The sequence below is a fragment of the Anas platyrhynchos genome, chromosome 2 (genome assembly GCF_047663525.1).
Source record: "Anas platyrhynchos isolate ZD024472 breed Pekin duck chromosome 2, IASCAAS_PekinDuck_T2T, whole genome shotgun sequence".
Taxonomy (NCBI): domain Eukaryota; kingdom Metazoa; phylum Chordata; class Aves; order Anseriformes; family Anatidae; genus Anas; species Anas platyrhynchos.
Genome location: NC_092588.1, coordinates 140,633,131 through 140,884,435, shown reverse-complemented (window position 1 = coordinate 140,884,435; position 251,305 = coordinate 140,633,131). Strand labels below are relative to the sequence as shown.

The 251,305-nt window shown below is 42.5% G+C and overlaps 3 protein-coding genes and 4 long non-coding RNA genes across 16 annotated transcripts; 4 read left to right on the top strand and 3 right to left on the bottom strand.

Annotated features, from left to right (window-relative positions):
- Positions 1-22,214: 22,214 nt before the first annotated feature.
- LOC110354600 (uncharacterized) lies at positions 22,215-24,376 on the top strand. Its single transcript, XR_002406745.4, has 2 exons — positions 22,215-23,727; positions 24,077-24,376. It is a non-coding gene; the product is annotated as an uncharacterized lncRNA (long non-coding RNA).
- Positions 24,377-30,323: 5,947 nt separating this feature from the next.
- On the top strand, positions 30,324-138,075 carry PIP4K2A (phosphatidylinositol-5-phosphate 4-kinase type 2 alpha). 2 transcript variants are annotated; one of them, XM_027450633.3, is made up of 10 exons: positions 30,325-30,714; positions 87,736-87,833; positions 88,858-88,954; positions 105,821-105,973; positions 117,198-117,344; positions 119,822-119,860; positions 129,326-129,439; positions 132,769-133,012; positions 133,781-133,884; positions 135,721-138,075. In XM_027450633.3, exons 1-10 carry the CDS (start codon positions 30,574-30,576, stop codon positions 135,799-135,801), a joined length of 1,218 nt encoding a protein of 405 aa, XP_027306434.1. In that variant the 5' UTR covers positions 30,325-30,573; the 3' UTR covers positions 135,802-138,075. The 2 variants fall into 2 exon arrangements, with proteins under 2 accessions (XP_027306435.1, XP_027306434.1); XM_027450634.3 differs by lacking the exon at positions 119,822-119,860 and having other exon boundaries at positions 30,324-30,714.
- LOC110354598 (uncharacterized) lies at positions 39,222-56,521 on the top strand. Its single transcript, XR_011807028.1, has 2 exons — positions 39,222-41,414; positions 56,134-56,521. It is a non-coding gene; the product is annotated as an uncharacterized lncRNA (long non-coding RNA).
- A 33,607-nt stretch (positions 138,076-171,682) lies between the features above and the next one.
- On the bottom strand, positions 171,683-173,865 carry LOC140001758 (uncharacterized). Its single transcript, XR_011807285.1, has 2 exons — positions 172,890-173,865; positions 171,683-172,373 (listed from the first exon to the last, which is right to left on the bottom strand). It is a non-coding gene; the product is annotated as an uncharacterized lncRNA (long non-coding RNA).
- Positions 173,866-188,116: 14,251 nt separating this feature from the next.
- SPAG6 (sperm associated antigen 6) lies at positions 188,117-225,771 on the bottom strand. 6 transcript variants are annotated; one of them, XM_027450638.3, is made up of 12 exons: positions 225,645-225,663; positions 225,463-225,558; positions 215,498-215,619; positions 215,223-215,389; positions 210,768-210,951; positions 203,787-203,992; positions 202,722-202,895; positions 200,176-200,328; positions 197,190-197,381; positions 196,056-196,172; positions 193,196-193,341; positions 188,117-191,018 (listed from the first exon to the last, which is right to left on the bottom strand). In XM_027450638.3, the coding sequence occupies exons 3-12, from the start codon at positions 215,577-215,579 to the stop codon at positions 190,952-190,954; spliced, it is 1,488 nt and encodes a 495-aa protein (XP_027306439.3). In that variant the 5' UTR covers positions 215,580-215,619; positions 225,463-225,558; positions 225,645-225,663; the 3' UTR covers positions 188,117-190,951. The 6 variants fall into 6 exon arrangements, with proteins under 6 accessions (XP_027306439.3, XP_027306438.1, XP_071889796.1 ...); XM_027450637.3 differs by lacking the exon at positions 215,498-215,619 and having other exon boundaries at positions 225,645-225,771; XM_072033695.1 differs by lacking the exon at positions 225,645-225,663 and having other exon boundaries at positions 215,521-215,619; positions 225,463-225,514.
- A 5,344-nt stretch (positions 225,772-231,115) lies between these two features.
- Positions 231,116-235,025, top strand: LOC119715916 (uncharacterized). Its single transcript, XR_005263422.2, has 2 exons — positions 231,116-232,634; positions 233,181-235,025. It is a non-coding gene; the product is annotated as an uncharacterized lncRNA (long non-coding RNA).
- Positions 234,728-250,954, bottom strand: BMI1 (BMI1 proto-oncogene, polycomb ring finger). Of its 4 annotated transcripts, XM_038174833.2 has the most exons (14): positions 250,725-250,954; positions 249,177-249,288; positions 249,017-249,080; positions 248,869-248,903; positions 248,157-248,234; positions 239,845-239,978; positions 239,387-239,483; positions 238,558-238,613; positions 238,375-238,425; positions 238,001-238,109; positions 237,865-237,910; positions 237,216-237,314; positions 236,762-236,842; positions 234,728-236,673 (listed from the first exon to the last, which is right to left on the bottom strand). In XM_038174833.2, exons 1-14 carry the CDS (start codon positions 250,852-250,854, stop codon positions 236,344-236,346), a joined length of 1,422 nt encoding a protein of 473 aa, XP_038030761.1. In that variant the 5' UTR covers positions 250,855-250,954; the 3' UTR covers positions 234,728-236,343. The 4 variants fall into 4 exon arrangements, with proteins under 4 accessions (XP_038030761.1, XP_027306441.1, XP_027306442.1 ...); XM_027450640.3 differs by lacking the exons at positions 248,157-248,234; positions 248,869-248,903; positions 249,017-249,080; positions 249,177-249,288; positions 250,725-250,954 and adding an exon at positions 245,012-245,464; XM_027450641.3 differs by lacking the exons at positions 248,157-248,234; positions 248,869-248,903; positions 249,017-249,080; positions 249,177-249,288; positions 250,725-250,954 and adding an exon at positions 240,442-240,584.
- Between the last annotated feature and the right edge of the window lie 351 nt (positions 250,955-251,305).

The window sequence follows — 251,305 nt, the reverse complement described above, 5'->3', positions numbered from 1 at the left end:
TTCATCCACAGCTGGCAGATCTGAAGCCAGATTTGTGGGAGACCAGTGTTTTTCTGGAACAGCAGCAGGAGGCCAGAACAGCACCCTGTGTCATCCATCATGCTGCCAGGTGAATCTGTCCAGCAGCACGATGCAGGTATAAGCAATCGTACATGCCTGTTCACTCAGTTGCACAGTTTTACAGACTCCATGGCTGGAGTGACTAATACCATGACAAAATGGGAGCTTAGGCACCTGACTGACATACGGATATTTACATGCATATACCCAAATTTATGTGTATTGATATTTATATATATTTATTGATATGCAGGCTGAGTTTCACCCTTGTGTTCATGGTCTATTTCTAGTCCTTTCATTACTTATAGGGGAGCTTATAAAAAAGATGGAGAGAGACTTTATGAGGACCTGTAGTGACAGGACAAGGAGAAACAGTTTTAAACTAGGAGAGGATATATTTAGATTAAATATAAGGAAGAAAATCTCCGATTAGAGCCTGATGAGGCACCGGCACAGGCTGCCCAGAGAAGCTGTGGATGCCCCATCCCCGGAGGTGTTCAAGGCCAGGCTGGATGGGGCTTTGGGCAACCTGCCGTGGCAGGGGGGTTGGAACTGGGTGGTCTTGAAGGTCCCTTCCAACCCAAACCATTCTGTGATTCTGTGACTTCAGGGGACACTACAAAGATCTACAGTCTGGCTCCTGCTCTGAAATGCCCAGTGGAGGAACCTGTCTCTGTCACTCTCTCTAGCTGGGGCTTGGGAAGCTGTGTGATACAAATTATTTTTTAAGTCTGTCCCTGAAATGCAGCTTCTTACAGTGATAAGGGATTCCCATACTTACTAAACCTTAGGGGGCCTAATGGATTTAACCTCCATCCCACTCGAGACAAGACAGCTACGCAACGGCTCCATTTCTAATATCAAAGCCGTGGCAGGGCAGTCTGGTGAAAATAAGCATCCAGTCCTGTGGTGATTACACCTGCTTGGCTATGTTTGTATGTGTTGTACACATGCAATTTACTTGTATTGTAAAGGTGTAGTTTGTTGTTTGTTTCAAGGCTTGTTTTGTTAGGAATTAATTCACCCCCACTACTCACAACTGCTCCTGGTTACTTCCCAGTTTACTGCTGCCCTTCTGCAGTGTGTTCGCTCCCACTTCAACTGCAGATTTCCACTGCAGTTGAACATACATCAAAGAAACAGTCAGGAGCACAAAAACAGACTGTATAAATTTCAGAAGTTTCTTTTCTGTTTTCACTTTAATTTTCATATTCAGAGGAAACCCTAAGGAATACTGGACTGTAAAACAGCTTGGAGATCAATCACGAGCCTTTGCAGTATTTTTATTGTTGCTATTGTTCTTGTGTCATGTTGTGAACCAAATTTTCAAGACTTGCATAGCTAAGTCTGCAGACTTCTGCCTGGTGGGACTTTGAAAAATATCAAGGCAGGATAAATATGCTGAAAAAGGGCACACCTGCCTCTTTGGTATTTCTGGAAATGAGGTGTTTACCCTGAATAGGCATTTAGAGAAAAGCACGTCCCTTCGTGTCTTTGGGAATCTATGCACTTTGGAAAACTGCTCTAATTATTTAACGGAAGGTGAATAATTTCTGAGGTTTGCTGAGAAATTGAAGACATACCACATTAAAAGTATTGGAGAACACATAAAATATGCAATCATTTTAAAGAAGGAGATTGACAGACACCGTGACCCTTCTCGGTAGACATCATCTGACAGCTTCTTGGGAAAAAAAAATTGCAGTAAATGAACTCTGTGTGGGAGAAGGGGAAGGCTGGAAGGTGTTTATGCACCAGCTCAGAAGCAGTAGTCACGGTGTGTGATTTGCCGTGCGGATCTGCCAACACAGGCAGATCCCGGTGGCAGAATCTGACAAATTGGCAAACAAATCCACTGCGCTGTGGGGGGAGATAAGCGGTGGTGTGATGAGACACAAAAAGGCAGTAACATCAAAATTGTGGTCAGGGAATATCATAGCCACTGTATTTTGTGTATACTCAGTTGAGGGGGGGATATGCATAACAGATGGCCTGAAAACAGCAGTTTTGAATTAATCAGGATGCAAGATTATGGGGATACAGATGACAGATTTAGTGTATCGATGGTGAAAAACTAGATAGGAGAAGTATTGTAGTGGAAGGAGTAGCAACCCATGCACTTAGGCTTGGAATTTAGTTGGAAGGGACTTCTGGAGGTTATCAAATCCATCCCCTTGCTCAAGGCAGGGCAGAGCTTTTAAGTCGCGGTGGGCCTTGTCGAGATGAATTCTGAGTGTCTTCAAGGATGGATCCCTATGCCTTTGGGGCAACCTGTTTCTGTGCTTTAACAACTTCAGAGAGGACTTTTTTTTTTTTTTTTTCTGTGTTCCCTCAGAAAGTCCTTTGTTGCTGCCTGACTGTTGTCTCTTGTCCTTACCCTGTGCAGCTCTGAGATAAGTCTGGCTTCATCCTGTCCATAAGCCCCGAACATGAAGTTCAAAGCAGCAGCTGGTTTCCAACTGAGCCGCCTCTTCTCCAGGCTGAACAGCCCCAGGTATCTCACCTTCTCCATGTACGTTAGGTGCTCTGGTCCCTTAGACACCCTGACAGCTGTCTGCCAGACTCATTGCGGTATGTCCATGCCTTCCTTGTGCTGGGGCTGCCAAAACTGGCCGTGTGTGCCGAATTGAGGGGAGTAGTCACTTCTGTCAGCCAGCTGGCTACGCTGCGGCTAGTGCAGCCCAGTGTGCAGCTAACTCTGCTGCTGCTGCTGTGATTTCCAGAGCCAGAAAGTCTGCGGGGAAGTGGTCTTTGTAAATCCAAATTCTAGGAATCATTAAAAATTCCCAAATCCCTGTAGGGCCCTTCTGGGTCTATCATGAGGTTGGATAACTCATTTAAGCCGACAACTGTGAGTTCTCCTAGCATGGGCGAGTGGCTGAAATTGTTTGGAGGAACACCCAGCTGCAGTGCTCAAGGATAGCATGTGGTTATTCATCAAGATTTTATTTGCTAACAAAAATAATGAATTCACTGAGGACGTTGTGAAATCAGAATGGTGAGAGGAAAGTTATACAACACCAACAACAACACTGTGCATGAATTTCATATACAGTGCATAAATAAAAGGCTGTATGCATTTTAAATCCAGTTTATCTGAAGTCTAGTATAGGAAAATTAAGTAGATCCATGCATGGCTAGAAGGAAGCAAATACATTCCTTTCATAAAATTCTCCATAAATATAGTTGTGTAACAGAAATTTGTCAGTGAGTATCATGATTGAAGTTTATTCTGTGTAACTTACAGAATATGTGTGTAAAATATGGGTAGTGCAATATAAGTAATGGTGATGATTTTTACAGGATGCAGGCAAGAATCATGTACATTAGGGATGTTTTTTATTTACAGTGTTATCATAGAATCATTGACTGTCTCTTGAAAGATGCCGAGGACCTTCAGTTTCCCATGTAGGACTTTGTCTTTGATTTCAATATGTATTTTAAAGGAGTATGTGAGCTCTTAAGATTCTTACTGTAATAAATGTGCCTTAAGTATTATTCTTTTTCGATACAAAACAGATGGTACAGAACCATGATATATACAGAGAACTTAATCTAAAACAGCCTTGATCTGTATCTGTAGTCCTGCCACAATTTATTTTCTTTTGTAGGTTAATTCTATTGCAGGCTGAATTCACAAGGCAGAAATTAGAGATATGTGGAAACCTTCATTTCCACTTTTTAAATTCTGATCAATAACACTTGGTCAAATCTTTCATGTTCCCTTTTCACAAGGACCATGGAGGATATATCTTGGGCTTTGCATGAGATTAATTTTAGGCTCTATCACGATGTACTCTTTAGTGTAGTATTTACAGTCTGCCACAGCAGAAGTTGCTGTGCAGTTGGAGGCCTACCTTCTGATACCATCTATCAACTAATGCAAACTCTGCAAGTAAATGGCTCTGATATTTTCAGTGATTTTAGTTCTGATTAATGCTAGCGTGAAATCAGAATCAGACCCAGCAGAATTATGGTGGATTTGAGTTCACTTATGTATTTATTTATATTTCAGTGAGCCTACTTTTAATGCTAGGTGATATGCAGAGATTGAAAAAAATATATACAAAATTTAATCGGATGTAGAGCACATTAATAGAATAAAACTGCATTTGCAGGATTTAAATAAACCGTCAGTAAGAGCCGTACGATGGAATTTAAATCTCAGCTGAACAGAACAATGAAAGCCAGCAGCTTTCTCAGCCCATTGCAGGGTCTTCGTGGTGGCACATACCTAACCTCTCCCTGCTTGCAGCCTCAGTAATGCCATGGAGTAAAAGCATCTGACAGATGAGCATAAATGTTCAGATGCCAAAAAAGTGGTAAAACTATATATTTTTAAGGGGCTAGAATATCTGTTTTCTGCTCGGCATGCCTAAGCATCAGAGGTCACTGTCTGAAGGCAAAGAGCAGTAGGCTGTACCCACACTGGCAAGCAATTTGGTGCAACAAAACCACCGGTCAATGCAGTGATCAGTCCTGAGCCCTGCACATCTACATTCTGTGCAGTTCAGGGGCTTTAGTTTGGACTGGGTTTAATTTGGTTCCCTGCACCATCATCGTCACCACTGCACATGTGGTTTGAAGCTATCTGAGGCTGTGTCTAGGTCAGCAAGGTGTGGGCTGGGAGGAAAACAGATCTGCAGAGTGAAACAGCTGGTGCTGAGAGCCTAATGTCCACAATGTGTGCTTCAGAAGGTTTACTGCAAATTAGATCTTGGCCTATGTGCTGAATGTCCTTTAGTAACTGCGGCACTTTCAGAGCAGCTCTTGGAAAGCATTTTCCAGTTCAGTTTCACCTGTTCCAGTTCAGGCTCCCTGAGACTTGTGTGAACTGAGGAGCAGGTCAGGCAGCCAGGAGATAGATAGGCTTCAAATCCACATTTGTGATCTGAGCTGACGAGCAGTAATGTAGACATACCCTGAAGCAGCGAGCGCTGTCACAGGCCCACGTGTCCCCGTACGGGACCGAAATGCAATCGGTGGCCATATGGAGCACAGACAGCAGGTTAGGCTCCTCCGAAAGGAAACCTAGTTAGTGCCTGCGAGCACTGCTCCAGACTGCACCGATCTGCAGCAAATGAGGACTGCTGGGACTTGCGTTGCCTCAAAACAAAGCGCTGATACAGACGTAGCTGTAGTCTGGATTTTGTGGCAGAACATTCGGTTCTTGGCATCCAAAATGGGGCTGAAGCAGACCGAGCCTCCGCGCTGCGTCTTGGGAGGCAACGACGAATATTAGAATTTCTGGGGATGGATTTGAAAATTAATCTGTGTGCAGACATGGCAGTCCAAGTGTCACTGACAATCCCATTCCCTTACACAGCCCTAGGCGTTTAAAAACATCATAAACCAAGCACATTTGTCCTCTGCAGAACACCTCTGGCAGAGGAACTTCCCTGGGCTCCTGAGCCAGTGTTACCCTTGCCAGCCTGGAAGAAAAGGTCAAAAAGGGGGGCAGTGCTTCATTACAGAGTTTTAGGGCTGTTTCTTTTTTTTTTTTTTTTTTTTTTTTTTTCATTTTTGCCTGCACAGTTGCCATTAGGTAAAGTGTCCTTTCCAAGGATGTTCAGCAGCTCAAGGGAGAAGGTCACAGGTGTTTAATGGCCTACAGCTGGAGTTTTAAACACGTGGTTTGGGGTTTAAGAAAGGCTGTTACAGCTGTTATTGACAAGACAGGAGACTTATAAAATCTGTTTCTTAGAAAATCTTAAAAAGTCATAAACTAAACTTTTGTTGTAATGTGGCAGGAACACTGTGAGGGATCTCTGAGTGTTTTTCAAATATTCATCTATCATTCTTTACATGATAGGTTTGTTCCACCCAAGAACAACTCTAACTAAATAAGAGGAGTGTTGCTCTCACAAGCACAATAAATACTTTGCCTGGAACTAGAATAAATATTAATGTTTAACTCATTATGACATTTAGCTAAGGAAAGTCATAGCTGCATGAGAATGCATTCATATTCTAGGTCTTGTAAGGGTGATCAGGACCATCACATAGAAAACCACGTGTAATTATAGAAAGCAGTGGGCAGAGACAACAATAATAGTGTCAGTAATGATTAGTAAGTCTTTTTAATTTTATTTAATTACACTTTCTTGAATTCCATGTTGTTTGTTGAAGCTCTACACTTTGAATACATCTAATAAAACCCTTCAGATCATATTGCCAGTGATTTCACTGAAACCAATCTAGAAAAACATAGTTTATGTAGCTCTTTAAAAATCTAAATTTCTATACTGAATTAGCAGTAGCTTTTAAAATACATTGATTCTGGTCCATGCTTCTTTTGATCCAAAGAGTTTAGAAACTCTTTATTTTACAAATTTGCTTGAGAGAACTTTTTACTTTTTAACTTTTAACAGCTTTTAACTCTGAAAATGTCACTTAAACAAGATTTTGCAATAGTTAACGCCACCTTTTGAAGCATTTTGCTTTGTTTTGTACTAATCTGCATTTGTGCCCCAATATTTGCTCTGTAATAATTCGATTTTCTTCCACAGTAATATATATCTGTCCCATCAAACAGTCATGAGACTTCGTTCACTGTTAGAAATGGAGCAAATGATTGTGCTACTCAGTGGAGAAAGAACAGAGAGAAATGCTAAAGTCGGAAACTAAAGTTGCTTCAAAACTGGATTCATATAGAGACACAATTTGCTCACAGAGTGTTATGTAAAATGTTTTTCATAGAGATCCTGATGTTTTTCTCTGTGGAAATTAATGGCAGAACATCTGTTGATTTAAAGAAATCCATGATTAGATCTAAGTGCTAAGATAATTATAACAAACACATATCGATTTAAAGCAAAACAAAGAAAATTCTAATCTGCTGATTGATACACTGTGGAAAGTGCTTAACCAGCTCACTTACTAATGGCTGTCAGCTAATAAACACCACTCTAAGTGGCTTAATCAAACACCTTATTCAGCGTGGTGATAGCTGAAACTGTAGGTGTGCTGTACAAGGTGTGCGTGCTAGAGCTTTCCTAAACACCCTGAGTGTGGTCAAGCCAAACAGATCTCAAAAGTATGAAGTATTTGCTCTATTGTTACTTCTCCCGTGTTCTCAGAGTTAAACCTTGCACGGTGTGTTTGTGAAGTTGCCCAATAATTTCTTAAAAGAAAAAACGTGCTATGTCTGTGCAATGTAGAGACTGGTCTCTTTAGAGAGAGAGCCATATACGTCACATACCATGAATGCCAAGGAATGATCAGGAATGATTTGTATATATTACAATGGAAATGATGATGACATGCATACAAAGCAGTGTACGGCATGCTGTTAGGGCAGATATTTTCAGGAGGGCTGCACAACTATACCAAGCAATGTGAGAGCATGTGCTGCACATGCTGCTCTGATGGTGTAGGAAGGAAGGAAGCAGGAGTAATCTGCACTTAAAACAATGTGACAGAGACAAAAGAAAACAATGTTTCGGATCGCCAGCATAGGATGAATTTCAGCAGCTTTTATCTTTAATGAAATGTTGCTTTAATTGCTTGTGTTTGGAATGTGTCTCATTTCTGGTGGCTGTTTGCGTGGAGAAGGAACAGTGTTCAACACTTAATGCATTGGATTGAGAGATCTGGGATTTATCTGTCTCTGATTCCCTGTGTGACCTCCAGCTAATTGTTTCCACTCCCTGTCTCAGTTTCCTTATCTGTAAAGTGGAGTTAATAATCCTTTCTATCGCACAGAGCGTACTGAAGTCGGACAATTCAATTAATAGTTGTAAAACTCATTTAGCTTCTGGGGTGGAAAGTGATAAAAAACTGTAAGGAATTATTCATAAACGTGGTAAGCCATCACTGTCCAAATCTGAAGAACAAATGATCTGCTTCATATTCTCCCAACTTCTGCTACCCAAGAAGGATGTTTGTCAGTGAAAGGTAGAGCCTAACTTACTTGCATCACCATTTCTTTAATTCTTTTTATCCAGCGTATTTGTATTAATGTAAATGATGTCCTTTCATATGGCTAATATCAAACAAAATTAAAGGAGTGGGACCTATTCTTCCTTAGTTGAATGCCACTGAATCTAAGTCTGAAGTTGAGACCCACTGAGCTACTGGGTGAATTTGGCTTAGTCTTTGGAGGTGGTTTATTTGTTTTTTTAAAAACAAAATATTATCAGACCATGGACTGCAAACAAGGCTTCGTATTGTTAGCAGTTTACTTTGATTTTGCATTATGGTAAACGTACATCCTAAGGACTACCAGAGTGATGCTTTTAAACAAACCGTGCATGAATTAAAGCTTTCTGTTTACTGGCTAGCTGTGCAGGCTGCTGTAGAAGTAGACAAAAGTCCATTGTGTCGTTAGATGACTGCTTCTCCACATGCAATCATGTCTATGGGAGGAGGGCTAAAAGCAAGCACAGTATTCTGTTAGCTCCATGGTTCTGATACGCAGGTTGCAATAAACACCAGCACATGGCATGCTTGTGGAAACAGACTTTTCTTGAAAATAGAGGCTTTACAAAAAGACTAATTGAGCTAATGCAGGGATGTGAAGGACAAGAACAAGTTAGGAAAAAAAAAAAATCTTCAGAAAAATAGGAGAATAAAGTTGAGGAATTTTTAATGAAAGGTATTATTGAAAGGTTAATTTGTTTGTTTTTCTCCAGAAGACACATCAACTACTAGTTGTAATTTTTTTCCTCAAGATGAGCATATTATGCTGCTTCAATATATCAGCACAAACACCAGCATATTTAGTGCTCTAGTTGGCCCAAGTGATCTAGGCTGTGGGTTGCTGTATTTGGTGAAGCTTCTTGGTTTTGACTGATTCCATGTCAGCCCCAGCCTCGGCAGATGGTGCTGTATAGGAGCACAGAGTTAGGTGTCACCTCCCAGCAGCCAGAGAGGCCGGGATGCAAAACCACTTTGTCCAGATCTAAGACATGAGTGTGCCTTGTACATCACAAGCTGAAGGATGGCTTGGTGTCTTTGGTGCCTTAAGCCCCTGGTGAAATGAACTTGTGTCATTCCTGAGCTTCGAGTGACTGGAGTGGTTTGAAGGGAGATCCCAGGGGATGGCAGGTGGAAATCAAGTTTTTGTGCACATACACCATGCATAGTGTCAAGAAAAGGAAGTCGAGTAATCTGTGTTCCTAGTGCAGTGGTACACTGTTGGTTTTGTCTATAGCAAACGTGTACAACATTGCAAATACCGGTGGGATCACACAGATACCTAATTCAGTGTGCTACAGGTGCTGTGGTCAGTAGGTGTCCGTGAGTTAGGGTAGAGAACAGTACTGTTATTAAGTTCAGCTGATAATTTCCTTTTTCTTTTTTTTCTTTTTTTTTTTTTTTTTTTTGTTACTTTGGCATTGCATATCTTTGACAATCAAGGCTGAAGCTGTCCGTCTTGCACAGATGAAAAGATTCAGCTAGTCATTTTTTCCCTCTTATAAGACTGAGCAATCTGCGATTGCTCATGCTCAGCAGGGAAATTTGCATTTTAAAACTAAAAATGTGAAGATTCTACTTTCCCTTGCATGCTTGAGTCTCTGACAGTTCATAGAATTGTCAAGACTTCACAAGAGCAATCTCCACAAAATAAGTGAGCAACTTCCTTCCAAAAGGAGGATGCAGGCAGGGATAAAGCTGAACTTTCTTTGTCATGGCTGATACATCCTTTGGATGGAGATGAGGCTGAGCTTGAAGCTGATCCTGTCCTATGTGAAACCCATTGACACCTAATAAATAAACAACAAGACAGCGGGAATTCTGGGCTGGGAAGTACAGAGTGCTGGGAGTATTTTATTGGGAAGCAAACCCACAAGCTTGCCTTGTGCACTCCTTGTCCCACAGATAATGAAAGGCACAGTGGAATAGGACAGCATGAACAACAACAACAACAAACAGGCAAGTTTAAAGCAATTTACAAGCTGGCAGTTTAAAGCAATGGCATGACAATTTAATGGGGAAAGAGCTTCTGAAGCCTGCAGAGCAGTGAGTTATAGAGGACTATGAGATGGTGATGGGCCAGAAGTGGAAAGGAGGACCAGGGTAAGAACGGGCAGAAGGACCGTAGAAAAGGTTTCAGACCTGGGAGCAACAGGAAGAAGAATCTGCTTCAATTACGTGATACTTCCTTTTCAGAGATCAGAAAAGAATAAAACATTTTCAATCTCAGTAATTTATTTCTGGTAGGATAAGGCAGTTTCTGCACCTTTGGGACAAACTAAGGTGCAAGAAGAACGAAGGTGGTTACGTAAAAGCATCTTCATTCCAGTATAGCCATCCAAACGGGGCTGGGGGTGCTCCCCTGAATTCTGTGCCAATATAGACGATTCTATAGAATGACAATATGGACCAAAATACCAATTAAGCTTTCAGTTTACCAAAATGCCTTGGGGTTTCTTTCCTCTTGAGGAAACACTCTAGATAGCACTTTAGTTACAAGTCTAGAGAGGTGCACAATCAGCCTCTGAAGTATAAAAATGAAGTGTGTATTTTCAAAGTCATAAAATGAAAGCATTTGAAAGAGAAGCAATTAAGAAGACAGCCAGCACAGTTCCTGTAAGGAAATTAATTTCTGTTGGTTGTAGTGTTGACCTGTCCTTACTGTTCCCTGGGATAGGAACCAAATGCCAGATGCCCGATAGCATTGCTGTGTCTAAGTCGCCTCATCAGAAACAAATATTTCCCTGTGTATTTTTTAAGCAGGCTGACCCTTCTTCATATCACCAGCTGACAGTTTTCAGTGGCTTTATCACAGCTTAATATACAGGTAGGGACTTTGTGTGGGGTTCATCTCCCCCTGCCTTGAATGCCCACAGCAGGAGCTGTCTGTCAGACCAGCTCATCCCAGGCTCCTTTTATCTTCAGCTGAGAGGAAGCAGACACCTTCAGGTCATGGTTCACCCATCCTGACCTAGGATGTGATGACTGGGCGTTCAATGCTTAGAAGGGAGTCCAGATGACTAGTTCAGGTGAAAAAGACAACTCTTAGGAGTTGAAAATAACTTTTCTGAGATGAAAATCTCCCTGTTCCCTGCTGTTCTACAGATTTTAGAAACTGTTTGCTTCTAAGCACAAAAGTAAAGTTTTTAGGGAATTAAAATCTTCCAAATTTAAAAAAAAAAAAAAAAGAAAAAAAAAAAAAAAGAAACCTCGAGGCAAGTACTGAAGAGATATCCAGCTCCTTTGAACTGTCAAAAGTGATTGCATTTCTTTAAAGATTATAACAGTAAGCGATACATTTAGCTTTCATCACTTCCAAAGGGGTATGTGTGGGGGATATCTCTGAATAAACACCCTTAAGAGTACAGATGTACAGATGTAACAAGTTGTAGTGCTGATGTTAGCCATGTTATAACAAGAGAAAGAATGAGTGACAGCAACTCATTAAAGTGATGTGTTTTAATTTTCCATGTCAGGACATGCTTAAAATGGTGCTAGCAGAGTAAGTTTTATTTGAAATTGTAACATTAATAGGAAATATCAATGAAATTATGTATTTCAAGATACGAAATATGAAGATATAACTCACAGAGCATTTACTTTCCACATTCTACAGAAGGTAATAATGCAGAATAATTGGCATCAATTTCTGAATATCCTGGGAAACTGAAATTGCATTAAAAAATCCTGAAATGAGAGCTTAGATAATTGGTTTGAGAATTCAAAGAAAAAAGTTAAACTTTCTTTCTGTTATTTTTCTTTGGTACTATTTCATAATAGTTATCTGTCAAAATCTTTTCCATTTCAACTAATCTCTCGAAAATGGTAATTCATGGAATTCATGGAATTCGTCCAGTCTGAAGAGAGGACTATTTAATGTGGAAACAGAGAAACCAGAGAACTTTACTGTAAGCTATTCAGAAATGCTAGTGGGGTGAAGAACAAGATACCCCCATTTTGTAAGAAGTGAATGGTGAGCCCAGGTGCACCAATTCTGCAATGATTTTATATGAGTTTTCCTTGCTCATTTTTGCTTCTGTAATATCCATTTTTCAGTCAAGATCTAAACAGACCACAAAACTACTTAGAATCAAACTTTCCTAGCAATTCTTACCATAAGTGTAAATTGAAGATGTGCTTCAGTTGTTTCGGTTTGATCTCAGCTATCATCAGCTGATTATTCAGGTTCGTTAGTGAATCCAATTGCAGAAATGTCACTGAAGGCACCTTATAAATGTCTCTGTTCAGTCAAGCTGAGTCTGAAATGGTGACATTGCTAAAATGCTCTGTATGAAGGTGATTTTGGTCATAATAAAAATTGTTTCCGTTCACTGAGATGGCTGCAACTCAATGGTGCATAGTTTTACATGTACAGAGGAATAGGAAGGATGGCTTCTGCGTTAAAGGTTGCAGAAGAAACAGTCCTATGAATCTCAGTATGAAGATTTTATGTAGCACCTCTTCAGCCTTTCAAGTTGCACACTTAAAAATAATTATTTTATATGAAGCTTAATATTATGGTTGTGACTTTTGATGAAACGAGATCAATATGTTTATAATCTAAACTCAGCATTTCTTTTTATAGTTCAGTGCAACCCCTAATTTGGGGATGAGGGGGTTAATTCTACCCTAATTACCTAATTGTCTACCCATGCTGAAACGAGCAAAGCAGCAGCACTGCACTTGACTGTAAAGTGGTGGAGATTTTGACTCTGCTGGCACATTGGAAGGCTTTTGGACCATTGTGCAAATTATAGTATAATGCAATACTCTAGCAGAAGTAATTATACCCAGCCTTAATTCCTATAAGCCAGGAATTGCACAGAATAAAGTTGGGCTTTTTAATTTGGTCACATATAATGTACAAAACGCAGTTCTTCCGAAGCTAATGGAACCAGAGGGAGCATTATGATTATGACTCTCTTAATATATTTTTCCATTTAAAAACCGGGGTCAGACTTGAATAGAGCACAAGGATGAAGTATGATTTAAGTGCTGGAGACCGGCGTAGAGGATAATACGAAGTCAAAAACACAGTTAGTGTATGAGTAACTCCCCAGTGCCACTGCTTGTCTGAGTATCTGCTCTGCAAACTGCCATTTCAATAGCAATCCACGCATTGCTGGCAGGGAGGTAATTCTGGATTGTTCACTGTTGGCTTTTTTTGTGTGTTTCTTTGTTTTTGCAAAATCCTCAGAAAGGGTAAAGCATTTAATGTTAACACCATTAGTATTACTCTGGTGTGGTGGGGAAGAGGGTATTTGTGGTTCTCTATTCCATTTGAAACAAGACATGAAAAGCTACTTTGTGCTGTTGTGGGTAAGGGCAATTCTGGTTAGCTATGTACCAGTACAATTCTTGGTTTTCTGGGTTATCTTTGTAGCCAGCACTGTAGCAGGTTCCTCTTTTCAAAGAATTGGGGGCTATCTCCTTTTTCATTTACTAATAACCAGTGGTATCTTATCTAAGCATTTTGATTTTAATAGCAATAAATTACTTCTCTATTGGAAAGAAAGGAGTAAAAGTTTGGCCCTTTGAAAGGAAGGGATTCATTCAAGCCTCCCTCTGAAAGCGAAAAAGAGAGAAAGAAAGAGAGAAAGACAGAGAGAAAGAAAGAAAGGAGAGAAAAAAAAAAAAAAAAAGCAAGAGTGTTTCAAATATACACGGGACATGCAGAAGAGCTCAGTGGCCTCTGAAACTAAAAATAGGGAGGTATTATCATGGCGTGCATGGCATCTATAAGATGCCAGTGATCCCAAAAGGCGGCTGAAATTTCCACGTGGTAAGAACATTTTTATGTAATCTTGTGATGTGTAATTTTCAGTTAGTGAAGCTACAGTGAAATAAGCACAAATTTCAATGTCTAGGACAAAAGAAGGGAAGAACCAGAACTCTGCACTTCACAGGAGGGGCAGTCTCAAGCAGAACTGAGGTTGTTCCATTTCATTCTTACAGATGCTGAGCTATAGTTCCATGCCTTTATCACAGCACAATGATACAAAACAGGAGGCAGAGAAATACAGCATTCCTAGAGAAACGGGGTTCTTTGAAGCTCTGTATATCCAGGGCAACCAGAACACCTCCAAGTGGAACACAGGTATCCTGCAAGGGCACCCACACCTAAGGACAGGATTTCATAGGCATGTGCTGATGAGTTGGCTCCTGGTAACCATGGCCAAAAGATACCTCAGAGCATGCCTAAGGCTGTGATTCCCAGGTAGATTAAACCTAATATGGCTCTGTGTCAGGCTTGCCTTCTCTTGCCTCTCTTATGCTGGCATTTGTGCTCATTGGATCCACAGCATATCAGTTTGTGGGCTTAAATGAGCAAAAAAAAAATAATGTTATTTTCTTGAATTGGATCACTGCAGGTTGAGACACACAACAGTGGCAGCACAAGGGAGGGAAAAGGAATAGGCAGGGAGGGCCAAAAGGTGAAGAGTGAGTGAAGTGAGATGAAACCACACCATACGCCAAAGCTGAGACAAAGGATTGGTAGTGGTATATTTTATACTTGCAAATGGCTTTTCTTTTATAATTATACCAAGAATAAAACTGGTATTTTCATTTTAAGCTTTATAGTGGTAAACCAAACTCATGTGAAGAAACATACATATGGTAAGTTGCTTCCCAGAAAAGGATGAGCATGGCCAACTGGTCTTAAGAGAAATGCTTCTCAGTACTCCAGTTTCAGTTCAGTAAACATTTCTGAGGATCTAGATTTTAATCCAGGCATAGATGCTCAGGACCCCTAAATCAAGTCCTTCCCTACCACCAGCAGTTGTCCCTGTAGGTGCAATTAAGCCCTGCTGATGGCTGGGCAGAAATGAAGCCCAAGGAGCTGACCTGGCAGAACAGCAGCCCTCAAAGGAGGTAGGGTAAGTCACAGAGTTGTCACCCACTGACATCGATGAAGTGAGCCTCTCTACAGAGTAGGGGAGTGCCTCAGAGAGGGTTTCTTAAACTTTTCTTAAAGGCTGTGCATCATTCTCAGAGATGTGCAAGATGAATTCCCTGATTCCCAACTGAAAGGTGAATAGTTGACAGTTTTTAACAAAAGTACAGCAGACCAGATCATAGATTCTAAACTACTGAAGAAGTTTGTATTGGACTTCTATTGTCCATCATACCTGGAATGCCTCGACTGAAATTCAGAGACCTCAAAAAATAAATAATTTGAATCACATAGATCATCTCATAAATTTGATGACTTTTTAGAAAGTGATTAAAAGGGTTGAGGATTAAAATGCCTAATGGCTAATTGTAAGCCTAATTGCCGTGGATCGAGTCTGCAAGACTTGACAATGACATGAAGAAAGAAGCTTGAACTTAAGCCATGAAAAGCCAACAGTTAAAGCTTTTCTGTGCGTGAAAAATAGTTCTTCACTGCGGAAAGAGGGCTGGGGCAGGACAGTGGCTATGGCTAGCCCATGTTACATCATGCCAGCATGAGGGATCTCCTGGCAGCCCTTACACAGTGCCTCTGGCAGGAGGCAAACGTGGGGAGAGAGTGCACATGATACCAGATAAGCCCATATTGTCACAGTGGCACAGTTGGCAAAGATTTGTGCCCTGTTTGCCAGGAGATACTGATTCATGTTCCTGACTGCCATTAACTCATACGGCCAATTTATTCTAGCCTCTCAATGTCTGTGTTTCCCCATCTGCTGAAAATCAGTTAATTAACAAGTCAACTGTAATTTGTTCTGTGCTTTAAAAAGCTCGTATGATATATAAATGTCAAATAATACTCGGAACTTCCTTTGGGATACTTCATAAAACTTCTCCTAAAATAACACATTCTGCCTAGAAAAGGAAATTTTTGTCCTCTTAGCTAAAACTTCAGATTTCTCTCAGCATTGTATGGTCCTGGAGAAAAAAAATGTCCGATTTGGAAAAGGCCAAATTATTGGAAATTTCATCCTACCAGGGAGCTAAGAATGCCCCAAATAGTTGTTTTTAGGCTCAGCGGTGGGAGGTGCATGGACCTGCTGAGCCCCGAGGTCCAGCTCTGCCTGGCTCCACACTGGTTCCTAGGCTCGCTTCCTTCTGGGCCTCTCCTTTAGACAATTCATTCTCATTTCCAGGGCAAAAATGTTTTTAGCAAGGCCTGTATAGGCAGACCCCAACTCACCCAAGCATTCTCATGCTTCTTTAAGAGAAATTCTCTTCAGTAACTTGTGCTCCTGAATGAAAATCCAAAGAAGCAGCCCTCAGCTATAAGTACTTGTTCACACTTTCTTCTCTCTAGACACCAGCTGGAAGCAGTTTTACTGTCCGACAGCTACTTTGCAGGTAGTTCTTTTTATCTGAATGTTTTTCAAGTGTACTTCTAATCTGGTGATAAATATATCCTTTCCTACTCCTCAACGCTGTGTGTGTACGCTTGGCATGCTGACTCTTTACTCAAGTGTTTAAAATACGGTTGCAGTGCTTCGCTACTACCCGTCCTGCAGAGCTGATCTCTCTGAAGGACTCCGTGTGCGGCCACAACTCCTTGCTGAGGTCCAACCCAATCAGTTGACCAAGTGAGATCAATGAGCCTACCATTTATGCTGCTGAACTTTTAGCACCGAAGATGATAGGTGAAAAATAAAAATAAAGAAAAACCTTCAAATTCAAGGCTAAGTCCCGAGATGAATCATTATTTGTAAACTTGACAAGTTTCATCTGGAAATCATGGAAAAAAGAACTGCATATTTATGGATGATTTTCAGGTGAGATTTTAAAACCCAAAATGTAATCACTGCGCCTGTGGAAATCAGCTCTAGAGCACTCCAGACCCAGTAGAACTGGAGCTATTAGCAGGTTCAGCCACCAACCTTAAACCACTTATCTTCATGTGTTAGGATATAATACATGGCTGTAAATTTTCACCTACATCCTATATTCATCTTATATTAATTCATCTATCCACTTTGCTAGTCTGTTGCCTCAAATTGTTAAGGCATGCTTCTTAAAACAGTTATATATAACAATAATCTCTGGGTTGCAGTACAGCGAAATTGCTTCCTTTTACCTATAAACTGCTAACTGTATTTGTAAGGATTTTTATTTCCAATTTTTAATATTACTACATTAGTAATCACTAATGAAGTATGACTATTATTAATTAACAAGTGGCATGCTAGTTGGAAGAACATTAAGAACTTAATGGAATATAATTTTCTTGTGTACCAGCTGGGACAGCCTAAAGCCAGGCAGCAGGGATGATCCATGGGATGGTGCCTTGGGGATGATGCCTGCAGTACTCCTAAAATACGGTGAGGAGATGACCAGTGTAGCTTTCCATGCATGGAAAAGGGGGGTGACTACCTTTCTCTGCCCAGTTTGTTAGGGCTAACCACAACATAGTCTATTACTTTACCATATCCCGTGCCCTCTGGTATTCAACTCTTGTTTTCCTCCTGGAAACCAGATTAATATACAGAAAAATTACACATTTTTTAAATACTTTCTCATGCAAAAGTTAGTTAGGTTTGGCTTTTTTTCCTACTTTTCCTTAGAGGCTGTTAGAAGCAACAATATTTCAGACTTACTGGAATGCCTAGAGAAATACATCTTTCTCCTTGAGAGATTTGTTTCAAGCTAATAGTGTTTTCTGCCAGGGAACATGACTGAAGACAGAGCTGAGAGAAGCCTGGTAACTGACAGAAAATATCCCAGCAATGGATGAAGAAGCAAACGAATAAAATAATGAAGTGATAAGTCATACAAATTGTTTCTTTGCTCTGAGTGAAAGGGGAAACGTGACAGTATCTGACAGAGCAGGTCACTTTGATGGCAGTCTTCCTGAGACCTACTGTCCCAGCAGAAGCTATTTGATTTCATTTATAAGGAAATGTTTGTTTCAAAAGATCAGTCTCATTCAAGCTTTCTCTGCCATTCCTTTTTAAACATCTATCTGATGCCTGAACTTCCAAGTAATTTTCTTGTCACAAAGACTGTGCAGAAGAGGAAAGAAAACCCCTGCTGCTTCCTCCCTTCCTTTTCATTCGATTATTTACTTGTTTTTCAGACTCTCTTCTCCATTTCCATTTTTGTCAGCTCTTTTCTGTGCCAGCCCCTCTTCTTTCTGCCTGGTGCATCTGTGTATGCGGGTCTGCATATTTGCACAACCAGTAAGTGACAAGGAATAATATTTTCTTATATATATATATATATATATATATATATATATACACATATATTTAATGATGTCTTCATGCTATTTTTTGGTAGTCAGATAGCGATGCTAAAAAGTAGGTTCTGTCTGTCAGTTAGACGAAAGAACCAACCTGTTTGCCACATATAAGAACAGCTAAACTCTCTCCTTCGCAATAATCAGCAGCCAAAATAATAGGGAAAAGCACACACAAATACCAGGTTATGTGGTTGTGTTTACTGCAGTTTTCTATGCTTTGGAAACAGAGGAGCCCAGCAACGTGCCACAGGTTTTCTGTCCTCACCCACGCTCCCCGCAGGAACCCGAACAGAAACCCTGTGGTCTGCAAGCTGGGAGCAGCATGGAGATGGTTTCCTTCCCCCTCACACATATTTAAGCGTGTCTGGGTTTTATTTTTGTGTTGATGCTTTTCTGTGAGTAAACACTGGTTCTGAACTGAAAAGCGGGGTCTGTAGCAGTCAGCCTGGTGTTGGTTCAGTGCCACCAGTACTCTGACTATATCCAGCACTGCCTCTAGGTCTCGAAGCCCTTCCCCACTGTGCAGCAGTAGTTTAAGACGTTTCTTAAGCTCAAGCTCATCCCAGAATATAGATGTTCAAGGAACTAAAAAACACACTGGAACACATGAATATTTCATTCTTAAAGAGACTTTATTCATCTTTGCTTCAAAGAAGAGCAAAACTTCTTGGCTTCCTTCCTTTATTCTTCCACATTGAATGGAAACTCTTAATTTCTGCGGGACCGTGCAGTACCTAACATCAAAGAATTGTCGTTTATATCAACACAAAAGCTCTTGCTCTGCTGCACTTACTCTGCAGCTTGCAAGCTGCTAGGTGGCCCTTTCTGCCTGCCTGGCAGAGGAAACATGGTAGCAACTTCATTTGCAAATGTAGAAATGGTGACAGCGTAAAAAAGCTGCGGTTTTGCAGTATTTCTTCTTTTGCTTCAATTTTCCGCCCCTCTTACTCTGCACACCTCACACGTGTGAAACTGTATACTGTAAAGGGAGCTTTGGGCATATACCAATTGTTTATCTGTTATTTTTGTCCTTTTTTTTCTCATTAATGAATTAATCTCAAAGCTTACTTTATATATAATCACAGACAAGATGTTCTCCTGGTGTTAACTTGTATAAACTTTTTTTTATTTTAAAGAACTAGGCCTCCTAGGTGGTACTAGCTAAGGTGCTCTGTGCTTGGAAAGGGCATACAGTAAGTCATCTTCCTGCCTACAGTAACTCACACGGATAACTATGCCCTGCCTTCATCCGTGTTGTGCCAATCATTCCCTGCTGGATTTTGTTCTCATTCAAAATAGATACAAACCAAATCTTTGAACATTTCTTACTTGTTTTCAAACAAAAAGTAGCTAAAAAAATAAAAGTAGAATACACCAATAACCTATTAGTTTAGTTAACACGTAGAATTGCTCTGTTGTTTTTTTTTTTCACTGTGGGACCACTGGATTTCTCCAGAGCTGAATTCCTAGAAATGCTCACGCTTCCCCAGTGAAACTGAGGGAGCCTCAAGCCTGCTGGCTCCGACAACAAGCCTGGGAGATGTGTTGCTGAAGACTGCCATGACGTTTTCAGCGGCAGTGTATAGTGATCAAAGCTTTGTCTGCCCACAGGTCAGATTGTTTTAACAACACTAACAATCCCTGCTAACTCATCTCGTACCAGGACTCTGGTCCCTGCCACCAGACCCCCTGTGCAGAGGCAGCAGTACCCTGTCACCCCCAGGATCACCAGGAAACGCCACCCCCATGCCTGCCAAGGAGGAAGGCTTGGGCCAAGAGGCCCCTCCTCACACCTAGAATAGCTATGGTTGCTTTGCTTAGCCTACTTTTAATACCAGAGTAGGCAAAGCACTGCTACGTCTTATGGTTGGAAGATGTCGTGTGTGCTCTCATGGCGTGGCTTCTCCCACAAACAGGAGATAACCCACCCGGGCTGGTGCAGCCATTTACTGTAAGCACCTCCGCACTTGTAAAACCATTTCTGTTTAAAGTTACCACACACATTTACTTACAGGAACAAAAAACTGTGTAGATCAGGCCTCAAGCACGTGTATCTTGAAACAGACATGCCCAAGAGGAAAGAGCCATAGCACACCGAACCCCACCACGAGCACTGCCTCCCGTGAAATGCTGGTGCTCTAGGGGCTTGCAACCGTGTAGGCCTGTCACAGATGGGGCCTGAGGTTTAAAACACGTTACCACACACACAAAGCCTATCTCGTTATCCATCTCTACAACATTTTATGCTGTTGCTTGGAGATTTCACTAGAATCTCTTTCGGTCTTATGCCTAACCAGCTCCTACAGCATTTTCACTTCTGCTCTCGTGAGAGCTGGGTTTCGTTTTCTCTTCGGCTCCTTGAAGTTTCACACAGTAATTAGAAAGTAATTAAGATGTGCACATTTTTCGTCCTATCATTTTTCTTCTTTCTTAATCTGATGTCTGGCAAGTTGATTATTTGCATTTATTTTAGATAAACTAAAAACTTTAAGTATCTGTTGGCATCAAGAAAGTTTTTCAGTAACTGAAATAGGCTTAAGGAAGTGACTTTTTCTCATTTCCATTTTTTTTTAAGAATATTTCTTGGAAAACATGTATTTATTATATAAATCAAAAGAATTCGAGGTGAGAGTGGTTTTATCTAGGATAAAAACTTCTTTAGCAGAAACATATAATTTACTGAAAACCTAAATATTGCAAGTTATTTACATTAGAAATATAAAATATCCTAAAAAGGAGAGACGTGATAGACTATAACTTTCTAATAACATATTTGGGTCTCATTGTCAATTACATATTGTTTGAAACAATAATATATTACAACTGAGCTATGAAGAAGAAAATGCCATGTCCATCCTGAAGACGGACAAAAAGGAGAATCTGGGGAAGTACAGACCAGACAGCTTAACTGCACGCCCTTAGAGGGTTATGGACTGAATTCTCCTATAAGCCATTTCCAAGCAAAAGAAGGATAAGAAGGTGATTGGGAATAGCCAGCACAGAATTATCAAGGGCAAATTATGCCTGAGCAACCTGATTGCCTTCTGTGATGAGGTGACTTTCTCTGTCATGGAGGGAGGAGCACTGACTGCTGTATGCTTTGATTCTAGCAAGGCCTTTGATACAGTCTCCCATTATCTCCTTAGAGCCAAATTAGTGAGGTATGGACTGTGTAAGTGGATGATAACATGGGCAGAAAATCAGCTGAGCCACTGGGCTCAAAGGGTGGTAATCAACAATATGAAGCAGAACCGGTGACCGGCTGTACAAGTGGCATCCCTCAAGGATTCATAGCGGAGATAATACTGTTTAATATCTTTATTCATGACCTGGATGATGGGATGGAGTGCACTCTCAGCAAGTTTGCAGACAATATGCCATTGGAGGGAGCAGCTGTTACGCTAGGAGAACAGAGCTGCCGTGCATAGGCACCTGAACAGACTGGGGACATGGTCTGACAGAAACCTCCTGAAGTCCAGCAAAGGCAAGTGGGATCTAGGATCTTGCATTTGAGACGGAATAAATGGGCTGTAAGAGTGTATCCAGCTGGTTGAGAAAAGTGTTTCTCCCCCATGTTCACTTCTGAGCCTGTACCTGGCATGCTGAGTCCAGTTTTGGAGTACCCAGGCCAAGAAAGGCATTGCCATACTGGAGCAAGCCCCGTGGAGGATCACCAGGATAGCTTTGGGGCTGGACCACATCCTACATGAGAGCAGGCTGGGAGACCTGGTTTTGTTCCGCAGTAAGCAGTAAAGGCAACAAAGAGGGCTTACTGCTGCCTCCAGATACCTAATGGAAGAGCACAGAGAAAACAGAATCAGGCTCTTCTCAAAGGTGTCCAGCAACAGGACAAGGAGCAGTAGACACAAGCCGGAGTGTGGGGAATTCCTATTGGACACATAGAAAAAACGTGGAGGTGGCAAAATGCTGGAAAGGTCGCAGGATTTCCTTCCCTGGAGAATTCAGAATGTGAATGGACAAGGTCTGGAGCAAGCTGATGTGTGGTGAAATGTTATCCAGGTAAATTCTTTAAATGCAGGTAAGGCCAGATTTTTTTAAAACATTACTTTATTTAGATACCATGCATGAGAGACCTGCTTCTCACAAGGACCGTGCCACTGAAGCTTCAGGATTCAGTTGGTGTTGTCAGTGCTCAGGTTCTTGGTATCTGGTGTTTCCTGTCCAAAAGGGAGGCATCCAGTATTAAAGGATTTTTTTATTAGTAGTATTTTTTTTGCAACTTGAGCTTTGAAAACTACATACTCTACTTTTCCATGAATTTCACAAGGACTTTTTTTTAAGGGCTATTTCTCCAGTATTGGCATTAGTGGAGCTTTTCAATGTCTCCAGAAGAAAAACGCTTGAGAGTTGTTTAGCAACGTTGAAAGAGAGCACAAACAACCTCCTCTAAAAACAAAATCCTTAGTAACAGTGGCAACCATCTAAATTAGAGCATGCAGGAACTACTGCAGCTCTTTAACAGTTCATCAGCTACGGTAGTTCCTGTGATTAACCACAGCAAGCGAGAAACTCTAAAATGGTGCACGCTAAGGAAGCTGTATTTCTGGGCTAGAAATTGGAAAGGCTGCTCCAGTGCTGTAGCAGGAAGGAAAATTCCTCAGAAACTTCACAAATATGAAAAATATAGCTAGATGAAAACAGAACTTACTGGCTTTACCAATTAAGATGAGCTCTGCACCAAGCAGTTTCTATTAAAAGTATGTGCCACTATAGGAAGTAAATACTGCATTTTATTTCTTAGACTATTTTTAAAATGTGTCATTTCATGTTTAATTACATTTAAAAACAGGAAGCTCAAAATCTTTTCAATCAGAAAAAAGAGTATATTTTGAAAGAAATCAGCTCTTAGACAGGCACAAATTTGATTAATGGATTACTCAAAGTGCATTTATTACCCAATGTTGATCAAAATACTTTGCAGGTTGAAGAACAAACAAGAAACATATACAGAATGTCCTTATTGAACTTACATGTTTTTGATACCAAAATTTTAGTAGTGAAATCTATCAATTTAGATCTTTTTGCTGAAACAAAACAAAACAACATGAAGGTTTACACATTGTTTAAGGTTTAGATTCGCTACCCCCAAGCTGGAGCAACAGCACCCAGGAGCAATTCTGCAACTCCATTGCTGACTACACCTGAGGAAACAGGATCAGTAAAGAGACGCCAGAAAATCCCAGGAAGCTGCACGTAAACAACTCACCAGCTGAGCTGTAGTCACTGTGAACCTAGAAAGGGTTAAAACCCTTTGCTTCAGAAGAAGGAAGAGGTTAGCCCTTAAAGACTATATAAGCTGCAAAACCTGGCAGTTGTGGCTTGTTAAACTGCTGGGAGGTGGAACTGACAGCTGTGCTGCCTAAGTGGGGGAAGTCATAAAAGGGAAGCAGAGGGCCCCTGAGGGAGTGGGATAGCTGGGCTTCAGTGTTGCTCTGGCTAGGGGGAATTTTACTTTGTTTGAACTAAAATGGATGCGGCTACTGTGAGACACCGATCACGATCACCGTAAGGCTTTCAGTTGGGTTGTTTATGGAGAGTTGAACAAGGTGAGAAGAAGCTGTCCTGGCTTTCATTGCATTTGGGGAGGTGACTAAAGGAGCTACCCCTGGCTGTAATAATTTCCTAAGCCTAGGCTGGAGTAGGTTGTCTATTTTTTTCATCATAAATAAAAAGAAAGCAAAGCATCACTTGGGATAGATGCCTGACTCCTAATTGAGGCTGATTGCCCCCTTCATAGGTCTTTGGTTATGTGCCATGCCTTGTGTTGGGGAACAAAAGGAAATTGGTAATGCTTAAAATGAAATGTAAGACTCCTTTGTGCTTAAGGAATTGCTGCATTGATCTCTGTAAATTAATTTTAATAACTTTGTTTTTGCATTTTAAATTATGTTCCAGAGTTTGTTTGAAATCCTCTGCAATGATGTGAAATTCTGCAAACCCGGCGACTCTTGATGGCACATCTGACGACTGGCAGGCAATGCCTTCTGCCTGTAAACATATATAGGCAGTAATCATTTCCATATACAAATTGTATTTGTTCTTCTGAAAGCAGAGCAATTAAGGAGTCTGCATTTTAAAAAAAGTTTATGCTTACTGGTTTTCTGTTTTTCAGTTTTACAAATGAAGGAAATGCCTTGTCTTCAAAATGTTTGGACTGTTCTTTTTGTATTTCCAATAAATTGGTAAATAACTCAACATCCTTGTGGGTTTTATGCTCTTGTAGAAGGTTAATTTATTTCAGGAATTTATTTTCATCATGTCTTTAAGATGAATTCTTTTTTAAAAACAGCAATATTTTAGAACTATGGGCTGGATTTAAAGTAACCCAGCTTGGCTTGAAGTGACATGTACCCAGACCAATTTATAGAGTAATGGAACAATTTATGAGTCTGCCCTAGCTGAAATTAGTTTCTATGGCAGTTGGCCCAGGGATACTCTGTGGGCCTTCTGTTCTTTGCAGCTGCAGAAAATAATTGTAAAGGGCAGTATTACCTTCCAGTAGCTAGGCAAAGCTTCACTTACAAACTGTGTGATATCCCTTTCCTCAGGAGTAGAGACCCTAACTCACCAGAATTGCTCTCGATGATCAGTGAAAAAAAAGCAAGTCATTCCTATATGTGCTGGGATGAAGTATTAAGTTAGGAAGTGTTATGTTTAAATAGTAAGGCTCAGCAAGACTTTGCTGCAAGCATCAATAAGAGCAAAGGGATTTTAATGGTGAGCTTGCTAGTCCCAGGCTTTACTTAAATGCCAAGGTGAGAGCCTGCACCCTGTTTTTAATTTATGCAAACTATTGATGAAGTCAGTCAAGGGCAACCAGTCATTAGCACAGTCTTGCTAGCTTATTCTCTCCTTCCCTCTCTCCTGTCCACCAGCTCCCAATGGAGCATCTTGTACAGGCACAGGAAGAAACAGAAGAAAAAAAAATAGTACCAATGACAGAAAAAAAATGATGCAGATATGACAAAACAAAACACTTTCATCTCCTCTGGAGCTTCTAACTACTGCTTAGTGCTAATAAGGATAGTAAACCACTTCATCAGAGAGTGAGCATGTTCTGACCAGCTTAGTCCACTGGTGATATCACACCCTTAATAAAGTTCCCAAGCACTGTGAATTGACCCTGGCCGTGCCCTCCTATTCAGTCCTCAGGCAGTTCAAAAGCTTTATATTCAGCCATCAAAAAGTTCTGGACACTCTAAAGGAGTCTCTAACGCTTGTAAATCCACAGGGGGTGGATTTCTTTAAAGTCAAGTAGGAAGTGCCGCTCTGTTGTTGGAGTGTGCGGTAACTCAGAGCATGAATTTCCTATTCCCAAAAACTGTTCTTACCAATGCTGGAAGATACAGATCCCAAACAGTCTTCTAAGAAACAGCTAAAGACCAACTGCTACCTCAGAAGAGGTTGTACTGTCATAATTTGGCCCTTCAGTCTTCTGTCAGTTCCTGGGCCATCATCTCAACATCTACGTTAGCTTGCTCACAGGTTATCTGTGAAGTGAAACAAGCTGTTTTGCTTACAATGGCTCATGAATGCTGTTGTGGAGATACACTGAACAAGAGAGATCTCCCCATAGACACTACAGGCAGTATTGTACCAGCTTTGGGTTTAGCTCTGAAGTTTTTCAGTCCTCTCCCAGAAGGTCTTTCCTCTTCTGATACTGGATGTACACCACAAACAGATCAGCAACATACATTCACAGTGTCATGCTATAAAAAAATCGGTCAATGGACTGAAGTACAAGTGTTGTGCCAGGCAGTATATGTGAAACACCTCCTCGCACATGCACAAAAATGTCCATAAGCTACAAGGGAGCAAAGAGCAGACCTCGGATGCAGGTTCTCTCTCCCTAGAGACAGTCAGCCTGTGTTAGGGTGGGGAGAAATCCCAAGAGGCTGCTAAGGTTACATGGCTACAGAGAGAACTTTCTGGTGTCAGTGCTGGAAGGGGCCCACGGCCAAGGCTCAGCCTTCAGAATGCATCAGGACCATGGTTAGGGTTAGGGTCAGGGGCAAGAGCCTGCTGCTGCAGGTGGATTGGGGTTGGAAAGGAGTTTCAGAAAGAGACAGTGGGGTGCAGAGAAAACTTGGGAGGGGAGAATGTTTGGTGGGTGTCTTGGTCTGAGGTTCACCCTGTGGTCACGGTTAGGGATAGGGCTGAGGAAAAGAGAAAGCCAAGAGCCCCAGTTGGAGGGAGATGGGAAAGAGGCTGCCAAAGGAAATGGTGGGCTGCAAAGAGAACATGGCTGAGAGAAAATTTTGGTGTGGGCATTGGCAGTGAGGCCTGGTCAGCATATAGTTGGGCTTAAAGCCAGGGTTACACTCGAGAGAGATGAGAGCTCCAGCTGCAGAGGGACAATGAAGGAACTGGTAATGGGAAGTGTAGGCTGCAAGAACGTGGTTGCCAGAACATTTTGGTTTGGCCTGGTGAGTTCTAGGCCAAGGCTCGGCCTTTGTTTGAGTTTGATATGGCTAGCGTTAGTATTAGGGCTGAGAGAAAAAGATAACCTAGAGCTGTGGTGGGACTGGGGTAGAAAGGACTTGCCCAGAGAAAGGGTGGCATGCAAGGAGAGCTTGGCTGGGATAACTTTCTGGTGAGGGCACCAAAAGGGGGCAGTGACAAGGCTCAGCTTAAGGTTAGGTTTATTTTGGAGTTAGAGTTAGGGCTGGAGGAAAGAGACAGACAGTTCCAGCTGAAGGGGAGCTACAAAGGGACTTTGAAGGGGAACTTTAGACTGCAAGGAGAACGTGGCAGGGCTGCCTGGTCTGAGGCTCTGCCTCCTCCTAGGTTTGGAGGTAGGGTTAGATTTGTCAGCAAGAGCGAGCCTAATGCTGCAATTAGAATGGGCCTAGGAAGCGCAGGGTGCAGGAAGAACTTGGTTGCTTTTGCTGGTTTTGTTTTGTTTTGTTTTTTGTTTTTACTGCTTGGCATCCTGGTCTGAGGCTAAGCATACAGCTAGCGTGAGGGTTAGTGTTAACATTGGGAGAAAGAGAGAGACCAGACCTCCAGCTGCAGGAGAGGTTGAAAGCAGTTGCTAGAGGAAAGGCTGGGACACAAAGATAACTCGTCTGTAAGATCTTTTAGGTGTGTGCACTGGCTGGGGGCTTGGTCTAAGGCTCAGTACTGTCAGGGGTAGGGATAGGTCTGAGGTTATGGCTGACAGCAAGAGAGAGCCAAGAGCTGCAGCTGGCTCAGGGCTAGAAAGTGGCTGTCACAGGGATGTGTGGGCTGCAAGAACTCGGCTGCAAGAACTTCCTGGTGTGGGCACTGGCCGGGGGCCATGTCCAAAGCATATGGTTTGAGCAAGCATTAAGATTAGGGCTGAGGGAAAGAGAGAGTCTGGAGCTGCAGCTGGAGTGGAGCTGGAGAGGAGCTCTGAAGAAAAAAACGGTGTAGATAAAATGTGGTGTAGAGCAAATGTGGCAAAAGGAACACATTGTGGGCACTGGCTGGGGGTCCTGGTCTAAGGATCTGTGTTAAGGTTAGTATCTGGGCAGAGACAGACTAAAGTTGCAGCTGGAGGGGAACGTGAAAGGGAACATGCCAAAGGAAAGGTGGGCTGTGAAAAAACCATGCCTCTGAGAAGGTTTTAGCTTGGGCACTGGCTAGGGCCCCTGGGCTGAGGCTTAGCACAAGACCAGGGTTACTCCCACGGTTAGAGCTAGGAGAAAGAGAAAGCCCAGAGCTCCAGCTGGAGGGGAGCTAAAAGGGTTTAAAGAGAAGTCTAGGCTGCAAGAACTTGACAGGGGGAAATTTTTGCCATAGGAATTGGCTGGGTAATCCAGTCCCAGGCTAAGCCTCTGGCTAGGTTTATTTTAAGAGCTAAGGTTAGGGTTACAGTTGAAGGAAAGAAAGAGACTGGGGCTCTAGCTGATGCACAGCCAGAAAGAGATGCAAAAGAAAAGCGTAGGCTGCAAGTGTGACTAGGTTTTGCCTCTTCAACTGATGCCCATGTCCATCTCCAGGTATATCATGGCACAGGTGGTAGACCTGTGTCATCCCAACAAGATAGACAAGTGCAGGTAACCATCCTGTTCTTGGTGCCTGAAACTGGAGAATACAAACCTGTGCCTTAGACCTCATCTAGGTAGTCCAGGCACTTGATTTGTTCAGATTTTGCTCTAAAGATTATGATCAACATCTTTTGTTCCTCGGATAACACATAACCTTCCTTGCTAAGGATTCACATCTGCAGCAAAGAGCTCTTCAGAATCTAGGCCAAGATGACAAGAAAGTCTCCTGGAAGAAAAAAGAAATATGAAAACAAAAAACAACTTCCTTCCGCAGCCTTTCCTTTCCTATAATAAACCTAACAAAATGTGTGTTGTATATTACACGCTTCAAAACCAAAATGCTTCACTATATGGATTTTATGGATTTATTCTGGAAAGAAGATGAAAGACAAATATGACAGATGTTAGTCACGTTGATGTGTGCAGCATTGCACAATGCTCAGATGTCATGTTCTAAGCATAACTTAAGGAATAAAATGGGTACTGAACTCTTCTAAAAATCTGACTTCAAATCTATATTTAGGCATCTAAGTGACCTGCTTTTATTCAGAGGTGCTGACTATTCAGCTGCTTTCATTGACTGCAGTAGAAACATCAGGGATTTTTGCTGTTGTAAGATTTTTTTTCCAAGAAATATTAGAATTTAGAATCCATCTGTAATTCCTAATAACTTTTTACTCTTAAATAATAATAATAATGAAATACAGCGTTTATGCTCTCTCCTACTCTCAATAAGACGCAGAAAAGAAGCCATATAATAAGCCCCAGTAACTGTTTTGATGCTGGAGGGAGATAAAACTATTTACTTGGATAACTTTGCTATTGAGATCACAAAGGCAAAAAAAGAGAAATGAAAAGGATGTGACACTTGACCAACTGAGTTTGGGGCAATGAGGTTTTAAATTTATAAGCACCTGTGTAAGTCAGTCCCATGAGTGCACCTGTAGACCTTAATGGCCCTGAGCAGCCTCACCTGGGATGTCCATCCCCACCCTCTGCCCATGACCTCTATTTAAGTTCAGGGATGAGGTGAGGTTGGGTTTTTGCCTGAGCTATGCTGTAGGTATGCCTGTCTCCAGTCTTGCCTTCTGGATATGCCTTGGGGCTATACCAGTAGTAGCTTGCCTCCAGGCCTCTGTCTCCTTCTAGCCTGGCCTCCTGGAAGGACGTTGTGCCTATGCTGAACCTTCCCAGGTGGACCTGGCTTCTCTGGGGCTGCTGCTGTGTACTGGGCCCCACTGGTGAGGGTGCTGCCTGAACTGGGACAACCCTTGGCTCCTGGTTTGTCCGCCCATGGGGCAGCCATGCTATTGCTGTTCCCCATGGACCTGGTGACCTTGCTGAGCAAACAGCCAATGCACAAAGCAGGACCTGCAATGGGTACATCCCTCTGTGTGCCTTGGAAGTCAAGGGGTGGCTTAGCCTGAGTGTGCTGGCTCTTGGGAAGGGGCAGTGCTGCCAGGAGGACTTCATTGTGCAAGGAAGGAAAGTGTATTTCATGTACAATGCTTCTGACTTGGGCAGATGTGCGTTTGCAGGATGTCATCTACCCATGACCACATCCTCTGTGGTCACAGAGGCAATTCAGAAACACTTTTTAAACATTTTTTAAACATTTTTTGCTGTGAGTACAATTGGGCAAGCGTGTGTTACAGGGGTGCAATGCATCCACAGCACAGCGAAACCCCTGCATGGTGCCTGCAGGCGGCTGTTTCGTGGTGCTTGCTGCATGCTGGCCATGACAGCTCCGCTCGCAGGCAGGAGCCAGGTGAGGAGAGGGCTGGCGATGAAGCCGTGTCCGAGGAGGACATCAGTGTCCCCTTGCCCAAGGTGTCCCTTCAGGTGTATTTATTTAGAGAGGAGAGGTGGAGAGTGAACACGAGAAGGGCGCAGAGCAGTGTGTATTTAACTCCCTTGGTGCCATTTGTGATCGCTTCACCACACGGGGAGCAATCCCCAGCCCCTCAGGGCACCGAGCGGGCTCTCCCCCCTTTCCCTTCAGCCAGCAGCCGCACGGCCGCCATGACGCCTGCGCGCGCCCGCGGGGCATGCGCGCTGCGGCGGCAGGAACCGAAACTCCCGCGCCGGCTGGGAACGGGGCGGGGGGAGGCGGTGGCAGCTCCCCCCCCATGCAGCGGGGAGGGGGCGGGCGGAGGGGGCGTGGCCGCGGCGCGGGAGCGGGGCCATTTCGGCGCGCGGCTGCAGGCCGGGATGCGCGCGGCGACCCGCGGCACCCTCCCCGCCCCGCCGCCCGCACGGCCGCGGCGCTGAGCTGAGCACCGCCGCCTCCCCTCCGCCTCCTCCTCCTCCTCCTCCTCCATCCCTCCCTGCCTCCTGCCCTCCTCCTTCCCTGCCGGCCGCCGCCGCTGCCGCCGCGCCATGGCGGCCCCCAGCACCATCGCCCCCGCCCTGGCGAGTAAAACCAAGACGAAGAAGAAGCACTTCGTGGCGCAGAAAGTGAAGCTGTTCCGGGCCAGCGACCCGCTGCTCAGCGTCCTCATGTGGGGGGTCAACCACTCGGTAAGCGGCGGGGAGGAAGAGGAGGAGGAGGAGGAGGAGGAGGAGGGAGGGCCGCCGTGCCCCCCCCCCCCCCCCCCCCCCCCAAGGCTCCGGGTGGGGTCGTGTCCCCCCCCCCTGCAGCGCTGCGGGGACGCGCCGCGGTGCCCCCTGCTCCTTTCCTTGGGGGTGGAGGCGATGAAAACCCCCAAAAAGCTCTGCTCTTAAAGCTGGAGCTGCTCAAGTTCACGGCTGCCTCCGGTGCGGTTCGCATCGGGGCTGGTGGTGGTGGTGGTGCCCGGTGGCGTGGTGCTGGGCATTTAAAAGCAGCGAGCAGCCTGCTGAGGAGGCTGTCACATGGCCGGGCATTACGGGGCTCAGGGCGCAGCTTTGCATCTTTAAATAGCCTCCACGGCAGGTTGCGAGCGCGGCACCCAAAGATCACCCCCAAAAATCAGCCGTCTGGGGGCTGCCAGGCCGAAAACTTCAGCTGCCGCCTCCCCCAGCGCCGCGGTGCCGCTTCCAGGTGCTGCTCGCTGCTGGTGGGCAGCCAGAGGCTTTGCATCAGGCTGCCAGCCTTGTGGCAGCAGAGCAGTCCGTGGCACGAAGCCGGTTTTCCCTTTGTTTCCCGCACATCCCAACCTGTGTCGTTTTCTTTGTGTGTGGTTTAACAGCTCGGGCACAAAGCTGGGCATCCCACGGGGGTGGGGGGGATGTGCTGGGGGCCCCTGGGTGCCAGCAAGGCAGGGGGAGAAGCGGGGTGAGGCTGAACCATCCCCTGAGGGTGGCCCTGCGAGCCGGCAGGAGCTGGTGACAGAGGGCTTCGAGCTGTCCCTAGGTCGGCTGTAAGCAGTGACACCCTGCATCACGAACCGATAAGGAACTAGATAGCTATCTGCTCAGCAAAAAACCCTCTGATTGTGGAAGTGCACAGCGTGCCGCTTGCCGGAATTAGGCTTACGTGCACGAGTTTCTCTTGCTCCTAGTGGCTATTTTTTCGCACAGCTCCGAGGCAGACAGTGTCAAGGAAAGCTGGTGGAGGTGGGGTGAGGCGCTCCTGGGGTCTCCCTGGGTGGGAGCAGAGACCTGGCTGTGGTTGTAGCTACACGTGCCTGTTCTGGAAATACCAGTGCTTTCAGAGGCTCTGCCCTCTCCAGCGCTGTGCCTAATAGCAAAGTAAATAGTGACAAACACAATAGTGTACATGACTCCTACCATCATGTGCTACCGGGGAGCGCGTAGCTGTGCCAAGTGGAAGAAGCAATGGAGGCGTGCTGCTTCGTGCTTGCAAAGCTAAAAACTGCAAATTGGAGTCCTGTAGTTGGGGAGGGTGGGCGCAAAGAGCACGCTCGGGGAATACGGTAAACTTGGAGAAGTGCAGCCCTGTGTTTGTAGAAGGCGTGGCTGTGGGCTTGAGCATCTGCCGTGTGCTACAGATATTCTGGTTCCTCACCCTGCTGCAAGGTGTAATTGTGAATAATACTTTGGGCCCCATGGAAGGGAAATCCCTCTAAATTAGAGTATGAAAAATAATTTGTGTCCGAATCTAAATACTTCTTCTTAGCCAAGAACGTAGCACCAAAGCGCTGCGGGATCTTCTGTTAGGTGCTCACCCTGTTGGTTTGTAACGCCTGATGTGGCTTTGTGAAAATGAGTCTTTAGTGTGATTGGAGCAGGCCCTGTTATCACAAATGAGAATTTCTTGCAGGCAAAATGCAGCATACCTATGTGGATTTGTTAGAAACAGGAGTTAAGGATACTTGTGTTTCTTAGCAAAATAAACAGAAACCCATAATAAAAGGTTAGTCTAGGAAATGAGCGTAATTCATAGGTTATGATGATGGTAATTAAATAAACTTAGAGCATATTACTCATCTGAAAAATCTGACTTAAGACTGCTTCCACTGCTGTGCGTAGAAATTAATGGGACAGTAACAGTCCCCGTGTCTCACAGCAGATTTGGGAGGAAGGATGCATCGAAGTGGCGCGTATGAGACGCAGTTCCCATGTTTCTGACAGAATGTGATGCATGCTGGAAGGAAGCACTTGGTGAAGGTAAAATGTGAAAAATGGGATTCTCTGTAGGCTTCTCAACTTTGAGCGTAGGCCCATAATACTGGTATAATGTGATAGCTGAGTTCTGAGGGATCCTTGGATTTTAAATTGAATTTGTAGAGATGAACTATGTAAAAAGAAAGTGACAAGATCTGTTTTCTCAACTCTCCTGTCCTAGAAGGAAATGCGTCTCTAAGAAGGGAGGTGTAGTGCATCAGCATCACAAAGCAATGGGGCTTATAGCGAGTGCATGAATTCCTAATCAGGAAAAAACCTGCAGGGAGGTGCCTGTTACCTAAGGCTCTTAAAACAAGCAAAAGCCTCCTCCCTCCTCAAGCTGTTAGAAAATTGTTGTGGCGGCCCAGGCTGTTGTTTAGGTAGAGAGATACCAAATGCATAATCCTAATCGGGAATGCAGTCAAATTCAGTAAATTAGAAGGGCACGTGGGGGAAAATGACATGTAAGCAGTATCCAAAGATGTTAAGAAGCATGAAAATATGCTCACATTCAGAGCAATAAATTCACTTTTTGGTGTGCTGAAGTACACTGTTGAGTGAAACTTTCCACCACGTGAAAAGGCGAGCAGCCCTGTCCCAGTCCCGAGGTGCGATTGTGATACTGGTGGCTGCTGCAGCATCAAAGGCTAATTGCTGGTGTGCTCAGATCTTCCGGGCATCTGCATCAGTACGAATTGATCTTATCTTGGTCTTTTACGTTGTGTCAAAGATAATCTGTCAGTGCTGCTGAAACAGTTGTTTAAACTCAGCAATTAATATGACTTAGAGCTACATTTTTAACTAGTACAATTGTAAGAAAATTCCATGTACCAGTGGCGTAGTAAATGACATCCTTATTCTCACCTTCATACTGTCACCACCGGCAGACTTCCAGCAGCCGGGGGAGGGAGCAGGAAGGTGGCACGTAAGTTTTTGTCCAATGCTTTGGGAAGTCATGCTTCCCTTCTTTCATTCTGTGCCAAAAAATGGGAGACAGGCATACATACCCTGCCTTTCCTGCAGCACACTACAGTTGTCCGGGCCCAGTCATGGTGAGTCTGCTCTCTCCCGTGTCGGCTGTCTGCTTCTGTCGGAAGCTTGTTAGGAAGGCTGGGAATTTGTAGGGGACTGGGCTTAGGTCCTTTGCAATGTATTGGCCACGAATATGGAAGATCACAGAAGTGGATTTTTTTTGGTAACTGATTTTGAGGTAAGGAATTGAATGCCGGAGACCTTGCTTCTGACTGCATTTAATGGTTAAGGCAGAAGAGAATGAATGCCTAATGAAGTTCTTGAGCATAATGTTGAGTTTATAGAGGGAAAAAAAAAGCCCTCAGCCCCTAGAATCTGTAATCGCCATCTGTTTCGGGATGATTACAAGCTGATCTAAAAATTTACCAGTGCCTGACTTCACAGTGGCACTTGCTGCCTGATAAGCAAGTGAAACAATACGAATGTGTGGATCAAATGCCTTTTTTTCTCCTCCAGCGTATTTACAGAGCGCATCAGAAAGCGTGTGCTTCCTATGGGTGAAGAATTCAACAGGCAATAAACTCCAGAATCACCTTCGGCTGGTTACACAAGGCATTGCGAAGCCTGATGCTACTGTTGCACTCCCAGCTGTAATCTGGCTTGATCTTTTTAAGAAAAGTGGAGCAACAACACAAGGACAGTGTAATAAAAGGGGTGAAAGCTATGAACTCCTGTCTGCCAGTGCAGTGTCTTCACCCCTATAGTTAGATGTGGGGAGAAGAAAGCCAGTGGGACAAGTAAATGCAGCTTTCCCCCTTGTATATACCAAGATATATTTGATCACATTAGGAAACCTTCTGCACTTCCACAGAAATACAGAATAATTAAAGCTTGGTTATGCCCTATAGAGTAAAAACGAATAGCTTATGTTTATCATCAGTTTCTTTTAAAAAAGAAAAAATGGCAGCACTTACTGCTAGGAGTGCATGCTCATAAGTGACAGGACTTGGTAACTCCTGGGTCTGTATTTTTATGTACTTTTAAACGATAGTGAGACTGGTTAAACCCCGAGGATATGGAACGATAGCGTTGATTCATGGCATCAGCTGTCAGCACAGCAGACTGGTGGGAAACTGAGAAGGGCAGGGCTGCTCATCAGTTATATTGTCAGCTGTGTTGCTAGTGTTTATGTTAATGCAGAGCATCCCCACTGCACATGGGCTCCAACAGGGCTTTTTCGAAGTAAAAGGCAAGTTACTGGTTTTAGAATGATCTCCAGATTTGTAAGCGTGAGCTTGGAGAAAAGCCCTCCTTATTAATTGTTTAATGGCAATGGTGGTAGATTGCATGGGAGAAGGCTCTTTCGAAGAAGCAGGAAGCAACAACGTATTAAAAAGCATTGATTACAGCATAACAGATAATAAAGCAATTAAAACTATTTTTGAAAGTTATCTGGGCACTCAGCCCAGATGTTTGTATATAGAAGGAAGTAGAACAGGAAAAGCTGTTTACTGAAAACTTGGTTCTTTTTTGGGTGTCAAGCTCTGCGTTGCTGCAGAAATTCACTTCATAATGCTTTTGCATCTCGGTGGACAAACTCTAGGAAAAATACAAATTGCAAATGTTTACTGTGGTTGGAATAAAGGTAGCAAACGTTCTTACATGAAATAAAATCGGGAGCGATGTCTCATGTGGGTGTTCTTCTTTGAACTATTGAAAGGAAATGTACAATAGCTTCTGTTAGGGATGAGACAGGAAGAGCTATGAACAAAAATCTCACAGCAGTCTCAAAGCTACTTTCTGTTTCTTCCCCTCTACAAAATAAGGCGCTGCAAAGGCTAGGTTATTTTGCCTATAGGGTTTTGAAACTGAATTTCATTAACCGCAGCAGGGGAGGGCTGGACAATGTTCAGCGAAGCAAACAGGCAACATAAATTTGTTTCTCTGAATCAACTTTGTCATCTTATTTGAGTATCCTGCACCAGATGCCTTAAAAGAAATTCTGTGGTGGATTATTTTAAAACTCCTTGGTCAATAATGCAGACACTTATATTATGCCCATGGGCTAGAGACTGGTAGTTGTTTTTTTGAGCCCTATCCTAGAATGACAAGCTTTGTTCAGTACAACTGTCCCACCCCATTATGCCTCTGCTGGTGAATGATCCTGGTTTCTGCTCTTCTGGGCGAACGCCTTGTGATGGTCTCGCTTCCATGTGTCGTGCAGCTTCATCAGACCCTTGGAGTAAGCTGGAACTACCTATTATTTATTGATCTTCAGTTTAATCTTGCCTAAGCACTCAATTAGAGTTGTAGGCATGTTGGCTGAAAGGTATCTTGACTTGTTGAAAGGTTAGTCTTTGTTGTTGAAGGATGACATTTTAAAGACTTGAAAGAAGTCAGCATTCATCTTCATTTTCTTCTGAACTCCAGGTGATTGAGTGCTGTTGTGGATAACAGACTCAGTATGAATTTACTACTTTATATTTACTCCTAGGTCCAATTTCCATGTTTTTCTGCTTCTTACCCTTGATGCTTGCTATTTAGGTATCTAACAACTCCTGGCTTCTCTTCTTCCCTTCTCGCTGATAGCGAAACACATCTTACCTTGCAAAAGGGCTGCAACAGTCTTAAGAAAATTGCTGCCCCTCTGGGATGGTAATGACAAACCTTGGTAGCTTCTACAGACTGCATCCAGGTGCTGTGGCGAAATGGGCTGGGTTTGAATTGTTGGGATGGTAACCTCGGGTATGTGGCTCGCTATGGGAACATCTGTTCTATGATCCTCCTGTAGAGCCTGGGTTCTACAACAAGTTAATTAGTTTTGTGCTGAGATAGCTCGATAGCGATGTTGTGAAAATTGTTTGAAGTAGCTGAATGCTGCAGTGATGGATCTCACAAACTGAAAAGAAAACATTAGCTTTATCTTCAAAGAACAGGTCTGAATTGCTTGCAGTACAAATACATACGGCCATGCACCTTTTAGAGTACTTATTTTCATCAGACTTGGTGAACTGCCACCTCGTGTACGGAGACAGGGTAATTAGACTAATCCAGCTCTTTTGAGTGCATTTTAAGTTCCCAAGGCAACCTTAATATCGTGAATGTGGCTGTGAGTATATGCGTGGTCCTTTTGGATTCTAAGAAAAAAAAAAAGCAGGAAAAGAAGCAAATTTCCCTCTGTGGCATTATTAGAAAGCCTATGGAGCTGCTCGGTGAGGCTGGGATTGCAGAACCACCTTGCTGCCACCTGTGCTAACTGGTTTAATCCCTCACTTTCCCCGGTGACCCTCTGGTGTCCCAGTTATGTGCTGTACCACCTCTTACAGGTCTGCTGTTCTGTGTTCGCATCTTATCGAGTCTTTGCCATTCCAGTCTTTCTGGTTAACAAGCTCAGCTGTATCTCCTTTTCCTGATCAGTAATTACCCAGCCCCAAACTAATAATCCAGCAGAACTAATATGCTCTGAATTTTTGGATGGACCGCAGCTTGCTGGAGTTCATCATCCAGGATCGCAGATGGCTGTGCCAGCACAAAAAATGGGGAAAAGCAGAGATGGTGGGGAAAAACACCTTTGCAAGGAAGTGCCAATTTGTACTAGCATAAGGTTAGTCACACCACAACATCTGTAACACTTGAGCTGGCCAAAGTGAGGGCTGTTGGGCTTGTTTCCTCTCCTTTTCTGGTACTAAACTGATCCAGTGGTGACTTCTTCTGGGGAGATGCAAAATTTAGGGGAAGGAAGAGGCTGGCATGATGTGCTACAAGGTACATTTTTATGGCTGCGTAGGACAGTTAGAGGGACTGTGTTAGCTCTGGTTTGTGCTCTTCAGCTGATGAGGGGTTTCGTGTCAGCAGTTTGATTTCACATCTGGAGTTGAACTGTTGCCCCTTGTAAAAATAAAAAATAAAAAAAAATGAGAGCTCTTAGAGCGGAGGCCTTTCCAATTATTTTAACCTTTTGAAATACACACGTATTTTGTACGAGGCACAGCTGCCTGCTATACCTGCCAGTTTCCTGTCATCTCTTCCACAATGGCCTTGAGGAAGATGCTAAAACATTTAACTTCTTAGTTTGCATTTCTGGGTAGAAGATGAACACCTTCAGAACAGTTGCAGTGGCTTTGTAGGGGCTGCACCTTTTGAAGTTTTTCTTAAAAGTAAGCGACAGCCTTTGGAAGACCACCTAAATGATGTTTCTTGAGTCCTGCCTTAAAGGTTCTGCTGTAGAATACCAAGCCTGTGGTTATAGCAGTCAGTGACTTTTTCTGGAGGGGAGAGAGGAAAATATCCAACTTGGTTAGCATGAGACCAGTCAGAAGAAAACAGCTTAATAAGAATTTTATTATACCGAGCTGAAACCGAGCAATATCTGATTAGCTTGGTGCCAAGCCTCACTAATTCTGTTACCAAACTAGCAATTATGCTGTGGTGCCCTTCGTCTGTGGGAGGCATGTCCTGGTGCGAGGTAGGCTCAAAGCTGTTCTGCAGAGTTGAGTTCTTGCTTTGATCGTGTTGCCCAGCACATTGTAGATCCCTGCTAGATCATTTAGGTACCCAAACGTTGTTTAGCTACTGGCTGTGTTTCTTGTTTGCTCTGCATACTGTTTTTCTCTCCCAGTGCTGCAAGCTGTCTGTGGTTAGAGGGGATTTATTGGTATTCTGCTGTAGCATGGCCCTGCTCATGGGCTGGGTCCTGGGGAATGATGACAGAAAACTTTCTAGAGGAGCTCAGACTGTTCATTAGGTATGCAACTGTCAGGGCACTTCATAGCGTGCAAATCGGACATAGTATAGTTGCATGTAGCTGAGCAAAAATCAGTAGATTTGCATAACAAAAGCAGGGTTGCTAAATTATAAGCTTCTTGCTTCAGTCTTTTAACTTTCTGTATTTTGGGCTAAATCTTCAGCCAGTTCTGAAAGACCAAATTGTAAAATAACAAAAACTGAGAGGGCAATTGGATGAAGAATGGGACTTTTTTTTCTTTTTTTTTTTTTTTTTTATGACTTTGAAGTTGTGATCCTAATAAATTCTTTTTTGTAAATGCCTAATGGTGAGCAAGGCTACTTCTTGGCTTCTGTATAATTTTGAGAACAGCAGAACAAACACTTGCATTCAGGCTATTGGTTCTGAAACTTATGACTCAATAAATATCCCCTTTTTCATGAAGTATTGTGTGATTTTTCTTCTGCAAATGTTATATATATTAAAAAAAAAAATCACTCAGATCCTGTCCAGGTAAATTCCTTTTCTGGAGTTTCTGCTTGTCATTTGCTTTTCTGTTTCTAGGGGTTTTCTGTGCCTTTCCTGATTGTGAAAGCAAATCCTGTCATCTGTTCCAGACTTGCTTAAGAAGCCTATATAAAGATGTACAACTTCGGTTTTTAAGATGGTATGCAAATCAGTTCTCAATGTGTAATATGTATAGACTGTCTGCTACAAGAAGTGACAGCATTTCAAAGCTTGCACTTGAAATTAAATTTTTACGGTAAGGCTTCTAAGAGGAAGTCCTTATTAAACCTATTCTCAGTTGGCTATTCAAAAGACTTGGTCGTATTTCTGGGAAAGATAGCGGCCAAAAATACGCTGACTTCACTGGAAAAGCCCATACGTGGCCTCCTCCTCCTCCTCAGCCACCACAGACTTCCCATGGAGGCTGAAGAGATGACTCACGGGGCCGAGGGGCAGCAGCTGGTGGCTCCTGTGGATGGGGCCTTGCAGCTCCTGATGCTCGCTTATTTTTTCCCCCTCTGGTGATGGTAAGGCTGGGGGAGAGCTGAAGAGATTCTCTGGCCTAGCTGTGCTTTCTGGGCCTGAGCAGAATGATCGTATCGGTGAGTTTTTGGTCTGACTCATGCTGCACTTGCTATCCGCGATAAGCAAGCCTGCCTGCTGCTCTTGCACAGTGGATGGGACCGAATTAACAAAAAAAAAGCTTTCTGGATATTACTGCTCGTCTTCTATAAACTGGGGGGAAAATAATTTCCAGGAACAAAATCTTGGTCTGTTAACACACACACACAAAGCCTCGTGACCCCTGTTCTCAGAAGCCTTTGCCCATTGCTATAGGTGCCTGAGTTCCTGATGTAGCAGTTTCCCCAGCTGTTATTTTGGTCTTCAGCTGATTCAACAATGCTGCTTTCTCTTTCCTACCTACAGCTGCAGGCAGTTGTAGCTGGTTATTTCACTGGAATGAGCTATGCCCTCGGGCTGTGTTGGCTTGGGGATGTTAATAGGGTTCAGATGTCTCTTGGCTAGCAGTCCTGCACTCTTCCCTCTTCAGTGCTCCACTGCTGCATGTCAAAGCAAAACAGTATCAAACCCTTGAATCTTGGAGTGCTCTATGCCTTTTTCCTGATTGGAATCGGAAGGATTTTTTTTCCTTTTCTGTCACTTGCTAGGACTTTTTTTTGCCCCCCAGGTACAGCAGTCACCTGTGTTTAGTAGATATGGTGGATTTGCAGATCAAATTATTTGAAAAGAGTTAACTTGGGAGACTAATCTAATTCGTTTCTGACATGGCAAGCACAAAAATACCAACATAGGCTCTTTAAAGGAAGGATATAGTTTTGGTTGCATATTTTTCAAGATGAAAGTTGTATAACTACTCACCTGGACAAGTTTTTTTTCACTGCTACAACTTCCCTGTTGCTGAAAATCAATTCAAATGCTGATGCTAGTTGGTCACTCAGAAGAAATTTAATACTACACCTTTGGGTAGGTGGAACAAGTAACAGGACTGAGTTAGTAAAGCATCAAGCTACACGTTCTCCATTATTTACCATTACCTTCCTAGCTGACAAGTTTGTCTGAGCTCAAAATTGGCTTGTCAGATTCCTGCCAGCTGTTTGGTCTTCTCCTTTATTTGATAGACTAAGGAATTGAACCCTAACTTAATTTATTTTATGTCCATTTCTCAAAGTATGTTGAAGTCTTGGCAGCTTCATTCTCCAAGTACTTTGAAGAAAGCTTTAAGAGTTTCACATGTGCTATTGTAAAGATCCCTCAAGAACCTTGCCATCCCAAGAACAGCACTGGTAATCAGGCAAAGTGTATAAGGAAATAACATCTAGGATCTAATCTTAACAAGTGAAGAGGGAAAATGTGCTGTTAGAAATGGAAGTCTTGTTTGACTCATGGAAAAAGTCATTTAAACTGTTAAAGTGCGCTGGGCCTGTAAACTTAGGGAAAGGGGAAAAACCTTACTGTAACTCTGCAATTTACTTGTCCAAAAAGTATGTTTCTGGACTTGTAGAAAGTCTGTTTGGGTATTCCATAAATGACAATATGAACTTTTGAAGGTTAGGCAGAGATCCTACAAAAGATGGACTTGATAATCAAGATTCTGCCACAGCTGCCTTCTCCCACAGCTTTCTATCCTGCATTTTATTTGTGTTGGGATTGACACACTCATTAGAGGCTGATCAGTCCATAATACCCACACCCCAAGCATGCAAGTCTCCTGACACAAACTTCCTCCACTATTTCTCTGCTAACTCATGTATTTATGAAATGCTGATGAAAACTTTCTCATTTTTATAATCCCATTTCACTGAACAGAAAAAGTTTGCCTCAGAATGAAGCTTGATCTTGTATCTCACTTTCCAGGCACCGCAGCGAATATCCAGAGCTTTGTGCTGTGCTTCTGGTACACCCCATTTTTCTTACCAGGCTCAAATGTGGGCTGATGGCAGATGCCCAGGTAGTCATTTTTTTCCCTCTCCTTGTGTGCTTGATGTGCCAAATGTTTTATTTAAAGTTCTACAGGCTGTAACCATATAGGTTAGTTATATATAGGCTGTAACCTTATATACTTAGTTGATGAAAATGATCTCTTGCTTGCTGAAATGCCTTCAGTTCGGGAAGGCTAAACCTGCCCTAGAGCTGTTGATGCAGTTGTGCCATAGTTTGTTGGAACGATTTGTGCCAAACTTCTTGATCAGGCTTCTGTGAGAGAAGTGTTTTTAAAACTACTGCCAGTATTGGCCAAGTTTTTGGATATATACAGCAGCCTAGAGCTCAGGGTAGGGTGGAGAGGAGCATAAAGTCTCACCTCTCATGTTGGACATGGTTTGGGAGCTGTCACTGCAGTGGCTCTTCACAACTGAGGCTTGAGAGATGTATTTATTTTTTTTACAGCAAGCCTGACAAACCAGGAACAGAAACGCTCGGCTTTTAGACTCCTTGAGCATAAAATAAACAATGTGCTGTGAGTCACAGCACTGCCACTGCATAACTGAGGGCAGCTTGCAATTTTCTTTCTTCTTTTTTAGAAACGGACTAGTCAAAAGATTGGTATTGTTGAATTTTGCTGTGCCTTCCAGGACAGAACAGCTGATTTTCTGCCTGATTAACCTATAAACTTCGTGTTTCCTGAAGCCTTGATCCAGTCTATTTACATATATTTGCCCCTCTCCGAGCAGGCAGCTCTGCAGCTGTGCTGGAAAGGAAAGGTGTGTTAGATGACACTGTGCTAGATAAGCAACCAAACCCGGTGAGATCTCCCCACCTAGGCAGGTCACACTGGCTCGGGTTCAGGGCAGTGAAATCCACTCTGAAGTGTACGAGGTGATTAATTAGATGCTTTAGGTGGATGTCTCGAGTTTTTGGATTAAAGTTTGCATCAAAGCCGAGCTAAGCTAACAATACAAATTCTCCACAGCATCGTTAATCATCTTTAACTATCCAGGCTATGATTGCAGAATAGTTGCGTTGCTTTATTGGAAATATAAAATATTTCCTGTGTGAATATAAACAATTTACATAACAGTGACATTTTCCTTGTCATTTAACTCCAGCGCTGTGAAACTGAAGGCATTTAATTAATCTTGTTAACTTTGCATGGTGATTTACTAATGAACTGCTTCAATTATTTATCTTTTTTTTTCCTCCAAGGAGTGCTTAAGTTCAGGAAGCACAAAATAACCTAACCTGAAGCCAGTAAAGCTGCAGTGCAATCACTTTGCTCCAAGAGACTTCCAGCTGCTTAAAGCTGGCACTGCATCTCCCCTGCCCCTGTTGGGAAGGGGACAGGGCATAACCTAGGGTGTGGAGGTCCTGCGTTTGGGGCCTTGTGTTTTGGGACAGTTGTGCTTCTCTAATTTCTGGTGGAGATGTGCAATAAAAGCATGGTTTCGTTGTCCTGGTGAGACAAAGTGAGAAGAGAGGGGTGGCACCAACTAAAACCCAGCGCTGTCACCTCAGCGGTGCCCCACGGAAAATTAACTTTGTGTGGGGGGAGCAGGGAGGACAAGGGTGTGATGTGAGTTGCTTTAATCTAAAATAACTACCAAAATTACTTAATTCTCCTCGTGGCCTTTTTAAGCACTGGTGGTAGCAATTAGTGGGCGGGAGAACATGCTGAGAGTTGGGCTGTGTTTCTCCTTTCTGCAGAAGGTTTTTTCTTCGCTGCAAATGCCAACCAAACTAAAATGTGGAGGAAATGGAGGTGCAGTCTCTTATTTTTAAACTGGAGTACAGACAGTCCAAATCCATAGTAACTTTTTTTGGATCTTGGAAACACTTCTGTTTGTACCAGCGAGAGACACCAACACCAAGCCTAAGGCTATTGTTGAACCTAGAAGTTAATGTGTTAGACTTCATCCATCTTAGAATTTGGCATTTAATGCTTTGGGCCTTTTTTTTTTTTTTTTTTTTTTTTTCAGCAAGTAGTACAGAAACCTTTGCCTGTTCTCCAGCATCTTTGCGCAGAAATTGGAAAATGCTTCTATTTTTTCGATTAGTCTTCTGGTATGAGACTTCTTCCTGACGTCATGTAAGGAGGTCTTCAGTACAGAAAAGGAACAGTGTACTTTCTCCATGCTTATAGGATCTCTCGTCTTCTAGTTTTGAATGTGCATTGCACTCATTTCTGTGCCTGTCCCCTTCCTGTCTGTGACTGTCTTAGTAAATCCCTCCTGTGAGGACAGTTTATGCATACGCCAAGGAGCAATTTGCCAGACCAACAAGTAATTTGCATCTACGTGTGCTGTGAGAATCTGAGTGCATATGGGAGTCTTGGAGTGGGTAACTTTAACTTGTGGTTCAGCTGTGATATGTTGCTTCACTTTTACCTCCTACCAGCAGCAAGAGTTGTTGCTCTTAGCCCTATTTTTTCCCACCCTAACCTTACTGTGAGCTTGGCTGTTAACTAATGCGGCAGAAAAAAAACTTTTGGGAAGGAGGAGTTACTTTTAGGAAAACAAGTAATTATTTCTGGTGGGGTCTGGCAAGTAGCAGTGCCCAAGGCAGGGGCAGGATTGCCCCCATGGGCTGCAAGGAGTGGTTGGAGTCTGGTCTGACCCCCTCACAAGGGGAGAAGGTGCTTTGCTCAGAGTCGTGTGTCCCTTCAGCCTTGTTCATTGAGATTTTAATCTCACTCATATTGGACTTGAAAAATCTCATAGCAGTATTACTTTATAGTTGTCTCAAGCAAGCATGTGTAATTTACATGGGCAAAAAATGTAAGAGGACTCTGCTAGAAATGACAATTTTCTATGAAGTTGCCATGCATTACCATGTGCTTCATGAGAGGTAACTAGCTTACTGAAAGCTTTCTCGATTGCTGTCCAACACAACATTTTAAGAGGTATTTTTGAGACTCTCTTAAATCTCTTCTCTCTGCCACTCCAACAGAAGACATGCTTCAAATTCAAGAGACTTCTCTCCCGAGAGAGCTGTTTGTAGCTAGCCTTTTCTTAGGCAGTCTTTGTACTAAACTACATCTAGTCAGTACAAGTCACATCCGATCAGCAGCACTACCTGTGGTATAAGGTAAAGGGATGAATGATTCCGGTCAAGCCCTTCCCAGCTGCATCTGGTTTTAATAACAGGAGGCCCAGTGCCTCCTGCTTAGTTTATGCTGGCTCTAGTATTTGTCTGATCATCCAGTAAATCAATTCAGCTTGCTAAAAGACCAGAAACTAATCTGGCAAAAAGTCTGGGTTTGCATTTTTTTTTTTTTTTCCTTCTCACTTTTCCTGGGATCATAGATGGGACCAGCTTGCCTTCTTATGAAATGGGGTTAGTGGAGAGGGGGGCAGGGGAAGTGAGGTTGCTCCCACTTGCCAAGTGGCAAGCTGTGTAATTCAGCTCAGCCATGAAGCAAAAGGCTGCAAAACCACAGCCTAAGCTGATCTAACTGCTGGCTGCTGCTCAGGTCAGTCTCCGCTAACCGAGCTCAACAAAAGGCACGTCAAATGCCAGGGGGTAGGAGTGCTGGATCCAGCGCTCACGCTGGCTTAGACGGCTGTGGAGCTGCAGCCAGAGCAGTGGATGAACAAAATGAACTCTGTAGCACTGTGCTGTATGGTAAAGTCTTCTGAGTTTGTCGTTCTGATGATGATGAATTGGTCTGACGATGAGCATTTTCAATTTCTTACTCTCTTAGGCTTCCATACGTCAGATCTGATACTTGGCAATACTTAAGGTGCTAGTGTGCTTTCAACACCAGATTTCAGGCTGTGCATGAGTTATGATGCATCTGCTTTGTGCAAGTGTTCTAGCTCTTCCTTTTTTAGTGACAGCAAGCCCTACTTTGGGCCTGAGGAATCTTCGGAGCTGAAGTAACTCTGAATAAGTCTTGTGCATTGAATACTTCTAAAGTACTCAGAACCAGGATGCTGTTTTTTTGTTGTTGTTTTGTTTTGTTTGTTTGTTTCTGCTAACTTTTCTACTGTTCTTATAAGAGCTATATGAATCATGACTGTCTAACTTTATAATATTTTGTATCCTGGATATTCTCTGATATCTTAAATAAATAATACTGTTGTCTGAAGGTATCCAGAAAGAATTGTGACTGCATGCATATTCAGATATTCTTAGGAGGTGTAATACTCCCCAGTATTCTTGGGACATGGACAAGCTACCTCAGCTCATTTTGATGATGTATTGTAAAGACTTTATCATTGTGATTGCTTTCCATGCTTCCTACCCCTTTCAGCATTTTCCACACAATGCTATTGTAAGAGCTATCTGCTGCTGCACACCCTGACTGTGCTTAGCAGTGAACTTGAGTGAGGTTTTTGAACCAGGAATTTTGATGCTTGACTCCAGCATACTTATAGAAAGTACTGGCCAATACCTGAACTTTAGTTTTGTCTCTGTAGATCATGTTTCATACATGGATTCAAATCTTGGTGCTAGCTATGGTTTGTTCATGTAAGCTGTCACTAGTTCCTTGCTTTCCTATGGCTGAAGAAACTTGAAGTGTAATGGTTAGTAACTGCTTTGCAAAATGAACCAAACATATCTGAAATCTAGGTGACACCAAGTATGTCTGGTTGTGTTGGTAAAGTGCAAATGTAACATTGGTAGTGAGGTAGCTACGTTTTATATGTGTGACAAAAAAACTGTAAATACCCTACCAAAAGTGGAGAATGGTGTATTCAAATACAACCTTGTAATTTCAGCAGACTTAAAATGTAATCAGCTGTCTTGGCAGATGGCCAAGGACACAGAAGGCTCCTGGAAGACTTCCAGGTGCTAATAGTGTATTTTGATTAAATTTAACTATGGACACTGAGTCTGGGTCTTCATATTTCTGTATGTGTTAAAATGAATGTTCTAAATATTAGTATTTCATTTAAAAATCTGTTTTAATACTCAAAAGATCAGGTATCTGGTATCCTCATGACATAGTTCTTCCCTATGTCAAGCACAATAAGGGCTGAAACATCAGTGTTACGTGAGTATGTAGTCCACCGCGTTACATTTCCTAGGGTTCCATATACACACACACACACACACAAAAAACAACTAGGCATTTCAAAAGCTTTACAATATTTGTCAGCAGCCTCAGATCCTCCCAAGAAACATTGCTGCATTTGTTCTGAAGTCTGTTTTATTGCTGGTGTAATGAGCTATTAAACAAAAAAATCCACCATAGCAGAATTGTGGTGTGGTGGATGGGGCCTTTGACAAGGCTTCAGGCTTGTAGGTTGGCCCCAGGCCTGCTGGATCAGTTATCTGCCTGTCCATTTTTCTGTTGGTGAAAAGGTTGTAAATCACAGAATCATTTAGGTTGGAAAAGACCTCCAAGATCATCAAGTCCAACCATTAACCTAGCACGGCCAGGTCTACCACAAAGCCATGTCCCTAAGCACCACATTACACATCTGAATACCTCCGGGGATGGTGACTCAACCACTGCACAGTGTGCTCCAATGCTGCACAACCCGTTCAGTGAAGAAATCTTTGCTAATATCCAAACTGAACCTCTCATTGAGGCCATTTCTTCCTGTATCTATTCTTGCTTGGGAGAAGAGACCTGCTGCAACCTCCTTTATGGTAACTGTAAAGTACAAGGAGGTCTCCCCTGAGCCTCCTCTTCTCCAGACCAAACACCCCCAGCTCCCTCAGCCGCTCCTCACAGGACTTGTGCTCCAAGCCCCTCACCAGCTTCGTAGCCCTTCTCTGGACACACTTCAGGGCCTTGATGTCCTTCTTGTAGTGAGGGGCCCAAAGGTGAACACAGTACTCAAGGTGTGGCCCCACTCTGCTGAGTACAGAGCAACAATCACCTCCCTGGTCCAAAGCAATGGAATGACAGGGCAAGCCTTCATGCTTCTGGATGTGTCAGTGTAGAGAACACATTAAAGTGAGGTGGCAGAATGAGGTGGTTCTTTTCATTTAATTTAGAAAAATTTGAAAATTTCTCACATTTCAGACCCTGAAGAATAAATATGTAAGATTTGGTAGGCTGCTGTCAAAGATGAAGGTAGCTGTAAAAGTGCATTCCTGTTAAAATGTTCACAAATGTATCTCTCTTTGATGCTGTACCTAGCTTGGGAGAAGGGGGGGAAGTAGATTACTGTAATATTTGCAGGAGTGCTGGTGTGATCATGAGAGCAGGTGACTGGATGTGGGATTAGTTCAGCTCTTCTGTGTAGAAGTGTATTAGGAGGTGCTTGCATTAAGGGATTGTCACGTCAAGAAGTCAGTCTAACTGAATTCAGGAGCAAGAAAAGTGAAATAATGCTTTCCCTGGAAAATATTCTGGACAACTGATGCAAACTGTAACTGCGTAAATGTTTACCAAGTGAATGGGTGTGCATCAGTAAACTTATCGTAAAGACAAGTATTTAAGGAGCCTTCAGATAAAGTGTCTTCAAAAGAAATAAAGGCTGCCTAACTGAATGAGTGGAGAAGTCATTTAGGTTCTTAATCCTCGCTTGGTTGTTTTTTGTTCCCAGTTACTTGAATATAATTGCATTGTCACTGCAGTTATGTCACTGTATTGTCTAGAGACGTTTCTAACATCATTGAACTGCCCTTGTCATTCCATCAGTCTTAAGTTCTGCAATAAAATTTGCAGTGTCTCAGAGCACCATTAGATATGCTACGATATCTTATTGTAGAGGTCTGATCTTTAAATCATGATTTCTTTTATTCATTAAAAAGGCCTGATTCATTATTGCATTTTTCTTTTGATTCTTGCGCTGGTTAGTAAAATTAATTTTCTAGTTAGCTTGCAAATAATGTTGTAGTTGATTAGGCAGGTGTTTGTGTAGCCAGGCTTCTCAGCTCATGCTAAGCTTCACCGTGTATCTGATAAGACCGCAGCAATATTTAGCACATCTTTAAACAAGACTCCTATGTCTTTGCTCAGCATTTTTGATGTTGAAGAGATGAATCAAGGCTGTATAATGACGGGAGGCTATTGTGTGCAAAACAGCATCCTGGCTGTTAAAGAAATGGGAATGTATATTGTGCAGAGGGGTTAGAAAAATTATCTGGAGGCTAAAGCTAAGGGAGGTAAAACGAAGGAGCTTCATTCTATCCATCACTGAAAAACATACTGCTAAGTGACTACGTTTTGCTGATGTGCTGGGCATGATGTATATGTTCATTTCAGTATGTTTTAAAGACTAAAGAAATATTGAGTACTTGGATGCCAAGCATGCATTTTGTTTGTATGTTAAATGTGCCAAGTATTAAAAATCTTATTTTAAACACTTTTTTTTTTTTTTTTTTTGAGGGAAGACTGAAAAATCATGTTTGCTTTGAGTATTTGCAAATCTTTTGTGCGCTGTGGGTAAAGCAGTGCCCTGCCTTTAAACTCTGAATCTCTAAGAAACTGTTCTGAAATGTGCTATCCATATAGTAAGTATTCTAGGAACTGATGAGAAAATTAATTCTATCACTATTGCAAGTATAGAGCTTGCTCCGTGGCATTACATATTCATACCTGTTTTGTTTAAGAACTGATGCACAGTCTTTAACAATTATTCAATACACGTTTTTTGGATTGAATGTAAATTCATAGTTTTCCTTCCTCCTGTAGAGGCCTCAATACAAAAAGTGACAGTAACTTGTTGCTCCAAGGTGGTTGCATGAAATACATGAAGAAATACCTGATACAAGGTGGGAAGAACAGTTGTTCCTGTACATAGCTGCTGTGTAATTTTTAGAGGGGAATTTGTCCTATGTGTCAGCACAGGACCCATCTCCTTAAAACTAATGTTTCTCAGGAGTTAAAATACATGTTTTATTTTTGGTAAAGTTTTTATTTTGATTAAGTGCACCACCTTTATCCACTTACATTCAGTTCCTGTTGTGCACATCCAGTCATTCAGTGCAAGCATCTGACCAAACCAAAAAAGTTAGGTAACTTGCATATCCTCAGCTTAAGTTGTAAGTAAACAAGATGAGGCTGTTTTAAATTACTGATTTATGTAACTCTTTCAATCTTATCAAGTAATCTATTTTTAGTGTTCTTAGCAAAAGTTCCTGAGGTGCATGAGGGCCTCAACTGCAAAATTGTGTATAGGGAGCACTCCATATTAAAGGATCAGGTTAAAGATGAGCAGTTACTAATTCCTGTAGGAAATGCTTCAGTTCAAAATCTGTATAAATATGATCTTCAGAGTTAAATACGGCAAATGTCTGTTGGAAATGATCTTAGTCTGCTCCCCCCAGACTTCTCAAATGTTTAAGCCAGGATCCTGACTGAATTGACTTTTTTTTTTTTTTAATAAGACCAATTACCTGCTGTTGTACAACGCTGAGTCTTCTCTGTTTGAGGCTTGGCTAATGAATGCATGGCTGCAAAATAAAGAACAGTGCTGCCCTTTTGGGATGTGTGGCACTGATCAATGGTAAGAATGACATTAAGAGCCAGACTAATCTTGGAAGGAAAATGAGATTCTCATGGTGGCAGAGAGCCGATCTGGGTCCTGGGAACTGCAGTGTGCTGGGCACGGTGGTTAATGTAAGCAGCTCACCTAAGCTTGAGGTGCTGTGCACTGACAGCTTCTAGTGCAAGCTGTGGGTTTAGCACGAGCTCAGATGTCTGCATGCTGTGTTGCAGCCTGCGGGGCTTTTTTGTTTCCTGTGGTATTGTATATGTGTTGTTTTTTGTGTTTCTAACTAGTGTTCAGACACAGCAGTTCTCAGAAAGGGTGATGGAGGTATTTTTCATGTCTCCGTTTCAGAAGGTGGGAGAGAACGGCTCTGTTCACCTGCTTCTTCACTGCATTTCTCAGAAATCTTTAATTGTCCTTTAAAGCTCTTCTGGCTATGCAGGAACTCTTCCAGAAGGCAGAAAACAAGCCAGAGCTTGACTGCAGCCTCCCCACCCCCAAGCCACATACTTTCTATCTGTTAAACTCTGTACCAGAGGACAGATCCTCAATGACTTTGCTCTTGTCCAGGCTCTGCTTCTGCTGGGGAGCCAGGCATTGGCAAGTGGCATCTTTAATGAAAATGAGTGGTTTGATTGCTTGCCTGGGGAGCAACCTATGGGATTAATGTAGAACCTGATCTGTTCCTCTTTGTTGCACATTGGAGTGCAGCACCCTGTGCTTCTGAACTGCTAACCTACCTGTATGCTCTTCCAGGTGAATCCCTTCACTTTCCTGCAAAGTGATTCACTCCATCTCCCCTTGTCCCTAAACTCCTGTACTGCTATAGACCCAAGGCATGAAATGAAAACAGATGGTGGTGCTGCTATAGCTTATCCCACAAATGTAATGTACCAGTATGTGATAAGACATGTAGATAGCCCATCTGTAAGCAACATAAATGTGAGATATGTGGGTAATGTTAATGATTGCAACTAATCACGTCTGTGAGCATAAATGTACGGTTTTTACATGTCATCTCATTTGAAAATGTGTTTCCCAGATTAATCTTGTTTCTGTATGAGCTCTTCTGAAGCCTTCTGTACCCGGAGTTACTGGTGCAGTGTGGCTGGTGTAAAGGCACTCTGCTGAGAGTAGTTCACAAGTAGCAAGCTGCTGCTGTGCAGTTGTTTTGTGGTAGTAGTCTGGGTTTTATAACAAAATACGGTGAGCTTGTTTGTGAATGAGTTTGTGCAGTTTGTCAAAAAATCTGCATGGACTCTGTCTACAAAAGTACATCAATCTCTGAATGGATTGACTTCCAGTGAACTGCTGCACTGGCTAGATGATGAAGCTTGGGGCTGTGTGTGATTATTTTTTTTAATTAAAATATAAACTACTTATGTGGAAACAGGGTTTATTGCAGTGAGAGGAGGAGCTGGCCAACGAATAAAGTTCAGCTACCACTTAAATCGCTGCCAGATATTATTTTTTTTGAGAGAAACAGACGTAAATCTAACTTTATCAAGCCCATGCTTCTGTCTCTGGATATTTTAACCCCTTTTTTTTTAAAGGGGCTGAATCATATAATTTAAGGATCAGTGGAAGTGTCTGCTTGTGTTACAGCAGTATTGTGGACTAGTTGTGCTTACTCTAAACTTGTCATCATATAGAAAGGCTCAAATAAATGCTAGGTGAGAGTAGACTACTTTGATTTTTTTTTTATAGGAAAATTTAAGCATTTCTAATGTGTACAATCAAATACAATATCAAATACAATCCCAAAGTCTATCTCATTCAAAAAGATGCTACTAAAAAATGGAGGTGAAAAAACGCAAACCACTTTATGAAGAAAATAACTAGACAACTCATAAGACCTAGATCTCTCAGTGTGACAAGGAGACAGATACAGGACATGAAGATTTTATCAAAGCTGACCATAACCATTCAGAAGTGAGATCTTGGTGTTATGCCACCATGCGATGGGAATCCAACACGCAATTGTTGTGAATTACTAGAAGAGGAACAAAGAGGAAACCAGACAAGGTTGCCATGGCACTGTGTAAATCCAGCTTGCAGTGACATCCTGAATGCTACAATCCTCTCCTCGTGCCAAGAAATACAGTAGAGCTGAAAGCTCAGATGATGGCAACAGCAATGGTCAAAAACTTGGAACAGCTCTGAAGAAAAAAAAAAACTCCTTAATGAGTCAAGACTCTTGTGTGGAAAAAGGTGACTGATGAATATGTAATAAGTCTTAAAAATCAAGAGTTAAGCTGAGGATTGGGTAAGAAGCAACTTTTGACTTTTGCCATGCAAGATATGGGAGCCAGGTTCAAGTTGCAAGCAAGTTGTGGTTCTTGCAGCAAGGTGTCAAACTCGTTGCTAAAGGGTATTGTGGGTGCTAAAACTTTAGGTGGGTTATAGTGGATGAATTTTTATTAAATTAACCCATTGAGTCTTGCTAAATAGAAACTACATTCTGTGCTATGTGGAAACCAGGGAAAATTGCATGTGTGTTCACTTCTTACACTGTTCCCCAAGGTATTTATTTATAGGTGCTGTCACACAGAAGGCTGGGCTGGGTGGGCTTTCAGTTTTAAGCATCTGCTCATGTTGTGCTGTTGTTGCACTGTGACCTTGTGCTATATCTCAGACAGGGCTGCTAGGGACACCTGGGGGTCATGTCTTTGAAAGTCCAGCGTGTTAAGGTTGTTATTTTGATGGGTTTGCTTCACATTAAAAGGTGCTCACAGAAGAATTTTTATGGAATTTTCTACCTTTACATTACGTATCTCAAGTTTGTCTAAAATTTATCTGTTAAATATGATGCTATTCCTATGAAGAGTTGCAAATTTGAGGTTTTAGATAATATAAGCTATCTTTAATCTTTGATCACAAATCACTGTGATATACTATAGGCTTCATTGCTGTCTACATTGCAAGAAGAGCACTGAATTTTAAACTGTCAAGGTGATGGACATCTGCTTTGTCAGTGGCAAGTTATTGCTACTCCAGTTCATAATTTATGTATATTTTCTGTATTATTTCTTAAACTTTTTTAGCACAGTAGAAATTTAATTGAATTCTTATGATCTTGCTGTAGTGAATTTGAAACTTAAAACACTAGTACTGTGTGGGGTGTTTTTGGTTTTGTTTTTCTTGCTCTGACGGCTTGCTGGCAAATTCTCTGAAGTTTGGTTATGTGTTTCATATTTGTTACTAAAATAGTCTAAATAAAAATGTTTCTGATCAGATGTTGCAATGTGTAGTTACTCGAATGAGCTCACGCAGAGGGTGCTGCTCTGATATAACTTAACGTTCCCTTCATTGGTTTAACCTGGGAGACTTCAATCAATTTTATGTTAGATACTGTACAAAAGGTTCATAAGGGTTGGTAAGGGAGGCAACTGATAATCACGACCCGTGTTCAGTTCTCGCTTTACCATCTAATCTTCATGCTTAAAGTTGCCCACCTAGATAATCGAAATGCTGAACCTTACTTTCCCTTGTAAAAGAATGGGTAGAGGGAAAGCTCTGCTGAGCAGTTTATTGTAGGAAGTAAATCTTGCCCTTGTCCTCAATGCACCACCTCAGCTAAAATTAAAGATTGCTTCCTCGATTCAAGTAATAGCAGCAGCAGCTAGGTTAATAGCTTTTTTCAAACACAGGAATTTTACGGTCAAGTTTCAAGCCTTTACCTCAAGTGCTGCATCATCCAGCAGTGACTGAGTGCTTGTTTTTATGGACCACTGGCCTCCATCGGCGTCTGTGTATTTCTGGTGCTGTGTTAGTTCCCTCTCACTTCTTTTCTGAAACAGTGACTAAAATCTAGTCTTGCATGGAATAATACCACCATCATTGGCTTTGTGTTAGGAGATGGCTGAGAACGAGCTGCTATTTTATTTTTTTTTTCCTAAAACTTTTAGCTGAGGAGATGAATAAAGTACAAAGTTATGAGATGTGACCTTTTATCAAAGTCCAAAGCTGCCGCTTGTTCCATTTGAGACTTAATGGAAAAAATGTAAGGCTGAAGGGAAATAAAGGAATTACAGCGAATGGTCAGAGATGGACACTGTGTAATCTCTTTACAGTATCTAACAAAAACAATAAAACTGCTTTGATGCTTTGCTTGGGCTTTAACAGGATCTGGGCAGAGTTACTAATCTGATTTTTGTGACATAAACATCAAAGCATTAAACGAAAATAACGATTACTTCTGAGTAATGTGTAATATGTGCAGTTAAAGGCTTCCTGGTTAGCGTGCTCGTTTTATTTATAGGAAAGTTTTTATTATAAAGTATTTTAATAATTAAAGTAGAATTTCTTATGACAGCATAAAGGTTACATGGTTTATATTCAGCATAACGTTTTCTGGTGGACTTGAGGCATCCAGATAGATTGTGACCAGATTCTGTTGCCCTCTGTGCCATAAAGCACATCTTACATGCTCTGTGAGACTTCGTCCTTAAAGTTGCTCAGGTAAATTGAGCTGATGGGAAAAGATGACTTGAAAAACATTAAAGATGTACTTTCCAATAGAAAAGCTCTTAAACCTCTCTACTGTTTCCGTATGCGGTACTAGTAATAAATAACCTTCCATGTAAGTCAGTCACCAGTTGCTATGCTTGGGAGAGGATGGAAATACACCTGGTTTTCTTGTGTGTGCTAACTTCTCCCTCTTTCTGTGTTTCTTAGGGCAGTGAATATTTGACCTTGTTTCACTTTAAGGGGTTGTTAAGCATCTGTAACACCTTTAAAAAGAAGATAGCATTTGTTGCACGGCTTAACTCAATTATTCTTGAATTAAGACTGTAATGGTCAGTCTCAAAAACTGAGAGACCTGTGTATCACCGAGTCTGATGGAGGAAAACCTTTCCTGGGAGATGGGGCAGCTAACTCTCATCTTCTGAGTTGCTTTTGAGGATGCACGGTGAAGCCAGTGGTGGCAGGAGTTGGCTGTGCAGTAACACTGGAAGGGAAGCCAGGCTGTCTTCACCCTTGGGTGCCAGTAGGTGCGGGACAGCAGGCTGAAACCAGTAAGCACTGATACCCCAACCTACCCTCCTACCCGTATTTGTCTTTTGCTCTAATATGGAATACCTCTTACCCTTTTCTTTATTAACCTCTGATTGTTTCTTAAGTTTTAAAAGTCATCAGACAGTGGTATTCTAATAAAAATTCTTAATGTTGTTCTTAAGCTTCTCTTAAGGCTAGGAGGAATGTGTTGGGACTTTCCGCACACAGAAGTATATTTAGACTTCAAAGTTGATGTTTGTGTCATGGAAGTAATCTGCAAACTGATAGGCAGAATACCTCCGTACTGCAACATCCACTGCATGGGAGCGCACAAGTGATTTCAGGCTGGATTGTACTTAAAAGGGATCCCAGAAGTTGATTTAACTCCTTATGATAGCAGAAAACTGTCCTGTTCCTCCTTCCCCTTTGCAAGTTGCAGGGAGCAGGCTTGTGTGGGAGGGAGCAAGATCGTCCCCTTTGGGCACTCTTTGAGCTATTATATAGGCTCCATAAAACGCAATGAGCCATGCTCTTCAAATCCACGTGGATTTTAAGGAATTTAGCACCTTCTGAAGTCTGAACTTAAACTGTTGCTAAAATTCAGAAACAGACACCCATCTTTAAAGTAAAGATAGGAACGTTTCCCTGCATGTTTTGCAGCCTAAACACAGCAGCAATCACTGTAAGTGACCCCCAGAAAGAAAAACACTTACGCTTTGCTGAGACAGAAGAACAAAATCTACAAAAATAAAAATGTAAAAGCTTGGTAATGCCTGGGAATTTTTAATTCTTAACATTTCTATTAACTTATAATGTTAGATAAATTTTCTCCCTAAAACTCACTTTTGCCTTCAGCCTCCTAGAAATCCAACTCTTGTGGTGGAGATGGGAAATTGCTGCTAATGGGAGTTTAGGTGTCAAAACAGTATCAGTAGGGTTTTTTCAGTAGTATTTTGAGTTGAGTGGTGAAATGATGGGTCCTTCCACAGCCCATGTATATGCTTGAATGCAAGCTACCACAAAGTTGCGAAGGCACTGTGCCCTCATCCTAATAAATGGTACGTGCTGTTTTATTCCAGTACAGCCCTGTAAAGTAATGCAAGCAGAGTGTTTTGGGGAGCAGGAAGGGGATGGCTGCCTTATCCCCTTCTGTTGGAACTGGGAACAGCACGGTTTCAAGGTACATCAGCTCCCCTGTCCAGGGCAGACAAACCTTTAGCACTGCAGTTCTTTGCCATTTTGTTCTCTCTAGCTTTTCACTGAAATACCTATAATAATAAATAATTACTAAATATGCCACTAAAATATTTTTTTTGTTGTTGGAATATTTGTATTTTACAGATTCTAATGCAGCAAGCAAACTGAAGTGTGAAGAAAATAACAGCACTTAAAAAAACAGTGCTTTCCAGTGGTGTGTTCCAGTAAGGACAATGTAATGCCTACCTGTGTGAGCCAGATTGCTTAGCCCATTTTTAATGAAAAATTGTACTGCCGGTAGAAAGAGTTGAAGAGAAAATGTATAAATAAATAAATTTACTCTTGGTTACTAGCATTAACCTCTTACTGTCCCCATCGCTTGGATGTTGGATACGGATGCCATTTTTATATTGAAAAGAAACTAAATGCTCATCAATTGTATTTGATTGGCTCTAGTGAATAACTGGATTAAATCAAGCAATTTAGATTGTATATAGTGATTTAATCACAATAAAGCTCTGGTTCAGCTCCCTCTGCCCTTTTTGCTGTTTTTTGTAGTTTGCTGTCTGTCTTGTGATTTTTTTTTTTAAATTTCTATGTAAAGTTGTCTGATGCTACTTCTGCATCTGAGAGGCTGCTGCAAGAAGCAGGTGGCTGCTGCTACACGTTCCTCAGTGATACCCGAGGAGCTCGTTTAAAGGCCAGCCTCACAAGCTCTCAAAGAGCAGGTTCTGGGTTCTACACCTCCGACCTGACCAGAACGTGCCCGTTCCATTTTCTGGATGGATTGGGCATTCAGATAGCTCATTTCAATTTTTGGAGGTCATATGCAATGTGTTTAGGAAACGTTTATGTAGTCACATTGTTCATAGCAGAGAGGTTTTAAGTATATGGAATGAGGAAACAACATTCAAAGGTCTCATCTGCCACATGCTGCTGGTAGCCACGCTAGGAGTTGCCCAGCAGAAGTGTTGGCTGATGTAAAAACCAGCCAGCAGCAAGCCAGCTGCCTTCCTTTCTCCTTCTACCCTTTGCTTCCCCCCTCCCTGCTCTCCTTAAACAAACAAACAAAAATAACCCAACCCCCCTGTCCCATGTATTTCTGAGGGGTAATTTGAAGGATTTGAAGAAACCCGAGTGATTTCTCATGAAGCTGCATAGGGCTGGGGGTTTCTCTTGCAGACATCCCTGAAAATAGAAAGTGGTAAACCTATTCATACCTACTTGTGTTGTTTTAAGGATCAAACTTAATCCTGTTGTATCCAGAAAATTACTGAATGCACAAGGCAAATGTGGCCTGAAGCTTAGATCACTGCAAAATACTAGGTTGCAAAGATAAAAGGGGCTGTCTGAAAAGTTAAATGGGCCATTTTAAGCGAGTGCTGCTTTAAAACATGGGAGAAAATTGTCATCCTATTGGTTTCAACTTCTTACTACCTACAGAGCAACCTTGACTACCTGGGTCAGTCTGAAAAATCTGAAAACTAAACATCAGTGCGAGCAACATGCATGTTCCCAGGCACTTGAAAATAAGACATGGGGAAAAAATTAAAACCTCATTCACAGATTATTTTTGTTAGCTTCAGGACTCTATGGATTATATGCTTGGATTTCTGTCTGCAGATGTGTGGGCTAGATGTTTTTGACTTTGCTCTGATATAAAAACGGATGCTAAGAGCGATTCTGGAAACGGGGACTTTCCTTTACAATAAGACTTATTGTGAAATAGCCTGAGTTACTAACTTTAAACCAGTGTTTCTGCTTTAAAATTCAATAGTAACAGTTTTTCATACCTTGTTGGAGTAAAAAAGGATTTTATGAAGTACATGTAACAGTTGTGGGTTCTTTCTTTAGATTTCTGTAACGGTAGTAGTAGCTTATTTTGTTGTCCTGGAGGAGAAAAAATAAGTCATTCTTTCCTTCCCAAGGTGTAACTCTTCAATTCTTGCAATATACCATTTTAGCTACCTGTGTGTCAAGAGACAACTGCATGGAACAGGTGGTGGGGGCAGTGCCCACTATAAAACAGTGACATTCAGCAAGCCATTGCTGTCTTCGGTGCATGCTGGAGCTGACCAGGGATGGTACATGTGTGCATTGGCCCGATTTGTGCTGCTGCCTGTGTCTTTCTGGCAAGTCACCAACAGCTTCAAAGTGCAGCTCAAGGATCTAAGCCCATAGCAGTAAAGGTGTGATAGAGAGACTGAAACGTTCTTGAGCATGTAAATGGTCGTGTGTCTTCGTGTTGGAGCAGGGGAATGAAGAGCATTGTACGAACAGAAATAACTCCTTCGTTCTCTGATAAAGTTAGGCTCACATTTGATGTGTGTACACCATTTTTGGATGTAAATAAAGGCATGGGGATTTCTTGCAGTACTGCAGGAGGTGAAATGTATGGCTGAAGAAGAAAGCAACAGATTTTGCACTAAAAATACTAATTTTGGAGCAGTTAGATACTAACACAGAAGGAGATGCCAATGCAGGCATCACCTAATGCCTTCACCCGTCAGTCACTCAAGCAAGTGGTCATGTCCTACACAGTACAGTTAAAAATCCATTTAAAACAGTTTTTTTTTTTTTAGTGATTATCTTAATAGGCAGCGTAGGCACTGGCTTTTTTCTGAAATATAAAGTGTTAGTGCTGGTAGCTACAGTAGTTGTAATTTGAAAGTATTTGTATTTTTTTGTTTCCTTAGACGTTAAAAATCGTGGTACTCAACTGGAAGAAGAGCTCACCTACAATAAGTCTTTAGATCCAAACTTCAGACTGATAGTTTTGCCTGGCAGAAGCCTGTTTTGTAGCTATTAAAGTGGACCTTTTTATAATTAAAGCTGATTCAACAAGTTAAAGTTGAGTTTTCTTTTCCTTTCTTGCTTCATGTATGTATAAAAACTGAGGTATGAGACAGTAAAGTATATTATCTCAAAAATCTTGAGAGATGGTGAGTTAAAATTAATTGTGTTGGATAGCAAAGCACAGGTAACTTGAGCAAAGCTTATTTTTCTGCCATTAAAGCACAGTCAAATCTATTTAAGGTATTATCTTTAGTTGATACCCACTTTTAAACTATTTAATGCTTCAGTACATTATACAAATTCTGAATTTAAAAAATCTACTTTGTAAATAATCATCAGCTGTTTTCTAATATTCTAAAAAGCCATGGAAGTCTTTAATTTCCTTGTGCTTCCTAAGTTTATGCGTGTGTCTGCATGCGCCCTATTATACAGAAAAAAAAAATCTTTAACTTAGTGGAGAGCATATTTAGCTGTGGGTAAATGAAAATAATAGTTAAAGTTCAAACATAAGTAAGATGAATATGTATTGTGTAAATCAAGGGATTTTTTACATAGGTGATGCATCCCTTCATGTTATGCTTGTGGTCCGTTTTATTGTTTGCTTTATTTTTTATATCCATGTTTATTTAATGTTCCCCAACCTGTCTCCTGTTCTGAGACAGGTTCATCTTCTGATACGTTATTCTTTACCAATTACTGAGCTTCAAGACTTCAGTTTGTTAGTTGTGAAATCCCCAATAAGTTTTTCAGATTGAAGTAGTGTATATATACTGTGGGGGATTTAGAGGCAGAGGCGAGAGGATAAAAACCGAGGTGTTTTGTTTTCCATCCCCTTCCTATAGCAAAGAACAAGACTAGATGAAAGCTTGAAGATATCTTAGGGTCTTAAGCCTTTAAGCTCAACTAGGTATGAACTCTTTAATCATTTGAAAAAGCTGTGGAATTGTGGAGATTTGTAACAGGAATCCTGCGATTGATACAAATGCAGGATGAATAGAAATGCGTGTTGTAAGGACAGAGGAAACGGCAGAACAAAGGGTTAAAAGCTGGGCTGTGTTGATAACCAAGGGCACCATTCCTAGCTGTAAAAGCTGAGGAATGCGTTGTTTATGTCAGGACCAAAAGGCTAAAAGGAAAGCTCTGAGGACTGGTTGCCAGCAGACTGCATCCTAACACCCGGAGAATTGTAATGAAGTGGCAGCATATCCCCTGTGCTGTTCATTTCCTCTTGGCTCTGGAGGAAAGTGAATGTATATTGCAAATGAGGAAAAACAGATAATTGTCATACAACCTGACCTAACGCTTACGGAAACTGAAATCAAAGGGATTTTGAGACAAAGGATCACCCCGTATCAATTACTGACTCCTAAAGGATGTAAAAGATCTTTCTAAAAATTCAGGTTTTTATCACCAACCAAAACTCCAGCAATGTCAGGAAGCCAAGAGAAGCAGGTTTCTCCCTGTTGGCAAAACTGTGGTGGATGCAACATCGTGGTACTCAGGCATGTGGGAGGGAGGGAGTGTAATCCGAGAGTGGGGAGGCATAAAATCTGCTTGCTAATATGTATATGGAGAGAGATTTCTTTTGGTATCACACTAGTTTTCCTACAGAAGCTTTCTTGAGGATGGTGAATATGTAACTTGCTTCCATTTTATTATTGTTGACAGCTGACGTAGTCAGGGAAATTTGGCTGTTAAAAATAGGTCGAGACCCCATCCTTGTGAGGAGAAAAACAGTATCCAGTCCATTTACTTATGAAACCAACTTTCTGCAAGCAGGGAAGTAGGTATAAGAACGCTGTGGACTTTATTACACAAAAAAGGAAATGATCTTACATTTTGGGTTCTTTGTCATGCTGATAGTACTTATTGCAGGGAAGTGTATGTCCTGTAGGAGAGTTCGGCATTTCCTCCGGGACTTAAGTTACTCCTCCTGATAACACATTGAGTATTCATGACCCTCATCCTTCATGTCACACCATCTCTGCTCTCCTCATCGAGGGATGGGCTATTCTGATGCTCCTGGTGAATCTTGTTAAACTTGCAAAATTTCTCCTAGCAGCACTTATGATGATAAGATGAGGTTAAGAGCATCTTGGTTGTTGCCTGAATTTGCTGGTTCTGAAAGATCTCTGGAGAACAATTTGCAGTAAAGCGTTTCAGGGCTCTTGCATCGTCTTTAAGTGGTATACTTTGGCCCTTGTGGTTGTAGCATTACACCAGCCTGCTAAAAGCAATTAGCAGCACTGCGTGGTGTAACAGGCATACCGGGTGTATTGGTGTGTGAAGCCAAAACGTTAAACTCAAATAGTTAAACACAGGACTTTTAAAACCTTCGATTTCCAAAAGTGCTTTGACTTGTGGGAGATGAGGAAGGGTTGTTCTTGATGGGCTAGTGAACAAACACAGTCTGTGGACCTGCATTTCTGATGCAAGGACATTGGAATATGGGCAAAAACAGGAAGAAAAGAAAGCTGTATTTCTTTCTAAGCAATAACCTTTTGTTCTTGCTGAAAGGGACTGCATTAAGTCAAATCTACATCAGTACTGACCAATATTTGGTACTTTGGAACCAAAAATGCTCATCTTACTACAGCAGGATAGTAAGTATCTTAAGCTAGTTTCTGAACTCTAAGGAACAATTTGCAGCCAAGCATAGGAGGGCTCTTCCATCTTCTCCAAGTGTTTCTGCAGAAAATCAGAGATATTGATGCACACAGCTAATTCTTATTTGCATATCAACTTTATGACAGAGAAAGGAAGGGAGAAATAGTCAAACTTCTCTAACAAAACAATTGAACATTGTTCTGTAAAACCCCAGGGTAGCTGATTAGAAAAGCTTTACTTTCCATTTCTTCATAAAGTATTGTAAAAAAAAAAAATCTGAGAGAGCCCAGGCCTGGTTTATCGAACTACCTGCAAGAGGCTTAAGACTTGCTACCTCCATGGAAGGAGAACTCATGCTCACACAATGCTTGCTTCATACAAGTGGATGGTCTAAAGGTGAAGCTGGACTTCTGCTAACCAGCTCAGTGTGCCTTGGTTAGCCCCTTGTACTCTCCCTGGGGAGAAGGAACCTCTCCCTTGGTGCAGACTGCTTAGCTTCCTACAAGCTGTATGTTTGAATCCACATGGATTAGAACCTAGAAAGGTGTAAGTCACTTTGGCAGCTCTCGTTGACCAGGTGTTTCTGAGAAGAAACCTTAGACTATAACACCAGCATCAAATTCTGTTTTATTTTCTCAGCTGAGTCCTACTGCAAAATTCTTCCCCGGGCAGGACAGTTCTTAAGACAGCCTCTGACTCAACGTTTGGGTTGGCTTTTTTTCCTGTAAGTAGAAAGGGGTCAGCCTGTACCGTGGTTGTGTTTACGATTATAATCACTTTACATTGGAATTTGCCATTTTGGACTGGAGGATTACCGTTCTGTATGTGTGCCCTTAAATTATTTTAGTCTAAATTTGTTCCTGTTTGTTTATAGTACATGTTTTTGAGCCATTTTTCTCACAGTGGACAATGCCCTAGAGCATAAATAACACCTTCAACAAATTCCTTGTGCCTCGTTTTTAAGTGCTTTTTGCAAGTGATGAATATTTTGCAAAATACCCTTCTGTAATAGGAGGACTGGAAGTTTACAGAGCAGCACTAAATATTTTAACACCTAAATTAGCCCAGATCCCAGAGTTGCTTCTGTAATGATGGAAAAAGCAGGAGCTGGACAAGCCAGACTGTGTTTCTGCAGCCTCGGAGTGCTGTGTGTGACAGCTAATGACACCGTGTTCCTCCCGAGACGGCAATGGCTAGCACAGATCCCCTTACAATGAAAAAACATCCTTGTGTGAGGAGGCAATTGAAGCTTTTCATTAAGGAATTCAAACCGACAATAATTTCCATTGAAATCTCGTTTCAAACCCTAAATATTGAAGCCACAGAGGGAACAATAACGAGCCAGCTGTAGCGTAATCTTTACTCAGTGAGTTAATTGTTTTTTCAGATATAATGATTTGTTCACAAGTTTCTGTGGAAACTTAAACCCAGAGACATAGGGAATGCTGACTTAGGAGCTAAATAGCTTGTGGAGACTTGGAGTCTCAAAGGAGCTGGAGAGGCCACCACTTACTGTCTGGTTGGAGGCTGGATTTTGTCCTCGAGGGGATCTGTTTCTGTAGTAAATAGCAGGGATGCTTGCAGCAGGAATTGATACTGCTGTGACAGCACGTATGGGAGCGCAGGTAAAGATTTCTTCTTTGTGCAAGACGTGATCACATCAGGTTCCCTGCCCCATCTGGCCCTTCAAACACCTCCAGAATCAAACTGTTGCCAGATGAGGAACTTGCCGTGCAAACCTTCCTTTATCCAATAGTCCTTACTTACATGGCATGTCCCAGTGAGTAAGGAAATGTGCAGTCCTTCATGGTAGTAATGGATTGAATTTACGCCTGCTTTCCTAAATATCTATTCTTATTTAAAAAAAAATAATAAAGGATGTTAATAATTGCTCTGATACCTGGTTGTGGCTATCTTTTAACTTTCAAACTATCTCTATGATGAATCACCTCTACAATGAGGTTTCCTCACACTTTTTTAAGCACGTTCTTCTTGGAAAAAAAGAGATCTTTTAGCAACAAACACTTGAGAGAAACTTACTGCTCAAAAAGGCATGCAATTCCCATTTTTACTGCTTCCTTAAGGGTTAAAAGTGTTAATGACTCAGATAGTATGTTGCAATAATGATGTTATCTGTGCTGGTTTTTTCCTTCCTTATAAAGCTTTATCAGTGCGGAGTGTAAAAGTTTTTCCTTTTTGTGTGATGTCAGAAAAGGAGTTCAGTCCATTAACCTGCTTGACTGAATTTTACAGCTGTGCTAACAATAGTTTGTATCAGAAGAAGCATAGCTACTGACGGATCTCCTTCCTTCTGTAAATACCTTTTCTTTCTTCATTTCCTCCTTACTCACCACATCTCACCGGCTAGATAATAAAACATGGGATGTAACGAGGGATGAGGAGTTTGGTGACCATGCTTCCCCTTTTTTCTTCCTTCCCTGCATTATTTATATACTTCCATGGCCTCACTGCCCCCTTCCGTTTTCTTAACACTTTTTGATTGTTTTGCTTTCCTGGATAGAAAATAGATGTTATTTTATATTGTCTTGAAATATTGAAAAGTTATTTATGAATCTTCGAGTTCTGTGAGCCCAAATAAGTTAGGTCTTAAGCTGTGTTAAAGGAGTAAAGGCACTTCAGAGCTTCCACAAGAAAGCTGCCAGATCTCAGAGACGCATTTAGTCAACTGTTCTGCCTAAAAATAATGAGGAAGAGGATATGAATGGAATAGGATACCTTTCCCATTACTAGCAGTAGCTGTTTTAGGAGTGAATGGGCTTTCCTGAGAAGGATCTTGGTATGGGTAGCCTGTGTTTGGTAGGAGGTGTTCCATTGCCCCACAGCCAAATCTTTATACCTTCACCTGATTGATCCTCTGGAAGGTTTCTCCTCTTTGTACTCTGTGAAGCGTTTGAGATACCATGGAGTTATAACTCAAAGCAGGTATAGCTCAGGAGGTTCAACCCTCAGTTGCTTGTCATCTGCTGTGTAGTCTGCCATGTGTTTGCATTACAGTCTGTAAAAATTGTTTTCTTAATATAATAAAGAACCAGTAAAGATATTTCTGCAGTCATCTGGTTGTAGAGCATCAGCAGAGCATCCTTAGAGTAGGTGGGACACTGGCCCACAAGAACCCTGCTGTCAGACTGCTGCTGTAAAGTTTTAAGGGAAAACAGGCAAGACTCCTCATAATGGTAATTCTGCATTTTTTCCATAGAACTGTTTGATAAACGTGGTGGTTTGATCAAGCGTTGGATCACACAAAACACACCTTTATCTTCGTGGGCTGCGAGCCAAACGTGTAACAATAATAGCAATTTCAGTAGCATTAATGAAAAAATGCTCTGCAAGCACCATCATCGTCCCAAGAAATATCAAGACATTCCTGTTGTGTTATCTTTGTCTCCTAAATTATGCACACCCTTGTTGGAGAAGCATCTACATCTGATCTGACAAGTGGTTAGCAATTAAATGGCTCCTTTGGTTTCTGCCTTGTGGTCGGGTGGTGATGGCTGGCATGAGGCAGAGCTGGGATTTTGGTGATGCTGTGTGATCCCTGCAGCGAGGGGCAGAGAAGTGCCCTTTGCTCTGGCGTCCTGCAGCACAGGCTGCTTCCATTAGCCCGTGCTGATCCCTGGTGCTTTACAAAAAATACCCATTGCTTACAGTGAAACTGGGCTCCTAAACACCCAGCTCATGGGTTGTGCTTTGTGGGAGCTTCCAGCAAGCGTGGGCTCCAGGGTACCCGCCTGGGACACGCAGCTGTGGCGTGGTGTGCCTAGGTATTTCCTCCACATGGAAAAGATTATCAGAACAAACAGCCATCCTTCTCCTTCTGATGTGCCTGGTTTTCTGTATTGGACAGAAATGGTGTGGAGTTTCATCAGCTGCGTTACTTTATTCAACAGGTACTTGGTAGGACAGGAGAAAAACGGGTCTGTGGTAGTTTGCTGTATTGCCTGCTCTGAATTTCATACACTGCACTCTGCTGTGGAGATATTAAAGGCTGTAAAATGCAGGTTTTCTAGATTTTCTGTTTCCTGTTTATTGGGTTCTGGTTTGGAAGAGTATAGTGAGTGAAACACAGTCAGCCTCCCCTTCCTCACCTGTAGCTACTCTGGTCCCCAGCTGCAGGCAAAGACGCAGGAAGAATATTTTCTGGTGAGATTTTACTGCTCATATTTTTAGATCCATCTTTGTTACTTTGAAACCTTCAGGATAATTAACAAAGCTTGGCATTTGTTCTTTTCTAAGAAAAAGCCTTTAAACCTTTAATTCAGTCGTGGCAGATGTTTTGCTGCAGCACCTGTAGTTCTCTAAACCCACAGCAGGGATGCTGAGAGTCAGGATTTGGCACAGCGTGTACCAAAGTGCTCCATAGTCTTTCACAACCACAAAGGAGATTGTTATCTTCTTTAGCAATTCTGCAAAAATGTTGGTCTTGAATTCAGGCTACTTTGTCCGTGGATCTCCAAAAAATCTGGTAGTATTTGTATCCAAGGGAGAACCTCCTATCGAAAAGACAAAACAAGGCTGAGAATAAAAGGACCTTGTTAGGAAAACCCACTGCAAGTTTCTTGTACCTGTATGCAGTGATAAATATGTATGGTGAGAACAAAAGTTCTGTGCACTTTGAAGTTCTTGGGGTGTTTGGATTTATAATTTGCTGAAGTTGTGAGATGCCGATATTTTTGTCCTGATGCTATTGCTTTGATCACCCCAGCAGCAGAAGGTGGCTTCCAGCCTGACGACTTCTTGCTCGGATGGGAGATTTCTCTTTCCTCTGGTCTGTCCCTCGGGCTGGTCCAGCAGCTGTGGGCTGGGGCAGCTGCAGGAGCATCACGAACCTGCGTGCATACTGGGAGACATAAAGGAAAGGTACTGGGAGAGGCGTGCAGGCGCTCAGTGGGCAGCGCTCACTGCTCTGCGCGCCTCGCCTGATTGCGTGTGCCTGTGTGGGCTCCTCTTGGAGCTGTCTAGACACAAGCAAAACCTCGGGTCTGATAACGTCAGGTTTGCCTCTCTGTTTGTTCTCAGCTGTGTGACTTGCTGCCCAAGTACCGGAGGAAACCTGAAAAACTTGCCTTGCGTTTTTGTATCTCGTGCCTTGCTTGATTTATGGGATCCGACCCAGCTGGGAGGGGGGCTTTTAAAACATTTTATATTTCCAGGTTTGGTGCGCTGTTATTTTTAAATGCATTTGTAAGTTTTCAGGAAGATTAGCACTCTAATTGGATCACTGTGTTTTTCACCAGGCTGCCTGCTTTCCTTGTATTCTCCAGGGAAATAGGGGTGGCTTGCCTCTACAGAGTTTGCAGTGCCATACTGCTGGTGTTCTGCTCTCTTAAAAAGCAGAACTTCCTATCAGGCACTGAGACATAACTGTTTAACAAAACGTGGTTTTCATAGTACCAACCATGCATTATAGTTTTCTTGTAGGCAGCGTAATGGGAGCCTCACCGTGAGCTTAGTGCCAACCAGCAAATGCAGTGGTTCATGGCATTTTTATTTTACAGCTTTTCAAATAAATATAACTTATGCAGAGTGGCAAAACAAAAAGCTGAATGTATCCCATTGAGAACACTAAATACCCCTTTTAAGCAGGTTATAGAATAATTTGGTACAAACACATATTTTTGTTCCTTTTTAAAATTTGTTTGTTTGGAGGGAAAGCATCCTTGTGTTTCCTGGTTATCCAAAGATATCCCAGATTAAATCAGAGACCAGTATCTATTGCCAGTTTTCTTTTCCAGCCAAGATTGTCAGGATTGTATGAGAAGGATTAGCTTGATGCATCCAGTATTTGAAACCTAGAAGTAGATCACAGCAAACTTCTGGAGCTTCAGAAAATTATGTGGAGTATGCTGTGTCTTTTTTTTTTTTTTTTTCTTATAATCATAGTACTGGAAGTCAAACTGTTCCAGTCCTGTCCCATCTGTCACCTGAGAGTCCCCTTAAATTTGAGGCAAGATGCTGCTTGTTTAGATCCAGGTGATGGCTTTGTGCCATCAGCTGATGGCATCAGAAATAAATACGTGAAAAGTCTTGATGTGGGAAGGATTACCATAGCTATAGTGCGGGCTGCTCAGGATGAAACACTTGTGACAGTGCAGTGTTCGAGCTACCTGTCTCACTGCTTGCTGTCGTGTCCTGCATCCCCTCTCCTGCTGCCTTGTGCTGGCTGGGAGACGAACCATTTTGGAGTGCTAACTCACTGCAAGGAGAGCTGCAAACCACCGTAGTGTTCCCTGTGGCTCAGCAAGAGCAAGCACACGCTGGGGACTGGCTGGGGATGAGGGGAAAGGAAGGGGAAAGGCAAAGATGAGGATGCAGTGGAATGGAGGCTGTCTGGGACGCCCCACCACAGTCAGCATCGGACCCAAATATCCAGCAGTAATGAGTATAACAAACCACTCACACGTAAAGTGGTTTTCAGGAGAATAGGAAAGGCCATTGCAAGGGCCCTTTGCCATTTCTTCATGCTTGGGGTTTAGGATTTTTGTTGTTCGGTTTATAGGAAAGCAGTTAAATTTAATTCAGAAAGCAGCTGACTTAGCTGTTCCTTGCAATAACAAGATTTAGGTCAGAAAAGATTGGAACAAGAATAGTGTTCTTTTCTGTTGAATTTGCACTGCTTTATTTACAATCCAGAATTGTCATTTTGCCCGTATTGTTGGTCAGTCTCCTTCTGTTTCCTTTCCAAATCGCTGTGTGTGAAAGGCCAGGTAAGCTTTTTCTATGTATTTATTTAGAAACATGTACAACTGCAAAGATACTTGGGCAGATGTGGTGCCCAGAACAACTTGTAACTCCAAAAATAGATGTTTTAGATTGAGTGTCACGCTGATACCTTGTTTTTTTGCCTGGATTGCTTTTTGGCTAGCTTCCTTCCTATTGCTGAGTTTCTCCTCTCCTTCATTTAGCTTCTTTCTACAGTTCTTGACTTTTCTTTCAGTTAACCTGTCAAAGTCAGTAGGAATTGCCATTAAATTACAGTAGTTTGAATACTGCAGCCCAGGCCCTATTCTTCTGGATACAGGGAAGATAAACACCGCCAGTCTGACTCACCATTTTATTTCAGTGGTTTTATAAAGAAACTTCATAGACGTTAGCACAGATATTTTTGATTCACAGCCTTTCGAGTTAGAGGACAGTCAGGCTCTGTGAATCTCAGCAGAAGCTTATAACATCATGACTGTGCATCCTGTGTGCTTTCAGGAGACGTGGCAAACCTTTCCGTGTCCTTCACCTCTTGTGGTCCACCTCCTTATTTCATGTAGCCGTCTTCTCCATGGGTATGGGTTGTTGGCTGCATACCAAATAGATCATCCAACTTCTGTGTTTCTGCCTGCTCCAGAAGCATTCACATCATATTCCCCTTTGCAAGAGCTCGTCATTTAAAAGGTTTTAAAATTCTTTTCAGTGGACGCTTTGTTTTTCCCATTTCCATGAGAAAACATGAGATAAAAGACAGCATAAAGGCATTGCAGATCACTCATGGATAGACTTTGAGAATTTTATAAGAAGTACTGTTATGGTAGCATAGCTGATGCTTAAAATACTTCCTCACCTGTTCAGAGGACACAATAGCCTGCTACGTTTTGGTCGAGACACTTGTGGGTGTAGTTACTTCACATTCAGAAACACCACAGGGGCCTTCATCACTGTTGCATGCCTCAGCACCTCACATCAGATTCCATCCAAAGGCACCTTCACTTGGAAATTCCCGTCTTTATAACAGCATGCTGTGCATTGTACATCTTGCATGGTACTGGTTTATCTTGAAATTGAATGCTGAAATCAGTATCAATTCTGTTGTGCAAAAAACAGTCATTTTCTGATAGATAATATACATTGTTTTCTTATTTCCTTACTGCTTTAATGGCTCTGGCTTCTTTTTTTTAATCTTAAATTCGACATCTTAGGGTGCCATGTAAGAGAGGAGGAAGGCTGCCCACAAAGAAGCTGTTGTGACGCTTGTTTGATTTGTTCTGCTTCTCTTGATTATTGTTAGTTCAGCGGAAAATCGAGAGATTATTTCAGAAGAGACACTGACACACATTTGAAAAAGACACCATCAGGATTAGTCACCATCCTTGAATGTCAGAAAGTGTTTGTGAGGAAGCCTTCTTCTGACTGTAGACTTGTGTGCGTTTTCCGTAGTATTGCTCTGATCTAGATTATGCCCACAACGACAGAGCTACTCATCACTCCCAGTCCACTACAACTCCCAGGACACAATCTGGGAGGCAGTGGGAGAAGAAAATCAAAGTATCTGGACCTGAATCCGACTTTGTCCAAGGGCAGCCACCTTTTCTGGAGCTGTGATGCTGTGAGATGAGTGCCTGTGCACTAGGATCAGGAGCAGGGATCGCTCCTGACTTTCCAAAGAGCAAATCCAACAGCTAACCAGTTAATTACTTACATTGCACATAGAGCCTATTTTTAAGACTTTATCATTGTTACAGACTTTCTTTTCTGTTAAGGAAACTGCTCCAGAAAAGAAAAAGTTTGGTTATCTTTAGCACAAGTCTGCTTTCCAGTTTGCTGTTCATCACCTTGTTGCTAAACAGTTCCTCACAAATGTGCCAGCAGGTTCTTGCCTCTCTGCTCCTAGAATATGTGTATGTTGCTTTTTGCAAGAGTCGACCGAAGTCCTGTCAAATTCTTCCTAAAGTTATCGTTAAGTTCCTTCAGTTCGCTCACTGTCTTTCATGGGTAGTGCTCCTGCTACAAACAAATATTTTCATCCAGACTGTGCCAGATAAGAAAACCAAACGAACACAAAAACTCACTAAATCAGACTTGATGATGTGCTTCTAGGTTAAATAATGCATCCAGGATTTTATTTTTAAATATTGGGGGGCTTTCTAAAATTACAGTAGAAGCAGGTTTGAATTAGTGCATGAAATAGAAAAGATTTTCTATTTCATGAAAAACATTTTTCTCATTGAAGTGTGTTGACAGAGAAGTGCTTATGTATAAAAGTTGCCTGCAGTGAGCGTTGCTACTGCTTCACCTCACATGCATAGGTTTAGTTCTCACAAAATGAGCAGCTGCTCACAGGTCTTCTGCTTACAATGTGTGTTTCCAGCATCACTGGTTGGGTTTTGTGCTTCCAGCACTTTTACACGTGCTATTTGATAATTGCTCATGTGCCTGTCTGTATTTATATCCTCTGCTAGGCAGAGAGTATTTTGCTTAAAAGTCAGTGGTCTTCATCCTCGGTCTCCAAAAATTGTTCCTACTACATAATAGTTCTCAGTAAGTAGGTGCTTTGCAAATATTTGATGAGTGGAGTAGTGAAAGAATTGTAAGTGAAGTCAACTCTGCCTGTACAGTAACAGGCATCTAGAACTGAACTGGGCACCTCAGGCTGCATTTGGGATTAATGGGGAGAAAATGGTGCTTTTAGGGCATTATCTTACAAACTGTTTTAAACACTTCACCATGATAGGACTGATCTGGACCCCTCACTGAAGATAAGCACAGCTGAGCCTTATGCCTCAGCTCACATCTTGTCGGTAGTCAGTTGAATTCTGCTCTGTGCATTGCTGTTCTGATGTGTTATTAATAGTTGCAAAAGCTATTTACAGCTTTGATGGTTGCATTAAATCTTAGCGCAACCTGAAGCTGGATTCTTCAGTGGATGTAATGCCTGCATGGGGAAGACCAAATTTGGAGGAAAGAAAGTGGAGGAGGTGAGAACAAACTTAGGTGTCTGCCCATCTCCTGCAAAATGGGACTTGCTAAAGGCTCATTTTGGCAGAAATGGGTTAAGAAGAGGGGAGGCTAAGAGACTAGCAGTGGCTAAGCATGAAAACTTGAGGTGCTTCTGGTAACTGAGATGCTAAGAGACTCCAGTGTTTCGGATCCTGGTTATTTACCAGTCTGCTTGTGACTGGGAGCTGTTTGATAGCAGCTGAAAGAGCAACCAACTTGAGAGGTAGGTAGATGCCAGCTTCCACGTCTCCTAGTTGTCTGGTAGTGGGTTTTTTGTTTGTTTGTGTTTTTGTTTTGTTTTGTTTTGTTTTTAGTAAAAACAAGTTAACTATTTTGGAAGTCCCCCGCTCACCAACTCCATCACATCCAGTGAATGCCAGGTTTGATTTTGGTTTTATTGCTTGCCCAGAGACAATAATGTAAGCAGGATACTTAAGCATACTGTTCAAAAGTATTTTGTTGCCAAATTCAGGCTGCTGTTCAGATACATCAGCAGCATAAGGCAATAAAACAAGCTGTAATTAGTAGTAAGGTAAGAATGTTGCAAGTGATGTATATTTGTTTGTTGTAACGATTTGCTTAATGTTTCAGATATTTTTCCTCTTTATTGCACCAAACGCTTTCACTATACTTTTAAGGTGTTAACAATGAAGTGGATGTTTTAAGAATAATTACGCTTGTAATTGTCCCTAGCTTTTATAAAGCAATCAATGCAGTAATTTATGAACGCTGAAACATTTTTCCTTTAAGCACTCTCCTTTCAAAGAATCTATTAAAAAATAATTAATGACCATTTTTTATAAATACAGCATAGATGCTGTTAAAGAGTCACATAAGCATTTCAGTAATTTCACTGCAACTACATTTCTTCTCTTTTTCTGAGTGGCACATTAAATCCTTCTCATGGTCTGGATTTCTCACGTCCTGCAGAGGACTCATTAAACCAGAGTTCAAATATCTGGTTTGCTGAGATGGTCTCATAAACTGAACAAGAGATTGTTGCAGTGATGTCACTTTTAGCAAATTGTTCCTTTTTTTCAGAAAAAAATAAATTTGCAGCTGGTGACAGTTTGTGGGTTAGAGGTTCTGAAAGGAAAATTGGGCAACAGTGTTTTTAATGTAATTATTATGCTACCTTCAGCATTTGTTCTAGCAGAAGATTCCTTAAACATCAATATTCATGCTTTCGTAAAGCATTAAAGCCAGTTTTCTGTCACTGGCTTTTTAATACTTTTCTTGGGCTGTAAATCTTTGACCTGTATGTTTTATGTGAAAACGAGATTATTGGCTTACAGGGTGCCACTAGTCAACAATAAATTCACCACTTAATGCTAACTTATTTACATAAGTCTTTAGCTAATACATCTGTTGTGGATTCTTATTTTTTCTGTAACTGACAGAGTTTGCATAGGGAAGAGATCTCAGCAGCAAATAATGCTCCCTCAGTTTGAAAACTTTGACCTAAATAAATCTCCAGTGGTGGCTGTGATGTTTGCCCTATTCAAGCCCCAGTCAGAAACATCTGACTAGTTTTTGGAGGATAGACATCCCAAACTGAACAGAAGTCAGTGGGAACAGCACTGGGCACTCCTGGAAATCAGAGCAGGAGCATTTTAAAGTGAGCACCCAAAAATCAGGGCAAGGTGATGAAGTCACAAGTGTGAAGCCGTGCTTCTGAAGGGAACTGATTTCTGACAGGCATGGTTGATGAGCCGGGATAAAGACAGGTTGATGAAACACTGCTGCGTGTTTTCAGTGTGCTTACAAAACCGTGCTCCTTCCAAAACAGCTTGTGCAAACATCTCTGGCTCACAAGAGATGAAGTAATAAGCTACAATGGCAAAAGTGCAAATTTTTCCTGGCGTGTATTTGTCCTAAGTTGCGGTTTAATAGTGAGACTTTTCAAGTGCAAAGCAAGCTTCTAACTTCATTATGATCTGGATAAAACTAATAATTTCCAGATAATGAAATAAGAGAATACATCATTCTGTATATAGCATGTCCACATGTACTAAAGCCTGAAAAGAAGTATCTCAGATGTCTTTCTTGGGTGATACTTGTCCTTAATTCCACCACACTGTTGAGGAAACTTGGCTACTTTCCATGTGGGATTCTTCTGAGCTTGATGTATTCAGTTCTCCTGGAAATATTTTGCTTCATCAATGAGAAACAAAACTGCTTCTACGGAGAGGGATAAATTATCTCAGTTTTTCGTGTGTACCTAAAAGCTGGGACATCTTTAGCTTATGCCTGTTTGCACAGCGGGTGATGCTCAGGGGTCCTTGCCTTGAAAGAAAGGGAGGACCTTTCCTCTCAGTGGTGTACAGATGTGAAACAAAACACTGGTTCTTGTTTCTAGATCTTTCAGTCCTGCGTATGGGCACATTCACTGTTGAGGTTACAGTTGCAACAGCATTTGTGTATCCATCAGCCAGTATTTTATCAGAGATTAATGTGAGGCCATTTTTAGCACTGACGGGTAGATGGTATGTGATTTTAGAATGTGTATTTATTTAGATTTTTCTTTAATGGCGTCTGTGTTAGTATTTGAGGTCACTTCAACCAGCCAGGGCCATATGAGTCATCTTTATCCCATTGAGTTTACACACTGTGGTCTAAAGCATTTCTTTTTACCTCTTTTTTTTTTTTTTTTCCTGGAGTATGACCCTAGAAAAACAACATATTCCTCGTGTTGTGCCAAGTGCAGCTCTCCTGAAAATTGGCTTTCGTTGATCTGCCTTACCTTCTGGGCTTATCTACTTCTAGGCAGTAGAAGTGGGAGGGAGACAATACAGAAGGCCTGGAGACAAGAAGAAATTAGTGCACTGCTGGCAGGCTTCCTGTGTTTGAAGCCTGCAAAGGAGTCTTTTGTCTAAGGAAGGAAAACAGAGATGAGCATTGGAAAGATAATCCTAACCAAAAGAGTTCAGCGGGGCTTTTAGTTTCATTGCTACTTGAATTCAAGTTTGGGAGTTTGCAGTATAAAGGGCTGGCTGATAAAGAGCTTACTGATGATCTGAAGGTCATACCTAACTGCAAGTGGAAGCGTAGGCAGAGGTAGAGTGCACTTCAAAAGGGATTGCTTCCAACTTCGAAATTCTACAGCCCTAGTATTAAATGGTTTGTTTTTTCTATATATACTTGATGTCACTGAACTGTTTTTTCTTCTGCTTTCAATTTGATTTAACAGGTTGCCCAGAGAAGGATGGAGCTTTGGGCAACCTGTTCTGGTGGGAGGTGTCCCTGCCCGTGGCAGGGGTTGGGACTGGGTGACCTTTAGGGTCCCTTCCAACCCAAACCATTCTGTGGTTCTGTGATAACTAATACAGGACTTGGTATGAGTGTTCTTTTCTGTTGAGGCAGTAAATATGCCTGGGAAGAATGTGTAACATTTTTAGAGTGTGTGGTATACGGAACTGGAGAATGACAGTATTTTAAGACATAAAAAGAAATCTAATTGCTTTTCTTTTTTAGGATATATACTTCTTCAGTCTTGCTGAGGCTTAGTCATGGCAGTTCCTAGCCAAGTATTTGGGATTATTTAGGCGTTTTTCAATACTGCTTAGCAGTTGTATGTATTCTTGCTATGAATAGATAAAATTATGTTTCCTTCAGAATTAAAGAAGCCTCATTCTTCAAGACCAAAAGGTAGCATAAGACAAAATTATGTCAAAGCCCTCTTTATGTGAATCTGTAGACCTGAGCCTGAATTCTCTAGTGAATTTTGAGGCAAACCTTTGCATCAGAAATAAAAAATGCAATGTTAAATTGAAGTACTTACAAGCATGTGTTTGATGGCTGGTGAGTTGCTGTGTGCTTTTTCTTTTTGGTGTTTGTTTGCTTGCCTGATTGATTTGGTTGTGTTTTTTTTATTATTATTATTATTTTATAGTTGACTGAACTTGAATCTCCATTTTTGGTAATCTGTGAAAGCAGAGGATAAATCTGCTTACATCTGCTTCCAAATTCTACTTCTACATTACAAACTATGAATTTGGATGTAATGATTTAAATAAAAATGTCATTTAAGTGATAATTTAAATTGATAGACAAGAAGCTGATTTTAATTCTGTTTTGCATTTGTAATTAATGAAGTGATTATTGTCTTTCTGAGTAGAAAGAACAACATATCCCCATCTCCTCTGAAGATTCTTGACAGTAGGGTGGCAGACAAAGTTTATTTTTTCACAGAAGGATCCTCTTGTAAATCACTTTTGTCAAACCCTTATAAATTGAGAATCAATGCACTAAACAGGCATTCTTTTTCCTAAGTTAAATAAAACAGTCTTAAAATATTCCGGGTACACAAAGTGGAAAATAATTTAATCAAAGGAAGTTGTATACTTGACACAGTAGTATTTTTTAAGCAAATCAGGTATTATCTGGAGACTATAATCAATTCAAGTCACAACTGTGCCTCAGTATTTCAAAACTAGATCTCATCTTCTGTAACATTTTTTATTACTGGAACAGAAAAAAAAAAAAACAACACCAAGTCTTCTTGCCTTTTTGGCTCCCAGTTGGTTCCTCAAGTCTGAAGGACCTATCCATTCTGCAAATGTTAGTTGAACCAATAGAAAGGAATAAAATATTTTGCCTGCACCTGAAAAGGAAGTTAGTTCCCCAAAGTTGGTTTTGCAGTTCAGGAAACTCTGGTTATTGCTTGTTTGTGCTTTGTTGTGTGTTTGTTTCTTTATTTGTTTGTTTTAGTGTACTTAAATGCTATCAGCAAAAGCTAATACCAAAGTTGCTTTGTGTGCAGCAAGTCCAGTCATTAGTGCAGGTTGTTGTTATTTTACAGTACATTTTACAAGGTGTTGAAGTTAATACTTATTTAAATTTCAAAAATACGTTTTATGATGAATTTGTATTCACCTTTTAATAATTAAATCTAGAACAACACACAGCACTTCCAACTTGAGTTTTTTTTGCTTGTAGTCTGAATATTTTAAGCCAACAACTTGCAGAAAGAAACATATTTGTCCTCTCATGTGACCTCAGAGTGGGCGATATTGGCAAACTGACCCAAATGAGAAAAAAGTCTTGGTAGCAGGTTTGTTTACAGCTGTGTTGGTTTTCAGCTTGGGTTCAGCACTTGACAATCCCATACCGTGTGTGTCAGAAGAGAAGTGATGGTGCAAAAGCAGGTGAAACCAGGGAAAATTGGAAGTGCTGCTTCAGGGGGTGCTGTTGGTAACGCTGACTTGTTTAAAGCAGAGGTCTTCATATGTTCTGAAAACATCTGTGCTTCACTCAACCTCCTTTCTTCTCGAGATCTTCCTTGCAACTAGGCAGAGGCATCCCTTCTAGCTTCCCTGAAAACTGCTCTGGTCTTAATTGTGCATTTTAAGTCAAAAGTTGTATAAGATCATACATGATTACATAAATAATTGGGCAAAATATTTACAAGAGAAAAGGCCTGAGCTTTCAAGCTTGAAGTAAATACTCTCAATCCACCCTAATTTTCATATCTTTCCTGATGGTGGAAGAATAGCAAGCACATTTCTTCACTTGTTCTGTGCATGCTTCCATCTGATTCCTGTGGCTTGGAGGGCCACCAACTTACCCTTCAGCCACTTTTCTCCCCCTGGGAACAGCAGAAATTAATGTCTGTCTCTAACAACAGCAGCTTTTGGTCTAAGCCTCCCTGAGGTAAGATATACGATGGTGGTATATTTTACTGCGAGGTTCTCTGAAAAAAATACATATATTTTATTCAGTTCTTTTGGTTTATATTCAAATTATTACTAAGGCCGGTGTTTCCTTCTTAACTCAGTTTTTCAAAAATATTTTTTATGTAAGACTGAAGATGGAAAAGTGAGTGTGTGCGCAGAGAGGAATGCAGAGGGCACACGAGTGCACATTCCTGAGCGCTGCCGCTGGTGCGGCGATGCCGAGCAGCTGGGAGCCACGTTAACCGGCCCGTGCCCCTGATGCCTCTGCTCCCAAACATAGTGCTTGGCTTGATACTGCCTGGCTTCAAATCTTCAGAAATGCAGTATTTTGCTTGCTGTGGGTGCATTATTCAGAACTATTAAATGATTGTGCTGTGGGTTTTTTGTTGTTGTTGTTTCTTTTTTTTACTTTTTGTTGCAGAATTCTGTATGCTATGATTAGCACTAATGGTTGAAAATGTGTGTTGGTAGCTCAGTAGCTGAGGGCTTTTTTCTTTTTTTTTTTTTTCTTTTTTAATTTATATGTATATTTGTGTGTATAAAAATATATCTCTGTATATGAAATTCTTGCTTAGGGGATAAATTGAATCTCTTAAATGTTTTTAATTTTAATTTTCAAGTAAGGAGTTAATCAAAAAGATAGCCAGATTTCCTTTCTCAGAATGTTCATCAGCAATACATAACCTTAAACGAATGTCAGTGATGAGAGAGCATTTTTGTAGGCTATTTTCTAGTCTTAGAAATGTGATCCTGAAGTTCAGGAGCAGGAATGAGTGGGGGCTGATCAAATAGTAACATCAACCATGAAATCAAGAGAAAGTGCTTTTGCTTTTGCAATGCTGCCATGGAGAGTGTAGTAGAAACCAATGTGCTCCTGACATCGTCATCCTAACTAATTCAATGTATACCCAGTCTATGAACCAAGTAGCTTTCACCAAAAGTAAGAATTTTCATCTAGGTTCTCCATGCACTTGTTAATAGTGTGTCGTGTACTTTGTGTCTAACAAGTGTATGTTCCCAGCACGTGGAAGGCACACAGGGTTCTGGCTGCCAAAGAAATTTCCATACAGGTTTTTATTTGGTTCTCTGTCGTTGAATCCACTTCTCTGGCAATTTTTCAGGTCTGTACCCTGATAATTACACAGCCCTGCTGTGGCTGGGTGATGGCTGAGGCCTGGCCTGTGGGACAGAGCTGGGCTCTGGCACTCAGTGAGGGGGCTCAGCTGTGAAGTGCTATGCATAAAATATAGTATCTTTACAGTGCATCTTTGTCTTTAGCTTTATGGTAAAAGTTGCTGTTGTTGTTGCTGTGCTTGCTGAATGACAAAGTTTGGGTGTTTCTGTCTGAGCTCCCTTCAAAGAAGCACTGCAACACCAGTGCATGCTCAGATAAACAGCACTGAAACCACTGGAACCACTGGTTGCTTTTTATTTATGGACTATGACAAATACAAATAGAAAGAAGATTTGCATCCTCTTGCCTATTGAACGTGTCCTGTTGTCCCCATAAGCTCATGAAATCTTCTGGTAACAAAAGTCTGACCTGTAAACTGAGGAAAAAGGTCGTGCAGTTATATTGCTTTTAACAAATTTTACCTTGCATCATATCAAGGGATAAAAAGATGTTTGCCTTGAGTTGTTTAAGTGTTTCAATTTCCTGTTTAATCAGAATTGCAAAGTGATGGGACTTGCCATCATTGAGCCCCAAGCTGTGCCTCAGTGCCCCTCAATTCCTCTGAACCAGCCCTACAGCCTGCAGCTCTGCAGGCTGGGGAGGCTTCCTCCAGTCATGACACACCATATCGTGATATACACACTCTGCCTGCAGCAAAATGAACTCCGCAGTGCTTATATATGGTCGGTTAATATCCAGTAAGAAATGACAATAAATCTGTGAAATTTTGTATATAGCGTTACTGCCAAAATAAACTGGAATTCAGTGTGGAAAAAGGATATCTAGGGTAGAAGTAAAACCCAGTTCATTGTGTTCCAGTAAATGCAACAGGACACTGTTCTTTCCCAAATCCTAAACAACCGGCACGTAAAATCATGGCTTCTGTAGCAAGAAGCTGCAGAGTATACATATGAGCAACTGTGTATTTTTAATTTATCTCGCAGTTAGCCTGACCTCAACTGTTGGCAAGGCATTACAATACTTAGAAGTAAAAACAATGTAAATTCAAGAATACTGTGCAACCAGGATGCCTCAGGGAGATAAATCAAGGGTTTTCTGTACACAGAGAAAATGCAGTGCTTCTCATCCATTTGGACTTACAGTACAGGTTTTTCTCTGGTGCTGCACCGAAAAACATTACTTTGACTGGAGGATACTGGTCGAGTGCTAACAAAAGTTTTAGCTGTAGGCTAACTTGTACTTGTCTCTGGTGTCACACATGTCCAGTTATTTTGCTTCATAAATTAAATTTATGTAATGCAAACGGTATTGCTTCTGGTTTTCTGAAAATTTGCTTCAGCATTCACTTGATCAATAGTCAGAAATGACCCAAAGGAATTAAGTTTTAATGTCATTTTTCCACAAGTCAACAATTTCCTTAATTGCTGCATATTTAAGAGGGTGGTATGTGTGACAGCATATTAAAGTGTGTTACCAATCCTCCCTAAAAAGATGATGATGATGAGAGTAATAGTAATAGTAATAATAATAATAATCATATGCAGTACATTAGCTCCTTTATGCCATTGTAAATATATTTATATGTATATATGGCTTTTCTACTTTTGTTACTGCTTCTGGACAGTAATGGTGCCCATCTGACACATCAGAGTGTTGCTTTATGGTTTTCGTTCTGCAACTGCTCCATCCTGTCATTCTGAGGCAGGATGCTCTTGAAATCCTCCTCTTGAATAAGCAGCTGAGTTGCATGTGTTATATGTGAAATGATTCCTTAGGTTTCTTTTCCCACTACAATTTGCTTTTCTCTGCTGAATAGATTTTTTTTTTCTCTTGAATTTCATTCTGTGTTTATAGTATTCAGGTAAGACTACAGCATCTCCGTATCTGTTCAGTGGTTTACTGGAACATTACATTTAACTGCATGAACTCATTTTTCCTATTCAGAAAAGTTATACTTGACAAATATGATCTTATAGGCTGTTATGAGAGATGATCGTTATTTAATAGACTCTTTTAAGCCTGGTTTGTTTGTTTGTTTGTTTGGTTTGGTTTGTTTGTTTTCCAAGTCTGAGTAACATGATTCATGGAATATAAGTGTAATTTTATTTCATTTTGTTCTTGCTTGTTGAGTTTTTCTTCCAGAATCCACAATAGATCATTTAGGAAATCAGCAGAACATTTATCTGAGTTGTGTATCACTTCACATATAAAATTCAACCTATTTTTTACATCTGTGGTATAAATAAATGCTTGCCGCCTCATAGCATCCTCCTCTTTTTAGATATTCTCTTGTGAACCTTTGAGAACACAGCCAAGTGAAGTAAAGTTTATCCCTTGCCAAATAAGAGTTTTGTTCTTTAATTAGAAAAATACAAACCAGATTGCTATCAGTCCTTCTGACAAGTACGTCTATTTTAAATCAGTATTTCAAACAACAGCTGAAGATGCCTGTTCTATCAAAGATTATATTAAAGTGCATCAACTTCCCAACACACAAGTTGAGGTTCAAGAAAGATTACTTGAGATATTTCTGCTCAAAAAATTAAATATTGTTGTATCAATTTTGTGCTAAGCCCAGTGGCTAGTAGCTTGCAAATTGTTGTCTGAGCTGTATGCCTTGTCTTGTTCTCCTTCTGACTGTGGCATTAGCAAACAAGGATGAGCTCATCTGTTGTGTACAGCACATCTATCTCATCCAGATCTGAAGGACTTTCATTGCTTTACAGTTTCCTTTTGGACCACGACTGCATTTTATTTTTGTATGCCATTTACTACTCAAACTGTTCTGTGTGACAAAATCACCACTCTAACTCACATTCCTATTACTTTATTTTCCATTTAATTTATGTACAGTCGTGTCTTTGTACACAATTGCATTTCTCCTAGCTTTTTAGGAATATGGGGGGATATCATGACAGTCAGTATATCTGAGCTTCTTAATTCAAATTAGGTCTTTGATTATTTGGCACATTATAAGGTGTTAATTTTTGCACTCCTTGAAAGGTGAAAGCAGATGCACAGGAAGTTTAACCAAATCTGTAGAAATATGGCTTTGCACTTGTCTGACAGTATATAGCAGATGTTCTGGATTCTCTGCACGGTGGAAATGTCCAAGAGACTTGAAAGACTTACACTCTCTTTACAAATGTTTTGATGCAAGATTTTGTGATTTTAATGCTTTTGCTGTAGGCTCTTTAAACACTATCTGAACATGAGTGATAACCGAGCTATGAAATTCTCGGTTTGAATTTTGGGCCTTGGTTTTCCAAATTTAAAGATAAACACCAAGAAATGAATGCTCTTCTCAACCATTTTTTCCTCTGCTTTGGGACTTTCTTCAGTATGGCACAATATCTTCTTCGGGGCTTTCTCAGGTATGTCACAATATTGTTTTCCAGCGAATGCATGAACTACATACGTCCCTGCCCAACAATAACATTGTAACATTGAGAACAACAACCAAAATTTTCATGAACACATCTGTTTTACTATGCAACTTTATTTTTTATTTGTTTTAATTCGGAGACCGTAAGACTTCAGAAAAGTCTTTTTTTGTTTTTATAAAAAATAAGTCATCTTTAATTGATGTGTTCATTTCTCAGAATTTCTAAAATAAATAAATAAAGTGTATTTAGTGGCTCTGCTAAGTAATTCAAATTCTGTGTTTTAGTTCTTAGGGAAAAGTATGTCTTCCTGCGTTAAGACAATTTGAAAAACATTTGGCTCAATTGGGCTTGCTTTTCCAGCACTTGATTATTCAGTTTCATTGAAAGCCAACAATCTAATGACAGGTATCACCTCAACTGTAAAAACATGAAGCTGCTCTGTAGTAATTACAGGTAGATGTTTTGAGACACGTAAAACTTCAACACGTATTTCTCTGGCAGTTAGCTGGGCTTTTATGTTGGTTTGTTTTTTTTTTCCCTCCGTATACCTGACATGAAAATGATCCTAAAGATTTGGAGAAAATGAAATACTTTACCCTGTGCTTTTCTCTTAATCATATAATTGGTTTAATTTAATGACTTGTTTCTGAATAAGTAACTAGAAATTACTTACATTGGAGAAGTCTCCTATGGCATTTAAACTCCTAGTACATTGTGTAGTTAATAAAAAATGTCTGGGTAGATACTTTTTACCTTGTGCTTTTAGGAAAAAAAAAAGAAAGATGGATTTGTGTGATTGAAATGATGAAAACCTCATTTAAAACAAATTAAGGAGTATTTTGCCGAACTGATTTATTTCTCTACAGCAGAACTTAGCTTAACCTTTTATTTCTCTTGCAAGAATGGCTTTGAGTGTAATTTAAACTGTCAAATGACATTTATCAAATGATGATTTTGCCCTGTAACAGGCAAATGTCTTCCACAAAATTGATTAGCTGCTGACCTCCTCCACCCTTTTCAGACCCTTCAAGGTAGATTTCAAAGCGCCGTAAAGTAATCACTTCAGGTTCAGTTTATACTTGGGCAGAAGGCGGTTACTGTCCCGGTAGCGATGCTGCAGCATGCTCCCATCTGGCAGGGGGCTGCTCAAAAGCCTGCCTGGCCGTGCCCGACACCACGGGGCCCATTGTGCCTCTAGCCAGGCTGCAGCAAGCCAGGAGCAGCTTTAGAAATGGCTTTTTGTGGGATAATAGGATGAATTACGTTACAAATCCTTATCTTCTGGATGAGTACGCTCTAGTAAGCAGGAAAACGCTCTGTTTCCTATGACCTGTAGAGTATTCAGTTATCAAAAAGGTGCCAGAAGAAAGAAGGATGAGTCTCCTAAACATAACATTTTATGCTCTCAGCTGGTTTCCCCTGCTGCATTCTTACTCTTCAGCCTTGCTTGGTAAGGGCAAGTCTGGTGAGCTTGCTTTTGTAAGCATTCACCTCCAAGTAAATGAATTAACTGCACCTTTGAAGAAGTGTGCCTGGATTGATGAACCAAAATAGTGGCCCTGTAGCTTAACGAAAAATGCTGCCTAACATTTTTATTTTCAGAGCTCTGTACGAGTTTCTTTGCCAGAGAAGAAACTGAAATGCAGAAAAAAAAATATGTTGCACATAAAAATCCCAGAATTGCTGCTGGTGTTAAAAGTTCAATTCTATTTTTAGACCTCAATGATTTCTTTCTTGCAAACTCTCTTCCACTCCCACTTCTTCCAAAATCTGTGTTTAAGAATACATAAATTAGAGAAAAATGCACTTGACTTTCTCTCAGACGAACAAACCAATTGTAGCTTGTTTGTCTCAGTAGATCAGACTACTGTGAGCTGGGTTTCAATTCAGAAAGCGAGCTGGGAGATGAACACAGAAAAGGGAAGAAGCTTCCACAACTTCAGCCATCATCGGCAGGAGCAGGAGTTTTTCTATTTGTGAAACTGCCAAAAGCCAGGACTGTGATTAAAGTGTTTTTATCAAGCTGTTGGGTGTGGAAATACCTAATCCTTCTGTAGGTTCATCTTAAGTCTGGTTGGCTGATACATTAAATTAAAAGGAAACAGTATCTGTGCTGTGTATTAAAGCTGAGATATTAAATACAAGAAACCACAGATAGAATAAAGGCTTTACAAAGGAAGAGAGTTTCAGAAGCCACCACTAGGCACTGCTAAGTAGCCTGCATGTGATTTGTGAAATGCTTGGAATGAAATTTTGGGCAGTGTTGTGCCTTGCTTGTTCCCATTTCTTTTTCACCAGTAACACCAGCTGTAGTGTGTTACACAGGTTTCTCACTGCAGCGTCGTACTGATAGGCATCAGACTGTATCTGCTGGAGAACAGGATCATTGTTCTGGCTCCTCCAGCTAAACATGCAATATGTGCTGTAAATTGCCTTTATTATATGCTGCTTAAATATCTCATTGTCTGCTTTGCATACAAGCAATTTATTGCTGCTTATGTTCTGACAGGATGAAAACTAATGTTTAATTATGCATTGCCCTAGTAATGTGGTGTTTAGGGTGAATGTATCTGAATTAAATAAGGGTCGTTAATAATGCCTAACAATTTATGATATATTCATTGCTTGATTTCAAATCATATAAATTAGAGAAGCTTATTTGAAATGTCACCAATATAAGATGGCTTTCTGGGAACACCTCTCTGTGTGCTAATTTCAGAATCATTACCAGCTGAGTCTTACTATTTATTCAATGTCCAGTAGCTTTTATTATTCCCTTATTTGCAGTTTAATTACAACCTCTGTTTTCCTGACAGTGTGAATTCAATCCTGAACCTGCAGGAGCAAAATGAGTTGCAATCAGCCGGTTTTTGCCTGAAAGCCTCCTTCCCCTTCGCCCCCTCCCACCTGCCATCGCCGAACCACGGGGCTGAGCAGATCCCTACAGCCAAATTTATTTATTTTTTTGTACCAAATATTTAAAGGGACAACGCCATGTGAAGCTTATTCCTTCCATGTGAAGTGTATTCCTTAAAGCTTGGTAGTCATGGGGGATGTCTCTGTCTCACATAACCAGCAGGTTTTGTACCAATACCACAGAAGATATTTGAATAAATTACTTAAAGAGAGGTTTCCGGGTCACTTCTTAGTATCTTGTGTTCATGAATTTGCACATGTTATTAATAGACATGAGGTATTTCCACATAATATGCATGGTTACTGTGCAGCTAAAATCCTAGTCATTCATCTTTTAAAATAATCTATTCTCCGAGGCTATTATATGGGATTTAAATTCCTCAAAGATGTAGTAAGCAGTCTGTTGCAAATAACATGAGAAACCACAGCAAAATTTTGCATTGGCAAAAAAAAAAGAAAAGAAAAAAGAAAAAAACACCACAGTGCAGTTAAAGGTTGTAAGTGGCAGAACTAGAACTGTTTTACAAAAATACTGTCTGAGATGAGTTGGAAGGCTGAAAGTGTCCTCCATGTGTTTCAGATTTGGTCTGTTTCAAGCGTGGCTGTTTCTTTACACCGGGATAGCAAAGTGCAGGATGGGTCCCTCTGACCTTTCCCTCTCCTTTCAGTTTTCCAAGGCCCGTTTCTGGGGGAGTTCTGGATCTTGTTTCTTTCCCCCAATGTGGTTCCAGTTTGCACCAAGATGTAATGTCACAGCTATTCCTTCCTCTGTGGTGTTCACTTTCAATGTGGCCTCATCAAATCCATCCGAAAAATGCACTACTGCACAAAGAAGCAGACCTTATTATACTTGAAGGGTTTAAATTAATTAATGGCCTGTGCCACTGGGACATGCCATTACTCAGCTGGTGTGCTATACCAAAGGTCACTTCTACTGTATGTTCATCACCTGCTTTTTCTTCTCTCCTGCTAGAGAGGAATATTTTCTCTAAAATATTAGAGAAATTATATTTACAGACCTCAGTTAGTGAATCTCCTTTGAAACTAACATTTCAGGAGGAAAAAAAAATGTAACTGTGTTAAACTGCATTTTTTTCTTTGTTCCTGTGAGGAAGGCACGTATGTACATTCACATCTTGTAGAGAACTTCCTGGGAGAACTATTTTGGAATTCCTGGTTAGAATACAACAAGCTCTGAAGTATGCAAATAGAATTACACGTGGCTCTGTTATTCACTGCATAGACGATGTTTATAAGGCCTACAGGCACAATTAAAACTGTGCCGCTATAGCACAAATCTAAGTCTGTAAAGCAAATCTGTAAATGTATTCAGAAACGCTGTACATTAGCAAATTAAGAAAGTGAATGCATGTGAAAATTTGATTGATGCAATTGTGATAGTCTAAACCTCCCTAATTTGCAAGTGAATTTGCTGTTGTTTTAGATGGGTCATTTTAAGATGTGTGAATTCAGCGTATTTAATATAATGGACTTGGGATCACTTTTGGCTGCCATGTAGGTCTCTGTTATCCCATTTTCAAGCACAGAATTTGTTGTACAATCTGGCAATCTAAGAGAGTAGCTATTTTTTAATGAGCAAACCTAAAGTTTCATTACTGAGTATAATCTATCTAGTCATCCCTAGTTTTATTTGTACTAGAGCTAGATTAGTCCTGCAGGCTGGTGAAGCTGCCCTATGGTTTCAGGGTGAGATTGATGTGCAGCGATATCAAGTGCAGTAAAGAGCATGCATGGTAGATGTTGTGATGTTCCATCAATGCGCTGTTATTTTATGTCATAGCTAATGAGGTGTCAGCATGATTTATTAGGTTTGCACAGCTGTGTTTTCAAAAATTTACTGGAGTTTCTTCTTTCTCCCACTTTGGAAGGAGGAAAGAGCGTTCTCCCAGGGACTCCAAGGAGCGGCTCACGTTCACCCATCCCAGATACCTTTCCATTTCTTTGCTCTGCTCTGCAACTGTGGTGCTTCGATCTATAGCGTTTCAGGGGTTTCTAAGGAAGCATTCTGTAAAGTAAATTCAACTGATATTTATCAGTTTTCCTGTGGGCTGCAGGGGTCTGAATAATGAAAATGAGACATGGCAAGACACATTACCACGACTTAAAAAAGACTGAAGAGTGATGAGGCTGTCTGACCTGCCTGATTGCATTGGTTTCTTTCCTCTGTTTAAGAGCAAAAAGGTTCCTCGCTGCTTTCACGTTTTGTTTAAGTTCAGTTCTGCAGAAGGTTATACTTTCAGTGAGTGTGCTTTTTATCCTCCAATATTTATAACCTACGGCTGCTTCAGTGAAAGCTTCTCAGAAAGCCTCCCTTAAGCAGGATAGCATCTGCAGGGAACTACCAGCTTTCCAGTTGGAAAACATTTTTGGATAAGCAAAACCAATGCTAAGAGCACAGGTCACCCCTATTTCGTTACATCCACCTCTACTGAATGTTTGTGCTCTCATACAGAGAGTTCTCCCCCTAACTACACTCCATAGAAAGCTGTTGAAGCAAAATGTGCTATGCGGAAAGATTTGATCATGGAAATGGAGAAATATTTTGTTAATGATTTGAAAGAGCTGTTGCAAGCTAACAATATTCTGTTATGTTTATCATTTTTTTACTTAAAGTTTATTAAAATAGCAGTAGATTAATACAATTATAGAAACACACCTACAAACTACGTAACTGTGAAGTTGTCTACACTTTGTCATAAAGATATGGCCAGAAGTGCATACTTCTGAAATTTCAAATATATAGGAATATTATATATTATGTACTCAGTATATAATAGTGAGGAGACTGGCAATATTTATTTCCAAACTAGAAAGAGCAGATGGTACCCGTAAATATAATAAAATAAGGAAAACCTTAAAACTTCTGCATCTATTTCTAAGCACAAATTTGAATATTTAAGTAGTTTGTCAAACTTGAGCAATCAAAAACGTGCCTGAATGCTGCAACTGCAAAAACTTGGCTGGGGTCTGCACTGTTGTACAAAAAAAGCCGCTTCTTACTGAGTCAAAAACGTGTGCCTTCAAAATTTGGGAATTGTTTTCTAGAAATAGTTTCAAGACATAGACGGGTAAGACTAGTTCATAAGCTGAAAAGACAAATAGTCATCTGAAATACAAAATTTGAATCATCTTAGGAAAATGTAGCTCAGTTGGCTAAACAAGAACAGTGTGTTAGCATTAAAGACCATTTTGCTGGCATCCTCACTGACCTTCCTTAAAGAGCACACTCCAGGTGTGCTTTGAAGCACTTTTTTTCTGAAACCAGTATAAATATGGAATGCTCTTTCTTCTTTTCCAAAGTGTCTACCTTGTCAATGCATTTAATCTGGAAAGAATAAATCTGGGTTTGCATTTTTCTTTCACTAATTTTCACTCCCAGATACAAGAAACCATAGGCCAAATAACTTTTTTTTTTTTTTTTTAATTAAGACATATGCAGAATCTTTGCAAAGATATCAGCAACTAAATATATTCTTTTTTTCTCTAGATCAATGAACTGAGCCATGTTCAAATCCCTGTTATGTTGATGCCAGATGATTTCAAAGCATACTCGAAGATTAAGGTGGACAATCACCTTTTCAACAAGTAAGTACAAGCAACAATTCTTTGTAGAGGGGGATAGTGGCAGTGATATTTTATGAAGTACTATGAACTCTGTTATTTTTCAGTTGATGTGACTGAAGTTTTGATGATTAAGTTAATCCTGTGATAAACATAACCATCTGTGCTGTTCCAAAAAGTAACAGCAGGGGCTGCTGGGTAGTATTCTTCTTCCATATGGTTTATTATTGCCTTATGGATATCTTATATATTGAAGATGATCCTCTCTTGGTGTGTTTATTTATGGCTGATATAAACATTTATTTGGGAATTTTTTAAAACATAAATTGGGGTGCATAAACATTTAGTGTTTTAAATTAAAAATTTGAATGAGAATTTAAAGCATATTTCAAAGCTTAATAATGTGCAACTTTTAATAATTCATAATAGGATATTATATCAATCAAAGTTCCAAATGTATTAAGATCATTTAATGTAATATCCACATCTCTTTAAAATGATGCTACATGAACAGGATGTGCATACATACAAAACTATTAATGATGCTTTGTGTACAACCCATTTAAGAATATTTGGAAAAAATGAATAATTCTGCTATTTTGGGTCTTTACTCTGTGACAGTTCAAAGTTACATTTCTCAAGTATAAGTATGAAATGAACAACTGAATATTAAAACTAGCTCTGCACTCAGTGAGTCCAATTTTCTTGAAGTTTGGCACTGTCAGTACTTCCTAGTGTCACCAAAGGTATAGTAATTCTTGTATAATGCAATCTAAGGTTTCACTTTTGAAATAATTTAAGGGCAATGACAAAACATTCTTTTCTGCTTTTGAGTCCAGGTTCAGCTTGTTAGAGACAAATAGATATAAATTTATTAAACATGGTAAAGGAAAGAACATGGTGAGACCAAATCTTGTTCAAAAAGAGAAGGCTCTAGAGGGGAGATTGTAAATCTCCTTATTTTCTGCTTTGCATGAACAGAATACTCTCGAGTTACTTAATTACATATGCAGGTGAATAAAGTTGATTTGGTTTTGTATTCTTTCAGAGAAAACATGCCAAGTCATTTCAAATTTAAGGAATATTGTCCAATGGTTTTCCGTAATCTAAGAGAGAGGTTTGGAATTGATGATCAAGACTTTCAGGTAAGTTCACTTTCAAAACTCTTAAATCAGGGATATATGCAAGGTTTAAAGGTTCATAAAGCTGCAGTTGCTAACAGGACAAAGTGCTGAAACACTTTGGAGGAAAACTAAGAGAAAAAGAATACATTCTCTCTATTCTTTCCCCCACCTGCAGCCAGAACATTTCTGACTTATTTGTTTGCCTCCCCTGGCTGTCTTCTGGCAGCCTGCTGCTATCTTCTGTCCTCCTTATTTCCCAGTATCTCCCAGTCATTAAAACTGAGGGGTGATACCTCTTGCAGGAGGAAGAAGAAACAATCTCTGGACGCTGCTGACAAGAGATGCTGTATTCAGCTGAGTCACTCTGATAACAGTTGCTTTAGGGATATGTGTATGTGAGATGTGGTTTCAGAAACCACCATGTCTGTTTCCTTCATGGTTTTTTTTTTTCTTTAGACGAGAATGATCTGTGGCCAGGCAATTTCATACTGCTTCATTACACTCCATTTTTCCCTTTTTTAAAAGGGCCTGGAAACAAATAGCTTGCTAAGAGCAGATACAGCAAAACAAGAAATTGCTCTACATTTGGCAGCGTTGTTTCTTGCAGTCAAAGCCTCTTTCAGCCTTTGCAAAGGAAAGTTCTTGAACTCTGCTTCAGTCAGATTTGCCAATACTCACTGACATTCCCTTTTCCATTAACTGTTCCTAATGCACATCATTTCCATCATAGGGATAATTCCTTCTGCAATCACACTGCTAGACAGCCTGTCCTACATAGCACTCGCTGTGTGACCCACTGTCTGCTTCTTGTCCTGGTCTTTTGCTCTTTTAAGCTATTTTGATATGGGTTGCAATTGTGCCTTAGCCTGTCACTAAGATATTTAGAAGATATTTAATAAATAGTAATAAATTTTATAAAAGGTTTTGAGTGGCTAAAAAATTTGTACAAAATGCGTTTGTGATAACACTCCCATTCATGCTACATAGAGCAGACTGAATGCAGCAGCCCAAATCTGTATCTAATTCTTTCAGCTGTCCTCTTCACTGATTTTTCCCTTTCTCAATATGAAGCACTGTGTTAAAATGCATACATTGGTTAATGTATGCTTGCACAAGTGCAGGTAGAAATTCGGGTATGAATCTCACTATGTAACCACTGACTTTGGGAAGACACTTTGCCAGCAGATGGAGAAGGGGGTTTGTTTTGTTTTGTTTTACTTTCCTTTGGTAAAGCTGTCATGAGCCTGTTGCAGGATTCCTCACTGTCCTGTTTACAGAAGAACTGCTTAAGAGGAAATACATCAAGACTTGGCCAACACTTAAAACAGCTGGGGCTATTGCAAAAATATCAGTTTGCATTCCTGGTATAATTTTCCTGGTGAACCAAAGAGATACGCTTTGTTAGGGAAGATATGATCCTTTTATATGAAGGTTTTCCTTTTTCTTGATATAAAGGAAAAGGGTCAGTGTGTCAGAGAGGAAGATGTGATTGGTCCTAAACTTAAAATTATGATGTCAGTTCATGCTTTGTACCTTTGAGAAGATGGGGTAATGACATTAGTAGGCAAAGTTGTATTTCAGTAAACATATGTTAGTACTTCAGTAAATACATGTGAGAAGATTCTGTCATTAGTTAAACCTGGTAAAATTAGCATAATCAAAAATTCTGCATACCACAGTATTGTGGGCTGTTTTTATCTCTAGTACTATGCTAGCCAAATCAGGAATTCCTGTGTTGTAACCACTACTGATTGGATTTATTAATTGTAACTAAATAAAATGTCCTAATTTTCAGATTAAAAATAAGTGGTTTTTAGCTATGTGTTTTGAATTTTTATGACAATGTAACCAAACAACAATCCAAAAGAAGAAAGTGCAACCACATCCTGTTTTTTGTTTCAACACTTATGTGTTAGCTGCAACATCTTCAGTGCTATTCAGTATTTCAAGCATATCTAGCATAAAGGAAAAGATTAGTTAATATAATTTTGACCAAAGGGAAGACAATATCTGCATTCACCATTCTTTTTTTCTCAATCCAAGCAGTTTATCACTCTGAATTCTCATTCTACTGGACTGTTCTAATAAAATAAAAATACTCAGAGTAGTAATATGTTTTGAACACATTTTTAAACTTAAGTTATCTTTACAATACACATAAATGAAAATCCATGTCACCCTGGCCTTGTATGTAATAAAGGGATTACCCCCATTAAAAGTAGAAGTTGCTTTCATTTTAATGCTACATTTCCTGTGATATAGAAAGGGAATCTAATTTGACAAAGGGAGCTGACTATATGTATATACTTTTTTTTTTTCAGATAATATTTGCGTTCAGGAAGTTGAATGTTGATTAAAATGATTGACTTATACTCAGAAATCAAACATGATATGGAAAAACACAATATCAAACTGAGAGATAGTTAAGGGAAGAGATAGCACATAGGTTTCTCTACATAGTGTGTTTCTTATAAAATATTTCAGGAAAGGAGTCTCAATCAATTATGAACAATGTCATTCCTGTTATTGAGCAAGACAGGACTGGTGTAGATAAATAAAGCCATTTACCCTCTTCATTAGTCAGACACATCAGTATAAATTAGGCAGAACACTCCTTTTAAACGTTCTTTTTTTCAGATTGTTCTGCAGATACCCTTGATGAGTTGTTCCAGAGGGCAGATAGTGCTAACTCACACGGAAAGATTTAAAAAAAAAAAAAAAAAAAAAAAAAAAAAACTACCCTACCTCATGAAAAGAATTTGTTAGTGTATGGTTAGTTACTAGGCCATACTCATTTTAATTCTTGACATTGTGTTATTTACTTTGTACAGTAGTTTAGTGGACTGCTTAATACACAGACAGATTTAGTTCGCATACAGTGCGATTAATACAGATATTTCCCCGCAGAGATCTCTTAACCCTGAAGAGGGATTTAAGTCTTATCAAGTACAGTTTTTTCCCTACATTCAATCCAACTTCAGAGTCAGGAGAACTGACATAGTTCCTGCCCTGCAGGAAGCCATTGCTAGTCATGACGATTACAGTTCCTGTAATGGGCTCCCACCTTTCACATGATGAAAAGCTACTCCTTTTGTTGAAGCATCTTTGGTAACCTATCCTACATCTGTCTGCCTTTCATAGCTAGTTGGGCATCTCTGAAAGATGTTTTGATTAGTACTGAGATGGGATTAGTTTCCTAGAGACGCATGTGATTCATTCTTTATTATGGACAGCAATGTGGAGAATATAGTACAAAGTTAAACATTGGGTTTTGTTCAAAGTTTGCCTTTGTTATGACAAATTACAAACTTGTTATGACATATTGCATCTTTAACCTAAGCTAAGAAACTTTGTTCCTATGTCAAAAATTGCTTTATTGGACCCTGACTTTCCTTCTTGTTGATCACCTATTACTAGGGTATTTACTGCATCAAATAAAAATGGTCTGGCTGTTTTTCTTGTGAAAGGGAACACAGGTGATGATTAGTTAGTGTGAATCAAAATTGCATTTGAGTACTGTAAAAACTTTAAAACCATTTTAACCACTTATATAGATGATAAATTATCAAAGTGAAGGAGATTTTGTGCTGTTGTGTGATTTAGATCTCATACTGAAGATAATTTCTAAGTGTCAAAGAAATTCCACAGCCCAGAGCATTAAATAGTGGCAAATTTTGCCTTGATAGGGTAAATTACCTTGAGATACTGTTTTTGTTAGTGTCTTCTATTTCACTGAAGAGGAATCCATAACTCTAAAGATTGTTATAGCATTGACAGGAAAATATTTGAGAACATTAACTGTTCCTAGCAGGGGAAAAAGATAATAATTCAGTAAAGGAAATCACTCACTATGGTCCTAAATTAATTTTTAATTTCTGCATTCCCCCTTAGCTTCAGATATTGGTTTTGCAAAAGTTATTCTACAAAAATGCCTTTTTTCCAAAATGTATGGAGTCACTGAGGTAACCTTGGAGCTTATTTTCAACTTGTTTGACATAATTTCTTACCTAACAAAATCCATTAATACAATTCTGTCAAAAATTGTAGAACTGGCTTCTGGAAACTGTAAAATTATGACAGATAAGCAAGCTAGCAGCTAACTGACACCTCCTCCAACCAACTCCAGAAAAAGAGGGTCTACTACTGTTACAAGTGCTTCTGCTTCTGTTGCTTTTTTTAAAAAAAAAAACTTAATTTACTGTCCTCTCACACATCTGTTCTTGTTTAAAGTTCTTGCTGAATCCTACATCTGGATTCCACTAGGCAAAAGAGTTCTTGCCCTATAAAATAGAATTTCTCATACCAGAGGGCACTGATGTCCTGCTGTACCTAAGATCCTTCTGCTGGCGATGGGGGAGAGGGCAACTGATTTTCCTTAAAGTTTTATTACTTAGTGTAATAGGAGACATGTTCACTTCTCGCTTTGCCTGTCTGCAGGAGCAATTTGTAGAGGCTGTCTGTGCAGGATAAACAATTCATAAAGAATTTGTAGATGGTCCATAAGTTCATTTTAGTGTAGAGCTCCTTGTTATTTCTGCATGTGCATTTTTTTCATATACAAGCTTAAAATCCAAAAATGAAATTTGAAATTGCCTTAATTAAAAACATGAACTCAGTATCTTTCACTTCTCCTGATGTGAGTCTCTCCTAGAGTTTCAGTATCTCTCACAGCTTTCTATACAGAAGAATTTCTCAAAGTAGTTTGTAGTCGAGACTGTAGCATAGCTTCAGGTAAATACTGCAAATTCTAGGCTAATTTTTCAGAAGTTATCCTTTAATATCATTTCCTTCTGAGGTACTTACGTTTCAAATCACCAAGATTCTTCTCAACCTGTGAACATTTTTGCTCATTTTGTGTGACTTATCCAGTTCCAAGATAACATATTAGGAGTTAACAGACTATATTACAACCTAATACGATGTGTTCATTGGAACAAAAAAATATCAGCAATGGTGCAGCATTTTGGAATAGGCTAGTGGCTTGTTGGTATGGCTGAGATGGAGTTAACTTTCGTCATAGCAGCGTGTATGGTGTTGTGTCCTGGATCTGCTCTCGACCATAAGTGAGCGGCTGTGTGGGTGCTTGGCTGCTGGTCAGGGTCAGCCTGCCACATCTGTCTGCAGAGGTTCCCCTTTCAGTGCATGGCTGTGTGCTCAGCACACAGAAAGCGAGGCTGTTTTGAGCAGTGATGGCTGTTGAGGCAATGTCCTGAGCTGGCTGCTGACCACAGATGAAGGCATAAAGGAGAGTTTCAGTTTCTTTAGACTCCCCACGGCTATTAATGGTTCTCTGAAGTATCTGTGTTCTCCAGTCCTTGAAAGGGAGGCACAACTTGCCTATTACAGCTAGGAAAAGCGAATTATTAATACTAATCTGTTGTAACTACAGTCTTTAATGAGACGTATTTAAAAAAAAATCCATGCAAAAGTTGTGCATATAATCCTCTTATAGAGACCTACCCCTCAACAAAAGTGTCAGCCCCTAAGCCGTAAGTAATTTGAGATTCCTCACAGCACCTCTGGATGACGAGTACAGCTGGTGCCATCAGTGATTAAGTGTTACTCAGTAGTGCCACTGTTTTAATCAGCTGCTGTTTTTTCAAAACAAAACACACAGTGAGGAGTGATCTTAAATGTCTCTCCCTCATGAAAATGAGCTGTGAAAGTCTTGCTAGGTCTTAGGTGGCTAGATTGATGAGGAAGGTGACCTCCAGAGGTCCCTTCCAACCTCAGCCATTCTGTGGCTCTGTGATTGAATCAGCTGGGAGTGTCCAAGGTGCATTTTAGTAATTTCATATTTCTCCTGTATGAGAGAGGGGGGCTGTAAGTGGCAGAATGATCCAGATGAATGCGTATCTTTTAGGTTTCCCACGTCCAATTCATTTCCTTAGGAGGCTTAAAATGGAGCTCTATGCTCATGCATCTGCACTGAAATTCCTTCATTTATCAGCCCTTGGTTTGGGAAGCGACAAGATGCCTCTAACATCAAACTACAGACAACAAGATCAGCAATAAATGTCTCAGCAACAACTACATTTAGGGTTGGATCTTGTTTCTAAGACAATATCCTTTCACTGACTATTTAATAAAATGCATAAATAGTCCTGGAAGCAAGAGCCATCTGAAAGAAAATTACTGTGATGGTCATTTTAGCGTGGTAAATCTGTGGAAAAGTTCTTCATGAAAAGTTCTTCAGTTCATCTGCCAAATGAGGGACCTGTAGCAGAGCATCAGTCTCTGGATCCAAAACTGACATTGGCACCAAGATGGTCAGAACTGCCAACATCTTGTTTGACATGGGCACGAGTGGTAGTGGTAGTAAGGTGTTGAGCCAGTTGTACTGACAAAAGCTGTAGCGTTTGTAGTCTTTCTAGCATGTAAAAAAGTACGCAATGTGAATATGATGTTCCAGGATTTGGTGCCTCAAGTGTGAGTCCAAATAGGGATTTATGGACTGTGGGACTGAACATTAGTAGGTACGACAGCTCTAAGGTACTTTAACCTCTGGCTTCTCTTAGTCTTCCCTGGAGCAAACAGTTATTTTGCCTTGCTTTCAGCAGTGTCTTGCCTAAACTAAATAACATTCACAAATAGATATTCGAACTAGAAAAAAAGTAATTTAGCATGTGTGGGCAACATCAAAAAATGGAGCAAAAAAATAGGAGCACCCTGAGCAATTACAGAGGCAGCCCTTGAAAATGAGGCATCAAGCCAAGCTTTGCAGGGCTGAAGGAGAAAGGCTCATAGATAAAGATCCCTAACTCTTTCCAAAGCAAGCGTAAAGCTTAAACTGGCAGCTCCATATCCAGACAGTCTGAATAGGGTAACTTGATTTAGGAAAGAATCTCGTATTTTATTGATTATGCTCTCATTACACCAAGTCAAAGAACTCGTGACCTTGCTCACAAAGGGATGGCTCAGTGCTAAAAAGAAGAAAAAGTTTGTTTCACCTTTCTCTGTTCAAGATGTTCATGTCTTTCACCACAGTATTGACTCTCTGAATGCAATTTGCTTTTGAATGTTCATGGGTGTTCAGACTGTGTACATCCACATCTGAATGAGGCCATAGCAGGTACTTGATATTTCTGACAGGTGACTCATAGGACCAGAGTGGCTTGTTTTTCTCTTTCGGAGCCTCCATGACATTCACCATAGCTCATTTGAGCCCTGCTTTTGAGCTGACAAGAAATCCTCGTGCAGTGTTATCTATACATCTGCCAAAGGCAAGGGGAGGTCATGCCAATGAGTGTTTGCAGGATATGTTAGTGGTCAGGTATGCATTGCTACATGCTAGACTTCTTAGACATATGTCTGTGTCAGAGATCAGTGTTTCTTGATGGACTGACAGACAGATTCAACCCGCAGATGTAATGGAGTGTGCCTTCCAGAAAATTTATCAGCACAGGCTCTAGCAAAAGCAATTTTCCCACCTCCTAACGTGACAACTTATATGTTAGGAGAGAAATGTCTTCCTTTAAAGCTATCCTTCTAAAGGAAAAAATAAAAAAAATTAAAAAAAGAATTTACTGTGAAGTATTTTCCATTGTACCATCCTATTGCATATATGAATGTGCTCAACAGCAATGGTAGAACGTGTGATGCCAATACTCAAAGTAAACCCCAAAGTCTTCCCTACCCTTCGTTGTGTGACAAAACCATGCGTCTCTGCGTTCGATGCTTCTGATGTTACAACTCAAATTACAACTCAAAGTACAAGCCTCCGAGGCTCTACATCCAGTTGTATGACACTGTTTCTGTCTGATATGCTTCTTAATCATTAATCCAGGTCTAATTCGTCCACATCAATGATTCCCAAGGTCTTTTAAAAATAAAATGAAAAAAAAGTTGGGGAAAGCTGCAAGCTCGTCTTTGTAAGAACCTGTGCATGGCTCAGGCAGTGTCACAGAAGAACAGCCAGATCCTCTGTACGTAATTCCCCTAACAGCAGCGAACCCCTGCCAGGCTTTCCCACTGACCTATGATTTCAGTCATCACAGAGCATCATCTGTGCACTTGTTTTTGCCTATTCGTTCATGCAAAGCTTGCCCGGAGGCGCTCGTAAATAGCTTGGGATTTGATCTGATTTGTCTTTGGGGTATGTGGTTGAAATAGTAGGGGAATGTCTTGTGACGCTCATTTTAACATCCCACGACTTCTGAATGAGATCACAGTACCAGAAGCTGTTGTTTTCCTTTTGTCCAGACGTCGCAAGATGGGAAAGATTTAAATCAATGAGAGGCTGTTAAGCCAGTCAGTTAGAAAAATTACTGTTCCCCTAAATCTCTCCAAGCTTTATCACCAGAATTTTCCTATTGCCCTTTTTCTCTTTTTATGAAAAGCTCTGTCTCGATGACAATTTCTATTAGACTCTCTTTTTAGATTAGTTACATGAAGTATTTCTATTACATCCGACACATAGTTCACACGTTCAAAGTTTCTAAAATATAATCTCGTCTGCTAAAGCAGCAGTTAAAAAACAATGACATTTACATTAGATGTGTAAAAGATTAGAATGAGCTAATTAAATTGACCTTTAAATCTCCCCACCCTCTCAGAGGCCGTGGCTAATCCTTGGCCTCCCACTGTGGAGATAAATATCCTTGCTGTGAACGCTTCAAGCAAAGTGGGCAGAGGAGGAAGAGCCTCACCAGCAGTTCGTCTTTGAAGATGGGGGCACTGCTTTGCCAGTTATAAATACAGCTTGCAATTATGGACGGGGGGGCAAACCTTTCCTGTAATCCAGTGGCAGGGCCTATGGCTGTGCCCTATGTGCTTTCTCACAAAAAATGTTTCATTCAGAGCATATAGCTCCAAACAGCTTTACTTGCTGCTGATAGAAGCAACCAACAGCTCTGTAAATCGGGCTACCTTTTTTTGCTATCTGGTGTTGGTATAATTAGCATTATCAATTATACAGTAATTTCTTAGTTACAATAGGCTGCTATTTTTATTGACCAATGTGCCAGGTAAAAGGAGACTGAGGATGCCTCTTACAAAGTGTTTGGCTTGATATTTTGTGACTTTGTTATTTTCTAAAATGCTAATTATTGGGGGGGGGGGGGGTAATCAGATAGTAAAAATTATGTGAATAATAGATGATTAAATGACAACAATCAAAATGTAATTGTCAATGAGCAATTGACATTTCATGCAGTGAAAACCTGAAGAAGATGCAAAATCTGTCCAAATGGCAAAGCGTGATAAAGACAAGGATTTCATACAAAACAACTTGGATCACCTGGCATCCTGAGCCTGTCCAAACGTGATGCCTTTTAGTACAGTTAGATGAATAATTATATGGATAAAAGGGCAAGCAGAACTACAGAGGGGAAGGCTGCATTTGAAGAGGTAGTAGCTCTGAAAAGGAACAAAAGGTCAAAGAGGACAAGAATTTAGCACTAGTGTGAGCTCCTGATGAGGAGTAACTGCTCCCTTGGGTGGATGTAAAATAAGACCAGGAATAGCTATAACTTTTTTGAACATCTATTTGTTTTATGCTTGAAGTTAATACTATATATAGTTTTGGTGCTAGTCATCTTTAAAAACAAAGCATGTTGACAATTTGGATATAGAAGAAATATGGGAAACTGGCATCAAAGGAATTTAAGAACATAGAGAATGCCTGTGATGGGAGTGGTAGAGCTTGGCCTGCCTCATTTGTAAAAATGAGAATTGAGAAGTAAGTAACGTGTGAGTATCCTTGCAGAGAAACAGTTGTAGATACTAGATAAGTAAGAATGACTGGAACTGAAAATCATTCAAATTCAGAATTAGACTCACCTTTTCAGCAATATAAATGATTAAGTACTAGAACAACTGTAGTGGTGAATCTTTGCCTTTTGAAGCTGAAAAATCAAGACTGTCTTTCTCGAAGTTGTGCTTTGACCAAAAGCCTAGATCAGAGTTCAATTTAAGAGAAGCTGGGTGATATGAAATGGCTTGTGATGTGTAGCATTCATGTTGGATTCTAGTCTGTGAAATTCTGTTGAAGGCTCGAGAGGAGCTCCTCTGAGCTTCAAAGGATTTTGGATCAAGTGCCAAGAGCACCTCTAGAAAACACATTTTCCTTAACTAATGCACTTTCACTGTAGCAAGTAAGCTAAAATTCTACACTGACCGAGATGCTGAGGGAAGAGAAGGGGTCTATAGTAAAATGAAGTGAACTTTTAATTAACTTGTTAAAGAATATGCTATTCTTAGGTGAAATTATGCTATAATTTAGGTGTGCTGAGTAACTTTCTGTATCAAGAACTCTTTGGGAAATGACATACTAGTAAGTGGTGTAGCTCTTATTTATTTATATATTCATATATTTATAACTGTACTTAGATTATTTCATCAGAAATTTATTCTGTGATACAGGACAAATTCTTTGTTATTTGTAGCCTGTTACTAGGAAAGACTAGATGAATATTTCTGGTTGCCTGCTATTCAGTGCAACATAGCTGATTCTTTTTATATTGATTTATGTAAGGGCAGTGAGACTTTCAGGCAGTTATTTCTCAGAGGGAAACTATTTGGGAGAGAGGGGGAGGTACGCAAAAGAGAAATGTATCTGCTAGAGGTATCTCTGAACTTGGCACGCTAAATGTGTCTTCAGTTGTATAAGTAATTACACAAGTAATTTAGCGTAGTCTTTAAATGACCTCATAAAAGTATTCACACTTCAAAAGTACAAACCCTTTCCATTCTCCTGAGACCAAAAGCCAGCAGGCACAAGATTAAAACTTCACAAATTAGAGGTGAATGGGGAATTGGCAGAGCACCGCCACTCAGAGCAGTAGGCTTCGGGAGAGCTGCTAAGTGAAGCTGTTAAGTGGGGCAGGGTATGTGTGGCTGGCAGATGTTGGAGTCGTGAGGGCGAGGACCGAGGCATGCAGAGGCAGAAGCTGAGACAGCTGAGAAAACATGAACAGGGTACTGTGACCCTGTTTTCTTTGAGTTTTCTGCTCACTGAAGGTATAGTGTAAGCAGGTGATTTTTATTACCTTGTTCTAACTAGGGCTCTGATACTGTATGGCTACTGCACCATTTCCTCACACAGTATGCAAGTGTTAGGTATCATCAGCAGTGAGTGATAGCAAAAGGGTTGTTAGGACATCAAACCTGTATCTTTGGAGGATGAAACTCAGAAGTTTTTTTTTCCTACGTCTGAAATTCCTATGTTCCCTGTTCTCTTTGCGGCTCATAGATCTGTTCTAAGTGAGGAGAGGCTCCTTTCCTATCTGCTCATATTCCACTTGATCTTCCCCTAATTAAGAAGCAGAGCCCGAGGGAACTCAGTCTGGCATTAACCATCATCTGTCTCTTCCTGCTTCTCCTTCCCCCTCCCTCCCTCCCTCAGTCCTGCTTCTATTTTCCATTTGGAAAAAGGAGATACTTAACTTATTTACTATCCTATCCTATCCTATCCTATCCTATCCTATCCTATCCTATCCTATCCTATCCTATCCTATCCTATCCTATCCTATTCCATTCCATTCCATTCTCTTCTGCTCTGCGCTGCTCTGCTCTGCTCTGCTATTATGCCCTCATCTTGATATGTCTTTTGGCGTATTACGTAATTTTAAAAGAGAAAATTCCACAAACTTTACATGCTTTGTGTGGTAGACTGTATATTGGACACCACACGGGATGTTACTGATATTTCTGTCAGGGATGTCTTACCAGTTTCAGCTTTACTAGTGGCTGTGCGTGAAAGAGACTTCAGCAGGACCTCCTTGGACACTTTATGTGCTAACTTAGAAGAGACTTCGTATTTTCCAGCAAAGACTCTCTTCCATGTCTAATATATGTACTATTTATTTGATGGTGTAGTATAGCATATTTGTTTGTCAAGGTTGAATGGGGTGCAAAATGCTTTGATTTACACTTGACAGTTTGTGTCAAACAGGTGCATTAGATTAATTTACCTCAAAAGTGGAGGATCTTAAGTGTTATAGAATCACAGAATGGTTTGGGTTGGAAGGGACCTTAAAGATCATCTAATTCCAACCTCCTGCCATGGGTAGGGACACCTCCCAGTGAATCAGGTTGCTCAAAGCCCCATTCAACCTGGATGTTTTTAAGATGTTTTTAAGTAGCCATATTGTTTCCACGTCGTTTGTTGAATAATGATTTTTCAAGTGCAAACCAATTTCTGTGATTTTTTTAAAAAGATTCATTGTAGCGATAATCATGCAACAACTTTGTGTATTTTATTGAAGATGGATTTCTAGTTATAAAGGAATATAATCAGTATATTTGAAAGGTAGGATATTTTGCATGGCACATAGCAGCTTTAGAGGAATTAGAACTTTTCTCTGTTCACAGAGGTAAGTGTGAAACACGACAAAGAAAACTGTCCACAGACAACGCTGAGCCATGCATTATCAGCAGAGGAAAGTGATAATACATTGACTAGTAATGAGCTCAATATGATGGCATTCATTTTAATTTTTCATCTTTTTAAAACATACATATTAATTAAACTCACACAAGTATCAAAAGAACACACAGCAATTATCATTGATCTTAAATATCCTTCATTTTCCACCTCCTTTCAAGTGTTCAAAGGAGCTGTATTCTGTCTCCGAAGAGAGCATTGTATTGAAAGAGTTATTACAGGAATGGAGAGTTAGTAAAAACAAAGTGTCAACAATTTAATTAGAGGAGTTTTCTTATCTTCTACATGTTTAATGTTTAAACATCTGATCTTTAATTTATTACTAGAGTCAGAGTATTGTAGAGAAGGCAGTCAGGTTACCTGTGCTCATCTATAGTGGTGCTGCTTAACACAATGTTGTTTGGTTTATTCTAACAAATTAATTATGTACGTGGTAAAATGATAGTTATATGCATTCTTAATTAAACTTGATATAGATAACTAATAATAAAATAGCCATCTACTCAGAAATAAATGCCTCACCATTTCTAATCTATTGAAACATTAAGAAGCAGTAAATTGTACACTAAATAATTATCTACAGATGTATTATATTCTCTTGTTAGAAATGTGTTCGGTATGATAGTTGTATTTGCAAATTAACTTGTCATTACAGTTAGCAATCAGGCAGAATTCATTTCCATTAGAAAAAACAGCTATTGCAGGAGAAGACAAGAATCAGTGAAAACTAAGTGACTTAATGAGGTTTCGTCCAGTTGATTTAGAATATGACTACATTTATTAATTTCTGTTGGAATCTGACTAGTTTCTATTTTTTATGTCTGGCTTGAATTGTAATGAAAGAAGCATGATAAAAGGAATAGTAGATAATTCATTCTCTTATTTTTACGGCTGTCACTCTTTTTAAGTTAGAATTTCTTACTGCTGGCACTGTCTGTATTTTTAAATGTGTCGCGTACCATATTCCAACAAGAAATATTAAAATAATAAGAAGAAGAAGAGTGAGAATATATATGTGTTGTTTTTGATGGGTTAATACATAAATATATACTATGTATTTCTGGTTATTAATGAGGAGGTTGTGTTTGCAGGAACGCTGTACCTGAAAAGCAAGAACTATTTTAAGTTCTTACACTTGGAAGAGTGCAATAAGTGCTTGTGAAGACCAAAGGCAGCAGATTCTAAAGGAGTGAAGGGTTATAGGAATAGCAGTGAGGTGGTTTGTGGTAAAAATGGTTTATTTTTGTCCCATTCTGGGCACAGAATTGTTGACTGAGTTTCAGCAGTTGAAAGGTCCAGAGAAGCAGCATCTTCTGTGTGCTTCATCTCAGCCGTGGCGTGACCAGCAGAGATTCAGAGAGACTTTTGGAAGCAGGGTGCTTTTACTTGTAATAAAAAACACTCATTTTTTTCAGTCATATTGAGTACTCCCAGATCTTTCACTCAAATCTGACGTGCCTTTTGGTGAAGAATGTTGGAATATACCTTAAGAGTACCTGAAATTTTGGACAATAACGCTAGTCCATGTCCTCCTTATTGTCTTCCCTCTTTCCCTCCTCCTTCTGAGGTTCCTTGGCAGATTGGCAGGTATACTCTTTGCAACTTTTTATAGCAAAACAACTTAAGGCTCCCCCTAGGTTAATTGCTTTCAAGATTTATACCACATGGCTTACAGTTTAAAGGGTAGGATTCTCTGGGAGCAATACGTTCAGAAAACTGTGGTTACTGACAAGTAGTTTAGCTTTATTGCAACAGTTAACCTCAGAATAATGCACCTTTTTCTTCTGGGAACAATAACAAATAATTACCCAGTAGCCTTTATTATTGCTAACTGAATTATAGCCTAATAATTTAGCAGTAGTTCAATTCATTATATACGCTGATGATTACCCATGCTTTAGCTTTTTTCAAAACTAAGAATAATTATTATGTTTCATCATATTTTCCAGAGTTGGTGATGAAAGTAACTGGATTTGCATAGTATTTGGAAAAAATACATATATATTATCAATTTGACATTTAAAACAATTAAATATAAGCCCTGGAAATAAAGCCAAGTTCTGACACTGGAACACAGAAGGTTTCAACAGAGGGTGGTTTCTAAGACTAGCTCGATTTATGATTCAATTTTAAAATTAATGGAGTACTGACATCAAGTGTAGTACTAAGAAAATTCAGTCAATTTATAGTATGTGTTCTCTTGAGTAGACATTGTCTGTACATAAAAACATTTCAGTGATGGAGTGGTGGGAAATGAATTTAAATAAGGAACATCTGAAAGCAGGTATGGAAAACTACAATAATGCTTAAATTCCCATATCTGGTATCTTCAGTGTATCAGGGCTTTCATCTGTTAAAATTGGCTACCAAAGGCCAGTGCAGAACAGGGACTGAATCTTCAGTGGTTGTCCCAAAAGCTCTGTTCAGTTTAGAGAAATTATTTATTTATAATAAGCAGTAGGGAAGCATTCACATACTTTTTTTCTTTAGTGGACAGAGAGGATTGCAGAGGAAAGCATCACGTTTTGTCACAGATATTAATAATGACTAATTCATTGAACAAGTCTAGAAGTACACAGGGAGAAGTGTGCAAAGATTTATTTCTCCTACGTGTCATAACGAAGCTTTTCATTTTCATAAGGCCTCGTAGAGCTGTGTGCTTTTAGGTGATTTAGTGTTATTCCTACTCCTCCTGAGTATTTCAGTTGAACAAAGTAAGCTTGTGGGAAAACGTTCTTACCTCATGCTAAATTGATTTAAGAAAGCATCCCACATTTGGGACAGGACTTAAATATTCTGAAGGCCTGTTGAGGCCAGTGGGTTTCCTGTACACAATTAGAAATATGGAGTTGTAATCGCGTGTGTTCAAGTGCCTACTTAAATTGGGGCTATAGTTGCCCTCATCTCGTGGTTGAGGTTACTACTTAATAATAATTGACACCTGTGCTGACCTCCTGGCACCGTGGTTGGACACTTTTGCATGTGCAGCTCCTGCTGAAGCTCCTAGAGCTCGTGATCACAGATTTCTGCATTACTGGAATGAAAGCATAAATCTTCCTTCCAAAGAAGATACAAGTCCTATAAAATAACCGCTGGTGTTTTGGGTACCAGGTTGTGGTAGAGGGAGACTATTTGTAATTACTTCGTGAGTATTTTGTGACTTGATTCGTGGGGCCTTTTCAAACACCAAGAACATGTTGGGTTCTGTAGCTGCTGGAATTGAAATTTTGATATTTAGGAATCTGTAAAATCTGTTGCAAAGTTTCCACTTAGATACAAAATTTAATTACATTTCTTTCTGTGAAAATGGTTTTTCTTCTTGGAGAGAAAGCGTTATTCCGTTTGAGTGTGGAAGGGGGGAAGTGTGTTTCAATTTAGCAACAGCTGTTGGTGCAGTGTGGTGTAATGAGAAATGATAGCAGGAACTGGATTTTCCTTTTACCAGGAGTGATACACCAAATGGACTTACTGCAAGTACATGTACATTACATAAGCATAGAAATACTACAGTTCCTGACTATATTCCAGCAGGCTGTAATTAACTTGTTTAATCTTTACAGAGTATGGGCTGTGTTTATGGAAATATATACAAGGTGTAAGCATGTGTATTCTCATGGCTGTGCTGCTGCTCTTACTATTTATTTTTTAAAACGCTGTGATTCAATTAAGTAACAATTGGCGTAACATTTACTGGTAAAGAAAGATGAGCCAAAAGCAAGTTGTTATATTTTGTCTAATTTATTTTTACTGTTTTTAATTATAAAAATTCTGATCTGAATACTGCTTACTTTCTGGGGAAAAAAATAAAAAATAAAGCAGCAGCTTTTGCTACTGTTGGAGCACATGTAGTCTCAAGCTTCAGTCTAAAAATGGTCTCTAACCTCTAGCTGTCTTTTCTCCTGACTGCTGTACAGTCATTAACTGATCTTCCCCTCCTGAGGCAGTGGGAAGATGGATGTGTCTGTTTTGCCAAAAGAACTATACAATAATATCACTTGCTTAATACTAGATAGGAAATCATTGGAATAGCTTTGGTACTAGAACTCAGAAATCTAACTCTTGTTACGTATCAGATCACACTGGCTCAAGAATAGGTCCTACTCAGTTGTAAAATGATCTTATTAGGGATGAATCCTGTATATATACTTACTATGGTATAGTACAGTGGTTCTTTTGGATTTTAATGACTATATGTTTACTTCCCAAATGCTGATAACATACACATAACAAAGGGCAGTAAATTTTCATTGACTTGTAAATTGGTGATGGTCTGTACGTTTCCCCAAACACTCTTTTGTTCTGAAAATATTTTTTAAATGATTTGTCAAGGTAATGCAATATAATTAAATAAATGCTTTGCCGAATTCAGCTTACTGAATGCATACTGAATGCATCATGAATACTGAAAAAGATTTTAAAATAAATATAAATGTTTTATATTTGTTTTTATTAAAATTTGCATATTTTTGTCTGATGATGTGTGTTTTTTAATCAATTGACAGAACTCATTGACAAGAAGTGCACCGCTTGCCAATGATTCCCAAGCACGCAGTGGTGCCCGGTTTCATACATCCTATGACAAAAGATATATCATCAAAACTATAACAAGTGAAGATGTAGCAGAAATGCACAACATACTGAAGAAATACCATCAGGTAATAAGCTATTTATTGTCAGGGTGTGGGATCTCTTCTAATATATTACAGTGCCAATCTTTTTTTTAGTGTTAACGGTTTTAAATGAGTAAGCTCCTTTTCTTTATTAGGAAGATTCTCTTTCTTTGCATTCCAGGCTTGAAACTACTTTATTCTGGGCTAGCTTGGAGGTCTCTGTGTACAAGTGTATGAATGCTGCAGATGACCTCTTTCTTCCTGTTCTAATCACTGAATGTGTTTCACTAACAACAGATGTCAAATAATAAATGTTGTATTGTATGAGAAATTAAAATATATATATATAATTAATGTAAAATTCCTGCTATAATGTAAAAAAAAAAAAAGTTTTGCTAATATGCATTTCTATAAATTGCTTTAAAGTGAGGAGATCCCTCAAATCAACACTGGCAGTTTTGATACTGTGCCAGTGTATGATTTTTGTGGATGGTACAGAAGGGTACAGAACAGGTACAGAACTTGGGAAATAGAAGAAGCCTTAATAAAAATCAGTGCTAACTTTCTTAGTCCCAGATCTGTTTGAATAAGATCTAAAGCTGCATAAACCAGGAAAGACGCTAAAAGTCATATAAACTATGATACCCAGAAGGAGGTGTGTTTTTTCCCTTCTTCCCACTTTCTTGCTTACTTCCGTGGGTTGGGATTCCAGGTAAAGACTTAAGGACAATCAGGTTTTTTGTTGTTTTGTCTTATCTTGTCTTGTGGTGATGTTTAGTCATTTTCTAATAGTTTCAGCAACTATAATAGAAATCACAAACTCCATTTTGAATGCAACACTAAGTGAATATAAAGTACCCACCCTATTTTTTTATACTGTTACTAGTGTAAAACCAGTTTTAAAGCCATCTTTTGAGGAAGAAGAGAGACAAAGGCATGATTTTGGCATGCTAGGAATTGAAGGAATTGCTTGCCATCCTTGGTTTCTTCTTCCATCTGCTTCCCTCTCTACTTTTGTTGTGTTCAAGTAAGATCTGTGAGTCCCATTCAAGCCTAGAGTGGCTGTGAAGCCTTCAGTGAGATAGATGTTAATTCCTTCCTCTCTGCATGTTGTTGTTCTGTGTAAATAAAATCTAAGACCAGCATGTATTTATTTTAACAGACGAATATTGTCCCTATCATAAATCTTCGTTAAGACCATCTTTTAATTACAATTTTACTAACGAGAAATGTAAACTATTATTTAATTGTAATTTTGGGGTAATTGCCTATTAGAATGTTCAAAGTTACAGTTTTAGCTTTAATTGAAAACATTTTTTCATTTGTGAAGCAGTGTGGGAAAATTAGAAGTTCTAGTCCATTTCTTGTTTGGTATTAGTAACTAGTATTAATGATCCAGATTTTTGAAATCATTAATCCAGCTGAGAAGTCACATTGCTTTTCAAAACAGCCGCATCCTTTCAAGAGTGTGTCCATGAAGACAGTGCTAACATGAATTAACCATTATTGTAATCTTTATTCATTCATGCTTTCCAAACATCAGGGTTTGTAATAGGCTAGGTTACGAGTAATGATGATTTGCAAGTTATCTGTACCAGGCATCTGATTTGATTTTCTACTGGCAAACGTCCATATATGAATGGAAGCATGCGCTTATGTAGTATTAGTAACATCTTACACATCATTATGTAAGTATCTTAAATAGCTTCAATCTGAAAGCTTTCAGTGCTGCCTCCAAAAGATTCATAAAGATACAACTGGTATTTCTTTTTGTCTCAGAACTTGAGAGCACTTTACAAATGCCAAGGAATTCAAGTACAGAGGCAATTTAATAATTGGACTTTTAATGAAATAAATTAATTTCAGTGTCTTCAGTAATGTGCTGTTAAAAGAACAAAATTGTTCTAATTAATTAAAGAAAATCTAAATTAAATCCCACTAACTCTGGCAAGGTGACTGATACCATGTCCTGTGTTTTGCTGCTGGTAATTACAAGCTCGGTATCATTAGGTACAGCAGCTTGTCCCCTCATTTCTCTAGACATTTTTCAGACAAGGGAAGCATAACTTGGCATGCTTGACAAAATCCAGAGAACCCGTTGTCCTGGTGAGCAGGTTTTTAAATAGTTCTTCTGACCAAGTCATCCCACACAGGTGGGCCTTAGGCTGCTTCTGTACTGGCAAACCATTCAGTGGTGTTAACTTAGGCCAGTTGCTTTCAGAGCAGAGCTGTGGCTCTTAGAGCAGACCTTGGACACTCAGTCTTCCTAGGAGAAGGGCATGCAGACATGGTGAGACCCAGTTATGTAGTGCAGGGATTCTCCTGGGAGGAATAATCTTTCTCAGGTGCATGAAGACCAGAGAGGTGATTCGTGTGAATTTCATGATTCACGTGAATGTTTACCACGTTCCCAAGTTCCCCATGTCATATTAGTACCTCCAAGGGACCTGACATTAGGTCATCTGTCCATTATGAACAGTAACTTATAAACATTTTGTGTCTTGCATGCTCTACCACCTGTCCAGGAAGGCAGTAATTATTTTCCAGTTACTTCTGACACGATCATGATTGAAATGTGTGCCATTTGTGACAGATGATCTTTTTCCTATCTCTTTCTCAGTCCTTCTTTTTTTTTTTTCTCCCACAGATTGAAACTCTGAATGAGTTTCATGTAAACCACAATATTTACTCACCTGTTTTCTTATTCCTGCTAACAGCTCCAAGTTGATGGAATTGTTCTAGGCCTTGGAAGTAACTTCCTCCTTGCTTAGAACCAAATAAGCCTTACCAAATGGTTTCCAGGACTTCTTGAATTTCTGAAAAATAAATACAATTGGGTAGCTGTCTTTAACCAAGGAGGACTAGGGAGTGGATTATGTTAAGATAAGTCAAGAGGGGTGAGAGACTGTGTATGTTCTTCAGTCATCAAAATAGTCATTATCCCTGCCACTTACAAAATAGCTGTCATTCCACTTGCACCTTTTTTAATTACTGAGCTACCAGTGAGGCATCTGGGAGATAGTGGGGTCAGCACAGAAGTACAGCAGGGCAGTTTTCCCATGAACATCTCTGAAATCCACCTCCAACTAGCAGTGATTTTTTTAAATCACTGAAAGATCAGAAATAGACATGTAGACTGCCACTATCAAGTGTAGAATGCCTGGTTTTTAATGAACCAAAATTATAAAGGACATGACTGGACAACTTAGAGAAATTGGGCTATTTCCATGCAATAGAATGGCTAGTAACTTGTTAAGAGTGAAAATAAAATTTGTGAGTTTGACTGAGTTAACAGCTTTCTGGGTAGAGGCTCTAGTGCAATGTTGGGTGGTGTTTTTCAAAAGTAGTCAAGTTAGATGCCTCCCAAGTTACAGTATTGCTACTACTATTATTTAAAATTTAAAATAATAATAATAAAAACCTTAACAATATTAAAAATGAAATGATTGAATTCCAAGCCTAAGGCTACGTACTAAAAATTGGTAAATAACTAAAACTGTACCAGGCTTGAAGGGTTATCGGGAGAAGTTACTATAGAAACAGCATATAAGTATGTATGGCAAACCCAAATTAAAACTGTTGAATTGTAAATAATAGTTCTTACAATTTTAAATTATAGTTACTATCCAGAATTGTGAGTTGCATTCATACGTTTACCCCATCTGACATGACGCCTGGTTTTTTGTTAGTGGCAGTCAGGCCTACAGCCTCAGACAGATGGTGAACACTTCAGTCTAAACACTCACACTTAACTGTCTACTCATCAGATGAGTCTGATGCTTTCAGCACTGAGTAAGAACACTACAGCTCATTATTTTTTTTCTTGCAAATCTGAAAAAAGAAAATCGGGGGGGAAAAATAAACAACTAAGCCCTCCACTTCTGGCCTAAACAAATAGAGGGATTAAAGCCTTTCTCTGTGCTTGAAGTTGCAAAAGATGCTGACATTTATAGCAAGTGTAAAGTCCATGTCCAGATTTCCATCTACATTTAAAAATCAAATGGCCTAGACCATGAACCAGCCAGATTTCTAACCACAATGGTAAATATAGACATGTATTGCGTTAAGTTCTTCTGCTGTGAATTTCCTTGCTGGCCAGTTTTTAACTACGACAGTATTTTTTGATACTTAGTGTGAAATACTGCTTTTAGTCGTATTCAGTTTGGGCTGCTTAAAATATTGGTATACTATCAGTTATTAGTAGAACTCTCCTATCTGCTCTTCAGGCACTATTTCAGTTGAACATCATTTACCTCTCAAATATACTAGAACCATTGTAATATGGTCAAGTGGGTCCGACTTTGCCATACTGGAAATGTCCTCACTGTGTGGGCCTTACTTACATTTAGTGGTTGAACAACTTAAAATTGTGTAAGTTAATCAAGCATGTTAATGTTAAATACTTAAATAGTTTTTGAGGGCAAAAACAAATATTCATTTGAAACGGCTTCAAAGCTAGTGATGTTTTGTTTAAAACCTTTGCTCCAGACGCCCAAAGCACGGATCAGAAAACTGGAGTTTAGCCTACAGCTCCTTTTGTCATTGTTACAGGAGAGCTTAGCAAAGTCTGCTGTGATAAGTGCATTGCCAGGATTTCAACCTGTGTATAAGAACAGGTGTACAAATACAAATTTTTCAAGGACAAATATTTTCAAGGACAATCAGTGCCAGTTGAACAAAATTCTGTAGAAAGATGTTGTTTATGAACTGTCTAAATCAAGACGTGCTGTCCTTCCCAGCAAGCTAAACTTGCGTTAAAGATTAAATTGGTGTAAATCAATGTCCTCTTTGAGAATGGATGAAGGACAGGATGGATATTTTAAAAAATAAAATGAAAACAACTTGAGTTGTTTCTCATAAAAACCAACACCTTTTGCACACCTTTTTTCATTAAAATGGACTTCAGAAGGGATGCACTATTCCTCACTGCTGACACCCAGGTGATTTAACTGTTTTTGCAAGGAAAACAAAGTTGAGAAGCCATCTCAAACCAAGTGAACAAGAGGGCATTGTTAGCATACAATCTTTCGAGGATAAAACTAATCACGAGTGTGGGTATCCTTCAGGTTTTCCATAGCTGGCTGCTGACTGCATGTTCTCTTCCTTGCACAGGTAATTGCATGCAGAACTGATACTTATTGCACTGCCTGCCTGTTTCTATGGCAACCTGCAGAAGTGAATAGTAGATACAGCACGCTGGTAAAGGAGAGAAAGTGCCTGTTTACTGGAGGCAGGGAACAGGGGAGTGATCTGGAAGTGAATGAAAAGAAAGGAGACGATGGAAGGAGCTAAAAGGGAAAGACAACAGCATAAAGGAGAAAACAAAAGCAGGAAAAATACGATCTTAACTTCTGCAGAGGAAAAAATGTGAAAGAAACAGGAAAAACATTGAAAGGAAAAATCATAGACAATAATGCAAAGAATGGGGAAAATGTACCAAGAGTGCATGGTTCAGGGCTGCTCACAAATCAAGGAATAGTGCAAGGTTATTGAGTGGGAGGTAGGTGAAAACATGATAATCGTAAATAGATGGAGAATCATTACTGCAGGCTACAAGCAGTTTTGTCCCCAAAGTGGTGGCAACCTAGGCTGGGGAATATCCCAGAAAAGCAGGTAGGAACCAGGTGTTTAGTAATTTGCACTAAGGTGACCTAACATCAAGCCAGTAGCTTACTAAGGCAGAGCTGTATTTAAGTTTGTGTCATCCCCCATCCATGTCATTACTTGCATGGGTTGTCAATGGGTAGGGTTTTCTTTTTGCTCCCTTTTTCTTCCTGAGTTACATCTGTATGTATGACAAAAAGAAGGAGAAGGGTCAGTAAAAAGGAAAAAAAAAAAGTGCTATTATTTAAATGCAAACTTTCATGAAGGATATGTTCCATCTAATGGTGACCCTGACTCTATGTGTCCCCTATTGTAGTAAGAGGGTAAGATTTATGGGAGTTTCGCTTAAAAGCATGCTTTGGAAAAGCCATTCTACTAGCTCCTGGTGTGAATCAAGAGGCTGCACAGAACACGGTCTTCTGCCCTGTGGAAAGATAACTTTCCTATAAAGCAGCTTTGATATGAAAAAACAGGAGCAGCAGAAAAAATAGAGATAGGAATTGAAGTGTTCTTATCCAAACAGACTACGTTTCACCTCCATTACTTGGCACACTGTTACCTATGCTAGAAGTGACCACAAAGATAAGAAATTTGTTAACATGGGCATTAGATAGAATTCAACTTGTGCAAATGGGCCAGACCACCATGGACTGGAATTGTTACTGAAAAACACCTCACTGAAAGATTGGGTATTTCATAGGTAGATATCCCATCTTCCAATGAGGTTTTTCAGCTGTCTCTGTTGAGGCCTGGATTTCACCAGCAGCTGTTCCTTGTATATTCAGTGTATTTAGTATTCTGCTCCTGATGCTCTGCAGAGCACTTTCAGAAGACACCAGCAATTGCCTCGTTTGATTGTAGCATTATCAAGACTAATGTTCCTGGTAGCGGATATGCAGCCTAGATAATCACAGGTGTTGGTCACGTTCAGGTTACGTTGCACTTGACAGTAAATTAAACTCAGGGCCGAGTCTGAATCAACATGAAATATGAGTCTGTGAATCACAGGGCTTGTATGCTAAAAACTTTATTTATTGAACACTTCCTGAAATAAAATTACTTTCTTAAATAATTTACTAGAGTAAAACAAGGTTATGTATCATGAAAATCTACATCTAATGTTGTTGTAACTTCCTGTTGTGTGTTGTAATTCAGTTAATTAATTCTTTCAGTGGGTCGTATATATAGTGAATGGATATGTTCCTGTGAAATTAGTAGGTTTCAAGTAAATGGCAATAATCTGAGTATTCTGAAACTTGATATAACTCCTTGGACAACTCTTCAACCTCCTTTCTGGGAGCTGATCCCACATGCACATGCATGTACACACAACATACTGCTGGAAGATATTTTCTGATTGTGGGCAAGAAGATGTGAAAGTTGAGCCCAGAAAAAAAAATATTGTCTTTCAGCGTCCAAGACATTTGTAAATAGTTATATATTGCTTGCCATACGGTTCAATTAATGAAAGTGTCCTAGTGAATTTATAGACTTGTCGTCTAAGCAGTTGATAACTTAAGCACAGTGTTCCCTTAATCAAGTTGTGGGAAATCTTGAAGATAACACATAAAGGGGTAACAGAGAATGAGCGTGTTGTATGTTTCTGAATTAACGTTTCCAAATAGCTACCTGTCAGAAATAGCAATGTTGAGTTTTCACATAAGAAATGAGGTAGATCTATTTCAGGAGTTAGTCCTCACTGATGTCAAGCTCATTCCCCAGATAATTTTCAAGGAGAAGAGGAGAAATAGCAAAAACTGGAATTTTATCCTATATTTTTTTAAAAGAGCCAAAAATGGCATAGTATATTTGCCAATACAATTATGTGCGCCATGTTATCTTTTAGTCTTCCTGATAGCTTACTAGCATTACCAAGGGGAAGTAAGAAGCTAAGAGTCATATTTTTCATGTAAAATGAGATAGGATAAGTTCTGTTCTTATTAAGGAAATTTGAGGCTGTATTTATACAAAGAATAATGAGGATATAAGGTCATAAAGAATTTCTTACTCATTTTCAGCTTTAAGCATGGGATTCAAGAGAGCTCAGAAAATTACATATTTAAAAACTATATGCTGCACAGCTGATAAAATGTGTCAACATGCTGATCATACTTTATTTTGTTAATGGTAATATTGTCCTCATGCTGTGCAGAAAAATGAAAATTGTCTGAATTAATAAGAAAAAATGATAGGGTGTTTATTGTAACACTCTTTAAAAAATGGATTTTGTTACTACGTAGAAGGACTTGTAAATGTATTAGCTAAGTGTTATAGAATTATTTAGCAAGGCTGCTTGATAGAATTGTTTTAATGTTCTTTTTGGAAAGAATTAACAAAAAGGAGTGAAGGTCTTTTCTTTCACTGAAATTTAGCAGTCCTGTTAAGCATGTACCGGCTTATTTTCTAGGCTCACTTTTATTCCAGCTGTGAGTGGGAAACTTCAGGAAATCATTCCTAAAAAGCACCTTGGGGTGACTAAATTGCTACTTCATTTATATCAAGATGGACAAATTGAAAATCTACCAACCACAGTCACCAGTGCAAGTCCTGCTGGACTCCCACCCAAACAGATGACACGTTTTGCCTCCTCTGTGATGCAGATATGGGGGATTGATAGTTTCAAAGGTAGGAAGTTCTAGACCAACCTTGTAGATTCTGGAAGCGAGCAGCATTCCTTCCTCTTTCCTTTGTCTCCCCGTCAGGATGAGAAATGCTGTCATGGAAAGCACTGAAATAATTTTAGGGGCTTTTCTTTAACTTGCAGTGGCACAAGTCTGCACAGTCATCAACAAGTAGGAAACAATGGTTGCAGTACCTGATCTGCTTTTGGAAGGAAGTTCTCCTAGCAGTCTGCAGTCATACAGCCAAATCCCTTTTTATCAGATGTCCTGTGCTCCATGCTAGCGAGATGGGCTTTTCAGAAGACATGTTAGCAAAATATTAAAATGAAACAACCATGTTAGCAAATGACTGACTCCAACTTTCAAATAGGACTTAAGCTACTCTCATTAGTTGCCTTTTCCCATGGCACATCACACAGAACAGTTTGGGAGATGGCTGTATACTGCCAACCAAAGGCTTCATTTTATGCTGTTACGCTGGGTATTTTGTACATGTTCCATGTTAATGGCATTGATGTTTTACAGATGGGGACTCTCAGGACCAGAAAGGTTAAAATCAGAGAGCTGGGGTTGAAGAGATTATTTAAGTGTCAAAACTGTGCCCTTGCAGCTGGAGGAAAGGCAACAGGGGAGGCAGGGATTAGCCTGGTACTTGACGTGCCCAGGTCCATTTCTTCGACAGGCACAAATTCCCTGTTTCTTCTGCATCTCAGTTCCCCATCTGGAAAACTGGAATAATAGTGTTTCTTTTACAGCATGGGAAGTCAAACTTTCTAAGTAAGAGCTGTAATATTAGAAATGGATGGATTCTTTATGCAGTTGAATGCCCCGAAATTCAGTGGCACTGAGCTCTTCTTGGAAGCTAGATTTGTCACAGAAATGAAAGATCTTATAGAAGGAATCATCCAGTGAACGTTGTTGTGAGAACAATCCTTCCCACCTTCTAAAGCAGTAGAAATACATTTGCTTTTAGAATATATGCCATGTACTTATGTTTGTGGAAGCATAATCAATGCAGCCTGAATAACAGGAATTGCTGTTTTAAACAGGTTTTCTGTAACCTTAGCGTTAATAGTTGTAATTTCACTTTATGATCAGATCTTTAGGAGAAATTGCTGACATTCAAAATGAGTGATGTGTCCTGGAACACGCTGTAACTGCTTTGTGAGGTTGATAACAGTCCTGTGACCAAAAAGCCTTTAATTCAACAACTCCACTTCCGCATCTGGTAAAAACAGAAGCACTTCTCAGATGCAAAACGATCAATCTTTGCACACTCTTCAGTACTGAAATTGCCTTTGTGGCCAAGCTGCTTACATTCAGGGGGATACGTCTTTCCTTACCGAGGTTCTGATTTGCTTTCGCTGAGACTCTGTTGTGGCTTAGGGTGTTTTGCCCATTCATAGGCAGTTTGAGCTTAAAATGCTAGACTGGAGCATGTGTGGCATCTGTTTGGTATTGTAACCTCCAGTAAAGCTGCAGGGCAGACAGAAAATGTCACAGCCTAAACTGTTGTAGCCTCAAGAGCTTGTGTGTCAGAGTTGTTAGCCAAAATTTTGTTCCATGCACCATCAGCAGCTTTCAAGCTTTCTTGTGCATTCACTTTGGTTCATGCCAGATAGGGTTGTTTTCAGAACTCTTAAATCTTTCTTAAAAGCTATTTTTGATTTTCTCATTTAAAAAAGGAAAGTCTGTATTTGGTATGCGCAGATTCCAGTATAAAGTTAGTGAGAGAAATTCCTTAAAACCAGCACAGCTAAATATTACAGTCAGTTAAATTACGAAAATTACATCTTCACAGTTCCAAGAGCTCTGTTACATAATTTGTCATCAAGCAAAGTATCTTTGTTAAACAATTCAAATCGCTTATTCTGTCAATTTGTTCTGAAGTCTCTTGTGTTTTAGAGTAATGTGTTTCTAATAACCAGGTCACTTTGGCAGAAAAGAAACAGAGGTTTCACTATTCAACAAACATTTAAAATCTGGTGTGCTTTGAAAGCTGACTCTTGGTTAGTTTTCTTCCTTCCTATTAAGAAAATTATTTTTAAATTTTCTCCAAGTTCCTCTGTTTGAGAACTGGTAATAACAGAAAGAACAAAGCTGTTCATTGCTTTTCTGTTCTGCATCATCATGACTTAACAGAGTGGATGTATGCAAGTTGGTTTTAGGATTAATATAGTATGGACATTCCTACTGTAGGAATAAATATTCATCCTTAAATAGTTCTCATCATCAATGTAGTCTGTACTTTTTCTGCTTCCTCCAGTGGTTGTTAAATAGTACTGTGAACTAATATTTGTAAGGCAGGTGATTTAAATAAATATATATACATATTAAGTTGGGCTTCAGGTACAATTGACCAAACTTTCCAATGTTGGTAGCGCATTTCTATTTCAATATGGAAACCTTAAGGGTGTGAAATGATTCTTAAATTAATTAAAAAAAAAAAAAAAAAAAACAGAGATCTTGCATTTCTCTGCTTGACTCTATTGACCCTGAAATGCAGCCATCACGTGGGAACTGGCAGATAGCTGCTGATAATAAATGATACGCCTTGCTGGTGACAGCACTGTAAATGGTCATCATAATAAACAAATACTGAGAACAGAGAAATATACAAATTAAATAAGGGACAACAGAGTACAAAATAGAGCACTGTGATGTTTGAAAAGTATTTCTGTTTCGTGATGTCAGTACCAGATACGCTATCTGCATTAGGTGCACTTTTGGACCACAGAAGTGGACAGGTCTGCCACAAGGAGCCTACTCTTTCAATAACATCGTCTGTAAAAGTTGAGAGTTACAAGTTTAACCTGTAACTTGCAGTTCAAGATTTTATTTTTTAAACACTGGCTTAAAAGCAGGATAGCCTCCTGCTGAAGTGTTTGTTTCTGGCATGATTTTTCAAAGGTTTGTCTCCAAGCAAATACATATTCAATAAATAGATATGTTCTTTCTCGTTGATTCATCTTTAAAAATGTGTAAATATATATTTGTGTAAAATATATCCATCCTCATTCCTGTTTTTTATTTTGCTTCTGCAGTTTATTGTGGAGTGTCATGGGAATACGCTTCTTCCCCAGTTTTTGGGCATGTACCGGCTCACTGTCGATGGAGTTGAAATATATATGATTGTTACAAGAAATGTGTTCAGCCATCGTTTATCTGTTTATAGAAAATATGATCTAAAGGTGAGAAATAACTGCTGATAATATAACTGACAAAGTATCTGAAAAACTTTAACATAATTACTATATTCTGCTGATGCTTGAAGATTGCTCAAAATTATAATTAATTTAAAACTGTGTTATGTTACAACCAGCATTTGCTGGTTTATTTCTGTATCTAAGTTTAGAAAAGCTGAAAAATGATTTTATAGAAATTGTACAAATTTATCTGTACTATGCATGGTTTAAATGGAGCAATTTAATCAAATATGTTTGTTAAATATAACTAAATGTCTAAGGGTAAAACACTTCACACAAGTAAAATAACAATTCTGCTTACTATAGGCTTTTATCAACATTATGGAAAGCCACAGCTGATTCTGCAGAAGACTTATAAAATGAATGCATAATGTCATAATGTTGTTAATAAACCAACTACTAAAAAAGTAGTTATGCTACTAAGTACATCACTGCTATGGAAGCTTCATATTTCATGTTGTATTTTAAAAATAATTCAAGTAAGAAGAGAATGGTTCTTAGTACAGAATTTCTGTTGCTTTTCTCATAAGGTGTGTTTTAGTTTTGCTCCAAAATGTAATTTTTCTCAATATTTAATATAAAGCCCTTAGAATGAATGCCCAAAATATGGTCTTAGTCTTCCTGTCTCTAAGGAATTGTTTTTTTATTTCCACCATACAGTTTCCCTGAGAAATCTACTTCTTTCTAATGCATTTAATTTCTTTGTTGAACCACTAAGTGCATCTGCAAACTTATTTTAAGATATTTACTTAGCATTCTATATTAAGAGACACATAGCGTTACATATTGCACCATCCTTCCTTACTGTCAGGTATTTACCTAGAAATTGGTTAGATAGTTGACTGAACCTGGTTTGCAAGAACTGATTTCCTGACTGTTGACTTTTTGGTTTTCAGTGTTCAACAGAGCTTATCAGAGAAATGTATTTTTCATTTTGTTTTTGTTCTTTTTTGAATTTACCCTCACAGACTTAAGCAGTTTTTCATTTGATATTAACCAGTTGATGCATGACATGACTATTAGATGGGCAGAAATCAATTATTCAGTCATAACTTGGCTTCTTTTGGAGGATTTTCTCCAAAAGTGCCACTAAGAAGGAGTGAGCGATCTCATACTTAAATTGGAGATGAGTAACTTCCAAAAATTTGAGATAACTACATGTGTTTTAGAGCATCATAATGTCCAGAGGCATTAAAAAATGGGGACAAAAGCACAACAAAAAAATATAAATAGTATCCTTAACATTTGACAACCTCTGTAATTTCTACTACTGTAAATCCTCTTTTTTTTTAATCCAGTTTGGTTTTCTGCTCACCTTTGTCCAGGCCCAATAGTTATGCAGGTGGAGCACAGAATACAATGTAAAAGATGTATCATCACTAAACCAAAATATCATAGACTTTCACTAGTTTTTTGTTTTGTTTTATCAGTTAAATATATAATGAAATGAAATCGCTGCTTGCTGGTCCATACAAAATACTGAGGGTGTACTGTCTCATATTTATCTTTTCTCTCCATCCTTTCTGAGTTATCTAAGTTTGTCTCTGCAAACAGAACAAACGGGGTATGAAAAGGTGTGGTTGGGAATCCTCATATTCTTTAAACTAGTGCAGCTCCACTCCAGCATTTCTTTACACAGTGCATACTTTCCAAGCAGAGAGCTGATCTACCCATCTTTCAATATCCAATGGTTATCATGTTACTGTGTTAATGAAGATATAACTACAGTTATTACTTCTTGTACTGCTATTATGATAGATAAACTCTGGGTACTTAAAGGTGTGGTCCTGCTCCAAAAAAAAATGAGAGGAAATATATACAGACATTTTTTGGTCACTTAAAGCTTATTCATAAAGCCCATATAACTTACTTAATTTTTTAATGATTATAACTAGTATTTTAAAATACCCAAGATGCCATTGGCAAACACTGTAAATCTTGTGAAACCACTGTTGATCTCATCTCTTCTTTTGACTTCATGTTGCACTGAGGTACATTGTTCTTGTTTGTACTTTATGATCTTTTTAAATATTTGTATGTATTTATATTGTGACATCCTTTTCAAATGTGTATTACGTATGTCCAAGTAGTTATATAGAATAGGCTATTCCACAGCTATACAGCTAAATTGGCACAAAAAGATCAGAAGTCTGACAAGCCAACTGAACTTCCAAGGTTGTCTCAAAATTAGGATGAGAGGTGAGGAAGAAAACCCAACAGTCGGGGAAAATAGATGTAGAGCGTTTGAGGATTTAATCCATCTTTCTTCTCTCATGATACATCTTCTTCAAGTGATGGCAGAAGTTCAGTGCTATGGACATTCTACCTCCTGTATCACCTTTCTTTAAAACAGCTCTCAAGTTCAGAAGATGCAGTTCATCCACTTTTTGACCTGTTATCGTAACGATTTCAAATTAGTTTCTGACATATGCACATTTTTAGATCCATTTTTTCTGTTTCAGGGCTCTACTGTGGCTCGAGAAGCCAGTGACAAAGAAAAGGTATGGTGCATTTCTGTTTACTATTCAGTTATCTAAACTGCTAGCTAGTGTCAGGACAAGCATAATCAGTGCTGTTCTGCCTCTTTTCTTTGTTTTCTGTCATATTCTCCCCTCTTGAGTTCTACCTTATTCCCTCCTTTATCTTTCCCATATTTACTGCAGACCTTTGACTATTGGTTTGCAATGGTGTTGAAATTTCAGAGGTAAGTGAGCCACTCCTCTACCTCCTCCTTTTCCTTTTTTCTCTTCTCTTCTTAGTTTCTTCAGGGCCTGCCCTGTGGTAGGAAAACATCAAGTACTTCATTCTCTTTCTTCTTGCTTCTTCATCTTCTTTTTCTTGCTCTTTAGTACAGAGATTTATGGACACTCCATGTCAGTTAATGGAAAGGTGTGACATGGCACCACTTCTAATGTGAATGCAAAGTAGAATCAAACCTTGAATTGTGAGAACCATTTGGGATATAAAGGTCGGATAAACAAGCCAACAACTGACAGAGTTAGATATACATGTATATGTAGCTATAATCAGAGCAATTCTCCCTCAAATTCTGTAGCTGGAACTTTGCTCTAAAAGGAAGTTGGTCACTTTGTTTGTCTCCATCTCCAACTTCAGTTCATTTGGAAAATTGAACGTTCTCAAAATAAACATTTATCTGAGGTTCCAGTGAAATACGCCAATGGCACTTAAGGAGAGGTTTGTCTAAAGATTCTGCAAATAATTGAAGGTGGGGTATAGTCTCTGATCTGTAAGACTTCTTAGATTTCCAAATTTTGAGTGAAGTCTAGGAACCCGTACCACTAGTTTTCTTAAGTTTTCCATATTCCTTCTGAATTATGCTGTTGCATAAGATCATTCAGCAATTTGCTTAAAAGACTTCATTTTGTTTTGTCCCAAAATTCCATTCTGATCACTTGTTTTTATCCTAAGCATTAGTCATACCATACCAGCCTCTTTAACTCTTCTGTGAATGACACAACTACAGTAAGGGGTAAGGGGCATGCAATAGCTGTCAGTGCTGCAGTTCTAGCTGCAAGAAAAACTCTGCGTGCTAAGTTTTTCCACTTCCTCCTAAGGTATGACTCAACACTTAAATTCTTCTTCCAGCATTATGCAACTAACATGTGCCAAATGCCAATTGCAGTTTCAGTAATCTGCTTTAGCTCTCTTTTGCTGTACTAGGCCCTCAAGATCATGTCTTGAATGGTCTTCATTCTTTTCTTGTGGTCTATTTTTGTTCTTGTTTAATAGCGCAACCCTAGTGTTTTGGAAGCAAATAAATTAACCCTTCAGTGTCTTGCAAGTGATAACCTACTGTCACTGAAAAGCTCTGCTGGTAGTACTAAAATAATTTGGTATAAATGAGGAGGGCAAATTATTTGGATGGGACTACTTTAGATTATAATTAATACTTGGAATAATAATGTAAAAATGAACAATATTATGCATTTTCACTCAATCATAAATAAATAATAATACACAGATATTATATGGTAATACTAAGTGATATAGTATCACTTAGTAAACTGAGTGAGAACCTGAAAGAAACACTGCCTTAATTCTGTTTCCATGCAAGTCCATAGCAAAATTACTATTGGAGTTCATGATAGCAAAGTTGAAACTAAGCTGTATAGTTTTGTATAACTATATAGAAAAAAATATTCTCTATACGTAGTATGAAATTCTGACTTTAGTGAGGCCAATGACAAAATTCCTATGAACTTCAACATGTCTAGAGCCTCCCCTTCCATTTCCAGTATTTATATGAAAGATATACAAAAAATTGCTCCCCCAAATTCTCCAGATAGTTTAAGTTTCAGACATCATTTTCTTTTCAAAGGAATTTGATTTCTTGGAGGCAGAAATATCTTAAGCCTATCAAAGCTGTAAGCAAACAGTCTCAGGCTGCTAGAACAGATTTTTATTACTCATAATTCCCCTCAAATGTCAATACAGCGCAGCAAGGAGGCGACAAGCTACCGATCAGAACAAACATTTCAGAGCAAGAGAATGAATTGGGCAGACTGCTAACTTCATAGAGGGAACAAAATTTTACAAACACTTTAAGAAAGAATCTTGCAGATTATTCCAAGCAAAGGAAAAAATAATATTTTGCTTATTACATGTTTTCTGTGTAAATTTTTGAATCTATCTTTTCATCTAGAAAGGGTGAGAAGAATACACTATCAAGTGTCTTCACTGTAGATGTTTGGAACAGTCATTATCATTGTGATCTGAATCTCTCCTGTAATAGGCAGTAGTTTACTTGCATAAACTACTTCAATTATTTCTAAAGAGCAGTTTTTGAGATGTTTAGTGATGTGAACAGACAAAGAAAGCTTGGTTTTTGAAGCTATATAAGCAGTGCTAAGACCTGCTATCAGGAGGTGTGTTTTGCATGTCACTACATTGAAGACTTTGAGGATTGTGTTGAAATCTCCTAAGGTGGAAGAAACTGCTCTTCAACTGCTCTTCCAGAAAAAAAAAAAAAAATCTCAAATAACTATCTGGTGTAGCAGCTTATTAGCAAACTTTTAGCCAGAGCCAAATTAAATCATCAATTTATTAATATCACCCTAAAATGACATAAATAACAATAGAAATCCAATTAATGACAGCATTGATCAATTACATATTATAAAGATAGCCATTGCTCTTCACATCTGAATAAAAAAAAAAGTAATAAAAGATGGGAAGCTTTTGGTGCTCAAATATAGGGCTAAAAATGTCTGCCAATGCTGTAGTTTTTAATGGGCTCTTAAGTAATTTGAAATACCAGATTCAAGTCATCAAATAGTTTTCAGGATATTGAGCATAGTATTTTGGCTTCCTTTACAGTTGTGAAACCCAGAACACAGAAAAACAGATCTTTCAGTGATTTTCTAACACAGATAGCAAATTTTAAATAAATTACTTTGAAAAGGCTAACATTTTGATGTTCTTGAATCTTTTTCCTATCAAGCTACACTTTGTTATTTAGTTAACAAATAAGAGGCAGTCAATTATGCAGAAAACTTAATGGACCATAAAATAAGAAATCAGAAAAAAAAAGTATTTCTCTATTTTAGTTTTGTAGTGTAAAATAGGTATTACAATTCAAACATCTTAATCAGTGTTTAGGAAGAAAAGCTGACTGGAATGACTCTGAGAATGTTACTTTCTGTCCTGTTCTCAGTTTATCTTCTTTTTGACTGTTTTCAACTGTTTAATATCCCAACATATTGACGATAAACTCCGAAACTGTCATTTCAATATTTTATGATAATCAGTGTGGAGACAAGCTCCATCCCCAAGATTTCACCTTAACACACAATTCCTCTCATTTGCATTATAAGTGATATTTTTAATAATAAAGGCATCACTTTCTTGGCAACAAGTATCATAACATGCACTTACAGATGTCTTGAATTTAAAAAGAACAGTATGCTTCAACAGTTGTCAAGTTCTGACAGCTGCTCCTTTATTTTTTTAGTCTTTAGTTGTCTCTCTCTCTTTTTTTTTTTCTTTTTTTTTTTTTTTGAGTAGTGGGCATTTTCTATTCATTCCTTGGACAATTTTGCCCTCTTAAGTGAAACAAGGATAATGCAGAACTCCCCTGGTGGTCTGTCCATAATTATGCTGTACTTTCAGTATGACATCAAATTAGCAGTTACAGCTGAGTATACTTGTACTTACAAAGAACTTTAGGATGTAGCTAGTGAGCGAACAACTCAGGAGGAAATTCGAATAAGAAAAATAAAACCTAGCTGATGTGAAGCCTACCCTATTTCATCTTGCTTTGTGAATGTCATAGACTGATAACTGTATGTCTTTAAATTCATGTAAAATCGGTTGCATTGCCAACTCTGTGGTGTTTTTTCATAACACATAAATGCATAAAAATGACAGAAAATATATCTGAACAAAGAATTTTCTAATTAAGTTCATTTTTGGAAAAAATGCTATCACTAACAGCTACTGTATTACATTTTATTTAAATTGTACGCAAAATACATAGTTTTGATAATTAGTTTGGAAGATGCTGCTAGATATAACAAGACACTTCTTAACTTTTTATTTTAGACATTACAACAACTTGTACTTAGCTTAACTGATTTCTGAGAGGACAGTTTTTCTTTTAGGATCTTGGCACAGGAGCATAGCACCAAGTTTACTTGTTTACAAGCTTACCTTTTTTCTTCTGATGTCGATAGGTAAAACTTGATTGAAGGTAGATCATCCTCAGAACTGAGCTTTTTTTTTTCCTGCTAATTTAAAATTGTTAATGCCAGAACAGCATTTTTTACTTATTTCTTGTAATGATTTCAATCTGCTTCATATGGCAATATCACACAACAGGCATGAAGCATATCTTCCCTTTCTCTATGGGATCAATCTCAAGCGGGCATATACAGAATTTATAACTTCACACTGCAATGCACTGCAAAAATTACATTGAACATTCAGAGTTCAGATTCCTTTTTCAGTGTTCAGCCTTCACATGAAACTAACCCTTGCTGTTTTTCAAAACAAGTTGTTATTTTTCCTTTGTTAGGTTGGTTTTGGGGTTTTGTTTATTTACTTGTTTAAAAGTCTGTTTTCCATATATTAAAAAAATAAAAATAAAACGACATCTTTGTCTTGCATTATATGTTGCATGTTTGTTTTGCAGTAGGAAAACATTAACTTTAGGGATAATTGTGCATGCATTTCCCTGAGCATTTAAAAGCTGTATAGCTACTATTCTGGTACATGCTTGAATTCCTAATCCAACTTCTTTCACAGTCTTTTGTCCTACAAAAACCTCTCTGGTAGCTTTTAAAACTATTCCAGTGTTCCCTCTCAATTCCCATTTTCGGGGTTACATCTCTGATTCCTTTGCCATTTACACTCCCATGATACCAAATGCTGCAGACTTCCATAAGGGAGGCTCCAGTTATTCTTCCTTGTTGTGGATCTGGTGACCTCAGACTTTTGTCTCAGTTCAAAACTACCTGTGCCAAATTACTGCAAACTATATGTAGCATAATATCCTTTTTTAAATGCTGTGTATGCTGGTAAGCACCGTAAATTTGAAGTTAATCTAACTTACTTAATATAAAATACTATTTTTTTAAGTTCATGGGAGCTATTCGCTGTGAAAAGAAGCCTAGGGTGTGGAACATCGCTCCTGGCAGATGTTTTATACCACTTCCAAAAGTTATAAACTGTTTGCCAGTTACTAGCTGTGTGAGTAACTTAGCTGGTGACTAGTTCCAAACAAACAAACAAGATTACCATGCAGCATTTCTCCTACAATCTCATCTTTGCTTTTGCTAGGTGAGAAATTGCTGCCAGGTTGTGAAATTAGTGAGTCTTTTCTCCTTCTCCACTCAAAGACTTACTCTCAAACTTAGCTGTCCTACAGGTATTTTGGCAAACTTTTTCCAAAATACCAGCATTAATACTAGCCAGGATCATTATCCTAGGTCATGATGTACAAAAATCCCTTTGGAAAAAAAAAATCTTCATTTTAATATTAGTATTATAATGTAATAATTTAATATTAATATTTAATATGCTGAATTGAGACCTATAAGAAATCTGCAAAAATTAGATCCTTGTTCACACCAAAATTAAACCTTACCTCTGGTTCTTACCTTTCAATATTTTTTTTACAAAAACATTAAGTCAGTGAACTGTTTCACAGTAATTTTAGTTTTTTATCTGGCTTTACATATTCTGTCTTCTTAGTCAAAGAAACCTTTATTGCTTTTCAGCCTTTTGAAAGACAGTAAAACCTTCCTGTCATTAAAATTGTCTGTGACCCTGACAAACTTTAGAATGCCAACCTGAAGTGTATTGGTAGCATGCTTTTTTAGTAAATACTTCATATTTGTAAAATTTGTGTTTGTCTATGTATGCCTTCCTTGCATCTTTAAGTAGGGGATTAAAAATGATGGAGGTGGTTCAGAAAGAAAATCTATTATTAATTTAGTGGAAGTAGTTAGATGTTCATCTCCTGTGCAGCTCTTAAAATATTTAGTTCTTTAATGATAGTAATATGTTCATTATAATGAATTACATTCTGGGAGAATCTTTTTCCAACAAGGATTTTGCTTCATTGGAAATAGTTGAGACTTCATTAAAAATTGATCATATCAATTATTTCATTAAAGCAAAGTCTCAATTTTTTCATTCAGATAGTGTTTCAAACTGCTACAATGTGGTTTTCTTTGTATTTATTCAAGTGCATAAGAGGAAAATGTCCGTGTTCGAATTTTTCAATATGAGTACATACATTAAGAATTTTAAATAACTACTAGAGCCCCTCCTAGTTGCATATTTCATGGGCTTTAATTCCTAAATTCACAAATTAACTTTAAGCCATTAATTTCAGTATAAGTGCTACTAGAATTGCTACTTGTGCTGGCTGTCATGAGTACTATTTGGTATTGCAACAGTACCCTAGGGCTATTAAGGTTTAAGTAAATGTGGAGTTACATAGCCTAGCACAGGAAAAAAAAAAAAAAAAAAAGAAAGAAAAAGGAAAAAAAAAAGATCTTTGTCTAGTAAAGGAATAGATCAGGCTGGGAGGCATCATACAAGTGACGTGGTGAGAGAGCAACCACTGACTCACAGCTTTTTTAGCTCCAGTTTCTTATATTGTACCTGCTGCTTTTACTTCCTCCCTTTTGTTTCCCTGCGTCAGTTTTGGCTTTTGATTTCTTCTGGTCCGTGTTTGCCAAGTCTTCACTGCTCTGGGCATTTGGGTGAGGAAACATGACCTCAGATAAAAATCCTCAGGGTGATTACTGAGGACGGGGGAGGCTACAAGGCTGGTAAGAGCCCAGCTTTTGGGAGAGCTGATTCACTGCCCTCAATGTCCTTGGGAGCGCCCCTTGCCTTGTGATGACAGGCAAAAGATGCAGCTGTGTCAGATTCATAGCTCAGTTTTAATAAAAATAGCTTATTGGCAAGGTGAGAGTGGCGTGTGGGACCTGCGCTACTGGATCGTAATATCTTCCCAAAATGCTGTTTGCAATTGAGGTTTATTTTTGCTGAAGACAGGCCTGCCCTCAGAGGAAAAGCACGCCTCCCCTCCCACCCCAGCAGGGTCTCATCAGCTGCTCGGCGTTGTGCAGGAAGTCTGCGGCAGGGCCTGGCGCTGAACCTACATGTCAGTGTCTAAACCACAGGCACATCCTTCCTCCTTGCCTCCCCCAGTTTTAAACAGCATTAATAGGGTGTGTTTTTTGTTCAGAATCGATGGGCTTGTTTCACTTTAACCTCTGCCTCGTGGGATATACTAGGTGCGAAGATAATCTAAGATAAGGACGTTTCAGTGATTTTGGTGCTAAAAGGGAAGGGAGCTTGGTTTCCTGCATTCTTTTCATTATTGTTCCAGCCTAAATTAATTCATCCAAATCTCCTCTCCATTCTTGAGCATCCCACGCGCTGGATTCCATCCCCTGGCCTTGGCAGCATCCCTGGATCCCCAGCCCCGCCTCTGCAGAGTTAGCCCTCGTCCGTGGGGCAGTTTGCTCAATCGCGTATGATAATCCCTGCAGCTGCCAGTCCAGAATGCTTATCTGATATTTCCCCTACTCTTCTTTGTCCTAAACTATTTAATGTGGAGGCCAGAAGGAAAATCAGTTCCCACCGTGCTGTCACAGAGCAGTAAACAACTCGCTGCTTGCTTTAAGGAGCACCTAACGGTGCCTGCGAGCGAAGCAGCCGCGCACTTCAGAGCGACTCGTGCAGGGAAGCCGTGTGGGCTGGACACGCGGCTGTGCTTCCATCTCAGCTGCCTGAGGCGGGGTTTTCCTCTCCTTTTTCAGCTAAAATAGACGGAGTCTCTGGAGCAACACTAGAGGGTATTCTAATACATCATAAAATTCTAGACGCAACACAGTAACATGTCAGGGCAGTGAGGCACGGACCTTAGTTTTTTGCAAAGTTCATAGGTGCTGAGATGCAATGGATTTAACATGGATTCATAACTACTAAAATCTTAGGGAATTGTTTAAATGTTTGGGACAGTTATTGGAAGAGAAGCGTCACTTCTCTAAAACAAATGGAGCATGCTGGGATCTTCAGCAATTCATAAATTCCAGGTCCAAGAAAATAATTTGGGACAATCAGGGAACTGAGCCACTTGTGTGCATAGCCCAACAGCAGAAGGAGCTTTTGCCCATTGGGAAGATGCAGAAAGGCATTGCAGGGTCTGCTCTGATACTGACATTTTAATGCTGTGCAATCCAAGACATATGTTTGGGAGAAAAGTAACTTCGTGATGCTTTTCCTTACTGTGTTGTAGAAAGAAAATAAACCTATAAAAAAAAAAAAAAAGTTCTATGTTAAAGTTAGAAGCAATGTCTTACTGATGAAACTCCTGGAGGCCATTCCAGCAGGATGCTGTTAGCTGCCTTCCATTCCCATTGGCTTTCCATATGAAGACTCAGGTGTTCTGCAGTATTTCCTGCATAAACAAACCCTTTTCTTCTCTTACGTTTATTAAAGGTGAGGGCAGGGAGAAAGGCTGATGGTCAGTCTTAATGGGCAAATTTTTTCAAGGCTCTGATTGAAGAAGTTTCTATTACTTCCAGGTTGCTTGACCAAATAGCCCAGAGAAACTGAGTTTTTGCTTGTTTTGTTGGTTTTCTGTTTCTTTTGTGAGCCTTCAGTCTTTGCCCTCTGAAAACAGAGCCCATTTGAGGGTCTTAGTGCTAAAACCAGTGGTTACTTTATCTGCAGTGCTCATGTGAGAGTTTCTGGCTTTCCTTAATGCTGTTGCAAATTGCTTCATGGGAGAGTTAAAGATGAAGATATTCAACTAATGCTCCCATCACAAGAATATTTAATTACAGATTTAAAAGGCAGCGGTCTTCTCTGACATTCACCACTTCTAAGCAGCATTACATAATTCATGTTCACTTGATACTTTATAAACAGTTATTTGGTATTAGGCACTTACAGACGTTGAGGTGGCTACATAAAATGTAATCCAATCTGGCTAAATCTATAAGATCTGGTGCAGAAGTGCTTTGTTACGAGGTACAGATTGTGTTTCAACTTCACTTATTGTCAGTCACTTTGACAAATGACATCTTGGAAGAAGCATGGACTTGAAGGTTAGATGCAAATGAAGTGCTGAGTTTGGTATTTTGTCTCACTAAAATTTACATCATTCCCAGTAAATATACACCTTCTAGGCTATTCACAGTGTGGATAAACTAAGGAAATGGGTTTCTGTTTGCAGTTATGAACAGCTGCATGCAGTGGAGGTGTGTTTGCTTCAACTGCAGAAGCAGTGGTGGGGCTTTCAGCTGTGACAGCTCGCTAATGCCCTCTTTTGGGCCTTGGAGAGCCTTCTGCATTTTGGAAGGCTTGAAGGTTTAGCTCTGGTGGGGTTGGGGAAGGTTTTACTCTGTACCCATGCTGAACCAGCAACTTCAATGTGCTTCTGTTTGTGTTCTGGCTCTTACAGTAGTTTTTGTTTATTTTAGGCCAAAGAGTTGCCGACGTTCAAAGACAATGATTTTATTAATGATGGCCAAAAGATTCACATTGATGAAAATAACAAAAAGATGTTCCTTGAGAAGCTCAAAAAGGACGTTGAGGTAAGAGTGCACCTGTTCAGTTACATGTAGTAAAAATATGTGCCAAATTACAGCTAGCCCAGGAAACCATACCTGTAATTCATAAATGAAAGCTCTTGTTTGCAGGACTGTAAGCACTGACTGTTTTAAATGAAGCATAATTTAAACTTTCAGGAGTTGATCACTACTTTTGCTGATGTGATAAATGGCTTGATGGCATAGCTGATGGCCATACTTTGTCCCTGCCTTGATGATGTGATGTTAAACTGATGGTACTACTTGGTACGTAAGTGCTTTACAAGCACAGTACCTCCAAATGCCCCTGGTGAGTATTGCTGGTTGTATTTTACAGGTGGAGGTACACCAAGCCTACCTGACTTCAGCTGGAGCCATAAATGGACTGTAGCCCATGTTGCTTCCCCTGCTTACAGTTGTTCATGCTCTATTTGCTTCATATTAGTAATGCAGTTTTAAATCTTCTTTTGCATCACCAGAACAGAGTGCCTCAGAAGCTTGTGTGCAGCAGGTGGACTCATTATCACAGCGCAGTCATATCGTAAATTTGTAATTGGCTGAATGTAGTCAATAGTTAATAGAAAGTGTTACTACATGAGTTTAATGTAATACTTATTATACCTGATTTATCTACTCAGCAAGTAAACTAAATTTTGGGTTGTCTAGTTCATACAACTTGGCTTCAGTTTCCATAATTCAAAGTATTATCACTAAGCAGTGATAATAAGCAGGGACTGCAGTGTTTTGCAGTCCCTATACTCAAAGCCTAAAATCTGTTTGCCTTGTTGGAAGAGACCTGATAGCAAAATGTTTCAGTGACTTAATAATGCTTTCAGCTATTTTTATCAGAATGGCTCTGTGAATTGACTGGTCTAGTTCTTCAGAGCTGTGTCCTGTTGTTGTTCAAAAGCTCAATAGCTGAACACAATACTGGAACTTTAGAATTCGCAATCATTTGCTTTTGAAGAAATCTAATTTCCCATTATCATAAAGATGAGAAATGTATGATGATGATAATTATGAAAATGTAAGTATTTTGTAAAATATCAATATGTGCTTATATTATATTTGGAGCATTGTGCTAGAAAACTGCTCTGTCAATGTCACAGCTCTAGAGATAGGTATATTTGAGCTAAATTTTTGTGACCTTTTACCGTACTGCAGTTGCTGACTAAAGCTTTTACATTAAGTAGGTTGCAGACAACATCTTAAACATGTGCAAGGAATAGAGAAGATACTTAATTGTTGCAGAATGTGGACTGTGTGTGCTATCTTCTACATCATTTACTGGATTGCAAATACAATGGCAGATTCCAGATAATGTCTTGAGAGGCTGTGTTTTATGGTTTTGAAATTTATACAGAGCATCGTTAAACATACATGTAGACCACTAGTGTGAAGTGATCTGACACCTGATTTTAACAACAGCACCCTATTCCTCAGCTTTGTTTTGCTTTACTGGTCCTTCTGCCCTTGCTAGAAGACTAGTAGCATGCAGTTTGCATCCAATGTTAGACACTCAGATTTTACTACAATGAAAAGAAATGCACAGCACTTGGCATACGAGTATCTTATGAGGCAGTATTCACAGTTAAACATGTTATGGAGTAGTGTTCTAAAGTATATGACTTGGTATCCATTCTTTTTTGTCATTAAACATTTTTTCTTGTGCTGTATTTTTCTCACAATCGATTCTTACATCTCTTTGTCGTGTTCAAACAGGCACATTGCTGCTGTTTTGATGGCCTCTTCTCTGTGACTTTTCTCGGTTCGTTTCTGCTTCATTCTCCTGCTGTCTCATCCCACTGAAACTGTCCTGAGAAAAAGCACATCAGGATATTTTTTCCACTTTAAATCAGATGATCTTTTCTTTGTGCTGATCTTCCTAAATCTTTTTGCTGTCATCAGCAGCACACTTTTTTTTTCCCCAAGACCCATTTTCTTCTAATTTGCAGTTCACTCTTCTTCCCAAGGGTCTGTTCTCTTTCATGCTATTTTTTATGGTTATTGGTAGATTTTTCTCCTCTCTCTCGATATTTATCAAGTACCTAATGATGTGCCTGGAGTCTTTCCACTCCTCCACTTTCCACTCCATCGCCTTTGGCCAATCTCATCTGTTCTTCTTGTATATCATTGTATATCATCTCTACCAGCCCAGATCTCTTTGAGTCTTGTGAACAATCTTCTGCGTTATTATATTGAAATGGTTAGAAACCAATTTCTTCTTTCTTCTTAAAACCTCTTCTCAATCTCACTCTTCATAAGGTATTTCCAGCACTTGAATTCAGAGTCATGTTGTTATCTCTGATTCCTCTCTCTTCTCAGAATAAGGATTTTGACGACTATTTCTTATTTCCCTGTGTTTTTATACTCATTTATCCCTGCTGCTATTCCAAAATCTGCCTTAAATCCCTTCTCCTCTGGTCTGCTCTAACTTCTGTTTTGTAGCCCTTTAGAGCTTCTAAAAGCTGAAACAATTTGTATTTTCAGGCTCTCTTTGTGCATATCGTAAGCAGAGGCTCCACGGGTCATCCTATGGCAAGTTCAAAATCCCAGGATCGCTTTGAAGCTGCAGCACAGCGCTGCCCTGCCTGCCCCTCACCCTTGAACTGTTTATCCCTTCTTCTTGCTTTTATACATTTCTTATTTCCATCTCCCTCTCTTAACTTTCTGCCTTTTTCTGTTCCAGTCAATTGAAATAACAATTTGTCTATATGGCCAACTGTGTTCATTTTCCAGTTTTCTTCAAACTCCCATCTTTAGCCTCTATTCAAAAATACCCTTTTATTCACATTTTGCTTATGTGGCTTACACTGGGAACCTTTCACTCTGAAGGGAATACAGCACCACTCCATTTCTTCTTCATGTAAACCTTCACTACATTTCCGCTGCAGGAATATTTAAACATTTTGGCTTGATTCTTTAACAAGGCTGAACAGGGCGTGAGGAGGCAAACGTAGCACCAGCTTGAGCAGCCCACGAGCCTGATGCACGGAGGTGTGGCACTGAGTGGTTAGCAGAGTAGCCCTAATTAAAACACCAGACTGGAGTGACAGACACTGGTCTTCACACAAAAAGTTACTTTTCCCTGAGGATTTTGGGAGAGTGTCCTACAGCTTTTCTCAGTATAAGTTGCAACTGACCTCTGTGCTGTTAGTATATCTTAATAAATTCAAGTACCTTTTTACCAGCTTTATCACTTAATCCTCCATTTTGCTTCTCTCAGAAGCACTGACGTCCTTGACTGATGGCATCATCGTGTAACTTATTGTATTTGAAAGTTGATCTTAACGTTTTTCTGTGATATTGATAAATTGCTTATTATCACTTCCTAGTTCCTTGCTCAGCTAAAACTCATGGACTACAGCTTGCTGGTTGGAATTCATGATGTTGAAAGAGCTGAACAGGAAGAAGTAGAGTGTGAAGAGAACGATGGAGAAGACGAAGGTGAAAGTGATGGGACCCACCCTATTGGAACTCCTCCTGACAGCCCAGGAAATACGCTGAACAGCTCGCTGCCTTTGGCTCCAGGGGAATTTGATCCAGCTATTGATGTTTATGGAATAAAATCCCATGAAAGTAAGCAGTAATAAATATTTGCATGTTCAGATGTTTTGATTCTTGCACCAGAATCCTAGCACCTCACAACTACACAAAGGCAAAGTAACATTGCATGATATAAATTCACTCTGCAGGAGAGGAAATTGGTAGCTGTTTGGTGTAAGCAAACACCAAACTTTTTCATCAAGCTATTTGGAGAAAGCAGAAGACATCTGTAATGCTCAGCTCTGGTACTGAACATATTTCTTAGATATTGTGATGTGTGAGGGTGCAGTCATGTAGTTCACCTACTGCACAATCAACCCATATACTTGCTTACCTGTTCAGACACTGTAGTTCTCAGCAGCTGTTCAAGACAGGAAAATTGTTTATTTTTGTCATCAGCATTTGATAAATGCATGTTCTTATTTATAAATAAAGTATATGTGTTCTTCTTGACTCAGAAGCACTACCTTTCATTTAAAAAAAAAAAAAACTTAGTTTTTCCCTACTTGTTTGCATAACCACAAAGGAACTTGAAATCCACATTAAGTGAGCAATAATTTGTATTCTGTATGCTGATGTTTTATTTTACGCTCATTCAAGGGGTTTTGAATCATATACGAGTGCAGTTAAAGTCTCAGTTAAGAACATCTTGAGCCTGTGGTCTTTATAGAACTGTGATTCTGACTGACATTAACCTGCCTGAGCTGCTGACTGATCTTTAAGTCTCCTTTGTTAGAAGGAGGGCTCATGACTAAGATGTCTCAAAAGTCATTCTTACTGTCATGTACTTGCCCTTTGCAGATGCACCTAGGAAGGAAATATACTTTATGGCCATTATTGACATTCTTACTCATTATGATGCAAAAAAGAAAGCTGCCCATGCTGCAAAAACGGTAAAGCATGGGGTAAGTATCTGTTACTGTTTTTTTTTCTCTGATACCATTTATAGTTCTGCATTTTTGTTGTTTAGTACAGTAATATAGCACAGTCCAGGAGATCTGTGGAAAGGGGAAATTGTTTTTTCCTGGTTTCATAAGTAATACAAAAGTACAGATTACTTTTTTATAGTAAAGCTACACATTACATACTATACGTAAAACTCCCTTTTCAGCTGTACACATTTTTCTTACCCATAAAGAAGACTAATGAGATGCTGCCTATTTAGGGCTTTGTACTATGTTTGTGTGATGCACCTTATTCTTGCAAACAAAGCTGTTCACCAGGCACTTGTTCCAGTATGAAACTCTGTGAAAGCTGTTGTGAATCTTACTCCAGATGCAGGGCCCTAGTGATGGTTTCATTATTGGGTATAGCCTGTTGAAAGTTAATTCCTCAGCATATAATGCGGCTCACTTTACAAGGTTTCATTAAAAAAATACATTTTAAAAAGTCCGCTTTGCAAAATTAAGTATGAAATGTACATACCAAATACCTGGATACTATTCAGTGAAGGCTTCTGTTTGACTACCATTAATTTATTTTTGACTGAAATTGCTGTCCAGCAGCAGACACCAAAGAACCATGGTGAAGCAGCCCAGTCTTGCAGAATTCAGATTGGTATCTTCCATTATCACCATATAGTGATTTAAGGTTCAAATTTCATAAACTCTTTTAAAAGAGCTTAATCATCTGTGAGGCTAAAACCCCTCCTCTGTCTAAGTATCCAAGGATCAGGGCACTGTGGGGGGGTTTAACCAAAGAGTTCAGAGCTTTTTAGTTTCCAACAGAAAGTGATTTAGAACGCTTAGCAATAAGCCCTGGACAGGCTTGCAGAAGGTGTTTTTTGTCTCTCCAAAACAACATGCTCATTAATCTCTGTGCTCTCAAAGCAGCTGAAAGTTGATGCAGACCATTATCTGGCAATTACTAATGAACGTTGAAAGCAGCAGACTTAAAAAATCATGCTTCTGGCTTAAGTAGGGGGTAAAGTTATATTGCAAATAGCAGCTATGATTGTGGAAGTTGACTGTGATTAGAACTTACTACAGAACATTACTTTCGTGTAAACATTTTGTTTCTTTCACTGTCTACATCCTCAACCACCTGACACTGAAGTATGTTCAGTAATTGCATGCACACATTTTTTCCCTTTTGTAAAATGAGGAAATATAAATATAAATGAGTAATATAAATATAAATGACTAATTCTCTGAAAATGTCCAATAAAAAATATGAATGAAATTATGACCTCATTGAAGTAGCAATTGTACAGCTTCTTCAGGGAGTGCAGGTTTAGATGAATATTTGTTGAAAAAATGTTACTCATTGTTACCATGTGTTCCAAAGCAGGTTAATTAGTGTTCAGATAGCAAAACACATTAAGCAAGTAGTGACACACCAGATCCGACTACAGTAACTCAGTCTGCTCAACATGAAGACACCGCTGCTCAAGAGACCAGAATCTGTGGGTAGCGTGGCTAAGTGAGTGCAGTAGAAATTATACAGGAGACTGAAGTACTGTGAGAGTAAAGAGGAGCAAAAAATGCTATTCAGAAATGGAAGGTGGATATTGCAGGGTTGTGGTGGTGAGCACCAACCACCATACAAGCGTCCCTGTTCTGGCATGGAGCCTGGAGAGGCATCCTGAACATTTTGCTTGTGGAAGCTATTAGATTTTGTGTATAGTACCTCGTTCTGGGACTGCAAGTGAAATGCATTAAGTAACGCTGTCTATGACAAGGCATTGAATAAAATATTTTTTTTCTTCCTTCTTTCCTCTTCCCTCCCAATTCTCCGCATAGGCTGGTGCAGAAATTTCAACCGTTAATCCTGAACAGTATTCAAAGCGCTTCTTGGACTTTATTGCCAACATCTTGACGTAACCTCTCATGTTACATGGGACAGACACAAGACCTGGGGACAACAGCAGTGGCTACAAGTGTACGGAAAAAAAGGAACTCAGAGAAGCGCTCATCTTGCAGAAAGCAACCCCTTTGTTTACATCTGCTGGCAAAGATGACTGAAGTGGGGTGGAATACTCGCTTTAACAGCTGCCTGATATTCCCAGCATAGTTCTAGCTATTTCTGACTCTTTTGTGTGTGCAAAAAAAAAATAATAATAATTAAATTAAATAAATAGAACAGCTTACTCAGAGTGCACTGTGACAGTCATACTCTGATGCTACCAGCTGAAACGGAATAAATGAGCAAAGAGGTGTGGGGTGGGGGTGGGGAAGAGTAAATGCATGTTAAATCTACAATATTGATATCAAATTGTAAACTGTGGATCAGTTTATTTTTTGAACTAAAAGATACATGACAGTATTCATGATGATGATGATAATAATAAAAACCTTACTGCGAATGTTACACTTATACCATGCACACTGGCACTCCTTAAAAAAACAGCTGCAACAGTAAGCCCTTGGTGCCGGAGGCTTTTCCCATCAGGTTCACTGCAGTTGGTTTTTTTCTTTTTTTTTTTTTTTTTTTTTTTCCCCTCTGTCTCCTATGTTTTTCCTTTTTTTTTCAGCACATTGCATCAGGAAGTTCAGGCTTTCAGACACCTGAGAGCTGATGTCTCTTATCTTACGAAGAGCTAACATGTAATTCATGCTGTGTGTACATTTTTGCTACAGTAAACTTATGTTAAGGGAAAAACCTTGCTTCTTTTACTTTGTTACCTGAAGTTTTCATTTGTTTTTTATTCTTGCAATATAGGAACTAATAATGTTACAAGTGGAAAAAAGCTTATTTGAAGACGCGCATAGTTTTGGGCAATAGTAGCTACATCTTTCACCCACGAGAGATGTGCATACTGATAGAAACTCCATTCTCTTGTAATTTAATGGGAATTTGAAGTTTAAATGCTTATGTTGTACTGTTTAAACAGTGGTATTTTATTATAGATTATCCCTCTAAAAATTAACCCTGAATTTTACTGTTTACATTATTAGGAAGGCAGGGATATTTCTGAATTTCAGACTTGTGTACAATATATGATTTTTGAGTTTACATGTAAAGTTATTTTGCAGTACAAATGAAGTAATGTTTGTCATCTTCCAAGGTGTAACGTGCAGTAGTGTACTAAAGTGAATGTTTCGCTCACCTCCGTGAAAGACTCTTTTACAATAAAAAGAGAAAGGTTATTGCAGAGGGATTCTTCCCAAGGTCGTCTTTCGTCAACAAAATGGCCTGTCCTACCATCTACTCAAATCTGATTGTATAGTACGTTGCCTAAAACTGTGCTGATCATGTTTAACTTGTTTAAAATTTTTAAAACACGACATTGTATTTCTTCTCTTCTTGTATTTTTCCCTGACAGACTCCATGCTTGAAAGACAAATTTACATATGCTTAAAGTTTATCTACTTATACACTGTGCTAAAGCTGTGCCTTTGAAATTTCTTTATTGAAATTGTTAGATTTTATAGGCAATTTAAAAGAAGTCAAACCCTCCCCGTCATCATTTCTAACTCAGATCAGGAGTGCCAGCATGCCTTCTCCACAACTAATGTCAGTGCTGTTAAGCCTGCAACTGTGCATAATGTATGTAGTGTTTTACTTCCGAGGAGCCTATACAATAGCAACCCATTACACTCTCTTCAGTGGCCAAAGGCAATACTATCCCTGTTGCTGTGTACTAATTTTATTCTCCTTTCCCCTACCTTTCCTTCAGGATTATTTTTTGTTTTGTTTTGTTACATTTGACTTAGTGATGTCTGCAGCACTGTAATGTATGTGTATACTTTTGTATTGTATGTATTTAAATAAGTTGGTACTGTGGCTTGGTATTTTTTTTTTTGTTCTCTCCCTGTACACCCCGGTTGTCTCCATTTATCACCCATGTTTCATTTCCTGAAGTATGCTGCGGCTTCTTAAAGTGTGAGGCCACAGCAAGACCCTGAACTAAAAATGAGGTACACGTACTTTGAGTAAATATTTAATTGCGGCCAATTAGTGTACATTTTTAGACAATTTTAGAAATTTACAACAAAGCATTCTTTTTGTCTGTGTAGCAGTTTTGTCACTCATTATTGTTGATAAACTGTTTATTTGGACAGGGCAAAGAAGACTCATTATTGTATGTTAGTGCTTAGATTACACTCCAAACATGAGCAAGGCTTTATAAAATAAAGCACTCTGATGACTCACTAGGTAAATCTTCTGTTCTTGTGTTTCAACTACGTTTCTGATCACTTACAGATGAACTTGGGATGTTAAAATGAGCATGTAGACTATATCATAAAGAAAGCGTAAGAAGACACTTTAAACTTTTGCATTAGATTTTACCTTGCTCCTTCCGTGCTTATTTAAGTGGCTTGAAATGTTTAGCCTTTGCTTTTTTGTGTTTAGACTGTGCTCCAAGAACAAATACAGAAGTTTGGGAGTGATGATGTGATGGATTAAATCCTAATATTGCTACAGAAAAGGGAAGATGGCCCACAATAGTTAATTGATATAAACATTGGCAGAACTTTGTTAATGTGTGTAAGATCTTAAGCTAAACAAATTATTTAAAAAATACTTGGGAAAAAGCCCGGGTAATTCAGAGGGAGGAAGGAGGGCTTTCTGTCCGGGCATTTCAGGGCTTTGCTTGTCAGGGCTTCTGGCACATGACGCAGCCTTCACTGCACAGCCCAGGTAAATGGCAGAAAAGTGTCTTTTTTCTTTATCCTGACTCCTAATTCTCTTAATGCATTTCTCATTTTTTACTTCTTTTTGTTTTATGGCACAGACATAGCAAGGCAGTATTTTCAGAAATACTTTTACCCATAAAATACACCTGACAGACTTAGTGTTAAAGCCGACATTCCCCACAGGGAAGGCTGTTGAGGAGCTATTCTATTAAAAGCAGGTGATAGGGAGGGGAGGGAATCTTCTTAATTACTCATTTAATGATGTCTCCAGCATTAATCTAAGCCTGCACATCACACAGCTGCTCCAGCTGTTTAGGCATCAGTATGACCATGGTGCTCAAGGACTGCTGCTCACGTTACTGGGATGTGCTAGAGGTGGACAGCAAGCTCCCAGGCCAGTTCCCTGTGTTTGTCACCTAAAAACCTGCAGTATCCCCTGACCAGGCTTCCACATTCCTGTGCTGCTTTTATAATGTGGATGTGCATACAGTAAAAGTTTTTAATACACAAACCCAGCACAACGGGCCAAAACGTGCTGGTCATGCTCCAGCAAACCGCTCAGCAGCTAAGTGTTACTGCTTGTTTACAGCACGTTGCGCTCTCCTCTTTTTTTCTAAGACTTATGGACATGCTTAGATTTCACTTTTCTGGACATGCTAAATTTCAGGTGTTTTTTTTGTTGTTGTTTGTTTGTTTGTTATTTGTGGTGTTTTTTTTACAATACATTTACATTTTAAGCTAGTCCATCTTTCAAAGTGATGGTTCTTAGTGAGGAGCTGCTCCTGTTGGTACAGCACAGTCCCCAGCTGACACAGTTGTCTCCGTGTGGTTATAGAGCTCAGATTCACAGGGCTGCAGCTACCTGTGGCCATCCCAACACAGGGGCATCCCCCTCCTGCCTGGCCTGCATCACCAGGGCTGACTGATTGCCATATCTCTTTGGGGAAGTTGCCACAGGGCAGTGTTTGACAGGAATTGCTAGCTCCAGCAAGCAGTTGAAGGCCCTTGTTTTTAGGAAATTCATGTATACAACAATGCAAAGGAAGAGAATAGCTTTTCTGATGAAATGTTTTCTCTCTTTCTCACCTGAAGAAAACCTGAAAGCAGGGATGATATTCAAGGTAACTAGCGAGTTAATGCAGGGACTGCAGCAAAAGTGATGTTTAAATTAAAATTTCATGGAAACATTTTTTCTACATAAAATACAGAATGTAAATGTATAATCTGAACTTCCAGCTTACTCCCTTGTGCTTACCTCTCCTCTCCCAGTGCAGTACAGGTTAGCAAGTACCCGCAGCACAGGGCATCATGTCGTCCTGATGTTCCTGTGCTCCACCATCACTCGGTGTCTGTTCTGTGTGTGCTGTCCCCTGCTTCTTTGTTTCTTTCAAGCTTTCACACTTCTCATGTAATGGGAATAGAAATAAAAACAAAGCAGTTAACTTAGAGAACAAATCCGCTTCACTCCTTCCTTTCCATCTTAATTTCTCTGTGCCAGCTGTTGTTTCAGGAACTCAGCACAGCCTCTACAATGCAGCATGGTATCAAAGAGCAGGCACTGGGCAGTGCAGCAGTGCTGGCTTCAGGCACGTCTGGATGGTAATGGCAGGCTGCTGCACCAGGGATCAGAGATCCAGTGCCATGCTGCAAGGGAAGGTGCATGAACGAGTGATAGAAAGAGCTTGAGAGCCACAGCTTCAAGTGGTGAAGAGGATTCGTGTGAGATTAAGAATCACAATCTAACAGTAGCCTTGTTAAAAGGATTAGAAAATAGGACCTGCAGGGACTTGAAGGAAGAGTTATGGTCTGTCCCAGAGCAGGTCAGCTGTAGATAAACAATGGCAAGAAGTGGTTTAATCTTTACCAGTGAGGGCAGGTCCATGGCATCCCTCTGCTAGCCTTTCCCAGGCCTCACTAGCTATAACATGAGACAGACTTCTTTCTAATATCTTTCCTGACTCTGCATTACTACAATTTAAGCCCATTAATATTTGTTCTATCTACAGTGGGTCCTGAGAACGGTTTATTCTCTCCCTCTTTCAGTCTCTCTTAATACGATCCCGCCTTTATGTACTGAACAATGTAAATATTAGCTTTGGCACATATTAAATTGAATATTTCCTTTCCTTATTTAACAAAATAATCAAAATAGTTTGAGCCAGACAGAATGACCTATTCCATCTTAATGCCCAATTTAAAAAAAAAAAAAAAAGTAAATGGTGCTTCTCAATTGTCAGTCCCATTTTATAAATACATTTACACATTTGTATTTTGAGGTTTTCCTAGTAATCCATGTACAGAACTCAAGTCTCTAAAGGAGCACGCAGATACTGCTTAGCGGTAGCTGTTGCTACAACTGCAATAAAATACCAACCACTTTTTTACCAAAGCAAATGATACCACGATCTTTCTTTTCCTAATGATATTCTCCATTTTCCAAGCTTCTAGTCTCATCTCTGTCAGTGATATGATATGAAATAATTATTTGGTCATAGATGATTAAGATATGAAAAATACTTCTTTGTGAGCTGGCATAAATTTACACTAGCCCAGTGCTCTGACTGTTTTTGGACATTGAAGTTCTTGCCCAGTGTGCTTTGAGTTTATATAAAGGGTTCCTGCTTTTCCCCCAGTCAGCCCAATTAGTTCATACTGGCTTGTTTTATGTAGCTGTGTGTATTCTACTGGCGTAAATGGAGTTTGTGAAACCCTCGTGTTTTGCAGCAGTTTGGCAACCCCATACAGGACGGGGACGTGATTTAACTCATCCCCTGTCTCCATTCCCACTCTTTCCCCTTGCCTCTGTGTGAGTAGCCCAAGGCCAGATCTCTTTACTTTCTTTTCCTTTTTATGCACTTTTAAGTGGATCCATAAAAAAACATTTCATTATAAGAGGATCTCAGACACTTCTGTCCCCAGCCTATTTGGCACACAAAACCCAACACAAGGGCCAGCTGCCGTTACTGCGCTGACAGAAATTAAGTTTGCATTCCCCCAGCTGTGGATGAAAGGCTCGCATTGGACTCTGGCTGGGGGAAAGTCCTGTGCCCCCCGAGATGCACCTGCTTAGCCCAACTGCTTGGGCTCAAGTGGTGCCTGAGGATCCTTCCTGCCCCAGTAGGTGTGACTAATTAGCGCCGGCCTTAATCAGGCACATGGTGCTCAGATGGACTTCACGCTCTGGGCCAGGCCCTGTCTTCCTTTGTACCCTGTAACCACATAACAGCAACAAAATATTCCCTGCCTTGAGGGGTTTCTCTGAGTGTTTCCACTCATCTCAGCTGTCAGCCCTTTCAATAAACCAAACACGTCTGTGGAAGCACTGCTTATTTGGATGGGGTTTTCTTCTGACAGGACAGAAACATCCTTATGCTTTATGTAGCCTGCTGATCTCCCCCCTTCTTGACCCTCCATCAGGCACAGTCCCCACAGCCACGCTTCTTGACCTCACCCGGAGGACTGAGGTGTCTGGCCTACAGCAGATGATGGGTTCCACAGGGACATTTCAGCAAGGTGGAGCTAATCCATAAAGAAACAAGTTTTTCAGATTAGAAGATGGACGTGAAAGGATTGTCAGTCTCTTAAGGTCCAGAGTGAAGCGCCCTATTCCTTCTCAGGCACTGGGGGACCCCTTAACTGGGCTTCTCCTTGGGGAAGGGGCACCAGCCATCTCACCAGGCCTCTAGATGCAACAACCACAACTACAGCGAGGGAGCAGGCCGTGGCTGGTGGCCAGGAAGGGGTGACCTGGCCTTTATGTACCCAAGGCAAGCTCAGGCTTCGAACGTGTGGCTATTCTGGAAGATCAGAATAGAAATGGTTTAAGCACAAAATACTTTCCCTTATGTTCTCATGCCGGTGATCAGGGCTCATTATCCAAACCCCCTCCAAAGGCACAGTGCTTTAAATTACCTCTGAGCAACTGCAAGGTTTATCAGCAAGAACACCAAGACAGCATTTGTTGATTTCTGTCCAACAAAACTCAAAAGGAGGGAAAAAAAGGTACAGAGCTGTTAGCAATCAAATCCCATCGCATACTAAAAATAAAAGAAGCTGTTTGAGCAAGGTGAGAGACAAAGCATGTTCACCCTAGCAAAGATGAGTGTTAAGAGCAAACAGGTGAGAAACATTAAGCAATGAGCCAACCACAGGTGCCCACAAGGTGAAAGCTCAAGAAGCTCTTCAAACAGCCAAGCTTTATTTCTATTATGTGCTTTAAAACCAAAGCTATCAGTTCAAATCCATCCATGCTTTATGGGCAGCCCATGTGAAGAATGAGGATGTCACAGGATGATGGTAACGCAGGGAGTCAGGGAGTCACTGCGCTCTGCAGAAGCTGTGAGCAGGACAGACACCCTGCTGAAAGCCCTCTGAGAGAGAATTAAACTCACTGAGCCTCGTGAGCACCAGGGCATGTGCAACTCCTGCCAGGTACCCACAGACCAACAAAATAAAGACGGGGGCTGTGCTCTAGAATAAAGTCCTACAAGCAGCATCTGAGATGTCAGGGGGGAAAGTAGTTGTCAACAAGGGAAGCCAAGGGACTTAGCCTGATAAGATGTTTCCAAAAAAATGCATTCTCTCATTACACGGAGCAACTAAAGAAGAGGGTCTGCACACTTAGAGGACTTTTCAGCAACTAGAAAATGTAATTTCACAGCCAGGCATAACTGGAGGACTAAATTTCACAGCCTATCCCGAAAATGAAAGGTGGAAAAGTTCAATGAGTTCAAAGAAACTAGCCGGGAATCTAATACAAAGACATTTCTGGATACTTTCTGCATGTTCAACCAAAGTTTGGTTTTAAGTCTTTCATATGATACAGATATTAACATGAAGTCACAGCCAGGAAATTAATTCTGGATGTTAGCAAGCAAACTGGTTTTAATCCTAATTGTTCCTTTTCTGCTAAACAAAGTGGTTTTAAACAGACCTCCCATGTAGCTTAATTTTGTGTTTAAGCCAGCTGCTCGCAATAAGTGCTTTCGCCTATTCTTGCTTCTCCCACAACTTGTACTGTTACCTTTCCAAACCAATTCACAGCCCTGTGTGCACTGCTCTGGTTTTTAATCACTGTGGTAGTAGTTCTCACCTACTTCCCTTGCACTGACCACCCTATAGCCACAGCCAGGTTTTGCTTTAACTAACACTTCTATAGCCAAGATTTGCAGTGCTAAGAAGTAAGTTGTGCTATTTCTAAAGCTGGAAGTCCATTCTGCCATGCACAAGCCCTTTCTTCAAGCTAATGTTTACTTTATAACACATTTGACACATCAAAAGAAATCCAAAGGCACTTGAAATATCTTCTAACTTACAACTACCTTTAGTTAGAAATTAATATTTGATCCAAAGCCCAGGAAAGGCTCCCTTTAAATACAATAGGTATTGAACCAGATTCTTCAAGCAGAACATTTTCATCATCAGTAACTCACAGCAATTTGTCCTTGCTAAACTAGAAGGTGTTGCTGTTTTAACAATGCCAGCACAAACTCATATTTCCAGTTTCCCTTATTACGGATCCAGATACCTCATGGCAAAAGCACTGACATATTTCAATATCTATTTAGGATGCTTACTGAAGTGCAGCCTGCTTTGCACAGAACGAGTGCATCTGCACTGGAGTTCCACAGCATAACTGCAGCTGCAAACCGAGAGCAAAAACTCACCAAAAGCTTTAATTGGGTATAACTCTATTAAGTGCAATCAGTTAGCAAGACAGATGTTTGGACAGACCTTCCCCTGAACGGTGTCTTCAGTCCCATTTGTCTAATGCTCCCACAGTACTTAATAGCTGGCTCAAACATCCCTTGAACTGTAAAAGAAATTCCCACAGACCAGATGAGAGCAGAACAAATCAGGCTCCAGCACACATATGCAATATGTGCTAGCTTTCCTGTAGCATAATTAGTACCATACAGCTTCTCTATGCAACAGGATAATTCTTTATCCTAACCGAGGGCAAGGAAAGCGACTTCATACAATCTGTGATAGACCTTCTCAATTCCAGAAGAAAAAGGCTTAAATATGTAATTTAAAACATAAGCACGAGCATTTCAACTTTGAATTGACTGAAGCAATGTAGTAAGAGGATGCATTTCAGCTTGGCTTGCTCCAAAACCTTCAATGAGGAGCAAGATAGAGCAGAAGCTTGGTTTAGAGCCAGACACGAAAGCTTTCATGAAATCAAAACATGGGAAGCATAATTCTTTCACAAACGTATAATGTAAAACCAATTATGCTCAAAGCCTTTTCAATCTTACTCATTTTTTATTAAGAAATGCTACAAAATCATCTCAAAAAAATGCTATTGAAAAAAAAAAAATGGAGAGCAGATCTCAATCCTAACTGTATATGGCAGCTTGTACCATGAAGAACCAATTCCTTTGGTAAGTTTTTAACTGTTACAGAGCCATGTCCATGCATTCCTCCTCCAGATTACAGTAGCACAAAATGAGTAAGAACCTGCCCAGGTGTACTGCCAAATCTGTCCTGATGTCTTGCTCTGGTAAAGATGGAGAATCGGCATAATAATAACTACACTTGCATAAATGAAAATAAGGTGGAACAAGAATCTCGGTAACTCGAAGCATCAAACCTTTTAACACACAAAGCTGCATCATGCAAATGACCAAAGTATGTGGGAGGTGAGCAGAAGAGAAACGAAGGGCGACAGCTGTTAATTTACTCTGCGGACACACACCAAGGGGTGCTGTTGGAGGGGAGAACGGTGTCAGTTCGCATTTTTGCAGCTATGGCACACCCCTTTATCCACGCAACACACGATACACAATTATCTTGCAGAGGTCACAGGAGTCAGCTCTCCCTTTCATCTCATTCACATCAATTAGAAAAATATGCCAAAGTTCACTGAGGTTGGCTTTTTTTTTTTTTTTTTTTTGGTTTTTAGGGCAGTTAAGGGACTGATCCTTGACTTAGAAGCTCGCAGCCTGGTCTCATGTCCTTGGGGTGAGGGGCTGCAAACAGAAAGAAGTAGGCAGTTCATTTCTAAACAAAATGAAAAAAAAAAATTAGATAACTTTTGTGCACGTGCCAAAGAAACACTATCAAGGACGTCTTGGGAAGACACCATCATTCTAGAGAGAACTGGTAATCTCTATTCATTATTATAATAATATTAACGGGAAGGAAGCAGGATGGCAGAGGACCGACGTGGCTACAGGGCAGCAGCTCCACCACCCACGACCAGATGTGCGCAGGGCAGAAACCCCAATTGTGCGGCCCTGGGGCAGGCACCAGCCATTGTGCAGGCACGTCCAGCCCCAGCAGCAGCCCTAGCTGTCAGTGCGTATTTCCAAACGTGGTGACATTCCTTCTGTCCTCCTGCTTTTGTTTGTGCCTCAGTCTTGTAATTAGTGCCAATCTCCTTCGGTGGTTTGTTAGGAGCCCATCCTCAGCATCCTCTGCGCTCTGCTGGGCAGCGTTTCCTAGTTTTTTTCCCTGAGATGCTCTTTATGCAGTATGTGTATTTCTCCATATTTAGTAAGGTTCTGAAAACCTATAACCCTGAAGGGCAGCATGAGATTCAAGCATTTAATTAACTATTAACCATATAATTTGTACTGTAATGTTCAGAATTGTATATACACATACGCAGGAACGTGAGCACATCGTTAGATCTATAAAATTAATTTCATATTTTATTTTCAAGCTTCCTTTTTCCATCAGTAGGCTTGAGAAAGCCTGTTTCACAAAACAGAGGCTGTGAATGAAAGCATTTTGCACCAGATCCTCCTATGCCACTGCAGGTTATCACCTCATCAAGGGAGAACTCCTCTTAAAACTAAAAATAGTTTCCAGGTTCGAGACTGGGCAAAAGAATTCCCAGCCAGATAAGATAAATAAAATACATTAAAATAATAAATTTCCAGCTAATTTATTAAAACAGGCAAAACTTTCTTTCCGACTGTCATACGGTCTTGCCCCACAATTTTCACTGTAGGAAACCACAAGCCTAAGACAAAGCCCGAAGTATCCCCGGTGGCTGGAAGGCAGCCACTTGCCCTGCAAAAATCCCCCCAGCCGTGTCCCCTTCCTCCAGCTACTCGTCGTTTGGGAAGGCAAGGCATTGCCGAAGCTCTTGTCCATATCATCTGTACATGCACAGACGCCAAGTCAGACACTGCCTGGAAGCTTCGGATTTGCCATTAATGTGCCGCATGGCTGATTCACACATTCACAGTTAAGTCCAAAACACCCCCCGAGTGCCAAATTTATTGCACATTTACAGTAACTCCAACGCTTCCCAGCAGCCCCAGGCTCATCGCACATGCTCTGCGCTGTGCAAGTGTAGAGATTTCTGCCTGGGAAATCCCCTGCACACAAAAGATGTGGTGGTAGCCCAAAGTCAGCAGCCGAAATGAAACACGTAATGGCAGCTGCTCTGCTGCTGGTGGTGGGCCTGGGAGAGACGAGGAGAACCACCCGGATTCTGTGTGACGTGGAGCACAACACGGAGCGCTGCCTCCTTGCTCTCACTTCTCTAGGCTTTGTGCAGGAAAGGGTATTAATGGAAATCACTTTTCATGTGCTTAACTTCAAGGAAAAATCCTTGCGGTGGAGTCCCGAGTCATGCTTTTGTCTGTATCCCCAGCTGTGTTCCTGGAGGAAAGGATTTACATCGACTGGCATAAAACTACCGACATTAAATACAGTTGTTTAATAGCCACTTGGCTATCGAGAATGATAGTCAATTATAAACATTTATTTAAAGACATTTATAATATTAACAGAAATGTTCAGACTGTTAATATAAATGTATCTCATCATAACTCCTGCTAACGGCACATCAGCAGGCAAGCGAGGTTTTGCTCACTTGTGTTTATCCACACAAGTTTACCATCAAGACTGACTGACTTTAATTAATAAAGGCTGATCTTTCAGCTTTTCTTTCCACTTCTGCAGTTATGAAAAATCTATTTCTGAAGGTGGACCCCTATGATAAATGGAGCATGTCAGTGAAACAGCTTATGATTTCAGTTTAAAAGAAATATATATAATTAAAGCAAAAAGTTTTTCTGCACAACAGAGACTGAAATTCCTACCATCTGGAAAATGTAAATACTCTCAATCATTAAGCTACAAAGTCTCAGCGTTTGCTAAAAATGATGTAGATATTCAGTACTGTGCCGCATTTCTAAAGCCTCGGTGTGGTAATCTACGAAACGTGCTCTTCCCCCACTTTGTACATAAAGCAGTTTATTTCAGGTAGTATTTCCACTGCGCCTAAATTATTCTTGAAAGGGTACGTTTCAACAGAACTTAGCACGTGCAATGGTAAGTAGATTTTGGAAACGTCTGGCAATTAAATTTCTTAAGTCTTTGTTTTGTGAAAATAAATCAAAACTGGTTTCGAAGCTGAGCTATGATCTAGGATTATACTGTTTGCCCTGTAAGGAAATCATTTGCAATCTGCATCATCTAAAAAAATGCCTTAAGGACTACAACGGTGTTTCATTTTTTTTCTCAAAATTTCTATTATTGGGGGAAAATAGAACACAGAGACAAAAATATTTTCATTGACTCCCACAAGTCTTTTATTAGACTCAAGAGGCAAAGAAAACATATAACACCTGGCTTTCTGATGGTAAGAGGAAACTAGAATTATTTTTATCTGTTTCCCCTCTACACCTCCACTACATTTCTTCAGCCCCTCATTAAGTCATATGTCAACTTGGGACGATACCCTTTTTCTCCAAACTCCCCCTGACAACGCATTAATTCCCCAGCTCATTTCTGCAGCATAGCTTCCTTCTCTCACATTTAACCTTCCCCGAGAAGGACTTCACCTTTTTGCCCAAAGTAATATGTTCACACACACACGCCCCTTTGTTTTTTAATTCATCATTAAAATGGCATTCTGTGCTCCAACCAGGTTAATCTGAAGCGTGCACCACAGACATTACCTCATCTGTGCAGCACATGCAGTTCGGTACATGCAATCTCCTTTATGTGACAATCTCTTCAAGATTGCAAATTATCAGAAACATGAAAGCATTTTTCACATTATGAAGAGAACGATGGCACATAAAGGCACCACCAAAACTTGAATTATTTTTAAAAGACAACGAATACAGGTTAAAAAAAAAAAAAAAAAAAAAAAAAAACACGTTCATGTTCATATGCAGCCAACAACGGTGTGATTTGGTTTCATAAAGAAATTAAAATCTTTTTGTACGTGTGCAGCTCTTTTTTTCTTTCATAAAATGATAAAGCTCTAGACTTGTCTCTGTGCCCTCGTTGATAGATATTCCATTAGACCTTAGGGGATAGTATAATTAATTGTTATAATTAAAAATATGTATATGCACACAGCAGTTGTTCAAACGGCTGCCTGGTCCAATACGAGAAAAGCCAAACCTGTATTGAAGAAATATTTTTAGTTCTTCATGTTTTGGCACAAATTATTTATGACTCAGGATAGCTAGAAAATGATTTCCATAAGCAGCTTGCTTTTCTTCTTTCTTTTCATCATTTTTCCTCTAAACACTGAAACTGAGCATAACCCATATGTACACTCCTTTACTTGTTCTGCTAGCAGTACTCAGTTCTCTTTTGTTACTGTATGGAAATGTGGCTACCTAAATTAATGTATTGCACATTGCTAATTTTTAAGCATTTAAGGCTCAATCCTACTCGTTTTGGTAAAACTCTACTAGATTTCCAAAAAGAACAGAACAGGTCACTCAAAAAAGAACATTGTCTGCATTGTCTAAACCTGAAGCTATTGTACTCTCCTCTATGTTATTTAGAGGAAGCTTCATAAAGGGCATAAACAGCTTGGCAGAAATTTATTTTCCATATTTTGAGGAAGGAAAAAAACTGATATATTTGCAACATTCATACACAATTTTGCCATCTAGAAAACAGCCACATGCTAACTAAAACCATCTTCAAACATAGATACAGAATACTTCAAAATCTTCTGATCTAACCAAGTGGTTTGCATTCAGAGGCCACATCCCCACTCTCAACACAACTGCATCTGGACCATTACGTTTAATAGCCCTCGGTGGACCTACCCCTCCCTGAACCCTCTCATACCTTTGGCCTCCACAAGTGTTGCATCTATTCTAAATACTTTCCTCTCGCTGCAGCCCTAGAAGCCCAAATTAGCTTATTTATTGGCAGAAACCTCCAGGAGGTTTGAATAGTGTGTTTTGAGGATTAGAACCATCAATACCCCAGAGCAGAATAAAATGCCCCTCAAATAATAACAATAATTAAAATAAATAAATACACAAATAAAAATAAAAGGAAGAAGAAGAAATCACTACATTAGAAAGGGGAAAAGGGAGAAAACTTTTGTCTTTACAGTTTATATTAATGAAGTTTTTGATCATTTTAAATATAAATTGGGGAAAAAAATCCATGTCCCTTCCCATCTCACCGATTGTACCCTCTCCTTCCAACTGTTCATGTCAAGCTCCAAAGACAACAAAGAACTGACCTTTAGGCTGATCCCCATCAAATGTCTTTTACATTGCTTTTAAGTTTGACTAGATCTAGACAGCATACAATATACAGCACCAAGGCTCAAGGAAAGGCAGACATTTCTACATTAAACACAGATAACACCTATATCACTTATTAGGAGACATGAACTACATCCCTGATAGCGACAGATAATTCAGTATTTCCAGGACACGTTGACAAAGTCGATGGAAGGGTGCAAAACAGAAAGCTATTTCTTTAAATAGTAAAGTTTAGATCCAAAGAGAGACCCTGTATGGAAGCCTTATTGCTCGTTAATTCTCACATTTCACCAAGGACAAAGAGAGGCTGAGGGAGAGCGAGTAGAGGGGTACTGGGATGTTAAGCAAAGAAATATCGGGGAATTGTGATAATGTTGCACTATTTCATGCCCAACATACAGCTGCTTCCAAGCCCCGTATTTGTCCAAGGGAAGCTGAATGCAGGCAAGAAATTTCTGTCAATGCTGTTCAGATGTGCAGATGCAGTAAACATGCACGAGGAAAACAGAAACATGCAGGTAACTGTAACCAAGAGCTTTGTTAAGACAAACTCACTTCTGCAGAGCGTAAAATATTTATTATCACCACAGGTGGTGTAAGTTTGTTTTGCAGACACTCACAAACCTTTCCATTAAATCTATAAAAGGAACAGGTTTACCACCTTCACCTCCACCCAGAGCAATGCTTGAAACCCAAAGCCCTTGGGTAGACAAGAGTCCCCAGACCCCCTTTTTCTTTGGAGGACTGTCCCTTGCCAAACTTCTCTAACTGTGGACAGCTGCCCCTGGGCATCAGCGTTACCAGGAGGTCGATAAGAACTGGGAGGGATGTAAAACCCATGGCTGTGACTGTTGCAACTGCGGTTGGTGTCGAGGAAATCCAGCTGTCCTTCTTCCAAGCCCTTGAATTAGCATTGTGCACAGCACCATGCCCAGAGCAGAGCAGAGGCAGATATGCTGTGCAATACATCGGGGCACCTACTCAAAAGCACAAAGGCCAGATCTGATTGCAAAGGCCAAGGAGTACTAAATCAACCAACAAACAGAGCTCCAGCCCAGACTCAAGCCTCCAGATGCTCTTCCTCTTTTCATTTCCTCTCTGAATTGTTCACTAACATCTGTGTTTCCTTTTAAATACCATGCTACAATCCAAAAGCATTTGTAAAATTTGTTAGTTTGTACCAGACTAGGCTGCTAGTAGATAAAAGTGGCAGAATACAGGGATGATGTGGAAGTATATACGGAAAGCATAGCAGAGCAAGCTTCCAGCAGGCGATGTCTCCTCTTAATGTTCTCTCTCTGCAGCATCTCCCAGCTCATACACGTGCTCGCTGCTGGTGAAAGTTTGCCTCAGTTGTTGCTGCTTTCCTATTTTCCTTCCTTCAGCTGTAAGACAGCCTGGAGAGCAACACATCTGCTGAGGAAATAAGGTTTCTGAACGCTCGCTGTTCTGTGATGTATTTTTTCACATCAAGTCCCCCCACCTTTAAATTCCTTTTCGGAGTCAATGAGCTTTCAATTGCGTGTTTACACAGCACTGAGTCCTCAGAAGGGAGAATTAACCAGAAAGACAACCAGGGGCTGTCTCAGCCATGTAACAGTTTGAAAAACCGAGCAGATACACAACAAGTCATAGAGAGAGGGCACAAAAGCCCGCTGTTCCTGCCTGTAGCAGGATCTGCTCCTACTCCCAGCTCATTAATTGCTAGTTTTCCTGATTATAGAAACAGCTTTTTCTGCTGCGGAAATGTATGGCATCGTGTCATTTGCATATGCAAACTGACACGCGAACAATGAAGCAGTTGCACAGTTCCTTAGAGGGCAACAATGTAGAGGATTTACGATATGTATATGGCAACAGGCAGGGAGGGAGTACGTGGAAATGGACACACAATGCCTGCTGATGTTCTTCACATTGCCTTCCCGATAAATAATCTTTCATGAAGTTTCCTGAAAAAAAAAGGAAAAAAAAATAGGTGATGTGTTAGTGGATTACTGCCACTGAGTTTGGGAAAAGAATAGAAGTAAATATCTGCACAACTTTGATTTGCCTCCAGAATCATAAATATTCATCAGATTTTCCTCTATGATTTCTGGTTACACAATTGCACAGTGTTCTTCCACAAGATCTCTACATTACTCAGTGCAGATAAAACAGCGTTAATTTAATGAACAGAAGCTTAGCATTCGGTTTTCTTCCTGTTAATCAAGGTATAACCCAAAGCATTATTTTTACATGCTGTTTAAATTCTACTATCAAGAAAGGAACCAGTCATTTCTTCATGAGCATCTATCTCTGTATCAGAACATTTCTCTAACATGTTGTTATTTTTCTCCTACATGAGGAGATGGCAACCAGTGCTATTATTCCCATTTTACAGAGCATGAACTGAACTAGAGACAGATTAGGGGGAAAATATAAATAATAATTTGAGATGCCAGAAGCCTGCTTCTTCAAAGTATTTGATGTTAAATAGGACTTCGTGGATTCAAAGCACAGCTCTCGTTAGGTCACCGTCACCTTTGAGTGTCTAGAACTCCCACAAGCCCTACTTCACAAACATGAAAACAGTGATTACCTGTAGATTTTTTTAAAATAATATGTCCAGGAAAATGAAGAATCCTGCAGGGATGGACGCCAGTTCTCCAGAAAATCATTCAACTGGCGTAATCGTTAACAATGCTTTTATCACCTCTATGACAAATGAAGAAATCGGACTGCAGTCCATTGCCTATTTGAGTGTGTGTCGTTGAATATTCTCTACAGGAGGCTCCCTGCTCAACAAGGCTCCAGGAAAACATCATGAACGTGGCATCAAAATCCATACCCAGGGAATGACACACAGGTGCCCAGTTAAAATCCTCCAGTTAGTTTCATTTCTGAGGTCAGAGAATTTTTTCCATGGCTTGACTTTGCACTTTTAGTAATAGTTTTCCATACAGGCTTTATGCTTGAAGTTTCTTAATTAAAATAAAACAAAACAAAACAAAACAAAATTAAATTAAATTAAATTAAACTAAATTAAAATAGATTGTATCACATGGACTCATGCTGATCCACAAGGCTCACCACTGAAGCTGACATCCTTAGATCTACCACAAACTAAATTAGGGTGAGAAAGTGACTGGCAGCAAGAGTAGGTTTTTATATCTGCATGGACCAATGCTGGAAGGGATTGAAAAACTCACCTCACCAGAAACCTTCTCAGCTATTTGGTGATTGCAACAGAAGTGTGAGATTGAGCAACCAGAGATCTACCACTTTTTAATGTTGTCAGCAATGATCCACATGCTGCTTTTGGTCAGCACGTGGCACTAAGGGCTGCAGAGAGCAGTGACGGTAACATCTCCCTTACCAACTGAGCTGGGTGGCCATAACCCGACAGGATGGTCTGGAACAGCCACGGGGCGATCAGAAATGCAGGTGATGCTGGAAGGGGAGAAGACTACTTGGAGAATCAGCTTCTCAGAGCCAAGCAGAAGTCAGTTCAAACAAGCACCAGAACACGAGCTTGCAGCACAGGGTGCAAATGGAAATGCTGAGTGAAAGGGATTAATTTGCTACAGCATTCCTGAGACCACTGCTGTGCTCAGTCCCGATGTCCACTTCTCAAAAACCTCTCATCTTCCTTACAGACAGCTCCATAAAAGTAATAAAAATTTGGAAAACAAGCTGTAAAAGCCCAAGCCAAGGAACAAATGCACAGCTAGGCTGGGCTGGATAGCCGCTGTCCTGTCTGACCCTGGAATTTGTTTTCAGCCCAGCTCCTTTATGGACACTGGCCAGCCTCATAAGTTTTGCAGCTTTCCTCTAAGGCAGCATTTCTTTTTTCAAGTTCCGCGTTTAAGCTTTCTGCCACTAAGTACAGGAGTCATAAAGGAAGGATTTCCCCACGCACACAGATGTAATAATTTGGCTTCTGATCTTAGGAAAAGATACGGATGTCATTTTCAGCTTCGTTTCCTAAGGAAGCAGAGACGTACAGGCACCATGTGTCTCTGTATGTGTACGGGCCGGTAATTGTCCAAATCTTTTGGCCAGCTTTAACCAAATTTGACAGAGGAGCACAGATTACTTTCAGCTACAGAGTTCCTGCACATTTTCTTTGAAACAGGTGTTCAGGTAGAAAAGGGGGACACCGTAAGCACCCCACACTAGGGGAAGTTGAAGCACGACCCTTCTAGATATTAGGCTCTAAGCAAGGCACAATAAGAATATCCTAATCATGGCAAAGCTTCACACAGAGCCCCTAATCAATCACAAAACGTGGATCTGCAGAAAGTGCTGGAGCTGGTGAAGTCAGATTAACGGAATTATTTGTTTTGGTTTGCCTCAGGAATACCAGAGATTGGCCCCAGCTGCAGCAAGGTGCTGACAGCACAGAACTGAGGTGGAACAAAGAATCCCCTCAGGTCTCTGCCTGGCGCAGCTGCTCGAACGCTTATGGTTACAATGCTTGCCGGAGCCGGGGTAAGGTATTTCTTTCAAGTCAGAAGGGAGAGACCTTGGGGAGGCTTGATCTCTAAATCCTAAACTGCAATTCACCTGCAGGAGTCAGCACCGCATAGTTTCCCTAACCGGGTCCCTGTCATCCTGGGAGCCTGTCTGGTTTAACACCCGATTTTCCTAACTCCACCTATGACAAGGACCCGGCAGTTCCTGCTCGAGCTGACCAGTTTGTTATCTGAAAATGCAGTCACCTAAATATAGGTGGAATTCCTACAGACTGAAATGTATCCTGTTGTAAATTGTTACAGATGGGCAAGATAAATGGGAAAAATCCCATTTTTTTGGACTAGGAGGGTATATGATCCAAATCACTGTGCTGGTACAAAATCTCCTGAGAATGTACTGGTAAGTTCTCAGGATATTTATTTGACTAAGCTGCAAACCCAAGCTAGTACCCAACAAAAACTAAAATAAGAAGTACACCCTGTCTTTATATTTTTCTTAACATTTTTGTTGAAATGCTAACACATATTACAACAAATTGTATGAAGCTATTAAGAGTGTTTCCCAGCAGCTCTGGAAACATCATTTCCCCAGTCTCTCTCTCTTTTCTTCTTTACTCCGAAGGATAAACATTAAGCTTACACAAGAGCAAGCAATCATTGTACTGTTACTCAAAACTGCTAGTGATGTTCTCTTGATAACTTTCCTTTTCATATAAATCTTTTTAAAAAATATATAAATCTGTATTTTCTGTTCTGATCCCTTCAGACAATTATTGGTTAGAGGTGAAAGGTTTGCATAACCTGACACTGTCACAAGTGCATGAAAAAAGCAAGCGAAACCAAACTCTATTCAGCTCTTTATTCTAGCTGTACTTCACAGAGATGACACGCCAAGAAGCCAATGTTTCTAGAGTTAATTTATCAGTCTGAAGATCACAAAACAGTCTCTTAACATGTATGTATTTAATACCACATGATGATTTCCTATAAATAAAGCAAATGTTTTCACTTGGACAATTATAACATTTTGAACTAGTCAAGAGTTCTTTTATCTACAGGGAAAACCTACTGGATTTTAATTGTGGAAAAAATCATTGTTAAGTCTATGACCTTTAGAATTAGTACAATCTTACAATATTTCTGAAATACACCTATGTCACAGCAAGTACGTATTCCTTTAAATATTTTAAGTGGAAAAATCCTCCAGGGGAATAAGTAGGACAAACATGTTTACGATTATTCAGCACTGTAGATTGCTGAACTGGTGATGTCAGCTCTACAAGGCATTCCTGCAGGAAAGAAAAAAAAATAAAAGATACCATTAGAATGACCGCATCTGTGTCCACACACTGAAAACATCCTCAAATTCCTCCTACTGCTGTACCAGAGCAGGTGAGAGGGATGTGATTCTCACAGCTGTGTGCAAGAAGCAGACACCCAAAGTGACATGGAATGTATTCATCTCCCAAAGTAACCTATTTCAAAGTACTGTTTATTAGCAGAAAGCATTTTGATTAAGAATAATTCTTTTGTATTCAATGCAAAGTGCTTTCGATCATTCTGAAAAGGCGAAGCGCACCTATTCCCTCAAATTCCTCCTGCTGGGTGCTCAGCAAATCCCTCTGCATCGCGTTCTCCTTTGACGAGCACAGAACAAATGCTGCGTTACGGGATGGCAGCAGCTCTGTCCCTGATGTGACACGGGGCTCCTTGACAGGCCTCGCTGTCAGTTTGCATCGGTGCCCTCGGAGCTGCCTCTTGGCTCCTCACCAGGCTCAGCTGTGGAGGAATCGCGCGGTGCTGATTTAGCAGCGCTGTCTGCCCGTACTGACCGCCGCTTCGGGGCCTGCTACGGTGCTGTAGCTGCGAGCACACCTGCAGTTGTACCACCTTGTGCTACACGAGGCAAGGTCAAAGGATTGCTTGGACAAACGAGCTGCTTAGATGACCCACTGGCGCTGAAAGTGCAAAAGGTGTTCCAACAGGTATGGCTTTTTTGACTGGCAATGAGCTGTAGCACAAAACCAGCATCAGATGTTGGCGTCTGTATGACTCGCCAAGCCCAGGACTTGATTTTCTGACACTAAGCACCCCCTGCTAGTTTTTCGTTAAGGAAGGCGAGATATCCTGGCCCAGCGCAACTCTAGTAATGACACTGTGCCCCCTGCAGTTTCCAGGGGATACGGTCCCTCCCCGGCTTCCTGCTCTGAGCTGCTATGGTACAAGGCTTTGTTACAGAAATTGCTTTTTTTTTTTTTCAACCCAAAGAAAGTCTGGGCTGAGACTTGGTGATGCTCATAAGCACAGATAGTGAGGACTAGATTCTGGCTACATGGGTGCTTGGGCAGAAATGATCTCAGCACCTCATTAACTGGTTTTCATTCCTTGTGAAGGTGCTCAGGGGAAAGCCATTATCAGTGCAAACCCATGCTTTCAGGGAAAGCATCCTCATTTCTCTAGAAGCTCACCCTCACTCCATCCTCCACTGCCACACAGGCCAGAGACACCCATATGACATTTAAGTGTCTTTAGACCAACTCCAGGCACCGCAGAGCATGTACCACTCCTCGAGGAGCCCTCCTGCTGCGCTGCTCACTGGGACGTGTGGCTGCTGTGGGGCCAAAGCTCAGCTCGAGGGAAAGGCAATGGCATTTGCACAGCCAGGCTCTCTGACCAAGCTCCACGTGCTAATAAATAATAGCTGCAAATATCTGCAAAACACTATTCATAGATGGCATTCATCTATCCATCTTACATGGCCAGCACTATGAATATTCAGACTCTCATTCATAGTACTGGCCATATAAGTAGCATCCCAAACCATTTTCCCACACACAGTTAAGCACAAGTTTACGACTATCCTAAATCATTAATATTGCAAACACTATTAAACTATTACAAATAATATACTAAGCAAATAAAATACAAAGCAAATGATTCCCCTGCGGGACTGAGAAGTAGTGATAGCATAAGCTTCAGCGGCAATACCTATTGTTAAAAGTCTAAGATTTAACCTAAAAACAGTACCAAACTTTCCTACTAAACAAACTATGGTTCCTGTAACATAAATAAAACACTTTTCTGGACCAAGCCCAAGCAGCATGTTGATCCGTATACACAGTCAGTTTCCTGCTCATAGGTGGCATTTATCACATCTGCGTTTCCTACTGAAATTGGAATTTAAAACAATTTGGTTTACTTCAAACATGGACAATGTCTGCAGGCTTCATAAAACAGCTTTCTGTAATGCTTGGGGCTCACAAGTCTGCACTGACCTTGGCTTAATTTAAGGAAGCAAAGGAGTGGAACTTTTCTTGCCCCGAGTGAAATGCTGACTCTCCTGGAGTCAGTGGAAAACTCTTGTTGACTTCCATGGGGCCAGACTGTCACCTCTGCCACTGCATCCTCCTCCAGCAAACCGAATATGGGGAGAGGGAAGTAGCAGGCTACATACTGAAAAATATTCCCGTGCAGGTTTATTTTAAACAGCTGACACTCCTAGTGACTTCTGAAGGACCTCTTTTTAAGCACTTTAGCTGGTCAAGACAACAGCAAGGAGAGGGAAAAAAAATAATTAATTAATTAATAAAAGCACAGTTCTTCATTCCCATGTGGTTGCTCTGAGGGAAGATTTGCTGTTTCCATGTTCCTGCAGGGGCTCTCCAGCCTGCCACAGTCATTTCTCTGTGGGTCTTTCTCTGGTCTTCCCACCTTGCTAGCTCATTTTGTTAGAAATACTGAACTATTTGCACTACATCACTGCGAGGCAAGATGGCATTGTTCTCTTCTTGTACATACAAGACCTAGAAACACAAAATTTCAAGCCAAATCGTTAGATCTCTCAAACAGTTTTTGTCAGGGAGCGAGAAGGGCTGGTGGGGCTGGGAAGGGGGATGATAGGGCTGAAGTGCAAGCCAGCAAATCCAGACCAGGCCCTGTGAGTGTAACTGGGATCAGCCATTGCTGATCAGGCCCACAGAGGCAAGGCAGGTCTGGGAACTCAGCCCACGGGTCCACAACCTGCCATGGCCGGGCAGCACGGGGCTGTGGGGAGCTGGAGACCAGCATCCTACAGCAGCAGGGGGGCAAAGACTGATGGCCCCAGGCTGGGATCAGTTTTGGACCTCAGTACTGGGAGCTGGGCTCTCATGAAATCTTAATGTCCTGGAGGGCTTCGTGTGTTCAAGGAATAGCTCTCCTTGGAAGCTAAGGTAGCTCCATATTTTTCAAAAATCAGATCCCCTTTGCCTCATGCCTCCAGTGCCCCCTGAGCACTGTCCTACAAAGCACACAACACCGCAGCCTGCATGAACACCAGGCTCACAAGGACAGTGGTTTAAGCACAGCCCGATTCACTTGAAGGACATGGTCTATCTTCGGCACTAATGATGGAGTCTTGTAGCAGAGATGATGTCAACTCTCAGAATCAAAGTGGACCAAAAGCTCTTTAGAGTAAGGCTGCATTAATTTGCACAGAAAGACTTCATCCTGCATTTCCTAATTTTTGAATGCTTCTTGAGTGCTCCTTTGTATACACTTATTCTTTTGACAGTATTTTCTTGTAAATTTAAAAAAAAAAAAAAAAAGAAAAAAGAAAAAAAAAAGAAAAAAAAAAGAAATAGAAAAATAAACTCTTTATTGATTATAATTCTACCTGTCCCATACTCCATTTGCCTTGGGACATCAGAAGCTGCAGGTGGGTGCTGTGTGACCCATGTTAATGAAGAGACAGTGCAGGGGAAGAGGGGTGCCCAGTTTTCCAGTAGAATTTGGAGTTATTTGACTTGGCAGGAAAACCAGCAAATAGCCATAACAAAACTTCAGTCTGCATCACTCATGGCCAAACAGCTCCGTGAGCACGGCACAGCTGGCAGCACAAGGGCAGGAATGAATAAACCAGAGATAATGCAGAAAGAGCTTCTTATGAAGTCTTTCCACCAAATGCGAGAGCAAGGGGCATCTCCTTTCTGGCTGGCGAAAAGGTGTGCTCCCATGGCTCTTATATTTGGTGCAGTTTTTCAGATTGCTTCCCAAGCACGAATGTATAACCTTGTGTTTTAAGCTTTTCCGAGAGCTTGGTGCCCCATATCCCATTTAGAAAGAACACACCACACAAAACACGATTTCTCTCGCTTTCAGCCTGGATTAAGACCCCACAGGCAGCAGCCTCAGGAGACTGCACCCCTGCATCTTGGCAGGCTCATTTGGTGTGAGAATCCCTCAGCTCTGGCAGACGGTCCTCAGCACAGACTGCAGGCTCCCTTCTCATTTCCCATCCTGCCAGCCTCACAAACCTGGTATCCCATTAGAATCATAGACTCATTAAGGTTGGAAAAGACCTTCAGGATCATCAGGTCCTACCATCAACCTAATACCAATGTCGCCCACTAAACTATGTCCCTCACCCGGAGGGGTGCACCTCCTTAGCCTGGGTCTGGCGAGGATGGGGCTTAACTCCATCAGCCTGAAGGAGGACCCAGAGCCTGGGTGACCAATTCCTCAGCAAGAGCTCTGTTTTTTGGGGAGATGCTGAGGGGACAAGCACTACTACCATGGTTCTTCGCAGACCTCAGCACCACACTGGGCTGGGACCAGCCTCTGCTATGCCTCAGCTACACAACACCTGGCACCTCAACACCTCATGGAGGCACTGCTGCCTCTCCAGGCTGCCCTGCTGGGCTCGAAGCCCACCCTGCTCCCTACATTTACCCGCTGAGGACCTCCCCTCGCTTCCTGGGCTGCCGGGGGGGCTCCCTGGACCCCTCCTCGTTCCTACCCCTCCCCACCACCCCGGGCCCCGCCCGGCGGCCATGGCGGCCGTCGCCTGAGGGCGGCAGACAAAGGGGCGGGAGGCGGGCAGCGGGCCCCGAGCACGCCGCCGGGGCTGCGGGCACACGCGGCGCCTCCTGCCCGGCCCCGGGGGGCTCCGTGCAGCCGCCTCGGCCCCGGGGTGGGCCCGGCCCGGCCCCGCCGCCGTGCTGGGGGCGGGCGAAGGGGAGCTCCGGGGATGGCCTCGCCGGGGCGCTGCTGCTCTCCCGGCGGGGCGGCCCCCGCCATGTCGCGTCGCTCGCTTCGAGCCCAGCCCGGCCGGCATGGCTCAGCGCCGGGATTCACTTGACATAAAAAAAAAAAAAAAAAAGAAAGAAACCACCCTAATTATAATCATTTAGAGGTGCCTGAGTGACAGCAGGCTCAGTTCGGGGTTGCACTCGCAATTAGGGGGAGGTAACGGCGCCGGGCGCGGGGTGCTCAGATGGATGGGGCGGCCCCGAGGATGCGGCCGGGCGGGGCCCGAGCCCCGCGGTCCGCGGGAGGGGAAAGTTTGGAGCCCCATAAAACAGGAAGACCGCGGCTGCTGATGGAAAACAGACCCCGCCGGAGCAGGAAAAGATTTATACGGATCCTTTTATATATATTTATATCGCCCGAGATACGGATACTTCCTCTATAAACCTTTTACCATTCAGCAGGCACCTCCTTCACCTACTTCGTTTTTACTCCCGACTATCGATCCCCGGGGGTTTCCATGCCTCATTAACAGATTGGCGGCTAAATGAGTAGAATTAATTTTTAAAACCCTTTAATTTACTTTATTAATTACACAAGCGCGCCTTTGACCGCCCCGCGCGCCCGGCTCCCCAGGCAGGCAGTGCGGTAGGGCGGCTGCCGCTTTGGGGTGGGGAGAGGGCTCGAGGGGGGCAAGAAAGGGGCTTAAACCCCCACAAGGGCCGTCGGGGCTCCCCCTCGACCCCATAACCCCTGCGGGCACGGGGTCCGGTCCCCCTCCGTCGGCTGCCCGGGTAGCGGCTGCCGGCCCCGGGGCGCCCGGGTCGGGGTCGGCGGCGCCCCGCTCGTCCCCGTCGCCCCCTCGGTGCCCCCCTCGGGGGCTCCCCTCCGGCTCCCGAGGCATCCCCCGGGGCTGAAAGGGGGCTCCTGGGAGCCGGCAGCCGGAGTTTGTTTGCTTTTCCCTCTCTCAGGGCTCCCCTTTCGCCGCGGTGTTGGCTGCAAACAGTTAAATCCGCATCCCGGGGTTCACACGGCAATGAGTCGAGGAAAACCGGCTTTATTTATCGACGCTTATCCTTGGGAGAATTCTCTTAAAATCTCGGCGGATTTTTGCAGCCATGTTGAATTCCTCGCTGCGTTTTATTTTCATGAACTAGAAATAAGAAAGTGCAGGGCGAATACAGCTATGAATGGTTACTGCGCCGTCACTTACAATGAAAGTCAGAGGTGTATTATACCAGCCACCACTGGCTTTATGCAGCTCGTATCCTTTTGTATGCCTTGTCATTTGGTGAATAAGCTGCTCTTTTCAGCGAAGGAAAAAGAAAAAAAGAGAAAAAGAAAAAAGATATGCAGATCAGTTTATTTGGGGCTTGGAAGATGAGTGTATGTATTTGTATAGTTTTTGCACACCCACACTTACGCACATAGCCATGAAAATACATTGTCTGGCTAGCAGAGCTGGCTGTGCCATTCAAACACTTTATGCCAATAGAATGATTTATTAATGGAGTTTGCATGACATTTCCCTGCACTGCCCGCAGAAAGGCATCGAGGCATCATTGTAAACTCATCAGCGTTGCGTGGAGAAAGACAATGGGATCCTGAAAACACACCTCGATGGAAGAGAGGGACGTAGGTGGAGATTCCTGATGCAAAGTGTGTTTCAGAGAGGACACAGCCTGCACCCCCATTTGTGCATAATGAAATACCCCAGTGCAAAGGACAAACACGAGACTTCTGCAGCTTCTAAGTCTAATGCTGAGAATCTGGGGGATTTAAATGATTCACTGACTTTGTACCTGCCTTTCTACACAGAATTTAGGCTGAATTTTATCCATTGCTAATCCCATTGACTTCAAAGGGAATCTTGCATGAGTAAAGTGGTTGATGTTTATTTAAGTGAGATCCATTTTTAAAAAATGGAATCCACTGCTTGGCCATTTCGTTTCTAAGGTTAATGCTGCTTTGATTCTGTTTCTCAGAAAGTGCCATTTTTAATATCTCCATAATCTGAGTAATTATCTTTCTACAACTCCTCAATTTTTGGGCAACAGTTAAGCAGAAATACTTCATACTGTACAGAACCCACTCAAATTGAAATAAGGTACAATCTAGTCTGGATTCAATCAGACCCATGGAAAAAAAACATATGTTGTTTGTTGTTTTTTTCTTTAAGTACATCTTAAATGTGGAGAAAACAGCATGGTGAGATTTTAATCAGTGCAATAGTGTTTGACATTGTGGAAAGAAAAGATGTATAAACCTGTTCTTTTCTGGTTTCCCTTTTCACTGTTAATTCCAAGGGAATCTCTAATTGTAACTTCATCCTCTACTTCTCAAGCTGCTTCTCATGACAATTTCCTGTACAGGAATGGAGATCCCCATTCCTGGTAGTTGAGTTAAGTCATTTTTGATGTCCCTTCTCTTCTGGTAAGTTCAATATTTCCAGTTTTTCAAGGTCACTCCCCATTAGTTTGTTCATTTATTACTGCTGTTTGATCGCAGTCATTCTCACCACCCCTACTCATACCTTGTTTCCAAAATAATTATGAATTCCAAAATGTCAGACCTGCCACCTTATTCAAACTGAATAGCAACCAACTCTGTGATTGAGAGGGCTCATCACTGGATAAAATAGTCTATGTTTTGCCCATAGATAACCAGACAACAAAGTGATGTAGCGATGAGGATATGTTCCTGGAAACACTTGCCATTCCTAAGTGTAAGAGACACAAAGCTCTGCCATTATTTTAAAATGTAGGTGAAGTGCACAAAACTACAGGTAAAAACAAAAAGCTACCCCTGCAGAGAGAAAGATCTTTCACTATCTGTGGATTAGCATTTTTTAAGACAAGTGGGCAAGAAGATAAATCAAGCTGCAGAGTTTATCTGATGAATGCTGTCTTCATATGAGGTCCTGTTTGGTCTTTATCTCTTAAGCAGAGAGTGACTTCAATTGCAGTTAATATAAAGATTTATTAACCTGAGAAGTAAATATTGACCAAGGTGAAGCCAAGGTCAATGTTTACCTAGAGGAATAATAAATCTTTGCATTTAACCTAAATATGGAAGCTGGTGGGCTATATTTTGCTCTTAAAACACTATCTATCCTAAATTAGTCCCAGTAAGATCAAGCACCAAATGTGTTCAGTATGCAGATTGCTGTAAAATACGTTCTGCATGAATTTATCAGAAGTAGAAGAATTAGATTTTATTTTTTAACTCTGACTATTTCAACATTTATGAAATTCTAAAGAATTAATAACAGCAGATGGCTGGAATTGTTTTTTGCTTGAAGGTGAACAATGATTTAAGTGAATATAGGTGCAGGCAAAGGTTTTGCTTTATTTTACAATCTGATCAGTAAATATTATGGATTGTTGTGGAGGTAAAAGGCTACTGATGTGACGTGACTGATTTCAAGAAATTACAGCTTTTTGCGCTCTTGTTTATAATGCTGCTGGTGCTGGCCCCTTCGTTAGAATGTGCGAGCTGCCTGTGCCAGGTGAAATAGATAAAACATTCAGCAGATCTGCTGGCCTGCCTTTCTACAGTACCCCATGAAATAATTTGAAATATTATGGAGGTGGAGTTCTTTTGTCTTTATAACATTTAATTTCAGATCCACACAGCTGTGCTTTTTTATTGGTCTTCAGAAGATTTAGTTGCGCAGCTTATTTCTTAGGCATTACTGGGCCTTCAACTTTTAAAAATGGCAAGAAATCACCAGTCCTTTGGACCTACCTCAAATATTCCGCTGTAGTCTATTCTCTGTGTGCCCATGGTGAATGCCACGTTTATAAACCTCTCAGGATGCTTTATGAATTTTGACAGAATTAGTATAAGTGTTTTTCTCTTTTGTTATCTCTTTAATAGATTTTTTTCCTGGATTCCCTGTCTCAGTTGTCTGGTTGTAATGCTTCTTTCTCTGTTCTCAGGAACAAAGAAATGGCTCCTGTTTAACTTAATCAAATACTCTCGTCTCTTTCTGATAGAAAGAATAGTGGCCAATTTACCTCTAGCACGATTAAGTCCCCAACAGTTTTCCTGTGTTTGATTTCTCTATGTGCTTTCAGTACAGCCTTTTTCCCCCTACCCTGTTTCCTTTGTCTCACTCTCTTTAAGATGACTGACACAAAAGAATATCTTACCCATAACATATCGTCGTTGCAAAATTTAGCACTGTTCCGTTAATTTATTTCTTGACATTTATTTGCAATTAAATTAATTCCACCTTCTGCACGCATGAGGTTTCGGTAAATGAAAGTGTTGCTGCTCCAAGCACCAGATCTTTCCGTCTTTGCTTTGCTCAGCCTTTGTGCAGCAGGATTCCTGTTGGCTGTAATGGAAAAGCAAAGTATTACTGACTTTAACAGTCTTGCCTGTGTGAGAAATGATTCTCAAATTTTGTCTGTTAGTAAATGCCTTCTGGATCATATTTCACAATCAGACTTTCATAGGGTCTCCGCTAACATTAGGTTTCTAGGCTCAATTTTTTAGTTGCACTTCCCATTCATCAAGCAGAATAACTGATCCCAGAAAATGAATCTGCGTTGGATGAAACAATAAAACTAGCATCCAGTCTCTGCTGCTCACTTTTCTCATGCGAGGAGACCCCTTGAAATCAATAGAATCATTCAGGGGAGTCAGACGAGCCAGAGCTAACTCAAAACAGGTACTCCATGCTGCACAGAAACAAAATGCTTCTGTCCTCTCTGTCTCTATGAAATATAGGTGGCTCAGCTTGTATCCAAATCACAAAAGGAAACTAATTTTTAAAAGAATCCTGTCAAAAAGCTTGATTTTAAACACCAGTCTTCTGCTGCCGAGCAATGCTAATGGCTGGCTCTTGCATAGAATGAGCGCAGTTTGGCAGATGAGCAAAAATAATAACCCTGGTCAGTGAATGCGAAGTGATGATTTTTTAAGGCACTGTACATATTTAAGTAACGCACAGTTAAAGATTTTCTGACTTGTTTGAAATAGCACATGCACCCTCTGAATTGCTCTTTTTTTTTGAGATGGTGAGTATTAAAGCAGAGCACTGGGAATTCAGAAGGCTGCTGCGTTAAAATGATGCTACAGAAAAACTTCTGCTCTCTCATTAATTTGTTTTCACTCTATTTGCACGCTTTTTGTATCCACTGTTTTCAAATGTACTTCAGAGGTTGTTCAATTTCCGTGAGACTGTCACTAATACAGTCATTTTTAACCAAAAATAGAAAAATATTCAGAAAAAAATTAGTCTCAATTTTACTGCCATGAATGGTGGTAACTCCAGTTCCAGGCTGTTTCAGGGAAAAGAAACATTCCTTGGGGTCCAATCCAAACAGCTCATATGTCTCAATGCTCATCAGAAAGTTCTTGAGAAGAAACTATAAACTAAGATTTACTCATTCTATGCAATTTTTAGTATTTTAAATGAGAAATACATATCCAGATCTTTATTCACAGTTATCATTCAAACAGGAAAACAGATTAATTTAATTTCTATAATTGGTAGAATACAAACTATACTTACAGAATTGGTGGAATAATGAAAATCTGGTCAGATCGATGCTTTTTTACCTCTGAATCTGCAATTATTTTTAGATAGTTCTCTTAGATGCAGACTACTCCCCTCAGTAAAGCTACATGTATGTTTTGGCTGCTCTAGTGTTACTGTATTAACCACATTGACCAAAAGATTTACAAATTGCTTTCTAATTTCTACTGTATCATGATAATTAGATTTTTTTACAAATACTATTGTGAAGTCAAAAGCCTGGTTAAGCATCAATTCAGCCCTTAAGTTATGTTACTGCCAATAAGTGGTCATTAAGGGCATGTGAGGGCAACCAGCATTTTTGCAGAATCACGTTCTTAGGAGCTGGTCTCTAAAGCAGAAGATTTTCATGTTTATGTCGTTTTTAAATGACTTATGGAATACTGAGACAACGGTAAGAATAGTGAAGATTTGTTATATCAATGGTGTGTTATGAATGCAGAACTAAGCTTTTAAACATTAAACTCCATTATGGATGGGGGAGGAATAATCCTTAGTCTGTGGAGAGAGAAGCATTCCAAACAGTATTGATGGTTTAGGATAATATTCACCACATTTTAATGAGGAAAAGAGGAATTTGTAGCCCTCTGTAGTGTGACAATTTGCCTGCAACATGAGAAAAAATTTCCCTCAAATATAATAAAGGAACAGAATACAATTTCTCCATACATCACCATTCTTCCCACTTAGCAGGAGCATGCTACCACTTTCCAATACATGCTACGAAAAGACAGTGTTTCCAAGTCTGTTCAACGTGATGTTTTTCTTTTACTATGTCACATGTAGTCAAAATAGAAGTAACTCTCTCTGATGAGCTTGTGTATTTTTGTGAGGGACCTGCAAAAGTCTATTTGCTCAAAAAGAGGTATGACTGCTAAAATGCAGTCCCAGAAGAACACTTCCAAATGGAAATAGTTAATTAAACAAACCTCAGAGTAGGTGAAAACTGTTAATTTCACTCACCTCCTTATTCCCATATCACATTGCCACCCTAATTAATTTAATCTTCACTGAAAATGAAGTATAAACTCTTGTTTGGGAAGTAATAATCACAGCATGTAACAGTCTGAAATACTGTTCTTAGTCAACACCAGCTGTTTGGCTTGAGGTAGTTTGTGGTGTTGAAAAAGCATTTAAATTATACAGCAGCAGTGGACTTTTAATGGAATATCTGTTTCCACTCAGTGGAAACCTCTCTGTCGAATCTCAATGTGACACAGAGAAGAAGACACATCTTTTTTTTGCTTTTTTTTTTTTTTTGCTTTTTTTTTTTTTTCCCGTCAAATTTCAGCTTGAAATGGACGAAAGAATAGGGATGTAGCTATAAAGCCCAATAATCTAAAGACAAAGCAATATACTTCCTGCACACACAATAAACTGTATCCTGAACGCAATTACTGTTTTAAGGTGTGCCACGGAATGAACAGAACTTGGTGGTAGGTTTACATCCAACAAAGTGGCTGGGCAATTTAGCATGTCTTGCTGTACCATCAGCGTGCAGCACAGAATAGCTCTTTCTGTTTCCTTTCTCCAAAACTATTTTCATCTAAACTCAAGAACTACGGAGTTAATGGAATGGAAAATTCAGACAAGCTCATGCTCCTGATTTATGCATGACAAGAGAAACCGTTCCCGTAGATTTCTATGATAAAATGCTTTCCTTTTATTACAATCAAGTTCTTTCAGTTTGTTTGCTTTTTGCGTGGGCGGATGTTACCCGTCACAATTTAGACAGCACGCAAGTGCTTATGAGCTACTACAGAGTTCTGCCAGCATAGGTATGTAGGTCATGATAGCTAATCCCCTAATATAGATGCAGTTTTCCTCGCCTAATTTTGCTTTCTCACCAGGATAGTTTGTGGAAAACAATTCCATAGCTGTGTGGTGTGCATTCACAGCCACAGTGCTGTCTTGGCACGTTATACCACACACACCCCTATTTCGGCAGCATCTTCCTTGTATAGGCATGACAAAAATACCCAGCATAGCACTGCCAGTGTAAGTGCAAACAGCTTAAGCAGGTATAAGTCAGGCGTCACACGAAACTATTTGTACATGCAAACCCTGACCTGCAGTGTGTTATTTGCAGCCCTCCACCAGATATCTACATTTGACCCTTCAATGTCAACAGAAATGTCTGACTAGCAGAACCTGGTTGTCATCTCCTTTCATTATCACAGGATTTTCTTGGGCCTTTTTCTATTCTTCATATTCACAGTGCTAAGCTTCCGTATTAATTAAATGTCAACATTCACTAGTCTGAGACTATGTTATCCAATAAATACCTGCCCAAAGTGAACTACGCGAAGGGTGGAACTTGCATGATTTTTAATACAAATTATTTGTTCACAATGTTTGATCAAATTAATCAGTGACAGAATAAACGGGAGCTGTAAGCATGGCTGAAAAGGATTTGGAAAATATTAACGCTGCTGTTGTAAGTCATCTCCCCACTTTTGCTCTGACAGTCTTTGTTTTGGGGCACTTAACCTTCAGCTGGGCCAGAGCCTGGGGTGCTTGCCTATATGCATGACAGCATATTTATTAAGACAGTAGAGAGCTTTGCACAAATAAAGTCCCGTTGAGATCCCACGGGATTTTTCTCTTCTAGGTGCCTCACATTCAGTTCCCTTCTCTTTTATGGATAGAAAGTCAAAGAAAGGGACTGCTGACGGGAAGCCGAGCCACATGCGGCCCTCTCTCGGCAGCTCTGGCCCCTGGGGTCCCGTGGGCAGAGGCGATCGCCCAGCTTGTGAGGCCGGGCAGCCAGCTCGGGCAGGCAAGGAGGGTGTCCCAAGGCATACCAACGGGGCCCTGTGGGGATGGGAGCACCCTTGGGTGAGCCAGAGAGAGCCCCAGCCCTGCTCGGCCCCGCGGGGCACAGCGGGGCCCTGCTTCCGGCCATATTCTGCCGAGCACCGAACCCGTCCCCGGCTGAAGGGTTTGCAGCTTTGCTTCGGCGCAGGAGAAATGATATTTTCCCCATCAGTGCTGCAGATGGAGCTCCAAGCAACTGTCAAAGAGCGGGGACTTCCACCGCCTCCTAACTGAAGGCAGATTTAAGCTGGTGACCTACAAGCAGAGGGCTCTGTATCGTTGTACTGAACTCCTGTGCAGCCCGGTCGCCCTGCCAGAAGGTTTTAATCTCAGCAGCCATCCCGGTTGTCACAGGGATCGCGAGCAGCAGACGTGCTGCGGTGCTGGAGGTTGTTCCTCGCCACCAGGCCCAGTGGGATCCCTCACTGTCCACGCACGATGTGCCTCCATGTCCATTCTTCTTCCCTGGGGATTTTTGGGCTGCCGAGGCACGTGGCCACCCAACACATGAGACCGGCTGCTCGCCTGCAGGTCACGGCCCCACATCTCCTCCCCATCCCAGGGGTGCAGTTGGCTGTGGTTGTCTTTCCATCAGCACCAGGAAAGGAGGAGGCACCCCATGGACAACTGTCGTGCATTCATCTCCCTGTGCGACTCCGAGCGACACCTCCCCGGGTACCATCACCACCACCCCTCACAGGGGTCTATTCAGTTCCTTCACTGTAATAAATACCACGGGGAATAAAGCAGGAGGGCAGTAGGGTCTCATAAACGCTGGTTCAAAAGCCCTCAGAAAGGACCCAGGATTTCAATTCAGAATGATGATGCCGCCGCCAGTGCCGCAGCATTTTAATTACAATTCCAGTATATCTGTATCACAGAACCTGGCAATTTTAATGACAAAGTACGGCGATTCCACAAAGTATTTTTAGAACTAATAAAACCTCCGCAGCATATTTCCATGGAACATATTAAGATCCAATTCCTGCATTCATTAGTAACATCAAATAGCACAGGGTGAATGGTTATTTGAGAAAAATGTATTCAATGTAAATTGATTTTGTATTATCAGGACTAATGTAGAGAGAAGCTTTCCAGCATCTTCAGGCTTCAGCCATTCCACTGCCTGCTGCAGTTTATGCCCTAATCTTGTGAGATTTACATAGCATTTTAATTTTCAGTCTCAGCCATGTTTGCCAGCTGAGGGACTCTTGTTATACTTTACATTAATTCCAAATTCACACCACCACAACAGCAAAAAATAGAGTGCTGACAAAAGCGAGAAGCCAAACATGACTCGATTAAAATAACACATATCACCATTAATCACCTCTGCCTGTCCATCCGCATTCCCATGCCGGTGCCTCCCTCCACGGCCACATCCAGAGGCAAGGCCAGCTCTCCTCGTGCTTCTCCCCCTCCATCCACACCGGGCAGGATCCCTGGGTGATGGTGAGGGGCAGGGAGAGTGGAAGAAGTCCACATGGCAGCACTGGGGGATGCCCAGGTCCACGAGGAGCTGGCATGTGCTTGCCTGCTCTTTGCACCTCTTGTGATGGATCCGGCTGGGGGCTTGGCTCGCTGGGGCTCCTGCGTGGCCTCGGCTGCATTTTCCTTGGATTTGTGCAGAGCTCAGCTGTTTGCTAAAGCTTAACGCTCCCCATTATTATTAACAGTTAATCCACATAAAAATAAGGCAGAACCAATGGCAAAGAACAAAAGCGGAGCGGTAATAACCCCTCTCCACAAAGTAACACCCCCTGGGTAAGCTAACCAAAGAGAGCAGGGCTTTCACACCTGTGCAAGCTGGGAATGAAATGCTGCCTGCTCCGGCCGACAGCAGCCTAATGCCCATGTGCACAGCAAGAGCCCGGCTGCAAGAAAAAGCCCTGCATGCTGCAGGCTTGCTTACGTGTGGTCTTGAAGGTCACAAGGCAAGGCTGGAGCTGAAACGCCTGCCCATGACTTTGTGAAGCTTTTGAAGAATGAACCCACTGCTCTCTGCATCTCCCTAACCGCAGGCGACTTGTCTCACCCCTGAAGTCGCTCAGACACGACCCAGGGAGTTTCTCTGGGAAGGAGCTCTGACGGGTTCCTGACATTAGACAGAAAAAGACAAGCCTGCGTGCACAGGAAGTGATTTCTGTCTTCTGCTCCTCTCTCTCTTTCCAGCTAAGTCCTGTATGTGTCAGCACTACCCAGCGCCTGTAGCAGAGAGCCAGCCGTCGTCGGAAACCACCGGGCAGCTTGGTTCAAAGGAAAGCGAGGAAAAACGTGCAACCAAAGCACACCCATCTGAGCCCTCCCTGCTAGCTGCTCACAGAGTGCCCCGTGCTTGCAGGCTCTGCCTCATTTGAATAAAAGCCCTTTTGGTAGTCATGGAGGAAAAGAAACAACATGCAAGAAGCACTTGCGAGTTTCACAGGAGCAATCAGTCATCTGAAACTGGTAACAACAAAAAAAAATTTTGCCCTGTAGCAAAGCGCATCAAACTTCAGCTTGACTAATTTGTGGCTAGTTATCTTTTTTGTGAACAGCACGTTGAATCAAACCTGGGGAAAAGCGGGTAGTTAATGAATCAGTCGGTCACAGCAGCTCATAGGCAAAGCTCAGCATCTTTTTTAGCTTGGGACTGTCATTTGTTGCAAATGATCAAACACCCAAAGAAAGAACATTTTGAGGAAAAACCGTACTGAGCCAGGCAGACCCAGAAACATTTCTAACAGAGCTGGTCTTGGCCACTTCCCCTTGGCTGTACCACAGCTTTCCGTACTGAAACAGCAACAAGAGATGACAAATCAGGCAGGTTGATAGCAAAAGAAATTTTATTTGCTCTCCATCCCTGTTGCTGAAAATGCTGGGAGGGGCATTTCCGATTTCTTCCTTCAGTAGCAGCTCTGGCCATCATGTAGTTTATCTGACCTTTGGCTATGCCGCCCCATGAAATCAGACACCGGGAGGAGGGGGGCAGAACAAAGCAAGGGGAGATTAATACCAGCGTTATTTGCCATGTGGCACAGGGCCATGCGTCACCGTAGAGCTGGGCTGCCCTACCTGCTGGCAGCAGGAGCAGCCCAACTTCTGCATCGGGATTTTTGCTTCAAAACAAAGACCTGCGAGCTTCGCTTCTGTTCTTCTCTTACAGACAGTCCTGGTCAGATGAATGAGCAGGAGAGGGAGGAAAAAACGCACTGAACTGGAGGGCAAGCAAAATATAAAGTTAATATGTGACTTTCATTCAAAAGAGTCTATTCTTTGCATGATTGTCTGGGGCTTTGGGGGATTAACCAATAAAGGAATAAAATTCTGCCTGTTCAGCCCGGTGTTAACGTTGGTGTTGTACTTTCATCAGTGCAAAGTGTTGCTCACATTCCCCTCTGATAGCCCCCACCTTCACAGCTGCCACGTGCTAGGGTGCAAATGCAGCTATCTGTGGTCAGTATGTCACGGTGTGTACATCAGAGAACGCTAGATTTTGTGCAGGTCAGGTTGAAAGACCTTGAGGACAAAGAAATATACGTCATTATTATTATCATTACAGTTCTACACCGAGCCCAGATAATAAGGAGAGGAATTAGATTTCTGAGATTCAGCTGCATTTGACTGTAAGATTGGGGATTGGTGGCACCTTGATTAGGAAACGAGAATGACATGAATCAAGAGATTCAGAATGAGTCGAGGTGATGTGAGTCACCGTGAATCAAACGTGAATGGTATGAATTGTGCTCGCTGTTAAGGAGCCTCCCAACAGCACACAGCTCCAGCAAGAAAGCTGAGAGCAGGGGAGTCCCTGGGCGAGGAGCAGAGGGGCAGTCCCAGTGGAGAGGGGGCTGCCGCTCACAGAGCACCCACCCAGGAGGATCCTGCACAGGGATTTCTAGAGACGATGGGCAGAAAAGAAATCTCCTGATCCTAACAGAGGGTTTCATCCATCCAGGCATGTGCTGGAAGGGAACACAACATGGAGCAGGCAATCCAGGGGCCTCTTACACTGGGCTGGTGATCATTTCTTACCGTGAAAGCAGAAGGGGAGAGCCAGGGGTTATGTGCTGGTGACTTGCTGGTGGCAAATGTGGTCACTGTGTCAGGATCTCTCCTAGGAGACCAGAACTGAATCCGGAATGTAGAAAAAGGCTGGGCAATAAGCAACAAAGCTGTAGGCTCTGGACTTCAGGAGAACAAATTGCAGTTTTCTCAGGGACTCGCTAAATACAGTCTCCTGGGATGCAACCATGAAGTGGAAATGTGTCCAAACGATTTGAATGACTTTTAAAGAAAATATACTGAGAGCCCAGAAAAAAAGAAGAAAAAAATGGTTATGTGCAAAGATGGAATTGTGGCAGAAGACCTCGCTGCCTACATGAGCATCTTCTCAATGATGCAAAATGCAGAAAGGGAGCATACCAGAGATGGACACATTTCATTTCCTGCAAGAGCTGGTCAGGGTGCTTGTGAGACTGCTGTCTGCTGTCTGTAACAACTGTGGTGACTGGGGAAGTCCCCGATAGCTGAAAAGGTCTAAAACTTCATCTGCCTTTAGAAACACAGGAAAGGAAACTGCGGAACTATTTGCTGATCAGCATCATCTCAGTCACTAGAAGATGATGGAGCATATCCCTCTTGGGACCCACTTCCAAGGCCAGAGAGGACAAGGAGGACTTGGGAACAGTCAGTGTGGATTTACTGAAGGCAAACTGAACTCAACCAACCCATGTGCTTTCTAAGAGGAAATGACTGAATGTGTGAAGAAGATGAAAGTTCTGCGTGTCATCTACCCCGACTTTGGTAGGGTTTTGACATCATCTCGCCACAACACCGTCATTTGGAAGCTCAGTGTGTGGGCTGTGAGGACAGACTGTACGAAGGGCTGGAAACTGGCAGAAACACCAGGTTCAAAGGGTGGTGGCCCCGTGTCTGGTGGTCACCAGTGTCCAGAGGATCACCCAAGGGGTCAGTACTGATATCTGCATCGTTCAATATCTTCATCAACAACTTCAGTGGTGGCACAGTCAAATACATTGATGCCACTAAACTATTTGGACCGACAGGACAAAGCTTCAGAGCAGAGGCTCCTTAATAAACTTGAGATCTGGGCCAATGGACACCTCATGAGGTTCAACAAGTGCAAATTGTGCACATCAGGCAGAATGACCCCGTGCATCGGTGACAGGTTGGGAAGCACCTCACTGAAGAGTCATCCTGGTGAAAAGGAGATGAGGTTACACAGAGCATGAGGCTGAGCATGAATCACCAGCATGTCCTCACCCCAGCAGGGCAAACCACAAACTGGGCTACATGAGGGCAGTGGTCAGATCTATTCAGTTTCACACCCATTTTGGGGGTCTTGCTGTTCAAAAAGGGGTGTGGAGAAACTGTAAAGGGTCCTGTGGAAGGTTACTGGGATGGTCAGAGGCATGGACTGAGGGAGACTGAGGGAGCTGTGCTTGTTTTGCCTGATCAAGGGAAGGCCAATAGCTGCTGAACAGCTGCCCACAGCATTTTGAAGGGTGGCTGTGCAGACAGGAGTCATTCATCTTCTTAGTGCATGAGATGAGCCACTCATCCTCACAGTGCATGAGGCTGTAAGAGGGGGTGGTGGCCACAAATTGATGGCTGGGCTTGAGAAGAAATGTTCACCTGGAAGAGAGTGTAAGAGGTCACCCAGAGAGGCCGTGGAACTTCTGCTCCTGGAGATGTTCCAGGATTTAGCTGGATCGTGGCTGGCCTCACCTGCTGTTGGTGATAGCCCCCTGCAAGCAGAGTGTTGGACTGGATGAATTCCAGAGGGCCTTTAATTCAGTGGTTAACTAATTGAAATAAGAACTGTATGAAATTACAACAAAATATAAATACGATTAAGCAGATTTGTTTCCAATTTGCAGGAAAAAGGTAACTGTAAATGTGCTAGTTCATATTTTTGCCCTGTACTGGAAGAAACTATACAGAAACTATACAGCAATTCCTGAGCAACATTTTTAAAAATCTCAGAGGTCAGGGGAAGAGTAAATAACCAGAAGGAAAGGCTATACACCCAAAGAGTCAACATCAACATTTGCAGGGGCATAGCAAAACCATAACCTTTCCAAGGCAGCCAAGAGCAAGCTCAGACATTTAAAAGTGTTAAAGATTTTCAGCAGAAGAGATGTTGTCCTGATCCATAGATGTTAGGGTATCAGAGAGTCACAGAACGGTTGGGGTTGGAAGGCACCTCTGGGTTCATCTGGTCCACCCCATGCTCAAGCAGGGCCACTCAGAGCTGGTTGCTCAGGAAAGATTTGGAGAGCACAGTAAATTAATCTGAATTTGCAGAACACGTCGTCATCACAAAAGGAGGTAAAATATAAAGATTGGTGCACACCAGAGGGGATGAAAGGAAAGGCCAAGTAGGGTGTGGTAGCTACATCACTTCTGACTTTGACCTCCTTTGGCCCAGGATATAAATGAAGAGGGAAAAAAAAAAAAAAAAAAGAGTCATGGAGGATAGAAAACATTTTATTGTGAAACCCTTCAGCATGTTAGCTTCCCTAGGGTGAACACAATGGCCGTTCCTTCACTGTTTCCAAGAGAGACAACTCCAAATTTCTCAGCAGCTCAGGGACAAGACCCAAGTTTGCTGCTTCTCCGTTGAAAACCCAAGAGCTTTCAGAGGCACCTGCGTGCCCCTTTCTCCACATCCCACAGCAGGCAGCACGGGGACCTGCCGAGCCCTGCCAGCCGTGCTCCTGGCCCTGCCCCGATGCTGGAGGAACAACCTCAAAGCAGGGCCGCAGGCACCAGCCCCATGCTCGTGGTTTTCCCTCCACGGGTCTATTTTGCTCCTTCCAACAATTTGTGTCTTCCAGCATCTTCCTACCCACCGCAGGCCTTGGTCTCCCCGTGTTTGGATGAGGAACAGAGATCCAGCACCTCTCTAAGCTTTCGCAGAGCTTAAGGGAGCTGAAGCTCCATCAGTTTAAACAGGAAGCAAGGCACAGTTATGTACACAACGCGAGCTGAAGGATGGTGGCTAACTAGTGAAATAAATTACTGGTGACTGGTGAGCGAACGCTGTTAAGTGGGGTGTGTGTTTGGCCTAAACGCGGGTGTTTTCTGCAGCTATTAGGCTTGAAACATGAGTTCCTCCGTGCGTGGCGAGGCAGGAGGTCACTCAGACGATTGCGCCGGGTCCTTCCGGCCTTAAATTCTGCTGCTCCCTGGAAATTATGTGTCAGAGGGTTTTTTCTCCTCGTAGCCAGACTGAGAGCTTGAAATGCACATGGTTACTGACAACTCCCAACTGTCAGTAAAGCTGTTCCACGGAAAGTGTTACATGACTGATGTCTCTACAACTGCACTTTTCCAAACAGATGGGGGGAAAAAAGGCACTGGTCTCGAATCTAATTAGTCTTGACAGATTACGCACAAGAAATTTAACACATGCTCCACATTTTGAGCAACTTCTAAATATAACGTCTCTTTTGAAAACAAAGTATACGATGGTGCTAAAAACGTGTAAATATAGAGCTATAAAACTTTCTTCACGTTGCAGGCTGAGGACCACTATTAGGGGCTGGAGAAACGACTTTCCCATGGTGTGGGAGACCCACGTTGGTGTGGCCACACCTTGTTTAACCTCGGAGATAAGCTCCTTTCTGCAGGCTCGCTGTTTGCCTTGCAGAGGTTTGTCTATACGGCACACAGGGCAAAGATAAAAATGTCCCCATTGTAGCTGATGTCGTGATTGCATTTAGAAATAATAAATCCTTGACATTATGGAAAAAAATTAAAATAACCCACATGGGAAAAGGTGATATTTATATTCTGTTGCAGCTGGAAACATACTGTAATAATGAATTAACCACTGTGTCTTGGTCTACAGCCTGTTTTTATTTCATTATAATTAGGCAGGGGTATAATTTTATTTTACCGAGGTGGTTATACTGGTAAAACGTTTACTGCACATGCAGTTCTACTCATACCAGTGTTTGATGCGTTAGTATGCATGATGCCATCTCCATTTCAAGCAGGAGATGCAGCAGTATAGGAGCAGCTTACTAGCATACATGCACCTCTAGCTAGCAAGTGCGCTGCGTTAAACGGGGCTGAGTAGTTAAAGGAGCACGGGGTGTGTGTGTGCAGATAGGTTCTTGGAAGGTTGAAGTGGCGTCCTGAAGATATAAGCCTTTTCCAATTACTTGTGGGAATTAATAATAGTAGAAAAAGCCATCTTGGAGGCTGAGATTTAGCAGAATAAAACAGATTTGCATCCAAAAAAAAAAAAAAAAAGTAGTTTTTTTCTGAATAATTTCAAATTACACAGGTAAAACAGGCTCTGAAGATTATAGCAGATAGGGCCTGTATAACAGAGGAATTATTTTCTCGAGAAAATTACATTTGAATTTATTTATAGCCGTTTTGGTGCTCTAAGTGCTAAAAAGCAAATCACGTGTTCAGGTTCTTTAATCCATGTGGAACCTGCTTTGGAAGGAAAGTACAACAACAGCTTCCTAATTATTATTTCAAGGTATCTTTAAAATAAAACAGTAAAAAAGGGGCTATGTAATTGCATATATACTGTACATGTATGCATTATGTATACACACGTATGCTTTGGGGAATGGCAGCAAGAAGTCAGACTGTAGCCTCCTACCTGGTACAGGGCAAGGCAGTTTTCTTGGTAGGGTTATGGCAGGAAGAAGAGGTGTAAGAACTATCACAGCAGCAGATTTGCTTAAGAACAGTATCACTGGGGATGGTTTTGTCCCACTCGCTCATACCAGACCATCTCCTTTGGATCAATGAAGGTGCAAGAACCCCACTGCAAGGAGGTCACATGCACTGGGGGAAAAAGGACAGAGCTCTGACCACGGAAAGCCTGGAGGCCTCCCCGCAAATTGTCAGACAGCCCCATGAACTCCTTGGGGCTGACAGCACGGGTGAACCTCTGAGTGTGCAGACAAGCTCTAGTGCTAATGTGGCTCCACTCGTTTTGCTTTTCCCTTACCTTGGCCCATACAAAACACCTCCTCTCAGCACCAAGGCACCACACTGCGTGGAAACCTGCCTTCCTCTGAGGGGATCCGGGCTCAGTCCCCCAAAGTTGGCTCCCCAGGGAGCCCCCAGGCACCCAGTCCCCTCCCCGCTGATGGCATCGGGCTCTTGTGCCCACCCGTGGTGGGGTTCAGAGCCAGACCTTTGCTTAATTCAACCAGGTGAAGGACAACCTCCACTGCTGTTGTCTTGCACTCTAGAATAGTGGTGAGCTGGGCAAAAAAAAATAAATAAATAATGAAACAACCTGAAAATGAAATGACAGTAGAGGTGAGGACAGAAATAGTCAGCAGGCGCTCGAGAATATGCAGCTGCTTGTTTATTTTCTGCGCTTTGCAGTTTCAAGGGGGAGAGCTGGGGCTGCCTGTCTGCTGCAAGGAGGCTCTGCAGCAGGAGACACTGCTTCCCTGACGGAGCTTTGTACATCTGCCTTCCCTCTCCTTTTCCCGTGCAGGGGGAAAATGTGCATCTTGCTTCCTGCGTGCAGAAAATATAAAGACGCCGGCAAACGGGATGGGATTGTTTACCAACCCGCTCCGCAAGCCAACGTGGTGGTGAAGGAGGAACAAATGCGAAATCTCCATAAGAGAGAAAACAAAGCCTGTCTCTCCCCCATCTTGGAGCTGACGGTCCTGCAAGACAGACATGGTGCTTCGCACATTTAAAGGCGCAAGGCACATTATAGCAGCTGTACCGCGGGGAGAGGAGATGCGAACGCATGCGGCTCTTAGAAGGCGGCACTCAGAGAAAAGGAATGGCAATACAACCCTTCCTCCACCTTTTCTCTGCCATGGATAAATCCGTATTTTACAGACTACCACCGCTGCGGAAGGTGGCAGCGCAAAGCAGAGACACAACCGACTCCAAAATCGTGATCCAACACCTCTTGCACGTGGCACAGAAATTTGACTAGAGACGTCGTCTTTTGTCAGCGATGGGGCTGGATTAAGAAGCTCTCATTCCTGAGCATTATTTATTTTGGCTACAGAAACCCTGCGAGGCTTTGAGGGTTTGGAGCAGGTAGGGGTTTCGTAATGCCAGCATGACGACTGCTTCTGGATCCAGGCAACGCAAGGGATGCACAGCGGTTATCAGAGTTATGGTATCAAAGAAACAGCAGAGATGCTGTCATCCGTGATTATTTTTATTCTAAGGCTCATGGGCTTTGTTACATTCTCTAAAATCCTTCTTCTTAATGGCACTACAAATAGCAAGGCCGAGAGCAGACACCAAATCACGCCCTTCCCCTTCCATTTTGGCCGGACACGCATGGCACGGGGTCAGGCACGGCACAGGGGCGTCTTAGTCCCATTCCTCCGGAAAAACAACAGTGTTACATAGCTGCAGGGCCACGTTTCCCCTCGGCATTTGATAAAGGGCCATGTGCTTGGTTCCTTGCGTGTGCCCTAGCACTTGCAGCAGATACTCGCCGCGTACGCCTCCAGGCCGGGCTGCCCTTTGGACCAAGCCACTTGAGCCACCAGTGGCTTTATCACGAGCCCCTCTAGGTGTGGCCCAGCCTGTGTGCTTTACAAACAGTTAACACGTTCCTAACAACAGAACCCCTCACCTGATTGATCTTTTATTTTATTGTCCCGCAATCTTCTATCACGCGCCTTCCCCACAAAGGTTTTCGGCTACTGTAACGGGTGAGAGGTCACACCTGGAGCGCATCCATCACGCCCCTGCTTTCACCGCGCTGCCGGGCGTTTGTTCTGCAGGTGAGCAGGTAGGGACAGCCCAGCCAGGAGGGCTGCCTGCCCCCGGCAGGGCTCCCCAGGTGACTGCCATCCTTTCAAGGCACTGCAGTGACTGCTGCAGCCCTGTGAAACCTGCTGGTCTCCGCAAGCTGACGGCGCCAGGTGAACTGGCTGCCCGGTTTTAGCTGCACCCCTGAAAAATAAATGTGGGTGCAAGGATGGAGCCAGGTGAGGAGAGCCCGTATTCATGAGAAGGGTCCCACCAAAAAGCAGAGCCCCTGTTCCTCCCTCGCCTCGCACCCACCTCGTGCCCTGAACATCAGGGCAGGAGGAGGACAGCAAGACACCTTCCAGCACTGGGATGTTAACACGAACGGTGAGGGCTGGGAACAGCAGGGAGTGCGGAGAGGGCAGCAACAGCTTGATAAAGGTAGGAAGCACGGCAAGGAAGCGAGGAAGAAAAACGGATGGATTAGCCAAATACATTTTGTGGTGAAAACAGCTGGATGAGCATCTCTGGAGACCGTGAGAAAGCAGAAACAGAATGGGGAGATCATCATCATCTGTCCGTGCTCGTAACGATGACAGATAGGACAGGCTGCCCAAGCCGGGCGCGCCTGCCGTGCTGCGGGACTTTCTCTTCCCGGAACAAAGCTGCCTCCGCGGCCACGTCCAGCCCGAGAAAAAAATGAAATCTTTTGCTGCTGCCTCCTGTATTTTTAGTTATTGTTCACTGTTATTATTTTGTCTTTGTGGATTCCTTTCTGACCATCTTGGCAGTAGGCAGAGAACATCACCTGCAGAACCATGCTGTGGGCACAGGGGGAGGCTCGGCTGCCTCGCAGCCTCCTTGCCCCGCTGGGTCCTCAAGTGGCCTTGGCAGCATCCATCACTCATCGGATGGCATGTTATAAATATCCATGCTTAATAGCTGGGCTAAAAACTTCTCATTGCTACATTTCTTTAGCCCAAAGGGCCTGTGTTTAGCTACGTTCTTCACTTTTGTGCTCATTTCTCCCATTAATCTGTATGATTTCGGCATAGGGTTGCAGTCTCCCTCTCCCTCTTTACCCCATCCTGCTGTCGATGCAGACATCTCACGCTGCAGGAAATATCCCCATCGATTACCCGTGATGTACAAAGAGCTACGGCACACAAGAACTACGACAGCAACGATGTTATCTCCTTATCTGTGTACGAACCCTCTGCACTTGGCAGGCTGTGGGATGAGGAGCCGCGCAAAATGCCGCGTCCCCGTGGAGAGAAGGGCAGGGGAGAACAAATTCCACCTCGGTACTCACTTAGAAACTGAGCAAGGGTGGTTTGAAGCGAAACAATGAGCTACCAGCATTTCTCCTGGTGGTGGTGTCCGCTCCTGAGTGAAGCCCCACTCGCTCCCTGGCTATTGCTCATCCTCACCCCTCAGCCCCAGTGCCTGGGGTGAGGAAGGCCGCCCGGCACCACCACAAGCAGGGGGCTGCCAGAGGGCTGCCAAGCTGCCCTTGCACCCCCCAGCCACCGACAGGTCTGCAGAAAGGGTGCTGGGAGCCCAGGAAGCCTGACATCCATCCTCGCTGAAGCAGTAGGTCAGACCATCAGTCTGACACTGCACTTCATGCCCTCGGTTCTTAAATGAACTTCCGCACGCCGTCCCAAGACGCCTTCTAGTTTCAGTGCACACTCTGGGGGGTGAATTCCTGGGCTGGCACTAAGCTCGAGGTGTAAAACCCCATGCAGCCCATCTGCTTCAGTTCCCAAGGCCAGTGCTGCCTGCCTCCATCCACATCTTGCCAGTATCTTACCCGGGCACATGAAGAAATAGCACCCTTTGGGGACCGCAGGGCAGTCAGAGAGGAGGAAACAGCCTTTGCAGATGCGCTTTCACACGTGTGCACACTCTCACTTCCTCCTCCTCCTCCATCAGCAGCCCCTGAGGAGTCAAGCTGTGTGCAAAACGAGGGCTTGGACATCCCCGCTCCCACCTCCTCGCCTTCCCTGGGATTTCTGTGGTGTGCGGCGAGCTTCCTTTCCAGGTGCGGCATCACCCAGCTTTCCATCCCTCCTCCAGTCACACCGAAGGTCGCTGTCAGAAATATCCTTGATGAAATGAAGCAGGGCCCATGCAGCCAGCAGACCGTCAGAAGCCAGGACTAGGGGTGAACCAAAGCCAAGCGATGGAAGGGGTTTAGCAGCTCCTAAAGTCCATGGCAGCTCCTCAGCCCTGCATGCTGTGTCATTTCTACAATGATGGGGAAAGGGTAAATGGGTAAAATCCTGAGGGAGGACGGATGAGGCCAGCCCAAAGAGCTCTGCTACCACTGCAGGAGCTGCGTCCCGGGCCCCTTCCCCCTCGCCTCCAGCACCACCCACACAGCCATCCATCAGCATCGCCCGTGGAGCATCTGGGGGCAACATGTAATTAGGAGCGATGCTGCCTGCCATTTACAGACACAAGGCTAGAGAAAAGCTGGGAAAGTAAATCCCCACCGACAGACGGACCTCACAGCCTGCACCAAAGGTAGCGGGGGGAAGCAATGGAAAGGTGGAGGGGAGAGAAGGGGAGGAGGGAGAAAGGCGAAGGCAGTAGCTGGCTCCACACAGCTTTAAAGCAAAGCAGTCATAAAAACACACGCAGAGGGATCCTGATGACATCTTGCTGAGGTCTGATAAAAGCGTATCTGAAGCAATGAATAAATTCACCAAATAACACCCTGCCTTGCTGGAGAAGGGCAGCTACATTTGCTCTGTGAATCCTTTACTGGGATGCACACCAGCAGAAATCATGCAGGCCCCCACGTGCAACATTTCCTATGCACAGGGCATCACGGGGCCCAAAATGCTTTCCTTGGCTCTTTAAGTTTTTCCCTGCAAGAGAATTTCTTCAAGATTTTACATAGAGATGATTAAATTGTGTGGCCCACCTCATGCACGCCTGCTCCTCAGTTTTTGAATGTGGCTTTTCAATAATTTATTTATTTATTTATTTATTTTACATATATCCAACTTTTTTTCTTTTTTCTAAGGATTTAAAAAAAAATTATTGTGCTTGTCACAACACTGTTAGCAATTAATATGCAGTTGTACGTGTTTGCTTTCAAGGCACACATCGGCCTATTGTCAGCGCAAAAACTGGCTGCTGGTGAGAGGCTCTGACTATTGCCAAGACCCAGCAACTAGCCTTAGAAAAAGGCAGGTCAGTTAAAAGGAGCACGAACTACGACAAGCAAGACATGGAGTGGTAGCTTAGGAGGGCTAAAGGAAATCTGACGAGCAATTAGCCACATAAACAAAAACACAAGGCGAACTATAAAAAGGCGTCACAACCTGGAAGCAGGCAAGAACATTTTCTGAAGAAAAGAACAGATTCCTTTTTTTCTTTTTCCTGAGGTCTAGAAAAGCATCAAGAAGGAGCTAAAGGAGTTAATTCCATCTCTTCCACAGATAAAGCCATGGAGTAGATGCATGTATCAATGAATTGGAGTTAAAGCAAATTAATTAAAATAATAGTATTAACCAATACATATGGGTGGAAAGATGAAGGAAATCCAGAAGAAAGTGTCAGAACCATTGTTTCATTCAGCAGAAGAAAGGGAATGAAGCAAATGGACCAGCATTTACAACTAAATGGCAACAGAAGACAGCCAAGACCTTACCACTGTGCGCTTGGGGCTACAGTGGTAAGGTAAAATGCTCCTTTAACGAGGAACTTTTCAATTACATTATGGAACAACGGTTTGCTAATGCGCAGCAGTGGACCTGCTGGCAGTCGAACAGGAAGGAATTTATATCAGGCTCCAGAATTGTACTCGCTGCCTACAGTTTCCCTGCAGAAGGGCTTCAGATTACATCGTGCCTGTGTGAAGTTGCGCAGCTCTGTCAGCCAGCTATTCCAGCAGCCCCGAACATCGCGGGAGCCGCGCCGCCCTCATCTGATAGCCATATGCCCGGGAACCTTCCCTTCGCGGCACCAAACACCCTCGCAGCAACAAAAGCTTTTCCTGGCTGAGGGCTTGCGGGATCAGCTCCCCATGCAGGCGGTGCGGCCGGGCTGCAGCACCAGCTAACTCACAGCCATCTTGCACGGATCCTTCACGTGCCGCTCGCCCCGGGATTCAGCCACACGAGCAGCACGTTGCGTTCATCTGCAACAGACCGGGGTGAAAATTCAACAGAAATTTAATTAGCTTGTGTTTTGTTTTAATAAGATCTTGCTATTGAATTTTTCTAAGTTACTTTTTTGTTTTGTGGATCCTTAACTTCCTTCAATAACTCCTGCAAGGGCTTTTCACACTGGCCCAGGCAGGTGACTGGAAGGTGAGTAGAAAAGGATCTCCAGCTCTGGTCCTTCCGACTGCTCAGGTTGGGGTGGGAAGAGAAGCACATCCCTCCTTCAAGATACAAATCTTTTTGGTAAGGTTACAGAAAACTACTTGTGGTCTCTGAGGAGCAGGCAAGCTCCAGACTTCAGATTGCTTTTGTAGCTTCGTGTCCTTCCTTTAGTTGTGCAGTGATGTAGTTCTGCCTGTTTGCACACAGGAGGAATCCAGCTGAGAGCCCATTTTATTATAACTCCAGATGATGTCCAAGAGGATGAAAAACTTGTTTTTCTCAGGTGGTCGGAGAAAAGTCCCAGTAAAGTGGCATTCCTTCCTCTCCCATCTGAATTATGCAGAGGAATTCAAATCGTTTATAAAGCAGTTTCAAAGATGCTTTTAAAAATAAACACGTGAAATGCAAAGAGAGAGAGAGAGAGAAGACAGTCCTGGACTTTTTCACCTTTTCAATTAGTTTTTAATCTCTTAAGAACAGTCATTTAAGTCAGAGTAGTTCAACTGTTATAAAGCAGCTGCTCGAGCATTGTAAATTAAACGGCGAGTTTACCAAACATTCCCATTGCATGACTGCACCAGCATAAACACAAAGTCGGGATTTTAAAAACACTTGGGGGGGAAAGGTTAGACCTAAAATAATGATTCATGACCTCATGATAAATGGAGCCGATGGCAAAATTTGAACAGATTTTGTTCACAGTAAATCATGCCTGATATAAAAAGATGTATAAATACAGGGAGATGGTCCAACTGCAGCTCACATCTCAGGGTGAAAGGCAGGTTTCACACCCTTGCTGTCAGACAGGACGAGGTACGGCAGGCATAGCTGTATCTTCTGCGATGACAGCTTCTTAAAATACATTTTCATTTTCTCCACTTTAACCAAGGGAATTACCACAAGAAAATGAATTAAGGTCAGCTACACATTAATCACATCAGTAAACAGTAATAACACTTAGCACTCATACCAGTTTTCAACCTCAGAGCACTGCTGAAGTCTCCCGCAACACCCTGGGACACACTGAGGAGGAGGAGGAAATGGAGAGGGAGGAGGAAAAAGAGGAGGAGATAGAAGAGAGGGATCCACACTTCCCCTCATCCCCATGGGTACATGCTGTCAGAACAGACTGATGTATCCTTCAGCTCCATCGCCCTGCCTGTGATGGTACCCAAGGAGCACAGGACGATGCCTTGAACCCTGAGAAGACCCCCACTGTCAAATGTCACTGCCTCTGGGGTGCTCCAAGCCCTCGGGGGGCCTGCCAGTGAATTCTCCCCCAGCCACTACAGATGCTTTACAGGGGAAAGTCTTGAGAAAGCAAAAACAGAAATTGCAACAATCACATTTCTATTAACTACGCTTGCAAACGTGCATGTGTGTGTATATGGGGAGGGGTTACATAAACATCAGAGCAGCCTACAAATGGGAGCTGTTCCTTCCAAATTATATACATTGCTTGAGTCATACAAAATCAACTTCTTTCAACTCTGTAAACTCCCTTCTCTCTTTGCTCTTATTCACTTCAGTATATCCATCATTTTTGATCCTCTACTGATTTCCATTGTTGGGGCTCATTTTCTGTGACTTGAGAACCTGAAATTACACTATATATCTTTGTAGCTCATTGAACTAGCCAGCATTTATTTTAATTTAGCAAGGAAACATTTGGCTGGGTGTGACCAAATAAATATTGTGTCTAAAGCAACACAAATATACTTTGCACAAGGCTATAAACCTGTCTCGGAGCTCTAATGATATTGCAAGTCAATGAAGCTTCAGTGCTCTCATTAACATGATTCCATCAGGCCTCTATGCTGCATATTATTAATTTTTAACAATAGACTGTAATATAACTATAGCACCGTGGGAGTAACAAGAGCCAAATCTTGGTACTAATCCGACCTTTTAGATTGATAATAGCTTTAACACTGACCTAATATTGAAAGGTGAACGTGCACAGTGGACATCAGACCTAATTATAGGACAACAGTGGTAAAACACACCATTAGGCTGTAGCAACAAAGACAAAACTTTCCTCGGGGAGCAAAGGCCACGGATCTTGTCACAAGGTCATGAGGAGTCCTATCACCTATCTTGACACCAAAATAATCAAGAGCTTTGATTTAGAGGAAGACATTAGCATACTTTTCCCCACCCTAAAATGTTGGGTTTGTGTTAGGTTAGAAGAAACAAAATGTAGAAGAACCCAGGCTGAAGCAGGTGCCTGTCCTTTAACTCAGCTTGGAGACAGGAATTAGCAGGAACAAGTGTATTTTTATGGAGAAAAAGCAAGATATCAAAATCCCTTGGAAATCCGTTAGGATGATGGCATTAATACGTCCGCACTGTTCCTCTCCCCAGCCTGCTGATGCATCACAGTGAACACAACTGGTTCCTACTCCAGCCAACAGGCTAGATGGCCCTCAGCACCGTGCTGAGCACACAGCCAGCCTCACCATCGGACCTCTGCAGGACAGGGGACACGAACAACTTAGAAACCTTTAACCTAAGTAAGTGTAACTTCTTGTGAAAGGTAACACGTCGAAATAACTTGGTTTAAAAGGTATTATACTCACCAAATCATGCTTTAGCATTGCTTGTATGTATTTTCTAATCCAGTCTTTTTTGCAGGATCTAGAAGTACAGTACAGCGGTAATAACGTAATTAGTATTTTCACTAGCTAAATTATAGAGCTGACTGCAGAATGCAGCACAGTAATATCAATATTAACAGTTAAGTATTATACAAAAATGACATCAACAGCTTTAGTACAGCCATGAGAGACATTGTAATTTCCTCTTTCTCTAAGATTCCTTCAAATTGTGTCAGATGAGGAAACTCACAGAATCCACTGGTTTTTAGTGCAACTCAAATTCTAAAAAATTACCATCTCAAAGATATCTTAGGCAAATTTCTGAAGGTTCTTAAACAATACAACTAATACGTTTGGTAAGGAATAAGGAATTTAAGTCCTGCTGCATTGACCTCTTCCATGAATGTGATATTTCCAGTACTCAGGTAAGTTAACAATGAAATAAAACAGATTCTCCGCAGAGAAGATGGTGATACACAGGGAGATGTAATGCTTATCCAAGACCATAAAAGCAGTCCAATGCCAGCACAAGAAGCAGAATCATTGGCTTTGCAATCTAGTGCTGCTCCTTATTTTTTTTCCTACCCTGGTCCTAAAACTCTAGCAATCAAGATACACCAAGCAGCCATTAAGGAAGACACATCAAGGAAGCATACTTCCAGAGATCCCTCACTTGAACGGATTATATTCAACCACCTCTTCGTGCCCAGAAATCAGTAAACTCCAGTTTACACCACAAGCTGTGGACTGCTCCATGGCATCCTCCATGCCTGTAACTCCCTTCTGGTCAAGCTAATTCACAGCCCCCAGCTGAGGATCTACCCACACCATCAGCTTCCTAATTACAGTAACTTTATGCTTTACTTCACAAAATGGGATTCGTTTGTTCTTTCACCGATTCCATTCAGCTCCTTCAACACTTTTGTTCATTTGTTTGTTAAGATGCAGATCTCCAGCAGATTGATCACTTCAGATGAGACAAAGCAATGCTTTGGTAAACCCCTCTGGAAATGCAGAACATATTATATGCACAAGAGTAGAACTCCTTGAATTTCCCCCTTTCAGATCCTCTTGGGTTCCAGTCATTCATATAAAGAATGAAGCTTTTGTAGGCCGGTTAATCCATCCACTGAATGAAATATGGTGAAGTTTTACACATCCACATGTTCTTTCAAGGCTGTAGTTTACATCTGTAGATATAATAATAGATGTAGTAATGTAGACAAAAATCATAGCTTGGGCCCCCAGAGAAAGCCTTTAAAGACTTGGGTTCAAAAGTCTCCATACTGCAGTCAAAGCAACTGGCAAAATGATTTAAGGGCTGTCTCTGCTTACATTCACTTCTGCCAAAGCACTGGCTTAATTTTCTTTGTGTGTCTTAATAAGCCACCTCTGTGAGAAGGATTCTTACTTGAAATCATTGTATGTCTCTAAGCTCAGAAGGAGAAAGTCAGGCACTGTTGAGTGGTATGCTGAGACAAACATTCAGAGGTGGTGTCGGGCTCAGCTGCAAAATGAGCCTACTCTTCATCTTCTCTAGCATCACAGTCACGAACTAGCATGAAAACAGCATTTACACAATGAATTAAAATGCAAATCTACATTTTATTCTATGAAATTGAGACAAATGGTACACACTTGAAGCTTGCCAGAGTAGCAATTACAAACATTAATATAGTTTTAGATGACGAGTTAAGTCAAACAAGAGGGCAGAACAGAAACACCATACACTGGAGCCCGTGAAATAGTATAGGGGAAAAAAAAAAAAAAAAAAAAAGGCAACTCTTGCCCTAGTAAAGTAAACCTAAAATACAAATTAGTGATAATTCTGTTGCAAAGGCCTAGATCTGCCTTGTGCAGATGTGCACCACTAGATAAGCTTCCAGCCACAGGGTGTACAATGCAGGGCAGCAGCCTGCCAGCAGAGGAGAGCTGAGGGCTTCTCCAAGTATGCAGGAGAGGACTTTGCACTGCCACAGCCTAATGAGATGTGGCATCATCCAGGAGGGAGACCCGCAACAAGAGGCCAAACAGCTCCACCAGCCTAGGACAGAACTGTGCAACTGGTGTAAAGATGTACTTACGCTAGATCTGATTGAGATTGCACCCTGCAAAATCAAATCACTTTGAAGGTTTGCCTTGTGCAATCATTTCCTTTGTCAGCAATCAGTAAAAGGCTGCAAAAAAAACTGTGGACAAATGGTTTAGGCATTGAAATTTAACCCTGTGGAATCACTACAGTGTAGCACCTTTGTCAGGAGACTGAAGCCTCTTGGCTCTCTCCACACAGAACACATACATTAGCACTGTGTGTTGTGGCTGTGCTCCCAAAAATAAAACACAGCTTCAGGCACACAGCTAAATGCCTATCCTGCCTCCCATCTGCCCTGCAACTACAGGATTTCTGTTCTATTAGGGAAAATAAGGGCTTCAGATCCTTCAAGACTCTCTGGGAGCCCTTGCAGTACATTTTCTCTCAGAGATTGTACAACATTTCATTTTTAAATATCCATAATGCATTTTGCAAATAATGCAAAATCTATTGAGTATTACAATGATTTTCTTAATAGACCTGATGTTTTTCCACCGGTGTTGTAACATCAATAACGTCAAAATATAAAAACCAAAAAGGAAAAGCCACATGGTTAGTCAATTCTAAGACTTCTCCTTCTGGTGTAGGCTAAGGCAAGAACCCAGGTGGTGTGGTTTTATACATCAGCAGTCATGAGACCAACGTTTTCCATCTCAGCTGTGTGCCATACAGCCAGCTACTGGGCATCCCCTGCCTCTCAGACAAGTCTGAGAGCACCAAGTGCCTCAGACCAGTGGTATAGCCCTCTGTAGAACTAAACCTTAGCACAAGATAGCCCATCAATGGTTTTGTGAACTGTTGAAAAATATGCTGACAAGAAGAAAATAGTCATTTGGAATTTGGCAGGGAAAACACACTCTAAATCATTTCCAACTGCAGTAAGCCTCTGCTCTCTTTTTTACAAGTAATAGAAGAGACTATCCCTGTTTTATAAACTCATTCAGTTAATATGTTTAAGAAAGTAGACAAGTTTCTCCTGCAGGGGTTTTCAAGTATTGTATTCCCTTGCAGCTGCCAGCATTTCAACATCCCATTCCAGAAACGCTGCATATTGCTCTTTGGGAAAAAAGAAAAAAAAATAGAAACTGCTGCAAACTAAGAAGCGAAAAATGGTTAGCAGAACAAAAAATAGTAAGTGACAATTACCTATTACTTGATGAATACTAAAGCGTTGTACGATGCTCCCTGCTGCTACAGTACACCAAAAGAGCATGAAACATATAATAGTTTTTTCACTCTACAAAAGAGGGCACAAATATTTCCTGGATGTTCTAACATCTAACAGTTCATACCTCCAATAACGTCCACGTCTACGTGATCTGTAAGCTTCAGTTCCAAGTGTGTTTCTACTCAATTCTGCAGCAGTTTCATCACTTGAAGAATAAGTACTGAGCAGTCTTAGTGCACCAAATCAGTGGGACTCCAGTATCCTCAGGTTTTCTCTGAATGAGCTCAAAGCTTTGCTAACAGTATTCCCGCAGCCAAGCAATTCTCCTCTCTTCCTGAGTTGTCCAAGCACTGCTGACCCAAATGGGGCAGAACCTCACAGGGTCCTTCTCTCCCTTTGTACCTAGGGAAGCTCCGAGTTCACTCTGTCCCTTCCAAGACGAACAATGACACAAACACCAAACAATGTATTGTGCCACCCCTCCAAGTAATCCTGCCTTAATTATGAGGACTTCTGCAGTAGGTGTACTATCTAGCATGGCCGGACCACCACACTCTTGTAGCATGCAGAACAGAGCCCTTTTATCATCATCAGATTTGATTACCTCTTTATTTAGCAGCTATTAGCATGTTTCGAGATGCAAAATCATATCACTTCACTTTCTGAAAGGTAATGGTAGGAAATATCTCAGTGCAGAATGGATTCCCTAATTAGAAAAGACACAAGGGACAACTTTTTTCTCCTGCTCTCAAGCTTGGGAAGCTCTAAACAATATGCAAAGGCAGAAGGGGAAAAAAAATCGATAAAGTACTGAGAAGGATAAAATTTGAATGAGATAATAACAAACCTTTCTTGTGGAAGGAAGAGGAAATGACTGACTCTAAAAAAGCTTTGTGATAAATCATCACCCCTGCATGAAATTCCACTGATATATACTGCAGTATGTGGTAGTAAAGTTAGATAAAAAAAACAAATAGGAACAAAAACTTAGCAATGATTTTATAAGAAACAAAATACAGCTTGCTGGAAGTGCTGAGCTCTTTCAGTGGTTCAAACAGTAGAAGGAGATTTCAGAATCTAACAAGACTTTCAACAGCTGTATTTGTATTACAGTCATAAAAGCATAAATGTGAAATACAGCGCTAATAAAAAATTGAAGTTTATAAAACTGGCTGGTAATTTTCCACCCGTTCCAGAAGTATCTCAGAATATCCAGGGGAATAATACCTGAAAGAGAAACATATTGTTTGTGCATTAGACTACAAAGCATGTTCTGTGCTAAGTAATGGAACTATTCATATTTCTATCGATCGGGAAAAAATCCTAGCATTAAACATTGGTCAAAAAACTCTACAGTTATTCTCCTAGAGTGATGTAAGTCTGCTTTTCAACTTACATTATCATTTATAACTGGAAGTCAGTTTTTCAAAAAAAGATGTTGGCTTCATTTGGGGCAGTGGCAAATTTTAAGAGAGGTTCAGCAGCCACAAGCATCATCTTTATTGGGAAACGTAGATATTAAAGTCTATTGAAATTAGGTTCTTTAATAAAAAGGCATGAGTTTACACTGATTCATAGGCTGCCAGAGAAAAATAGCCTACTGCTGTTTGTGAAACATAAGCACACACCCCAAAGCTAATGTGAAGGCTACATCACTGCAAGAGACATTGATTCTGGAACAACAAAAAAATGATCACAGTGACCTTCCGTCTCTGGTGTCAGCTCAATGATGGAGATTATCCAATAGGTTTTCACTAGAGTAGAACTCTATGGTGCCATTATTGTCCTGCTGTCATTCAGTTGGTTTTCCACAATGGACCAACTACATGCTTCCAATATGCAAGCATCATCAAAGCTGCATTTAGTCCTTGTTTTCCACGTTAAGAGTATCTGAAAATTATTATCATGCTATTCTAAAAACATACATCACAGTACATTCTTGGTTTTGCAGGCATATTAAGATGTCACCTCTGAACCCCGGAAGCCTTAACTATAAGGAGAAAGGAACACACTTCTACGTAGTACATGCCTAAAATGTATTCAAGTAAAAATCCCCAATGCTTTCCCATTAAAGAAGGATCCATTTATGTTGAAGATTTTCATTTTCTGAATTATTTCTGCATAATACAACCTTTTAAAGTCTTTTTAAAACTCAATAGTTCTCCAATAGTAAAACTAACTTTTCAATACACTGTTATCATATTCAGTCTGTAAACGGCTTGGAATAACAGTCTCCAAAACAAACCCAGACCTGGAGCCTAGTATATCAGCTGTGCCTTGGACAGCAGAAACACCACCAGGCAGTAGCACAAAGAGGCAACCAGGAGATGCTCGAAGCGGCCCTCCTTTGTTACATCTCCGCCTCCATAAGTAGGCTTGCTTCATTTACAGAAAAATAAAATAGATGGTACAGGAAAACATTAATTATATCCAGAGAAGTGTAAGCAGAAGTCTTCTTTCCCTTTTAAGTATTGGTACTTGTAGCTGCAGAATGAAGTTTCTTTATGATTTTGCTTTTACCCATTTGACAGCCAGTGGCTTTTCCTTGTGGAGACACACTGGGCTTCATTTTGCATGACTGTCTGTAGCAGCTATTAGCTAAAGAACTCTGTTGCCGTAATTAAAATTGATGATGCAGATTTTCAGAGCCTGTAGAGGGAGTGCATGAGTACAACATCCTTTTGATGTGTTGATGGAGTGAAGGACTGGTAAATGGATCTAGAATCTAGGAGGGCATTTACCTCCTTATTACAATTTAGGATGGTGACATTTTGACTGTAAGCTATTTAATAGTGTTTCTGTATTCATTAAGGGCAAAGTTCAACTTGGTGCAGACAGCTGGTGCATGGTCCTTTTATATAACACTTAAGCCTCATGATGAGGCTGGGGGAGGAAGGGCAGCTGTGGGCAGAGCAACTGCACCCTCTGTATATCAGAGGAAGTTTCAAAGGAGCCTCTGAATACACTAGTTCAGACAGGCGCTTAAGGAAGTCAAGGATGTAACCAAAGATTCACCAATACCTGAGAAATCCACAGATAAGTTACCAAGATAAACTAAACTTGCTCTAGACATTCATAACTATGAGTGGCTGTGCTGAAGACTCAGGGTTCATCTGGGTAGCGTAGGACTAGCTTTTCATCTCCGTTTCCTGCAACAGCCTGATTATTTGGGCTTTATTTACAAACAAAGAAATTTATTCCCCAAAACAATCAGAAAATAGGAAGCGTTCAAAAGTATGTATCTAAAATCTGTGGTTACCACTGGGGCATTTAACCAAACGTTACACTGTTTGATTAAAAACAAAAGTCATGTAGAAGTTCAGTTTTTTAAATCCTCACTTTGTATTGCTACTGTGAAAAACATCTAAAAGTATGGATTTTTTTTTAGATTTCATTTTCCCTACCTTACTATTTCCTCTGGAAAGCAATTGTTAATAGTGTTGATATACTCCTGAAGAAGTGACCCGGGTTCTGCTTTTATTTCTTGAACCTTTTTAAGTCCACCAGTTGTTACAAAGAGACGACGTGCTTTACTGTCATGTGGTAACACCTACACACAGAAAAGTACATAAAAAGAATATATTATTTTAAAGGAATCTCTGTGCTACTGGGCTCAAATATTGCTTATCTGTTTTTAATTCAGAGAACAGTTAAAGTGGAACACATCAGAGATATATCTGTAATGACTACTGTATTTTAACACACAGGTATACAGCAAAAATAATAAACCAACCTTTTATTGTTATAATGTAATTTAACATGTACTTTAATACGTAACATATATACAAATTCTGATTTGAACATTTATTGCTCCATAAGTAATATTTCTTGAATTATCCCTACAGAGACAATATGATTGTGGAGATTAAACAGATAATAAAAACAGAATACTAACATGGAATAACAACAGCATCTGTTCCACTTAAACCAAGTTATTCAGGTCTTTTATGTCAATTCCCACAGTTTAATTGTAGAGCAGAATTTTATATCATCATAATGATCTAGTATAGATTATTGCGTGAAAACAATACTGAGAATTGTTGCAAGTGAACAATGCAGCCTTGAAGCATTACACGCTACTATTAAATTCCTGGATATTAAAATCCTACAACACACTGTGTAGCCATGGAAGCCTTTTACACACATACACACACAAAGCAAAAATGTTAAGTTTCTGCAGCCAAAGGGGATGAGAAGCAGAAATGATCAGACAATACATTCTGCACTCCCTGAGTGATGCCAATATGCAGTTTTTTTCCAGAGGACGAAAGGGAGAGAGGTGGGGGCTGGGCCAGGCAATGGAGAATGACAGCATGTAGTCCATAGGCCCACAGGGCTGCAATAATATTAAAAAAAAAAAAAAAAAAAAAAAAAGATAATGCAAGATGTCAGCTGCATCTACAACAAAAACAGATGGGTTTAAAGCCAACCCTGAGAGCTACATACTATGGGGCTATGGGGGCAAAAGCATTTTGTAAGCCTTCACCCTGGTTGGACAAATCGAGCCATAAATTTGACTGTGTGTCAGTGTAAAACAAGAGCCTTGAAGGAGGAAGGGATTACCTAAAAGGATGGAGGAAAAGAAGGATGAAATTTCTGTCACGCATATGGGCAAACAGCCTTCATTTCTCTGGTCCCTCTAGGCTGCACAAAATCAACAGACAGGTGAGGAAAAACAAGGAGAGCATAGAGACTTCTCTCTACTGTGTTCCAGAGAAGTGTCGGGAACAACTGTGGTCGTTTCATTCTGGGAACTAAACAGACAGCTGTTTCCACATACCTCCCTCAAGAACTGCCAAGGAGGAACTAGCAAGGAGACAGGATATGGCCCTTTCCCTGCCTTCTTCCTCCACACCGTGACTCCCAGGCAGGATAGACAGCAGAAAAGTTTCTTGGAAGAGGCTCTAAAGACAGACAACACCTCTGAGACAGGCTCTCCCCACCCCAAGTCCAAACTGAGACAGCACAGAATTGTAAAGACCCTGGAAAGGGCAACGCTAAAATGAGACAGTCCAGCAGTGAAAACACATAGCATCCCACCCTGAAGCACAGCTCAGAAATAAGGCTTTTACTGAGCTATAAATAAGCCAACAAAACTAATACATCTCAGGTTTAAAAATAGGAAATTCCTAAATTATGCTACAGGACTGAAGAAAAAAAAAAAAAAAAGGCAGAAAAGCTTTTAGTGCAAAGAACTTAATTTTAAATGTATACTTTAGAATAACAAATGCTTGACAAGTACATTTTAATACAATATATAAGAAGAAAAAATAAACAAAACATCAGCTGATATAAAGGATACAAAATCACCTCAACAGCAAACAACACTCAAATGTATATAGACTGCGTAACCAATTACTACACACCCAACTCTTTGATAGTTCTAGTTAGCACACAAAAGCCAAAGGCACTGCATTCTGAGCAAACCTCCAATCTGCACTACAAACAGCAGTACTTCCAGATCTGTGATGAGAAGAATTGATTACCAATCAAGAGTTTTACTCGGCCATTTCCAGAAAGCACACCTCACCAAGAGAATCTGGTACCCCTGCAAATAGATCGCACTGCATATACTGCATTATACTCCAAGCAGATTAAACTGCACAGACGAAAAGTCTATAGTTAAGCAGGATCCCCAATTGCTAGTAAACATAACTAGAAGTCTCCTGTTTATTTAGGAATTAGTTAAATAATTTGAAATGTTTTGATTAAACAGTATTGCTCTTTACATGCTGTGCTCAAATCAATGATGTAATGAACAATAAACAGTTACAATTTTGACAGGCGAGAAAAGATGTAGAGCTTTCTTAATTGAGACTGAAAATTAATGAGGACGGAAACGATGAAGTCTTTGCACTCTAGGTTACTGTAAAACATCCAACTTAAGCAACTCCTGTCCTGTACAGACAGCTTGTACTTTGTCTAAAACAGATATAACTGGGATTTATGTGATGCATTGGCTCAGTGAAAGTATTTGCACATGAGTTAGTATTTCACTTAATCTCAAGAGGCAAAGAAGAAAAGAACCACCTTGCTTATAAGCAATTGTTTCCTCACTGTCTTAGGATGAATTATAGCAGGTTCCAGATAAAACAGCATCCAGTTTTATCAGACAACAAAGTACAACACTTCAAACTTCTTCTGCAAGGGATGCTTAAGGATCCTAGAAAACTAAGACCTTTACAGATGCCCCACCTTTGGAATGATAGCTTTCTTGCTAAATGGAAACGAATGCATTAGTCATCAAGCAGAGCCTTTTCTTACCTTGCTAAACTGCCCAACAATGTGTTTCATAATATTGGGAGGGGCATCCTGCAGCAATGGTTCAAGTGCTGGAAGATATGTGCATTTCTGAAGTATGTTCTTTAATGCTCTTTTAGTCTATTGAAATGCAAAATAAAATTACTATAGTAAGACATCAATGAAAACAACAAGAATTCATGTTACATATCGCTGAAGTCTGACCAAATTGATTCTTTGTTAGAGTGACCTGATGGACATCATACTTTTTATTCTGAAAATACTCTTACAGAATTCTGATCAATTTTCTACTTAGATTTATTAAACCTCAAACCTACAGTGCATCATATTTTTATTATGCTATCTACAGTCAAAGTAATGGCAATTTTACTTTGGCTACAACAGAACCAGGAGTAGATCCTTTAAGTAAATTGAAGTACTGTAATATAATAATAAAGCTAAATCAAAACACAGTTTAAAAGATTGTATTTTAGAAGTCACTTATTAGGAGAATCTGCTGGTGTGGGATAGCAAGGTGCACGACTATCCAGGCGGAAAGGGAAAGAGAGACAGTGGAACAGTTGTATGTCAGTGCCTAGTTTCTGAAAACAGACTCAATGCTGGCTACGAGAAGCAGTAATGACCTCATTGCGTAGGACTGTACGTACAGCTAATTTGGCCTTGATATTTTTGTAAGCACTGAAAATTACAATGCAAAATTGTCTTCTTCTTTTACAGATCTGGAATTCATTTTACTTTGGTGGACTGTAAAGAGGCACAGTACAACCTGGGAGACCATATCCTGTCATATAATACTTAAAACTACATTTTACCCAAGTCCAGCCCTATTAGCTGCCACAGAGGGAAGGCCCTACATTACGGCTTTTATGGGTGTACACAGCTCTGATCTAAAGTAGGAAAAAAATGAGGGACTATACTGCTCTGGCTGTACCAAATGATTTGGCAGGCACTGTAGGAACACCCATTAAGACCAACCAGTCCTAAAAAACGCCACACAGCCTTCAGACACCCTCCACACAAGAAATCCACAACTCATTGAATATCAATAAAAGCATTTACCATTTAACAGTTTTTAAGCAGTTAGACTTGTTGGTTACAATAAATATGTCATACTGCAGATACTGTGAATATACTTGCTTTCAGTTGAAGATCTTCTGAACTGTGTGTGTCCATATACATAGAAAGCAGTGTGGGTAGGACATTTGCTACTGCAACAGCACGTGCATGCTCAGGAGTATGTCTTCCAACCTGTCCCAAGGCCCAAGCAGCTGCTGCCTTAAGATGATCTTCTTGTTCTTCTACCAAGCAGGTACACAGTGGTGGTATTCCCTGTAGCATTAACCAAAAGCACAACCTTTACAAATCTACACCAAGAAAGGACAACTAAACTGGTAGATTGATTGTAAAAAGAAACATGTTCTCTCTTCTTCTAAAATAAGCTATAAAGAGAACACTTGCTAGTGTTGTCATATTTTGCCATCAGCATGACTAGCAAGAATTTTGAAGAAATCTTTACAAATCTGGTTAAACAAAAGGAAACAGATTCAATATTCTAAGTCAGATGGAGCTAACACACAAACTTTAAGGGATGAGGGGAATACATCACATAATTCAGGCTGTACTAACAGTAAAGGTTTCATTCTGTTAGACTGAAAATAAAAGAGTTGTAGTGCTTATGAATCTATGACAGCAGTTTAAGAGCAGAACGGCTCAATCATTCAGTCATTTAACTTTCTTTTAGTCACAGCACTACATTTCACCTCATAAACCTCTTCTTGAGTTCAGTAGTTCATGCTTGATGTATCTGATAACTTCCAGAAAGGCTTCAGCTCTTGACATGAAGACATCAAGAGATGGAGAATACCTCACTCGCATCCAGCTGTTACTGAAGTTCTTCTGGTTCAGGGTCACGATCTTTTTCCTTTCTCCACAGGATTATGGAGATACTCAGTAGCCACTATTTTATGTCCAGGATAGTTCAACAGGTATCATTTCACACTATTTTAGGTGAGGCAAAGCTACTAAATCCCTAACTAGATCTTTTTTTCCCATTCCCTTGATTATTTTTATTCTTTCCTGTACTCCCTTCATATTTTTTTCCAAGATCCTTCTCAAATACAGACAACAGGACTATATGCACTAGAACTAGTGGAAAAAAAAATGTTAATCTGCAATGTTTTATCTTCCACTTTTTATTACTGCAAAGGACTGAAGTGCTTTTTTTTTTTTTTTTTGACACAGCACTGCAGAAGACCACGATGAAGTGTTTGTCCAGTAACACACAGTCACTTTTAAAAATTCATCCTTTCCAGGAGACAATAGAGCAGTATGGAACTATAACTTTATGTCACAACATCTTAGATGTGTTATTTTCAAATGGTCCCAGTTTACCAAGCCCTGTCTTCAGCACTATGCACCACTCAATAAAACTCAGTTTCCCCGAAGCAATATTTATTTATTTTTTGGCTTTGGGTTTATTCAGGTTTCTTTTGGGGATCATTCATTAAAACATTTCATGAGATTTTGAAGATCCCTACAAAACCTCTCAGTGCATTCCCATTCCGTTATGGTAGCAATCAAATCATTACTACGCTTCAAAAATTTATCACTTAGGTGCTTCCTCATGAACTTAAACCTGCATTTGTCATGCTTAACTTCAAGCACTTAACAGCAGAAGAATATTTGCTCTAGGTATGACTGACAAGGGTGAGACATGGGCCATCCACAGAAGATGGACCTCCAGAGAGAGCAAGCCAGAAACATCTGTCTCTTCAGTTTTCAAATGCAAAAGAGAATTGTTTGATCATTCATTACCTCCTCTGTGCACTTACTGATGTTATGTTGTAGCAAGTTCCATTTTCTAACATACATTCCTACCAGAAGACAGTTCTGATCCTGTTTTTATTGCTTAGCTGTTTCCTTTTAAATCACAGAATCATAGAATGATTTGGGTTGGAAGGAGCCTTAAAGACCAGACCAGGTTGCCCAAAGCCCCATCCAGCCTGGCTTTGAACACTTCCAGGGATGGGGCATCCACAGCTTCTCTGGGCAATCTGTTCCAGTGCCTCACCATCTTCTCAGTAAATAATTTCTTCCTAATGTCTGATCTAAATCTACTCTCTTTTAGTTTAAAATTGCTATCCCTCATGCTATCACTGCTTCCCCATCTTTTCTGTAGGTCCCCTCTAAGTACTGGAAGGCTGCTATATCGGAGCCTTTTCTTCTTCAGGCTGAACAGCCCCAGCTCTCTCAGCCTGTCTTCATAGGAGAGGTGCTCCAGCCCTCTGATTGTCCTCATGGCTCTCCTTTGGACCTGCTCTAACAGGTCCGTGCCTTCCTCATGCTGGGGTCTCCAGAGCTGAACACAGTACTCAAGGTGGGGTCTCACAAGAGTAGAGCAGAGAGGGAGAATCACCTCCCTCAGCCTGCTGGTGTGAAAATGGGCCAACAACACTCAGTGAAATTAATCCCTTCCTCCTAATGTCATTAGTTAGCATTATTACTTCAGACACGAATTTCAGCTATTGCAGATATTGCAAATGACCCTTCTGCATCTCCCTTCTATCTCATTGCCTCGCAAAACTTATTTAAATCTGAAAACGAATAGCTTATCTCATTTGAAATACCACTTGCACAGCTGAATCAAACCATAGTACATTTCAGAAACTGAGGTCTCTGCAAATCCGCAGACTTCTGTTGCAAGACTACTCTAGCAGTACTAGCACAGTCATGCTAGTGCAATAAAGAATGTGCCATAAAACATTCTTGTTTCAAAAAGGGTTTTGATGTAGCCACAAATATTCATTTTAAGAGGAAACAGACCATAGAAATTCACTGACTTACTTTTTTTGTACTCGTTCAATTGCAACACAGAAAAATCCTGTAGTGGAATACACTGTATGTTAATCCAAGACATTTCATAAAAGGTTCAACTTCGTAAGGACCACCTTTGATCAGGTTACCACTATTTCAGACATTGCAAGCCACAATATTACAAGAAAGTACATTAATCAACAGCAAGTGTATAATTGTCACAAAACGTGTGCTCTGCCTATGTTAATTTGTATCTCTTACTCAGAATACCACTGAAGAATTATAGAAAGAAGGCAAAGTGATAGCTAACCTTGGAGACAATCACTGCCATTGACAGGTTCTCGGAATGAGCTGCTACATAACCAAGCATCATGATGCCAGGCAGTCTGACAGTCCCTCTGCAGCTGCCAATACAATCAATCACAGCAGCAACTCCACCTGCATTTACTATAAACTGTGAAAGCTGCAAAGATAAACGGAACAGATTAGATACCGTGAAGTATCAACAGGCATAAAGCACCACATTATAAAAGTCTTTACATGTATTGCTCCTGACTTACAAAATAAAGCTGGAATAAGACTGACATATCATGCTGAGTGTCGAGCACTGAGTGAAGCATAAAGTTCTCAAGAATTAAACTGTTTTACTACCCTGATTTTGATTGATTTTACTGTAAGGAAATCAGGATTCTGAATTCTTGATGCTGTATAGGGTGGGATGACATATTCTCAGCTCCACTATTATACACCAAAGATTCATCCAAGTGACAACCTAATACCCAAATGACCTTAAGACACACCTACTCCAAGCCAACAAATTTCTGTGCAAGAACAGAGGGGAAATCCCACTCCTCCTCTCACTTGCACTTTATAGATAACCTCTGCAGCATAAGAGCCCTTGTGGATTCCCCGACTTGGGCACAAAGCCAAAGACAACTGTCACAGCTGCACAAAACCAACTTGGACTACACCATTCTGCCATGTTATGATACTATAAAGGATGTGTCCAGGGAGCACCCTTAACGGGCAATGGTGTTTGCCCCTGAATGCCAAATCATATAGCCTTGCTTATAAATGAAAATCATGTGCATAATCTGTGATGCTTGCTGTGGATATTAAGCTATGCAGCATATTTCTTTCCAAGTGGTATCACTTCTCACATCACTTGAGGGACAGCAGTAGAGTATATATGGTATCAACAACGCACAGAAATTAACATAATTTCATATTACGGTTATTTCCTTCTACATTGTTGTGTCTATCACATTTTTTCCAAAGATTCCAAAGCAAAAGAAACACCTTCTCAGAAGTTGCATTTAAATGAACAAAAATTGGAGGTATGTGGATTTCCAATCCGATTGATTTCTGTTAACATGAAATCCACTGTTGCCTCTGAGCCTTTAAAGGGGATTGTTTATTCATGAAGCAACTACATGAAATTTAAACTTATTATTTAGAAAAAACTGTTCACATGACTGCCAACCGCAGCCAGCAATAACCAAGCCCTGTGTCTGGGCAGAGCCACGTGCACTTAAATGCACAGAGCTGCTGCACAGATGCACTCCCTGGTGCTGTGAGCCCCAGGCCCTACTTCAACACCCCCAGATCCTGGCCTTCACATGAATTTTACAGCATATAGAGATAGAAAGCAGAGATCCAAAAGCCACAATGTTTGCATGACAGACACAGCTGACACCTCTAGAAATAACGTTTGTCAGTCTATCTCTGCTGCAATGTGTTTTGCTTCAAGAGAGTTGCTCAGGGATACACAGAGCTTTCTAAAGTTAAACATCAGTTGTGACTTTCCACTGGGAGTCACTAAGATACCTCCCATGGCTCTTTCCGAGTGCAGCTAGAATGGCCAATTCCCTTGCATGAAGGATCCTGTGCTAGCAGCTCTTCTGCCTTAGCCTGGAGTCCTGTGAGTATGGCCTCTAACTCCCAACTCCAGTGCCTGCCTTTGATAATTTCTTCAATTCTCTGAGAAAGTGAAGTTTCATCAATCATGAGGTGCAGAGAGAAAGTAGGAAATGTAGGAAAACAAGACTGCAACCTTTAATAAACAACAGCTACAACACAAGCAGGCTGAAGAAACAGCAGCACAATATTCTTGATAAAACAATTCTCAATTGTTAAGTTAGTATCACGACGGCTGTGTTCACCACTAGCATGCTCCACAAATCCACTCCTTATATTTCATTCCACAGTCATATTTGGAACCTTTTAACTGATTCTATGATCTGACAAATTAATATAATTGTTTGTTTTTCCTATTCATTCTGCATTTGCTTTGCTAAACCTCCCCATCCTCCTATATCTATTATTGGAAAAAGAATGTAAATGGTGACACTCAGATCACAAACACAAGCTAGTATAAGCAATCATTATCAGTTTAATAATAAATAAGGGAATTTTTGAACTTCATTGTTATTGGAAAAAATAATTAAAATGTGATACCAGCAACCCCAAAAGATTTTTTTAGAAGGACACACACCATCTATTATTGTTACAGCATGTTCTTGTCATTCGTAAGCTGCTATCATGACTTCTCTGAGGCTTTACTCATGATATTTTTAATATCTGACAGTACTGTCAGCCTAAAACTGCCTCTTTGTGCTGCTATCTTATGGAATGAAATAGTCAGGTATACTCCATGTGATTCCCAATTTTCTTAAGCCAATTCATATTCAATACACATCTCATAATATCAGCAAGCATTTCCATATTTTTCCAATGAATATGCCAAACAGCCATTTGCCCTCTCTTTCGAAAAGCAAATGACAGAATAATCCTGTATTTTATTTAAAGTGTAAAATCTAATGATATGACCTTGCATTTGCATTTTCAAGGTTTTACCTCAGGCGTATGCTTTGCTATCTCTCTAATTAAAGTTGCACCATTTTTCTTGACATATTCATCTGAGTCCTTCAGGCATGTGAGCACAACTGGGAAAATCTCTGCTTCAACCACCAACTCTGCAAGATCCACTGAATGCTTTGCTATTTGGCTTAGCGCTGACAGCACCTGACGCTAGTAAATAAAAATTGTTATAAAATCAATAGTATACAAACAGCCTGCAACACACACTCCTCCTGCACACAAAAATCTATTGCATCAAGGAAAACAAAGCAAGATAGAGAAAACAATTACAGCTATTTTACAATTCACTGAATCAATTCATGCACGAATATAATGGCAGAGAACATTTGCTGGTTCCTGAATAAAAGTTTCTTCTTTGTTTCATGTCATTCAAACTGCTACACAACAAAAAAGAAAAAATATATACACCATTTAAAACTATAATTTAAAAATTAGTGACATCTACAGAAAGTATTTTTATTTGTATAAGTTTGGTCTGTCAGACTTCAAATAATTTTTATCTATGCTTGAAGTACTGTTTTTAATGTTGTTTCTGTTAGAGTAAAACAGGAAAGATATATTAAGGAAATCTTTTGTCAGTTGAACTTGCGATGAAGTCTTCAACAAGAGCTATTCGGATAGCACATTCAAAAATACAATAATACATTCAATATTAACTGCTTTATGGTATAATCTTAAGCATGCAAAACCTTTTTTGTAACTGAACTGTGCATTAAAAGTATCTACTAGACGATGTTAAACTAAAAGGACAGGGTGTCATACATCAGATTGCATTCTTCACATGATACTATATAATTTCCCCTCCCCCCAAAAAAATACCATTCACTTTAAAGATTTGTTTAGCTGATCCTCACTGAGCAGCAGTTTTTTTATCCAGTAGCTAGATCAGTGAACACGTTCAGAACTCCGTCACTATGTAGTTACATCTTGTTAACACCCAAAACAAGAGCTTTCTAAATAAATATGCACATCAGTGTCATTGATTCAATATCAAGTAATGACTGGTGAAATGGAGATTAAAAAAATAATTTTTAAATGTACCTTCAGTTTAGCATCAGGGTTCAGGATCATCTGAGCTAAGTGAGCGATAGCTCCTGCATCCACTACTGTCTGTGCTAACTCTGGAGAATGCTTTGAAATATCACTGAGAGTTGAAGCAGCAATCCTTTTCAAAGCAATTTCTGGCTCCTGGATACAGAGCACTAAAAGAGGAACAGCTCCTGCATCCACCACAGCTTGTGACAGTTCTGTAGGTCCAAGGAAAGTAATTAAGTGAGTATGGGTGACTGACCCTTGTGCAAGCCATTTTTCACCCTGACAGATACAGCAAAGGAAAAAGGGGAGGGTGTAGCTCACTGTCTCGACATCTGCATTTCAAATCAGCCCTCCTGGTTTCATAAACCGTGTGGACCAATCCAAAACTGAAAAGAATGCAGGTCAATAGATGGACCCCCATTTACATGCACACATTTGAGGTAGATTAGGCTGAAATGGTTTGTTATTCTGTTTTCTTTTTCTTTTTTTTTTTCCTTTTTTTTTTTTTTTTAAAGTAAGCAGATGTCAGCTGTTTAAACCCTGGCTATTCTACACTGATCAATAGGAAAGCATTTTATGCATGGCTAACAACAACACAGAAAGCCAAAGTACCAAAATTTTACCAACCACCTAATTAGAGAGCATTTTACCCTCTTTAAATGATAAGCAGATATTAGCATAGATCAAATGCCAAAACCAGAAATACAAAAAAACATACACAAAAGATTTATCTTACATAAAAGACCGGAAAAACTGAACTCACCTATCAAAATTAGGTTTTGCTACCATACACAGGAAAATACAGAATTTATATTTCAATGACATGAAAATTTTATCACACCCAATTAGATAAATTAGAAATATCATCAGTGAGATATTGTGTGTCTGAGATTAGTACAATATCCTTAACTAACTGCACCTTAAATAAAAAGACAAAAAAAAAAAAAATCTGAGCATATGATTAGCTGACATGAGCAAAAATTACACTATTAGAAATTCATTAGCTCTGTCCATATATGCGGCATTAATCACAGTCCTAAAATAAGAATTATTGGATACCACAAGCAAAATTTATAGTATAACAAAGCTGCGCTTTTTTAAAATAGTGTTGAAAAAGTAGTAAAAATCATGGGGAATTCAATAATCTATTAGGTCTTAGTTCAGTTTTGCTACACCTTATTATGCATATCCATTATTATCTTTAACATTTATCTTGACTTACAGTACCATGGCAACATATAGCTGTCGTATTTCAAGACTCTAACTTAGCTTTTGATTTATAGTCCATCCATAAAGAGATTTTCATACTAAGAAAAATATAGCATACTTCATTAAATATACATAGACTAATACAGTTTTTCATGAAATCTGTAAGTCACGTTATCATTAGGTTGTTAGCATCCAAATAATTTTTCTGACCAAATTTGTTTTCAATTAATGAATTATAGTCACACACTGCAATACGTTTGATCTTTCATATATTTACACTGTATGCTATTTGACATGATACAGAATTTCAAGCAAAGTATAAAAAAATTACTTCAAAAATATATGTAGTCAATAAACTAATAAATAAACTAATACAAAAATTAACCATTCAAATAACTATTTGGCTAAAAGTGTAAAGTACGCACCCTCCAAATACACATCACACGATTTAAACAAAATCTTGCCAAATGGTCAATCTGCAATTTTACAGAATTAAAATGAAATGTACCTGAAGCATGTATGAAAACAAATCAGAAAATGAGCTAAACAATGTAAGTGGTATAAACTACATTCAGCTTCCCATTAAAAAAAAAAAAAAAGATTTCTTCAAATTCTTCTTTCTTCAATTTCTTCTGTACACTGACCAAGAGAAATACGTCATGAACTACTGACCAAAGGTCTTGATTAATCTGGCCGTGCCTCAGTTACTGACCCAATGTCTCAGAAGCAACTTCAGAGCAACAATCTCAATTGTCTACACTCTGCTGAGAAGATGCTAATATCATGATGAAAATAATGCCAAGAGGTACAGGATGGTACTAGAAGAAGGTGTTTCTGTGATGCCTTATGAGCTGAAATTATGAAGTCCAAGTAGGGAAGGAAAGAGCAATACTTTAAGGTCACAACAATGCCCAGCCATAGAAATAAAAGTTCTTTTAGAAGAGCAAACTAAATCTGATTCAATTTAGATCAGCTCTTGCTGTTAGAAGCCTGATATCATTTAAATACTGATGGTTACTGTTGGTCATGGTTAATTAAACGGTTGTTCTTCCACTGGTGTTTATAAGGTTCCTGGCTAATAACTTACCACATGTAGGGCTGCACCATGTGTCAGAAGACAGTCAAGTAGTAAACAGACTGTTAGAAAACCGGGAAAGCCGATGCAGGGACAAAGAAATTATGCATCTTCCCATCACTTCTCCCCCACAGTCTCTGCCCAAAACTACGATTTTAAGTAGTAATTATTGTATGATAACTGCAATTATTTTTCTCAAAACAAATCTTAATTAACTTTCCCACCTGGTAGAACAACTTTAATTCGGACTATGTATCTATTGTTATTTACAAAATTTTGCTTCGTAATTAAAGAACATGGAGAGATGTGAAAAGAATTCTGAGGAAGAGCTAAAGGAGAAATACAGACATTTTTAAAAACAAATATTCAGCCAAAGAAATTCAATGAGATGGAACAGAATCACCAAACAAAATACAAAAAGACTTTTCTTAACAATGTTCCAAGACAGCATTACCAGAGTAAAGACAAGACCAAGAGTTGATAAGAAGGAAAAAGCAGCAAAAAAATAAACAAACTAATTTACAAACACCGTCTAAAACCACAGCAAGTGGGCTCAAACCCATGGCTTGAAACTGCAGTTATGGGCATGGACCAAAAGACCCATCTAACTACATGGTGATAAAGTTGGACATCTCCCTACATGAGGGAAAGTAGGAAGTGTGATTCCACATACACTCAGAGACAAGAGAATTTGGTCTCAAAACCCACCATAGATAAGTTGCTTCTGTCCAGAACTATGAGGAGAATTTTAGCAGAGGAAGATATGGCAGACAGGAAGACATGCTGACATGGAGGTACTAAGGAAGACCTATAAAGAAAGACATTGGAGTTTAAGATGTCACCATTTCACCTAAAAGTTTCACTAGGGTTGTACTGATTTGTCTCAATACAAAAGTGGTCAGCAGGGACTGAGAAATTAATTCAAAGTAAGTTGAGGCCTAGTCATGAGCTTATGTGATCAGGAAGAGCTGCAAGTGAATGAAGAGGAGTCAATAAGCCCCTGACTACATACCCTCTGAAATCAATGGAAAGTCTTATAGGATTGATCTGGGGGTAAAAAAAAAAAAAAAATCCATACTCACATTAACAAGTTAGCAATAATAGTACGGATTAAAAAAAGATGAGGCAGAAAAATGAATATGAGGAAGTGAATATGCATGGTAGTCCCCAGGGCAGGCAAACCAGCCAGGAACAAATGCCATATCCACATAGTGGAAAACAGCAGCGAAACCTTCTTTGCTTGGAAACAAAAGCATGTTTCAATGTGGAGCAGTGTTCTCAAACAGACCGTGTTGTGGTGGAAGGTGTAGCCACGGGAAATAACAGGTTTTGAGTAAAACAACCACTAATACTGCATTTTTCTGAAGACCATGTGATTGTGTGATGGCCACACAGGAAGAGTAAGTTCACAAGCAGCCAAAAGGCTGCACTTCAGGGTCACTGATTTATACAGACCATTACAACCACAGTACTGATGATTGCACTGAAAATGGTGGAAGAAGTTCAAATCAGATGGATGGTGGTCATAAATTACAGGGTAAACCTAGATCCTGGAATAAAACAGAATTACTACCAAAGGCACGTCACTGAAGATGTGAACAACTTAGTAGCTGACCCTGCTTTAAGCAGCAAGCTTGACTAGAGCGTTACCAAAGGTCTGTTCCAAGCTGAACTACCCTACGATCCTGTGGGCAGCACAGCACTTCAAAAATGCATATAACTCCTCTCTCAGCAATGTGCTCGAGCATAAATAGCATTGTTTGGTTTTGTTTTCCTATCAGTTTACCAAATGCTGAAGCAGGTAAGAGAACATTAATAAATTCTATGTCTTACGCTTTTATGTTGGCAAAGCAAGTAGAAAGCTAAGTGATACGCATTTCTCTCAAACAGGAGAATCTTGCATTTTCAATCTAACTGCATATGGTATAAGTAAAAATTTACAGCATGCTTTTCATGGACTTGATAGTATTTTGATGGTATTTGGAACACTTCTCTTCTTTCCAAACACAAGTATACAGTAGAAATGTCAACTGGCAAGATTAGAGCACAGCAAAAATAGAGTACTCTGATCCATGTACCTTGGAGTAAAATCAGCATCTGAAATTCAGCTCAAGGGGATCTTCAAGAAAGAGCAGAACTGCAAGAGCCGTTGCTAAGTTTTGGAAACTGATCCAGCAGGATTTCTGGTGTCTTGGAATCTCATGAGATATCTGTCTTGACCTAAAATCTAACATGCCTTCTGGAGACATCTGTTTACAGAAGAACTGTGTTTTAAGTGATAGATAGTGATAAATGGTAAGATAGAAAGGAACTTGCCAACCAGGAAAAAAATCATCACAGACGAAGAGTCCTGATTTCTCAAAATCTTTTCACAGGAGCATGCACTGCAGTTCCTAGAGAGCAGCTTTACCAGGTCACGGACAGGATTTCTGATAAAAAAATGAGAATCCCTCCCACAGCAGAACAGTTACCACCTAATGCTGGGAGCATTTGCTTGCACTCAGGGAGACAGAGGTTCACATCCTCCCTAAGACAGATCAGGACTTTAATCCATCTCCCACATCCCAGACATATGCCCTAATCATGGAACTATTCTTTCTGAGGGGCAAATAAGCCTCCCTCCTCCACGGTCTTTTCAGGAAGTTAAACAAAAAACAAATCTTGTCTTAATGTTATCCCCACGGGAATAGAAACAATTTCTGAAACTGAAAAACTACCTGTGGGTGGGGAAAACCATTTATCAGTCTGCTCTATTTTTAGAGTTTAAGCTATAATATGTGTTCACAGTTAATGACAGAAAATCATAACTGCCAAACTTTATCAACATAAGCATCTGAGTCTAATCCAGAGTTTCTTAACAGTAAACACCAGATGTTGATAAGACCAGGTCCACCTATTGTTGTATCCCATCTCCAACAATATTATTTTGCAAAGCAATGCTCATAGCAGAAGAACCACACCATGCACAGAATGATCTTAGAATCGAATCATTTAGGTTGAAAAAGACCTCTAAGATCATCTAGTTCAACCTTTCACCTAGCACTGACAAGTCAATAACTCCTCTACTTTCAGTAATCATTATTTTAAAGACTTCTTGCAACTGTGTTATAGAAGGTAAATCCCCCAGTTGGCTGCGACTGGGGAACAAGAACTTTTTTTTTCTTTTTTTTTTTTTTAAACTGATTACATCAAACAATCTGTCCTTGTCCTTATGCTTGAGCTTGGTAGCACTTGCAATTTCAACCTAATTTCTGAAAATGCTGTTCTTATTGGTGGCCTAAATTGACATGGGACATACATTAATTCATTGTCAGTGAATAAATAATTCATAACTATGGAATAAAAAATTGTATAAGAAGTTTGCTCTATTCAACACCTCCACACCATCTCCATCTTTGCAGACAATGCCATCACAGAGTGAACTGGATCACCCTGAAGATCAGCCAGCATTCATGCAATGAATAGCACAAAGGGCAATTGAGGTGAGTCAATATTGATTTACTGACATAACAAAACTACAGAAATGTTTACGTTAAGAGTAACACAGACACACACTCTGACTACATACATTTATACAAAGGAACACTTTCAAATGACACTTAAGAAAATATGTTTCAGATGAAAGCAACATTTATTTTCAGGGATTCAGACCCAATAACCAAAAGATAAAAGCTTCTTAGCACACAGAGGTGCACCAAAAATGAATGTGTTCCCTGGTGAAAAGCAGCCCATTCCCAAGATGCTGATAACTTTGGAGTCTGTCCCAGAAAGTTAACCATCTCTCTAAATGGGAAGAGGAAATCCCCCATACCTTCTGCAGTCCAGCACTCCACACTGATTAAAAATAAAATAAAAAAATAAAAGAAAGAAATAAAAGAATAATTTCCAAATTCAGTGTATGTGCATTTTAGAACCAAAACAACACAAATTAATGTTGTGATCCTAGAATTATTTTAACTTTCAGCAATATGAATGCAAGCCGTTTCTTCCATCCTTTCCATGCAGCAGTTTCTTCTCTCAGTTCTTTGATTCATAGTTCAAAACTTTTACTCGAACTATATAAATAGCCGGTAAAAGAATTATTGACCACGTGGATCAGTGTTTAAATAGGAACATGACACTGCCAGTGAGTTATATAACTGCTTGCAAGACAGCAGCGAACTGCTCAATATCAGATTCCTAGGATCTATTCCTGACTCTCAAAGAAGAGTGCGGTCTACTGGCTAATGGTAATATATGTAGTCACTGTGATGAATTTAGCACGTTTATCCTGCAGGCAGTGCTGTCCGATGGATGAAACTTGGTTCGTCCTAGGCTTCTGCTTTTTACTATGTATATAAAATAAGAACTAATGGTGAGCAAAATAAACTTTGTTCCATAGTAACAGTTATATAATACATATAAGTTCTGAAATTTCTTCACAAAGGAGAATAAAGCAGAATGCTATTTCCTGGTCACAAATCCAATCCATCTCTTCTTAGAGCACCTCCCACGGATCAGGGCACTGTGGATGTCAGATATGCCAGCTTCCCACATAAGGTAGCGTTGACGGATTTGTAATGTTAGAGCAGGTCTTTATTCCAAATTTAAAATTTTATAACAGTACAGAAGAAGCATCTTGCTGTAATTTATGAACATCACAATAATACAAAGTATTACAACTCTCACGTGAGATTAAAGACAACACACGTGTAACCTGTTACCTGAATTGTGTCGGGCAATATACCCGAGTGCCCAAGCTGCAGCTTCTTTGACTCCAGGGTCAAAATCTTCCAGGCAAATCGCAAGTGATTCCAGTGCTCCACACTGAACTACTGCCTGAGCTAGCTGTGGAGAATGTTTACCAACTGCTCTTAGCACAAATGCAGCTGCTTTCTTGTAAAAACGCTATACAAATAAGAAAAAGAAAAAAAAATGTTTTTAATAAAATTAAGTAGTTTATAGCATAACAGAGCACCTATGTGCATAAATTAGACTTTTTAATAGCAGCAATATCTCATACAGATCCAAATCAGGACCACCAGACATCATGCAAACAATGAACATACAGTCCTTTGAGTCAGCTTATGATCTAAAATTTGCAGTAAGCGTATAAACAAACAGAAAAAATGAGAGGGCTAAGAGGATATGGAGAAAAGATAATAGCCTAGATAAGTCTGTTTATTTAAGTGAGCAGTGAGTGATAAGAGCTGCAAAAACAATAGCTCTTAACATATTTAGCCAGCTTATATAGGTTATGTAGGGCAAGCTTCTAAAATAATTCTACCCGTCTGCAACATCCACAAGGCTTCACAACTTGTAATGTATATCGTACCCTCATAACGTCTCTATGATAAAACATTGTTTACATTCACAAATGGGAAACAGACACAGAGAATAAGATCCAGCATAAAGTTTCAGGATCCAAACCCCAAATTGCCTAAGTACTGCCTAGGATCCTGAAAAGTCAGCCAAGCAAACACCTAGCCCTGGATGATTCTCAGTTTTGACCAGCAAGCTGCAGCTCTACTGCACGTGTCCGGAACTGAGGCACTTTCAACAGGACTAAGCAGCTTGGTGACTCTGTAATGAGTTCAAGCAAAATCCAAGCTATTGTCTCAGATCTTCTACCCATCTGCCTCAGTGCTGGAGCAGGTACATGTTTTGAGCATCTTTACAGTGTATGATGCGGCACACATCGTGGGGTTCCATGTAAACTGCATATTCCCTCGTAAGTCACATTTCGCAGTCTCCTTCCACAGTTTGATAGCTATCATCGCAATGTGGAAGATGAAGGTTACATTTCTTCCCCTCCTTTCAGTTTCAAAATTCAGAGGCCAGTTAAATCACTTTTGCCAGAAACAACTGACCACTGAGGTTCCTAATGCCTTCTTTACATCTGTTTACATCTGGAGACTTGCTAATGTGACACCCATCTACAAGAAGCATCATAAGGAGGACCCAGGGAACTACAGGCCTGTCAGCCTGACCTCGGTGCCAGGAAAGGTAATAGAACAGGTCATTTTGAACGCAATCATGAAATGCAGGAGCAGGGAGGTGGTCATCCCCCGGTACTCGGCTCTGGTGAGGCTGCACCTCATTTGCTGTGTTCAGCTTTGGGCCCCTCACTAGAAGGACATCAAGGCCCTGGAGCATGTCCAGAGAAGGGCTACAAAGCTGGTGAAGGGCCTAGAGCACAAGGCCTGTGAGGAACAGCTGAGGGAACTGGGGGTGTTTAGTCTGGAGAAGAGGAGGCTCAGGGGAGACCTTATTGCTCTCTACAACTACCTAAAAGGAAACTGTGGGGAGCTCGGGGTCAGCCTCTGCTTGCAGATAACCAGTGGTAGGACTAGAGGGAATGGTCTCAAGCTGTGCCAGGAAAGGTTCAGGTTGGAAATCAGGAGACATTTCTTCTCAGAAAGAGCAGTCAGGCATTGGAACAGGTTGCCCAAGGAAGTGGTGGAGTCACCGGCCCTGGGGGTGTATTCAAGGAAAGGTTGGATGTGGTGCTTAGGGACATGGTTTAGTGGTGATAGGAGTGGGAGGGTGATAGCTGGGCCATATGATCTTGGAGGTCTTTTCCTATGATTCTATGATCTGCACCAGGAAAAAGCTCACCTCCCTCTTGAAGTTATTGTGCAGCAACGAGCACAAGACTCACTGGGACACAAATAACCTACTGCCACGCCTGCATGCCCAGTGTGCTCTGTGGCTTGACAGTTGGTATATTGGCACTATGACTAGCACCAAAGGGCTCCTTCTCCATCCATCAGCTTGGTTTTAATCTCATTCCAAGCTGCTTGACTCCCCTGCTCTGTACAAGGAGCCTGTGCGGGTAACTGGAACATAAAACAGTGCAAACCCCATATCCCTTCTGAATGAAATTCATAGAAACAAAGAGCCAGGTGAATGGTTGTTTTGTTTTTCTTTTTTTGCATCTTGCAAGGTGTCCAAGCACCTTTGAAAAATCTCACCCTGAAGCACTAAGGTATGGCAGTAGAGGACCATCTGCAACAGCTCTGCATGTAAGGAAAATGGACCCTGGCCCATTCCTTGGCACTGAAGGAAAGCAATATCACACACCAGGTACATGCACCTCAGGTTCTCTTCCCTCAAAGCACAAGGGCCCCATCCATACAACTGAGAGCTGTCTCTGTCCTGCACTACTCCCTAAACCATATCCATGCCCTGTTGAGCAGTTTGATGGTTAGCATTGGCCAAAACTCATTGTGTTAGCATTTAAAGAGCGCCGTCATCTTCCAGTGTTTAAGTGCACGCCCTTGTCCTGCTCAGTTTACCAGTGCCAATAAAATACTTTAATGCCAAAAATCCAGACTTCTAAGTTAAGACCTACAAGTAGATACCAATGAACATAATTTAGGAGCAAGACTTTAAACATCATTTAGGGGAACAGAGGTTTAGGGAAACTGTACAGACACAAGTGGACAATTCCCTAGCTCGTTTGTTACCCTAAGTTTTGCTGAACTCAATGGAACTATAATAATTTACGCCAGTCTATGTCTGTGCAAATATGGGTATGTTATTTCTGTTAAGTAATTATGCTTCTGGCAAAGGAAAACACTTATTTGTTTCTATTGTTATTCAAAACACATTTATTTACAAACAGACCGTATTCACAAGCCCAGTTAGAACACACTGTAAAACTATTTTGCTCGGTTTAATTGACAAAACATTGAGCTGGGATGTAACCCTGTAACTGTTCTCCATAAATCAGTAGAATTAGTATTTATTGTGTGCTCAAAGAATCTGCTCCTTAAATATAGATGTTGATACACAAAGAGTGAGGGGAATGGAAATGTATCTTTTTCCTTTCTTTTTTTTTTTTTTTTTTTTTTTGCCTTTGGGAAGTACAAACTGCATGCATTGCTAAACTCTGCATGAACTGGATAATGAGTTTCCTTCACTTGCCCTCAGTCACCAAGGCATAGTAGGCTTTCCATGACCTCACACTAATCTTGCTGCTGCCCCAAGTGATTCTGAATTACAGCCATCTCACAGATGTAGGGACAGCACTGGCAGTAACATGGAAGAGATAAATCAGGGTACTCAAGCTAATTTAGTGAGTGCTTTGAATTGTAACAGGGGGGTGGTTTCCAAATTAAAAAAAAAAAAAAAAAAAAAGAGGATAAGGAGTTCTGTTCCCCTCCTTCCCTTAAAAAAATACAAATAATTAACCAAAGTGGTTATAAATTTGTCTACCTAAAACCTTAGTTTTCTTTCCATACGATACCAGTATCTTGACATCAAGGTTTCTCTTTTTAATTTTTTTTTTGATTAATTTTATAGGCATAAAATGAGATGAGATATGCAAAAAAAAAAATACGAGTATTTACATTTACAGTTTCCTCAAAAGACTGAAAAAAAATTATATATATATATATATATATATATATATATATATATATATATATATATATATAGTTTTCCCAACTACATTTTCATTGAAATCCTAATTCTCCTAAGTCTAATAAAACAATATTGCAACTTAAGTGTGGCTGTGGTATCAATACACTTCACTCTCAGCTGTCTCTTCCTTTTTCCAGTCATTAGGAATAAAAAATGGAATATATGCAAGAATTGAAGAAAAATGGCAAGAACAGAGGAAGAGAGACCGTGAGATCTGTAATTGTTGCTACACTTTTTTGTTGTTTTTAATAACCATAAAGACCAAAACCTTTAGCGTGTTCTCCTGTATCAGTGGTTTGATATTTCTCACACTACAGATTTCCAAATGGCTGTGTTTGGAGATAAAAAATGAACTTCTGTAATGAAATATTTAGTATGTATTTTACAAGTGTTTAGTATTATTGACAAATCCTAGTCAATTATCACTATAGCTTTCAAATTGTCTCCATTTTGAAGAGGGACCTTTAATAAAATATCACTCAACATTTTAAAGCCATACCAATGCCATGAGTGTATATCTTATAAAGCACTAGGAGGTAAGATGGTATTTTAAAGTCAAACTTATTTAAAGTCAAATTTATGTATACAATACACATGGATCTCTTAGGAGTTCAAACATGCATGCTGTCTTTGACTTCCATTCATTTATTGCTATATTAGGAATAACAGCAGATAGCTGATACAGAAAGATTTCTCTTTCCCTGTGCAACAGTTAAAAAAAATGATTACTTAAGAAAACAATGATGCCTTACATTCTGCTCAGACAATGAACACACGAGCTGTGGAAGAATGTCTCCCTTCACGACTGCCTCTGCCAGGTCATCGTTATAATTGGCAAGTCTCCCGAGAGCCAAAGCAGCAGTCTGTTGAATAGTTGGGACCACGTCCAGCAAAAGAGGTCTCAGCAAAGACATTACACCTGAGTTACAACAGAAAGAGAAAAGCGCATTCAGTGAGCAGATTTTTTTTTCTAAACATTTATTCTAAACTTTAACTAAACTTCACTCATAAAAACCTATTAAATTACTCTGCCAGGTAATAAGAACTTGCAGGAAATTCAGGTGTTCCACTGAAATGAAGTTGGCACTCGGATAGCACTGCAGACGCATAGCAATGTTTCTGCCCGTTTTTCATCGGTACAAAACTCCTCTGAAATATAAAAAGATTTACGTGTAGAAAAAAGGTATACTCAAACATAAATAAAATACGTGTTAAAATATACACAGGAAAATAAGGTATACTCAAATATATATAAAATACAAGCGTTAATGAAGTCTGCACAGGAAAGTCCACCTGGAGGTGAGCTACCACTGGTGTGTCACTCGTTCAGCCCGCCAGCAGAACCCCCACGTTGACTTACACCAAATTACATTCCATCTATACAAGCTACGGCTGAGCTGGGGACCAATAGCTGTAATATAGTAGACTCCAGATAGTAGAGTTAAAAGGTTGTTGGTTTGGTGTTTGTTTTTGTTTTTTAAATCACGTTACTATTTATGATGTGTTTTTACTGCAGTCCGCAGTGCATCAGCTAAATATGAAGGAATCTGGAAGTCCATTCTCCGAGGGCATATTCCAGTATCTACACATGCTGTTGAAATTATAGGTGAGGTAAGCAGCAACGTGTTAGCAGTCGTAGCCCAAGAAAGTGCTTACACGAATAAACATTTCACTAAAAATAGGAAATGGCAGCAGTAAACTTTGCATTCTTGCAATAGGAGGGAGGAGATCACGGGGCAGGACCTCCAGGAGTCAGTGCGGGGACATGTGCCTTTCGGTACTCCTCTGTGATCTGGGAGAGGGCACGAACAGTGAGGTGAGACTGTACACTGGTAATCCAAAGTGATTCAAGGTGGTATCAGTGAGGGAAACTATGAAACTAGGGACTGAATGACTGGACAATAAAACGTCAAGTTAAATTAAACTTATATGGGAAAGCCAACCCTAATGTTCCATACACAGCGATGGACCCCAAACAGGAAAAAAAAAAACAAAAAAAAAAACACTATACATACAGAAGTATATAGGGTATTCAGTATTATGTAGGAATGAAGAGATGCCAAAACAGAGCCCATCACTAAGCTATTGTATAAATCCATTCTGCATTTAATTCCCTTCCCTAGAGGAGAGCTGGAAAAGGTTCAATAAAAAGCAACAAGGATGACCAAAGATGAGCACTCTGTACATGGAAGCTACTCCTACAGTTAAACTCTGCTGTAAGGATATAAGCAAGATACATGTGGTTACATAAAGATCATCATTTGTAAGGTGACAAATGCTAAAGGGAACCTTGCTTGTGTCGCAGTGCTGTGAAAGCAGGGTCCCTCTAACAGCCAGATGCAGGAATTAATACTTCTGAGCTTCATAGCTCAACCAGAAAGCAATGCTCTCTGGGGCTGCAGAAGTGCTATACCAGGACACCAATACCAGAGCTGCAGTTAAAACTTTCCGTATGAGCTGCCTCCGTTCTTTGCTCTTTCCACTACATTTGTTTGAGTCAGATAAAAATTACCTAGCTTAGCATGGAAGAGGGCCAAACAAAGGTCTCTTGGTGCAACAGTCCCACAACAGTAGGATCGCTGCCTAATGGCAGATGGCACTAAGATGTTGAACTGAGAAGGAAAAGCTTAGAGCAAGGAATAGTTGAAAGGGATGGAAGTTATTCATGCCCAGAGCATACTTCTGTATAGAAGGGCACCCTTAAAAAAAGACCCCAAAAAAGTAATTGAGCAGCAGGGCAATTCTCACGGGGAACATTCATGTTAAGTTATAACCAAATTACTCCCAGCAAGAAGAAAACCTAATAATCCACTGCTGGCTTTAAGAAAGAGATAGGGAGAGCAGGAGAGACAAGGAACTGTGGAGGCCACGCTGACCACTGACGAGTTTGTTCTGGGAAGGTCAGCACCACAACCAGAAGCTGCCCAGCCATGGTGGGTGCAGCCTTCAGGATGTTCACAAGACAAAACACCACAGGTCTTATGGGGACACACAAGAAAAGGGAAATGAAATTGTGATATCTTAATAACGCTACAGGAACACCAAAAATGGCCCTGCAGCGATTAATTCAACATGTACATGTAGAGACTATGGAAATAGGTCTGTGGTTTCGCTGGTACCTGCTCACACCTTCCTGTCAACACCAGTGGTACCTGAAAGAGGCCTCCTGGGCAGCAGCAGACAAAGGTGGCTCCTCCAGTGTTGTAAGACCAATTTGACTACATTCAGCACTTTGCAGGAAGCACTGTTTAGGATTGTGACCTTTGTGTTGATACCTTCTCACAAACTCTTCCAAATGGCAGGTATGGCCTCAATAGTAAGTTACACTTCATATTAAAATGGACTAAGAACATCATAGGACAAATTAAAAGTTAAAAAAAAAAAAGACAGAAAAGTGTGCAATATTTGCCAACACCATATATCATCTACAGTGAGGTAACCTTCTAAAAGTCACCTGCCTCCCGTACAGGAAAGTATTTTCTTGTCCTTCCCTCTGACATAAGCTCCATGGTCAAACACCTGCTGAAATTCCAACAGGAATTCATGCTGCTCCAGCTCTTTGCACTGTTCCTGCTTTACTGAAAAGCCTCCAGTCTGGAGGCTTGGACTGACATTTGCATTTGTCGTACATTTGAGCCCTTAAGGTGAGATGATACAAAACCAAGATTTTCTTTTTGATATCAATAAAGCTTGATTAAAAAAAAAAAAAAAAAGAGACTGAAGAGCCTATTAGAAGTGGTTGGGAAAGAAGGGACACCTCAGCATGTAGTGAGTGTTCTGCCCCTAAAAAAAAGCCAAGGTGGCACACCAAGGCGGGCTCAAAATTCAGTGAAATTTAAACAGACCAGAATGAATGTACAGCAGGGGAACCCACGAGCTAGCTCCAGACAACATGATGTATTTCTAGCCTGCACAGCATGCCTAAACACTGCAAAACGTAAAACCCCATGCAAGAAAGTTCACACGTACACGAGCTTTGAGTTTTTTCTAAATAGGAGATTTCTCTGATTTGTATTTTCAAGATGAGCTAATTCAGACTTCACTTTTAGAACATGCTAAAAAGCCTTCAGCCTGAAAATGCTTCCAAGCAGCATCACCTCGCCATGCCCAGCACCGATCATTTCATTGTGGTACAAAGCACGTAAAGCTTGATGATGACATTTCAGATGACAAACTATTTCAGCTGATGCAACTGAAGGTGAGGGAAGAGTTGAAAAGTGAAAGATGAAAGTGGGAGTTACTGCTGGAAGAAAATACACAAAATGCTAAAGCAAGGCTGATAGAGCAGTGAACGGATGAAAAAGATTTAGAAAGGAAGAGAAACTGTACTGATTCTCCAGGACAATGTATTTTCCCCAAAGTGATGTCTGAATGAAAGAAAAGACAGTGAACAAGTAATCATTATGACAGGAGCTTTGGTGGAACAAGAAAAAGAAAAATCAATTCTTGTTGCTGTACAAGCCATACATTGACATCAAATTAACTGAGAATTGAGAGAATCATATAGACCTAGATTATGCCTGGGCACTGAGCATAATTAAAAGCTTCTACCTCCACTTCTCACATTCTCTGCAACCAATTCCTTTCTCTGCATCACGATGATATCCATCATCTCAATCTGACTCCTCAGCAAGACAGAATGCTTGAGCAGTTTTCATTTCATTCATGATTTTCATTTATTTAATTTTCATATTTACATCCTCAGTAAACAGAGTATTTCTCCCTACAGCGCTTAGAAGAAGAGTTAATTCCAAGAGATGGGGTCTCCATTTAAACACCTACAGAAAGCAAAGACAACCTTTCCTTCTACAGCTTTTGAAGACAGCGCTGGAAAGGATCAACCCACCCAACAGAAGGAAGCTTTCCTGCCCTACGCCCAACCAGCTGCTCTCACCTGAGACAGCTGCTGCATTCGGTGAGCTCATTTTGACTGCCCTGTGAAGAGCAAAGTCTAACTTTCTTCTCCAAAGAAGTCCAAGCCAGCATTCCTGTCAGCATTTTCAGGTAAAGTAGGTAAGAAACATCCAACAGCTTCCTCTGATGTAGAGCCATACAGAGCAGCGACAGCAGCATATTGCTGCACAAAATTTTAGGAGAACTCTTTGGTTATCGTAAACGAGCCTCTCGTGACAGAAGTAGGAAATCCATTAAGTCTAATTCAAAGGCAGCAACACAAAGTAAACTACAAAATAAGACGTTTAGACCATTAGACTAGATTTGTTTTGGAAGAGTTCCCACGAGCAACTCAGAAACAGGGTAACAAAGAATTCCTGCCAAATATTCTCTCTTGCATCACGCAACCTTGACTGACCTCAGGCAAGGACCGATTCCCCTTTCCATCCTCAGTTTCCCACTCAGAATTGTTTCAAAGAATGACACACTTAGCAGCTGAATCACCCTTAGCACACTTCTCAAGTGGAGCTGTTGTGCCCAGGCCTGATGCACTTTCTTTTAGCAAGCAAGCGCTGGCTGCTGCCTCTCTGGGGGGAGAAAAAAAAAGAAAAAAAGCATGCTCAAGGCAGCGGTAGATCCCAAGGTTTTTCATTCCAAGTTTCTGTAGCCAAACAGTCATCACTCTGGAAATAGTAGACTTCGGTTATTTTGGCTTTTTTTTTTGGGGGGAGGGAAAGGGGGGGAGGTGGAAATACCTGAAAGTCAGGCAGAAGCCACCTACTCTCCTTCCCTACTTCCTGCAGAGCCTGCATGAAACCTGACGTCAGGGACTTCAGAAACTTGAAACAAGTCAGAGTAACATCACTCTGAGTTCCAAATTCTCTCTTTTTTTTGCACCTGAAGATGGCCGCCTCTACCCCATTCTCCTTCCTCAAAAACAATATTTATTTCCATTTTAAAATGCAAATGTGAAAAAAAAAAAAAATCTACATTGCTATTATCTCCTGACATACTCTTATCTTGAAGATGCTGACCTTTAAGTTGTACATTCTCTGAGCTAACACTAATGCTCCAACACTCGTTGTACCACCTTGTTTTCAGGACTCCTGACGTTGATTCAGATGATTCGACAAGGAAATGAAGCGCAAGCTTATTTCTGTCTCACCCCAGCACCAATCCCTTCCTAGAAATAGCAAAGTTTAAGCTGGGGACTTGAAAGAAAGCTTCCCAGAACGGTGAGAAAGAGCTTTCGTACTCACTCATCTTGGCACAGTCCCTTCCATGGCCCATGCATGATGCACATCTCAAGCACCGACTCCTCCAGCATGACTCGCCCTGAGAAAGGACCCGTCTTTGCACAACACAACTGCAGTCCTTCAGATATCAAAGGGGACACGAATACAGTTGGGTAACAGAGACTCTGGGTAACCGAGTAATTCATCAAGCAGTTGCCAGATGGTGGAGCATGATGCAGGTTGGGTGCAGCAGCCGGGCTGGAGAACTCTGAAGGAACAAGCAGCAGTAAGTCTCTCCTCCTTAAAAGCTAATTTGGCTGTTCCGGCATTGATGGACCAGAACTAATCCTGTTTCAAGAGGGCTGAGTTGCTGAAAACACTGCTCAAAGAGCTAGTAAGTGGTCACCACACAGTTCTTCACAGCCACACCAAAACCAAGGTGGTCACAAGGAGCTGCTGCTTCTTGATTGCCATCCGTGAAGAAGTTGCCGACAAATTCTCTCGCTGAATTTCCTACCTGCAAGTCTCTGACAGGCCAGGAGCAGAGGAGGGGGGGAATCCCGCAGCAGTTGAGCTTTTAGTTGACTGACTTACAGCAAAAGGCAGTCCCCTGGCCTCAGATACGTTTACTTTCTCCTCCTTTGTCATCTCTCTGGTACTTTCCCTCACCAGGCACAACCGCACCGCCAGGCTTTGGGGAACGCCACTCTCCTCACTTGGCCCGTTACAACTCCAAAGTTTGCCTTCTGCCTTCTTCCCCACGCTGCATGCTTCTACTTCCCCACCCACTATGCTTCTATTTCTCCTCTCACTAAAGCTCAAGAAAACTTTTACCAAAAAAAAAAACAACAAGGAGGATAAGTGCATCCTTCACAACACAGGGTGCTTGAGCCCAAGAGTTGGAACTGGCTACGTGGGGGCAGTGGAGCCCACCCATGCATATCCACTTATAAAAATAAAAGCTTCTAAAACAACTCCAAGGCTTGGGGAACACAGCATTTAAAACCTGGGACCAGTGGAGGAGCTCTGGGGCTGGGTGAGAACTAACCTGCATGGCATGGCCCTTCAGCTGCAAAGGGACAAGACCACGAAGAAGGAGGAAGCCTGCCATGCCACAAGGGTTTGAGGTGGTGTCCATCATCACACTGACACTCTGGAACTTGTCTCGCTGAGCTCTGGAGACTGGCCAGCAAGTAAGTAAGGCCAAGGAACAGAGAACTGGAAGAAATCTGCTCGAGGTGTTAAAACAAAACCCTGGCAGAAATGAGAAGCACTCCCAGGTGTGCAGGGTGCCAGCACACGCAGTCCCAGGACAACACCACGCAGGCTGCTAGACCACACAGCTTCCAGTTTCTTTGTCCATATCCCAAACTTTTTTTTCTCTATTCCTTCCCCAGCTGTTACGCTGAGGAGTGATCAGCCCCAAGAAAGGCTGACTTTGAACTACTTTAAGAGTCAAACTCAAAGTGGCTGAACTAAAACTGTTTCTTAATCCCAATCACATCCTTAAACACAAACATTAAAAGCAATGACCCCAGCACCACCAGCTGTAACGCAAAAATTAATAAATAAATATTTAATTTTTACTACGGGAGAACATAAAAATGAATATCCAGAAGTTGTGCAAGTCTTACTTCGATGCATTTATTAATACTGAATCATAAATGCTGCACTTCCCAAGTCAGATGAAGGAAACAGACAGAGACTCTCGGTGACTACAGTCGCAGAAACATCCTGGAACCAGCTCAGATTTTCTCCTAAGCTTTCTACAAAACCGAAAGCTGCCTGAATCTCAGTGCAAGAAAGAGGGCTCAAGCTCACCTGCCACTCTAAGTAAAAACAGTTGGTTTCTAGTAGAGGATACGGGGCTTGATGACGCATTACAGTACCAAACACCATGGGCTGTAGCTGCCAGAGGGATAGATTTGCTTCTAAAGAAGATGTTTACAGCTGCTACTGTCACAGCAGCTTCTCCCATCAGTCAGGTGTCCTCCAGAAATGAGACTTGATAAATGAAGCATCTGTCATTGTTCGGAGCTTACATTTACCAAACAGAAGAGGTTTAGGAGTTTGGGATTTTTTTTTCCACACATCCGTTAATTAAGGATTCAAAACAAAAATCTTGCAGTCATTATTCATAGAGGTATTTAATCATAAGGAACAACGTTAACAAAAACATAGCAGCACGAAGCGAGAGCTGTTTGAAAACAAACAGGAACGAAAAAGGAATTTCTCTGATCATTCCTTGCATTTCCCCGTCACAAGCAAGCTGCTGAGCTCCCAGGAACAAAACCTCCTGGACATTCTTGTACAGGCAGAGCCAGTGCTTTGGAAGCGTGCCAGGGAGCCCAGGGCCAGCCTGCGGTTCCCTGGTTACAGCCACCTCTGGGGTGTGAGTGCAAAGGCAGCTCCAGAGCTTGGTTAGACAGAGCAGCCTCAGAAGAGAGGCACTGGAAGGAGGTGGTTTTCCACTTGGCTCCCTCCCCACTAGCATCCCCCGCAGATTATATGGAGGGCACACCACAGGAATGGTGCCACAACATTTCTCAACAGCCAAACCCGTAGGAGAAACTTTCACCCCCACCCTGGCCACTTGCTCCCTCTGATGCTGCCTCCTCATCTGCAACAACAGCACCATGCCTGCTTTCATGCCATGGAAGCAGGGCTTGCAGCGTAGCGACGAATCATTTTTTAAACATGCTTCCGTCTTGCACAGTGTCAGCTTCATGTCCAAAGAAACCTCCGAGCAGAACGAGATGATCTCAAACTACTACTTAAAAGATACGAAGTATTTACCACAATTACTTCTCAAATAGAAGCAAATGCTTTATTCCTTGAGCACTGACATTTCACAGTCTCCAGCCTCAAGTTTGGCTACCCAGGAATATAAACCAAGGCCAGTAACACAAGAATACACTTCAACACATTTTGAGGGCTTAATTTGGTTCAAATTCAAGTCGCTGAAATCTTGCCTTCTGCTTCAGCTGGGAAAAGGCTGAACCCCAACAGCCTCTGAGATCCAACAGGAGAACCCCACCAAGCGCTCCCGACTCCTGAAGCTAATGGAAAATGACAGCAGGCAAAGACTTTCTGCATCTTCTTAAAACAGCCGTCTCCCTAAGGAATAATTAACTTTCTTTGCCAGAATATGAAATCAGCCCCCCAGTCCTATTACGTATGGATTTATACGGCGATGCGTGTGTAGACAGACATCTTTCCTTCTCAAACCACTGCTACAGAGCTCGCTGGACCAAGACCACAAAAGGCATGCCAGTTATCCTGCTAGACATAGCAATGCCTCTAAATATTTGCATTAGTCATTTTTAAAGCACTTAATCGCGTTTCGTTTAGAGGGAGGTTTTGAAACCTGTTTCTAGCACATCCCAAAAAGGTCAAAACCAACAGTTATGATTTTAATTATATCGTCATAACTAAGTTTAAAAGCTTAGGTTGGGGGAACAAGGTAAAATATTTGTGGGCCTCAGCCACCCAAATTAATTGCTATAGGAAACCCTACATTTGCAGACTTTCCCCTCTTTTCTACCATCTGAAAATCTATTCAAAACCCATAGGGAAGCAGCTCAGCACCAGACTGCTGCTCACCATCCTTCTTGGCTCACAAAGGCACGTTTCCACATCATGACCCCAGAGCCTGATCCTTGCAAAGTGAACTCCCAGACCAGCACTGGCTGTGCATGGAATAGTTTCAGGCCTCAGAACGATTATTTCCTCTGCACGAGCAACACATCGGTTCTAAAGCAAAGCTACCCACCAGACTGCATCAGACAATTATTTTAAGATCATGAAATACAACGGAAGTAAAATTAGCTTGACACTTTGATTGCTCTCTTAAAATAGGAGTTTTCTGCCGTTTTTAAAACACCGAACTGCACGAACTGTGCCTGAATGGGACCTCTGTCTGCGAACAGACAAAACCCAGAACTGTAAATGGCCACAGAGGGACCTCTTCTTACAAATACGATGCAATCTGTTCCTACGGCCAAGATGTCGCTTTGGTAAATGAGGATGATTTGTATAAATTAAAGCAGTGGCATTATCTCACTGAAAGATTCAAACAAAACCGAGAAGCAGCACCAGGCAATCCAAAAGGCCTGGTGGCAGCGTGTCACTCCCATAACCCACGCAAATGTTTCCTTACCAAAGTATGCAAGCGATCGATTTTCAGCAGAACTATTTTAACAGAGCTGCAATCACAACACCCGAAACCCGAAAGTATTTACACGACTGCTTTTCTTTTTCTGGTTGTTTGTTTGTCTCTCGGGCTAGACCGAGAGCTTCGCAAGCACTGGGAGGCAGGCACTGAAAACAAAATCGGGACGAAGCAAAACACAACCAGTTCGTGGACACCATATGGCAAAGCAACTATGGATTTACAGCGCTCTGCCTCGGTGCCTGGCAGGTGATTAACTTCGGAGCACCTCTGTCCTCGGTTAAGCTCAGGGACCTGGGGGAAGCGGAGCGGGGCTGCCAGCAGCACGGCACAGCCGCTGTCCCGCAGCATCCCCGGCTCGGCAGAAGCGAGCCCGTGCCGAGCCGAGCCGAGCAGCCCGGCCGGCGAGGAACACGCAGGAATCTCTGAACAACTCCCAGGGGCAGCACTATAACGCACGGAACACCACGGAAACCCCTCCGAGGGGCTGGGATAGAGGGAACCGGAGGGGAAGCCGGAGGAGAAGCGGGGCTGCGGGCACGGCCGGGGGGGGGAACCCGGGGTCAGCCCCTCACGGCCCGCGGGGGTCGGGCCCCCACAGCCCCTCACGGCCCCTCACAGCCCCCCATGGACCCCCGCAGCCCCTCACAGCCCCTCACAGCCCCCCGCAGCCCCCCACGGCCCCCCAGGTACCTGCGCTCCTCAGGCTGTCGGCGTTGTGCGGCCTGGCGGACAGCTCGGCCACCGCCTGCACGAACTGGGTCCGGGCGCGCTGGTACTGCTCGAACACTGCGGGGGGAGCGCCGGATGAGCGGCTGAGCCCCGTGTCCCCATCCCGGTGTCCCCGCGTCCCCGCGTCCCCGGCCCGGCCCTACCTTGCAGCACCTGCCGCTGGCTCATGGCGGAGGCCCCGCGGGCGCGCAGGGCCGCGCTGTGTACCCGTCTCCATGGCAACCGGGCGGAAGCCGCGCGGCTGAGGGGTGGGCGCGGCCTCAGCGCCGCCGCCCGTGACGTCAGCGCGCCCGCCCCGCCCCGCTCCGAGCCGGTCCTGGGCGGGGGGGGGGGGAGAGAGAGGGGGGAGACCCATAGGGGGAGGGGGGGGGGGGGGTGGGATGGGATGGGGGTGGGATAGGGATTGGATAGGGTTTGGGATGGGGATGGGGATGGGGATGGGATGGGGATAGGATGAGATATGGGGGTGGTCTCGGGTTTGGGATAGGGGAAATTGGGATATTGAGAAAAGGATGGGGATGGGATGGGGATGGGATAAGGTTTGGGATGGGGATGGGATGGGATGAGAACAGGATGGGGGTGGGATAATGAAGGGGATGGGATTGGGATGGGAATGGGATAAGGTTTGGGATGGGGATGGGGGTGGGATAGGGTTTGGGATAGGGATAGGATTGGGATGGGGAGGGGATGGGGATGGGATAGGATGGGGGTTGGTAGTGGGAATGGGGTGAGGATAGGATTAGGATGGGGATGTTGATGGAATGGGGATGGGGATAGGATGGGGATGGGATGGGCATAGGATGGGATGAGGATGGGGGTGGGTATAGGATGGGGAATGGGATTAGGATAGGGAAGGGGATGGGATTGGGATTAGGATGGGAATGGGGACGGGGATAGGATGGTGATGGGATGGGGATAGGATGAGATGGGGACAGGGATAGGACGGGGATGGAATGGGATGAGATGAGGATGGGATGGGGATGGGATGGGGACAGGGTTAGTGTGGGGTCAGATGGGATGGGATGAGCAAGGGGAAGGGCAGCGCCCGCGGGACCCCATCACCCTCCCGCCGCCCCGGGCCGCCCCCCCGGAGGACAAAAAGTAAGAAAAGTGTAAGAGGGGAGGCACCGCCGCGCTGCGGAGCCTTTTTTATTCCCCCCCCCCCCCCCCCCCCCCCCCACGCCGTCGCTGCGGTTCCCCGGGGGATCCCCGCAGCCGCTGCGGCCCACGCGTGACTCGGGGCCCCGCGTGGGGCCGCGCAGCCCCCGCACTGCCCCGTGGGCTGCAGTGGGGGGGCTGCGGGACGGGAAGGGCTCGACCCCGCGCCCCCCCACGCCGAGGAGCCCGCGGGACCCCGGGGAGGGACCTTGGGGACACGCGTGGGCACCGCCCGACCCCGCGGGGGGAGCCCTCGGCCGGGCACAGCCGCTGCTTGCGGGAAAACCCACCACGGCAGCGCTTGGATTTTGATTTTCTTTTTTATATTTTATTTTTTTTGGCTCAGAGGCGGCTCATTCCGCCGCAGCGCCCAGGCGCAGGCTTCCAATTCCCGCACGCCGCTGCGGGTTCGCCACCGGGTATCAGCCCTGCGGCCAGAGCACGGGGACAGCTCCGGGCGGATTTAACCCTGCAGCCCCTCCGAGCAACCGATGAGGACGGCGAGGCGGAAAAAATGAGACGCCGGCTCTGGGGAGGAGGATGGGGACGGGCTCCGCACCCCGCTCCGCTCTCTTTTGCGGGCGATCCCAGGGCGCTGGGTGCTGGTGAACCAAGTGCCCGGGGAGCCCCGCTCCCCAGCCGGCTGCTCCGAGGGGAACCGAGAGGCAGGACTCAAAGCAAAATGTCCCTTTTTGTACCCACCCCCTGCCTCGCAGCGTCCTCCTGATTTCACGGGCTGGAATTTTGTTGTGCAGAGCCGCGAATCGCCCGAACCTGCCGCCTCGCCCTGCGCGGAGGCATTATTTGACAGGCAGGGCAAAGTTTGGGCTTAAAGCCGAAAGGGAGTCATGACTTCAACCGCGTCGTAAAACTTTGCAGAAGTCTGAGAAATCGGTCCGGTTTGCGTAAATAATCCCCATTTTTCAGCTCAGCTGAAAAAAAAAAAAAAAAAAAAAAAAAAAAAGAGTGAAGAAGGTTGTACACCGAAATGAGCCACGTGTTTCCAGGAGGATTTAATGCGAAAAAAAAATCACCCTTTGAGCAAACAAACAAAAAAGGCGATGCGGTGCTCTTCTCAAATAAATGAGACAAATTAAATCAGATCGGGGAGAAGGTCGTTTGTCACAGAAAATATTTTGGGAAATTATCACCATGTGTACTTGAGAGGGGAACAGCTGTTAAACACATTTCTTTATACTTATTTCTGTTCTTAAGTTAAATAAAAAAATAAAATAAAATAAATAAACAAACGGTGATGAATTGCTTCCAGAGTTTTAAAAAAAAAAAAAAAAAAAAAAAAAAAAAAAAAAAAACAGATGTGTCGATTTCAGATAAATTGATTTATCTGCCTAATTAAGTCCGATGCTCGGGTAAGCGGAGCAAGCACACGCACCCGGAGCACCTCCAAAACTCGCTGCGACATTTCGTTGCTTGATACCGGGAGGCTGCTCGCGTGGTTAATAATAATAATGAGGGATAAACACCATGCAAATGCGGTCTACGGAAATGTCACCTCTTCTCGCAAAAAAAAAAAAAAAAAAAAAGTACCGAGGACGGAAAATCATTGATGGAAATGACGTAGTGGGGAGAGCGCACTGCGCGCTGCTGGGGTGCTCAGCAGCAGCAGAGCCGCATCCTTCGGCCGGTCGTGTTCCTCCACACGTCGGCTTAAAAAACAAACAGGAGGGCAGGGGATCGGGGAACAGTTATCCAAATAAACGTGTGCTCGCTCGCTGCTGGGCGCCCTTTAATCCCAGGCTTTGGTTCGCTGGGAAATGCGGCCAATATTACCCATGCGGGGAAAAATCATTTTCCCAAAGCCGGGGAAGGGCAGAGCTATTCACGGGGGTTCTGGGGACTTAGGGTCTCCCCAAAGGCTTGCTGAGCCGCGAAGCAACAAGTGTCTGGGACCCACTCGTGGGAGAGGCCGGCCCCCACGCGAGTCTGCCGGGGCGCTGCGGGGCACGTCGGGGGCTGGAGCCGCGCCCGCAGCCCCCCGACGGCCTCTTTATTTCCCGAAAAGAGGGATTTCACCGCTTTTCCACCGCGAGGGCGTGAAGGGGGAGGCTTGACACTGAGGGGCGAGGGGTCCCCGACCCTTCCCTGGCTCACCCCACGTCTTGGCGGCTGTGGGACCCCCCCCGCGCCCGCCCTGCCCCGACGGGACGTCCGCCGGGTGCCGCTGGGGAAACGCCGGGCGAAGCGTTTGGGCGTGCTGCTGCTGCTGCTGGAGGCTCTCAGCACGGGGCCGGGGGTGGTAAAAGTGAGGGTTTCAGCCCCCGCTCGTCCGCCTGTGTGTGCTCGGTGGGAAGGCAGCGCGCCCGCCCCTCGGGTTTCCCCCGGGGCTCCGAGGTCGGAGCGCTGGGCTTTCGGAAAGCGGGGGGGCGAGGGGTTACGCGTGGAAAGGTTCTCGAGTGGAGGGGATGTACGATGATCAAGTGCTCCCACGAAGGCGTGCTGAGCTCGGGGTGTCGTCCTGAGCACCTACGGATAAGAGGGGTAGACCCCAGTCTGAGATATAAAGGTAAAATATTCGAATCGCTGGGCTGGATGGCTTCATTTGCCGGTTCAGGGTTGGCTTTGCCACCGCTGGGCTTTAGCGTGGCCGCGGGGTCCCCTCCCTGCTCCCCGCACGGTGCCTTCGGGTCCCGCGGTGCTGCGGGGACCCCGCTGCGGGCTTCGGGCAGCGGCGTTCATTTGCGGGACCTTCCTAGCGAGCAAACTAGTTCTGGGGGGGCAAGGCAGAGACGTCGGGGCTCTTCAGACCCGCTAGAGAAGGGAATTCTCCTTTTTATTCACCGAAGAGGACGACGCTGGCACTGGGGCTGGCATTTGCCCCGGCGCGGGTTTGGCTGGTGGGGATCAGCGCGTCGCCACCGCGCTGGGCAAAGGCAGGAGAAAAAATCGTAAAGGGAGAAAGAAACTGGGAAAGGACAAAAATATTTCGGGTTGGCTTGCAGGATGGGACCAGGAAATATCAGCTGGTTGGGGCTGAGCCTTTTTTTACCACACGCAGATGGTTGCACCTCTGGTTTCCTGCGGAACCGCCGGCGCTTGTGCAGTGCCATTAAAGAAAAAAAAAAAAAAAAAAGAGAGAGAGAGAGAAAAAAAAAATAACAAATATTTTTGGGACGGTCCAAAACTGAAAGCCGGAGCTTAATTTATTCTGGGCAGCTGAAAGGAACGAGGTCTTCCTTTGTGTCTGTTGCTCCGGGGGAGGGTGCGCTCTGGCTCGGCGCTGGGCGCTGCCCGCATCTCCATAGGCAGCAAGGCGAGCGCTGCACCCACCCGTGCCGCTGGCAGCTCCCAACAATGCGCCCAGACAATGCGAGCCGAGCCGAGCCGAGCCGAGCCGAGCTGAAGGAGGGGAGGGGAGGTTGGATTTGGCAAACCCCATTTCGCCCGCCCCGTCCTCCTTGCCCCGTCCTCGCCCGGGAGGGAGCGCGGAGCCTCCCGGCTGCATCCCGAGCCGCGGCCGGAGGTGTAAGGAGAGGCACCGGCAGCAGGAAAGGCTGCGAATCGCTGTCGTGTGGTTGCTATTAGCAACAAATCAGCTGAACAGCCTGCAAACCCCGAGCACCTAGCGCCGAGGTGGCGACGGGAGCCTGCGGCCGGGGAGGCCGCCGGGGCTGGGGAGGCCGCCGGGGCCGGGAGCCTCCCCGCGGGGAGCGGCGGGGCCGAGGGGGGGCTCCGCAGAGCCCCGGTTCTCCGGCGGAGGGGAAAGGCAACCCGCTAAAAAGAGACAAAATGGCAGCCTCGTAGCCATCCATCCCTCTCGGCGCCAGCCTCGCCTCTGCCGGCCCCCGCCGCTGCCAGCGAGGCCTCGGGGCGCGGCGGTCCCCGGGGCTCCGGCCGCGGCCGCTCTCCCTCCGGCCCGGCGCGGCCAGCCGGGGTGCCCCGCAGCCGTCCCGCAGCGGGGGAGGCGGCCCCGCCGCTTTGCGGGTCCCGCTCCGCGCCCCGCGCAGCCCGGCTGCGGCCCGACGGCTGCCGGCGGCGCAGGACGCGCGCAGGTTCCGCGCCCCCGCACCCTGCCCGTGCCAAGGCAGCGCCTCGCAGCACCCTTCTGCCTTAATTTGTATTGTGGTTTGTTTTTTTTTGCCCCGCATTTCCTAGACGAGTTTTTGGGCTTGAGTATGAGGGGCTGTCCGGGGTGTTTTCTTCTCTTGCTGTGTCCTTTCTTATTTTCTTTCCCGATTTTTCCTTTTTCTTATTATCATTTTTTATTTTTTCCATTTTTATTTTTTCCATTCTTATTTTTCCATTCTTATTTTTCCATTCTTATTTTTTTCCATTCTTATTTTCTCCATTCTTATTTTTTTCCATTCTTATTTTTTCCATCCTTTTTTTTTTTTTTTTTTTTTTTTTTTCCCCTACGTCCACCCCTTTCCGGCAGCCTCGGGACGGCACGACGCCGTCTCCTCCGCCCCCCCCCCCACACACACACACACACTCCCAGCTCCTCGTCGAGGCGGCACCGCTGGAGCATCCCCGGCACATGCCGAGGGAGGAGCGAGAAACGCCCGTGCGGGCAGAGCCGCCCGGGAGCTCCGCGTTCAGCCCCGGCTCCCGGGGCGGCGTCTCCCGGCCTCGACCTCCCTCACCGAGGGGGCGGCCGTCGGGGGTCCCGGTTAGCCGGGAAGCGGCCCCCCGCCGCCGGAGAGGCCCGACCCGGCCGCTCCCGGTGCGCATCCCCCGCCGCCCCGGCGCTGGGCTGAAGCACGCAGCCCTTTGTCTCCGCGACACCGAGCTGCGTGCCGCGAGGATGCCAGCGCCAAACGACCGCCGAGCCCCCCCGGGAAGCCCCCGGAGCCCCGCGGCTCCCGGAGGAGGGCTGGCACCGGCCGGCCTCGGGGCGACGCGGGGCAGGACGGCGGCACGGGACCCGCAAAGCCCGGCCGGGGCGCTCCGCCTGGCGGCACGGCCACGGCTCCGGGAGCCGCGGGGGTCCCGGGGGGGGTCCCGGGGGGGTCCCGGCGCCGCTCCCGTCCGAACCGGGCGGCGGGCGGGGAAGTTCCGCGGGCTCCAGGCGGGAGCTGCGCAGGCGCAAGATGGCCTCTGCCCGGGCGGCGGCGCGGGGGGCGGCCGGGGGGGCCCGGGGGGCCCGATCCGCGGCGGGGCGGAGCGGCGGGGGGGGGTCCCCGGCGAGCTCCCCCCGCTCCGGGCAGCCTCGTCCCGGCGGGGCGGAGCGGGGCGCTGCGCGGTGGCTCGGCGGCTTTGCGCGCAAGTTGCGCGGCCGCGGGGCTCGGAGGCAGCGCGCAGCCCCCGGGAGGTGCCCGCAGCCTCCTCCTGCCCCGGGGCTGCGGGGCAGGGCTGGGGCTCCCCGGGGGCTGCGCGTCCTTCCCGTGCGGCTGCTCCTTCTGTAATTAGCGCGGGGTAATTAGCGCCGATGTCCCGTCCCCGAAAGCGCAGGGGCCGAGGGTTTTTTGTCCCGGCGGGGAGCGGGGCGCGGGGCTCGGGGAGCTTCCCGCAGGCACAAAGCCGGCCCCGGAGCAGGGCAGCAGCTCGGGGCCGGGCAGCCCAAAGGCTTTCCCATCCTAGGAGGTAGGCAGAAAAGATGAAAAAAAATAAAATAAAAAAGAAACTGTTTAGAGTAAAATAAAGGAAATCCGTTTCGAGGACCCAGAGGAGAAGCGAGAACGTTAAAAATTAACAGCGGAAACAGGAAACACTTCGCTGGGTAAACACGGGCTCCCAATTTCGCCGTATGAAAGCCGGGAGGGCGCAAGGTGCTCGCCGGCACCGCGGCCACCCGCGCCCCGCCGCGGTACCTGCCTGCGGCCTCCCGAGCGGGGCCGGGCCGGGAAGCGGGGCCGAGGCGGGGAGAGCCCCGGTCCTCGCGAACCGCTGTGGTGGCAAAGATCGGAACTGCAGGAGCTGCCGAGCGCCGGGAGCCGAGCCGTCCGCCAGAGATGCGGAGAAGGGAATAGCAGGGCTCCCCGCCGCCGGGGAGACGGGACGGGAGAGCCGGGGGCGAGGTGAAGGAGAAAAGGATGCTCGGGGAGGGTCGGGGGGAAGGACGGGGTCCTCGCCCCGGTGTCAGCCCCCCATCCCCGGCAGGACGCGTTTCGGCAGCGCTTTGGCCGTCCCATGCGGAGCGGGCGATGTCCTGGGCGGAGGAGGGCGGCCAGCGGCACGGCCTCGACGGCTGCGGGGGAAAGGGGAGGAAAACGGTTTTCCGCCTGGAAGGACGCCTGCCGCTTTCTTTGTCCCTTCCCTCGGGCTTCCGAGCCCCCATTCATTAGCAAAGAAGAAAAAAAAAATAAAAAAGAAAGAAAGAACAAAAAAAAAAAGAAAGAAACGGGGGAGGACTTCTCAAGGCGAGGTTGCCCGCAGCTCCCCCGGGGCCGGCCGGGCCCCCCGGCAGCAGGGCAGGAGCAGCCCCCTCCCCGCCCGCATTTTCGGGCACATCGGCCCGGTACCGGCCTGCTCCGTGCAGGTCTCTCCGAGCCACAACTTGGTGCTCCGGGACTAACGGCTCGGCGGAGCGAGCTCCTCATGCTCCTCCTCTTTCTCTCTTGCAGAATTTTGTGTGCCTCCCTCCCGTTCCTGCCCGTCTTCTGCTAAAGCCTGGGAGCTCCTTGCGCTCCTTCTCCCTCTCCTTCCCGGGGCAGCACCGCCGGGAGCGCTGCCCCCGATCCGGCCGGGGCTGCAGGCAGCCGGAGCCGGCAGGAAATTTTGGATGGGCGACCACGGAAAAACCTCGCTTTGCAGCGGGCACGCACCGCGCCTGCCCCTGCGTTTGTCCAGCCGGACTGTGGAACAGGCTCCTAAAAACGCAGCACACTTCGGCTTCCATCCCAAATCCCAGCAAACGCAATGTCGGGTGGCGAAAAGATCCCTCTTGCAAGCGGATAGCCGGGATTTCTTTGCAAACAGCGGGGACTGACAGGCATTTCTTAAAAATCCCGTTCTCTGTATAGCTGCGATGGGAAAGGCGGTGGAAGCGGGGAGGCTGGTGCCGCAGCTCCGCCAGCACAGCATCCTCAGCCCGCCGGGCATCGCCTCCCGGACCTGCCCGGCACCGCAGTGCCAGCTGCCCAGGGCCGGCAGCTCACCCAAAATTACTTTCACGGGGTGCCACGAGCATCCTCGGCGGCTTCTGCAGCCCGGCAGGGAGATAGCGGAGACGTTTGTTGTTTTTCCAGGCGGACCGGGAGAAGACGAAAGAGCTGCAAGAGCTTAATAAACCTCGGAGGGGATCAGCCACCTCCTGCTTCAGCGCCTCGTGCTGCGCGGACACCTCGCAAAGAGCAGAAGAAGTTGCGTTTAAAGGCTCCAAGGGGTGGTTTTCAGCCCTTCAGAGCAGTGTGCGAGCGCACAGCCCTTCGGCTTGGGCTCGGTGTCGGTCTCGGTGCGAATTAAGTCAAAGAGCACCGAGAAATTAACTCCTGGGGTTGAGGATTCACGCCAAGACACACACCCGGGCGCACGGAGAGGAAGCTTTGCATTGAAACGGCTTTGGTTGCAGGGTGCTTTGAGGAGGAAGGCAGAGCACTACGGGCAGAGCACGGGGTTTGCCAGCACAGAAATGACGGGAAAAATGCCCCCTGAGCTTCGCCAGGGGCTAAACTCGGGCACAAAGGACGCGAAACGTGGGGCTGGCTGGAAAGCGAGGACACCCCCTTCACTCGGAGTAATCCGAGGTCAAATAAAGAACAGCAAACGTTTCCTAGGTCGGCACCCAAAACAAATCGAGGCGATTTCTAGGCAATTTTGTTGCTGTTATTTCCGTACGGTGCTGTTCTGTCCATTAAAAATCTTTTTATGCCCCCAGAAAGAGTGGCACTGAGAACGTTTCCCCTGTAACATCACATTATCAACACAGCTCGTTTGCTATTTTTCAATGAATTATCCCTTTTATTTGTTTATTTCTTTGATCAACTATAAATGAAAGTTATTCGTGTATATAAAACTGAAGTTTTTACTGTTGAAATTGAACTGTACATGTTTACTACAGGAAAAAATATCAACTCTTGTTTAACAAGACATTATACATCAATAAGCAATAACCTTGTGGAGGATTTGCAATCACCTGGTCTATAAAAACAAGCAGGACAAATAACAGCAATTTATATGCAAAAGTAATGATTTAATGACTATAAGCAAGACAAAGCAATAGAATTGTGCTTCTTTTGCAGACTGGAGACAATGAAATGTTTAACTACAATTTTCCCGTACAAACATGAAACAATATCCATATAGAATAAACACCCTCACAAATGTATAACTGATGGGTGATGAACACACACGAAGTTCGACCAAAGCAAAGCACAAACTGAAAAGTGTTCTGGGCTGTTCATATTTTATGTCGGAAAAGTTCCTTCTGCTGAAAAAAAATAATACCCTTAGAAGCCTCTAATAAAATGCACCTATTTGCAGGCCATTAAAGAGGAGGCATTCTCCACAATTTATTGGAAATATTAAAGTACCTGTTAAATTTTAATGAAGTTAGTACTGTACCATATACATATATATTAAAACAAATTTAGACAAAATGCCTTCACCCAGCAATTTGCTGGTTCCTTAAAATTTATACCAAATAGTTTATGGCTTCTATAATGATTCCATGTGCTTTTAAAAACACAATCCCACCACTCCAAATAATAAAAAGGTAATCAAACAGGTCAATTACTTTCATCTCCCTTAACTTTTTTTTTTTCTTCACTGCATCACTTCAACAACATTTGGTAAAGTTAAAATATACCACTTGAAAAAAAAAAAAAAAAAAGACAAAGGCAGTAAAATGCTTTTAAGATTGCCAATTGCCCCCAGGTTATCAGAGACTCGAATGTGCTTCCCCAATACTGTAGCTTTCACACGCAAAGTGTTTCTCGCAGTATGAGCAAAGCTCAAACAGGCGGCATCTGCAAGGGTCGAACCAGTTTCGAAATTTAACAACCATATCATGAGTGCATGAAACACAATATTTTCTTTATAGTATTTATAAATATATCATACAATACTGTTTCCTGTTATGTCATATACCAATATGGCATTGTACAATAAGCATAATGCCATCTGATTCTTACAAAAGCGAATCATTTAAACAAGTCAGTAAATAAAACGGTAATACCCGCTTTTAGGCATACAGATTGTAAAACTGAAGTTTACTTTTCTTTTGATCGGTTCTGCGCAGCAACAGAGAATTAAAGATGCAACATAAGAATCAAAATGGCTAATACGCAAAAATTGTTATTCACAGTGACATGGCTACATATATGCATTATTCTATGCATATTCTTTCCGTTTCGTTGGATTTCAAGATGAAAAAGCACTTGCTTTCTACAGGTTCACAAAACAGCATAATAACAATAACAATTGAAGAGAACGCGATGGAGGAGTTAGTCTGGATTAACAAACTACTTCCCAGGGGTTTTATATCAACTTCGGGAGACTCCCGGGTCCAGATGACGGGGACGGAAACAACTCCACATCATTCAGAACACATGAAGGTGTCGCTCCTCTTTGCTTCCCAGTCCTTCGAAAACAATTTACATTTCAATCTTGCGTCGCAATTAACGTCCACAGCGAATGTCACCTAGTCCGCCTTTTATAGCCAAGTTCAGTGTCACTACAAAAGAAAGCAGTTTGGACGATAGTCACATGGATTAGCATCTATAAAGCTGTAATGGCATGGAGAGATCTATAGAAAGGAGGGGCGGGGGCGGTAGTCTCGTGGGCCCGTCAACCGGACGAAGTGGCCGAGGAGCCGTTTATCGAGGTTTTCCGCGCTCTGTTGGTGAAGGAGGACTGGTGGTTACTGCTGGGGCTGCTGCTGGTGCCGTTCATGGTGCTGGAGATGTGCGGGAACTGGGGATGGGGAGACTGGACCGGCGTGCTGGGGCTGGGCAAACAGGAGGAGGTGGAGGGGATGCCTCCTGCTGGGCTGCTCGCCTTATCGCTCCCAGAGTCACTTTCTAGCTCCCCGCTGTTATTCAAGCCTTCCCTCTGGTGACCGATCTTCATTCTCTTGCAAGTGGGTCGCACTCTGTACTTGAGGGGCAGAGGGCCGTTCTGCAAGGCAAAGAGAAGCCCCCGTCAGCGCCCTGCCCTGCCCGGCCACCACTGGGCACCCGCCAGCCAAGGTTGGGCTGCTAATTACCCGTCTCCAGGTGTAGATGTAGGCGATGTCCATTAGGGTGTAGTAGTCCTTCAAAGGCTCCTCTTCGTACATCACATCGATCTGCTCGAGACATTTAACCTTGCGTTAGCGAGCCGCTACGCTGCCCCCGAGGTGACCGTAGCCCCCATACCCTTTTAAAAAATGCCTCGCCAGAAATGGAGCTGGGGATTTTTGCATACATTAAACGCGTTTGTAATGAGCTATGGAGCAATCTCTTGATACCTCGATATTTACATAAAAATTCAGGGTGTCACCAAACTCTGCCCTGAGATACTGTAAAATAATGCTCTTAATCCCACCAACATGTTGCAAACGCCCCGTTGTTAGCACTTGCTGGAAGTGACCAGAAACCTAAACCAAGAGGAGCGTTAACCAGCATTAGCAGGGTTCCAACAGCAAGACTGATTAAACAAAAAGAAAACCCACTGGGTACCTGGAAAGTGTTAGGAATATCCATTTTACTCCGCAGGAACTTTCTTAGATGCATCACTGTCATTGCTGCTGGGCAGCGTAAGTATCTTTTGTCATTCACCTAATGACATAATAAAGGAAATCAGTCAACTGAGAACAAGCAATTACATCCCCCAAAGCTGCATTCTAACATCTTATGCGATATTTAAAAAAATGCGTGTTATTGAATTCTGAACCTTACGGTAACGGCTTCTACTGTTCTAAGGAACAATAGAAATAAGTGGTACCTTGCGGTCCCAGGGAAAGTAATTAAAAATGCAACTAATTTTATACATGAAGATTTGCATCTCATCCTGAATCCCTGTTAAGCATGTGTATGTGTTACACACTGATTTTTTTAAAATAACCAATAAATAATTTATTGAGGAATGACAAAAAAAAATAGGTTCAACTTTAAATGCAACGCTCCAGGTATTTTTTATTTTTAAGAGCTGGTTGCATACACGGTTGTATGGAGCTGTTCTACCTCTTCTCTCCCTGCTACTGCAGCAGGAGGTGTGCTCCTCTCAGTCCGGACACAAATCTCTATCTATTTTTCTCAGCTACAAACCCGCTCAAAAGATACTGGTGTGCGTGTCACGTTTCCTCTGGAGCAAAGGAAAGTTATTTACCTCTTCCTTTGATTTTTCTTTCTCCTTGTTTCCTTTTCGTTCCAGTCTGGGAGAAGAAATGAAACAATTACAACAAATAGTAAATATAGCTGCTATCAGTCAGGTAAACATAAAATATTGCCATTCAGGAACTTGCCTATTCTGGTCAAAGAATTCAATGGATAAGCTTATTATCTCGTCGTCTGTTATAATTCTTTTGTCTTCGTCAGCCACTTCTCCCCTGTCTTCATTAGAGCCATTGGCAGCTGCGCAGAAATTTCCACAATAATTTACATTTTGAAATTCAAATCAGGAAGAATGGCAATTCTCAGCAACAAGAAAAAAAAAAAATCTCCACAGCAAGATTATGAATTAAATCTACCAAAGTGCTAAAACAATGAACGCCCATTACTCTGAATTTACATCTTAAAATTCTATCGCGGCACCGCTTAATTTGTAAGGTAAAAAGGAAACAGGGAAGCATCTAGGTCAATGCTACAGCGATTTAAGTTGTGAACGAGAAGCGTTTACCATCAGCCGACGGATGAGCAGCATAAAAATCCCTTCTTCTTTTCATTTCATCTAGGTGGAAAAGCACACATTTTTGTCTTTTAGTACGTGCCCTGTAACTGCTGGCAGTGAGACAGGGCAGCAGTTCTGGTTTGGGGTTTTCTACTCTTGAGAAAAAAAAAACACACTCGTTTAACTACTTACTTTTGAAAAGGCCTGGCACTAGCTTGTATACAATATCTTGGAGAGTTTTATCTGACCTGAAAAAAAAAAAACAACCACCATAAAATTAAGCAGATGAAGCAATATTTTAATCCGAGTGGCAGCTCCTCATTTATAATCTTTCACAACAATGAGGCATCTCCTGCAAAGCGGGAGGCTAGTCATAAAAAGTTAACTTACAAGACCTTATAATCAAGCTAACACTCTTCTAAAGGCTGCTATAAACCAACACCCGAGCGATCTGCGGCACAACAATTGAAAAATAATTCTCTCAGACTGGAGGAAGGCCCTGAAAACTACCAGTCCTCCAAATGAAGGGGGAGAACGGGAAAAAAAAAGCAACAGCGAGAAGAAAATATTCCTGAACCGAGAAGCCTGCTCTCGAGGCTTTCGACTTTCAGCCTGAAAAGCTGGAGCAGCATTTTATTTTATTTTTTACATGGCTTTGCTGGATGGCCAGACTGAAGCACATCCGTGAGAAATGGAAAGTGGGGATAAAAACTGTCGGATCGGTATCCATGAGAATGGGGGGAGAGGGAGAAGGCATTGTGGCAGCGGTTCGCCTATGCAAAAAAAAAAAAAAAAAAAAAAGACCCAACAGCAACTTTCTGCCTCGCATCCAGCGAAATCTTCAATTTCCATCAATGACAAAACTCCAAAGAGAGAGCCTACGCGCAAGTTAGCTCGGAAATTGACAGCTCCTTTCAGATTTAAATGGCACACCGAGAGATAACATCAGCACAATCGCCGCTGGCCTCCCCAGCCGGGGGAAAACCAGAGGAGCGCGGCACACCTCGCCCCCCGCTCCTACCTTATGTTCAAAAGCGGCCGGGTTTTGTGAACTTGGACATCGCAAATGGGGCAGTACTTGCTCGTCTCCAAGTAACGCACGATACACGTCTTGCAGACTGCAAGGCAAACACGGGGAGCCTTTTAGCCAGAGGTGGAGGTGCCGGCGGAGCATGCATAGAGCGAGGTGCGATCTTCTCAGCTATGCAAGCCCCGCAGATCGTCCATCGGCAGGAGCGCGCTGCTTAAGCTCGACAAATACCCAAATAAGCCGCGATTAACATGAAAAGGGGACGCTCGGAGTCCATATACTCGGACTTTAACAAAGAGAGCAGCAGGGCCGGCGGCGGGAGGAAGCCGCTCGCGGCGGGGCCGGCCGGGGGGCGGCTGTCCCGGGGCTGTCCCGGGGCTGTCCCCGTCCCCGAGCCGTCCCGGGGCCGTCCCGGGGCAGGGGCTCGCCGGGCGCCCGGTGCTACTCACACGAGTGGAGGCACTCGATGATGGTCGTCGCGTCGATGAAGTACCCGCCGCACAGCACGCACATCAGATGGGGGTTCAGCTCCGTGATTTTGATCCTGGTGGTCCGGTGCATTTTGCCGGCGGAGCGGGCGGCTCTGCAAGACACGCGAGCGGCCGGCGGGCCGGGTGAGCGGGGCCGAGCGCCGCGTCCCGGCGCCGGGGCCCCGAGCCCGGCATCCCCCGGTGGCGGCGGCGGAGGAGGCGGCGGCGAGCCCGGGTCCCGGGGCGGCTCCGTGCGGCTCGGGGCCGGGCTGGGCGCAGCCCCGCGGAGGCGCGGCCGCGGCGGCCCCCGCGCCGCTCGCTCCCCGCCGGGCACCGGGCTCTCGGCGGGGCCGGGCGGCGGCTCTCGGCGCGGCGGGGAGCCCGGGGGGGGCCGGCCGGGCACCGGGCTGCCGGCGAGCAGCACAAAGGGGAACCGGCGCCTCCCGGTGCGGCTGCCCTGGCATTTCCGGAGAGCGGGGAGGGGCGGCGGGAGGGGGGGGGGTGGGGGGAAGGAGGGACCGAGATTGGTGAGGGGGGGGGTAGGGGGGGGGGCACACAGACGGGGGGGACACGCACCTCGGAGCGGGGTCCGGGCAGCGGGGCCGGCCCGACAGGGGGGTCCGGGCGGCTGCCGCTGCCGCTCGGTGCCGATCCGGATCTGCTCCGCTCTCCGAGGGGGTTGCTATAGCAACTTACACTTACACTTGGCATCCTGCCACCGCTGGGAACACACGAGAGCCGGGCGGGGGGGCGGCTCGAAGGGGGGGGGGGTGGGGAGGGAAGGGGGGCCGGGCCGGGCCGGGCCGGGCCCGGGGGGGGTGGGACACGGGGCCCCGGGGGGCTGCCCGGGGGGGCGGGGGAGCCCTGAGGGTTTGGGAGCCCGGTGGCGAGGGGATGGTGGTGTGGGGGGGTGAGGAGGGCATGCAGGGGGAGGTGAGGATTTGGGGACGCGGGGGGGGGGGGCGTGCCGGGGGGTGCCGGGTTGCGGGGTCTGAGCCCGGCGGAGGCGAGAGCGGGAGGCTCCTCCCGAGCCTCGGCCATTTCGGCTCCTCGCAGGGGCCTCTCTCCACGTCGACTCGGGGCGAGGAGCTGGGCTCGGATCGCTCCGCTCCCCCCCGCCGCTCCCTCCTCCCCCCGCGCCGCCCCGCCGCGCTCCCGGGCCCCCCGCACCGCCCGCGGGGTGCTGAGCCCGCTCCGCGCCGCGCCGCCGGGGTCCCGCCGCCCCCCGGTCCCCTTCCCTTCGGTCTCCCCTTCCTCCCCCTCCGCCCCAGCTCTCGCTCTCTCTTTCTTTCCTTCCTTTCCTCCCCCTCCTTCTTTTGAGGCTCATTTGAAAAGCCTCCCGCGGACGAAGCGAGAGCGGTACAAAGTTTTGCAAGAGGTGGAAAGTGATTTGCAGCACCCGGGGCAAGGTGCTCGGGTGGGAAGCAACGCACGGCTCCGGATCCTTAAAATTAAAATAAAATAAAAATTAAAAAAATAAATAAAAAATAAATAAAATAAAACCGCCTCCTTTTCAGTCATAAAGCACACCAAGGGAAGGGAGAGAAAAAAAAAAAAAAAAAAAGCTCAAACCGACTTTAAACGGTACATTAGTGACAACATGCAAAGGACCATGTGACCAAATCATTCCTAAAGCTAAATCAACACCTTGTCAACACAATGCAGCGACAAGAGTGAAAAACAAATGTCATTTTCACAGTCTGAGAGCCATAAACCCCCATCGGATGCAGTGGCACCAGCGTTACATGCACACGTACTATTCAAAAATGAGAGGGAATAAGAGCTAGAGGGGAAAGTACACAGCGGGAAAATACCCTAGCAGCCACGTCAGTTGCAGAGCGAATTATTTTCTGTCAGCCAGATCCTGAAAAATGCGAGGTACCCGTGTTAGCGAGCTGCATGCTGCTCGTTTTCCCGTGCCGGCTCTCCCAGCACAGCGGCTCGGCTGCCTGTCCCCCCTGTCGCCGAGCCGCAGCCCCCAGCCGCCTCTTGCGAGCTGGGGCAGCCTCCAGACGCGAGGCTCTCCCCAGCTGCTCGCAAAACTTCGATGCTGGGCAGCGCAGGCAGCCCCACAGCCCCAGCTCTGCAAACGCTTTGAATTTCGGCCAGCCCGCCCAGGACAGGGGTAGGGTATTTCCCGAGGAGTGCACACACAGCGCCAACGAGCGACCTTAGCAAGGAAACTTCTGCTGCTGCTGCTCCAGGAGAAGCTCGGGACGAGCCGCAGAGCAGGCTCCCCCAAACCCAAAGCGGAGAGAGCGGGCGAAGAGAAAAACCGAGTGCGAAAAGCCCCGAGCGACGGCAGGTCCCCAAAGCTGCTGCTGGCACCGGGCAGGAGAGCGAGCCCCCCGCTTTTTGGGGCTGTGCTGCCGCTGCCACGGTCCCTGGCCCCCCCTGCACCCCCGGCCGGCGGCTCGCCCCCCTCCAGCACGGGCAGAGCCGGGGCTCCGGCCCCCGGCCCCCCGAGGGAGCCGAGGCAGCGGCTGCGGGGTGCCCCCGGGTCCCCGCCTGCCCCGGGCTGTTCGTCCGAGCCAACACCTCGGAGCTGACAAATCCCCGAAGTCCAAAACCCGTCGGTGAGCGGGGTCAGGCGAGCCGGCTGCTAGAAATCCTTCCCCGCCAGCCCTGCCTTTCTGGGACAAACCTTGCAGGACACCGACGCGTTTATTTCACGCGAGCCTAGCCCCTGCCCAAGCGGAGGAGGATTAAATCCAACCGTGAAACCCGTTTTTGTCGAAGCGACCCCCTGAACGCGGGTTATTTATCGCCGGGAGTTGGAGTTATCTTTGCCATCAGAGACTTTCCCCGGCCAGCAGCAGCGGGCAGGGATCCCCTCGCCGCCAGCCGCCCCAGCAGGCACACGGACACGCGTGTAAATCCCTGCGTGGGGGCCACAGCAACCCGCCGCGTTTCTCTCCAGCAGCCCGAGCTCAAGATTTGGGGAGGAGGGAGACCCTTTCAGTATTTTTTTTTTTTTTTCCCCTTGCTCGTGGTGATAAGACGACGAGTACCGACACTTCACACAGTCAATACAAACAGCCTCTTAGCCAGGACAATACTTATTTACACATTGACACATGGGACAACCAGACGTAAAATATCGGAAGATAATGCTTGCTGGAAGTAAACACTGCCAGCCGACTGGTTATTTAGAGGCCTTAAACGGGCTGTGTCAAAATGAGGAAAAACAGAAGTGCATTCTCCTGCTGAGGATCAGCTACATTATTAAAAATCCATAAACGCAATAAACTATCAAAGCTCGCCTGACAGGTCTCTGACAGAAAATACACCCGCAAAAAAAAAAAAAATAATAAAAAAAAATAGAAACATCACTGGGACAGGTCTGTGCTCTTGGTACCTATCTCCACTCGGGAAAGTCTCTCCTCATCAGGGAAGAAGCTGTCATGCCACATCCTCACCTACTATCAGCCAGAGCCACTTCTACTGAGAAGTCTGATACTGCTCTCGCACGTAAGAATGCCCCCATGTGTTTTTTAAGGAGGGACGGTGCTCCTTTCAAAGGAGGCATAGGTAGCTCAAATATCCTCGCCCAGCACGCTGCGGCCAGGAAAAGACCTGAATATTGGCAACAGAGTGCACAAGGACCTCAGCCCCTTCAATAACCTCCCTGCAACTACGTGAGCTCCACAGTCGGTCCCCTTAAAAAATGCACGAAAATGTTAATTTGGCATTCATTAAGGGATCAGGTAGGTCATCGCTTCGTATCTCTGGCAAACTGCACCAAAAGTGCGTCTCGGTTTCCAGGACGTGCTGCAAATGGGCAGTCTCGGTAGTTTGCCCGGACTGCACTTCCAGAACCTGCTCGGTCTTTGGGACGGTCCCATCAAACAGGCTGCCCTGAGCACTACAGACCACGCAAAAAAAATTAAATAAATAAATTCCAAAAAATCCATTTAACGCCCAGCTTGCAAACAGGCACACGCGCCCAGGTTTTCCTGAACTTTTTGGAGAGTGGAGGAGCGAATCAAAGTTTCTAGCTGCTGAAAAGTGACTCTCTCACTTTTCCAGAAACGCGTGTTTTTGGCTTATTTTTACCTGTTTACTCGCAAATATTTACAGCAAACAGGCGGAAACACCCCGCGTTATACACTGCCAAGGCCAGACAATCGCAAACACATCCGCAAGCAACTTTCCAGCGCTGCCCACAGCCTGCACGAGGATCCCACTCGTGACACCTTTCAGACCTGACAAAGGATTCCACGTTCACGTACCCTTCCCGGGCTCAGGAGGAAAAAGAAAAAAAAATAAAAATCCCCAAGGCAGGAAAGAAATCCGAAAACCCCTCTCCGTCCCACGGGCACATCACCTTTGCTCCAAAGGCTCTAGCAAAGCGCACACCCCAGTCCCCACAGCTCGCAGCCAAACTGCTCCCTTTGGCAAATTCAAAATTCAAAAAAAAATACAAATAAAAGTTGTTCCTCGGTCCTGGTCGCCCCCTCCCCGCCTCTCCCAGCGGGGACACCCCCCCAAACTTTCGCATTTGAAGCACAAATGTAAGAGGAGACACTGGGAACAACTGGGAACCGCCATCTTACGAGCCATCCAATTTCCCCCAAGTACTTGTCCAAGTTAAGTTAATAACATTTTCTGCTGGGCGCCCCGGAGCCTACCAACCCCTCCAGGAGGATCGCTACCCCCCGGCGGCTCCGTCTCTATAAAATGGGGGCGTTATCTGACATTTTGGGCTCCCCCGGACGCCTTTCTTTCGGGGAGGACTGAAATCACTTGACCCAGGCAGCTCCAGATTTCACGACCGTCCCTGTTTAATCAAAATCTGCCTTTAAACAAAGGGCGCTCAGGCCGGGCTGGCAGCAGGGTCTGCAAATATAAATATTCTCCTCGGGGGCCGTGTGCCCAGAAACGTTTTCGGGGGCACCTGGGGGAAGAAAGGAACTAAAATTTGCCAATGTGGGTGCGCAGCGAAAGCGAGTGCACGGGCTGCTGCTGCTGCTGCGTGTCTAGATGTGTGCGTGTGTGGCTGGAGCAGCCTGTCAGCGCTTTTCCCAGCCGGAGAGCCGGGGGGACACCTAGGCTCCCCTTTGCAGCCCCCAAACCGGCCGAAAACCGCCGCCGAGCCCCCGCCGCCCCCCGCCGTCGGTGAGGAGACACCTCGCTGCATACATACCCGGAGGAAGGAGCCGGCGGGGGACGATCGGAGCGGCCAAAAAAGACAATGAAAGTTAAAAGTCGTTCAGCAGAAAATGAATGTGAGCCAAGCGGCCATCTTGAAATGAACTGCAGACGCTGTCAATTGCAATAAGCTTATTGCTGCTGCCGCCGCCGCTGCGCTCCGCTCATGTTAGTTACAAAACGCCCGGGTTTTTTCCTCCAAGCTTCCACCGACCCTTCGGGCTCCCTCTCGCTCCCTCCGAGCCTGCCTTTTCGGCTGGCTCAGGCGCCGGGAGCGCAAAGTCTCGCTAATCCGGATGGGTCCTCTCTCCACCAGCCCATTGTCTCTCCCTCTTCCCCCCGCTCTGCCTCTCGCTTTCGCTCTCTCTCTCTCTCTCCTCTCCCTCTCTTTTTTTTTTTTTTTTTGTCCTCCTTTTTTTTTTTTTTATTATTATTATTTCATAGTTGGTGGCGAGGGGAGGGAGGAGGAGGAGGAGGAGGAGGAGGAGGAGGAGAAGGGAGGGGGGGGGGAGAGAACGGGGGAGGGCGGGAGGGTGGAGGAGGGAAAAATGCAAGGCTGAAGGCACACACTGCAAACTGACACCGGCCCCAAAATGGCTCGGAGTTCGCCCGCCCCGCCAGCGTCACGTGGGGCTCCTCATTCCTTAAGGGTGGCCTGGGAATTAGCGGCCGTGCCGCCGGAGCCCGGCAGCCTCCCCGTGACCCAATCCCGCAACCTCCTCCTCCTCCTCCTCCTCCTCCTCTTCTCCCTCCTCCTCCTCCTCGCCCTCCCCCTCCTCCTCCTCCCCCCCTCCCTCCCTCCCGCCGCCCCCTCCCCTCCCCCCCGGCCCTACACGCGCGCCGCCGCCGCCTCCTTTTCGCCGCCGCCTCCCCGCCCCGCTACGGCACGGCTCGGCACGGCACGGCACGGCCCGACCCCCGCCCCGGACCCGCACCCCCCGCCCCCCCGGCCCCCCCCCGGCTCCCCACGCAACGCCCCCGATTCCTCCTTTTTTCTCCCCCCCCCCCCGGCTCCGCTCCCTTTCATCCCCTCCGCTCCCCCGCGATCACGCGTGACCCCACGCCCCCCCCCCCCACATCCACGCCCGGAGCCCCCCCCCTGCCCCCCCACGCACTTGTTGCTCCCGCCCCGTCCCGCCCCGCGTGGGGACGCGCGGCCGCCGCCCGCCCCGTCGGGGCCCGCAGCCCCCTCGGAGGGGCCGGGGAGCGGCGGGGGGGGGTCGGAGCCGCCGCCTCCCGCAGCCCGGAGCCGGGGACACGTCGGGGACACGCGGAGGAGCGGGGCCGGCCCGCTGCCGTCGGGCGGGGAGCGCCCCGTGGGGGCGGCCGGGGCCCCCCGACGTGCTTCCCCCGCCGGCAGGTGCTCGGGCCCGGCCACCTCGGGGCGGCGGAGAGCAGGGGACGAAAGGACGAGCCCCCCCCTCTCCCCCCCCCGCCCCTCCCCGAGCCGTTCGAGCCGGCGCCGTCGAGCGGGAGCCGCCGCCGGGGCTCCTCCGCTGCGGCGGGCAGGCTGCGGGGCGAACCGGCCCCCAAAAAATTGAACCAGGGCCCCCTCCGCCTCCCGAGCCGCAGCCCGACCTTTAATCCCGGCCGGGATGCGAGATCGGCCCCGGTTAAAGCACGCAGCGAGTCCCCAGCGCTCCGTGGGGCCGGGGCCGTGCTCCGCAGCCCCGCTGCTGGGGACGCCCGATCCCCCCCCCCCCGAAAAAAAAGGAGTAGGAGCGAATAAACTTTATTAGAAACCAAAGAAATAAAGGCACAGGGAAAGGGGAGGAATGCTTGGAAGACGGCAGTTGAGTGGACGTTTAACTCCAGGCGTGATCTTCCAAAAAAACAAGCGAGGAATAGCAACTGCGGTCGTAAGAACAGTTATTTCCCTTAATTCTCGTCCAGGAGATCATTAAAAAAGCTTCAGAGCACGAGATGTAAATGGAGATGAAAGACATTTGTCCTTCAGAAGACGCTTTTAGGAATCAGTACGTGAGCTCAGCAGGCTGGCTCCTTCCTTCAGTCACATCTGAGTCGCTCTTTCTAGACTCTTTGCAGCATCTTTTAGTTTTCCCACTAAATCCTGAGAGACGGAATACCAGCTTAGAATAAACATTTTTAAAAGGTCAGCTAGCAGGAGAACAGAATATTCTTTTTGCACACAGAGGGAAGGGAGACCAGCATCCTATACCACAAAGAATTGTTGCAGTTGACAAACAATGCCAGCAAGTAATTAAATAAATTCTTTTTTTTATATATATATACTGTTGTAAAAAAGTAAGAAAAGTTGGAACTGAAGGAAAATGCCTTTTATCGTATATGATCTCCTAAAATATATCACTACTTTTTAACGTGCAGATTTTATTGGTATGGTTACAATGGCTGGTGCTAAGAGGCGCCAGGAGCTTTTGAGCACTATATACATTTCTAAAATCCTGAAAATATTTTGAGTGTAATTTTGTACTGGGACCATTCTCCAGTCAACGTACGCCAGGCTTAAGTCAGTCAGTGAACCAATTTAAAATACTCTCTAGCATGTCAAAGACAACTTTGGAGGCACATGTGAACCAAACGGCAGCATAAACCTGAAGTTTTAATATCTTGCCTTCTCTGCCCCAGCCCCTCTTCCCACTCTCCCCCAGTTTGCTCACTTTCAAGCACTACAATACCTCCATTGTTCAGTTACACATTTAAATCGCTAAACAAAGATCAACGTTTGTTTCACTAGGTTTCTGACGTGCCATTAACGCCACTGAAGAGGCTCCAGCTCGTTCTCTATTTTCATTCGTGACATATTTCAGCCAGTGAACCGCTTTCCTTAATCATTTCCCCAACCCGCGGGAAATCAGTTTCAGAAAAATGATGCATCCCCTCCCAAATATACGCATTGGTTATGAAAACAGACCAAATATTTACGCACACATGGAAACAACACATGCAACCAAAATCAGCTACTGTACAGCTTCAATTGAGAAGACAGCAAGACCACATCCAGGTAATTTTGTCAGAAGTTTCCCCCTCACCCTCCCAGTTCAGGATTTTTATTTTATTTTTTATTATTTTTATTTTTTGAGCATAGTTTCTATCACTTAATTATGATTGACAAGGTGTTAAAAACATTTACATCCACAACCGGAGCCAAGCATAGAAACAATGAGGAAGGAAAGAAGTACCTGCAATTGCTCCATCGTGCAACTAAAACTAACATCTGGGTGCGATCCTGAATCACTCTGAGGGAAAGAAAAGAAAAAAAAAAAGACACACACCAACAAAAGACAATTTTATTAAAAAATGACAAGGAATTGCATTTTTTCCTCTGAGGGTGAGAGCAGTACCGTACCTCCACATTTAAGGTCACCAAATAGGAAGGCTGGTAAGTTTTATGAAGTTGATTGGTCTAAATTAAAAACAAAGAAGCATTGAAAAAAGTCAGGTCTCAGCACTGGGACAGACTAATGAAACATGTTGATGCTTTGATATTACCTTGATCTGATATTCCAAGCGCCAAGACACATCAGTTATATGGAGGGGAGATCTGCCTATGCTGAAAGACACAACAGTAACAAGTTCCCTAAGCTAAAAGGAAAAGTGAATTTTCTAAAGCTGCCCATCAATAAAGCCAACAAGTTTCTCAAGATACTTTTAATGCTCCTTGAAAAGTTCAAAAAGTTACTTAAAAGTAGAATACTGAGAGGAGGAAGGAAAGTTTCAACAGCTGTTTTCTAAGGGCTGTTAAAAATGTAAAAAAATAAAAATAAATAATATATTTTTAAAAATCAATATTTTTACTTAATCAGGTGAAATATGCATGGATGTTTTCCAGGAGAGTTTCAAAGTAGCTTTAATGGGCACTGATTCACCTACCTTCCCAACAGGATTTCCAAGGCATCCTTGTTTTTCTGAAGGAAAAAAAAAAAAGAGAGGGGGAGAGAAAGGAAAATATATTTGGAAGCTTCAAACAAATTGCTGCAGGAGAAGGAGAAGACCAATACGTTCAAATTGGATTCAAAACCTGGTATTCGGTGCAAAACTGCTCGATTCTCTCTTTCTCCAATTTACAGTCTTCCAGGCACGTGCTGCGGGGAAGCAGAACTTCTCATCAGCCCTCTGCTAGCCCCGGCTCGGCCGTGAGCCAGGGCAGCAATGGGGTGGCCGCAGGGCGCTGCTGGTACCTGATGGCAGCCACGTCGGCTCTCTGCTTTGCTGCCTCCAGAATGCACATCGCAGCTGCGGCGTGGCAGTGCTTTAACACCGCCGGGTCGATATCTTGCAGGTCTGGATCGTCTACAACAAACGCCCCGCTGAGGAGGGCAACGCCGAGCCCGCAAACTTCGCCCGGGGTCGGGGACCGGGTTGGGGATGAGGTCGGGACGAAGGGGAAGGGAAGAAGGGGAAGGGATGGGGGATGCTACGGACCCCGCGGTGCGTCCCGGCGCTGCTCCTAACTCTCCACCCCATTAAAAACGATAGGAAAAAAAAAAATAAAGCGAGGAGAAGCTGGGTTTCCTCTGCACGCCCCGCTCGCGGTTCCCCGGGGCGGCTGCGGGTTAAAGGCAGGCTCGCAGCCGGGGCACCGCCGCCCCCCTCCGGCCCGGCAGGGTGCGGGGAGCAGGGTGCGGGGAGCAGGGTGCGGGGAGCAGGGTGCGGGGTGCCGGCGGGGCTCCGCCGCTTTGCATCCTGCCGGCGGGGCGGCCCCGTGCAGCGGCACCCGCGGGCGAGGGTCCGGCGGCGGTGCCGGTGTGCTCGCACCTCTGTGCACGCACCTCTGTGCACGCACCCGCGGCGCTGCACGCGTGCACACCCCCGCCTGCATGCACACGCGGCTATATGCATGCGGGCGGTCCTATATAGACGCACGCCCCTATATGTGCATGCACCCGGTCCTATATGCACACAGTTCTACGTGCCCGCAAGCAAACCTATATATGTGCATAACCCTATGCTCGTGCATACCCCTATATACATGCACACCCCTATGTGCACGCACACAGTCCTATATATCCGCACACAAACCTATATGCATGCATAATCTTATATTTATGCATAACCCTATACCCATGCACATGTATGTGCATACAGACCCCTATATGGATGCACACAGTCCTATATACACATTGTTATATGCGCGCATGCGAGCCTATATGCATGCATACCCCTATATTCATGTATACCCCTATGTGCATGCACACCCCTATGTGCACACACACCTATATGCATGCATACTCCTATATGCATGCACATCTATATGTGTGCATACCCCTATATTCATGCATACTCCTAGAAGTATACACACAGACCCCTATATGCATAGACAAGCATATATGCATGCAATACCCCTATATTCATGCATGCCCTATAAGCATGCACACAGCCTCATATACACACAGACCTATATGCACATGCAAGCCTATATGCTTGCACACCCCTCTATGCATTCACACCCCTATATGCACGCACCCCTATGTGCACACACACCCCCATGCATGCACACCCCTATACCCCTACATGCACACCCCCCCCTATATTTACACGCCCCCCCGTACACGCACACCCTTAACACCGAGCACCGAGCACCGCAGCCCCACACAGGACCCCCCCCCACCCTCCCCAACCCCCTTTGCACACCGCATCCCCCCCACCTCCCGCAGGTGGCCCCCTTAACACCCCCCCCCCAATCCCCTATTACAACCCGATCCCTCTCCCCTCCTCCCCGCGCTCACCCAGGCCGCCGGGGGGCTGCAGGAGGCCGCGGAAGGCGGCGCGCAGCAGCGCGGTGTAGGCGGCCCGGGGGAGGCGGCGGGGGTCGCCCAGCAGCCGCCACCCGCCCTGCGCGGCCGCCGACAGCTCCATTGTGCCGCCGTGACCTTCGACACGCGCCACGTGACGCGCGGCAGCTGATCACCGGCGGCGGCGGGGGCGGCGGGGCGGAGCCGGCCGGGACCGGGGACCGGGAGCGGGGGGCGCGGGCGGGCGGGCGGAGGCGCCGCCGGGGCGAGGGCTCCGCGGTACCGCGGAGCCCTCGCCCCGGCGGCGCCTCCGCCCGCCCGCCCGCGCCCTTCCCGGCCTCGTCACCCTGAGGAAGGCGCCCCCCGGGCCTTCCCTCGGCTGCTTCCGAAGCCTGTGAATATTCAGGATTTTCCCCCCTCAGTCGCCTCTTTTTTGATGTTCTGAGGAGAAAATCCTAACCGGGGCCGGCGAAACGGCCCGCGGCACCCCGCTCTGAACGGGCTGAGCCGCCAACGCGTAACCCCAGCCTGCCCTCGACAAATTTACTGTGGTGTTTCTGAAGCGAAAAATCCCA

Excerpts from the sequence above, each read along its gene's own strand:
- PIP4K2A (XM_027450633.3), top strand. The coding sequence starts at position 30,574 with ATGGCGGCCCCCAGCACCATCGCCCCCGCCCTGGCGAGTAAAACCAAG. Across the intron at positions 88,955-105,820 it reads TTGATGATCAAGACTTTCAG|AACTCATTGACAAGAAGTGC; the intron begins GTAAGTTCACTT and ends ATCAATTGACAG. Across the intron at positions 133,885-135,720 it reads CAAAAACGGTAAAGCATGGG|GCTGGTGCAGAAATTTCAAC; the intron begins GTAAGTATCTGT and ends TTCTCCGCATAG.
- SPAG6 (XM_027450637.3), bottom strand. The coding sequence starts at position 225,669 with ATGAGCCAGCGGCAGGTGCTGCAAG. Across the intron at positions 202,896-203,786 it reads ACCCTGATGCTAAACTGAAG|CGTCAGGTGCTGTCAGCGCT; the intron begins GTACATTTAAAA and ends TTTATTTACTAG. Across the intron at positions 193,342-196,055 it reads TTGTTGGGCAGTTTAGCAAG|GTGTTACCACATGACAGTAA; the intron begins GTAAGAAAAGGC and ends TTCTGTGTGTAG.
- BMI1 (XM_038174833.2), bottom strand. The coding sequence starts at position 250,854 with ATGGAGCTGTCGGCGGCCGCGCAGGGCGGGTGGCGGCTGCTGGGCGAC. Across the intron at positions 238,614-239,386 it reads CGGCCGCTTTTGAACATAAG|GTCAGATAAAACTCTCCAAG; the intron begins GTAGGAGCGGGG and ends TTTTTTTTTCAG. Across the intron at positions 237,911-238,000 it reads GAATTCTTTGACCAGAATAG|ACTGGAACGAAAAGGAAACA; the intron begins GCAAGTTCCTGA and ends TTCTTCTCCCAG.